The 288,358-nt window shown below is 42.5% G+C and overlaps 4 protein-coding genes and 2 long non-coding RNA genes across 18 annotated transcripts in view; 3 read left to right on the top strand and 3 right to left on the bottom strand.

The window, feature by feature from the left end:
* Positions 1-18,331, bottom strand: part of LOC137334052 (RNA-binding protein 5-like) — a 48,170-nt gene extending 29,839 nt beyond the window's left edge. For 3 of the 4 annotated variants that reach the window (XM_067998489.1, XM_067998491.1, XM_067998490.1), the window contains exons 1-6: positions 18,249-18,331; positions 14,027-14,100; positions 10,786-10,972; positions 7,020-7,172; positions 5,144-5,216; positions 4,255-4,328 (exon numbers count right to left, since the gene is read on the bottom strand). In XM_067998489.1, coding sequence (XP_067854590.1) covers positions 4,255-4,328; positions 5,144-5,216; positions 7,020-7,172; positions 10,786-10,972; positions 14,027-14,043 — 504 coding nt within the window. In that variant the 5' untranslated portion in view covers positions 14,044-14,100; positions 18,249-18,331. The remainder of the gene's footprint in view (positions 1-4,254; positions 4,329-5,143; positions 5,217-7,019; positions 7,173-10,785; positions 10,973-14,026; positions 14,101-18,248) is intronic. The other variant, XM_067998492.1, reaches the window with a different exon arrangement.
* LOC137334053 (uncharacterized) lies at positions 17,723-45,376 on the top strand. The gene is made up of 3 exons (XR_010966051.1): positions 17,723-17,858; positions 34,741-34,985; positions 45,341-45,376. It is a non-coding gene; the product is annotated as an uncharacterized lncRNA (long non-coding RNA).
* Positions 41,066-90,787, bottom strand: LOC137334051 (RNA-binding protein 5-like). 6 transcript variants are annotated; one of them, XM_067998482.1, is made up of 25 exons: positions 90,636-90,787; positions 86,306-86,381; positions 82,026-82,239; positions 79,231-79,386; positions 74,873-74,945; positions 70,558-70,631; positions 68,921-69,001; positions 66,923-66,983; positions 66,328-66,390; positions 64,975-65,135; positions 64,136-64,233; positions 63,294-63,381; positions 62,729-62,809; positions 61,926-62,019; positions 60,108-60,181; positions 57,812-57,890; positions 57,615-57,706; positions 55,693-55,863; positions 55,222-55,368; positions 53,911-53,997; positions 52,213-52,404; positions 50,913-50,987; positions 46,494-46,591; positions 43,699-43,828; positions 41,066-41,409 (listed from the first exon to the last, which is right to left on the bottom strand). In XM_067998482.1, exons 2-25 carry the CDS (start codon positions 86,329-86,331, stop codon positions 41,284-41,286), a joined length of 2,541 nt encoding a protein of 846 aa, XP_067854583.1. In that variant the 5' UTR covers positions 86,332-86,381; positions 90,636-90,787; the 3' UTR covers positions 41,066-41,283. The 6 variants fall into 6 exon arrangements, with proteins under 6 accessions (XP_067854583.1, XP_067854586.1, XP_067854585.1 ...); XM_067998485.1 differs by having other exon boundaries at positions 68,921-68,998; XM_067998484.1 differs by having other exon boundaries at positions 90,735-90,752.
* A 24,925-nt stretch (positions 90,788-115,712) lies between these two features.
* Positions 115,713-153,838, bottom strand: LOC137334050 (uncharacterized). Of its 4 annotated transcripts, XR_010966048.1 has the most exons (6): positions 142,991-143,160; positions 137,938-138,093; positions 126,075-126,301; positions 124,181-124,886; positions 119,924-120,044; positions 115,713-116,211 (listed from the first exon to the last, which is right to left on the bottom strand). It is a non-coding gene; the product is annotated as an uncharacterized lncRNA (long non-coding RNA). The 4 variants fall into 4 exon arrangements; XR_010966049.1 differs by lacking the exons at positions 115,713-116,211; positions 119,924-120,044 and adding an exon at positions 117,799-118,016; XR_010966050.1 differs by lacking the exons at positions 115,713-116,211; positions 142,991-143,160 and adding an exon at positions 153,751-153,838 and having other exon boundaries at positions 119,483-120,044.
* On the top strand, positions 117,937-135,965 carry mon1a (MON1 secretory trafficking family member A). Of its 2 annotated transcripts, XM_067998480.1 has the most exons (7): positions 117,937-118,185; positions 118,661-118,726; positions 124,726-124,871; positions 128,317-128,769; positions 129,966-130,731; positions 132,948-133,095; positions 134,582-135,965. In XM_067998480.1, the coding sequence occupies exons 3-7, from the start codon at positions 124,745-124,747 to the stop codon at positions 134,720-134,722; spliced, it is 1,635 nt and encodes a 544-aa protein (XP_067854581.1). In that variant the 5' UTR covers positions 117,937-118,185; positions 118,661-118,726; positions 124,726-124,744; the 3' UTR covers positions 134,723-135,965. The 2 variants fall into 2 exon arrangements, with proteins under 2 accessions (XP_067854581.1, XP_067854582.1); XM_067998481.1 differs by lacking the exon at positions 118,661-118,726.
* Positions 152,957-273,382, top strand: mst1rb (macrophage stimulating 1 receptor b). The gene is made up of 21 exons (XM_067998479.1): positions 152,957-153,076; positions 168,553-170,062; positions 197,346-197,513; positions 207,998-208,114; positions 210,284-210,454; positions 214,635-214,795; positions 227,064-227,202; positions 231,100-231,236; positions 235,709-235,879; positions 237,513-237,606; positions 246,105-246,320; positions 247,529-247,672; positions 248,862-249,018; positions 253,585-253,677; positions 255,525-255,734; positions 257,140-257,220; positions 258,897-259,078; positions 260,704-260,813; positions 261,836-262,001; positions 265,787-265,923; positions 267,802-273,382. Exons 2-21 carry the CDS (start codon positions 168,857-168,859, stop codon positions 268,007-268,009), a joined length of 4,068 nt encoding a protein of 1,355 aa, XP_067854580.1. The 5' UTR covers positions 152,957-153,076; positions 168,553-168,856; the 3' UTR covers positions 268,010-273,382.
* The last annotated feature ends 14,976 nt before the right edge of the window (positions 273,383-288,358 follow it).

The following is a 288,358-nucleotide window of genomic DNA, read 5'->3' as shown; positions in this document are numbered from 1 at the left end:
TCAATATTCCCATGGCAGTGCACACGTGTAGGAAGGGAGTTATTTCTCCCAAATTAGTGCTTGAATGTATGTATATGTATATTTATGTATTGGGAAGAGGGAGCTCAGGGGACTAAGTTACCTACACTTAGCCCATCCTTATTAGTCTTCAGTAAGATGGAAGCAGGCCAAGTCACAAAAGGTCCAGTAGGAAGAGCGTTACCATAGGCGGTCGGGAGTGAGACACGCTCTATTGTGTTAACGCTTGCAGAAAACATTAAAATTATGCTTTAAAATTTTCACGAGACAGACTTCTTTTATGTCATGCTTTGCTTTAACTAAATGAAAACTACTTTCCCCCCCCTTTTTATAACATATCAAACGCTAACCTTACCGGAATCCACTGCATCATCTAATATCATTAATGGAAACAGAAGACTTGACGCAAGTTGAACAAAGCTCAAGTAGCATTATGTGAAGGTGTTGCAAAATCTCTCGTGACAAGTCTGTAGCTACTGTATTCTGGCTCAGGTACTTCACCCTATTTATTAGCGATCCTTATTTCATCTTTTTAGAAATCAACATGCACCCCCTTATTTTTGAAAAGTCATCTGTACTTTATAGCTTATATATTCAAATATGGAACATAGTAAAAATGGTATTGAATGTTTTGTTCTTGGCAGTACAACGGAAGGAAAACAAGCCCTACATTTAGTAAGAGTTTGTTGCTATTACTGAAAGCCGATGTTACTGAATAGAAACACCACAAGCATAGAATTATTACAAATTAGATGTGCAAAGGGTTTACAAATTTTATATTAAAACACAAGTTTTGAACTGTGGACTTACAGAAAGACAATAGTTTACAATGTACTTTCAGGATCAGTCCAAGTCATTTAATCAGAGTCAGGAACAGCAAGTACTCTCATCAGCTTCTGCGCTACAGTCCTAGCAGATAATGCATGCCAGGCACCTAGTGGATAAGATATTTATCCACAAGCCAGCCCACCATTGTAACACAAAAGTGAAAAATACACTATTGCTGATTAAATTTTATGCCATCAAAAATCCTATGCTATCCAATTTGAATTCAAACTTATATACCTATATATTTTCAAAACTAGTGTAGGCAAAACTATGAGAATCTTTTCTGTGGCCGGACAATGGACCTTATGGTGTAAAGTTACATGACAACAAGTCGTAATTTCTGAAACATGCCAAGGGTTCAAGTCAACAGTAGTTTCATAAGGAATCAGAATACTAAATTTAAGCACAAGACAGCTGGCTATATTTTTGTATTACTACAAGGAGATATTACAACAAATCTCTGCCCCAAGTTGCATCTAGTAAAACACACCAACATTTTTTAAAACCATGCACACATGTATTGTTAGTATTTTTCAGATCAGAACTGTGGGAAGCGACACTGCCTACCTAATTTCTGAAGAGATCCCTAATACTCCTGTGCTCACAGACTTCAATCTTGAAAGGAAGGTCTGATCATTTTTATTAAAAGATGAGAAATATGAAAAAGAGTGGGAGGCAGTGAGTTAACACACTGTCTTTTCACCTCTGAGGAAAGTTTTCTCTCTCCACAGGCTGTAATGGCCCTAAATGAAGTGAGTAACAGTCATCTCAACCCAGTTCCACAGCATAATCGTGCCAAAGGATAGATAAAACTGCCACAAAGATAGTGTCTGTCATTTCCAAACTTGGTATGTCTGATGTTGACATTGACCAATGTTCAATTCTCCATTATTGTGCATTACAACCCCTCTCCCAGCACTACTCTCCTGCACATCATATATTATAGGAATAGGTATAAAAGAGTGGGAGTGACTAACTTCAATTTTCCATCCCTGTGAGAAATTCCATTCGAGATAAAAAAAGACAGAAGAGTAAAAAATTGTGCACAGGTGGAACCCCAAAGTAGCAGTAGAGTACAGCAGAGGCTTTGATGGAGAGGGCATAATCCTTTACATTTTCTGATCATGCCCAACTGGCAATAGATGCTGCACAACATCCAAAAGATCAAGCACCTTACTGAACCAGAGCTGGAACACCCTCCTGTATCGCTCCATCAATGTCAATCCAGGCTGGGAAGCTCTTGGATTTCCTCTAACCTGAAACTCGGTGTATTCCATTGGGGTTGCACTTTGTGCTTGAACCTGGAGAAACTCTTTGAAAACTGATCCCTGTTCTTGGCCAACTGCCAGCAGCAGCCAGTTGGCACTTCAGCAACATCCTCACACAGGTCATACACTAAGCGTTTGGAGCACACTTCGCCCCAGCTGAACAGGGCAGCTGTCAAAAATCTGGTGATATAACGAAAACCCACCAGGCACCAACACAGATGGCAAACACAGTACGTTACTAGCACAATTGGCACTCTCTGGAATCAGTCTCCAGGCCACCCATAACCCAAGCTGCTCAATAAAGCTCACTCACTACTACAATGTACCGTTTATACTATGCCTGGAACACTGTATACTATGACGTAACATATCAAACAACAATTGCAATTTTTTTAATTAAGTAAATTTTTACTAATTTAACTACTATCAGTATTGAGGAATACTTTTACACTCCCTTCCCTGTCTCAGCATCAAACACTCCTTGGTTAGACATAGGCTAGTTACCTCTAAACCCCATCCCTATAATGTGCCTTAATCCCAATAGTGCACACCCTACTGCACCAATATGGCATTTCTTACAACTACCATCCTTGTACCATCTGAGTCACTCCTAAATTATGGGAAAATTGGTGTTGTGAACTCACATCCATCAGACAGCCAAAACTCACTTACGCCAAGGTTCTTACAGCTGTTAGAAGAGACTTTCACCCAAAAACGCTGGGCCAGATTTGAATCCAAGTCACAGGTGTGAAAGGACAGTGTTAAAACAAAATAGAGTACCCAGTCCCATCAGGATTCTTGTTAAAATACAATTTCAGGTAGCAATGAAAATTTTCAAGTCATCCCAAAATTGATCTCACACACACCATAGTGGCTGATTTCAAAGCAGGTGAGGTCTAGGGGCAGATCACCCAGTTGTCTCCAACAGTGGTACCATGCGCATGCTGAAAGTAACAGAAACTGGCGAAGAAAGGGTCTAAAATAACTCATTTTGAGTTACAGGTTTATCACTTTTCATCGGTTACTACCAAAGCTTGTTCCTGACATTCTGATGCTCAGCAGCAACTCGCTTGACATTTATGTTTTTTTAGGCTGCTCGTGACCTTGAGTGTATCATAAAATTCAACTTGTATTTTAATAAAAATGCCTTTGACACACTGTCATTGTTCTGTATAAAGCACAAATACATAGAGCTGATAACAAGCACAAATGTAGTAAGTAATTTAGAACCGGCTAAATACAAAGTAACATATTAGACTTTAAACAAAAATTGTAAATGGACTTTAGCTTTTGTTATCCTTTACCAGGAAGACCCTAGGATCAGTTTGCTTATGGAGTGTCAAACCATATTGGTGTTCCAACCCCCCACATCAGGATAGGGGTATGTGCTTACATTATCAGTCAAGTCAACAAGCAGGGAAAACCGAACTGTATTAAGTTCATGGGTAAGTCAATCAGTGCTGCTGCAGCATACCTTCCAGCAAATGGGTCTAGAGCACCAGAGGCCTAGGATCAGGTCACTTGACTTACTGATCCCTTGACTGGAAAATGACATGTAAAGTTAACGGCAATACACAATTATCGTTGCTACTCTCACATGCATCACACCACCCTCACGGTGCTCAACTCACTCACCTACATGCTACTAAGCAAAGTTTAATGATGATCTGATGTTGCTGCCTTTGCTCCTGTCATGTGAAAAAATTAGCCTGTGCTCAGCTAATAGAAGAATGAATGAATGCTACAATGGACATTATGTTAGAGCCATTAAAAAAGGGGCTCACTGAACTGAATGAACAGGTTCTTTAGTATGAAAATAGCTTTGTATGCATCCATTAAAGGCCAACAATAATTTTAGGTTTAGTTTCTGCCCTACTCCTTTATTTTCACCATTGGTCTTTGCTGCCCCATGCAACTTGAATGGTTGGTCTAGCTGTGGTTTATACTTATTTATAATTGGGTTGTACTTGCAATCAGTTTTATGGAGTTTGCAATTCATACAGAAGTCTACGGAAAAACAAAAATGAATTCACTCGTTTTGGAAGAAAGCCTTTGTGTCTCATTACATCAGTTTTCAATACAGACAATTTGATCCTTTTTATTTTTTTCTCCAAGAAATCTAGACTTGTGATGAAGCAACCTGATTGGCTTCCATCCATCTTGTTGCGTCCTGCAAGTGATTAAACTCCACGAAGGCGAAACCACGGCTTTGACCTAGAGACAGCATTCAGATATAGACGGGATTGTGTTAGTCAATGGGTTTTAAAGCAGCCATTCTCAGATGAATCTCTCAAGTCACCCTCCTGCTTCAAAGCGTCTCCATTTACAATTTTGTGAAGCAGTGTTTCTCTGTGTGATCTCATTTTTTTCCTTTTCTTTGCCATGGCAAGGAACTGAACAGTGCAAAATGTCAATGTCTAGGAATAACAATACTTCCACAAAAAGAACAAAAAAAGTTGCAAGAAAAAAAGGCATCTTTCATGCAGACCATGACAAATTGACCTTAGAAACAACAGATTCCATACGTGGTACCCACCTGCAACCCAGTTTTCATTGGCATTACATTTGCTGTAAGTCACTTCAGCTGTTACCACCACCATCTCTGTGCATAATACATGGGAGTGCAGTGGGTACAAAGTGTACAATATGGAGGATATGGGAAAAGAGAAAGACAGAAAAATTAAAATACCAGAAATAAAGAAAAAATGGGGACTGATATTTTGGGAAAGGCAATGCAACTTTCCTGACCCCAGCCCTTAAGTATTGGGACCTTTTTAATCCTGGGCTATAAACCTTTGTCTGTAACTTACAGAAGGAAAGAGATAGTGACTACTGTTGCCATTGCATAATTAAGGTGGAAGTTACACCTTGCTTTCAACAAAACAATCAATTTTACTTTTCACGTTCCTCAGCCATGGCAAATTCTTGTGTTCTAATTCTGATCTCTCAGCCACTGGGTACACCAAATGGTTTTTTTTTTGCTTTGGGGGAGGGTGGGGAGAAACCTGGAGCAGGAACACAAATCTCACCTGACATTTTGCTCCTCATTAATCGCACATCTCTTGGTTGTACTCCATCATATGGCTCTAAAACAGTTCGAATCTAGAAAGAAAATGGTATTCACTAAGCTAACTCAAACACTAGATCACAATGCAATCTGGATCAAATGTATGATCTGCACTGCTCAGAAACATTAAACGTGGATCAGTGGTTCTATCTGAACAGAAAGGATGAGAGATAGAATTTGGCAGCGCTTCAACACACTGCACCAAGGAATAGTACGATACAGCTTTGCTCCTATCGTTACAAAGGGCTCACAACCCCAGTCATTCCATCAACACAAAAGAGGCACCATGCGGTTCTCCACAGGGGAAAAAATAAAAATGAAAGAGGATTGTTTTTTAAAAAAAAATTTCAAAGACAAAACTTTTAAAGATTTTGTTTAAAGCAACAAATTTGATACAGGTAGATACTTCAATCATCCATAATAAACTTGTTTAAACTCTCTTGTGCCCCAGTTAATCACAGCAAACTGCAACAGAAACAAGAAAGGGGAGGTAATATGAGGTATTCCTGACTGCAGTAAGTCCTGCTGTACCCCTTCTACTCCTGGCCATGCTAAATTATATTAACTGACACCTTAATTCTCCTCTGCGCCCTCCCACCCCCATACAATCAGATGTTTGCAATGTGATTTTTTTTCCTCAGCCACAATTAAACCACTGCCATCTAACAGCTCAATTAATATTGCACCTCCTCCTCAAATTGCTTTCAAAAACACAACTGTGATACTAACACATACAAAACCATGAATCCATTTTTATGGACCAAAATAACAACTACTGGGTCTGTCACGGGCATTTCAGTTCCCAGTCTTCTGAACTCGAATCTGCAATGCTTGTTGATACTCAAGTGTTACTTTTCTGTGCTGTAACATGCTACGATTCACAAACAGCTACAGTACCATTAAATAAAGGACACACTTGCATTTATTTATGCCTTTAATGACTGGAGAACATTCTTAAAACACTTCACTGCTAATGAAGTACATCCCACAAACAGCAATGAGATAACCTGTATTTGGTGGTATTGGTTGAGGGATAAATGTTGGCCAGGACACCTGGTGAGCAACTGTTAATTTCAAAAAAAGTTAGCAGTGCTACTTACTGGAATTCCATGGTACTACAGTCTCAAATTTGAAACATTGCATTGTTGATCAAATTTTATCTAATGAACCTGTTGGTGCCAAACAGGGCTCCCATCTCCACAGGCACCCCCATTTTCCAGAAGCCACCATGGAATCCCCAAAAACAGCTAATTGCCAAGGACTTCCAACACAATAGAAAGTTCACAGTTCAGAATTCTTGGAGAAAATAGACATCACCACATTTTTTTCTTATTTTAAACAGCCGACATGTTGCAATAAGCACTTCGCTTCCTCTAGCATTGGGGAGGTAGAGAATTGAGAACCAAGAGATCAACAAAACTGCAAGCGGGGGAAAAACAGCCAGAGATCACTTTACTAGTGATGCCTGCTGAAAAGTGCTTGTGTGTGGCCACTGAATGAAGACTGTATCGGGTTGACTGGCAACACTCGTTTCTGACTATCTGATACTGGTTCTGAAACAGAATATTCTCTGCTTCACAGTATACATTTCAGACAACACAGCTCACGTGAAGTACCACCGTGCCTGTAACACAAAATATGACAGAACAAGCCAGGCAATGTCTTTTACTCGAGCAACATAGTTGAAAAGAAGTTACCATGAGACTTTCAATCCTTCCTCATAACTTTTACATTCTCTTACCCAGCTATCATTTCTATTTTTTCTGCCTCCTTTTGTTTCTAAGGAGAATCATCACTATTGTAACTATAGCATCAACATTGGAAAAAAAAAGACCTACATCATCCTCTGTCGTAGATGAGGGAAGCCCTCGTAACATAATGGTTTTGCTTTCTTTCTCATTGTTCAGTTCATTCCGGTTTGGATCCTTGTAGTCGCCATCTGAATGGTATCCACCATCTGACCTGTCGCTGCTTCTTCTCTCCTGGTGCCTCTAAAAGGAAAATTTGAACCAAGAGCATAAGCATAGCAAAGCTAAAGAAAACCTCAGAGCAGTTTTAAAAATTGTGACAAGTGAGAGACTCTCACAGCATATCGGGAGTACAAGTGCATAGTACCAAGTAGGAGAACACAGATTTGACCTGCTCAGCAATGATCCCTATTTGGCCATTGCTGAGCAGAAGCCATGCACCTTCCTACTAAGAGGGGGAGGCAATAAAACAAGGATTTTGGGGGGGGGTGGGGGGGGAGGAAGCATTTGATACGGTTTTACACAGGATTAGCAAAAATGGAATTAGAGGTGACCTTGTGATAGGTGTTGGCAATTGGTCGGAAAGTAGAAGACAGAGAGTAGGGATAAAGGGAACAATCTGATTGGCAGGATGTGGCAAGTAGTGTTTCTCAGGGATCTATATTAGAGCGTCAGCTTTTCACCGTATGTATTAATGACTTAGATGAAGGAATAGAATTCTATATCCAAGTTTGCAGATTAAGTTAGGAGGTGCAGTAAGTTGTGTAGATGGGATCACGAAGTTAAAAAGGGACATAGACAGACTAAACGAGTGGGCAAAACTATGGCAGATGGACTTTAATGTGGAGAAAGATAAATCGGAATATTTTCTTTAATGGTGAGAGACTAGGAGCTGTAGAGGAGCAAAGTGCCCATGTGCATCATAGAATCATAGAAGTTTACAACATGGAAACAGGCCCTTCGGCCCAACATGTCCATGTCGCCCAGTTTATACCACTAAGCTAGTCCCAATTGCCTGCACTTGGCCCATCTTACCCATGTAACTGTCCAAATGCTTTTTAAAAGACAAAATTGTACCCACCTCTACTACTGCCTCTGGCAGCTCGTTCCAGACACTCACCACCCTTTGAGTGAAAAAATTGCCCCTCTGGACCCTTTTGTATCTCTCCCCTCTCACCTTAAATCTATGTCCCCTCGTTATAGACTCCCCTACCTTTGGGAAAAGATTTTGACTATCTACCTTATCTATGCCCCTCATTATTTCATAGACTTGTAGAAGATCACCCCTCAACCTCCTACTCTCCAGGGAAAAAAGTCCCAGTCTATCTAACCTCTCCCTATAAGTCAAACCATCAAGTCCCGGCAGCATCCTAGTAAATCTTTTCTGCACTCTTTCTAGTTTAATAATATCCTTTCTATAATAGGGTGACCAGAACTGTACACAGTATTCCAAGTGTGGCCTAACTAATGTCTTGTACAACTTCGACAAGACATCCCAACTCCTGTATTCAATGTTCTGACCAATGAAACCAAGCAAGCTGAATGCCTTCTTCACCACCCTATCCACCTGTGACTCCACTTTCAAGGAGCTATGAATCTGTACTCCTAGATCTCTTTGTTCTATAACTTTCCCCAACGCCCTACCATTAACGGAGTAGGTCCTGGCCCGATTCGATCTCCCAAAATGCATCACCTCACATTTATCTAAATTAAACTCCATCTGCCATTCATCGGCCCAATTTATCAAGATCCCGTTGCAATCCTAGATAACCTTCTTCACTGTCCACGATGCCACCAATCTTGGTGTCATCTGCAAACTTATTAACCATGCCTCCTAAATTCTCATCCAAATCATTAATATAAATAACAAATAACAGCGGACCCAGCACCGATCCCTGAGGCACACCGCTGGTCACAGGCCTCCAGTTTGAAAAACAACCCTCTACACCCACCCTCTGTCTTCTGTCGTCAAGCCAATGTTGTATCCAATTGGCTACCTCACCTTGGATCCCGTGAGATTTAACCTTATGTAACAACCTACCATGCGGTACCTTGTCAAATGCTTTGCTGAAGTCCATGTAGACCACGTCTACTGCACAGCCCTCATCTATCTTCTTGGTTACCCCTTCAAAAAACTCAATCAAATTCGTGAGACATGATTTTCCTCTCACAAAACCATGCTGACTGTTCCCAATTAGTCCCTGCCTCTCCAAATGCCTGTAGATCCTGTCCCTCAGAATATCCTCTAACAACTTACCCACTACAGATGTCAGGCTCACTGGTCTGTAGTTCCCAGGCTTTTCCCTGCCGCCCTTCTTAAACAAAGGCGGATGATTCAAATATCTCTGCTAGGGGACCCGCAATTTCCTCCCTAACCTCCCATAACGTCCTGGGATACATTTCATCAGGTCCCGGAGATTTATCTACCTTGATGCGCGTTAAGACTTCCAGCACCTCCCTCTCTGTAATATGTACACTCCTCAAGACATCACTATTTATTTCCCCAAGTTCCCTAACATCCATGCCTTTCTCAACCATAAATACCGATGTGAAATATTCATTTAGGATCTCACCCATCTCTTGTGGTTCCGCACATAGATGACCTTGTTGATCCTTCACTAAAAACTAGTGCACAGGTACAAACCAGTAAGGCTAATGGAATGTTAACCTTTATTTCAATGGGGTTGGAATACAAAAATGAGTAACTAATACTTCACTTGTACAGAGCCTTGGTCAAACCCTACATGGATTATTGCGTTCAGTTTCAGACACCTCAAGAAAGATATATCTGCCTTGGAGGGGGTACAGCGCAGATTCGTCAGAAGAGTTAAATTAAAAGAGGTTGCATAAGCTTTGCTTTTATTCCCTCCAGTTTAGATGGTTGCGGAATGATCTAATTGAGGTCTTTTAAAATTATAAAAGAGATCTGATTGTATAGAGAAACTATTTCCTCTGGTGAAGAAATCCAGAACAAGGGGGCGTGAACTTAAAATTAGAGCTAGGCCATTTAGTAGTGAAATCAAGAGGTGCTTTTTCGCACAAAGGGTAGTGGAAATGTGGAACTCTTTCCCCAAAAGGCTGTGGATGCTGGGTCAATTGAAATTTCCAAGACTGAGATAGATAGATGTTAGTTAGGTGAGGGAATCAAGGGATATGAAGGAAAGGCAGGTAAATGGGGTTGAGGTACAGATCAGCCATGATCTAACTGAATGACAGAAAAGGCGAGGGACTGAATGGCCTACTCCTGTTGCTATGTAACAAATCAAGTAAAGTGCCCATTTTATTCGATAGATACGCACTTGATCATCTATTAAATTTCACACTTTTGAGTGTGGTCCAATGCTTTGATATATTCTGATCCCTGTTTAGACATGTGCTTTTTTGCGTGGGTTAGTGTACACATTATCAGATGCCTCATTTTGCAAGGAAACAGACCACTAAAAATTCATGGAGGGTATGGGCCCCATTTTCAACATAAATAACATTAAATAAATAAATGAGGGAAGCTAAACAGAACAAACTGTGTGGCAACTCAGCATTTAAAGAGGAATACCTTTAGCACAATTATTTCCTCACCTATTTTTTTAAAAAGTCATTTACAATTAAGTGCAAACATATCAGATAATGAGAGTGCTTTACTTGATTCATTAGTGAAGTAGCTCTAAGCAAGGTTCACCCAACTGATGAATCTACTATACAAGGATGTGTTGAAGTAACATGTTTAAAGAATTCAAAAAAAGCACAAATAAAGTAATCCAATTCACCAAGTACTGTGCCGCACAACAAGTCTGCCATCATTTTCTCTGATCAGATACATCAGTCACAAAGTGTCAAATTCCAATAAATTTTCACTTACACCAACTTCAGAATTCTCAGAGTTCCGGTGGTCTTGATGTCGACGATTACGACGATCATCACTAGAATCTCTGTAGTCATAGTCGCGGTCAGAGCCCCTTGAGCTCCGGTCCCTCCGGTCTCTAGAATCAACTCGGTCTTTGATCTGATCGGATCCATACCTGCCATTCCGTTCAGTTCTACTTACTCTGCAGAGACAGAGACAACTATGAGATAAAAGCACATCATGGAAATCCACTGCAAACCCTGCAGTGACAACTGGACACGTAGGAACAACTGGGCAAATGAAAAACAAGCAACAGTAAATTTACAATGGCATATTTTAAAATATGAACACATAGCCCAACTAAACTAATTGATGACAAAGTATAATTTGTACAGCCCAGATGTAACTGAGCTATACAAACCAGAGGTCCAAGGCTCATTTTCCAGCCTCTTGAGTTAGTTGATCCCACCCATACTACCAAAAGGGGTGCTAAAATTGGCTTTGGGAATCCTTGGGCTGGAGAAGAGGGGAAGAAAAAAAAAGCCGGAATTCTACATCTAATCACTATCTAGTTATTTTTGCCACTATCTGGTTATCCCAGTTAGAAAGTGGGATAGGCTGGGCTGTAATGGCCCCATAAAAATATATCCAACCAACTCGAGATATAACACTTACAGAATGACCACCTGGGTGAGGTACTGGGGGTTGCCCTTGGAACTGTACTCCAAGCAGGAGTTAACATCGTTGGGAGAGGATGGGGAAAACGGTGTTTTTTTTAAAAATTAATAAAAAAGTTGCCAAATATTTTTTTAAACTTCATTCTCGGGATGTGGGCGTCACTGGCAAGGCCAGCATTTATTGCCCATCCATAATTGCCCTCGAGAAGGTGGCGGTGAGCCGCTTCTGGAACCGCTGCAGTCCGTGTGGTGAAGGAACTCCCACAGTGCTGTTAGGTAGGGAGTTCCAGGATTTTGACCCAGCAATGATGAAGAAACAGTGATATATTTCCAAGTCAGGATGGTGTGTGACTTGAAGACTTGATATGCCAGTTTTAATGTAAAGTGTGATGCTGCTCACAGTAAGTCAGGGCATGCAATGCACAATTGCATTATTCCACTGTTGAAGTAGATGCATGTCCCTTTAAGTCTGCATAGTGCCATTGCGCTGCATTCTTGAAATCAATGTGCTTTCTAAGTGTGATCCATATACAGCAGCTGCTCACTGTAGGAAACTTTTTCATCATCCTTACCAACCTGATGAGACTGCCTGGCTTCACACTGCCACACCATCTCTGGTGTAAGCCCAACTGTTTTAGATGTCAGGTGCGAAGGTGTCCAGCAAATGATCACATCTGGGGACTCAGGAACACCCGTGGTGCAGTTGAGGATGTCACACATATAATGAATGGCTGCTCATTTCATGCTGGTCTAAGATTAAGCCCTTAATAGCTAAATGTACTGCAATTTGGGAAGCAGAGTTGGTTTTAGCGTAGGAGTTTCTCAAAACAGGCCAAGAAGCTGGGAGATACAAAAATTAAGCCACTACAGCACCACCACTGGCAGGAGTGTATAAATACAACACATTTACATGGGCAACATCCATTATAAATGTGGACACAGGAATTTATAAGAGGGAAAGATGACAAAAGCGTGACAACAGGAAATAAGGATTTGTGGACAGGACGTGCATGCAAATGCAATTTTTAAAAATATATTATATTCATAACCCAAGCTATCTCTTGGTTACAACCATCCTGACCATGTAAGTTTGTGAAAAACTGTTTAAACTTGCAATTATATTCATGACTCTTTTTTGCCCCACACTCCAGGAAAACAAAATAAAATTATGACTCCTGGGTTTCCAAACATCAGCTTTTCACGAGTTAAAATGTTGTACGACATCAATAACCTGACAGAACCTCAAAGCCTGAACACTCTGATCGGGCTATAAAAAAGATCAGATCATAACCACTGCTCCCATTTGCTGACAATTGTTCTGCTGTTGCCATTTACAGCTCCTCTAGAATCTTTTGTTTCTTCACTTGTCCCATTAACACCCTCTTTGCCTTGCACCATGGAAATTTTACAGCACAGGAGGCCATTCGGCCCATCGTGTCCATGCCAGCCAAAAATGAGCCACCTTGCCTGATCCCACTTTCCAGCACTTGGTCTGTAGCCTTGTAGGTTATGGCACTTCAGGTGCATATCCAGGTACCTTTTAAATGAGTTGAGGGTTTCTGCCTCACCACCCGTTCAGGCAGTGAGTTCCAGACCCCTCCCACCCTCTGGGCGAAATTTTTTTTCCCTCAGCTCCCCTCTAATCCTTCCACCAATTACTTTAAATCTATGTCCCCTGGTTATTGACCTCTCTAAGAGATATAGGTCCTTCCTATCGATTCTGTCTGGGCCTCTCAATTTCGTACACCTCAATTAAATCACCCCTCAGCCTCCTCTGTTCCAAAGAAAGCAAACCCAGCCTATCCAATCTTCCCTCATAGCTAAAATTCTCCAGTCCTGGCAACATCCTCGTAAATCTCCTCTGTACCCTCTCTAGTGCAATTACATCCTTCCTGTAATATGACCAGAACTGTACGCAGTACTCAAGCTGTGGCCTAACTAGTGTTTTATACAGTTCCAGCATAACCTCCCTGCTCTTATATTCCATGCCTCGGCTAATAAAGGAAAGTATTCCATATGCTTTCTAAACTACCTTATCTACCTGTCCTGCTATCTTCAGCGATCTGTGGACATTCACTCTAAGGTCACTCACTTCCTCTACATCATCCCTTTTGTCATTTAATCACCCCTGCCCTCCACCTTATCACAAGCCTTCCCTTTTGTTCTTTCCTCCCCCACTTTCTCCCCCTCCCCCCACCTTTCCACAGTTCTGTACTTGCTTAAAAACTGTTAAATCTTTACTTCTTCCAGTTCTGACAAAGGGTTATTGACCTGAAACATTAACTCTGCTTCTCTCTCCAGATGCTGCCTGACTTGCTCAGTATTTCCAGCATTTTTGGTTTTTAATTTAAGATATAAAAAAGGACCTTGTTTGTAAAACCAAATTCATGCTTTTCAAGGTGAAGAATGTCTGTGCTGGGAATTGGAACACGTCTCCAACACTCTCAGGGCTCAAGTTCCCTCCAATTCTGCACCAACAATATTCTTTAACCCCAAACCTCAAGAACAACTTCCACCACACTACTGCAACATTTCATTCCTTCCATAACCTATCAAGAAAGTGGATTCAGGATACTCACCTCTTATTGGAACCCATCTTTCAAATGGACTCACTCGTAAGAACAGTTTCAAAACGATGACCTGTGTTTGTAACCTGATAAATAAGATAGCAGATCAGCACTGATCTATACAATATGGTAAACTAAGTTCTGCAACATAAAAGAATACTTTATTGCTTTACAACACAGCCCGCAAGCTTCTTTTACGCGATCCAGGAAGACTTTCATCTCTGTGTTTTCTGCTTAGCCGCAGCTCTTTAAACTTCCTGGCCCTTGGAAGGCTGGACATTTAAACCCAATCAGGGAACAGTATTTCTGCAATTAGGAATTGAGCATCTCTAGTTTATCCAGTTTCCTGGGTTCAGAAGATTGGTAACGGTTGCTCCACAATTGATGGGAAAAGGTTGCCTTAAGTGGACTTAATCTACTACTGAGTGAGTAATCTATTCCAATCCTCCAGGCCTAGAAAACTCAAGCTGCTGAAGCCTAACCCATAAGAAACTTATGGGCACAGGCTTGAAAATAGAAAGCAACCTGCCTGAAATTTCGAGAGCCAGATATCAGGAGCTTGCGGGCCAGATCTGCCCTGCGGACCATGTGTTGGACATTCCTAAACTAAAATACAATTTTCCTTACATCAAACCTGTTTGCCAGGCCACAGCTCAAGGTTTATTCTGCTGCAAAAGGGCAGCACATTATTCAGCAGCAAGCAGAAACAAATTTAGACAAGAGGTTTTAGTGGGATATGCCAAGCCCTTTCATGAGGCAGGATAGCAGGGAATGGAACCCAAACCACCAATGTGGAATAGGCTGATAAAGTGACTACATACATTATATCTGTGCTGACAGTCAGTTCACGATCAGGAACTTTTGCAGATATTACAAAGCCATGCATCACAGAATATCTAATCCAAAAAATCATGCATCACAGAACAAACCTCTTCAATGAACAGTCACATTTTGAGGTACAGATTTAGGTGAGTAAATAATGGTGCAGACAATACGGGAAAACAATCCCCAGGTCAGGTAAGCTAATGCAACAGTGAAGGTGTCAACTGCAGACAAGCCACACCTAACAGCCAGAAACCTTGTTCCTGGTAGAAATAAACAACTCGCATTTATATAGCACCTTTGACATAGATAAAGAAGAAAAAAGAATGTGCATTTATAAAGTGCCTTTCATGACCTCAGGATATCCTAAAACGCTTCACAGCCAATAAATTATTTTTGATAGTCACAGTTGCAATGTAGGCAAACACAGCAGCTAATTTGCACTCAGCAAAGTCCCAGAAACAGTAATCAGATATATGATAGATAATCTTCCTTTTTAAAAAGAAATTAATGTTGGTTGAGGGATAAACATTGACCAAGACAACCGGAGAACGCCCGTGCTCTTTGAATAGTGCTATTGGATTTTTTGCACTCACCCGAAAGGACAAACAGAGCCTCAGTTTAGCATCTCATCTGAAAGACTGCAGCTCCAACAATGCAGCACCCTCAGCACTACACTGAAATGTCAGCCTAACTTATGTGCTCAAGTCTCTGCAACAGGGTGTGAACCCATAAACTTGTGACCGAGAGGCAAGAGTGCTACCACTGACATCTAAATTTCAGCATGATCTGACCTATTAGGGAGGTTAAAGATAACAAGTCAAAAAGCTAAAATGGAACAGCCCACCCATGTTCATCTTGAACCTAAAACAAAGAAATATCCCTCAAATAAGCAAGCTTACCCAGTGCAACAGAATGCACCTCCATAAGTCCACCCATGTGTACTTATAAATGTCATACTGTTTTCTCAGCATCAGTGTTGATGGATGGACAAAATGATGCTGCCTTCAAATGTAACCTCTCACCCAGTAAGTACGATTGCAAATCTGAGATTAAGATTTTAACAGTTTATAAAAATTCATAGACAGCTGTGCAGTCTCTTCTGTTGCCAACTCTTTTCAGACTAGGTGAGATGCAAAGGAATGATTTAGTGACTAAACTGCAATAGTCATATGATAGCTTTTTACTAGGGATAGTGCCTGGCCCAGAAGACTTTTTTTTCCTGAGGGGTTTAAAGCACACATGTTGAATTTTAACTGTATATATCTGGGGAATTATTCTTTGGATAACAGAATTATTATGGTAAGTGACTTGCCTTTCTCATAGCATTTCAACACCTTTCAGAAACATTATAAACATCTCACAGTTTCCACATCTTTACTTGAGTTGTTGAATGACTAGGAGTTCCATAAAGGCCCCTGCAATGTGGGTCAAAGCACTTCCAAATGTAACTAAAGTTATGACAGAATAATTTAGGTGCACCCCTGCTCACAATGATTAAATCAGTACACCATGTGGTACTGAACCAGAGACCAGGAAAGTCAAGCTTTTATTTCTGACCCATGCTGTGTTAACTTTAACAGAAGGTCCATAGAAGGGTGAGACGATCTTTACATCAAATAGAAAAAAGCAGTAAAGAAACCAAAGACTTGAGGTTAGGACCAGATCAGCCATGATCTTATTGAATGGCGGAGCAGGCTCGAGGGGCCGATTGGCCTACTCCTGCTCCTATTTCTTATGTTCTTATGACATTAGAGAAACAAAGAACACGTGAATCATTAAGGCAGTGGGAGGGAACCCGAGAAGGTGATGGAAGATCAGGTCTGGAAGTTGGGAAGAAAGGAAAAACAACCAGGGCCCTGCAGCTGATTACTATCCAGATTCCCATTGATGCATGTTGGGTAAAGACAAGAACAAATATTCCAACACTCTCAAATTCTGAATAGTTGAAGGCTACCATGAAAGAACTGTATGTACTTCAGCACAAGTCACGAACCTTCTGTCAGCTTGGTTCAGTCAGTGACACACATGTCCGAGTCAGAAAGTTCTTGGTTTAAGCCCCACTCCAGCACATAATCTGGACAACACCTCACTGCAGTACTAAGGGAGTGCACCATTGTCAGGTGATACATTAAACAATCTACTCCAGGTGAGTGTAAAAGATCCGACAGCACTCTTCAAAGAGCAGGACGTTGTGTGTGTTCTGGCCAAAGTTCCTCTCTGAATCAACACCCCCAAAAATAGATCAACTGGTAACTTGGTATTCGTGGGACCGTGATTTGCACAAACTGATTGCTACATTTGCCCAAATAACAAAAGACAGCATTTCAAAATGAATTAATTGATCATAGAGCACTTTGGCACATCATGAGGACACTCCAGCAGGGCCTACACAAGGCAAGAGATAACTCCATTTTTTCTTGGTAAATTTATGCTCACACCTTCATAAGATGCAACTTCACTAGGTCAAAGATCATACCAAGTCCTGTTCACCAATCACCCTCGTGCTCACTGACTTACATTGGGTCCCGGTCCAACACCTCGATTTTAAAAATCTCTTCCACGTGTTCAAATCCCTCCATGACCTTGTCCCTTTCTATCCAACTCTACAACCCTCCGAGAACTCTGCGTTCCTCCAACTCTGGCATCTTTCCTTCACCTTACTATTGGCGGACTTCAGCCTCAGCTCTGAAATTTCCTCCCTAAAGCTCCCCACCTCTCTCTCCCCCTTTAAGACCTACCTCTTTTACGAGGCTTTTGGTCACCTGTCCTAATGTCTCCTTTTTTGGCTCGGTGTTCATTTTTGTCTGATTACGCTCCAGTGAAGCGCCTTGGGATGTTTCACTACATTAAAGACGCTATAAAAGTGTAAGCGGTGGTAGAAAAATCCATCAGCGGGTTGGACATCTCAAATGGGCAGAAGGCGATATTTTGGAAAAGACAGTTGAAAGTAAAAAGTTTTATAAGCAAAAGATGAAAACGAAGTGGCGGCAAATAGGCATGTGAAAAATGTAATACCGAGGTGAGTGGTGAGACTCAAATGGTTTTATTTAAGTAAACAACCCAGAGTCACGGGGAATCCTAATTATAACGGCCGAAGAAGAGAATGGATGTTTTCACATAGCCAATTTCTAGATCTATGGGGCTCCTTCAACATAAAACAATGACACTGATAGGAAGCAAACTTGCAGCAGATGCCCCCCTTCTCCCTCTCTCTCCCTCCCTCTCCCTCTCTCTCTCCCTCCCTCCCTCTCTCTCTCTCTCTCTGCCTGCAGGCCTTGCCCGGATGCACAGCGCCTGCTGAAACTTTCCGAGCTTCGGCCGCTCAATTACCACTTTTGGGAGATCGTTCCCACCCTGACCCTGGCCGCCCGGCAGCTTCGCACTTTCTATTCCGATCGAGCGCACATACCGTTTGATGCAGAAATACCGCCCGACAACTCGGCCTCACCACCTCGCACACTGAACCGCCATTACACACAGACACAAGATGGCGCCGGGTCGCAGGGGGAGGGGGCGGGGTTACCCAGCGTGCGACGCGAAACAAAGCGCGCTTCCGATTGGTTAAAAGTACAATGCCCTTTGCATTCTGGGAATTGTCGTTTTGTGTCTGCGGCGATAAAAAATGGCGCTGGAAACAACAGTAACAACTTTCATTAATATAGAGCAATAAATACTTTCATTAATATAGAGCAATAAATACTTTCATTAATATAGAGCAATAAATACTTTCATTAATATAGAGCAATAAATACTTTCATTAATATAGAGCAATAAATACTTTCATTAATATAGAGCAATAAATACTTTCATTAATATAGAGCAATAAATACTTTCATTAATATAGAGCAATAAATACTTTAATATAGAGCAATAAATACTTTCATTAATATAGAGCAATAAATACTTTCATTAATATAGAGCAATAAATACTTTCATTAATATAGAGCAATAAATACTTTCATTAATATAGAGCAATAAATACTTTAATATAGAGCAATAAATACTTTCATTAATATAGAGCAATAAATACTTTCATTAATATAGAGCAATAAATACTTTCATTAATATAGAGCAATAAATACTTTAATATAGAGCAATAAATACTTTCATTAATATAGAGCATAAATACTTTCATTAATATAGAGCAATAAATACTTTAATTAATATAGAGCAATAAATACTTTAATTAATATAGAGCAATAAATACTTTCACTAATATAGAGCAATAAATACTTTCATTAATATAGAGCAATAAATACTTTCATTAATATAGAGCAATAAATACTTTCATTAATATAGAGCAATAAATACTTTCATTAATATAGAGCAATAAATACTTTAATATAGAGCAATAAATACTTTCATTAATATAGAGCATAAATACTTTCATTAATATAGAGCAATAAATACTTTCATTAATATAGAGCAATAAATACTTTCATTAATATAGAGCAATAAATACTTTCACTAATATAGAGCAATAAATACTTTCATTAATATAGAGCAATAAATACTTTCATTAATATAGAGCAATAAATACTTTCACTAATATAGAGCAATAAATACTTTCATTAATATAGAGCAATAAATACTTTAATATAGAGCAATAAATACTTTAATTAATATAGAGCAATAAATACTTTAATTAATATAGAGCAATAAATAATTTAATTAATATAGAGCAATAAATACTTTCATTAATATAGAGCAATAAATACTTTCACTAATATAGAGCAATAAATACTTTCATTAATATAGAGCAATAAATACTTTCACTAATATAGAGCAATAAATACTTTCACTAATATAGAGCAATAAATACTTTAATATAGAGCAATAAATACTTTAATATAGAGCAATAAATACTTTCATTAATATAGAGCAATAAATACTTTCACTAATATAGAGCAATAAATACTTTAATATAGAGCAATAAATACTTTCACTAATATAGAGCAATAAATACTTTAATATAGAGCAATAAATACTTTCACTAATATAGAGCAATAAATACTTTAATATAGAGCAGTAAATACATTCATTAATATAGAGTAATAAATACTTTCATTAATATAGAGCAATAAATACTTTCACTAATATACAGCAAAAACTATTTTCATTAATATACAGCAACAAATACTTTCACTAATATTCAGCAATAAATACTTTCATTAATATACAGCAATAAATACTTTCACTAATATAGATCAAAAACTACTTTCATTAATATAGAGCAATAAATACTTTCATTAATATAGAGCAATAAATACTTTAATATAGAACAATAAATACTTTCATTAATATAGAGCAATAAATACTTTCATTAATATAAGAGCAAAAACTACTTTCATTAATATAGAGCAATAAATACTTTAATTAATATAGAGCAATAATTACTTTCATTAATATAGAGCAATAAATAATTTAATATACAGCAATTACTACTTTCATTAATATACAGCAATAAATACTTTCATTAATGTCCAACAATAATTTCATTAATATACAGCAATTACTACTTTCATTAATATACAGCAATAAATACTTTGATTAATATACAGCAATAAGCACATTAATATATAGCAATAAATACTTTCATTAATATACAGCAATAAATATTTAATATACAGTAATAAATAAATTCATTAATATACAACAATAACTACTTCCATTAATGCACTACCATAACTACTTTCATTAATATACAACAATAACTAATTTTGTTAATATACAACAATAAATACTTTCATTAATATACAAAAATGACTAATTTCGTTACTATACAGCAATAAATGCTTTCATTAATATACAACAATACTTTCATTAATATGCAGCGATAAATACTTTCACGGATATACAACAATAGTCTCATTAATATACAACAATAAATACTTTCATTAATATGCAACAATAAATACTTTAATTGGCAAACAACCATATTTTCATTAATATGCAACAATGCTTCCATTAATATGCAACAATGCTTCCATTAATATACAACAATAAATACTTTAATATACAACAATAATATCATTAATATACAGCAATAAATACTTTCATATACAACAATACTGTAATTAATATACAACAATAAATACTTTCATTAATATAAAGCAACAAATACTTTCATTAATATACAAAAATACTTTCATAAATATACAACAATAAATACTTTCCTTACTATACTACAATAAATACTTTAATTAATATACAGCAATAATTACTTTCATTCATATACAAAAATACTTTCATTAATATACAACAAAAAATACTTTAATATATAACAATAAATACCTTTATTAATATACAAAAATGAATACGTTCATTCCTATACAATGACACAATCATTAATATACAGCAATAAATACTTTCATTAATATACAGCAAAAAATACTTTAATATACAACAATAAGTACTTTCATTAATACACAGCAGTAAATACTTTCATTTTATAGAACAATCAATACTTTCATTAGTGTACAGCAATAAATATTTTAATATACAGCAATAAATATTTGCCATTATATACAGCAATAACTACTTTCATTAATATACAGCAATAAATACTTTAATATACAGCAATAAATATTTGCATTAATATGCAGCAGCAAATACTTTCATTAATATACAACAATACTTTCATTAATATACAATGATAAATACTTTCACTTATATACAACAATAGTCTCATTAATATACAACAATAAATACTTTCATTAATATGCAAAATAATTTCACTAATATACAGCAATAAATGCTTTCATTAATATACAACAATACTTTAATTAATATACAACAATAAATACTTTAATACAAAATAATTAATATTTTCATTAATTTACAAAAATACTTTCCTACATATACAACAATAAATACTTTAACTACTATACAACAATAAATACTTTCATTAATATACAGCAATAATTACTTTCATTCATATACAACAATACTTTCATTAATATACTACTAAAATTACTTTCATTAATATATAACAGTAAATACTTTCATTAACATACAAAAATGAATAGTTTCATTCATATACAATGACACAATCAATAATGTACAACAATAAATACTTTCATTAATATACAGCAATAAATACTTTACTATACAACAATAAATATTTGGTACAACATACCACAAGAAACACTTTCATTATTATACAACAATAACTACTTTCATTAATATACAGAAATAATTACTTTCATTATTATAAAACAACAAATACTTTAATTAATATATAGCAATAAATACTTTCATTAATAAACAGCAATAAATAATTTAATATTCAGCATTAATGTACGGCAATAAAAAGTTCAATATACAGCAATAAATACTTTCATCAAAATACAGCAATAAATACTTTCATTAATATACACCAATAACTACTTTCATTATTATACAGCAATAAATACTTACATTAATGTACAACAATAACTACTTTCATTAATATACAACAAGAACTACTTTCATTAACATACAACAATAAATACTTTCATTATATACAACTTTAAATGCTTTCATTAGTGTACAGCAATAAATACTTCCATTAATATACAATAATAACTACTTTCAATAATATACAGCAAAAAATTCTCTCATTAATATACAACAAAATCTTCATTAATATAGAGCAATAAATACTTGTATTAATTTACAACAATGCCTTCATTAATATATAATAACTACTTTCATTAATATACAACAACAAATACTTTCATTAATATACAAAAATAACTACATTCATTAATATACATCAAAAAATACTTTCATTAATATATAGCGATAAATACTTTCATTAATTTACAACAATACTTTAATTAATATACAGCAATAAATACTTTAATGAATACACAATACTTTCATTAAAATAAAACAATAAATACTTTCATTAATATACAAAAATACTTTCATTAATACACAACAATAAATACTTTCATTAATATACCAAAAGAAATACTTTCATTAATATACAACACATTCATTAATATACAACAATAAATACTTTCATTAATATTCAGCAATAAATACTTTAATTAATATACAGCAATAACTACTTTCATTAATGTATAGCAATAAATATTTTAATATACAGCAATAAATACTTTCATCAATATACAGCAATAATTACTTTCATTAATATACAACAATACTTTCATTAATATACAACAATACTTTCATTAATATGCATCAATAACTGCTTTCATTAATATATGGCAGTAAATACTTTCATTAATTCACAGCAAAAAATACTTTCATTAATATACAACAATAACTACTTTCATTAATATACAACAATAATTACTTTCATTAATATACAAAAATAACTAATTTCATTACTATACAGCAATAAATACTTTCATTAATATGCAACAATAAATACTTTCATTGGCATACAACAGTACTTTCATTAATAGGCAACAATACTTCCATTAATATACAACAATAAATACTTTCATTAATATACAACAATACTTTCATTAATATACAGTAAATACTTTTGTTAATATAAAACAATAAATACTTTCATTAATATACAAAAATACAATGATAAATATTTTTGTTAATATAAAACAATAAATACTTTAATATAGAGCAATAATTACTTTCATTCATATACAACAATACTTTCATTAATAGAAAACAAAAAAATACTTTCATTAATATATAACAATAAATACTTTCATTAATACACAGAAGTGAATACTTTCATTCATATACAATGACACAATCATTAATATACAACAATAAATACTTTCATTAATACACAGCAGTAAAATTCTTTCATTATATACAACAATATTTTCATTAATATACAGCATTAACTACTTTCATTAATATACAGCAATAAATACTTTCATTAATATACAGCAATAAAAACTTTAATATACAGCAATAAATATTTGCATTAATATACAGCAGTAAATATGTTCATTAATATACAAAAATACTTTCATTAATATACAGCAATAACTAATTTCATTAATATACAACAATAAAAACTTTAATATACAGCAATAAATATTTGCATTAATATACAGCAGTAAATATGTTCATTAATATACAAAAATACTTTCATTAATATACAGCAATAACTAATTTCATTAATATACAACAATAAATACTTTCATTATTATACAACAGTAACTACTTTCATTAAGATACAGCAATAAATCCTTTCATTAACATACAGAAATAAATGCTTTCATTAAAATAGAACAATAACTACATTCATTAATATGCAACAATAAATACTTTCATTAATATACAAAAATACTTTCATTTATACACAACAATAAATACTTTCATTAACATACCAAAAATAAATATTTTCATTAATGTACAACAACACAATCATTAATATACAACAATAAATACTTTCATTAATATACAGCAAAAAATACTTTAATATACAGTAACAAATACCTTCACTAATATACAATAATAATTACTTTCATAAATATGCAGCAATAAATACTTCCATTAATATACAGAAATAAACACTTTCATTAATGTACGGCAATAAATAATTCAATATACAGCAATAAATACTTTCATCAAAATACAGCAATAATTACTTTCATCAAAATACAGCAATAATTACTTTCATTAATATACAACAATACTTTCATTGATATGCATCAATAACTACTTTCATTAATATACAGCAGTAAATACTTGCATTAATATACAGCAATAATTACTTTTATTAATATACAGCAATATATACTTTCATTAATATACAACAATAAATACTTTCATTAATATACAGCAATAAATATTTGCATTAATATATAGCAGTAAGTACGTTCATTAATATACAAAAATACTTTCATTAATATACAGCAATAACTAATTTCATTACTATGCAGCAATAAATACTTTCATTATTATACAACAATAAATGCTTTCATTAAAATAGAACAATAACTACTTTCATTAATATGCAACAATAAATACTTTCTTTAATATAAAAAATACTTTCATTTATACACAACAATAAATACTTTCATAAATATTCCAAAATAAATACTTCCATTAATATACAACAACACAATCATTAATATACAACAATAAATACTTTCACTAATATACAGTAATAAATACCTTCATTAATATACAACAATAATTACTTTCAAAATATGCAGCAATAAATACATTCATTAATATACTGAAATAAACACTTTCATTAATGCATGGCAATAAATACTTCAATATACAGCAATAAATACTTTCATCAATATACAGCAATAATTACTTTCATTAATATGCAACAATACTTTCATTAATATGCATCAATAACCACTTTCATTAATATACAGCAGTATGTTATTACTTTTATTAATATACAGCAATAAATACTTTATTGTTGCACATTAAGGAAACTATTGCTGTATATTAATTAAATTAATAATATACAGCAATAAATACTTTCCTTAATATGCAACAATGAAGTATTTATTGCTGTATATTATTACTTTCATTAATATACAACAATACTTTCATTAATATACAGCAATACTTTCATTAATATACAGCAATAAATACTTTAATTAATATACAGTAACAAATACTTTAATATACAACAATAAATACTTTCATTAATATACAGCAATAAATACTTTCAATAATATACCATAATAAATAGGAACATAGGAACAGGAGTAGGCCATTCAGCCCCTTGTGCCTGCTCCGCCATTTGATAAGATCATGGCTGATCTGTGATCTAACTCCATGGGTTCGATGTTACCAGGCCTGCGGGTTTCCGGCGGGTTGGGTTTCGGGAGCGTGGTCAACACGCTCGGTGAAATTAGTGGGTTGCCCGCGCGATCGTAGCAGGCAACACACTAATAGGAATCAATTACCTGCTCCTCCGGGGTCCACACTGCTGGTCTGCGCGTCGGGCGGGCTGCGCATGCGCAGTACGATCTGTCAGCTGGAGGCTCTCTAGTTAAAGGGGCAGTCCTCCACTGACAGATGCTGCAACCAATGGAACAAATTACAGCATGGAGCAGCCCAGGGGGAAGGCTGCTCCCAGTTTAATGATGCCTCACCCCAGGTATCATCAGATGGGGTGAGGAGGAGGGCGAAGACAGAGATCTTCCACCCGGCGGGCGGGAGGAAGCGGCCAGCCTCTGCCACCAAGAAGGCCTGGCTTAAGGTGGCAGAGGGGGTCACCTGCGCAACCAACATATCGCCCACCTGCATACAGTGCAGGAGGCGCTGCAATGACCTCAGTAGGTCAGCCACAGTGAGAACACGAAGTCTTTCCCCTACACTCCATCTGCCACAACACTGCCCCCACCCCACATCTCCTTCGGCACCGCCAACACTACTCTGTCACATCACCCCTCATACCCACTCAAACCCCATCCTCATCTTACCTCCACCTACTCACCTCGCCAGTACTCACCCGCCACTAACACGCGACCCAATCCTCATACAATCTCATGGCTCTATCCCATACTCACCCTCTCGTGCATCTCCCTCACGGCCAGCCTCACTCAACCTGCCACCACCTGTGCTGCAGCCACAGGGCATGCATCACATATGTGGAGTAGGCAGCGTAAGGCAAATGTTTCGTGAGCATGAAGGGGGTGCACAAGGGTGTCGGAGGGTTTGCCATGGGTGTTACCTATATTGAATTTCAGAGCAACAAACAGCACACATTATATTGGCACCACCACTGCCATGTCTCCGCGAATCCTGTCTGTTGTGTCCAATAATGCCCGCTCCTGGGTATCACTATGAGGACCCACCACTGATGCCACCCATCGTGTTACTGCAGAGTAGGTGCAGGTGTATTTGCAGGGCTCTTCCGCGCAGACCACTGAGAGACATCGGCGGTGTAGCCGGCTGCACCCTGGAAGGATGCGGAGGAGAAGTTGTGGAGGGCAGTGGTGACTTTGGCAGCGACAGGTAAGCACTTGTTGCTGGGGCCAGGCAGGAGCAGCTCGGCATGAAAAAGCCTGCAGATCTCCACGACTACATGTCAAGCGAATCTGCGCCTCCGTGTGCACTGCTGCTCGGAGAGGTCCGGGAAGCTTCGCCTCGGTCTGTGGACCATGTGGTGAGGGTAGTGCCCTCTGCGATGCGTCGCTCTCTGCGGTAGCCCTCCCTCCTGCTGTGTAGGTGGGCGTGCAACAACCCCGTGTTGGGGGGCTCCACGTCTCTGCGGCGGACGGCGTGGACTGCGAGGCTGCTGGGGCTGGTCATGCTGTTCGTCCTCCGAGGGTGTCCACGCACCACCCATCTGGCAGGTGTTGGTCTGAGGGGTTGTGCAGGGTAGGTGGGTGGTTCCTCGGACTGGGGCTGCAGTTTCGTGTCGGTCTGTCCTCTGGCTTGGCGGGGGGTGGTGGGGGGCAGGGGTTGCCCTATGTGACGCGGTGGCCTCCTGCGTGGGTGAGGGCTCTCCCCCGTGGGGTGCACCTTGGCACCTGCCACAGGCTGCTGGCTGCAACACGCCTGGTTGGAGAGAGACTGTTGCCCCCAGTGTGGGAAACACGCTGCGATGCAGGTGAAATCCCACACTTCCTCTTTTGACAGCTGATTCAGCTCATTAACTGACCTCAACAAGCAAGGTAAGTACTCTCAAGTGGAACCCCGCTGGCTTTAATTGCCTGCGGGATTCCCACCAGCGGGGGCCACGCACGCAGCCCCGCACGTCATCGGGGAACCCGGAAGTGGTCGGGATCGCGGCGCGATCCGGTCACGTGACCTCATATCGGGATTTTCGGGGCCCCCCCGCTGGAAACCCGCAGGAAACCCGACCCTAAAATCGAGCCCCATATACCTGCCTTTCGCCCATATCCCTTAATACCTTTGATTGCCAAAAAGCTAAATACTTTCATTAATATACAACAATAACTACTTTCATTAATATACAGCAATAAATACTTTCATTAATACACAGCAATAAATACTTTAATATTCAGCAATAAATACTTTCATTAACATACAACAATAACTACTTTCACTAATGTACAACAATAACTACTTTCACTAATGTACAACAATAACTACTTTCATTAATATACAGCAACAATTACTTTCATTAATATACAGCAATAAATACTTCATTTAATATGCAACATTAAATACTTTTATTAATATACAGCAATAAATACTTTCATTAATATACAACAATAGTCATACCTAGCACAAAGGAAGATGGTAGTGGTTGTTGGAGGCCAATCATCACAGCCCCAGGGCATTGCTGCAGGAGTTCCTCAGGGCAGTGTCCTAGGCCCAACCATCTTCAGCTGCTTCATCAATGACCTTCCCTCCATCATAAGGTCAGAAATGGGGATGTTCGCTGAGGATTGCAGTGTTCAGTTCCATTTGCAACCCCTCAAATAATGAAGCAGTCCGAGCCCGCATGCAGCAAGACCTGGACAACATCCAGGCTTAGGCTCATAAGTTGCAAGTAACATTCACGCCAGACAAGTGCCAGGCAATGACCATCTCCAAAAAGCGAGAGTCTAACCACCTCCCCTTGACATTCAATGGCATTACCATCGCCGAATCCCCCATCATCAACATCCTGGGGGTCACCATTGACCAGAAACTTAACTGGACCAGCCATATAAATACTGTGGCTACAAGAGCAGGTCAGAGGCTGGGTATTCTGCGGCGAGTGACTCATCTCCTGACTCCCCAAAGCCTTTCCACCATCTACAAGGCACAAGTCAGGAATGTGATGGAATACTCTCCAATTGCCTGGATGAGTGCAGCTCCAACAATACTCAAGAAGCTCGACACCATCCAGGACAAAGCAGCCCGCTTGATTGGCACACCATCCACCACCCTAAACATTCACTCCCTTCACCGTCGGTGCACAGTGGCTGCAGTGTGTACCATCCACAGGATGCACTGCAGCAACTCATCAAGGCTTCTTCGACAGTACCTCCCAAACCCGCAACTTCTACCACCTAGAAGGACAAGAGCAGCAGGCACATGGGAACAACACCACCTGCACGTTCCCCTCCAAGTCACACACCATCCCGACTTGGAAATATATCGCCGTTCCTTCATCGTCGCAGGGTCAAAATCCTGGAACTCCCTTCCTAACAGCAGTGTGGGAGAACCTTCACTACACAGACTGCAGTGGTTCAAGAAGGCGGCTCACCACCACGTTCTCAAGGGCAATTAGGGATGGGCAATAAATGCCGGCCTCGCCAGCGACGCCCACATCCCGTGGACGAATAAAAAAAACAAATAACTACTTTCATTTATAGATAGCAATAAATACTTTCATTAAGATACTGCAATAAATACTTTCATTAAGATACTGCAATAAATACTTTCATTAATATACAGCAATAAATACCTTCATTAATATACAGCAATACTTTCATTAATATACAGCAATAACTACTTTCATTAATTTACAGCAATAAATACTTTCATTAATATACAACAATAAATACTTTAATATACAGCAATAAATACTTTCATTAATACACAACAATAACTACTTTCATTAATATACAACAATAAATACTTTAATGTACAACAATAACTACTTTCATTAATATACAGCAACAATTACTTTCATTAATATACAGCAATAAATACTTTCATTAATATACAGCAATAAACACTTTCATTCATATACAGCAATCAACACTTTAATGTACAACAATAAATACTTTCATTAATATAAAGCAATAAATACTTTAGTATACAGCAATTTCATTAATATACAACAATACTTTCATTAATATACAGCAATAAATATATTCATTAATACACAGCAATAAATACTTTAGTATACAGCAATAAATACTTTGATTAATATACAACAATAACTACTTTCTTTAATATACAACAATAACTACTTTCATTAATATACAACAATAAATACTTTCATTAATATACAACAATAAATACTTTCATTAATATATAATAATAACTACTTTCTTTAATATACAACAATAACTACTTTAATTAATATACAACAATAAATACTTCATTTAATATACAACATTAAATACTTTCATTAATATACAGCAATACTTTCATTAATATACAACATTAAATACTTTCATTAAGATACAACAATAACCACTTTCTTTAATATACAATAACTACTTTCATTAATATACAACAATAAATACTTTCATCAATATACATCAATAAATACTTTCATTAATATACAGCAATAAATATACTTTCATTAATATACAACAATAACTACTTTCATTTATTGATAGCAATAATTACTTTCATTAAGATAAATACTTTAATATACAGCAATAAATACTTTCATTTATAGATAGCAATAAATACTTTCATTAATATACTGCAATAAATACTTCAATATAAAGCAATAAATCCTTCCATTAATATACAACAATATCTACTTTCATTAATATACAACAATAAATATTTTCATTAATATACAACAATAACTACTTTTATTAATATACAGCAATAAATATTTTCATTAATATACTGCAATAAATACTTTAATATACAACAATATATACTTTCATTAATATGCAGCAATAGATACTTTCATTAATATACAGCAATAAATACTTTCAATAATATACAACAATAAATACTTTTATTAATGTACAAAAATAACTAATTTCACTAATATACAACAATAAATACTTTCATTAATGTCCAACAATAACTGCTTTCATTAATATACAACCATACTTTCATTAATATACAGCAATAAATATTTTAATATACAACAATAAATACTTTCATTCATATCCAGCAACAACTACTTTCATTAATATACAGCAACAAATACTTTCATTAATATACAGCAATAAATATTTTAATGCACAGCAATAAATTCTTTCATTAATATACAGCAATAAATACTTTCATTAATATACAACAATAAATACTTTAATATACAGCAATAACTACTTTCATTAATATACAGCAATAAATACTTTCATTAATATACAACAATAAATAATTTCATTAATGTACAACAATAACTACTTGAAGTAATATACCACAATAACAACTTCCATTAATACACAACAACATTTTGCATTAACATACAACAACAACTTGCATTAAAACAGAACAATAATTACTTGCATTAATATAAAACAACAACTTGCATTAACATACAACAATAACTACTTGCATTAATATACCTCAATAACAAGTTCCGTTAATATACAACAACAATTTGCATTAATATACAATATGTATGTGCATTGATATACAACAACAACTTGCATTAATATACAATAACAACTTGCATAATATACAACGACAACTTGCATTATTATATCACAATAAGCATTAATGTGTAACAACTTGCAATAATATATAACAGCAACTTGCATTAATATAATAACAAAATCTTGCATTAATATACAGCAACAACTTGCATTAATATACAACAACAACTTGCTTTAATATACAACAACAACATAAGAAATAGGAGCAGGAGTAGGCCATACGGCCCCTTGAGCCTGGTCCGCCATTGAATCAGATCATGGATGATCTTCAACCTCAACTCCACTTTCCTGGTCAATCCTCGTATCCCTTGAATCCCTTCGAGTCCAAAAATCTATCAATTTCAGCCTTGAATACATTCAACGACTCAGCATCCACAGCCCTTTGGGGTAGAGAATTCCAAAGATTCACAACCTTCTGAGTAAAGAAAATCCTACTCAGCTCAGTCTTAAATGGCCGACCCCTTATCTTGAGACTATTCCCTCTAGTTCTAGACTTTCCTGCCAGGGGAAACAACCTCTCACCCTCTACCCTGCCAAGCCCCCTCAGAATCTTATATGTTTCAATGAGATCACTTCTCATTCTTCTAAACTCCAGAGAGTATCAGCCCATTCAACTCAACCTCTCCTCATAGGACAACCCTCTCATCGCAGGAATTAATCTAGTGAACCTTCATTGCACTGCCTCGAAGGCAAGTACATCCTTCCTTAGATAAGGAGAACAAAACTGTACGCAGTACTCCAGGTGAGGTCTCACCAAAGCCCTGTACAACTGTAGTAAGACTTCCTTACTCTTGTACTCCAACTCCCTTGTAATAAAGGCCAACATGCCATTTGTATTCCTAATTGCTTGCTGTACCTGCATGCTAAAGTTTTGTGTTTCTTGTACCAGGACATCCAAGTCTCTCTGGACACCAATATTTGATAGTTTCTCCCTATTTAAAAAAAATGTTTTTCTATTCTTCCTACCAAAGTGAAAAACCTCACATTTCCCCACATTATACTCCATCTGCCACATTCTTGCCCACTCACTTAACCTGTGTCTATATCCCTTTGCAGACTCTTTGAGTCCTCCTCACAGCTTACTTTCTCACCTAGCTTTGTATTGTCAGCAAACTTGGATACACTACACTTGGTCCCTTCATCCAAGTCATTAATATAGATTGTAAATAACCGAGGCCCGAACACCGATCCTTGTGGTACCCCACTAGTTACAGACTGGCAACCTGAAAATGACCTGTTTATTTCTACTCTCTGTTTTCTGTTCATTAACCAATCCTCTATCCATGCTAATATGTCACCCCGAACTCCATGAGCCCTCATCTTGCGTAACAACCTTTTATGTGGCACCTTATCGAATGCCTTTTGAAAATCGAAATATACTACATCCACTGGTTCCCCTTTATCTACCCTGCCAGTTACATCTTCAAAAAACTCTAATAAATTTGTCAAACACGATTTTCTTTTCATAAAACCATGTTGACTCTGCCTAATCATATGATGTTCTAAGTGCCCTATCACCACTTCCTTAATAATGGATTCCAGCATTTTCCTGACAACTGATGTCAGGCCAACTGGCCTATAATTTCTCCTGTCTCAGCCTTTAGGGGACCAACATTTACTTTTGCTACCCTCTTCCTTTTTACATACTTGTACAAGCTCTTACAATCCGTCTTTGTATTTCTTGCTAGTTTACTTTCATATTTATTTTCTCCCTTTCTATCAATTTTTAGGTCGTCCTTTGCTGGTTTCTAAAACTCTCCCAATCCTCAGCCTTACTACTCTTTTTAGCAACAGTATAGGCCTCTTTTTTTAATCTAATACTATACCTAACTTCTTTAGTTAGCCACAGGTGGATCACTTTTCCCATGGAGTTTTTATTTCTCAATGGAATGTCTATTTGTTGAGAATATGCAACAACTTGCATTAACATACAATAACAACTTGCATTAATATACAACAACAACTTCCCTGAACATAGTAAAACATCCCAAGGCGCTTCGCAAGAGCATTATCAAACAAAATTTGACATCGAGCCATATAAGGAGATATTAGGACAGATGACCAAAAGCTTGGTCAGAGGTAGGTTTTAAATATAGCACCTTTAACGTAGTAAAACATCCCAAAGTGCTTCACAGGAACCATTAATTATTATTAATAATTAGTTATTACTCGATTCAAAATCTCACTTTTCTTCAAATTTAAATCCCCAATTTATGCCCTGTTTTATGCTTTAATGTGTGTTACTACTTTTGTATGATATTTACCTATGATTATATATTAAAGTCTGTGGTGTACACACATAAGTTTCAGGAAAGTGTAACATCATGCTAGTTCTTTCGCACTTGGCTGTCACGTTTATATTTCTGATTTTCTCACCCTTCAGTTAAGGTTGCCAACTCTGGTTGGATGTATCCACCACACGGACTGCAGCGGTTCAAGGCGGCGGCTTATCACCACCTTCTCAAGGGCAATTAGGGATGGGCAATAAATGCCGGCCTCGCCAGCGACGCCCACATCCCATGAACGAATTTTTAAAAATCCTTGGAGGTTTCATCACCTCCTTCCTCCAACCATCCTGCCCAATCAAACAGCTTTCTTTCCCACATGCAGTATTTTTATAACTAATAAAACATTCACATTTTAAAAAAAATGCCCCTATGATTTTTCTCCCAGGTTGCTCGCAGCATTGTCCAGGAGATTGATCATTACATTTTGGAGACTCCAGGAAAATCCTGGATGGCTGTCAACCCTACTTTCAGTCTTCCCAGCCATAGTGACACACACTTCACGTTTTCAATGGGGGCTAAGGCCACATACCCTTGTGATCCTAGATGTTATGCTATGGCTCTTCCCAGGTCTCTCTTCCCTACTCGAAAGCTATCATGCAGACATGACCAAATTCCTCTCCTACCCACAGCCCAAAAGCCAGTGTGTAGCACTGGTAGGGTTTAGACATCTATAACTGGAATCAGTATGAAGAATTCCCACAATCCACGCCACAGGAAGTTTTCTGAATTCCATTCCAGAGTTAAAAAGCAGACAGCAATTTCTCTATTAGTTCAGATTTTATCACATTTCCATCTGTCATGGTCCAGAAAAAGAATCTCCTCTCAGGGCTGTTACATTGTTAGAGTACAAATGCAGCCTGGAGATTCACAGGAAGGATGTGGGGCTTGCTCTCAAGTCTTTTTTTAAAAAAAAGAAAGAGTGAGAAAGCAAATGCAAGAGAGAGACAAAATGGAAACAAGAGTGTGAGAGTAAGAGAAATCACAAGAAAAAGAAAGCTTAAAAGAGCATGAGAGAAAGTGAGTTTGACAGAAAGAGAGAATGAGAGAGAACCTGAAAGAGAAAGAAAAAGCATGAGAAAGAGCATAAGAAAAAGAGAGCATGAAAGAAAGAGAGTGAGAGCATGAGATAGAGACAGCATGAGAGAAAAAAATATTAGAGATATGGCAAATTAAATGAAGACTTAATGGAACAGAAAGTAAACATGGGAGAAGTGCAAGCTTTCTCTTATTCTCCCATTATTTTTATTTTCTCTCATTAATTTGAAATTAAAAACATGAGAAACAGACAAAAATCCAGATTGAACATGCGAAAGAGAGAAGAAAAAAAAAGAGAATAAGCATTACAGAAAAAAAGAAATCGCTTTTTGTAATTTATCTATTGTCCATTTTTCAGCTTGCTGCTTCTGTTGTCATATTTCCTCTTCATCCGTAAAGAGGCAGACAGGACTTGGGCTTTGTGTGGTGGCCACTGTCAGCGCAGTTCCTGGAGGGACGTGTCTGTGGGGTAGGAATGGAGTGTCTACCCTGAGAACAAGTGTTGCACTTCCAGAAGTGGTTGCTGAAGTGACCTGATTGGGAGCACCAGATTACATCAATTATAATCAGCCAAAGCTGGGTTCAAAACTCACAAACCCTCTGGTAAGGAGCCCAGAGCTTACAGTTTGAGATACTACCAGTGACCCACCAGCCATGGCCTGAAAGGCAGCCTGCAAACCTGGCTGGACCCCTCCCCCAGTAAATCAGACATCACTCAAAAGGACAGAAGAAGCAGTGAAAAGAGAGAAGCAAAAGAAGAAAGAAAAGCAGTAGATAAAGTGAACAAATAACAAAAACAGAAAAAGAGAGAGAGAATCGCAAGACAGAGAAAAGCTGGAGAGGAGAAAGGCAGAACAGGACAAAGAGAAATAGAGGTGAAAACATAAGAGGAAGCAGAACAGCACAGGGACAGAAATCAAAAAAGGGAAGAGATGCAAATTGAATAAACAGAAGAGAAGACCACACACACAGGTGCCCCCCCCTCCCAACTCCTGCAATGTGAAGACAACAGAGATAGATAAGAGAAAGAGAATAGATCCTCCAACTCACTGTGAGCAATGCCATAAGTCATTTCTATATGTACTTTTAAACATTTTAAATGTAATAATATCATTGCATGAAACACCAAACAAAACTATTTTAGTGACTCACCCCCTAGCACTTCTGTGAAACAAGGAAGAGATTATTGAGATTTGGTCCATCAACTTCCCTCCTTTGCTTTCCAAAAGAAAGAAAATGTAATTTCTCACTTTATACAGACTGGGATAAGTATTTAGTCAGATGAAGTGTAACAACTTTTATAACGGACGTTGGGAAGATGTTAGTAGAAAAACAAAATCAGAGGCTGCAAAGCCTCCTAGAGCACTTGAGGGTCTACACAGCTGGCCAATGGCTGGATTCCTGACGCCGCCAATCCTGGGAGCAGGGTAATTTACATAATGTGGGTGGGCACTGGTGCCATTATGCACTACTGGGGTGGCTGCCTCAGTGGGGCGAGGGATATCGCTGTAGAGGTGAGGCTGCAGTGCCAGCGGAAGAGTTTTAAATTTGATCTGCTATCAATGGTAGTCAAGTAAGCAGCATTTTACACACTTGTAGGTCCCACTTCAACCAGGATCTGATCTTGGCACACTATGCACACCTGTATCATGCAAAGCACACTTAGTGTAAGGGCCTACCAAGGCTGAACTGGTGGGAATCCTGGCAGATAAGAAAGAACTTGCATTTATATAGAAAGGAGAGAACTTGCATTTATATAGTGCCTTTTACAATGTCCCAAAGTGCTTCACAGTTAATAAAGTACTTTTGAAGTGACTGTTGTACTGTAGGCAAACACTGCAGCCAATTTGCACATAGACAAGGTCCCACAAACAGCGATGAAATAAATTACCATGTCATCTGGCTTTTTTTGGAGGTGTTAATTGAACGATAAATGTTAACCAGGAAAACTCCCTGTTCTTCTTCAAATAGTGCCACAGGAATTTTTACATCCACCTGACATGGTTTAACATGTCCAACAATGCAGCACTCCCTCAGTGGTGCACTGAAGTATAAGTCTAGATTATGGGCTCAAGTCCCTAATTTGGTGCTTGAACCCACAACCTTCTGACTCCAAGCATGCTACCACTGAGCCAGTGACATTCATAAATAATGTCATCTCACCAATCCTACCTCTTTCAGTCATACCCGCATAGGGGTGGGGGGAACAGATGCAACAAGCACCTGCCCCACTTCCCATGGAATTTCAGAGTCTACTGTGTGGTATCTTATTGAAGGCCTTTGAAAATCCAAATATATTACATCTCCTACATTACCTTTGTCTATCCTTTCTGTTACTTCTTCAAAGAATTCAATAAGGTTGGTCAAGCATGACCTTCCCTTTTGAAATTTATGCTATTCTTTATTATATTTTTGGTTTCTAGATGTTTTTCTATTACATCTTTGATTATGGATTCCCTTATCTTTCCTACCACTGACATTAAGCTAATTTGTCACTAGCTCCTGGATTGGTTCTGTTCAAAACCACTGTGCAAAATTCCTACATTTTGCAGAAAATAACACCTTGAATTTATCTTCACATAATGAAGATATTACACTTCCCCATTTCAATAGATTGTCTTAGTTAACTTACACAGAATAACGCCTCTGCATTCTGTCCTACCCCCAGGATAGAACCTCCTCTTCCTGTCTTTCACAAGATCTTTACAAATGAGGAATACTATTTGGCCAGTCTTAATTCATCCACCCAGAAAGATCCATGTTTTTCCCGTTGTAGCATCCAATTGTTTCTTAAATGATTCTAGGGTTTTTGCCTCTACAACACTAGCTGGAGGTTTATTCTACATGTTGATCACTGTGTGAAGAAAACATTTGATATTAGTCCTAAAATTACCTTTTACTAATTTGAACATCTCATTCTACTGCTACTGTTTAATTTTAAATAATATTTCAGATTAACTTTTTCTATACCCTCAGACACCTCCTTTCCAAGCTGAAAAGCTCCAGTCAATTCAGTCTTTGCTCATGACTCAGATCCCTGACATTGGGGATCAACTTTGTGACTCTTTGCACTGCCTCAAGGGCTTGAATGTCTCCCTTGTTCCTTGGTGATTAGAACTATACACAATATCAAGGTGCTGTTTGACCAAAGCACTATACAGTTTGATCATTACCGCTTCTGACTTATATTCTACTGTTTTGGCTACATCGTTCAACATCCTGTTAGCTTTGTTGATTGCTGCTCTGTGTTGGTTGGACATATATAGAGTCAAGTCTACTAAGACTCTCAGGTCTCTATCAACTTAATTCTTATCTATTTTAACACTATTCATGAAGCATGTGTGTCATCTATTTTTCCTTCCTATGTGTAGCACTTTAAACTTATCCACATTAAATTTTATCTGCCATGTTCTACCAATGCATATTTTGTCAAATTTAAGATGTATTTTCTGAGCTGCCTCCACTGTTCATTCTAGTATGGTATCATCTCCAAATTTAACCAGTTTGATTTAACTTCCTGAATCCAGGTCATTTATGTGACTGCTTCTATTTTATCGGTTTGGTATAGCCATAATAGTAGTCACCACAGTTTGTAGTGGTGTATGCCTTCAATTTTTATGGCATCTAAAACATAATTATTGGCAATGACTGTAGATTAAAACAAATCCAAAGATTCTGATGAAAGGTCATCGACCTGAAACATTAACTCTTTCTCTCTGCACAGATGCTATCTGACCTGCTGTGTTCCCAGCATTTTCTGCTTTTTGTTTCAGATTTTCAGCATCTGCAGTATTTTGCTTTTGCCCTGAAGATTATTTGCAGACTTAGTCAGCCTGAGGTGCTTCTGGACGCATGCGTAGAAAGTGCCACGTATCGATGAAATGTAGGAGTAATGAAAGGAGTCCTTTCAAAACCAAATGTCTCATTTTAAAATTTTACTTAAAAATGAGAGTGTGTTTCCAGGTATGGGTTATACTAGAGTCCTGACAAAAGGGTCTCAAACAAAACGTTAACCAATCTTTTCAGCTGGCAGACCTGCTGTGAACTTCCAGAATTTTATTTCAGATTTTCAAACATTTGCACATTTTCTTTTAAAATTCTAGGCTTAATGTTCATTTGCCAAAACTTAATACTGGTCACTTGAGTAAAGATGCAGTGAAGTTAAAGTTCCATTATTTCTTTCCACCAACCTTTTAAAAAAAAACTATTAACTGAAAAATATTGCAAATCTATAAATATAAAGTGATGGCATACAAAATAGTATGTCCATACTGCATTGCCCTTAAAAAAAATTCAGTGGTACAAATCGCATAAAAACAAGCCTTTTTTTTTGGTTAGCTGAATGTCTGATGTTTAAACCAATCACTATGTTTAAGAGTCTCAACCAAGTTACTGCAAAATCTACAAGCAGATATGGTGTTTAGTCTCTCCCCATTGGAACATACCACACTTAGACAAGTCCAGAAAGCTTGGGCAAAGTTTGACACTGCTAAGGTATATTGCCTCAGATGTGCTGGGGTACAGTTGGAGTTGATTAAATAACTTCCAGGTTAAAAGGAAGGCAGTCTGCTTATGCATTGTCCAGCTTGCAAGAAAACTTGTGACATGCTCCCATCTTAAGGCCCCTTTAAGCTATTCACCTATAGTGAATCTAGTTTTCCCTTCTTCATGGTTTAGAGAATAGTAAGGGGACATAGTACTAAGCTTCACCTAATAATGAAGTTAACTTCCAGGCAGTATATTTGGGGGGGGGGGGGGGGGGGAGAGGATCCAATTTGCTTTGATGTCCTCAGGCTGGGAGAGGAAGAACACACATGTGCACCCAGGGGTCAGCAGCCCCATACTAACAGTGGACCTCAAATGAGGTCAAGCACACACACTGCTGTGAAACTTTCTTCTCTCCTCTCCCCTCCCACAGCAACAATCAAATAGCCTACCAATGCTCAATATTCAGGCTCACGGATGAAGGTCATTGTGCAGGATACTGAAGGCTGCTAACACTTGTATAGACACTAGCTTACCCCACCTCCCACAAAAAAAAGCAAGAACAACTTACATGAGAATTTTCACATATGTAATACCATTGGTTTCTGACACATACATAATCCATTTCCCTGCCAAAAAACATTCTGGCTCCAGTATATGGCATGATCCAGAATTTTGCATCAGACATTACGTGAGATGTCTGGAATGCAATGTGCCATTTTAAACTATTAAAATAGATAGATAGCACTGTATGGTTTTTGAAATGATTCCATTTTCCATGCTGCAAACATATATTTTAAGCTTTTTGTGCCTTGTGACAGCTCGATCTATCAGCAGAAAAAAATCTTTTAAACATTCAAGGTATCAAATCAATAAATCTCATCGGATACATAATTATATGATCAGACCAGCACACCTGGTGCAATATCAGAATCCTGTGCCACTTTTAGGCTCTTTGAAAAGAAATTAAAATGTACTTTTTTTTTGTCACTTCTCTATTCCAATTCTCTTTCCACACTACCATTAAAAAAAGTCATGCTAAGCTGCAGTTAATGTTATCAATTAATTTCAAATCCTACATTGCTGTACATGATCTAGATTATCAGATCTGTCCCTCAACATCAGAAATGGCTTTAATGGTTCTTTTGTCTGCAAAACATGACATTGTTTTTGAAGAAAGGAATTCTGGGATGTGTAGAAGGAATCTTTGCAACATTATTAAGCATCTCCACATCTAATTATTTCTCATGTAGCAGTAGGTTCTCCATCATTGATAAAATAAACCTATTGCCGCCTTGGTCACTCCAACACATATCCCCCCGTGTATAATAATAATCCTGCAGGACCTAAAAGATTTTCAAATTTTTGATGAGAAGTAAAATGAGAAAAAAAAGACAGACTTGCATTTATATAGTGCCTTCCATGAGTTCAGGACCTCCCAAAGCACTTTACAACCAAGGAAGTACTTTTGAAGTATAGTCACTGTTGTAATGTAGGAAACGCAGCAGCCAATCTGCACACAGCAAGCTCCCACAAATAGCAATGAAATACATGACTAAATCATCTGTTTTACATATTGAGGGATAAATGTTGGCCAGGACACTGGGAGGACTCAATAAACTTGATAAGAAATGTTATGGTCATAAGTAGTGAATTATGTCTTAACTGAGCTACTGCCAGAACTTTTCAAACTACTCCAAATATGCCCGAGTAATTAAAAATTGCTGCAAGTACCAATTCTTGGCCCTGAACAATTAATTGATATGGGGATCAAACCTTCCTGCTCTGTATGGTGCAGTACCACACTAAGCAGTGCATTGGGGAAGGATACAAAAGTTTTGTGCAACTTTACTCAAACTCCAGATTCACAGTACTCTTACAGTACACCAGCTCCTGAAACACACATAGCTGGACCACAGTACTCGAGACTAACTACACTCAGACTGGCAAGTCCCACAAAATAATTATACAAAATATATGTTATATATTCACATTAAAGATTGAAATGTGGTTTACATAAAATAAAACCACTACTGTCTGTCACCCCCATCACACATTCTCTATACAATCCCTTAAGTTTCCATTATTAATGCAATATTTATGATCCCTTAGGATCATAATGATCCTATGATCCCCGATGTTCTGAAAATTATATCCTTGTAAACTGCAAGCTGTCTACAAAGAAAAACACTAATGGATTCTTTTCAAAATTTATTCTGCAAAAGGAAACAGTAGATACATTATTATACACTTGATAGACAATACAAAATGTACATTGTACATTTAACATAAATAAGATTTAACCAAAGCATCAAAAAATTACATTTCCTACGGACAAATTGCACTGTTTACTTAAGTACATATCCAGTAGCAAAAATTAGGAAAAAGTATTTACATATTTACAACCACTCTCAAATTACTCCAATTCATTAAATCTTGTAAACATAGCTTTTTTAACAGCATCTTTGTAGGAATCTGAAGTAGTAACACCATATGAACTTCCTCGTGCTCCCAAACCAGCACCCTTCATCCTTGTTTGAGCCTGAAATTAAAAATCAATTGTTACAACACTGAACTGTGTCGAGATCATGCTGGTTCAAGAGTGCTCAAATGTTCTCCATGCATTTCACCTCCTACCCCCACCAAATAAAACGAGGATACAGCATGCTCTTAGCACTCATTGTTATGGAATTAATAATCAATACAGCTCCTGGGTTCATTTACCCACCAGAGACAGTTCAGTGGGATAGGCAGAACTACTGCCTCTTCCCCTCCCCAACTGGAGCAAAATGAATGAATGCAGCCTTATAGAAAAGTCGACAGTTAGCATCGGTTAAGACCGATTTCAGCTTCAGTCCCAATGCTTATGCCAGACCACATTTTGATTACAATTTTATGCCTGCACCACAGAAATGCAAAGAAAAAAAGTTGAATCAAACATCCTCCTTCATAGTAAACTAAACTGCAATTTAGTACAAAAGTATCAAGTCGCAATTACCACCAGTTTTGGTCTCTTTACCTAAGGAAGGATATACTTGCCTTTGAGGGGGTGCAATGAAGGTTTATTAGATTGATTCCTGGGATGAGAGGGTTGTCCTATGAGGCAATTGTGTAGATTGGGCCTACGTTCTCTGGAGTTTAGAAGAATGAGAGGTGATCTCATTGAAACTTATAAAATTCTTAGAAGGCTTGACAGGGTAGATGACGAGAGGCTGTTTCCCCTGGCTGGAGTGTCTGGAACTAGAGGGCATAGTCTCAGGATAAGAGGTCGGCCATTTAAGACCTAGATAAGGAGAAATTTCTTCAGAGGGTTGTGAATCTTTGGAATTCTTTACCCCCGAGGGCTGTGGGTGCTCAGTTGAGTATGTTCAAGATTGAGATCGAAGGATATTTGGACACTAGGGGAATCAAGGGATATGGGGATCAGGCTGTAAAGTGGAGTTGAGGTCGAAGATCAGCCATGATCTTATTGAATGGCGGAGCAGGCTCGACAGGTCGTATGACCTACTCCTGCTTCTATTTCTTACGTTCTAGCAAGAATACACGTATTGAAATAAACTCATGAAAAGGGACAAAACTACTTGATGTTTGACAAACTTGAGAATGCTTAGTGAAAATTTTTGTGAAATTGCACAATTACTTTAACACAGTATCAGAGCAGTAAGTCAAGCGTAATTTTTCCAGAATACGTTAAGGAAACCACTGGCCCGAAAACTATAATTGCCCGAACAAACCCATTTACTTGTAGTCAGGTATTAACATTTGTAGGTATTTTTCCATTTATCTAGATCCTTTTCTCTCTCCATTTTCTTCCCACCCCCTGCCTCAATCTTGGATCATTTCTTTATAAGTCATGATCTCTGAACATCTTGGGTTACCCCAGGCTGATGGGACATTTGGACTATTGGCTCCCTGACCTCTTCAAATGCTGCTCTCCAACTGGCATTCATGAAGTGTACCTGCGTAGCTTTCTTCTCTACGGAAAAGTGGATAGTCTCTACTAAATAATTCTCCACAATTTGGATCCCACATATACCCATTTCGTTGGGCAGCATATTTTGTAGCATCAGTTGATCAAGATGCAAGAGAAATCAAGTGAGCAGATACCACATGTATCTATTATGATCAGTAATGAGTGGGTGCAGATAATATCCCATGCTCAACATCTAACTCTGTGCACAACACAAAGTAAAATCAAAATGAATATTAATTGTAAATGGAACTATACCGATGCACTAACTTGAGTGGTTCTGATGACGGCACTGTGAATGTTTTCTTACATCTATTCTCAAACCACGACATTTCCAAGAAACTCAAAACACTTTCAAATTTCTTCACTCACTCCTTCTTTCTTGATGGTGGTGACTAATTATAATGTACAGTTCTACAGCCATCACTAGGCTCCTGTTGCCTTGCCTCGTGAAAAGATCTTGTGACTTGAAGTGAGGGCATCACAGGTAAACCTCTACCCTATCCTCATCAGAGCATACTTCAAAGCATGTGGTCACTGGACCACGAGCAGAAGTGGGAACTCTGAACTGTTATCTCCCCTTTCTTGGCTCAGGATGTATAATTGTAGCACTCACACAATGCTACCCTGACCAAGGCTGGCAAATGCAGCATTGTACCAGGGATCAATCTTAGAACTTTGCTGGCTTGTCTGGATTAAAATGGTGAATCTACTCACCGAGCCACTGAGAGCAACAAAACATTTCATTGACATCAAATCATTTTACATCCCTAAACAATCCCTCACAATAAACGTGAATTACAACAAGTGAGAGACAGGAGAGTGAAACAGAAAATGGTCAATAAATATAAAACACCATACCTGTATGGGAGCTGTAATACCTTGCTGATTTCGACCTAACCCAGAACCTTCTTTCCAACCCATAGCCTGTAGCATCCGACTCCCAATATTGTCACTGTTAATGCCATTTTTTGTTGGTTGCTCAAAGTCGCTGTTGATACAAAAACATCTTATTTTAAATTCTGATCATGATAAACATACAGAAAACTCACCTACATTGATCTGTGCAATGACAGTGATGTCAAGAAAGCAAGTTCAATTTGCCAATGAGAAAATTATACTCCATGTAAAATTACAAAGAGATATTGATAGATTAAGTGAATGGGCAAAACTGTGGCAAATGGAATTCAATGTAGACAAATGTGAGGTCATCCACTTTGGTAAAAAGTTAAAAACAGTGGATGTCCAAAGGGACTTAGGGGTTCAGGTACATAGATCATTGAAATGTCATGAACAGGTGCAGAAAATAATCAAGGCGGCTAATGGAATGCTGGCCTTTATATCTAGAGGACTAGAGTACAAGGGGGCAGAAGTTATGCTGCAGCCATACAAAACCCTGGTTAGACTGCACCTGGAGTACTGTGAGCAGTTCTGGGCACCGCACCTTCGGAAGGACATATTGGCCTTGGAGGGGGTGCAGCATAGGTTTACTAGAATGATACCCGGACTTCAAGGGTTAAGTTACGAGGACAGATTACACAAATTGGGGTTATATTCTCTAGAGTTTCGAAGGTTAAGGGGTGATCTGATCGAAGTTTATAAGATATTAAGGGGAACAGATAGGGTGGATAGAGAGAAACTATTTCCGCTGGTTGGGGATTCTAGGAGAAGGGGGCACAGTCTAAAAATTAGAGCCAGACCTTTCAGGAGCGAGATTAGAAAACATTTCGACACACAAAGGGTGGTAGAAGTTTGGAACTCTCTTCCGCAAACAGCAATTGATACTAGCTCAATTGCTAAATTTAAATGTGAGAGATAGCTTTTTGGCAACCAAAGGTATTAAGGGATATGGGCCAAAGGCAGGTATATGAAGTTAGATCACAGATCAGCCATGGTGGTATCAAATGGCAGAGCAGGCTCGAGGGGCTGAATGGCCTACTCCTGTTCCTATGTTGCAGGATTTTCATACAAAAGAAATTTACCCTGTTCAGGAAACTCAAGTTAATACACAAGTAAGTGATTTGCCACAATACTTCTGGCCATTAAAGATGCTCTGGTACCAATCAGATCCAGAGCCATTTCAAACTGAGTATCATTCCACAGCAATAATCTAACTTCACTGTAATCTGATCAAGTCTGGTGCCAGACCAAAGCAAGCCAAAAGCAACAGTGTTTGCTGCCACAATGAGAAAATACTTCTACTGCTACAGTTTGTCAAGAAGCAAACACCTTCAGGAAAGCAGAAAATGGCAATGGGAAGTATGATGTGTAGGGTCAGATTAATTCTTACCACCACGGGACCCAAGTTATTTTATTAATTTTACAGATATCTAACCGTTGATTGCATTCCTTCATGGAACATAATTAATTACTTTCCAAGTTGCACACCAGATTTGCTGGGATAATGTGGGCAAGGAGATTTCCTCATTGCACATTTGCTCGAAAAGGCTGCTGTAATTATTCTTCATTTAGATTAACAGCTTGCTTTTATTATGTTTTGTAGATTACAACAACAGTGAACTGGACAAGATCACAGGTTTGGTGGGTTGCATCAAAACTATTCAACTACTAACTCAGCTACAGTTTGAGGGTCTTTTGCAGCTGTCAAAAATCCCATGGGCTCAAGAAGCCATCAATTCTTAACACTAGAGATATGTTAAATCAAGTTCAAATGTACAATGTTTAGCCAACCAGAACACATTTTCAAATGTTAACCACAGGGACATCAAACTCCACATGACAGAGGGCAATACTGAGAATCATCTAACAGGAGGGTTCTCTCCCTGTCGGGGAACACTTCAGCAGTCATGGACATTCAGCCACCGACCTTCGGGTAAACATACTCCAAGGCGGCCTTCGAGACACACGACAACGCAAAATCGTCGAGCAGAAATTAATAGCCAAGTTCCGCACCCATGAGGACGGCCTCAACCGGGATCTTGGGTTCATGTCACACTACACGTAACCCCACCAGCGAACAAATGTTATCTGTTTTTAATATAACGGGTCATTGACTGTCTTCGTTCTGTCTGTGGCTCTCTCTTTTTTTTCCTTTTTTTCCCTTTTTTTGGGGGGTTGTATATTCAGTGGCCTTTTAGATGACACCTTTCTGTCTGCTCACTGTGATTGCCTTGGCAACGGGCAGTAATCACCAGGCTTTGTTATGTGATCTTAAAATGCGAAGGATTCGAAATTGTCACTTCCACACCGCCTGAGGAAGGGGAAAGCCCCCGAAAGCTTGTGGGATTAAAAATAAAATCGTTGGACTATAACTTGGTGTTGTAAAATTGTTTACAATTGTTAACCCCAGTCCATCACCGGCATCTCCACATCATTGATATTTTGATACATTAGATGCCTGTACATATGCAAGCTGGGAAGAATTCAGTTCGCAGGAAGAGGAACTGACGCGGCAATTTAGAACTAAAATCCTGATGTCAGAAAATTTTCTAAAAGGAAGTAACTGCTAGTTTTTGGGTAAATTTTAAAAAGGAGTAAGTGAGGATACAGAATGGGGGAAATACTGTTCAGACTCAGATCACAAGTTCTTTTGTAGCTTTGATCAGAATCTGCTATCATTAGTTGTTATCCATTCTAAGACAAATGAGTTTGTTTTGAGAACTATTATTTCACACTGTGACACTGACTGCACTTACATTATGGCAGCATTATTAAACCTCTTCCTCTTGGGTTCTGGTGGCTCTGGGATTCCATACTTTTCTCTTCTTTCTGCTGCCCTGTCTCTGTACTTCATCTGCAAGGACAGGGCAGGGGGTGGGGGGAGAAAATGAGTGATTAAAGAAATGTTAAGGTACATCATGGTCAATGAATGTCATTTTAAATATTAAAGTGAAGTAATTTGCTGGAAAACTAATGATTACAATCCCTTATGCATTAATTTGCAGCACTATGACACAAGACAGATTCTACCCTTTTCAGCCCTGAGATGTTTGGAATGGCAAACAACTTAGATCCAGTTACTGAAATAGCAATACAGCACTTTTAACAGCAAAATGTGGTAAAGGTGCTAAATATTCCTGGATACAAACTGTTCAGGAAAGATAGGGAAGGAAAGAAAGGAGGTGGGGGGGGTGGCAGTATTGATTAATGAGAATATTGCAGTGCTGGAGAGGATGTCCTGGAGGGGTCAAGTACAGAATCTATTTGAGATGTGGAGATGCCGGTGATGGACTGGGGTTAACAATTATAAACAATTTTACAACACCAAGTTATAGTCCAACAATTTTATTTGAAATTCACAAGCTTTCGGAGGCTTCCTCCTTCCTCAGGTGAATATGGAAAATGATTTTCCACATTCACCTGAGGAAGGAGGAAGCCTCTGAAAGATTGTGAATTTCAAATAAAATTGTTGGACTATAACTTGGTGTTGTAAAATTGTTTACAAGAATCTATTTGGTTAGAGTTAAGAAACAATAGAGGTGCCATTACACTACTGGGTGTATTCTATAGGCCACCAACTAGTAGGAAGGATATAGAGGAGCAGATTTGCAGGGAAATTAGAGGTGCAAGAGCCATAGAGTAGTGATAATGGACTTCAATTATCCTAATATAGACTGGGATAGTAATAGTGTAAAGGGCAGAGAGGGGGAAGAATTTCTGAAGTGTGTTCAGGAGAACTTTCTTGATCAATAAGTTTCTGGCCCAACGAGGAAGGAGGCATTGCTGGATCTGGTTCTGGGGAATGAGGTGGGTCAAGTGGAGCAAGTGTCGGTAAGGGAACATGTAGGGAACAGTGATCATAGTATCATAAGATTTAGGTTAGCCATGGAAAAAGTCAAGGAGCAATCCAGAGTAAAAATACTTAATGGGAGGAGGGCCAATTTCAGTGGGTTGAGAACAGATCTGGCCTGGGTAAATAGGAACCAAGGATTGACAGGCAAAAATGTAATTGAACAATGGGCGGCCTTTAAAGAAGTGATGGTTCAGGTACAGTCTAGGTACATCCCCACGAGGGGGAAATGTGGGGCAACTAAAGCCAGAGCTCCCTGGAGAATGAAAGAGAAAGAGAGTAAAGTGAAACACGAAAAAAGGGCGTATGACAGATGTCAGGTTGATAATACAAGTGAGAACCAGGCTGAAAATAGAAAGTTCAGAGGAGAAGTGAAAAAGGAAATGAGGGGCAAAGAAAGAGTATGAGAATAGACTGGTGGCTAACATAAAAGGGAATCCAAAAGTCTTCTATAGGCGTATAGACAGTAAATGGGTAGTAAGAGGAGGGGTGAGACCGATTAAGGACCAAAAAGGAGATCCACGCATGGAGGGAGAGGGCATGGCTGAGTACTAAATGAGTACTTTGCATCTGTCTCTACCAAGGAAGATGCTGCCAAAGTCACAGTAAAAGAAGTAGTTGAGATACTGGATGGGTTAAAAATTGATAAAAAGGAGGTATTTGAAAGCCTAGCTGTACTTAAGTAGATAGGTCACCCGGGCCTGATGGGATACATTCTCGGTTGCTGAGGGAAGTAAGAGTGGAAATTGCAACGGTACTGGCCATAATCTACCATCCATCCTTAGATACGGGGTGGTGCCAGGGGACTGGAGAATTGCAGATGTTACATCCTTGTTCAAAAAAGGGCATAAGGATAAATCCAGCAACAACAGGCCAGTCAGTTTAACCTCAGTGGTAGGGAAACTTTTAGAAACAATAATCTGGGACAAAGTTAACAGTCACTTGGACAAATGTGGATTAATTAAGGAAAGCCAGCATGGGTTTGTTAAAGGCAAATCGTGTTTAACTAACTTGATTGAGTTCTTTGATGAGGTAAGAGAGGGTCGACGAGGGCAATGAGGTTGATGTGGTGTATATGGACTTCCAAAAGATGTTTGATAAAGAGCCCCATAATAGGCTGTCAAATTTGAAGCCCATAGAATAAAAGGGGTAGTGGCAGCGTGGATACGAAATTGGCTAAGTGACAGGAAACAGAGTAGTGATGAATGGCTGTTTTTCGGACTGGAGGGAGGTATACAATGATGTTCCCTAGGGGTCGGTTCTGGGACCACTGCTTTTTTTGATATATATTAATGACTTGGACTTGAGTGTATAGGGCACAAATTCAAAATTTGCAGATTACACAAAACTGGGAAGTGTAGTGAACAGTGAGGAGGATAGTGAGACTTCAAGAGGACATAGATAGGCGGGTGGAATGGGTGGACACGTGGCAGATGAAATTTAATGCAGAAAAGTGCAAAGTGATACATTTTGGTAGGAAGAACGAGGAGAAGCAATATAAACTGAAGGGTACAATTTTAAAAGGGGTGCAGGAACAAAGAGATCTGGGGGTATATGTGCACAAATCTTTGAAGCTGGCAGGGCAGGTTGAGAAAGCGGTTAGAAAAGCATACAGGATCCTGGGCTTTATAAACAGAAGCATAGAATACAAAAGCAAGGAAGTTACGATGAACCTTCATAAAATACTGGTTCGGCCACAACTGGAGTATTGTGTCCGGTTCTGGGCGCCGCAATTTCGGAAGGGTGTGAAGCCCTTAGAGGGGGTGCAGAAGAGATTTACTAGAACGGTTCCAGAGATGAAGGACTTCAGTTACGTGGATAGACTGGAGAAGCTGCAGTTGTTCTCCTTGGAACAGAGAAGGTTGCAAGGAGATTGGACAGAGGTATTCAAAATCATGCAGTGCCTAGACAGAGTAGATAGAAAGAAACTGTTCCCATTGGTAGAAGGGTCAAAAACCAGAGGACGTAGATTTTAGCTGATTGGCAAAAGAACCAAAGGTGACACGAGGAAAAACTTGTTTTTTTTTAAACACAGTGAGTGGTTAAGATCTGGAATGCACTGCCTGATGGCATAGTGGAGGCAGATTCAATTGTGGCTTTCAAAAGGGAATTGGATAAGTACTTGAAGGGAAAAAATTTGCAGGGCCACGGGGAAAGGGCGGGGGAGTGGAACCAACTGGATTGCTCTTGCAGAGAGCCGGCACAGACTCGACGGGCCGAATGGCCTCCTTCTGTGCTTTAACCATTCTATAATTCTATGAAAATGTCTCAAGGCACCTCACAGGAGCATTATCAAATAAAATTTGACACTGAGCCACAAAGATATAGGCCAGGTGACCAAAAGCTTGGTCAAAGAGGTAGGTTTTAATGGACTGTCTAAGAGGAGAAGCAGAGAGGTTTAGAGAGAGAATTGCAGGACTTCAGCCCTAGGTAGCTGAAAGCACAGCCTTCAATGGTAGGGCGATGGAAATCAGATGCGCAAGAGGCAAGAATTGGTGGAGCATAGGCATCTTGGAGGGTTGTAGGGGTGAAGGAGATTAGAGAGATAGGGAGGGGCAAGGCCATGGAGGAATTTGAACACAAGTATGAGAATTATAAAATTGAGGCGTTGCCGGACCGGGAGCCAATGTAGGTCAGTGAGCACAGGTATGATGGGTGAATGAGACTTGGTGTGAGTTTGGATATGGGCAGCAAAGTTTTGAATGAGCTCAAGTTCATGGAGGGTGGAAGGCCAGTCAAGAGAGCAGTGGAATAGTCGAGTCTGGAGGTAACAAAGGCATGGGTTTCAGCAGCCAATGGGCTGAGGCAGGGGCAGAGACGAACGGAATTATGGAGGTGGAAGGAGGAGGTCATGGAGGGGATATGGGGACAGAAGCTCAGCTCAGGATCAAATAGGACGCCAAGGTTGCAAACAGTCTGGTTCAGCTTCAGATAATGGCCAGGTAGGGGGAATAGAATTGCTGGCTAGGGATCAGAGTTTTTTTTTTTAAAATTCGTTCATGGGATGTGGGTGTCGCTGGCAAGGCCAGCATTTACTGCCCATCCGGGCGGGGACCGACGACAATGGCTTTGGTCTTCCCAATATTTAATTGAAAGAAATTTCTGGTCATCCAATACTGGATGCCTAACAAGCAGCATGACAAATCAGAAGTAGTGGAAGGGTCGAGAGGGGTGGTGGTGATGTAGAGCTCGGCTTACACGTGGAATCTAACGTGTTTTCGGATGATATTGCTGAGGGGCAGCATGTAAAAAAATTGAAGGGGGCCACATTACTATGATATTACAAGCTCTTCACTCTTGTTGCTTAGACGACAAGTGAACTTACCTCATTTTCTGTTTTTTCTAATGCCTCGAGTTCTCTGTCAGACATCCTCGACCTTCTGCGGATCTCTAAATTTTGCTTTAAAAGGTAAACACAGTGTAATTATGGCGAAGACATTTAATAACCGGCTGAAGTATAAGCATTATTGTTCTCCCTCAAAGTCCTTACACACCATCCTCACTCCAAAAAGGCACGCCAACAGTCATTTTAATTAGATTTCTTGGAACTAGCAGAGAAGAAACTGACTGCAGCAATATTAACTGGTTTTGAACTGAAAGGAAAGCTCTGTAAATCTACTGAACCACCTAATTGCTACAGGGTACATACAGGAACAAGTAGTTTTGTCAGTGGCTGACAATTTGGGTAGACTTTAAGTCTATAGTCTCACACCATTGCAACTTTAAAGTTGCAGACAGACAACTCATTCTCTGGCCCCTCTCCCTCCCCAAACAGTCCCTGAAGAATACAACAGTTTTCCTTTATCCTTTGATCTCAGTTTCATTTTAATGTATCTTTTCAGATGTGTATCAGAGTGGTGCATGATTTTTCATCATAGACCAAAGGATCAGCTTTGAGTAACAAGAAATATTGAGATGGGAATCCAGCCAACAAAAGTATTACTGCTTCTTCACATTTTGTAGTATGGACACATTGCACTTTCAACCATTAAACTATAAATGTAAAAGACAAACAAATGGGTAATATGGTGCTGCAGTGTATTGAGGAAGCTTCAAAGAGGGATCGGAGGTGAGGTCACACCCACAACTCCCCATAGTGTGAACATCCAAGCACAAAGTATTTTTTCCACAGGAAGAGAAATCAATTGATGAACCACCCAAGGTAATTTTCCATACTTAACAGCCAGATAGAAAAGAGGCGCAGTGGCAGGTTCCTTGGCTAGGGAGAGCTTTTAAGAACAAGATTTACTATTTACACTGATATGTACTTTACGAAATGAACAGACATCAAGTTTTTCTGCCTAACAGCACTGAAGGACTTCCAGTACAGTTTGGGCTTATGCAACCAGTTCAACCCTCCAAAAGACCAGATTTGAAAACCAAAAAATATTCAAATATAAAGTCCTGTCAGTTCTTCTGGAGTCTGCTGGAAATGGTAGCCACTTGATTCATAATTCCTATTTATTATGCTTGCCTATCATTTTGTAAAAGCAGCAGCAAACTATACAGATGCGCAAAAACATTTGGGGGGTGGGGGGTGGGGTGGAAAAAAGAGAACCTGCAGCATGTGATAAGGTCCCGAAGGCTCCCAGCACCCAAAAGATTATAAGTTTTGCTCTAGTTACCCTGTGCAGGTCAGACAGCTGCTGATGCCGAGTAAGTGCCTCTCGGTTGGGAAACTGTCTTCTACACAGCAGACAGGCTATTTTGCTCCAATCTGTCAGCTTTTCTTCCAGGTCTTGAATAGTCTCTTGCTCTTCGTCATCACTCTCTCCACTGTATGATGCCACAAGTCCCTGCAATGGACTTGACTTTCTCTACATGATAGATACCAAGTTTCAGTTCAAAAGATGCACATTTCTGGCTAAGGAGTTTCACCTTTTCAAGACCTTACAAGTACAGTGAAACTTCCATTATTCACAGAGCGGATAATGAAAACTAGCAAGATAATCAAAGCGTCTCCCCCCACCCCCAAATTATGGTCTTACACATATAGCACAGAAGTACACCAGACATGGAATTGAAGACAAGAACATATAAAAGCATTTTGTAATTTTCACCAAGAAAAAGGAGATAAGTATAAATAAGGAAAGAAACATTACGCAGTTTCTACATCTCACTAAAGGCTTTATCCAACAAAACTTCTGGGGGATAATTGAAGTGTCAACAGTCTCAATTCCAGTGTACACAAAACCTGATACAACAGAAGCTGCTCTAGAGATCATTAAAGCTCCCAGTTGCATAAGCCGAAGTGATTGTTTTGTTGATGCTGAGAGGTTGTTTCCCATGGCTGGAGAGTCTAGAACTAAGGGGCATAGTCACAGATAAGGAGTAAGACTGAGACGAGGAGGAATTTCTTCACTCAGCGGATTGTGAATCTTTGGAATTCTCTACCCCAGGGGGCTGTGGATGCTGAGTCATTGAATATATTCAAGGCTGAGATGGACAGATTTCTGGACTCTAGGGGAATCAAGGGATATGGGGGATTGGGCAGGAAAGTGGGGTTGAGGTCGAAGATCAGCCATGATCTGAATGAATGTGGAGCAGGCTCGAGGAGCCATGTGGCCTACTCCTGCTTCTATTTCTTATGTTCTTAATCAAATCCCCTTGGACTTAAAAAAAAACATGACTATCTATTTCTTTAACTTGGCATATAATTTCATTCTTGAGATTTTGTATACTCCCCACATGCAACCTGAGAAAGCATTAATTAATATGCTCATGTGGAGATTACTGGTGGTAAGAATCTCAACACTCAGCAAAATGACAAAGATATTACTACAGTATGCCATGGTATAAAGAGGAAAAATGAAAATGAACTTTCAAACTGCTTCTTCATACTATTTCATTTCCATTTCTACCCCCTGTTTTGATCTCAAATTTCAGCTGACTTCAAATGCATCAGATACATATCAGGGTGGTGCATGGTTTTATCATGACAAACCAAAAACAGCAGGGTAGTTTTCATTGTCAATAGTGCATACTGGAAAAAACCATGGTGGGATAAAAACCTTTCCATGTAGGTCACAGTCACAGAGCTGCAGGACAAAGCCCACTGTTCTCCATACTGAGTTCACACTTTTGGTACCTCTCCATGACCAGGGAAAGGCCAAGCTCACCATTACAGAAAGAATGAAAACCAGAGGGAATTACCCTGCTCTACACAAATGCACCACTTAGCAGCCATCTATAGATTAGCAATCGTAGAGGGCTGGGAGAAGTTCTTCAGCCAGTCACCTCAGGCAGATAAGAAAAATGGAAACTTAAGGAATAGAAGGGAGAAAACAACACAAAATTGAGGCTTGAAAGGAAGACATCCAAACCTTTAATGGACTTTCATCATCATCTCGTAGGTGTTCCACTAGACCGCTGAAAGGTTCAAGTACCATTGGCTGTCGTTCCTCCATCCCCTGTAACAGATGCATTCAATGTCCATTAATCTATTGTAGCTTTGAAGAAACCAGAGTATTTGAGAGGGGACAGGAACTATGAACATTCTAGGACAGAATCTGGCTGTGTGAAAAAGTTTAGACCTTCAAGCCTTTTGCAGTAGGTTTTGTAATACTGAAGTACTTGGCATCAGCCACTAGAGACCCTCAGTGAATGACAAATAATTATATAGAAATTACAACACAAACAGGCCGTTCAGCCCGAACGGTCGTTGGTGTTCATTCGCCACTCGAGGAGTAACCTTAATTCCATGTGCTTGCTCTGTTCCCATATCCCTTTCATCCCCTTGTCCTTCAACTACCTATCTAACCTATTCTTAAAAAATGACATGGTCTCTGTTTCAATCACTAACTGGCAGTGGATTCCATTGTCTCTCAACCCTGTGTAAAAAGGTTTCTCCTACTCTCTGTCCTATTTTGTACATTTGTTCTTATATTTATGTTCCCTCATTTTAGATCCCTCAATCACTGAATTAGCCTGTTTCTATCTCTTCATAATTTTAAAACATCTCTAACAAATCACCCCTCTTCTGTTCTAACAAAGACAGCCCCAATTTAAGTTTATCATAGCGTTTGTATTTTCTCATAACAGGCAGATCTTTACTGCATCTGCTTCATTGTCTCAACATCCTTCCTATAGTGTAGAGCCCAAAACAGCACAGTACTCCAACTGTGGCCGTACTAAGATTTTATACAGATTCACTATTACATCTCAAATTTTATATTCTAAGTCTTGCTGTAAAACAAAGTATTCCATTATCTTTTTATGGCCACATCCACTTGATGTACTGCTTTTAATGACTTGTGAACCTGAACCCACATATCCCTCTACTCTTCCACATTATCCAGCCTTCCCCCATTCTAAGTATAATTACTATTTTTTTAAAAAACGAAAATATACCACCTCACGTTTACTGACATGAACGATACCGATTGCTTGTTTGCCCATTCCACCATCTTATCAATATCCCCTTGCAGCCTCCTTTGGTCCTCAGTATTAGTTACTGTGCCTCCTATTTATCATGTGCAAATCTGGTCACAGTAGTTTCCCTCTCTACTTCAGCATAATTTCTAGCACCCAATTTACATTACATGCCCCACAAGTTATTCAGTTATTTTCTGCAACTTCCTTCACCCCAACCCCGTAGCAAAAATACTTTCAGCTTTTAAATCCCTGTAACATACCCTTTTCTCAAACAAAGCAAATCCTGCATCAGCTGCTGCAGACTCTCTCCTTTCTTCTTCTTTAGATGCAATCATCTGCAAGGTGCTTTTGACATTATCTTTCTGTTTATTCAGACTCTTAGCCCATCGCTCCATGTCTTTGGCAATCTACAGGTAAAAGAAAAAAATCATTTATTAACATGCCACCATTAGTTTCCATGTACCCATCAAATATACAGGGTAGCACACTGTCATTGTTGGACTAGCATGCACAGAATTGTTCGACGTGAGTTTGACACTAAGCAGAGGAGAGGCAACCAGAGTAAAAGTCATTCCGGTGCTATACTCATGTATCTTCCAGTAGATCACAATAACATTTCCATGGGACTGAGAGCAATTCACCTGTCTGTCTCAGCTGCATAATGGTGCATAATCAGGGGGAAGAAAAGAACCAAAACCATGGTGTTCATAACTTCACCAAGAAATTCTCACCTGTTGTGCTGTCTTGCTCTTTGGTTTTTCCTTTTTCTCTTTTCCTTCTTTGCTTTTTGTCCCTGTGGCTGCTTTCATGTTTTGCTGTGCACTTTGATCTGGCGCAGGCAAATAAGTCTGTTTCTCGCCATCCCAATACATGTACTGCTGAGTCAGTGCATTGTAATAGTACTGGAACAAAAATATTTTGGAAATCCATTACTGTCCTACACCATATAATGATTGGCTCAGAGTATAACATTTATCATTTAACTTAGTTACTTTATATTGCTCATTGACTTGTATAAATCCAAACAACATAATTCAAGGTGTACATAGAGAAAATCAGTTAGGAGCTGAGCATTCTTGCCAAAACAGAGGGGTAGCATCACTTGACATAGATTTTATACAAAGGGGAAAAAAGGTTACACCAACTAAATGACTCCACTGATCAGTTTGTTTTTAGATCATTTCTCCGCTGTTTTAGCCTTCAGTCTCAGCTTTATTCCAATGTATCCATCAACTGTATATCAGAGTGGTGCACGGTTTGTCATCACAGACGAAGGTTTTGACAATGTCATTTTTTTTAAATTCAAAAGAGACATTCCCTTTTAATGTATGTGTTTCTATATACAATGCAACATCCATGTGAAAGAGAAGAGTTAACTATTTTGGAGGCCTGTCAGTTCTGCTCAGAAAACAGCACTGGAATGTACTGGCCCAGGGCACAGCAACAGTTGTTGGATTTTCTCTTCTTCCTGGAGAATGGCCTTCTGGATAGTGTCTCAGTTTGAGTAAGAAAATTATATATGCAGATCACATCTTATCCATCCATGGAGCAGTACACTGGAGTTCAAACATGTTGCTGTGCACTTTATTAAAAAAAAGTTTTTTGATGTGTAATCTGTGATAGGCAATAGCATAATTTTTGGAAGCTGACAAAATAAATCCCTGATTCAAAACTTTATGAATTCAGCTATTGAACCCCTTGTTCCAAAGTTCAAAATACTGAATCTCAACTTTAAATTTAGATTCCAAAATGTTCCATTGGCTGTCAAACATTATTTAACAAGCTAGCATTAAGCACTGCTTAAAATAATGCCAAAATTTGACGTACTCACGTCTATGACATAACCATGTCAATCTTTGCTCTTTAGGCATTAATTTGCTTAAAAAGAAAAATAGCCTTCAAACCCAACCAGCAATTTTTTTAAAAAAAACTTTGTGGACTCCATCTGAAAAATGGATCATGGGACCAAAGAGGAAAAAACACAAGTGTCTCAAGACAGCTCAGGAGGAAAAATTATAGAAAAATTAGAATAGGTTATGTTAAAAGGAAAAAAAAACAGGACAAACAACAGTGTTTTAATTATATGGTGTGGAGATGCCAGTGATGGACTGGGGTTGACAATTGTAAACAATTTTACAACACCAAGTTATAGTCCAGCAATTTTATTTTAAATTCACAAGCTTTCGGAGGAAGTCTCCGAAAGCTTGTGAATTTAAAATAAAATTGCTGGACTATAACTTGGTGTTGTAAAATTGTTTACAATTAATTATATGGGATTAACTTGCATTGCTGACATTTAGTTTTACTATTGTAACTGGGACTTGTTTATTGTCATGGTTTGAGTGAAAACAGACTGGCTGATTAAGGGACCCTGAAATTCCCAGGGCCTGCCAAGAGTCGATCGATTAGCTCTTCATCTTAATGGAGCAGTCCATGGACAGGACAAATAATAAATAAGAAAGATTTTTAAAATATTTTAACATTCTGAAGCCTGTCATTAGTAATTTAGTTTAAGCATTTGCTTTAACCCACTAAACACTGAATGGCATTTGTGGCACTCAGACACATCTGCCAATCAGAAGTTGTCTAAACACTAATTACAACAAATCAAAATTGAACAGCTCTTGCTGCATTGCTAAATATGTATAGGTACCTGGGAATTTGGGTCATAATAGAATCCAGTCTGTGCATCATAGTAAAATCCAGATGACTCATCGTATTGGTAAGTGGACACATCCGGTACAGCTGGAACAGAAAAACAAAGTGACTCTTCAGCAACAGCTAAATAAAGAGTACATAAATAAACCCGAAGTACTCAGTAAAAGACATCAATCTGGGGAAAGTACTCACGATAGCTTGAATCCTTAGAGTCTGAAGAACCATGAGGTGGGGTGGTATCTGTATGCTGAGACTGGCTTGGTTGCAGTGCCTGATAAGAAAGTTACCTTCTTGTTTTAAAAATATTCAGAACATTTTTTAGAATCATTACTATTAGCAATGTCCGCAATGCGAGAGGTTAGTACATTAGCCAACTTCCCAGTCTCATCCATGAATGAACAAATATAACTGGATAACACTTGGCCAAGGAAGGCCGGAGAGGAGGAAAAACAAGAGTACACACATTAGAAACAGGGATCTTTTTTACACTGAGATCAGTAAATCACTCTTCAGAGGTGGCGGTGGTGGGGAGAAAACAGATGAGAAAAATTCCTGCCCTACACTTCATTCTATGGCAGATCAGCGTACCAAAGACCAATGCCGCCTCTGGCATATAAAAACTCAAAGTCCGTTATCAGCAGCCAGAAAAGCCTCACTCACAATTTGATCTCTCAGGCACACATCCTGCCAATTCTGTAGGGACAAATTACTTATTTGCACCTGATGTTTGTCTGATGGAAGATACTGCAGATGGTGCATGGAATACAGAGTACAAGTATGTCAAACTGTAAGGTGTTAACCAAGTTACCTACATAATATAGCAGTTATTGTTCCACAATTTAAAGAAATACAACAAGCAATAAAGATAACATTGTTTGTGATAGTGTGTTCTAATGTCCCAGTCAAGAGTGGAAGAATGTGGGTTACTGCTAAATCCCAGTACCAGCCATGCCATGAGGTAGAGGCATTGAGCAGTATCATAGAATCATAGAATGATACAGCACAAGAGGCCATTCAGCCCAGTGTGCCTGTGCCGGCAAGGCACATTGATAGATTGGTACCATTACAGAAGAGAAGCGAGCAATCGGCCCTTATCTGTTCTGGATTTTCTTAAAATAGCCAGCTCAAGTGTGATTTGTGTACTGTGTTTTTGATAGAGGAGCCAATGAGGGGAGGGGAGGGGAGGGGACTTGGTGGCCCTGTCACTAAAACAATGTGCTTTCACCTCTGAACTCTGTGTGGAAAATGTGATTTCTGCTTTCATCCTGCCAGTCAAGGATTGATTCACACAAAGTGTAGTAGAAATTTGGAACACTCTCCTCTAAAAGGCTGTGGATGCTGGTTCAATTGGAGCTTTCAAGACAGACAGATTTTTGTTAGATAAGGGTATCAAGGGACATGGAGCAAAGATGGTAAAATGGATTAGAGGTGCAGATCAGTCATGATGTAAATGAATGGCCTACTCCTGTTCCTAATGTTCCCATGTTCAAGACCTGCATCCAAGACAAAGGCCAATCCATACTTCCACAACTTTAGCTGCTTGTTGACAGATTCTTGTCTGAGATTCAAAATACAGCAGCAAGCTACCAAAGAGTGAATCTAGTTCCCTTATAAAATGCACATTCAAGCCTATGTGAAAGTATGTTTTAAGAGGATTTAGCAACTTGGTTCCCTTCATTTCAACAGCAAAGACAAAATTTAAATGAGAACCAGGTTAACAGTCATGATAGTGAAAGGTCCCAATGTCCTTCACGTTGTACCATGTTACATCATTAGGCAATGTCACTAGTTCCCAAACTACTGTAATTTTGCACTCAGCAAATTTCATAGCCAATGACAATAGCATCATTGCAACATGTCTGTCCATAGCAGTTGAGTCCCTATGATCATATGTAATCCAGCTCTGTATTTTTACTTCATACGAACATAGGAATGTACAGGACCAAACAAGACCATTGCAATCCACCTGGCTTTCCAAATTCTAGGAAATATCATATCCTTCCTTTTGATAGAGGGGTATCCTGCCAGAGATGCTCATCAATTTTTTCTCCAGGTACTTATCCAACTATCTCTTTAATTTGCTGATACAATCAGTCCCCACTACATCCCTTGGTAGTTCACCCGATACATTTTCCAGTCTCTGCCACGAATCAGTTAATATGAATTAGAGTTTGTTTTAAAAGGTTTCAATGTTATTAGCTTGGTGTGAGTTCAGGGCTATAGAATGGGACAACCTTGCTGGGCCTAACATTGTTTTTTTGTTCTCAGATTTGGCAGGCATGTTCAGTTTGGAATTTAACAGAATGGGTGTTGCTACATTAAGCCTGGCTTACACAAGATTTTTTTTGATTTGCTGTACTGAGAATATTCTGCAGGATTAAGAGAAGTGATTTGGGATTCACGGGGAAAGAACAGAATTTTGCTATTACCTTATGTACAGTAACTTCGAAAACCCATAAAACATGAGTAAAGACAGGTGCCAACATACCTCGGATTGATTCTGTGACCGGTAAGACTGACCATCCTGGGAAATTGTTGCAGATTTAATAACTGTAGGAGGAGCTGTCAAAAAGAAAAAGTGAACTTAGAAACATACTGAGGGGATGGGGCGGGAGGGGACAAGCAAGAAGGAAGGGGAAGTATATCTAAATAGATCAACATAATTATATAGGTCAAAAGCTCTATTTTATCATTAGCATATTGAATCAGAAATGCTATAGTCAACATCACATATGACCCAATATATTTAACAGCGGTGCAAGTACCTGATTGTCCAGGTCTCTTCCGCAAACATTTCAGAATAAGAGTCAGTTTCATTCTGATAGAGGTAGAATTTACCCATATGCTCAGTGAGCGCCAAACAGCTTTGTAACTATTTATTTTTAATTGATTCATGGGATGTGGACGTCGCTGGCAATGCCAACATTTATTGCCCATCCCTAATTGCCCTTGAGAAGGTAGTAGTGAGCCACCTTCTTGAACCGCTGCAGTCCGTGTGGTGAAGTTACTCCCACTGTGCTGTTAGGTAGGGAGTTCCAGGATTTTGACCCAGCGACGATGAAGGAACGGCGATATATTTCCAAGTCAGGATGTTGTGCGACTTGGAGGGGAACGAGCAGGTGGTGGTGTACCCAAGCGTCTGCTGCCCTTGTCCTTCTAGGTGGTAGAGGTCACGGGTTTGGGAGGTGCTGTTGAAGAAGCCTAGGCGAGTTGCTGCAGTGCATCTTGTAGATGGTACACGCTGCAGCCACGGTGCACTGGCGGTGGAGGGAGTGAATGTTTAAGGTGGTGGATGGGGTGCCAATTGAGCAGGCTGCTTTGTCCTGGATGGTGTCGAGCTTGAGTGTTGTTGGAGCTGCACTCATCCAGGCAAGTGAAGAGTATTCTATCATCACACTCTTGACTTGTGCCTTGTAGATAGTGGAGGCACTTTGGGGATTCAGGAGGTGAGTCACTCGCCTCAGAATACCCAGCCTCTGACCTGCTCTTGTAGCCACAGTATTTATGTGGCTATTATGATTATAGAAGCACTCTGCCCATGAGCTCAGACCCAGTTAGAGAGAAACAAAACTCTCCATAACGGGAGAGGGATATAAATAATGGAACTGAAAGAGTGGTAGGGATGGAGATAATTAAAATATAGACAAGAAATAGTGCATGGACACAGAAGGTGGGAACATAGGAGGAAAAAAAATGAATCCATATTTAAGAAGAATAAAATGAGAAAGGGTTTAACTGGAAAAAGAGCAAGATATAAAGTAAACGTGAAACAGTGCTCTACAGGCAGGGTAGCAACATATATTCCACTACAGCCATAGAATTATACAACGCAGACGGCCATTCGGCCCATCATGCCTATGCCAGCTCTTTGAAAGAGCTATCCAATTAGTCCCACTCCCCTGCTCTTTCCCCATAGCCCTGTAAATGTTTCCCCTTCAAGTATTTATGCAATTCCATTTTGAAAGTTATTATTGAATTTGCTTCTACCACTCTTTCAGGCAGTGCATTCCAGATCATCATAACACACAACAATCCCAATTTCAACATACTGCCCACCAAGTGCTAAGTTCCCACTCATAATTAACCAAACTGTTGCCCAATTTTAGTGTGGAGAAACATTAAGTGGTGACCAGGAAACTTCTCACAAGGAGGGAGCAAGAGTTATTCTGTGCTGCTCTGGGACATCATCAATGAGTTATAAAAGGTTATTTAAACAAACTGCCAGTCTGCACAGTTGCAGAGACCACCGATGAGTAGAAAACGATATTAATGAAATATTCGACAAAGGGAAAAACAGAACTCCCACCTGTGATTACTGCGGGTGCCTGGTAGGTTGTCAATCCTTGTTGAGTGGAATCTACAGAGCCACTTTGGAGCCCATAATCTTGTGAATATGGCATCTAAACCAGATACAAAAGTAAAACCACCATCATAGCTTTTGCTTGCACCGGACATTACTTATCTCACCTATCACAGTACAGCAACAACTTGTATTTATATAGTACCTTTACCTAGAAAAACGTCCCAGTGTAAACTGAAGCATTATTGGCTTGGGATCAGTGAAACTTGATCTCTGATATTTCCCAATTTGTCCCTTTCATGACAAAACTATTTTTGCAAATGTCAAATGATACACTTTTTATGTAAAAACAATATTTGGTTTAGGTTTCCAGAGACAAAGATTGTGTCGATTTCCCTGATTCTACATAAAGTGCACGTATATTTTCATAGTATTCATGCAATTGAAGCAAACAAACGTTAGTTTTGATTGTGATGCGTGAGTGTGACAGCAGTCCTTAATACCATTGTACTACACACCAGGAGAAATTGAAAATTATGCCACCCCAAGGTTTTTGTCCATTGCATGTGAAGCATTTTGAAACTCGAGATGTGAAGTGTTATACAAATATAGGTCTGGAATGGAATCTGAATTGTCAAAATAATGATTTTTTTTTCACTTTCAAAGGGCATACTTTTTACATCTTTCTAACCTTTTTGTTTAAAAACAGATCTGTGCGCCCCACCATAAAGGTCATACATCAATTTTACATCAGTCACAAAGAAGCCTATAATTACACACTTGAATATTCCCTCTTTTCTTCTACATACTTGTTCATATTGATTGTAGCCATCCTGTCCTGGCTGGAAGTAGCTGTAGTCAATGTTTCCATCTTCTGATCCTTGCTGCACCTGCAACAATTAATTAAAACTTTGGGGGAAAAAAAAAGCCAGTATTCCCACTCCCAATCACTATCCGGTCATCTGCAGACACAAGAGGAGAGCTGGATCAGGTTCAGCTGAAAAGCTTGATGGCACTCAGTGGCGAAGCTCATACCTGGAGAACCATGTGGCCAAGGTAGTGGAAAGGCACTGTGCCCTTTGAACTGTAACCCTAGTTAGGGTCAGAACTCTGGAGGAGAAAAACGAGAAAACTGGAAAAGATGCAGTGGTCCGAGCAGCCTACAGTTCTTTACCAGTCCGCATTTATGACAAACTTAGGCAAATTCCACCCACATAAATGTAGGGCACAAATATGGATATAAACAGATCACTACGTGAGCTAGTGTAGATCACACTAAAGTTAAATGAGTTGCTTTCGTCAAAATAAGTTACTAAATAAGCAGTGTGGATTGCACATCATGTAGTAAAACCATATACAGAAAGGAGTTGTTACCTGGCTTGACGACCATTGGGCTGCAGCTATAGCTGTGATCGCAACAGTAGACGAACTGATCTTATTACCATCAGAAAGGACATGGTCCCTAAGATAAACAGTTAATTATGGATTGATGAGGGCACCAGAATAAGTACAGGAGCAACTAGTTTATACTCAACTTAGAAAGATGGGAAAGCCTATGCAACAGTGCCCACAGCTAATCTTCCAGGACACAACAGTGGTGCTTGTACCCTTTTACATTTGAAAATTCCCCATTACCCTCGAAACTTGTAACTCTCAGCTGCCAAAAATCTCCCTTCAGTGACTGTTACACAAATCAAAAAATGGACGCTATCATTGCCAGGGAGTACGTAACTTAGTTAATACTGAAAAAGAAAATCAAAGCAAGAAAGCACAGCACAATGTGGCATCACTAAATGATGGTGCTATCCCCCAGCCAACTCAGCTCCCCACCGTAGGCACAATGATCTGTGATGGTGCCAACCAAAGTTTATACACAATAACCCTTTCACTCGTTGTGTACAGTGCACAGGGAGAGATCCACTCTTCAATTATAGGTTATAAAACAATGTGAAGGGGGGAAACAAAATGAGAGCTGTTCTTGTGCCACTTTAATGTATCTCCAGTCAGTCCAAAGTGGCATTGGAGAAAGGGTTTGGAGTGGGTCATCACCTAACCAATCGGCTGAGGAATGATGCATGCTGGGATTGTATGCTTTAAAAAAATGGTTTTATTATTTGTATTAAAATTCAAGATTTTTGTTTATAAGCTTAGAGGGTATCTCGATCACAATAGTGCAGCCATACTTAAAAATGTGTTCACATTTGGAGACAACCTACTTCTTTAAAGATTTGGCAAAATCAACATTAATAGTCCGGCCATCAATGTTTAATGGAGGCTGTAGCGCAAGCAGTATCTGAATAAGATGGGAAGCTTCCTGTAAAGGAAAAAGATATATAATTTTTTTAAGAATGCATTCTGTAGCAGCCTTTTAAAATATTTCCTGGTTCAGTACTGGAGAGTGCACAGTTTCTGAAACACAACTTACAAGAACTGAGTGAATGACACACAACTGATACACCTGGTGGGTTCTAACACTATACGCCCATAGGACATAGTGGAACCTGTTAACCTAACAAATATTCTACAGCACACCTTTCAATTCACTGCGGTAGTGAACTCAATGGTTCTTGCTAATGCTGAGGAATGGCACCAATGAATAGGTAAAGAAATAGAAAAAATGTTTTGCATTTTGCATGTGATCATGCAACACGTCTGTTACACAAAAAATCCTGTCGGGGGCTTAAGTTTCCACAGAACCTATCAAACAACTTACTTCACCTTCACTGAGCATATCCTCCACAAACTTGTTCTCAAATCCTTTCAGGGGCCACGTGCTCTCCAAAACTCCTCCACCTCACTAGTAACATAACCTCTTACTGGGAGCAACACCATATTAATTGGTCAAAGTCACGAGTGCGTTGTATCTTCTTCAGAGGAATATAAATAGTATTTCATGATATATATATATTTTTTAAAAATAGACGTTCATAAAGCAAAGAGCCGGTTACAGTGCTTTAAGAGCATTAATTGCTGCAATATCTCGGCAAAATTACCCTGTGGAAACATGATCACATTATGCTATTAGTCATTACATAAAAGGGAAAACAAAACTTACAAAAGACGAATCCAGCTGAACAAAGGCGAACCCCCTGTTTAATTGGGTCTGTTTGTCCTTGATCAACCTGACATTTGCAGTGGACAGCACAGCATATGGAGCCAATGCACTCAGGATAGATTCCATTGGCGTATGTGGGCCTATGTTTCTTAAAATAATGGCTGTTGACAATTAAAACGATTTTAATTAGAATACAATGGCAGCTTTTAAATGCAAGGTCAAATGATTATGGTTTCATTGTTGCTCCCTACCTATAATTTAAGTTTAAAATTGGTCATTTTCAGAATATTGGTGAACAAATAAAACTAGTGTAGGGTGCTAAGCAGAAAAACAGGGCGGCAGCCAGTTAAGCACGGGTCCTGAGCCCAAAACTTCCCATTAGTTGACACTAGCTGACATTCTGAGGGACTCAGAAATGGCAATGTCACACTAGTGCAGTAGAGGATATTCTGCTGAGATTGGAGTGGTTACATCGTTACTTACTACGGTGCAACAGCAGCTCTACGCTGTGCAACACCCAACTGGGAGGTTCGATGCAGGCAATAGGTAGCCAAAGTTGAAAACATGACAGCCTGCTATCAATACACCTTAGTTTCAGGAAACAAAACTGAAAGATGGGTGCAGTTAAAGCTTTCATTTTAAAATGAAAGTGATGATTGTCCCACACATTCCCTCCTTGCTTCCAAATACTCAATTGTACAAGGTTTTCATTGTTTTCCTTCTGGTTTGCTCTCTGAATCATAACTTACATTTGATTCCCCTAACTTAGCTCCCACAGTTCACGCACAATTTACAACGTTGAGATACACACAGTGCCTAGCATAACATTTAAATCTTGGATTCAACAGCTACAACCTGCATTTTTATAACACCTTTAATGTAGAAAAATGTCCCAAGGCCATCTCACAGAAACAGGAGCAGCACGGGTTTCGTTCACAGTTCTAAGTGATTTTCATGTTTCTGACAAGGGTCGATTTTAATTTTCATAAGAGAAATTGGGAATCTGCAACTTAACAAAAACCCCTAATTTCTGAGCAAGTCCTGCTGTGGATGAACCAAACACTATATAAAAGAATGAACTCTGAAGACTAGAGTTTGAAATCTAGTACAATTTAACCTGCACACTCAAGAGGACAATTTGTCACTCTCATCTGGTTGATGAGTGCATACATGGAAAAACAACACTGAGTTAAAACCCTTTCCCACTCTACCAAACCAAGATTGGATTAGATGCCAATCAGATCAAGCAGGCACATTAGATACACCCTGGAGAGAAACAAAGGTCAAAAAGACCAAAAAGAACCTACTACAAAGTACCAACTTGATGGGTTTTCAGAACTCAGAAGAACTTACTGTCGTTTGCATAGTCAGACATAAATGGTTCACCTTGCACACGAACTTGCTCTTCTTCAGTTTCTGGAAGAAATTGAGAAATACAACTCATCGCAAAAATAATGAAAAAAAAACTTTGGGGGAGGAGGAGGAGGAAGTGAGCAAAAACCAACGGCAGATGTTAACCCTTTTGAGGATTGAAGTACCCTTTCATGCCAAAAAAAGGGACAAAGTTAAGATTTATGTTTGTTTATTGCGGTTAAACTGTGAATGAATAAATGATCTACAACTCCAAACATTTTAACTGAAAAGTTATTGAATACTCAAAAGTTTCTGTGGATGGCCCAAGAATCTTACAGCATTTATCAATTTGAGAAAGCTAGGTTTTGATAATTTGTTCCCTCCATTGTCCCTGACCAAGATCATGGCCTGGACACCAAATCCCCAGCAACCATCAATATCACTTCACAGCCATCCAGTGAGAGGTGATTTGCCCACTCAGCTTCTCTACAGCTACAGACAAAAAAACACAGACAAAGACCTTCAGCCTGCAAGCTGCTGAGCCATACTACTGTCTCCCCATACATCAGTTTGGAAAACCCTCCACACTACTTACCAGGCTTTTGAGCATCACATTTAAAGCATCTCTCTCGCCGCTTGAAGTTGGTTACTCCACACTACAAAGAAAAGGGAAGGCTTATAGCACGGGAATATACAACACAAAGAATATTCTTATTACTTCACCACAGAAGATATCTTGCAAACAAAATCATTTCTAAGAGTAGAATGCTTTAAGAGAATGGCATCTAGATTCCAAATTTGTGAAATACAAATATATAACTTAAAATTGTAGTATCAGAGCATGGATTAACTTAATAGGTTAAAACATGGCCTGTTTAAATCTGGGACCTGAATTTGAATCCAGCCTAAAACAAGTTTAAAGTCTCTTCTATCTATCCTCTGGCTGCAATGACAGGAGTTTGAGTAGTCTCAACTTGGATTCTAGTAGGTATAGATTGTAGAATCATTCAAAGGACAGCCTGAAAATGTTGCCCTGATGCAAGAAAATATTCTTGAAGTTAGGGGTTATTGTATATTGCCGAGGCACTGTAGATGGTGCTATACCCCTGAATCCAACCCAACAGTGTTCAATCCAGGTGCTAGGTACAAAATGTGTGAAAAGCTACATTCCTAACACCAATATCCCTCAACTCCACAAGCACAAGATTCACCAAAGAATGACCAGTGCCTTTCAGCTGCAGTCAACTTTTGAGCTCCAGACAAAAGCATTTCTGTTTTCCCCTCATCATAACATAGCAGATCTCTCGCAACTCTCCTTGTTAATTAACACACTGGTGCTCTGAGCAACTTGGTGTAAACAGCAGCATAATGCCACACCTCTCATCAACCTTCCCACAGGGAAATCATGGGAAGGTATGAACATGTAGCCAAAGATAGTCGCTGTAATGCTCCTTACTGTGGGTTTTCACAACACAGTGACTTTCCAGTCTTAAGTTGGCCATTTGATGAGGCACGAATGGGGATATGGCACATTCTAAATCTAAGAAATGAACCAATGTTATGCATACTCCTGTGGGCTGTTCAGAAACAACGAAAGCTAAGACATAATCAAATAGCCTAACAATCACTATCCATGCTCACAAATTAAGAATGGCCTCGCGTGAGGTACCATAGGACAATATCATAGGAACAAAGGAACAGTACTAGGTCATTCAGCCCCTCAAGCTGCTCTGCCATTCAATTAAATCATGGCCGATCTATACTTCAACTCCATTTACCCACCATAGATCCACATCCCTTGATACCCTTACCCAACAAAAATCTATCGCTCTCAGTCTTGAAAGCTCTAATTGGCTCAACATCCATAGCCTTTTGGGCAGAGAATGCTAGATTTCCACTACCCTTTGTGTGAAAAAGTGCTTCCTGATTTCCCTAAACGGCCTAGCTCTAATTATGAGATTATGTCCCCTCGTTCTTGATTCCCCCATTAGTGGAAATAGTTTCTCTGGATCTATCCTATCGAATCCATTTAACATTTTAAACACCTTGATCTGATTACCCCTCAACTTTCCATACTCAAGGAAATACAAAATGGGAAGGCCAAAAATAGAGTCCCTGTAGAAACTCAAACCTCAACATAATAAGCCTGCACCTCCAACATTTTTTTCCAAGTAAAATCTATTTTTCTCCACAGACCATGCACAACTGAAGCCTAAGGATGAAGGGAAAGAGGAAATATAAGCAACCTGCCTCCTCCAATGATGCTCACTGATTCTAACCACATTCTAGTGGGAAAACAGCCCAAGGATAATTTTCTCCAATTGTTCACAGCCCATGGGAACAATTTTGGTCCCCTAAGGCAACAATGCTGAAGTTGGGATCTCGAACCCCTGCCCCATTAATCTATGGTACAGCACACTAGGATCCAATTCACAACATCCTAACAGTTTTGAATGTTTGAGAAACTTAACTCCAAAAATCAAACCTCATTACTGAAACGACGTAGACAACTTCCACAAATGTTAACCCAGGAGACAAAAATTCAATGGTAAGCATAAGAGATTGGCTGCAGTTAGAATGTTATTTTTACTACCTTGTTGCAACTCCAGTCTTCAAAAGGCTTTGTGCTGTAATGCATCGAGACGGACTTTCCAAGAATTGTGAGGCAGCGCTGCTGGAAACAAGGGGTAAGTCAGAACCTACACAATTTAGCACAATAGATTCTTTTTAAATTTGTCTACACAGATCACACCGGCTCCTGACAAGGGATGAAAACTACTCTCAAAAAATAAAATATTTATATAAAAACGTCTCCTGGATGCAGACGATTTGGTCACGTAGGTAATCAAGCCATGATTTTACTTCAAAGATGAAAGTGGGACTCAACTTTTGGAAGATAAGTGATACAGATGATGTTTCTTTCTACCAAGATGAAAATCTAAGCAAGTCTGGTTTAATTGATAAACAGTTGATTCTGTTATACGAAACACTACTTGCTGGCTTTTGCTTGCGTCCCATATATTCTTCACTTAATCTGCTAGGATAAACTTCATTTACCTCAGAAAATATGGGGTTTGAGTTAACAATCTCAATATTGGGCATGTCTAAGTACTGCACTGTTTTACAGTCTTCCTTCCAGAGGGACACGTTCAGTTTTAAAAAGTTTTACTACGTTTAAAAATCAAGGATGTGAACATTTCCACAAAAACCTTCAGCTTCTCGATTAAAAGATGGAACTTAAGATGTTTCACTTGACAAAGATACTGTATCTGCAAATAAGTTGCCAATTACAGCCCATCTTTCAAGTCAAGTCACAAGTTACAATATTTACAGGCTAATCCCAAGACATTAGCACATGCATAAAGTTCCACTTAAGTAGCAGCCAACAAATCTTCAATACATCCACTCAGCTGATGTGTAAACTGATCAGACACCCTAGCTAATTGGATTTATTCTTTAAAGTAAGCTAAGGTTCTCAGACATTTTAGACAACCATTAACACAATGTAAGTGGGGTATTTGTGTCGCCCATATGGCTCGCATGGAATTTGTAAATAAGTTTATAGTCTTAAGTATTTACAAGGCACACAAACAACGTCTAACAACAGCAAATCTCCCCTTAAATGCAACAGTTGTCTTGAATGGACCATAAGAATTATGATCATGGCTCTGAGCTGCTTCCTCCTCCCTCCAATATCAGAAATCTGACAGAAACTAGAAATCACATCCCTGAAAATTAGACCAAAGTCAGCACAGGCTGCAAATTACTGCAATTTAAAACAGGACACTGCACTGGAGACTGCATCACTGGAGTTCTTTTGCAGGTGGAAGAGGGAAAGACCCAAAAAGCAGGCACTCATGATGTACATCAACAACCTTTGCACATGTAAAAGGACCTCTCCACAACACAGTAAATGGTGCAGTGTTGCATTACACAAGCATCCTTAAAATGTACTTGGGAAGGTGCCACATGACATAGGCCATTAAAATGAGCAAGTAACCACTATTAGTTTTTTTTCTTTACTGCAAGCAGTTATCAGGTTCATGGGCACAAAAGCAAATAAAAATACAAACACCCATATAATAACTTGTGTTTGTTCCACAAATGTAATTTTGAGAAGTACTGGTATTTGAGGGAAAGGGTAATGTTTGGTCCCTCTGGGTCTTTTCTGCAGCGCAAAACACTTGATCCTTCCCCCCTCCAATAAATCTAGACTTGTGATGAAGCAACCTGGTTGGCTTCCATCCATCTCGTTGCGTCCTGCAAGTGATTAAACTCCACGAAGGCGAAACCACGGCTTTGACCTAGAGACAGCATTCAGATATAGACGGGATTGTGTTAGTCAGCGTGTTTAAAGCAGCCATTCATTCTGTCGCCACGTGTTATGTACAAATGTCTATTTGTGTGGCATGATAAAGAGGCCTTATTGTCTTTTTTTGCCATGGAAGGGAACAGAATAATTTAAACTCATTTTCAAAAATGCACTTAAAATTTTATACATTCTTTGTAGCATTTGTAACATAAGTATCAGTGTCACCCTATCTTCTTCTAAGTTTACAGTAAATGTCACTGCAATGATTTATACCACCATAAATGGACACTTCCAGAATCAGTTGTAACCTACCTGCACACAAACATCCGAACCCTTCAAGTACTGTAGGTGGTTTCCAATACCAAGTTGTTCCCAGTATATTCCAGTAACATTGGAAATTATACTGCTTCCCCATCAGACCAAAATTAGGGCACCTTGTACCATACACTATTCCATGGTTGAAAGAAGCGCCACTTGGAAGTATACAACAGTAGCCAGGGAATTAGTTACAAATTCACATCCCTACTGGGAGGCACCTAATACCCCGATCCCAAAATGTCTCAACATCAGGAAATCCCTTGAGCGATGAGCCCATGTTGTACCATAAAATGAATTCTACTTTATAAAATATATGAAGTTACATAGGTTACATTAGGACTAAGAACAGAAAATGCTGGAAATACTCAGCTGGTCAGGCAGCATCTGTGGAGAAAGAAACAGAGTTAACATTTCAGGTCAGAGTTAACGCTTTAACTTCTTCCAGTTCTGTTGAAAGGTCGACCTGAAACGTTAACTCTTTCTTTCTCCACAGATGATGCCAGACCTGAGTATTTCCAGCATTTTGTGTTTTTATTTCGGATTTCCAGCATCTGCAGTATTTTGCTTTTGATCTGGTATTAGGACTGTTAGCTTGGGACAGTCTCATGTAACACCTTTGCGTGAGGGCCATCAGTATGACACAAGTAGAGGCAGAATCCTAACTGTTCACTTTTAGCAGTCTAATTGCACACTGGGCTGCTTTCAATATCAGTGAAGAAACAGTTGTATCCGTTCTATACAAATAATTTCTCTAAAATTCGATCAACACCAAACCCAAATTAAACAGAACTTTCTTTCACCGACTGTCCCATAATCTTAAGTATTAGATAGGAAATACCAGTACACTTAATCTCTCATTCACTTGTTACAATGCTTGCATTTTAATCAGTTTAGTCTTGATATTTTATGCATAATTCTTCCTACCCCTCCTCCCTTAACTGGATCATGGAAGTTCAGTCTGGTGACATAAATGGGAAGGGCTGTTCACTTTCCAATTTGTGACATCACAATGACATGCCTATTCCAGCTGCCTCTACTTTGCAGTTTTAGAATGCAACAAACAAGGCAGAATAAAAGACACTACAGTCCTGTAACTACTAAAAGGGATGGTTTGTTTCCAAACATTTAGAACTGTGTGGCAAGAATATAATCCTCACCACTCCCTAAAGTAACAGCCACAGCTATTATTTAGCAGAAAACCCTTGCCATGTGCAAGCATTCATGTAAATGCAGTGCTTAAAGGGTCAATAATCTTCCTATGGTCCAAATAGCACAAACTCTGGGACCATCTCACTTTCAAGGTGAAGAGTCGAAAAGTTGCTTTCCCCATGACAGAATCCCATAAGCAAAACCATTTCAACAAACGTCTCACCATAATTGCATAAAAGACTTTGTTGTTTTTTTTTAAATATCCAAATGTGTAAAGGATAGTGGTTCTAGGCATTTAATTAGCAGACTACACAATCCAGACTCAGGGAAATTGACTATTTCGCTGACTAGTGCCATTATGGAATAACTTCAAGTATCAATACAGTTATTTTTTTATGTGACCAACTGAAGCCTTTGTGATAAATGTTCAGATTATTTTTGCTTGTGTAAATATTCATAAACCCACGATACCTGCACAAATGTTCACAACTGCTAATATTTTATCTGCAATCTCAAATATATAAATTCCAACTAAAAAAGGGACAAGACGACATTAAATTGCGGCTTTTTATTTAGTATATTTTGACCATAATTTTATTTACTGATGTATCCAAAGACCTTTACGGCGATGATTTTGAAAACTAAGTAGAATGGATGTAATTTATTAGCTGTTCATTCTGGATGATAAATTTTTAGTGATGTTATTTGTGTGAGCAGCCATTTAGAATGTGAAAATTCTGGAATTCAAACTTGCTGACTTAGTTTTGGGAGGACATGAAGTGGGAAATTCCCCAAAAAACAAAACAATCTGCTTTTTCCATGATCCCTGCTTAGTGAGCATTTAAGATGGTGTATGCAACTCAAAAAAAAATACAAATTTTAGAGTTAAAATTAATTTCCCTCAAATTAGGAAGCAAATAAAACTAAGTAAAAAAAATATTTGCAGACTAGCACAGCAATGCCTGTTTTGAGCTGGTTTTAATATCCTGGTCAGGAATGGGAAAGGTGACCACTGCAAACTAGCTTAAAACTGCCCAGCTCCATTGCTATTAGAGTTAAGTTGGAAGCAGCTTCAGTTCATATTCCAAGAGAAATGGAACCTCATGATCCTAAATAACACCAGTCCCAAGCAACGACGTCTGTTCACTCTTGAAAGGAAAACACCAGGCTACAGACACACTACACTTAGCATTTCTCCATATCTAGTTCATAGCAATTAGCTGCTTTGGAGAGATCAGACCTCTGTCATCCTTTCTTGGCGAACATACAGGACACAAATTGTCAGTCATTTTAAATTGGCTTCTCTTGGAAGAAAATTTTTAAAAAACTCCACAGCATAAAAGTGCCATGTTAATATTCCCAGCTTTCCCCATATATTTTGGCAAGTTGTATTCTGACATTAAAAAGGCGATAAAAGGATGCTTACTACTCCCTAAAACTGTCACAGTTGATCAAGACTCATCAGTAAATGGAAAGCTAGGCTTCAACAAGAGTTTTTAAATACAGATTGTGTGTGGGTAGTAAACACAGCACAAAATACTGCTTTATTGTAAAAGATAGTCAAAATACTGTTTTAAAAAAACCCTTTTGCCATTCATGGACACTGTACACCCTCCCAATTTCTCAAATTATGCCCAGTAATTTCTCTCCATCTCGTGAACCACGAAAAAAAATTCTCCTGCCTAATTTAGGCTGGAAGACCAAATTTGCTATAATATAAACCGGACAGATGTGGTGCGGAAGTGGGAAGGTTGCTGAGTCACTTTTTATTGACACCTCCCATATGGCCTTACATTCTTCCCAACTGCCCCACCAGATATTAACTGTGTTGTTACACCATCTATACAAAAGTACCTCTGTTACTCTCCTGCAGAAAGACAATCCTAGGAATCGGCAAAAAAAAATCCTGATACTAACTAAAAAAGGCACTGCAGAGGAAACAACACACAACCTGCAGTCTAAGAATCTATTTATCGACTTGTGGGATTATAGAACACAAACTAATAACTAAGAAATTTGGTATTTTTTTTGGGAGTAGCTTGCATTCCTTTAAAATGTATTTGCATTCCTTTAAAATGTATTATAAATATATATATATGAAATTGTGTTTTTGGAAGTGAAACACTACAGTCAACAGGTTCAAGCTGGCAAAATCTCCCTGAAATGAAAGTGCTTAACTTTTAATAGTTGAAGGGTATGGAATTACATCAGAAGGGCTCAAATTGCTCTACAAAAAACAGTAGACAGATTTAATCCACCCAGAATGATTAAAGTTTGCATGAAAAAAACTCCACAATATATCTTGACAAGCAAGAGGGAGTTACTGGCAGGAACAAAATCTCAGTGTTCAAGTAGTAAATATAAACTCCCCTAAAATATTCCTAATGGTTTGTATCATCCAAATACTGCAATACTATGGGTGCATATGAGAAAGAGGTTCTGGCAACCTGAGTGCTTCAAGGGGCCACACATGGTGCATAGAAATAAATTGGCACAGTTGTTTTATGAACACAAATGTTACTTTCAAAGTATAAAAGTTATGGACTACTTTTGTTCAAAAGAGTCCCCTACTTATTGGGCAATCTACTCATACCATAAGTCCCTCCAAACCACCCATTACAGATGAAAGCAAATTCACTTTTATCTGGTTTATATAGTAACATGTTCCTCAGCCATGGCAAAGGTCTGTGGTCTTTCCTGAATTGGGAACAGGAAGTGGGATATTTTTCTCTTTGGGAACACCTGCAAGAGCAGCCAAAATCTCACCTGATACTTTACACTTCATCACGCGCACGTCTTTGGGCTGAAATTCATCACTATCCTGAAATATTTCAAGAATCTGAAAGGAAATTTTAAAATCCATTGCTTTATTTTCCTGAAGATTTTAAGAGCCACATAGTGACAATAATTGAAAATATCTGCATTTATATCTTTACATTAATTAAAAATGTAGCTTTGACATGTAGATATGGGTCCCAGGTCCAACCCCTGCACTATGTTGAGCTGGAAGTCTGTCAGGGCGGCAGATGAGGACATTACAATAGGGTCAGCCAGCAAGGGTTTCTACTCTCAACTACTATCCAGACCCCCACTGTTGGAAAATCTGCATGACTGGACATCAGAAGAAAATGGGATCAGCTGTGATGCCTCCTGAGGCTAAATAGTCCGATAACACTCACTGTTAAAGCGCTCACATGAACAATGGCCACTAGGGCAAGATACTCAGCAAGGAATCGATGCCTTTAGGAGAGGCGGGAAGAAAATTTGAGGGGAAAATAACGGTTGGACTGTGAAGCAGCGAGTTACAACATTCTTGCCAACTTTGCAAGGCAGTCTGAACCTAGCCTGTCGTGGGTGCAAATCCACTGCACCAAACTGCTTATAACTGCAATCTCAAGACCACAAGAACCCCAGCTCTGAAAAATGGAAATGCCACACTGGTGCAGCAAGAACTGCTTGTTTAGTTTGGGGTTGGGGGGAGGGGGGGAAAGCTTTCTTCACCTAGTTCACACTAAACCTGAACCAGGAGCACCTGATACTTTTAAGTTCCATTTCCCCCAGAATCTGATGAGAAAAGTCTAAGCTCAGGAAACTAAAGATTAGATGTGATTTAAAAACTTCCACCTTAGTTTGTAAATTTACAAGTAGAATGCATGCTTTCCCATCCTTCATATAAATGTTCTGTAACTCCCACTATATACAGCACCTGTGCAGCTGCTTTTGCAATGGGTTTAGTGGGATGTTAGTGCCAGTGGCAAGAACGAAGAACAGAATGGAGGAATACAGGTTTTGTATGAGACAGGGTAAAATCAGTTCAGAAAGAGCAAACTGGACCTTTCTTGGTTCCTTCAAAAGTAATGAATTTAAAAGACTAGAGTTTGTTATTACTGCAAATATGGGCTTAGGACAATGAGCTATTTGGGCAGAAAGGACACTTGTCTTTTTAGGAAGCCACAGGTGACATGATCTGCAGGACTGAACTTCACTGCTGCTTTAAATTATTAGGACTTCATACCCAAACATCTACCCATCCCAAAAAAGTCCTGTAACATGCCACACTTCGCATCTCAGTAAGGCTCTATCTGCCAAGTTCCTGAATTTTGCAACATGTGGTATTTTGTTATGCTAGTTTCCCACATAGCTTGCAATAGGATACTGTTTGCCGTCTTGTATCACAGAAAGTTACAGCACAGGAGGCCGCCATTCGGCCCATCGTGTCCGCGCCGGTCGAAAAAGAGCTATCCAGCATAATCCCACTTTCCAGCACTTGGACCGTAGCCCTGTCGGTTACGGCACATCAAGTGCTCATCCAAGTACTTTTTAAATGAGTTGAGGGTTTCTGCCTCTACCACCCTTTCAGGCAGTGAGTTCCAGACCCCCACCACCCTGTGAAAACATTTCTCCTCAGCTCCCCTCTAATCCTTCTACCAATTACTTTAAATCTATGTCCCCTGGTGACTGACCCCTCTGCAAAAGGAAATAGGTCCTTCCTATCCACTATCTAGTCCAGTCATAATTTTATACACTTCAATTAAATTTCCCCTCAGCCTTCTTTGTTCCAAAGAAAACAACCCCAGCCTATCCAATATTATTTCATAGCTAAAATTCTCCGCCCCTGACAACATCCTCGTAAATCTCCTCTGTACCCTCTCTAGTGCAATCACATCTTTCCTGTAATGTGCTGACCAGAACTGTATGTACTCAAGCTGTGGCCTAACCAATGTTTTATACAGTTCTAGCATAACCACCCTGCTCTTATAGTCTATGCCTCGGCTAATAAAGGAAAGCATCCCGTATGACTTTTTAACCACCTTATCTATCTGTCCTGCTACCTTCAGGCATCTGTGGACATGTGCTCCAAGGTTCCTCACTTCCTCTACACCACTCAGTAACCTCCCATTAATTGTGTATTCCGTTGCCTTGTTTGCCCTCCCCAAATGCAATACCTCACACTTCTCTGGATTGAATTCCATTTGCCACTTTTCTGTCCACCCGACCAGTCCATTGGTATCTTCCTGCAGTCTACAGCTTTTCTCCTCACTATCAACCACACGGCCAATTTTTGTATCATCTCCAAGCTTCTTGATCAAGCCCCCTACATTCAAGTCCAAATCATTAATACATACCACAAAAAGCAAGGGACCTAGTACAGAGCCTTGGAGACCCCACTCGAAACAGCCTTCCAGTTGCAAAAACACCCGTTAACCATTACCATTTGCTTCCTGCCACTGAGCCAATTTCCCTTGGATCCCATGGGCTTTTACTTTTTTGACCAGTCTACCATGTGTGACCTTGTCAAAAGTCTTGCTAAAATCCATGTACACTACATCAAACGCATTATCCTCATCAACCCTCCTTGTTACCTGCTCAAAAAATTCAATCAAGTTAGTCAGACATGACCTTCCCTTAACAAATCCATACTGACTGTCCTTGATTAACCCATGCCTTTCGAAATGACGATTTATGATGTGTCTCAGAATCGATTCCACTAATTTGCCCACCACTGAGGTTAGACCGTCTGGTCTATAATTACTCGGTCTATCTCTTTCTCCCTTTTTAAACAACTGTACAACGTTAGCAGTCCTCCAATCCTCCAACACCACGCCTGTAGCCATAGAGGATTGGAAAATGATGGTCAGAGCCTCTGCTACTTCCTCCCTTGCTTCTTTTAACAGCCTGGGATCTGGGCCTGGTGATTTATCTACTTTCAAAGATGCTAATCCACTTGATACTTCCTCTCTCACTACATTTATCCCATCCAATATTTCATTCCACTCCTCCTTAACTACAATCTCTTCATTGCCCCCCTCTTTTACGAAGATAGACGCAAAGTATTCATTAAGAATCATACCCACATCTTCCTCCTCCACACACAGGTTACCTTTTTGGCCTCTAATAGGCCCCACTCTTTCCTTAGTTATCCTCTTGCTCTTTATGTATTTATAAAACATTTTTGGGTTTTCCTTAATTTTACTTGCTAGTATTTTTTCATGCTCTCTTTGCCGTCCTAATTTCCTTTTTAATTTCACTCCTGCACTTTGTACACTCCCCTAGACTTTCTGCAGTATTGAGCTCTTGGTGTCTGACATAAGCTTCCCTTTTTTGCCTTATCTTACCCTGTATGCTCGTCATCCAGGGAACTCTAGATTTGGCAGTCCCACCCTTTTTCTTTGTGGGAACATGTTTACTCTGAACCCCTTGAATCGCCAACTTAAATGCCTCCCACTGCTGTGACACTGATTTACCTTCAGGTAGCTGTTTCCAGTCCACTTTTGCTAAACCACTTCTCAGCTTAGTAAAATTGGCCTTTCCCCAATTTAGACCTTTTACTTTTGTTCTATCATTGTCCTTTTCCATAACTATGCTAAATCTAACTGAATTATGATCATTACCACCAAAATGCTCTCCCACTGATAATCCTTCCACCTGCCCAGCTCCATTCCCTAAAACTAAATCCAGAACTGCCCACCCCCCTCTTTGGGCTTGCTACGCACTGGTTAAAAAAAGTTCTCCTGAATGCAATTTAAGAATTCTGCACCCTCTGTACCTTTTGCCTACAATTATTGCCCTATTATTTTTGCACTTCAGAAATTTGCCTACATACTTACTCTTCTATCTCCCTCTGACTGTTTGGGGGTCTATAGTACACTCCCAGCATTATGACTGCCCCTTTTTTGTTCTTTAGCTCAACCCACATGGCCTCATTGTACTCTGGTAATAATATCCCAGAAAGCAAAAGACTAAATGAATAGTTCTTGCAGTGGAGGATGTCATTAGTGGTGAATACTTATGATTCTACCTCTATTTTTTCCTTACAAATGAAACTGCTTTTCACAGCAGAAGATTATTTAAGTTACCAGTCATCCATTTTCAGGCAAAGTTGCAAGCTAGTTGTTCAGTAAATTCATACATATGGAGTACATATTTTGTTTCTCCCCCCCGACACCCCCTCCAAGAAATGAACAAATATTTCTATTATATGTTGTCCTCCTCTAAAACCACATATTGTAAGCATTTTAATCCTCAAGTACATTTTTAAAAATCTGTTTAGAACCCCTCCTATCAATATTCCTGGAATCCCAATAAACCCAAATTTTAGTAAAGTCAGTAAAAAAAACACACACATCCTCCCTGGTTGTTGACGGCAGAAGACCTCTTAACATAATTGTTTTGTTCTCCCTCTCTTCAGTTCCATCGTTTCTATAATCATGGTCTTTGTAGTCACCATCACAGTACTGGCTTCCCTCAGGTCTTTCGAATCTGCCCTCATCTTCACAATTCTGGAAACAGAGACATTTTTATTCACCGTGTAAAATTTCCATTCTCATTTCAAATAAGTAAATTTTACTCTATCGGCACAAGAATTCCAGTAAAGTATAGTGTTAACCATGTGAAATTTTTATGTAATATCTATTTAAGTGGTGTAAAGCATTAAGCAGCACAATTATAAAATTTTCCCTCCCAAACTCAGTGCGTGCCTATAAAAATATTTTCCGTGCATAACACTCAGGTGAAGCATGATTGGTGACAATGCAGAAAACAATGAGGTGAATTAGGAGCATCACACAACAATAGGGTGAGTTTTAAGCATATTGAGTTAAATTTGATATGTTTTACTTAGAGTTTATTGGCATCAATATGCTATAAGCCAGCTATAATATTAACATTGATTAAAGTTGGGGCTAAACAGACAATACAGTGACATACCAGTGATTACCAGAGAGGAATCTCATGAGTTTAGTTGATGCTGTAAAGTACTGGATTAAAGCCAAAACTATTTATACCGCCATCTGAACTTGATTAGATCATTGCCTTGAAATATGTTCCAAGTATCTAATAAAGCGTGGAATTCCACGGCCAGTTTGATTTTATTTGCCAACTTTTCTTTTGACAGACGATGATAGTCAAGGCCAAAGCCCTTTGTGGAAATGAGGCATGTTGACAACCAAAATGAAGGATCAACACCATGATACAAGTCTGATTACCATGAAATACCACCAGTTTTTAAAATGTACTCAGGTAAAAAGTAAAAACTGTTCTTCAGAAAACCTTTAGCATTCTACTCAGCGACATCAGATTGAACACCAAATCTCTGGATACAAAGTAGAGTTAGACCGGCCAAGAATCAACTGGGAAATCAAGGAATAAAATAATTAATACACCACCCAGTAAATGGTTATAGCATAATAGGACAAGAGGGCTGAACAGGATGACTGATCCCTTCTGCCTTTTTTTAGCCAGGACTGGTACATAAGACAAGGAAGCCATATTTTCTTTAAAAACTTCAAGATTTAAAAACTCCCAGGATACCATGCTGGTACTCCAATATACTGTGAAACACAAAGTAATAGGGTGCTGCTTTGAATTACTGTCACAGGGAGGCACTGGGTAAAAGCCATATTATCCACAGAACAGCTGATCCATAAAAAACTGGAAATATCTAAGCCTGCCAATCAGTCCCATCAGCATCCTCCAAATCATCAGCAAAGCGATGGAAAGTGTCATCAATAGTGTCAAACAAAATCTCCTCACCAATAACTGCTCACAGACAATCAATTTGGGATCCTGCAGGAAAACTTAGTTCCAGACCACAGAGCCTATATCCAGACATGGACTGAATATCAAGGTAGCATGCAACAGAGCATAGCACCAAAGAACCCTAGCAAAACTGAGGGCAATGCAGATCAAAGGGAAAATCCTCCAGTAGCCAACACAAGAAACAAAGGAAGATGGATGGTTGCCAGAGGCCAATCAATGCAGCCCCACAGCATTGCTGCAGGAGTTCCTTCAAGAAACATCCCTGGCCCAACTATCTTCAACTGCTTCATCAATAACCTTCCCTCCTGTCAGGTCAGAAGGTCAGAAATGCATTTATTTGCTGACGATTCCAGTATTCAGTTCCATTCACAACCTTTCTTACAATAAAGCTGCCCATGTGTTAGCCTACAGCAGGACTTGGACAACATCCAGATTGGGCTGAAGTGGTAGATAACATTCACACCACGTGTCAGATAATGACCATCTCAAACAAGAGAAAGCTCAGTACTCTCCCCTGACCTCCACCATCGCAGAGTCCCCCACCATTCATTAACATCTTGGGAGTCAACCCTGATCAGAAGCTTAACTGGACCAACCATATGAACACCATGGCTACAAACCAGGGCAGAGGTTGGGTACTCTGATGAGTGAGTCACCTGCTGACTGCTCAAATCCTGTCCACCATCTACAAGATTCATGAGGAGTGTAGTGGAATATTCACTCACCTGACTGGGTGCAGCTGCAACAACATTCAAGGAGATTGACACTTTTCAGAAAGGAGCAGTTTGCTTAATCGGCATCCCTGCTGTTATACTCACATATCTAGCCGTCCATCACGTGCGCACTATGGCCGCAGTATCTACTATTTACAGGATGCACTGCAGCAACTCACCCAGATTACTTTGACAGCACCTCCCTCCCTTGCGACCTTTACCACCAAGAGCAGCAATGCCGTGGGAACGCTATCACCTTTAAATCTCTCAAAATCCTGATTTGTACATATATTGCCGTACCTTCAGTCAATGGTCAATATCCTGGAATTCCCTAACACCATTGTGGGAGTACTATCACCACAAAGACTAGACAGGTTCAAGGAGAAGGCCCACCATCATCTTCGGAATAATTTGGGATTGGAATAATTGTTGTATTGGCAGCATCACCCAAAAAACACATGTTAAAAAAAAAGGGTGGTTACTGAAGGCTTGCCCCCCCCTCCCCCCGCCCAGCAGTGATATCAAAAACTGCATCGACAAGAGAACGGGACCAGGCCATCCACCTGCCCATTGGGCTACACAAGGAAACCTAAAACAGCTTTGGGCACGACCAAGAAAGCTACGAGAGCAACGCCAACTACTATTCCAACATAAGCAAGGGTGCATGCCTCAGAATTCTCGTAGCTCCTATAGTCTTGATGGCGGTCATTATTCCGATAGTCACTGCGGCGTCTTTCACGTTCATAGTCCCTGTTGTGATTTGGTGGAGCACGATAATCAACATCCTTATAGTCGTAGTCACGTCTGCCTCGCGACTCTCGATGCTCATCTCTGTTCCATTCAGAGCCATAACGGCCACTCCGTTCACTTCGACTGGTTTCACTGCAAAAAATATAAAAGCAATGCATTAGCTTTGCCAGAAAATTTTAATTCGAACAATGTGTGTGTCTAGGTAGACCAGTGTATAGCATGATGAAATTGTAGGTTTCATGTTTTCCTCATCATTCTTCATAAACATGTAACAAACTTGCTAATATGTCTCTAAACAACAAAAATATTCCTTATTCTAGGAAAATGCAACTGTGCATTATTGAGAGATCAGAGGCTTCCCCTATGGCTCAAACAGTTTAATCAGTGAGTGATTGAGCAACACAAGCAAGAAAAGTCCTAGGTTCAAACCCCAGTCTGTGCTGTTAGTTGATTTCAGTTGTAGAGGTGGTATGGATACAACTGGTTAGGTAGGGCCCCTAGATTGAGTACGGTGAAAATTTGTTCTGAGCTCCCTATCGCAACTGTGAGTCCTGCTGGGAATTGCACAACCTCCTGCTGATTACCACCTACCGTCCTCCCTCAGCTGATGAATCAGTCCTCCTCCGTGTTGAACACCACTTGGAGGAAGCACTGAGGGTAGCAAGGGCACAAAATGTACTCTGGGTGGGGGACTTCAATGTCCATCACCAAGAGTGGCTCGGTAGCACCACTACTGACCGAGCTGGCCGAGTCCTGAAGGACATAGCTGCTAGACTGGGCCTGCGGCAGATGATGAGCGAACCAACACGGGGGAAAAACTTACTTGATCTCGTCCTCACCAATCTACCTGTCGCAAATGCATCTGTCCATGACAGTATTGGTAGGAGTGACCACCGCACAGTCCTCGTGGAGATGAAATCCCGTCTTCGCACTGAGGACACCATCCAACGTGTTGTGTGGCACTACCACCGTGCTAAATGGGATAGATTCAGAACAAATCTAGCAGCTCAAATCTGGGCATCCATGAGGCGCTGTGGGCCATCAGCAGCAGCAGAATTGTATTCCAGCACAATCTGTAACCTCATGGCCCGGCATATTCCTCACTCTACCATTTCCAACAAGCCAGGGGATCAACCCTGGTTCAATGAGGAGTGTAGAAGAGCATGCCAGGAGCAGCACCAGGCGTACCTAAAAATGAGGTGCCAACCTGGTGAAGCTACAACTCAGGACTACATGCATGCTAAACAGCAGAAGCAACATGCTATAGACAGAGCTAAGCGATTCCACAACCAACGGATCAGATCAAACCTCTGCAGTCCTGCCACATCCAGTCGTGAATGGTGGTGGACAATTAAACAACTAACGGGAGGAGGAGGCTCTGCAAACATCCCCATTCTCAATGATGGCGGAGTCCAGCACGTGAGTGCAAAAGACAAGGCTGAAGCATTTGCAACCATCTTCAGCCAGAAGTGCCGAGTGGATAATCCATCTCAGCCTCCTCCCGATATCCCCACCATCACGGAAGCCAGTCTTCGGCCAATTCGATTCACGCCACGTGATATCAAGAAACGGCTGAGTGCACTGGATACAGCAAAGGCTATGGGCCCCGACAACATCCCAGCTGTAGTGCTGAAGACTTGTGCTCCAGAACTAGCTGCGCCTCTAGCCAAGCTGTTCCAGTACAGCTACAACACTGGCATCTACCCGACAATGTGGAAAATTGCCCAGGTATGTCCTGTCCACAAAAAGCAGGACAAATCCAATCCGGCCAATTACCGCCCCATCAGTCTACTCTCAATCATCAGCAAAGTGATGGAAGGTGTCGTCGACAGTGCTATCAAGCGGCACTTACTCACCAATAACCTGCTCACCGATGCTCAGTTTGGGTTCCGCCAGGACCACACGGCTCCAGACCTCATTACAGCCTTGGTCCAAACATGGACAAAAGAGCTGAATTCCAGAGGTGAGCTGAGGTGAGAGTGACTGCCCTTGACATCAAGGCAGCATTTGACCGAGTGTGGCACCAAGGAGCCCTAGTAAAATTGAAGTCAATGGGAATCAGGGGGAAAACTCTCCAGTGGCTGGAGTCATACCTAGCACAAAGGAAGATGGTAGTGGTTGTTGGAGGCCAAGCATCTCAGCCCCAGGGCATTGCTGCAGTAGTTCCTCAGGGCAGTGTCCTAGGCCCAACCATCTTCAGCTGCTTCATCAATGACCTTCCCTCCATCATAAGGTCAGAAATGGGGATGTTCGCTGATGACTGCACAGTGTTCAGTTCCATTCGCAACCCCTCAGATAATGAAGCAGTCCGAGCCCGCATGCAGCAAGACCTGGACAACATCCAGGCTTGGGCTGATAAGTGGCAAGTAACATTCGCGCCAGATAAGTGCCAGGCAATGACCATCTCCAACAAGAGAGAGTCTAACCACCTCCCCTTGACATTCAACGGCATTACCATCACCGAATCCCCCACCATCAACATCCTGGGGGTCACCATTGACCAGAAACTTAACTGGACCAGCCATATAAATACTGTGGCTACGAGAGCAGGTCAGAGGCTGGGTATTCTGCGGCGACTGACTCACCTCCTGACTCCCCAAAGCCTTTCCACCATCTACAAGGCACAAGTCAGGAGTGTGATGGAATACTCTCCACTTGCCTGGATGAGTGCAGCTCCAACAACACTCAAGAAGCTCGACACCATCCAAGATAAAGCAGCCCGCTTGATTGGCACCCCATCCACCACCCTAAACATTCACTCCCTTCACCACCGGCGCACTGTGGCTACAGTGTGCACCATCCACAGGATGCACTGCAGCAACTCGCCAAGGCTTCTTCGACAGCACCTCCCAAACCCGCGACCTCTACCACCTAGAAGGACAAGGGCAGCAGGCGCATGGGAACAACACCACCTGCACGTTCCCCTCCAAGTCACACACCATCCCGACTTGGAAATATATCACCGTTCCTTCATTGTCGCTGGGTCAAAATCCTGGAACTCCCTTCCTAACAGCACTGTGGGAGAACCGTCACCACACGGACTGCAGCGGTTCAAGGCGGCGGCTCACCACCACCTTCTCAAGGGCAATTAGGGATGGGCAATAAATGCTGGCCTTGCCAGCGACGCCCACATCCCTTGAACGAATAAAAAAAGTGCAGACATTGATGGTCTGGTCTCATTAGCTTAGTGTTACACCAGGTGGTGCACTGGCCACTATTGGGGGAAACTTAATTTTGATGTAACTTCTAATATTAGCAACTCCAGCCATCTACAACAGATAAGTAATTATTTTTTTTAAAAAGGAGGAACATTTCTTATTTTGATTGTCTCAAATGTGTCGTGCCTCTAGGGGTAACTTTGATTAACAAAAACACACCAACCTTACAATTAAATTCAATTTTTTTTAAGTGATTACTCTGACGTCTTATTGAAATCCATTTCCATATTTTGATAATTTGATATACTACTTAGAGTATATGAAGCAAGAACTGTTATTAGGACGGTCTCAACTGAATTCTCTCGAAAAAAAGTTAGCTGGCATAAGATACAACAGTCATTTTAAGGGAGATAATTTGGATAATGTAGAAGCCATTTTAAATTTAAATTGTTCAATAAATTTTGATGGGATTTAATCCCTTTCAAATGGGATTGTTCAATGAAGTACCTGCCGAGCATATTCTTCTCATAACTTCTATCGGAGAATGCTTGGGCTAAATAAACTAAAAACAATTTAATACCAAGCAGCAAAATATCCAGAGTAGGATAATTAAGCACCAAGCCAAAATTCCAGATGCATTACAAATGAAGCCTGTAAGAGGAAGCATTTTGGTAATTTTTTTGAAATCAGGACAGATGAGCAAGCATTATGGCAAGATTACCAATGAACAGTAAAATAAATGATTTTCCTCTTCCATAACTGCTTACAGAAGACCACAATGATTCAAAATCTTTTCCAAAGGGCAGGATAAATGTTTTAATGATGGATTAATAAATGTTTTAATGGCCTTGTTATAAGAGCAAGCAAGGCTTTTGTGCACTGCTTTGAAGCCAAAGCAACAAAGGCCTCAAAACAGATCCATCACCCATTGAGGACCATAGGTCCAGGTAAGAGGAGGATTGGGGGTGGGGTGGGAGGAGATGGCACACAAAACACGAACAGGAGTAGGAAATAACTGAATAGAATTAAGAAATTCTTACCGTTTATCATATTTATCATAGCCCATTATTACTGGTTATTGTGAACTCAGTTCTTCCAAAGCTTTTGAGTAGCAATCTACAGTTAAAAAGAAAAATATCTGAACACAAGAATAGAGATAAAATAAGGAAACTGAATTTCCTTGTGATCTACAGTAACCCACTTCCTTCCTCCCTCCCATCCCCCCAAAAAATCAATTGAAACATATTTCATGATCCACTATACCTTCAGATCTTATGTCATAATATTAGCAACACCCTTTGTCCATTGTTGTAGAACAATACCTCAAACTTCAAAAGATCAGCAAACCGCCAAACAAAAAAAAAAATCTTAAGTCCTCTACGATGGGAAGAGATACAACACGTGACATGGGTCACAAATGCCCCAAAGGGAATGCCAGGCAATAGTCGAATTCCAGGCTTCAAATAAGGAATGTAAACTAGTCGAACTGGGTTAATTCTTTCTGACTAAGGTGGCACGTGATTGGATTACTGCCCTAAACATAAAATACCCATTACTTTCTATGTAGCTATGTATTTTCTGCAGAAAATGTTTGTGAGATCCATAATCATTAACTTACAATATCCAGCAATCTGGGCCCACCTTTTAACAGCTACAAATTCAGGGTCACAATGTAAAATAGTTGGAGAGAGTGTCAGTGTTATACGACACAAAAGTAATGATTTGTGCGATCTTGAGTGCTCCTGAGGGGCACACTGTGACGAAGAATAAATGCTAGAGGAAGTTAGTCCAGGATTAGAATCAGATATTATATTCAAAGAATAGTCTGCAACTCTAGTGCATGGAGTTACATTGAATGATAGAATGCGGGCTTCGGCTTGCCAGTCCCTTCCCTTCCCCCAACCATGTTCCACAGCAACTTCCTGAACTGTGCCACTGTATAGAAGCAAGAGTTGTGTCAACCAGATTAGCTATTGTCCACCTCCGAGTAACCACTTAAATGGAGCTGCAAGCCCATGAGATCTTCAGCATGTGGTGACTACACAAGGAGGGAGAAAAAATGAACAATTTTCAACAAACCCAGGAGCAAGGCAAGGTGGCAATGTGCATGGGTTAGTACTTTATCCAGTAAATCCCTCACACTTGGGCTTAGAGACCAGCAACTTTAGTTATTCTCAGTCGAAGGCTCAACAGCTACATGATTTAATCCAGCAGATTCAAAACAAATTTCAATGCATTGAAATTAAAATTCTTTCACAGCACATCCAATAGTGAGCTCTAAATCTAATAGTATGAATGTTTGTAAAAGTTTTATTCTTTAATCTGTTCTTCAACATTAAAGACTAATTTTATCAAGTACAATACACACTAGTCAATCGCCCATGGTTTTCACATGGAGTCAAAAACAATTGTTTACAGGTGAAGTGAAGGTGTAAGTCAGGGGATAACTGGACCAGAGCACACAGGCATAATTTAGTCCCCATTTTAAAGTCATTTGGTTCTTATTTTATATTTTCATTATAAATTTGTATGTTTACACATAATGGAAACTTGCTGTACTGTAATTACATTCTCCCACCAGTAGTGGCACTGCACTGCTTTCACTGGAGGAAGTGTAATTACAGCATGACAAGCTTACATAACCGGTTGTCATTATAAATGTGAACATAGGAATTTATCATGGAAAAAGTTGGCAGAAAGTACATGCAGACATAAGACAATTATAGATGTTCTCAGTAATTTTCTTCAGTTTGTTTCCTTCCTCATCCCAAGGCACAATCACAATGTGCATTGAGCCAAACCAGATGAACTACATCTGACAACTCCTTCACAGCATTAAAAATATTTGTTTAAAACATCCTGCAAATGGCTTCTTAGATTCTATTATGCACTTTTACAGACGACCAGATAGAAATAATTAGAATATACCCCATCTTGTTGATAACTGACATTTTCATAAGGAACCTTACAAAATTTTTTGTGGAATTACTATTCAGTGAAAAATATCTGCATGGATATTTTAGGTATTGTTTTGTCCAAGTAGTCTGTAGGAGTTAAATAACCATTCTGCATTTTTTGTGTGAATTTTGTTTGTATTGGAAATGGAACACTTTGCATTTCAGATACCTAGCATAGGCACCAAGCAAGATTTGATGCTGAGCTCTCTATACCATGGCCCAACAACATGCCTGCCTCAAAAGAGTATCCATAAGCACATTGGTCATTATCTAGAGAGGTTCCTTTCCTTCTTCAGAATTAAAGTATATTAATAGAATCAGAAAAAATGGGAGGGAGGGGAGGGGAGGGGAGGGAAAAACAAGGAGGAAGTACAAGCAAAATGATTGTTGGATGATAGAGCAGACCATCTCAGTCAAGTAGTGGAAGGAAGCATTAAAGGAATAAAGAACACGTGAATTGCAATGGCAGTGGGGCACCTAAGGTAAGGTGAGAAAATTGAAGAACTGGAAACCAGTTAATTACACCAGCTCTAAAAACCACTGTGTCCATACATAAAAATTCAATAGAAAAAGGAATAGTGCCAGAGGACTGGTGAACAGCAAATGTAATTTCTATCTTCAAAAAGGGAGATGGAACTAATCAAGGAAACTATAGACCAATTAACTTAACACTGGCGGTAGGAAAGATACTAGAATATTTGCCAAAAGATCAGATAACAGAACATCTAAAGACACAGAATATCATAAAAAAATCAGCATGGATGCCTAGAAGGAAGGTCTTGTTTAACCAACCTTATTGAATTCTTTGAAGAAATAACAAAGAGTAGACAAAGGCTAGACTAGTGGATGTGGACTTTCAAAAGGTCTTCAATAAGGTGCCACAGAAGAGACTTGTGACAAAGGTCAGGGCATGTGGAATCAGGGGCCAGTAGCAGAATGGATTGAAAAGTGGCTGAAGAAAAAACTGAGGGAAGTTTCTTGGACCACTGTTGTTCACCATACACATAAATGATTTGGACTCTGAAATTTCAGGTATGGTGGTGCAATTTGCAGATACCACCAAATTTGGGGGAATAGCTAATAATGTAGGGGACTGAACCAAAACACAGGAAGACAAACAGTCTTTCAGAGTGGGTGGATAAATGGCAAATTAAATTCAATATAGCAAAGTGTGAGATGGTTCATTTTGGTAGGAGGAATAAGGAGACCACATTCCTTGGAACGTAAGAAACTAAATGAGGTAGAAGAGCAAAAAGATCTAGGAACACAGATAAAGAAATTGCTAAAAGTAACAATACAAGTTGATACGGCCATAATGAGTACAAACAAAGCACTGTGGTGCATTTCTAGAGAAACAGAATACAAAAGCAAGGAGGTAATGTCAAATTTAGATAAAGCCTTGGTTAGTCTATACCTAGAGTACTGTGTAGACTTTCAGTCTCCAAACTACAAATGGATATTGAAGCACTGGAGAAAGTGAACAGATTTACCAGAATTGAGAGGAAGCAACTAACAGGAAAGACTAAGCAGGCTGGAGCGCATTCTATGGAAAAGAGACTAAGAGGAAGCCCAACGGAAATATTTAAAATTATGAATATTCAATAGGGCACATGTGGAGAAACTGTTTCCACTTGTGGGTGAGTCCAGAATAAGGGGACATAAATATAAGATAGGCACTAACATATCAAAGAATTTTTTGGAGGAATTTCTTTACAGAGTGGTGGGAATATGGAACTCAGTGCCATATGGAGTAGTTGAAACAGATAGCATTGACACATACATGAAGGAGACGAGAATAGTGGAAGCCAAGAATTGAGGGTATACAGAGACAATTGGGAAGAGGTAATTAAAGCCCATGGAGTATAAATATCGATCAATGGGGCCGAATGGCCTGTTTCTATGCTGTAGATTGTATGTCATTCCCAGTTTTGCAATGACTGGGAGTTAAAGAATCAGACGTTTTAAAATAAAAAAGAAAATATATATAAAATTATGAGGGCAAGCACAACTCACTCAATCGTGGATTAGTCAATGAAATCTAAACAAAGCAGAAGACAAAAAAATCTGGAACAGTGACAGCTTTTACCAAAAAAAATACAAGGTGCACACAAAAAGCTCCCAGCCATCTTAAAGCACAGAAGGAAGAATCTGTAAAGAACAGATTGCAAAATCATGAGTATTTTTAAAAAGATACACAATATAAGTATTTTTAAATAATCGCTTCCCACTAAATAAAAGTAGATTTTAATCCAAGACAGTTCGCTAACCAAGATGACACTGCGCTATTGTACGGTGCAAGATGGTGTGTTCAGTGGCTGAGGCTTTACGTGTTGGCCCGGCTTTCAATGGCTGCATCCCTCCCAAAATTACAAATCCGTTCTGCTGTCGATCTCCAACCTCGTTAAACACTCACTTTTTTTTTTCCCCCCGCGAAACTCGAACTCACAGTCGCTGGGTAACACAATCAGTCGCTAAATGCCGTTAACGCGGTGCCACAACGGCCGGAATTTACCCAATATCGAAAAGGCACCTCTTCCTCCCGCTTCGCAGCTAACACCGACAAAATGGCGCCAGACCCCCGTCGTATCGGGACCGAGGCGACCGCGCGGCACGCCGGGAGAAAGAAGGTCCGCCCCATTGCCCTCAACGTGTAGTCAGCAGCCTTGGGGGGGGGGACCGAGGCGACCGCGCGGCACGCCGGGACAGAGAAGGTCCGCCCCATTGCCCTCAACGTGCAATCAGCAGCCTTGGGGGGGGGGGGATGAGGACGCCGCGCGGCACGCCGGGACAGAGAAGGTCCGCCCCATTGCCCTCAACGTGCAATCAGCAGCCTTGGGGGGGGGGATGAGGACGCCGCGCGGCACGCCGGGACAGAGAAGGTCCGCCCCATTGCCCTCAACGTGCAATCAGCAGCCTTGGGGGGGGGGGGGGGGGGGGGGATGAGGACGCCGCGCGGCACGCCGGGACAGAGAAGGTCCGCCTCCGCGAGGGTCGCACAAAAGAAAATGGCATCCCGGAAATGATAATGGGACAAGCTATTGGGAGTTGTAGTTCTACTCCTTCACAACTGGCACTCTTGGCCAATTTCACATAGAATTTGTAGCATAGAAACAGGCCGTTCGGCCCAACTGGCTGGTGTTTGCTCCACAGGAGCCTCCTCTCACCTTATCAGCAGATCCTTCTATTCCTTTCTCCCCCTCATTTGTTTATCTAGCTTCCCCTTAAATGCATCTATAGTATTCGCCTCAACTGCATTCTACATTCTAACCACTCTCTGAGTAAAGAAGTTTCTCCTGAATTCCCTATTGGATTTATTAGCTGATACTTATGACCACTAGTTTTGGATGCCCCCCACAAGTGGAAACATAATTTTTTTTAAAGACCTCTATCAGGTCACACCTCCGACTTGTCTTTTCTAGAGAAAAGAATCCATGAGCAAATCCTGAATCCATGAGCAAATAGTCCTCATCCCCTGTGCTTCCTCTGTTCCCACTTCCTTTTCTTTCACCAACCTATCTAACCTATTCCTAAATATTGACATGGTCTCTGCTTCAATCATTGCATTCTGCAACCTCAGAACCTTCCTGCTCTCTCTCCTAGATCTCTTATATTTAATCTTATATCTTATGTCTCCTCATTTAACCACTTATTTTCTATCTACCCTGTCCCATCCCTTTGCAATTTTAAACCCCTCAATCAAATCACCTCATAATCTCTTCTGCTCTATGAAAACAGACCCGACTTTTAACCCACTAGCATTGTTTAGTCTCAGACATGAATGTAAATCATCCATCCAGAAAAATCCTACAGTTTGCCCATTGCTGCAGCCAATTGTCCCTTGAATAATTTGGGGTTTTTTGCTCCACCACTAGCTGGAAGTCCATTCCAAATGTGGATAGCACTTTGCCTGAAGAACTTCCAGCTATCCTAAAATTACTATTCAGTGACATTTTCAAATCTCTCCATGGCCTCGCCCCTCCCTACCTCTGTAACCTACAACCCTCCGATATGCACATCCCCGGTTTTAATCACTCCATCGTTGGTGGCTGTGCCTTCAGCTGCCTCGGCTGTAAACTCTGGAATTCCCTCTCTCTCCTTTTAAGATGATCCTTAAAACCTACCTCTTTTGACTATGCTTTTGGTTACCTGTCCTAATATCTCCTTGTGTGGCTAAGTATCAAATTTAGTTTGATAACACTCCTTTGCTACGTTAAAGATGATATATAAATGCAAGTTGTTATTGGAGTGGTATAAACAAAGCCAATCATATATTACACTATTGGACATTAATGAGCTAGAAGCTAGTGGTATTATGGTTTTAGTCTAAATGAGTAACATCATTAAAATTTCCAGGATGGTTGGCCCAACCAAATTGGTTTTTAAGACAAACTAATGAAAGTAACCAAAATAATAAAATCAATAACACATAAGGGTTCTCTTCCAAACTCTGATTATTCTATGTGGCGATTGAAGTTCTGAGGAAGGGTTACACCTAAAATCTCTTTACAGATGTTAACCTATCTGCTGTTGTTTCCAGCATTTTTTGATTTTTGTTGCAGGTTTCCTGCTTTAAAACCATATAAGCTTCTGAAAATTATATGAGATTTCCAGGTAGCACAAAATAAAAACCCACTCAGGCATTTAATTTAATAAATATTTTTTTTTCTGTCAGCAGGTAAAATGTCATCGTGGGACAGTTGAAATGAAATTGCAAATATTAACTGGTACTCCATTTTACCATGGAGTGGAGTATGTGAGTTCATACTCGAAAAGTTCTTGACACAATAAGATAGAAAAATCAAGAAGATAAGCCTTTTCCGAAGACCTCCTAGTACAACAACTTGCATTTATATAAGCACCTTTAACATAGAGGAACAGCTCAAGGTGCTTCAGACCTTAGAATGATGATATGGTTAGAATAGAGGAAAGATGGAAGAAAATAAACTTCCAAAGGAAAAAAAGAGATGATGGCAGTCGGGGTTTTGGTGGAGTCACGATAATTAGCATTAAGAACCTTGGGCTAGGGAAGGCAAAGAATGGCCATGATTCCTCCTGCTGATCACTGTAAGTGACCCTTGATGAAAAATACATGTGTGTTTTGGACATCGGCTGGTGACAGGATTGGGTTCTACTGCGATGTCTCCACTGTTTTTAAGTGTTTCCAGGATGTGGGTGACACTGGCAAGGCCACATTTATTGCCCATCCCTAGTTGCTCTGAGGAGTTGGTGGTGGGCCCTCTTATTGCAGGCTGTGTTGGCTGACAGTGCCCCACACTGGTGTTGGGTAGGGAATTCCAGGATTTTGACCCAGCAATGGTGAAGGAACAGTGATATATGGCCAAGTCAGGATGGGGAACTTGAAGGTGATGATGTTCCTATGACATTGCTTATTCTTCCTGGTGGTAGAAATCACCAGGGAGGGAGTTGCTGCAGTGCATCGTGAAGATGGTACATACTTCATCCATAGAGTGCTGGTGATAGAAGGGGTGGTATTGAGTTACAAAGCCATGAAAGCACAAATCTGTCCTGGATAGTGCTTATAGGAAATCCTAATCTTAAACCAAAATAGGATCTAAATTGTAAATCTAATTGTCAAACATGGTCAGTATTTTCGCTGCTCCTAACTTTGACCCTAAAGGTGAGCTGGAGTTGCTGCTAAATCTAACATGGATTATTTTACAATAAACATACAATTATTATTACACAACAAAGGGTGTGAAGAATTCAATTGCTGTACCTTGTTTCTGTGATAGGCACTTTAAGTCTAGTTATCTTTTATTATTTTAAGAAGGTTTTGGAAACTACAGTTACATTCCAAATTATATTTTTAGTACATACTATAAAACTGTTGTAGAGGCTGCTTGTCATGACACAATTTTTATTTTGCATTTGATTTGCAATGAAAGTATGTGGTTTAACTGCCTGAAACTCGTTCACCTCAATCCTTGTAAAGCATTCACCACACTCCCCACCCCTTCATGAAAATCCTTTTAACTTAATCAGAATAAATTAATCATCTCATTTGCGTGACTGTATTGCATCGTATTACAGCATTACACAATGTCTCCAAAGACCTTTAGGTTTGTTGGCCTACTGGCTGCTGTTTTTTGTTGAGGGATTGCCACTACTGCAGGCTTCTGAGGCCTCCAGTAATGGCAGCTGTATTTCTGCTCCCATTTCAAGGTGCAAAGCTCCATCAAGTGCTGGACCTGTGCCAGGGGCGTGATGATGACCTGAACCTACAAATAGAGGCTGGTTCAGGTCACTGCAGATGACTGCACTTTGGTTGCCTGCCTGGTGCCAAGGCATTGGCAGGCATCCATTTATCATTACATAGAATTTACAGCACAGAAATAGGTCTTTGCCGGTGTTTATGCTGCACATGAGCCTCCTCCCACCTTACTTCATCTCACCCTATCAACATATCCTCCTATTCCTTTCTCCCTCACGTGTTTATCTAGCTTCCCCTTAAATAGATCAAAGCTATTCACCTCAACTGCTCCATGTGGTAATAGGTTCCACATTATAACCACTCTCAGTGAAGAAATTTCTCCTGAATTCCCTATTTTATGGCCCCTAATATATTTATATTACAACATATATATACATAATGTTATATATATATGTTGTAATGGCACAAAGCAAAACATGGATTGTTTTAAAGGGAGAAGCGGAGGGCAGTGGTTTAGCAAGATATCAAAAAATAAGATATTGAGCATGGAAGTTTGAGTGAATGTATCTCAGGCTAACTCCTCTTTATATTTTCCATGTCCTGTACTGAATGGCCTGGCCACCTCCTCGATGATTATACAGTCAAAACTTGATTTTGCAATGTGGGAAATCACATAGGGAATCATCAATATCCTATCACTCTCTGGCATTGTGCTTTAGAGAAGCAGCTTGCTGACCTGCCATAGCCTAGGCCACTCTTTTTGCCCAAAGTTTGAATTGCAGGAGGCGTTGTCAATTTTACAGCTGCAGAGGTTTGTTATCTTGATGTGCACAACCAGCATACAAAGAAACACGAGATGGAGTATGAAGATGTCAACAATCAGCATTGTTCTGGTTAAGAATGTTGATCTGTGCTTTAAAATCCTTTCTGCTTTAGAAAGACAATAAGTATCAATTGAAGATTAGCCTGTTACTGTAGTAACATGTTGTGCCATGGAGCAGTGGAAGGTGGGTGAGCAAGCATAATTCCCCAGATGCCAGCTTCCCGATCTGTACTGGGCCATTCAGCAATGTAACAAAATGTGAGCTTCCGATGATCAATTCCAGCTACAGAAATGTAAGTACCATTCGACTGAATCATATTAGGATTGTTATTTATCATACTAGAACTGTGATTAAATTATTCTGGCAACGTGATTTTATTTACAACTGAGGCGATGCAGGCTCTATCCTGGCAATAGAAAATATATAAATAATAATTAACTGAAGAATATGTAATTTTGTATTTTTAACATTATTTCTAGAATCATAGAAAATTTACGGCACAGAAGGAGGCCATTTGGCCCATCGTGTCCGCGCCGGCTGAAAAACAAGCCACCCAGCATTTGGTCCGTAGCCCTGCAGGTCACGGCTCCTCAGGTGCACATCCAGGTATTTTTTAAATGAGTTGAGGGTTTCTGCCTCTACCACCCTCTCAGGCAGTGAGTTCCAGACCCCCACCACCCTGAAAATATTTTTCCTCATTTCCACTCTAATCCTTCTACCAATCACTTTAAATCTGTACCCCCTGGTTATTGACTCCTCCGCTAAGGGAAATAGGTCCTTCCTATCCACTCTATCTCGGCCCCTCATAATTTTGTACACCTCAATCAAATCACTCCTCAGCCTCCTCTGTTCCAAGGAAAACAACCCCAGCCTATCCAATCTGTCATCATAGCTAAAATTCTCCAGTTCTGGCAACATCCTCGTAAGTCTCCTCTGCACCCTTTCTAGTGCAATTACATCCTTCCTGTAATGTGGTGACCAGAACTGTGCCCAAGCTGAAGCCTAACTCGTGTTTTATACAGTTCCAGCATAACATCCCTGCTTTTATATTCTATACCTTGGCTAATAAGAAAGCATTCCATATGCCTTCTTAACCACTTTATCTACCTGTCCTGCTACCTTCAGGGATCTGTGGACATGCACTCCAAAGTCCCTCACTTCCTCTACACCTCTCAGTATCCTCCCATTTATTGTGTACTCCCTTGCCTTGTTTGCTCTCCCCAAATGCATTACCTCACACTTCTCCGATTGAACTCCATTTACCACTTTTCTGCCCACCTGACCAGTCCATTGATATCTTCCTGCAGTCTACAGCTTTTCTCCTCACTATCAACCACACAGCCTACCTTTGTGTCATCCGCAAATTTCTTAAATGTAGGGGGCATGATTAAGTCCAAATCGTTAATGTATACCACATAAAACAAAGGACCTAGTACTGAGCCCTGCGGCACCCCACTGGAAACAGCCTTCCAGTTGCAAAAACACCCGTCGACTATTACCCTTTGCTTCCTGACGCTGAGCCAATTTTGGATCCAATTTGCCACATTCCCTTGGATCCCATGGGCCTTTACTTTTTTGACCAATCTGCCATGTGGGACCTTGTCAAAAGCCTTGCTAAAATCCATGTCGCTACCCTCATCGATCCTCCTTGTCACCCCGTCGAAAAATTCAAACAAGTTAGTCAGACACGACCTCCCCATAACAAATCCGTGCTGACTGTCCCTGATTAGTCCATGCCTTTCTAAGTGACACTTTAACCTATCCCTCAGAATTGATTCCAATAATTTGCCCACCACCGAGGTCAGGCTGACTGGCCTGTAATTACTCGGTCTATCCTTTGCTCCCTTTTTAAACAACGGTACAACGCTAGCAGTCCTTCAACCCTCCGGCACCATGCCTGTATCCAGTGAAGTTTGGAAAATGATTGTTAAAGCCTCTACTATTTCCTCCCTGGTTTCTTTTAACAGCCTGGGATACATTTCATCCAGGCCTGGTGATTTATCCACCTTCAAAGATGCTAATCCCCTTAAAACTTCCCCTCTCACTCTATTTATCCCTACAGGTTGTCCCTATTTCTTCTGCTTCCCTCAAAGATACTCCTCTGTTGCTAAGAGGCATATGGTGCTCCTTCATTGATTCAGCACAACAAGACCTGCTTTCAAGCAGCTCAGGAAGCAACACCCTGACCCCAATCTTCACCAGTCTTCCATTTCACCTCCACTGAGGGCCTGGCAAAAAGTGGTAAAATTACACTCTGGGGATGTGTAAATTTCCTTATATATGATAGTATATTATTTTTATATGTCATTAGGATACAAACTTCATGAAAGGACTGAGGATGCAATGGGTCAGACACTGACCTTTCACTTCTGGGACCTGGGTTCAAATCCATTCCACACTGATGGGATGAGACTGTCTGCTAGTTGTAAAGCTCCAAAGTGAAATGAGTTTGGGCAGTCTGAATACGGTTCTCAATGGGCATGTGTGCACAATACAAAATTGTTTCTAAATTGCCAATCTCACTCTTATACCCTGCAACAGGGGTACTCATTTAGTTTGATTGGAAGTCCATTGATCAAAAATGTTATTGCCCCATGACTTCCAAAGTTCCCATATAAATTGCACTACACAACATTAGCCCCAGTGTGTTAATCTGTTTGTTACTAACACTGCACAGCACAATTTCAAGTGTCAAAGTCAAGCAAGACTTACACTTTACAAACACCAGGAAACTGAAAGCAACAAATAGAGTAGCTTTGTTTTAAATAGTTACTGATTCATTCAAAACTCCAACTTATATGAAAAATAAATGTTCTTTGCATTGGCAAGAATGCTTCTTCCCAGTTTTACTCAGCCACTTACTTACCTTCATGATATCCTCCTGCCTTCCTCACTCTTCTTCTCAGTCTCCCAGTTCATGAAAGCACTCTTCTTCTCTTTCATCCCTCCCATCAATTCATTGGAGAGATTCTGCTTCCCTCCCTCCAAAGGCACTTGTGTTCGATTCTCCCACCAACCACTTCACAGAGGCAGTCTTCTCCCTGCTTATAGCCACTTATCCACCCAGTTCATGGAGGCACTCTTTTCCACCACCCTACCCACTCAGTAACAGAGTCGCTCTTCTCCCCTCCCTACCAAGTTCAGAGAGGCACTCTTCTTGTCCTTCCTGCTCGGTTCACAGAGGTACTCTTCCTCCCAGATTGGTTACTCATTGCCGTTCTTGATTTCTTCCTGCTGTTCTGTTCAGGGATCCAACTCTGCTGCATGCAATGGGCATGAATTCCTGCTCTCGTAAAACTATCACGAGAACTAGCGATGTACTGGATCCTCTAGAAAAGCAGCAGTGCAGGAGGGGATCAGAAATGGCAGTGAGTGGAAAATTGGAGAACACTAGACAGTGATTCTCACAGGGGTGGTTTATGGTTTGGATTTCATGGCTTCTTAGTCTGGGTGTGGCCTTTTAAGTAGCCCATCCCTAGAGAATAGCTGGTAGGGAAATTGGAAAATGTTTGTAGCAGGCAGACTCTCTGAGGGAGTTTTACAGGGTGGATAAAGGGGAACCAGTAGACGTAGTGTATTTAGACTTCCAGAAGGCATTCGACAAGGTGCCGCATAAAAGATTATTGCTCAAGATAAAGAATCACTGGATTGGGGGTAATATTCTGGCATGGGTGGAGGATTGGTTATCTAACAGGAAGCGGAGAGTTGGGATAAATGGTTCATTCTCGGACTGGCAACCAGTAGCCAGTAGTGTTCCGCAGGGGTCGGTGCTGGGTCCCCAACTCTTTACAATCTATATTAACGATTTGGAAGAGGGGACAGAGTGTAACATATCAAAGTTTGCAGATGATACAAAGATGGGAGGGAAAGTAGAGAGTGAGGAGGACATAAAAAACCTACAAGGGGATATAGACAGGCTGGGTGAGTGGGCGGAGATTTGGCAGATGCAATACAACATTGTAAAATGTGAGGTTATGCACTTTGGCACAAAAAATCAGAGACCAAGTTATTATCTTAATGGCGAGAAACTGGAAAGTACTGCAGTACAAAGGGATCTGGGGGTCCTAGTGCAAGAAAATCAAAAAGTTAGTTTGCAGGTGCAGCACGTGATCAAGAAGGCCAATGGAATGTTGGTTTTTATTGCTAGGGGGATAGAATATAAAAACAGGGAGGTATTGCTGCAGTTATATAAGGTATTGGTGAGACCGCACCTGGAATACTGCATACAGTTTTGGTCTCCATACTTAAGAAAAGACATACTTGCTCTCGAGGCAGTACAAAGAAGGTTCACTCGGTTAATCCCGGGGATGAGAGGGTGGACATATGAGGAGAGGTTGAGTAGATTGGGACTCTACTCATTGGAGTTCAGAAGAATGAGAGGTGATCTTATTGAAACATATAAGATTGTGAAGGGGCTTGATCGGGTGGATGCGGTAAGGATGTTCCTAAGGATGGGTGAAACTAGAACTAGGGGGCATAATCCTAGAATAAGGGGCTGCTCTTTCAAAACTGAGATGAGGAGAAACTTCTTCACTCAAAGGGTAGTAGGTCTGTGGAATTTGCTGCCCCAGGAAGCTGTGGAAGCTACATCATTAAATAAATTTAAAACAGAAATAGACAGTTTCCTAGAAGTAAAGGGAATTAGGGGTTACGGGGAGCGGGCAGGAAATTGGACATGAATTTAAATTTGAGGTTAGGATCAGCCATGATCTTATTGAATGGCGAAGCAGGCTCGAAGGGCTGATTGGCCTACTCCTGCTCCTATTTCTTATGTTCTTATTCTGCAACTTGACTCAATGGGTAGCACTCTTGCCTGTGGGTCAAGAATCTGTAGATTGAGCCCCATGTCAGGAATTTCAACTAACCTAAGCTAATACTTCAGCGCAGTTCTGAGGGGATGTTGTTTTATCCAAAATGAGATGATGGTTGAGATGTTAACCATTCCAGCAGTTCAGGTGGATGTTAAAAATCCCATGCCACTGTTTGCAGAAGACAAGGAGGTTCGTCTATATCCTGGCGGACATTCCTCCCTCAACCAACTCCACCAAAAACAGATTAACTGATCATTTATCTCATTATTGTTTTTAGGGTCTTGTGTATGTGTAAAGCTTGCCATGTTTGCCAATGTTCAATAGTAGTTGCACTTCAAAATAATTTATTGTATGTGATGTGCTTTCAGACATGATAAGTTGCTATTTAAATGCAAGTCTTTCCTTTTTAAAAAAAAATCAAACCCTGATAGGAAACCCAATTTACCCTGAAGGCCTTTTAGCTCATGTCCATTATGCCAATCATTTTGCTTTTCACTTTAAAAAGATTGTGATGAAATTATTATTTGCTGGTGAGCTCTTTCCTGTCCTTATCATATGGGTTATCACCAGCAACAGGATAAATATGCACCAACTCTGAGAACAGGTTATTCATCTTTCAAAACCATCAAGATGAAATCATATAACATGCCTCAACTCGAGGTATGTGCTATTTAAATAGTCCCCATCGTATTAAATTTGGGTGCATGGGTACATAAATCATGATATTTGTAAAGTTATTATTTTGCTGTTATGCAACAAAAAACGACAAAGCATTCAGGCATTCCTTGCTGGCACTAGCAATAGCTAACTCCTTCAGGCAATTCAGGAAGAGTCATTTTGATACTTCCCAACCTGTAAATACATCTCATACCCAGAAATCATTTTTGGGTCCCTAATTTGAATGCCTATATTGTATGAAAAAGTAATGTTCATTTGTGCAATGCTAAGAGTAGGTTGATTGTCAGCAAATATGATAAATTTTGGCAATTGGTAACATGCTGTCCTGTGTACATGATCATTCGCAATAGAAAGTTAACATTTTAACAGTCTTCTGTGTCAGCTGTGACTTAGTGGGTAGCACTCTCGCCTCTGAGTCAGGTGGTTGTGGGTTCAAGTCCCACTCCAGATGGATGTAAAAGATCCCTTGGCACTATTTTGAAGAAGAGCAAAGGAGTTCTCCCTGGCCAATATTTATCCCTCAACAAACATCACAAACAGATTATCTGGTCATTATCACATTGCTGTTTGTTGGACCTTGCTGTGCGGAAATTGGCTGCCACATTTCCAACATTACAACGTGACTACACTACAAAAATACTTAATTGGTTGTAAAGCGCTTTGGAACACCCTGAGGTCGTGAAAGGCGGTTTATTAATGCCCGTCTTTCTTTTTTTCTACACTCTGCCATCTCATGTGCAGATTTGTTGTATCATAGAAATGACCTCAACATTAATGGTAACATATGGCATGCCCTAGGAACACACAAGGAGTCTTTGCAGCATCTGGAGAACATTACTTCAAGGTGGCAAGTGTTTTTTTTTGCGGTAGCCTTGTCATATTTGTCTCAGCTTCCCCAGTGTTCCACTTGCTGGTTTTGGCTCAGGTGACTAAATATTTTCATATTCCTTTCATCGGTCTAAAGCTAGCTGTGAACAAACATCATATCTGCCTTTTCCCTTGAAAATCAAGCCGTAGGAATTTAGTCAGAAACCCTTCAATTGTTCCTTCGCTGGCAAAAACACCATTTATGCAGGATCTGTGTGTTAACATGCATTACACCAGGAGTAATCACTGGAGCACGGACAAAAGTTAGCAACCATTAACAATGACAAAAAAAAACATTCATACATTTGTTGAAGGCACTAATTCTAGTACGCAGAGCAATATTACCCTATGTCAAAGAGCAAATAAGTTACTTATGAGAGTTCATTAAGACTAATAAGTGTGTAGCTTTAAATCAAAGCGTATTGAATCTGAAATTTCCATCTCTCCCTCTGCACGCTTATAACATTGGCCCTTAGGATATTAGGGAGTGCTGCAAAATCTCCGAAACAGTTGTGGAATTGAGCTGTATTGAGTAGGAAGGTTGCATATTTGGCCTTTAATCTGTCCTGAATAGGCTGAGCTCAGCAGGGAAGCAGCTGGAGTACCACAATTGGAATCAATTCCCTTTGGCTCGAAATGGGAAGAATCAGACAGCTTCTTATTGCTCTGCAGTGACTTCTTCCTGAAAGTGCATGTGTGGGGACGTTGGGTTAGGATAGGATTAGGCTCAATTCCACAGGTGAATAGCCTGTTGACACTCACAGCCCAGGGTCATAAGTGAGAAATATCCACAAGATATGAGAGAGTGGCCAACACCTAAGGAAATGAGCCCCAGGATGAATCAGCATCTTTGGGAGATGAGAGAGAAAATTGAGAGGAGAGAGAGGGAGAGGCTTAAAAAAAAATTACCAAAAATTTAATGTCCTGCAACACTTCATCATGACAGAGGGAGTGTTAAATCAGAATCAGGAGTATATTGATGAAATATTCAGTTACTTTACCTTAAGAGTGCACCAGATATCAGAATACCAATATGAACAGGGGAGTGTGACTAATTGGATAGCTCTTTCAAAGAGCCGGCAGAGGCAAGATGGGCCGAATGGCCTCCTTCTGTGCTGTATCATTCTATAACACAGGAGCAAGAGGTCAGCCAAGGACAAGGGTGGACAAATGGTCAGCCTAGGTCAGTAAATGCTTACAGTGCTTATAAAATGTACTCATAAAAAGTCTTATGATTTACTGTAGTCAATACTAATCCGTAGTTTAGTTTTAGCCCAGGACTGGCGTGCTGCATCTGCTGCTCAGTTTGTTGTTTTATCCCATGCTGCTGGTGGAGGTCGTGGGCCTTTCGGCTTTGGAACACGTCCATTAAATTCTGCAAAAGAATTGAAAAAAATAAACAAACATATCTATTTTTAAAAATATTATTCTGTGATTCAGATACAGATTTTCTTGCATCAAAGTTCTTCCCTCCGCCCGCCCTCCGCAGGGCGCATGCTAAGGTATGGCACCATGGCTAACTAAACCCAAGTGACCCTTCTCCATATGGCAGCCTATTCAGCAATGAACAACATGAAAGCTGAGCTTAATTTTGCTCTGACCCTACCTCCAAACAAGAACACGTTGCAGCAGGGGATCCATAAATAATTATCAGGAGCTGGCACTTTGGCCGACTTCATCCTCTCTTTGGCCCCAGGCTAATTGTAGCACCCCCACTGCTGCCCTAGCAGAGTTCAGTTAAGAGTACAACCCAGCAATCAGATTTGGATGAAAAAATGAAAAGATTTACTTTCTTAACTGTTAAATTAAAAAATAAAAAGCATAATTTGCTTCCAAGGCCATTTTTAACTGCGTGTTGGAAACAGTTTACAGTTTCAAACTAGATAGAAAGTAAATTGAGGCGTAAATGCAGCAATATGGCCCTGAATCCTGCACTTTAATGTTCCGAAGTGGCTTGCCTTGTAACTTTAATTCATTGAAAATACTGCAGTGGGATATTACACAATTTCCATTTTTAAAAAAAAATCACAAATTTGAAATGAAAGCAGATAAGGCTGGAAACACAGCACATTAAGTCAGCATCTGTCGAGAGAACTGAAAGTCAATATTTCAGGTTCATATCCTTCTTCAGAACTGAAAAATAAGAGATGAGCAAGCTTCATAAATAGAATCAAGATTGGGAAAGAAAGAAGATAGATTTGCATTTATATAATGCCTTTCACAACATCAGGAAGTCCCAAAGCGCTTCACAACCAATTAAGTACTTTTGAAGTGTAGTCACTGTTGTAATTTAGGAAATGTGGCAGCCAATTTGCGCACAGCAAGATCCCACAAACAGCAACATGATAATGACCAAATAATTTTTTTCTTAAAGTGATGTTGGTTGAGGGATAAATATTGTCCAGGAAACTGGGGAAAACTCCCCTGCTCTTCTTCGAATAGTGCCATGGGATCTTTTAGGTCCACCCGAGAGGGCAGACAGGGGCCTCGATTCAACGACTCATTTGAAAGATGGCACCTCCGACAGTGCAGCACTCTCTCAGTATTGGCACTGGAGTGTCAGTCTGGATTTCCCGAGGAGGGAAAAAAACAGACAAACACAGAGAGGAAGTAGCAGTGGAATAAATTGTTGGATGATGCAACAGATCATCTCAGTCATGGAAAGAAGAATTAAAGAAACAGAGGAATAGCTCGGGCAGTGGGAGGTCAAAGGAAAAGGTGAGGGAATAGGAGGGATGGAAAACAGAAAACCTGGGCATAAGGTTTCAAATTGAAACAGAAGATGCTGGTGAAGTACAGAGGGGTCCACCAGCTCTGGAAAGAGAAAGGACAGGTCAGCAAGGAGAGTGTAGACTCCCCTACCCCCCCCCCCCCCACTGGGGGGGGGGTAGGGGAGTCTACACTCTCCTTGCTGCCCCCTCCCTGTTGACCTGTGACACCTTAAGTGATACTCAGTTACATAGCAAGTTGTTATGATCTGGAATGCATTGCCTGAAAGGGTGGTGGAAACAGATTCAATCATAACTTTCAAAAGGGAACTGGATAAATACTTGAAGGGGAAAAATGTGCAGGGCTATCGGGGAAAGGGCAGGGGAGTGGCACTCATTGGATAGCTCTTTCAAAGAACCGGCACAGGCACGATAGGTCGAATGGCCTCCTTCTGTGATTTTTCTATGATAGCACAGATTACAACCGTCCTGCTCTGAGGACAGGATCAAGCTCAGCTGTGAGACCCTCACATGATCTAATAGCCTGCTTTCATGCTTAATTTAGGCTTCCACATGAAGAATAGCAACTTGGGTGAGGTCCTGAAGGTGCCTGGTACCCATGGAACCACCCCCCACCCCTCCCAGTCTGAGTCAGTGCCATCAGTGCAAATGGGAGAACTTTAAAAAGAGTAACAAATGTCTCAATACTTGCCAGCAGGTTTCCTTCTGCCCTGTAGCAGCTGATTGAGTGTCTGGAAAAGAAACAGTGCAAAAAATGTTAAAAGCTTTTATTTCTGAGACAGGCCTAATTCTAAGGTCCAATTTTCTTTGGATTGCTGAGAGCTACATTTTTACGGTGTGAGCCAAAGGCAGTTAAGCAGATCTCCAAGTATCAAATTACATCCATCACATACACATACGCGTTGTTTGTCCAAGTTGCCCATCTGCATATTTCAAGTTTGATTGCCTCTGGCACAAAGTGAGATCCTGCATTTTGATCAGGTAGATTGAATGGGGAGAATGCCTCACTTATATCTTCCTGTCTCATGGGCCAGTGCCATTCTACCTTGGTCTGTACAACTGAAAGATTCTCCCACATAGCGAGTTCCCAATCTCGGGCAGAATGAGGAGGCCATGAAGGGAAGGAGGGAATCACCCACAGCCATTGGCTTGAGCTTGAAAAAGGATCGGTATTGATGGAGGCCTTGGAGCACATTGCCTCTCAATTGGGTGCAATGCCGGGATTTGGGGAAGGGGGCAGAATATAAAGAGGAGGAAAATATATTTTACAATAATTTAAAAGAGTGTACTGCATGGTGTGGTACCAGAGCAAACCTCGAACCAGCCAATGGTGGAGGCTCTGACCTTAAGTGATTTTGGGCTGGGGGAAATGTGTAGATGTCAGTTGAAGACAAAATTGGGCTTAATATGTTGTACCTCACAGTTGCAGAGTCTACTGACACTGACTGTCCAGTTTAACACACGAAGAAGGATAACTTGTCCGAAAAGCTGCAGACAAAGAAACAAAGACTTGCATTTATATAGCACCTTTCACGACCTCAGGACATCCCAAAGCACTTTACAACCAGTGAAGTACTTTTGAAATGTAGTCACTGTTGTAATGTAGGCAGTCAATTTGCACACAGCAAGGTCCCACAAACAGCAATGTGATGATGACCAGATAATCCATTTTAGTGATGTTGGTTGAGGGATAAATATTGGCCAGGACACCAGGAGAACTCCCCTGCATTCTTCGAATAGTGCCATGGGATCTTTTATGCCCACCTGAGAGGGCAGACGGTCTATTGTGTCATCCAAAAAACGGTACCTCCGACAGTGCAGCGCGCCCTCGGTACTGCACTGAAGTGTCAGCCTAGATTTTGTGCTCAAGTCTCTAGGGTGGGACTTGAACCCACAACCTTCTGACAGAATCAAGAGTGCTACCAACTAAGCCAAGGCCGACACCTTAGCAATTACCACCTCAGGCATCCATTGAGTGCACACCAGCAGACGAGTCAGAAGAGGAATTCAAGGGGGAGAAAATCTGCTGGAAATTAGGGGGGGGGGGGAAAAAAAAATCCCACAAATTTAAAAGGTCATATTTATTTTAAGAGCCTGGAGACAGAATCTGCTCCGTACCGCACTGGGAAGCATAGGACAAACAGGGCAAGTATCCATTACATTTGTGGTGAAATTGGAGGAAGATGAGAGAGACTCACAAATCTAAAACTGTGCATGGACGTTCTTTTCATTTCCTCTCCATCGATTGAATTTGAAATGTATCTTGACCTTGGGAGACCTGGAGGAAAGAGGATTCAAAAGCTCCAGTAAATGAGGGTGCATCATGGTTCATGGTCGAGAGAGAACAGGATAGCAGCTTGTGTCTATTGTAAGAGCAGGAGTGTAATGTATTGTGCAGTGACTGAAGCCTGACTCTAGGTTTAGGACTGATCCTTCCCACCTGAGATTTGACAATGTTGAACGGTAATATTTATTAATTCATGATATTTTAAAATTTTCTTTTAGTTAATTTTCTATTTTCTCCACTCTCCCCCATGAAGGTATCCCACAGTATTCACTGGCAAAGAAGAAAAACTTGAGATGTAGGCATGTGACTGCTATCAGGAAGGTGCATGATAGCAGTTTTGGGTGATTGACTTTCCAAACTTTCCTCCTTGCTGAGGGGAAAGACCTGTTGCCCATTTGTCATCTCTTCATGATCACATCACTGAGGATGCCAAGGCCCCCTTTTCTCCCATTCTCCTGTAACAGAACAAGATCTATCTGATTTCAAGTTGAAAGAATTTCTATACTGTGATCTAAGTAGACTGAAGAGTGGGCAAGCTGTATTACCAGCATGGGATCCTCTTTGTCTGATTCCCCACTCTGTGCTGCACCAAGGCGATCCAACATGCCAAGGCACAAGAACAGAAAAATCCGCCCCTTTTGTGTCTCTAAAGTCTGGCTCGAAGTACAGCTGTGTATCCAGAGGTCATCCAGGCAGGAAATAAATAATAACATGCATTTATGTAGCACCTTTGATGTAGAAAAATGTCCCAAGACACTTCACAGATGTGTAATCAGACAAAAAATGGATGCTGAGTCAAACAAGGAGATATTAAAAAAAGGTAACCCAAAGCTTGGTCAAAGAGTTGGGTTTTAAGGAGGGGGTCTTGAAGGAAGTATGAGAGGTGAGGGCAGGGGGGGATTTCCAGAGTGTGGGGCCTAGACAGCTGAAAGAGCAACTGCAAATGGTGTGGAAAAGGTAGTGGGGGATGCACAAGAGGCCAGAGTCAGAGAAATGGAGTGTTCTCGGTGGAGGGGGGGGGGGGGGTGGAGGGGGGCGTTGTAGGGCTGGAGGAGGTTGCAGAGATAGGGAAGGGATGAAGCCTTGAAGGGATTTAAACACAAGGACGAGAATCTTAAATTAGAGGTGTTGGGGGACTGGGAGCCAACGTAGATCAACAAGGACAGGAGTGTTGGGTGAGCGGGACATGGTGCAGGATAGGATATGGGCAATAGAGTTTTAGATGAGCAGAGGTTTACAGAGCATGGAAGAAGGGAGCTTGGTCAGGAGAGCATTGGAATAGTCGAGTCTGGAGGTGACAAAGACAATGATGAGAGTTTCAGCAGTGGATAGATTGAGGCAGGGCAGAGGCGGGTGAGGTTATGGAGGTGGAAGTGTGATGTCTTTGTGATGGAGAGGATATTGGGTTGGAAGCTCAACTTTTGGTCCAATAGGACACTGAGATTGCTAACAGTCTGGTTCAGGCTGAGACAGTGGTCAGGGAGGAGGATGAAATCAATGGCAAGGGATTGGATTTAGTGGCGAGGGCTGAAGTCAATGGTTTCAGTCTTCCCAGTGTTTAACTGGAGAAACTTGTGGATCATTCAAGATTGCATGACAGACACGTGGTCTGACAACACAGAGGTAGTGGAAGGGTTAAGAGAGGTGGTGGAGCAGTAGAGTTGAGTGTTGCTAGTGTACATGTGGAAGCTGATGCCATATCTTCGGATGATGTTACCAAAAGGAAGCGTGTAGATGAAGAAGAGGAGATGGCCCAAGGATAGATCCAAAGGTAATGGTGCGTGGAGGGAAAAGATGCTCTGGCTATTATTTGATAGGTAAGAATGGAACCAAGTGAGGGCAGTCCCACTGAGCTGGACAATGAGGAGAGGCACTGGAGGATGGTGTGGTCAACCCATGTCAAAGGCTTTAAAGGAGGATGAGGAGGGAAAATGCACCATGGACACAGTCACACAGGATGTCATTTGTGACCTTGGTCAGGGCCGTTTCAGTATTGTGTCAGGGGTGAAAATCTGATTGGAGAGATTCAAACATGGAGTTGTGGGAAAAATGGGCATATATTGGGAGGTGATAATACGTTCAAGGACTTTGGAAACAGTGAGGTTGGAGATGGTGCTGTAGTTTGCAATGGCAGAGGGATTGATGGTGGGTATTTAAGTGGGGAGGGGCTGATGGTTTTGAAAGGGAAGGGGACAGACAGTAGCTGAGGAGAGGGAACATTTACAATGTCAGCTAATATAGAAGCTAGAAGGGAAGTTTGGTGGTCAGCAGTTTAATGGGGATGGGGTTAAAAATGTCAAGCTGCTGGCAATTGCTTCAGTTCACTGGGATCAACCATACTTGCAGGTCTGTTACAAGTTTAGGATCTTGCCTGCCTTAGAGTACAGCACTGCTCGTCACTTCTGTAGGCATTCTGAGCATCTTACATTTAGCGGTGTGCCTATACTGCCTGACTGACTGCTTGCGTCTTTGTCTCTGTTTCTTTTATCTCCCTGTGTTCACAACCTAAGGGGTCTGCCTACACAAGATAACCACTGCTAAACACCCAGGACCTGTGAACTCCCAATTCAATGAGTGTGAGGTGTTTATCGATTGCCAACACAGGCTAACAAATTGCTCATCATTTATAGTCTTTGAGGAAACAATCTCAAAACCAAGTTCATTAACATTTTAACCACCTTTCACTGTAGTGCCTTGTTTCATGTGCATCAATACACTTTGCTTTGAATGAATTTTTATAAATATATAATAGTGCCTCTTTCCCAGCTTCTTTCAGTATGCACGGATGTAATCCATCCGGATCAGGGGTTTTATCCCCTCTAAGTTTAACTAGTTTATCAATTATCTCCCTCCTTTCTATCTTAAATGTATTGATATCTTTTTTGATCTCTTCTTCTAATGTTATGTCCACACCGTTAGTCTCCCTGGTAAATACCGAGGCAAAGTAATTATTCAATATTTCTGCCATTTTGATGTCATTACCTGTGAGGTTATCTAAGTGGCCCTATCCCTATTCTGGTTTTCTTTTTGTTATTTATATGTCTGTAGAATACTATTTTTGTTTATATTCCTCGATAATATAATTTCGTAGTGTTCCCCTTTGCCTTCCTAATTGTTTTTTCTTACTTTTTTCTTAAATTCTTCATTTTTAAAAATTATTCGTTCATGGGATGTGGACGTCACTGGCGAGGCCGACATTTATTGCCCATCCCTAATTGCCCTTGAGAAGGTGGTGGTGAGCCGCCGCCTTCTTGAACCACTGCAGCCCGTGTGGTGAACGTTCCCCCACAGTGCTGTTAGGAAGGGAGTTCCAGGATTTTGACCCAGCGACGATGAAGGAACGGCGATATATTTCCAAGTCGGGATGGTGTGTGACTTGGAGGGGAACGTGCAGGTGGTGTTGTTCCCATGTACCTGCTGCTCTTGTCCTTCTAGGTGGTAGAGGTCGCGGGTTTGGGAGGTGCTGTCGAAGAAGCCTTGGCGAGTTGCTGCAGTGCATCCTGTGGATGGTACACACTGCAGCTACAGTGCGCCGGTGGTGAAGGGAGTGAATGTTTAGGGTGGTGGATGGGGTGCCAATCAAGTGGGCTGCTTTGTCCTGGATGGTGTCGAGCTTCTTGAGTGTTGTTGGAGCTTCACTCATCCAGGCAAGTGGAGAGTATTCCATCACACTCCTGACTTGTGCCTTGTAGATGGTGGAAAGGCTTTGGGGAGTCAGGAGGTGAGTCACTCGCCGCAGAATACCCAGCCTCTGACCTGCTCTCGTAGCCACAGTATTTATATGGCTGGTCCAGTTAAGTTTCTGGTCAATGGTGACCCCCAGGATGTTGATGGTGGGGGATTCGGTGATGGTAATGCTGTTGAATATCAAGGGGAGGTGGTTAGACTCTTTTTTGTTGGAGATGGTCATTGCCTGGCACTTGTCTGTCGCGAATGTTACTTGCCACTTATGAGCCCATGCCCGGATGTTGTCCAGGTCTTGCTGCATGCGGGCTCGGACTGCTTCATTATTTGAGGGGTTGCGAATGGAACTGAACACTCTGTAATCATCAGCGAACATCCCCATTTCTGACCTTATGATGGAGGGAAGGTCATTGATGAAGCAGCTGAAGATGGTTGGGCCTAGGACACTGCCCTGAGGAACTCTTGCAGCAATGCCCTGGGGCTGAGATGATTGGCCTCCAACAACCACTACCATCTTCCTTTGTGCCAGGTATGACTCCAGTCACTGGTGAGTTTTCCCCCTGATTCCCATTGACTTTAATTTTACTAGGGCTTATTGGTGCCATACTCTGTAAAATGCTGCCTTGATGTCAAGGTCAGTCACTCTCACCTCACCTCTGGAATTCAGCTCTTTTGTCCATGTTTGGACCAAGCCGGAATGAGGTCTGGAGCTGAGTGGATCTGGCAGAACCCAAACTGAGCATCAGTGAGCAGGTTATTGGTGAGTAAGTGCCGCTTGATAGCACTGTCGACGACACCTTCCATCACTTTGCTGATGATCGAGAGTAGACTGATGGGGCGGTAATTGGCCGGATTGGATTTGTCCTGCTTTTTGTGGACAGGATATACCTGGGCAATTTTCCACATTGTCGGGTAGATGCCAGTGTTATAGCTGTACTGGAACAGCTTGGCTAGAGGCGCAGCTAGTTCTGGAGCACAAGTCTTCAGCACTACAGCCGGGATGTTGTCGGGGCCCATAGCCTTTGCTGCATCCAGTGCACTCAGCCATTTCTTGATATCACATGGAGTGAATTGAATTGGCTGAAGACTGGCTTCTGTGATGGTAGGGATATCGGGAGGAGGCCGAGATGGATCATCCACTCGGCACTTCTGGCTGAAGATAGTTGCAAACGCTTCAGCCTTGTCTTTTGCACTCACGTGCTGGACTCCGCCATCGTTGAGGATGGGGATGTTTGCAGAGCTTCCTCCTCCCGTTAGTTGCTTAATTGTCCACCACCATTCACGACTGGATGTGGCAGGACTGCAGAGCTTTGATCTGATCCGTTGGTTGTGGAATCGCTTAGCTCTGTCTATAGCATGTCGCTTCCACTGTTTAGCATGCACGTAGTCCTGAGTTGTAGCTTCACCAGGTTGGCACCTCATTTTTTGGTATGCCTGGTGCTGCTCCTGGCTTGCTCTGCTACATTCCTCATTGAACCAGGGTTGATCCCCTGGCTTGTTGGTAATGGTAGAGTGAGGAATATGCCGGGCTATGAGGTTACAGATTGTGCTGGAATACAATTCTGCTGCTGCTGATGGCCCACAGCGCCTCATGGATGCCCAGTTTTGAGCTGCTAGATCTGTTCTGAATCTATCCCATTTAGAACGGTGGTAGTGCCACACAACACGTTGGATGGTGTCCTCAGTGCAAAGACGGGACTTCGTCTCCACGAGGACTGTGCGGTGGTCACTCCTACCAACACTGTCATGGACAGATGCATTTGCGACAGGTAGATTGGTGAGGACGAGGTCAAGTAAGTTTTTCCCTCGCGTTGGTTCGCTCACCACCTGCCGCAGGCCCAGTCTAGCAGCTGTGTCCTTCAGGACTCGGCCAGCTCGGTCAGTAGTGGTGCTACCGAGCCACTCCTGGTGATGGACATTGAAGTCCCCCAACCAGAGTACATTTTGTGTCCTTGCTACCCTCAGTGCTTCCTCCAAGTGGTGTTCAACATGGAGGAGGACTGATTCATCAGCTGAGGGAGGGCGGTCGGTGGTAATCAGCAGGAGGTTTCCTTGCCCATGTTTGACCTGATGCCATGAGATTTCATGGGGTCCAGAGTCAATGTTGAGGACTCCCAGGGCCACTCCCTCCTGACTGTATATCACTGTACTGCCACCTCTGGTGGATCTGTCCTGCTGGTAGGACAGGACATAACCAGGGCTGGTGATGGAAGAGTCTGGGACGTTGGCTGAAAGGTATGATTCTATGAGTATGGCTATGTCTGTGGGACAGCTCTCCCAATTTTGGCACAAGTCCCCAGATGTTAGTGAGGAGGACTTTGCAGGGTCGACTGGGTTTGGTTTGCCTTTGTCGTGTCCGGTGCCTCGTGGTCCGATGCCGGGTGGTCCGTCCGGTTTTATTCTTATTATGACTTCTTTTAGTGGGATTTTACAACTGAGTGGCTTGCTAGGCCATTTCAGAGGGCAATTAAGAATCAACCACATTGCTGTGGGTCTGGAGTCACATGTAGGCCAGACCGGGTAAGGACGGCAGGTTTCCTTCCCTAAAGGACATTAGTGAACCAGATGGGTTTTTACGACAATCCGGTAGTTCCATGGCCACGATTACTGGTACTAGTATTTTAATTCCAGATTTTATTTAATTATTCCCTTTTGCCATCCTCTCCCTTATTATCTATGTAATTAGAATGTGCTTTTTTCTTTAGTTTCAATTTTGCCCTTATCTCTCTATTTATCTCTGGTCTTTCATTATTGGCTAGTTTGTTCTTGTTTTTTAGCGGAATATATTTCTCCTGAACTCTATTGATCAGTATTTTAAATATTTCCCACTGCTGTTCTATCTCTTTGTTTGCCAATATTTTTTTCCAGTTTTTCTTCCCTAGTTCCATTCTCATTCCCTCAAAATCAGCTTTTTTCCAATCTACTACTTTGGACCTCGTTTTACATATATCTTTCTCAATCTTTATTTTAAACGGTATTATATTTTGATCTCTATTGCCTCGATGTTCCCCTACGTTTACTTCTCTTATCTGCTCTGGTTCGTTTCCCATTATTAGATCTAGCAGTGATTCCTCTCTTGGGTTTACATAGAATTACATAAAATTTACAGCACAGAAACAGGCCATTCAGCTCAACTGGTCTGTGCCAGTGTTTATGTTCCACACGAGCCTCCTCCCACCCTACCTTAACTCTATCAGTAAATCCTCGATTCCTTTCTCCCTCATGTACTTATCTAGCTTCCCATTAAATGCAGCTTCTTATGTACTGGGTATGAAAGGAGTCCTGTACACACTGTATAAACTCCGTTCCCTTTCCCTACCAGTTCATTTGGGGATAGTTGAAATCTCCCATGATTATTCTTCTATGTCTTTTACTCATTTCAACAATTTCTTTACATATTTCTTCCTCCACTTCCCTTCCACTATTAGGTAGTCTGTAGAATACCCCTATTATTGTGATCAATCCCTTCTTATCCTTTAGCTCAATCGATATAGGGATAATAATAATTACTGTAAACACGAAAAACTGTTCTCAAATCCTTACTTGATGGATGAGATTTGTCCATAATCTGTGGCAGTTGTGTTCTTCCCGGTGTAGCGACAACATTACAAGTGGGGTTCTTCTTTAGTAAGCTGATGTCTTTTGGAGATTTGTACAGTTGACTGGTGGCAGCAGGATTTTCTTTCCATGGGTTGTGCTTTACACTTTTGATGTACGTCTGTACGTTTAAGTTGATTGGTTCTTCTTCACTTGTGCTCCCAGTACCGGCATTGCTCTTTGCCTCAGGGTGTGATACATGTCCAAAAATAGGATTGTCAGACATGGTTTGATTGTCAGACATGGTTTGATTGTCAGACTTTTGATCATTGATGGCTGTTACCTCACGCTCTTCTGGTTGTCACTTGGCTTCTATAAAATCTGTGACAAATGGATATTTATAAGTTATATTCCGTTTTTCTCTCCGTTAACCCCCTCAATTCTCCCCAAAGCATTTCCCAGTAGAAAGTTTCAAACAGGTGGAGTGCTCCCAGACCTCTGCCAATGTTATTCTGTAACTGAACATCAGGATGTGCTCAATATACCCTCCAATTTTTCATCTTTGAGGAAGAGGTGCTCAAAAACATTTCCTGATAACATACAACAACAGCAACTTGCATTTATATAGCACTTTTAAAATACTAAAATTCCCAAGGCACTTCACAGGAGTGTTATCAAACGTTATCAAAGTTTGACATCGAGCCACATAAAGAGATATTAGGACAGATAATCAAAAGCTTGGTCAAAGTGCTAGATTTTAAGGAGCGTCTTAAAGGAGGAGAGAGAGATGGAGAAGTTTAGGGAGGGTATTCCAGAGCTTAGGTCCTAGGCAGCTGAAGGCACGGCCGCTAATGGTGGATGCGCAAGAGGTCAGAATTGGAGGAGCGCAGAGATCTCGGAGGGTTGTAGGAGGTTACAGAGATAGAGATCGGCGAGGCCATGGAGGGATTTGAAAACAAGAATGTGAATTTTAATATTGAGGCGTTGCCGGACTGGGAGCCAATGTAGGTCAGCGAGCACAGGAGTGATGGGTGAACGGGACTTGGTGTGAGTTAGGATACGGGCAGCAGAGTTTTTGATGAGCTCAATTTTACGGAGGGTGCAAGATGGGAGGCTGGTCAGGAGAGCATTGGATTAATCGAGTCTAGAGGTAACAAAAGCATGGATGAGGGTTTCAGCAGGGGCGGAGTGTCAATATAGGGAACCTATCCAGTAGAGAATCATAGTTGCAAACCTACATTCTAGCTGCCATATCGCACCCTGACATTTCTTGAATTTATTATGGCTGATCCCTACGACTTATCTTGATAAGTGAGGAGAACAATGGTATGGTGCAATGAGATAAGCCACACCACTGTATCTGACCTAATTTCTAAACTTGTAACACCGCCTGTTAACTGGCACAGGCAGGAGCCTGGAAGAGAGCTGCCCGCTATCTTGCCCAGAGAGGCAACATGACAAAGGGGAAGCCTTAAAAATAACTTAAGGAAAAGAAATAACAATAACAAGAATTAAAAAAAGAAAAATTAACAAATAATACAAAAGCAACTCGTCCTCCCTTCACACAGGCTCAGACTGAATTTCTACAACACTTCCAGTATCTAAACGTAACAGTTCTTACCAAAATGTTTTCTTTTCAAAAGTTGACAGTAATCCATAGGTTCTTTATGGCATCATGTAGCATTAATTTGATGATTTCTCATTGCAGTCTTCTTTACTGTGTTCTCTGGCTCCTATTTTCATTTGTTTGTGTTTTATTCTAAATATTAGTGACGCCCATGATAAATGCAAATAAACTCCTTGGCTGCAACAATAGAACTATTATTCAGAACAACATGACATGACCCAGCGAGCCAAGCACAGAGCATTAATAAAAGCAATGTATAGTCATTAAACACAGAATAATGGATCTTGGGGAGTGAGTTGTAGGCTCCAGTTTAATTAAGGTTTACACATAAAAGAGTAGGTTCCAGGAACGATTACAAGGCTGTATTCTAATTGAGGGGTTCAGGTGGTTCAGAGCTGGAAGGTAAAAGCTCCCTCAAACCAGTTCGGATTGATCTGCACCTCCATCATCTTGATTCTCTCCCACTTTTGTGTATGTAAAAACAATGAGTACACATACAAATCATGGCTATGCTGTGACGTGAAGTGCTTAATAAATGCAAGTTCTTCCTGTCTCAGGACATGGTTTGATACAGAATATGTGGCTATAATACACAATTTTTGACTGGGATCATCACTGGCGGAAGGTGGAGCGAGTGGGTGGGATGAGGCCGCCGATACGCCAATATTGTGAAGAGTGCTGGGGTGCGTCTCCTAAGTAGGCAGCCCTGGGGTAAATCTGGTTGTGGAAGCTTGTTTCCACTTAGGTATTTTTCCTCTCTCTCTCTCTGCTATCTGGCACAGTGAAGCAAAAGAGACAGGGTATCATTTTTGTAATACAGCATTTCAATAAATATTTATTCCGGAAATCTTAAAAAAATACACTCAACAATCCCACCCGGTAACACCAGCAAACGTTCAATGAACATCAGCAATACACTATCAGACAAACCCACTCCTCATCACACCCAACTACCCTCTGTGCCATCACAATACAGTTAAAAACACCCAATATACACCAACAATGCCCTCTGAGGCCTCAAAATTGCAGCCGCCTCTTCATCGCCGGTATGGGTAGCCGACTGGATTCTCCGCCAGTCGGTCCCCTAAAAGTCAAAATCAACCCCGTTGAGTGGGGGGAAAAGCCCAAGTGAAAGTTGGGGGGGGATTTTATTTCCAAGAAAAACAAAACACTAAAGGGTAATATTTTCACTTGTGTGCTTCCAATGTAGTCTTGCCTGCTGCGACTGTGTATTGAGAAATTGCAAGGACACAGCCTGTGATCTTCAAACCGTTAATGTTTCTGAATAAAAAATTGTGGGCTGCCCTGTATGTAATTTCCTGGTATGTACTGCCAGTAGGTAAGCCTCTGCACTGGGTGCACTGCATGCAGAAAATTTACCCTCAAGTCGGATGGCAAATCACCACCTGTTATCTGACTAATGTCCTATATGTGCCATTTAATACATTCTCATGAATTCCTGCCTGCTTAATGTAGTTGGTGGGTTACCTAATGTTTTCAAATTGCAGCTACAGGACTTTATGGTCATGTGATAGCTAAGAGTATGGACATTAAAACTAGCAGACGCTTGGCCTGGCTTAAAGTGTCAGTAATATAGGCTATCCGCTGGCCCGTGGAATGATAGGAACAGGAGGAGGCCATTCAGCTCCTTGGGCCTGCTGCCCCATTCAATTATATCATGGCTGATTTGCATCTCAACTCCATTTACCCACCTTTGCACCATATCCCATGACTAACAAAAAAAAAATCTATCTATTGTCAGTCTTAAAAGCTCCAAATGACCCAGCAACCATAGTCTTTTGGGGTGGGAAGAGTGTTTCAAATTTCTACTACTCTTTGTGTAGAAAAAGTGCTTCCTGATTTCACTCCTCAATGACCTAGATCTAATTTTAAGAATGATGTGGAGATGCCGGTGACGGACTGGGGCGGACAAATATAAGGAATCTTACAACACCAGGTTATAGTCCAACAATTTTATTTTAAAATCACAAGCTTTCGGAGATTATCCCCTTCGTCAGGTGAATACAGATGTGTTCCGTGGGAAGAAAGGTGGGGGGGGGAAAAGAAAAGAAATGAAAATGTGGGAACCAACAGTACAGGCAGATATGAATGTTCCCCGCTCTGAGTCGATGGTTGCAAACAATTTTACAACACCAAGTTATAGTCCAGCAATTTTATTTTAAATTCACAAGCTTTCGGAGGCTACCTCCTTCCTCAGGTGAACGATGTGGGGAAAAAAAAAACATCGTTCCACATCGTTCACCTGAGGAAGGAGGTAGCCTCCGAAAGCTTGTGAATTTAAAATAAAATTGCTGGACTATAACTTGGTGTTGTAAAATTGTTTACAATTGTCAACCCCAGTCCATCACCGGCATCTCCACATCATGAGTCGATGGTGTAACAGCTGTAAACTACAAGTCCCAGCCAGCTGCAGAAGGGGGAGGGAAGAGAGGCGCTTCCTCATTGCGATGCTGGCTTTGACCCCTATGATGCAAGGAACAAGTTTCCGAGGAGGAGTGAGATGTCCTTCTGGACTTTGAACGCACCGCCAAGGAGAAGCAGGGGGAACCCGCCCGCTCTGCAAAAAAAAATCAAAAACCATCAAAGCAAAGCAGCGAGGAACTGGAGGGGGGGGAAATAAAATTTACAGTGTGAGAAAATAGCAACAGCATTTATATATATAAAAAAAAACAAACTCAGTCCTTCCAGAATCTGCAACAAAAAAAAAGGGCCTGAAGATTGAGCAGGTTAGTGACAGTAGGAATCGATTGCATTGTCTCAGTGAATATCATCGGGAATTAATGATTAATGATCGATAAGGGGCAGGGGGAAAGGGAAAAGTTGCCGTTCAATATTTATCGCATTGGTTATTTCGTGTACGTCCTTAGTTGGTTCAACATTGGACAGAATCTTATCGGCACAAATTCCAAGTAGATAATTATTTAACAATAATAATATTGCGTTATAAATATTTGCATGCATTAGTGAAGGCGGTAAGTCCCTGTTGTAATTTGCATGTGTTGTGTGTGGAGGGGGAAGGGAAGAGAGTGTACCTGACCATCAACAGTAGATGGCTGGGACTGCGCCTCTCTCATAACAGTGCTGGATTAGTGTTAAGTTTGCAGTTACAATTATTTATCTGGACAGGGGGTTAAACCACGTGTGTTTGGAATTTTTGATTCAAAATGATCAAGTCATGTGGCGATTGTGATTACCCGCCAGATTTGTGCTGAAAAGAGGAACCGAGAGCTGATGAATAAAGTCTCTGTGCCAGAACCAGAGCTGCTTGTGAGTGAAGATCATAAATATGTGGTCTCCTTATTTCTGTCCTAATTATTTATTTATTTAGTCTTGGCTCTCCACCTTGAAGTTTCCCCCATGTCACATACCATTCCCCAGCCGAAAGGCCGGGCAGGAGAGGGGTGGGGGGTAATGTTTTCTGTAACTAGCAGCTATAGATGTGCATGGGTGATTCGCCTTCTGATTTATATTTTTAATCTACCAACTTCCTCCCTGTGAAGGAAGCACCCACCCTCTACTTGGCAGCACCCAAGAAAGTCAGCGACCGAGATCAACAACTTATTACATGTTGAGCAGCCACCAGCAGGTGACCACCTACGCTGATTCTGGAGGATGGAAACGTAGATTTTTACCGAGTAGAAGATTTTCATTGCCCAATAGCCCTGCAAATTTTTCCAAAGAGCAGGGGAGTGGGACTAATTGGTCGCTCTTTCAGAGAGCTGGCACAGGCACAATGGGCTGAATGGCCTCCTTTCATGCTGTACGATTGTATGAATTGAAAAGATGATGGGGTGGATTTCTGTCTTCACCGTCTGGGTGGTAATCTGGCGGAGCAGATCGCCCCTACTTTATATCAGTGGAATGAAAATCAGGCCAATGAGGTGATCACTGGGGTACCCATTGATCCTCCTATGTGATGCTGTTTTTAAAATCTAATTGTCATTCTTAGGAGACAGAATAGCAAAGAGTGAATCCAATTAGAATACATAAAATTCATTTATTTCAAATAACAAAATTAGCTTGAGGCAAAATGGAGTGCAGTGGTGTGGATTCAAAGCATACGACAGGCATAATGTAAAGCACTGGATATTTGCCTATAGCAATGATAAAGCTGCTAGAAGTAAAATGGTGTTGACCTGTGGTAGAATTCCCCAATATCTTATATATATGATCAATAATTTCATTATGCAGTGTCCACAGTGAGGTGTTGTTTAACAGTAGAAATCTAAAACTCATTAAAGATACAATACGGAATCACTTGGAAACTAACTGGACATTGCTCCATAGTCTTTATGTTACTGTTCTTTTTACTTCTACAAACGTTCACTCTATTTTCCTCTCCCTCATTGTAAAATGTATTTTTCTCTCTTGCTTTCTACTTTCTGTCCCTGCTATGCTAGGCCACGCATCGGCACATACCGTTTCCTGTTTAAGAGGGCTTACTGTCTAGTCCCAGGCTCTTACCAATGCTACATTTCAGCTGGTGGCTAGCAGGTGCACAGGAGAAGTGTGGAGTTTTTCTCACTCTCTGCCTCCCATTCAGTGTTGTCTCCTCCTGGTGGCTCAGCTGATGTTGGGAATTGACCTGGTGGGTCACAAGGTGTGCATGTTGGAACACAAAGGCACCATGCCACGTGTGGAAACATTGATATATTAAAAACTTTGCTTAGGGCATACACTTCCTGCCCACAAATCTTACTTCCTATTGTCACAATTTTAGGTTATGTTTTGCCACAATTTTAGGATACGTTTGCATTGAATTTGCTGGGGTCAAGTTTCTGCTTTTCCAAGTTCTCCTCCATCTACGAGTAACCAGATTTTCAAATCACTGAAAATGAGCTGAATAAATAATACTGGACCATTTACTAGTTTCACTGGTGTACACTAGTCAGTTTCTTCTTAAATATTAAAAAATGTTTAATTTACTAACATTTAAAACGTGCCTACAAGTGCTTGTGTGCCTAAAAAGACTAGCTCAATTTGAAGACCCTCATCGAACGGCCGCAATTGCTGGAAAAATCACCATCCTCGTTATTTCGATCCGGTGGGGGGGGGGGTGGGTAGCCAGTTTTGCGGGCGGGGCCGGCTTCAGCGCGTTTATTTTTGAGCCAGCACAAAAGATTGTGGAAGCTCGAATTACACCGGACGTAATTTACGGCCAGTGTACATTGAAATTCCGTGATGTTTGGCGCTGATTCGGCCGGATTGCGCTGAAAAAGCCTGCTCATTCTAGCAGAAACTCTACCCCGTTACGTCAATTGTTGTGGTGTAGTTGCACACTCTGACCAAAAGCAAAATACTGCGGATGCTGGAAATCTGAAATAAAAACAGAAAATGCTGGAAATACTCAGCAAGTCAGGCAGCATCTGTGGAGAAAGAAACAGAGTTAACGTTTCAGGTCGATGACCCTTCGTCAGAACTTCTTACCAGTATATTCTAAAAATTCTGGGGAAAATAGCCAGTGTGATTAATCAGAAAGCACCAGATATACATTACAAATGCTGTCTAGATGGTTCAGAGCTAATATCACAGCCTCTAAGCCACATGTTTGTTCCGTGCTAAGTTACATAATTTCATCCAGTGTAAAGGGGGGAGGGGGAAGGGGGAGGGGGAAGGAGGAGGGCAGTACAATGGGCCTCAACACCCATTCATTCGGGAAGAGAAAATTGGTCAGGGTTCCCACTCCTGACCGCTATACAGAGACCCTTGCTGGAAGTGTGTGTGTGTGCAGATGATGAGTGAGGAAAGGATCTGGCTCTCCTGTGATGCCTGCCACAGTCTGATAGGGTACTGACGCTCAGCCTGAAGTCCATGCATGGATAATGGCCACTGGGTGAGTTACTGAAGGGTGATCCCTGGTACTACTCTTTGATCCCTTTCCAATGGCCCTGTCTTCTCATAACTTTACAGTGATAAACATACTTGGAGTGTGGTGTCATGGAATCAGTATTATCTCAATATACCTACACTCTGCTGATATATTGATGCACACCGTTGTTCTTTTTGCCATGTCAATTGCTGACCTACCATGGGATGACTCCTATATCTGACTTACTAGCACACCCTCCAGCTGTGTTTTGTTTACATGCCCTTCATTTGTGTAATCATCTTTGCTATTTTTAGTACTGATTACATTTCTCTAAAAGAACCCATTTACTCTTCATCTGTCTGGTCGCTAAAGGACAGCGGGTCTATTTGAATGATGCCCGTCTCCTTGTAACATCCAACTTTTCCACACAACTTTATACCACAAGTATGAGTATATGAGCTAGGGAACCTTATTTTCACATCCTCAAATAACAGATTACATTCATTTTTCCATAATTGCTGTTTATAACTTACATTTCATAACATATTTAAGTGCCTGATAAAGTATAGTTTCTGTTGGGCCATGTCTGTTACCAGCCATTTCTAACTAAAATAAATTAATTTTATTACTGTAGGACACAAAAGTATATATATACACACACACACACTCACTTTACAACTTGGGAATAGTGAAGATGGGACAGTAATGTCAGTTGAATACAAGAGTGAGTTCTGCTTTCCCAAGGTCCTGCCTTGTCTGGAGTGTGATCTTGGCTTTCCCAGATGGTCCTACATTGCCTAGAGACAGTTCTGGCTTTCCCAGATGCACACCTTGGTGTTATGCTGCACAATTCTACACAAACCAGGAACTCCTCAGGTTCAATCCCTGGTCCGTATAGAGTTAGCTGATTTCAGTAGAGGAGCAGTACTAGGTGTCCCTGGACTCGGAAGTGGGAAGAAAGAAATCAGTCAGGATTCCCGCTGCAGATTACTATCCAGATTATAGTTGCTGAAAAGTGGATATGTGGGATTTGAACTCATGTTCCCTGGATTATTAGTTCAGGCCTCTGGATTACTAGTCCAGTAACATAACCACTACACTACCCTGCAATATAGTACAGGTCATGCAAAGTCTACTGCTACAAACGTATTAGACATATAAAACCTCAATCAAAAGTAGTTCCCATATTTGTGGCAGTGGCCATTTGCAGGCCTCACTTTATGGCAACGTTTTTTGCAGCAGACTGCATCCAGCAGTTGTAGGAACTTGCCCCTTGAATGCCAATGCTTAGACTTGTATCTGCAGAGTACTTTAATTAGGAACCAAATTCTAAGCAAATGCATTCCCCTTAAGGGATTTTGAAGTAAAAGGTGACATTTAGGAGGCTGTTGACTTAAATGTTGCACAGTGAAAGTGCCATGGTAGTTATTCCCAAAACTTGTCAAAAATAGTAAGCCTCAAATCAAAACACTAGAACCTGGACATTATGCTGTGGTGTATTATCGAACAAATGGTTAAAGCATTCATATTAAATTTCCCCGTCTTCTATTTTAACCGAGAGTGAGAGAGAAGCCTGAACTAATTTTACAAGGATTATGAATATGAATATTGCGTCAGTCGTGGCTTACTGGTAGTGCTATTGCCTCCAACTCAGATGGTCGTGGGTCCAAGCTCCGTTCCAGACGCTTGCCCACATAATCCGGACTGACACTTCAGTGCAGTACTGAGGGAGTGCTGCACTGTTCGTGATGCCGTCTTTTGGATGCGACGTTAAACCGAGGCCACGACTGCCGTCTCGGGTGGACGTAAAAGATCCTATGGCACTGTTTCGAAGAAGAGCAAGGGAGTTCTCCCCAGTGTCCTGGCCAATATTTATCCCTCAACCAACATTAAAACAGATTGACTGGTCATGCTGTTTGTGGGACCTTGCCGTCTGCAAATTGCCGACATTACGACAGTGACTACAGCTCAAAAGTACCATTCAGTTCCGCTGTGGAGGAGGTTTGTAAGTAACCTGCTCCTAAACCCTGCCAGTGCTCTGTACTTGCTGTTTCCCTTTGCTGTTGTTTCCCTTTGTTGTTTCCCTCGCTGAAGGAAGTGCTGCATGGTATCTACGCTCTACACTATAATTCTACGACAGCATGGCTGACAGCAAACGGCATCCTGTATGAAACTCCACACAAACTTATGTTTTGCCTCTCAAGACCCATAGTGCCCTGGCACACCAACATCTTGTACTATAATGCTAGCTTGTGCTTAAACAAGTATTGAATTCATCTCTATTTGATATGGACTGTAGGATTTTAAAGTAAGATGGTTATAAGAACATAAGAACATAAGAAATTGGAGCAGGAGTAGGCCGTTTCAGCCTTGTTCCTAATGAACACAAGCCCAGAGAGCAAAAGCCACCACATCATTGGAAGTCTTGCTCAGAAAGGTTACAAGGGTGGTTGTGAGAGTCCTTCGTGCACTGAGTTTGGACCGTTCAATCCAGTTTGTACTGACCATGGACTCACGGGACAAAATTGCCCCAAATTTCATAATAATTGCCACTAAGTTGGCAACCTCACTCAGAGGTCTAGTGTGGGAAATTGAAAACTGGCCTTTCTGAGGCTGGGGCAGAGTAAAGTTTACTCTGCGTTTGACCCATGCTGTACCCACAAGTGTTTGGTGCAAATTTACATCTTTCCTGCTTGGTAAGCAAAAAATTCCCCAATTCAGGAGCAAAATGTTGCATTACTGAGGTAAAGAACAAATGCAATGTCCATACTCAAATAAATCCAGAGCCAGTGTGCACTCAGCCTTTCTACGCAGATTTTAAATGGTCTGTCATGATTTAAAAAAAAATTAAATTGGGGACTACATTCATTCAAATTGGTACATAATCTTAAAAGTTTATAAAAGTGACATACCTGTATGTGGACTCACACTCGCTTCTCAGCTATGTTGCATGTCTTGAAATTGATGGTAAAGAACTATCCTGGGAGCAGCCATTTGGTGTTGAAATCTCCAGTAGCAATGCCATGAAACTTTGCTTGAGTCATATCAAGAATAAGGAGACAGTGGGCTGTGATCATCTCTATATAACATTTATAATTATGTAAGAGTTCAGTATATTTAATTGATAATCTGTTATAATGACGGAATACACGAGGAAAGAGAGAAATAAAGAGAGAGAAAGATTTGCATTTATATAGGGCCTTTCATGACCCCAGGATTTTCCTTACAGCCAATGAAGTACTTTTGAAGCGTAGCCACTGTTGTAACATAGAAAGGGGCTATAAGTGTAATTCAATCCTCTACGATCAGTTCAGACACTACCTTGTCATTAATGTGATATCTTGACCTTTCTAATCGCTGAAGGCTCAACACAGACTGACATATATACAGACACATATATACATACACGTATATAGGCACTTCCCTTAACAGCTGATATCCTTTTGCCTGTCTACAGTCACCCAAGGAATGAGAACATGGAGGCTGACGTCCACCACAGGAAAGTACCTTGGGAGGTCAATGGCTCCTTGGCCCCAGCTGAACTCCAGCACAGTAACAGATCGGAAAGTCCCACTCCCGGGCTGGTGGAAGGCACAGAGCCAGGTAAGAAAATCTTACCTAGAGCAAGAAAAAGAGAGAGAGAGAAACATTCAAAGTTCTCATTTGAGTGTGGATTGCGTCTGATGATTAAACTGTACTTTCCAACACTTCATCTTAATCTCTTTGGAGAAGGTAAACATTTAAGGTTCTTGTTGGTTTATTTTCCGCGCCGGTGGTGAAGGGAGTGAATGTTTAGGGTGGTGGATGGGGTGCCAATCAAGCGGGCTGCTTTGTCCTGGATGGTGTCAAGCTTCTTGAGTGTTGTTGGAGCTGCACTCATCCAGGCAAGTGGAGAGTATTCCATCACACACCTGACTTGTGCCTTGTAGATGGTGGAAAGGCTTTGGGGAGTCAGGAGGTGAGTCACTCGCCACAGAAAACCCAGCCTCTGACCTGCTCTTGTAGCCACAGTATTTATGTGGCTGGTCCAGTTAAGTTTCTGGTCAATGGTGACCCCCAGGATGTTGATGGTGGGGGATTCGGCGATGGTAATGCCGTTGAATGTCAAGGGGAGGTGGTTAGACTCTCTCTTGTTGGAGATGGTCATTGCCTGGCACTTATCTAGTGCGAATATTACCTGCCACTTATCAGCCCAAGATTGGATGTTGTCCAGGTCTTGCTGCATGCAGGCACGGACTGCTTCATTATCTGAGGGGTTGCGAATGGAACTGAACACTCTGTAATCCTCAGCGAACAGTCCCAATTCTGACCTTGTGATGGAGGGAAGTTCATTGATGAAGCAGCTGAAGATGGTTGGGCCTAGGACACTGCCCTGAGGAACTCCTGCAGCAATGTCCTGGGGCTAAGATGATTGGCCTCCAACAACCACTACCATCTTCCTTTGTGCTAAGTATGACTCCAGCCACTGGAGTTTTCCCCGATTCCCATTGACTTCAATTTTACTAGGGCTCCTTGGTGCCACACTCGGTGAAATGCTGCCTTGATGTCAAGGGCAGTCACTCTCATCTCACCTCTGGAATTCAGCTCTTTTGTCCATGTTTGGACCAAGGCTGTAATGAGGTCTGGAGCCGAGTGGTCCTGACGGAACCCAAACTGAGCATCGATGAGCAGGTTATTGGTGAGTAAGTGCCGCTTGATAGCACTGTCGACGACACCTTCCATTACTTTGCTAATGATTGAGAGTAGACTGATGGGGCGGTAATTGGCCGGATTGGATTTGTCCTGCTTTTTGTGGACAGGACATACCTGGGCAATTTTCCACATTGTCGGGTAGGTGCCAGTGTTGTAGTTGTACTGGAACAGCTTGGCTAGAGGCGCAGCTAGTTCTGGAGCACAAGTCTTCAGCACTACAGCCGGGATGTTGTTGGGGCTCATAGCCTTTGTTGTATCCAGTGCACTCAGCCGTTTCTTGATATCACGTGGAGTGATTTTCTAAGGACAGATTTAAAAAAAAACCCGCAAAGGCTGAAAATCTGAAATAAAAACAGAACTTGTTGCAAATATTACAAGTGCTGGCTCTCTACATCTGTTTAACAATGTATTGGCTGGGGTTTTCCACTTCTGCATTTGGCAGCCCACAATCTTCCTGTGTTAAAACGAATGAAAGGGGAAAAAAAAAAATCACAGCGGAAAATCTTGGCCATCTTTACTTTCAAGTAAAATGCTCCGTACATCCAGCTGTGCCAACAATTCTATTTTGAACTCGATGTCCTGAATTTTAAAAAGTGTGGACACAGCCTGCTGCTGACTGAACAGTACACACCCTGGGCTCCTAGTAACACTGGCTAATCCCAGAGGACAAAGTACAGTTCGACCTTAGCAAGTAGAGATAGCTTCCTGCTTAATAACATATGTAGATATGTCGATTTTGAATCATCAGAGCCTGACAACCTTTAAACAATGGGAGGAGGAGGAGGAGAACCCTTTAACCTTTTGGAGGACTGCAGGACCTTGTACACCTAACAGTTGGTTTATAAAATGATATTGGTAAAGGCCTAGAAGCAGGTCCCCCTGTTGGGCACTGATTCATGGTGTGTTTACATAGGGGTGAGGTGCAGTGGGGGAAAAGAATTTTAATTTTTAACTTCATTCAGACACTATTAGTTAAGAAACATTTCTGTAGTAAGGGAGAGCTGAGTGGTACTGTTGGATAGAACAGTGTACTTTTGCCTCTGGGACTCAGGTTTGATTCAGCTCAGATTGACGGAACGAGAATCTCTTTTCTTCCTCTTCTTGCTGTAAGGATTTCTACGTGAAATGAATTTGGTACCGCCTCCATCCCATTACCAGCAGATACAAATCCACAACACAGAACGGTTCATATTTTAATACAAATTGGCAGTGAACTGGCAAATCTCACTCAGCGGTCACAAGGAATAGCTGGCATGGGAGACGGAAAAGTGAGGCTGGTGGAGCGATGGTGCCTTTGGATCTGACCCGTGTTATACTTGTCCTGTGTACAAGGCGAGGAAAATGTTTCACTTCCCAGAATTGACATCCTTCCTCTTAATGACCACAAGGGATAACCAAAAATATGAGTGAATAAAAATGCACCCAAATAGTGTGTACACGTACATGTGAGATCCTGAGTGTAAGTACATCTTGTATGTGCATGCACAAATATTTCAAGCCGGTTGCTTACAGAATAATGTACTTCTGTTGATGTTCACACTGAAGAATTGACAACTGTCACATGATCACTGCAAGATCATCAAGTGATAATCCCTGCTTTTAATCGCTCCACCATTGGCGGCCGTGCCTTCAGCTGCCTGGGCCCTAAGCTCTGGAATTCCCTCCCTAAACCGTTCCGCCTCTCCCTCCTCCTTTAAGATGCTCCTTAAAACCTACCTCTTTGGCCAAGTTTTTAGTCACTTGTCCTAACATCTCCTCATGTGGCTCGGTGTCGAATTTTGTTTGATAACGCTCCTGTGAAGCGCCTTGGGACGTTTTACATCAAAAGGCGCTTTATAAATGCAAGATTTTTTTTGATAGCCAACATATGTTTATCGTGAAATTTACCGTGGCTATACACTTTTCTCCCAGGTATTCAGTATTTCACTAAAGCAGCTGCTCAATTAGATTGCAGCCCATAACTCAATCTCAGGTATATCTTTAAAAAAAAATATACACTGGCTTTTTATACCTGGCCTCCCACTCACTCCTGGGCCTCTGCTTCTTGACCTGTGAACTCCATGCGAGATGTACTAACATATTAATCTAAAGGAGCTGATTGGAAAAGATTGTTTTTTGTCCCAGGTATCCATTGTTCCATTGTTTTATATATAAACCACCTGAATCCCATGATAAGATACAGTCTGTAGCTCATCCCCAGATACTTATTATTCCACATCTATCAACCCTTTGAACCCCTCAATTACAAGACTGCCTGAAACTCACTCCCAGTTAGTCATTACTCATGTTATTTGCTGCCAGATACAATGCAGGTACCAAAGTGCATGTATTTTTATAAATATACTCCTTTGTCTAGGTGCTGGACAAGAGAGTGCAATGTTTGTCCACACAAGATCGTACGAAGACCTAACCGCAGATGATGAAGTGAAGAGGGGTCGGGACAGCATTGACGAGGCTGCCACGGAACAATCCCAAATCGAAGAAATCAGCAAAGATTTCAACGAGCTGAGCACAAAACTGACCGGAGTAGCGATGGATGTGAACGAGGAGATGAGGGACAGCGACGTAGAGGGCGAGGGGTCATCCAGGAGGTCACGCAGGCAATCGGTGCTGTCCGAGAAGGAGGAGGACGTAACTACAGATTCCTGGAGGTTGCACCGGAAGCATATCTTTGTCTTCAGCGATGCTGGGAAGCCAATTTATTCCCGTTATGGGACAGAGGAAGCTCTTTCCTCCACGATGGGGGTGATGGTAGCTCTTGTGGCCTTCATTGAGGCAAGCAAAAATGTAATCAAGTCCATCCATGCAGGTGCGTTTGATGGTTTCAATCACCCTTTCTCATTTGAATTCATATCTTGCTGTCCCTTGTACTGGACCCGGGTAAAAGTGGTGAAGTCCTTCCCCAGAGGGATATGTAAATGACGACTTTAACATCCGCCGTCCTTCTGCGATGCAGATAGAATAATTATTTCTCAGCACAATAGTATTGGAGTGGCTACTACTTACATTTTCCCTCGATTGGGTCACCACCTGTCTGGGGCTGAGAAGGCAGAGGATGTTCGCCAACTCCCCCAACAACTCTATCAACCTGCCATCACAAAGTGTGCGAGATCGACCAGGGAGCTGACTCTTTCACTCCTTGGTTTTCCCTCCCTCTCTGAGAGACACCTGCTCTGCATCTCCCCATGGCACCACGAGTGTATCAGGAACGCAGCGCTGTGCAGAGAATAGAACCTGTACCCCAACCGTCCAGTGTTATTCCCCATTTTCCCCCCTCTTTACTACACCCCTCGAGTTTCTTCATGCCACACATCTTCCTGGTAGGTGGAGACCTACTGGCAGCCATCCATAAACAATTTCTATAATTAGCCCTCAGGGAGCATTCAAAAACAGATGTGACTGAAGTTTTCCCTTATCAAAACTCATCATTTTTAAATCCCTCTATCAGACCTCTTAACCTTCTAATGAAAAGAGCTCCTGTTATTCTAGTCTCTCCCCACAACTAAAGCCTCTGATCCTCGCTATCACCTTAATGAATCTCTTCTGCACCCTCAAGATGCCTTGACATCCTCCCTAAAGTAAAGCATCGAGAACGGGAGACATTTTGATTGTGGCCTAACCTTTAACCAATGTTGTCTCTGCGACTCGTGCAATACGCAGTTGAGCCTCTAAATGGGGAGTAGGGAGGCACTCACCATCTGTGAGGGAAAGAGAAACCAGAAAAGGCAGCAGCATTCAGATCTGCTTTGCGTTTAGCAGATCTTTGGTCATCATATTGAGACTCGTGCGGTAGTTCCGCAACTGCTGCCTATATTTCTACAGAACAGCAGCAACACCACTGCCGTCACCTCTCTGCACAACTCCCGTAGACTTCAGTTACCGGCAGTGCGTACATAGCAGTAATTCTAGGGTGTTGAGCGTCTTTTGTTATTTTTACCCAAATGAAATATTTATGCAGTCTACCAGCCCTTCCCAAAACAACTAAGTCTACGTTTTCTTTCGCAGAGGATTACAAGGTGGTTTTTATCCGCCGAAGCCCCCTGGTCCTTGTGGCTGTTGCACGTACCCGCCAGTCAGAGCAGGAAGTAGCCAAAGAGCTTCTGTACGTTTACTACCAGATCATCAGCCTGCTGACTTTAACACAGCTCAACAGAATCTTCGAGCAGAAAAAGAACTACGATCTCCGCCGGCTGCTCTCGGGGTCGGAGAGGATAACAGATAATCTCCTCAATCTAATGGACAAAGATCCCAGCTTCTTAATGTGCGCGGTGCGATGCCTACCGTTGGCCTCTTCCGTGAGAGACGCGATCAGCAGCAGTCTCCAGCAAGCCAAAGAAAAAAGCCTAGTCTTCTCTATTCTGGTTGCCCAGAACCAACTGGTTACGTTGGTGAGGAAAAAGGAACAATTTCTACATCCCATCGATCTCCACCTTCTCTTCAACCTCATCAGTGCATCTACCTCCTTCCGAGATGGCGAGGTCTGGACACCGATATGTCTACCCAAGTTCAACTCCACTGCTTTCTTTCATGTCCACATCTCCTACCTTGATCAGGCAAGCAGCCTGTGTTTGCTCCTCATCTCCACTGACCGGGAACACTTCTTTACCATCTCAAACTGTAAAAATAAATTTCTGGAGCGCATGAAGAGACGGAATACCTTCCAGACGTTGCTGGAAGATTTACAGACTCCATCTTACAGTGTTTCTCAAGTGGGGATACCAGACCTGAGGCACTTCATTTATAAATCAAGAAGCTCAGGTCTGTTCACAAGGTAGGAAACCAGTTAATTTCTGCACCATACACTGAGTTATCTAAATTAGATAAAAGACAGACTTGCATTTATATAGCGCCTCTCAACCACAGGAGGTCACAAAAAGCTTTACAGCCAATTAAGTACTTTTGAAGTGTAGTCACTGTTGTATTGTAGGAAATGCAGCAGCCCATTTGCACACAGCAAGGTCCCACAAACAACAATGTAATAATGACCAGATAATCTGCTCTAGTGATGTTTGTTGAGGGATAAATATTGGTCAGGGCACTGGGGAATTCCCCTTGCTTTTCTTTGAAAAGTGCCACGGGATCTTTTACATCCATCTGAGAGGGTAGAAGACGGCACCTCCAACAGTACAGCACTCCCTCAGTACTGCACTGGAGTGTCAGCCTAGATTTTGTTCTCAAGCCCTGGAATGGGACTTGAACACACGATCTTCTGACTCAGAGAAGGGAGAGCGACCCACTGAGCCACGGCGATATTGAAAGTATAAAGCAAGTGGGATAATATTTTTGTTACCCAAGTTTAAAAAAAAATAATTTGAGTTGTGCTATCCTTATTCAGTTCAGATCTGATGGGGTGAAAAGGTCCAAAATTGAAGTGGGTTTTGGGCAGTCTCAGTCTAATTTTGAGTTAACCCAAGTTCCCCTGTCAAAAATTGCCTTTCGATGTAACACTGATTGACCATCACAATGCAAGAAAATAAATAGTTGTAGGGACTGTTCTGCTAAGACAAACTGTCGGAACATGAAAATGTTGTCCAGCTAGATTTGCTGTTGAGTAGAATTGGCGTCGTAATAACTATTTCACAGGGTTAGTCGAAGCATATGATGCTTTCATTGCTATTTTATCAGCATGATTGGAGTAATGTGCCAAAATTTATTACCAAAAGAAATCACAGCTTGCATTAAATCAAGTGAGAAATTATAGTAACTTGTTCCTAAACTGATCAATAGATTTTATTTGTGGAAGGTACGGATTGTCAGATTGACTGTTTTAACGTATACATTATAGTCTCCATATTTAACTCATAATTCTCAGGACTTCAAAACTTATTACTTCCCTCAGTCATCAATCTACAAGCTTTTAAAAACCAAATCACCCAACCATGATTTAGCTCAACGTCTCTCCTGTTCTTTTCTGTCTTGGTGGCGTTCTGCACTATGGCACATGGCCCTTCACCAAGGTTTCTCAATCTATAATATTAAATTTGTGCATCACCACAGTGCCGGACAGTCACTCCTGCAGTTACTCACTTCTACCACTGGAAGGAGCTTTGAGCCTTTACCCATACCTACATCAGACAATCTCACCGGCAACATTCCTAACTTTCCTCCTGGACAACAGCAAGTTAGGAACAACTACGCACCATTTTCTTTCCCCCCCCCCCCCCCCCGCTTCCTTTCCCCTCTCTCTATGTTGGAGTAAATAATTCACAAAACTTTTGAGAGTTTTCTCTCAGCTCGATTATGCAGTCTTCCCCCCCATTCTACCCCTCCAGGGTATCTTTTTTTCTTAAAAAAAAAAGACTTTTGGAAAAAGTATGATTATCCTGCCACGAATACCTGTTTTTAAACGTTTTCCTGACTCTTACCCGCCTGCTGGGTTTTCCACTCTTTAGGAGTTCGAATCTGCAGGCTGTTCCTGCATTTTCCCCATCACATCTGCAGCTACATACTTCTGCCACTAGACGGAGCTTCAGATCATACTTCCCGCATCAGGGAAATTTGCTTTGTCCTGACTCAGTGGGCACTGCCTTGGGAGGTCCACTAGTGCCAGACATTTTGGGGGATTCCAAAATTAACACTCTGATATTTGTCCAAAAAGGAACAGAAACATCCTTTTTAAAGTTTTGAGTAAACAAGATGTTTTGGCCCACCCCAAGGGACAACTTTGATCACAATCAGCTGGTTAAGAAAGAATGTGCATTTAGAGAGCATCTTCTCAGAAAAATCCCAAAGCATTTCATAATTAGTTACTTTTAACATAGGTGAACACAACAGGCATTTTGCAAACAGCTGGAGCTCACAGTGAGATGGAGTTGCACAAAATTTTTTAAAAAAAAGTTCTTTTACTAAAGTGTGGTTGTTTAGTGGAAGAATCTTTCTTCAACTTTTACACAGAGGAAAATATACCCCAATTGTTTCTGAATCTTACCCTAAACTGTCTTGACGTTTTTGGATTCAGCAATGACATAATTTTTTGTGTTTTTGTAGCCCAGAAGTTGAAGCTCCTTACATAGATGGGGCAGAGCAGGAAAGACTTCTGGAACTGTATCAGTATCTGTATAGCCGCATCCACAACTCTGCAAGGCCTTTGAAGTACATCTATTATGCAGGCCAAAGGGAGAACCTTTTGGCATGGGTAAGAAACAGAGGCTCGGAACGTTCTAGTACGTTACATGGCATTTACAGCGCAGAAGCAGGCCGTTTGGCCCAACAGGTCTATGTTTATACTCCACACGAGTCTCCTCCCACCCTACCTTCATCTCACCCAGGAGGTCTCAAGACTCTTAATGAGAAACCCCCCCCCAAAACAAATCACAGGAAAATGAGCCCACCAGATACCTCGTGTACCCCACTAATTTTGCTGGATCTAATTTAACAGGCAAATGTATAATGCAAGTAAATTGGTAAAATAGTAATCAATTAAATAAATTGATGGGTGGGGGAATGAAGCCAAAGTGGATGATATCTTGTGTTGGAACCCAGTACTTCCACCTCTGGATGTGAGCCGATGGAATATAAAGTCTCTTAGTTAAAGTTCTGACATTCATCAAAAAAGGAACAAAGCTCTCTTCGAATTGAAGCTGGGCATTTTCAATGCAGTTCATAATAGGCATGGGTCTATAGCACTAACCTGGCAATTTTATGTGCTTTACGTTATCAGGAGACAAATCAGCAATTTCAGCACCCCCTCCTCCCGCCCCCCAACATGTTCATGAATCGTGGGAGCGGCAGCTGAATTTCCACCAAGCACTCCTGGCAGATGAGGCCCTGCTCTGGGAATACAGTCTTGTAACACTACCATTGAAGAGTCCACAATTTGGCATCAATTGTTACCAAACTTAAAATAATATATTAATTAGAACCCAAAGATACGTGGGAAATGGAAAGGTGATTCTGGTGCAGTAAATGATGCTCTTTGTAGGACGTGTTGAGGCACATGGTTGAGGGAGAGTAAAGAAAGTGTTGCTCTGAATCTGACCTTTGTTAAAGCTGGCCCACGAGCCCTTGATGGGGCAACGTAAAACGAGATTTACCCTGCACCTGGCCCACGCAACACTTACTCTTGGAATACTAGATAGGTAAACGTAGAGGGAATTAACTCGAAAGCGAATCTGTGCTGTACCTGTCCTGGGGTTACAGAAGTAGGGTGAGCTTTTTATGCATCAAAGCAGAGACTGCTTGGTGGGCTGTATCGAGACAACTCTATTATGCATCTAACTTGCAACGTGCCTCACCCGGGGGCACTTGATAGAGTAGTGTAGAAGAAGGTGCTTTACTTTGCATCAAATCCCTACTCACCTTGACCTGGGAGTGTTTGATGGGGCAGTTTAACAGGAGCTTCAGCCCATGCTGCATCTCAGCTGGGAATGATTGACGCTGTCTCGAGACTGTGAGAAAGACAGTCGAGCGCACTTATAGTAAACGGGTTACGACTGGCGTTAAAATAACACCGATCAGACAATCTAGGTTCCTGCCTCCTCCGTGTGGAAATTCCTCACCTCAGAGTGGTAGGGGGAAGAATAAGTTGAAATAAACAGAATCGTCAGTAAAAGGTTGACATGGTTGAATTAGGAGAAATTTCTGATTCCTAACTCCCGTCCTGTCTCTCACTCGCCGTGCAGGTTACGAGTGGATTTGAACTCTACATGTGTTTTAGTCCATTGGGAACGAAAGCAGCCGCGGTAAATGCCATTACCAAACTAATGAAGTGGATCAGGAAAGAAGAAGACAAACTCTTCATCCTCAACCCAGTGACGTACTGACAGTGGCGCCGATCGACTCCCTCACTACCTACCAAAAAGAACTGACTAACTCGTGAGAACTTGTGCGACAGGGAAACTGAAAGTTTAAAGAACACTATGTCAGTCACAGATTTTATGACGGAGGGTGAGAAACACGGTGTCAGCCATTTATAAAAACACTACTTTGACTGTAAAAACTTTACACCAATCACTTCAGTCACAGCTATTAAGAATTTGGTCCCCTCCCCCGATCCTCCATCACCTTGAACTAGCCTTGGTCTCAAGGTATGTTTGGAGGTTCAGTGGTTTTATAGGGGGCAATACACAATCCCATAGGATTGGCTATAATGATACAAAATGGCTGCTGCTCCAAATTAGTCAGGGGTGCCTGGGACAGTGCAGTTTACTGCAGGTAGCACCAGGGTTATCACCAGTAGTTAAGAAATCCTGCACTGAAACTCGATTTAAATATCCCCCCCCCCCCACAAAAAAAAGACCCGCCAATTGTTTTTCTAAACTGTCGGTCACAAAATCTGACGGGAATCTCTCAAACCTGGAAGAAACCACACGGCCCGATGCACTTCAGCAAGGACCGAACCGGCGAAACACCATTTTTGTCATTTGACAGAAACTACTTCCTTGTTAGTCTGTAAACATGAGATTGGGAGTGAAGCCAAGGCTAATGGAACCTGTGGCGGTGGAACATAGGAGCAGGAGTGGGCCATTCAGCCCAGTGAGCCTGTTCCGCCAAAAGTACAGAGAATTGCATTTAAGAGGAGGGCTTCATCGCAAGTTCCATTTAAAAAGAAACCGTGGGCAACACGAAAAGCAGAAGCCTGAACTTTGATTTCTCTGACAAGAGGCCAAGCGGCAAAAGGCCAATTGAGCCAGTACATTATAGCTTAAAGTAAATCTGTGTAAATTCTGACAGTTAATTAATCACTTATTGAAAAGCAGTGTTAAAAAATATTGACAGTAACAGTAAAAGAATTGCTCAAATGCCATTGGTGTTCGGACCGTTGACAGTGTTCGCTGTAACACCTGCGATGGAACCTGCCGGATTTTCTGTTGATTTAAGTTGATGGAAAACCAGGCAGTGTCTGTTACAGCTTTGTGATCTTTCCCGTCCGATTTCCATCAACACCCTGCGGCCAGTGAAGCACAACAAAAGGGAAATCTGTCCCAAGAGGTAAGGTGGCTAAGATTTAGCCTGTGACCAAGGGATTTGTTTTACGCTGACTGAATAAACTAAATTCTGCTCTTATTACGAGATGAGGAGATTTTCTGGCACTTTTACTAGCGTTGTGAGGACGGAGTTTGCCCCGATTCTGGCTATCCTTCCATGAAAACCTCAAATTGGTGGCATTATCTAGGAAGTAATGAACGGAACATGCAACTTGGAAGAGCAACACAGGTTTGACAAATTTTTCAAACCCTCAATTATTACAGTTTTAAAATGTGACCCACTATCCGTTCAGAATTTTAAAAGTTTGTAGTCAGTAATTTCCCTCAGAAATTTACTTTAATGGCAGCTTGTTCTCAGGAAAAAAAAACTATATTAAAATCGAGCATACAGATAAATGTGATGTAAAACGAAATCCAAATTTGCCCTTTGTTGGTTACTTATTTTAGAATGCTGTTCTGCATATCTGCATGCATAATTGCACCCTGCAGAAATAACACTTTATTGGAGGTCAGTGATAGGCTTAGACCTGAGTGACAGACTTTGCATTAGGCCTCTGTAAGGCATCAAAACCAGTGCAGGAAATGGGGAAACTTGGAATAACAAAACACACCCGTGTTAGTGGTAACAAAATTCTAAATCCATTCAACGTAAACAGGTTTTGTTACACGGACCGTTCTCCTGATGGTACCTCACTGGAGGAGAGCCGTTTCCCAGCTCAGGATAGAAGGATCACAGAGAATAACTTTTTTTTTGCGAGCTTTCCCTGGAATAATTCCTTCAAGCGGTGGGGTATTAGCAGTCGTGCGTCCTCCCTCTCTCCAGCCTGCCGGAAAGAGGACTTGAAAAGTCAACTGAAGGGGAGAGTCCATGGACACAAAAGGTGATTTGAAAAATAAAATGCAGTTGCAAACATGGAATGTGTGTTAGAGAGAGATAGAATATGAGAGAGATAGAATATGAGAGATCATGCAAGTGCAGGGAGAAATGGACTTCCCTGTTCAAAAAATAATTCCGAGCAGGTTTTTTCCGACTGTTTTAATATACATTGAGTGTTATAACATGAAACAAAGTTTATTATTTCTTACTAACACCCTCTCTTCCACTCAGTTGACCCCAGACTAGAATCAGAATGTCTTAAAAGCACCACTCTTCCTGTCACATGATGCAGAGCTGCAAGAGCAAGGAACAAAATGGTGGTGGTTGATTGAAAATGCACATTTCCAAGGGAGTTTGCAAGTGGCTCGAAGCTACAGCACGCTTTTGGAACTTGGATGACTAAATAAACTGTCATTCTTGTAGTTTATGGCATCACCTGATATCCTGAGGGTTTATTCTGTATGTTGGCTTTATAGGATAGTCATTTATCCTTTCCCTTAATACAAGTTTGAGCAGGAGGAAATACTGAGAGGTCTGATTAATAATCTTTATTGATCAAAACAGTGATGTAACCCATTACATGCAGCGTCCATGAGATTGGTACCGAGACTCACTCACGAACGACGGACTCATCGGGTCCCGTAAGCGCGTCATCTTAACTGCTCACGCTAGTCTGAGCAAGACGAGGTAAAAGTCCCCAAGGGACTCTGGTGCGCTGTATCTTTATAGGGTTAAGTTATGTCTCCCCAACGTGACTACTACGAAAGTGCATTCCATCGATGTGCGGTTAGTACGTGTGTACATTTGCCTGATGGGTCGTCACACCAAGTGATGTTGTACATGCGTGCTTAGGGTAGGGAGCAGTACTACTACTATTCTCTGCTCATTGCTCTTTCTACACGAGTGGTCATGGCACTGACATGGCCTTCACTTACCCGATATTTATTACAGAGAGCTATTCATCCCTTACACACTCAGCCTACCCAGATTAGCTGGTACCATTCCTTCTCATTTAAATTCCATTCTTACATCTTCCCACAGCTGATTCCCGCTTATCTCAGGACTCAAAAACTCTTATTAACCCCTACAAGTACTACAATTAGTTTAATGTATCTATATATAGCTATTCTACCAAGTGTGTCTACTTCTGCACAATATATTTAGAGTGCTTCACCTTCTACTTGAGCAGTTCCTGATTTCCCTGATGCAAGATGCCAGACGTGGCCCATTGTGTCTCCTGTTCACTTGCTTCTGTATATTTTACCTTTTAGGATGAGACCAGACTTTTGTCTGAGGTCTACAGCAGTTGACCGAGAGGTTTACATTGTACCTGGAGACAAAATAGAACAAAGGGATCAACTAGGTGTCGAGCCTGTCGACTGTACATGATCTGTGGAAGATGGGCCAAATGGCCATTTCATTCCAGATTTTTTGTTTATGTTCTCAGTACTGAATTACAGGCAGTTTGGAGTTATAGAATTGCACTCACTAGAAACTGGGTTTGACAATTGTCAAATAATTTATTGACCATCTTTCTTCAGTTCTTTACATCCCACACATTTTCTCTTCACTGATAAGATGAGGTTGGCTCACTCCCAAGCCTCGGTCGCTGCTGCTGTGTACGCAGGGAGCTAAGAGATATATAAGTGCCCTGCTGCTCGGATTTCCTCCCTAGGATGCTTTGAGCTTGCTGATCTTTTAACGTCCTGACGGGAAGAAGTTAATTCACAAACAGAGTGATCGACAAATGGAATGGGCTTATAGGTAGGGCAGTGGAGATAAAATGCCTGGAATCACATAAGAACCAGTTTTATATTGTGTGATGGGAGTGACTGTAGGTTCTTTCTGGATGGACGAGCTCGGGTGGAGCCAAATTATCTTGCCACCGGCAGAGCCAAGACGGAAAACTTGCCAGGTGGGGAACCTGCAGAGCAGTGCAGGAGTGTTCGAGCACCAAGTTACTGCTTGCCCACAACTGTAAACAAGGACATAACCTGTCAGATAGATTAATCGTCCAATTCTAAATCGTATCTGAAGCACTCTGCAGGGAGCACACGCAACGCAAGCCTGATGTCTGGAGTATTCTGATCCTGCAGAGGCTTTTCTACCATCCCAGTCATTTTTCAGGTGTCGTCACTCGTCAAGCGCCATTGCTCCCGGGGGTTGCTGGGGAGGGAGCAGCAGCTGTTATCCCGAGGTGCCGAGAGCTGTGTGGGCATTTCATTCTTTGTTGTTTGCCAATGTATTCAGATGTATGTCATTTAGTGGCTACACTAGACTCCACTGCCAGAGAATTATATACGGGGGGAGTTTAGTAGATCTAACGACCCGCCAATGCCAGAAATCATTTGCTGTATTTTAAGATGTTACTGTGGATTTAAGACCCCCTGGAGCTTGTATCATATATCACCGATTGCTATAAACTTCATCTTGGCAATCTGTTATCCCAGCAAGATGAGCCTGCACTGATTTAGATGATTGAGGGGGGCTCTCGGCATAGCAGATGGCGGACTGCAGGTTACTTGTGATCTCCCAGCGAAAGCTCTGGGGACACACAATTTGTGTGGAACTTCCACCGATTGTGAGCATCACCCAGGCCCCACGATTGGGTTACAGTTTGTGACGCAGTCCTAAGAAAACTGTTCTTTCGTATTAAACAAACAGTTAGATTGTTTTTCGAGCGTGTACAAGCAGTCACGGGACTGCAAAGTTCAGAACTGCCCTCCGCTGCCGTGAGTCTGTAGATGGCAGAGTGGCCGTGTTACCATTAACAGCTCGTCTCAAACCTTGCAGGTCGCGTCGCGTGACGTGACAGAAAGGGCAAGTGAAGCGAGTAGAGATTGGAGAAACAGCGCAGCAAATGCTGGCAATCTGAAATTTAAAAAAAAAACACTGTGCTGGAAAGTTACAGTCGGTTAGCATCTGAGTGTTTTGAGGTGGGACCCACCTGCGTTCTGTTGATAATGTTTTATATACATACGTACATTTTTATGCTGTTGTGAAAATTTTCCAACCATTTATAGTCATGGGGGGGGGGGGGTGCTTTTTCCACCCGTTGTTTTATGTTAGAACAGATAGGAAGCATTTCTCTTAGAAAATAAAAGCAGACATTTATGTAAAGGTGACCACAGTATCAGGAACAGCTGTTTATAGAGTGGAAGGTGTTACCATGCAAGAGGATATTTAAGAACTGATAAAATGTTCCTGAAAAAGGTTTCATTCCATAACCTGAATCCTTTTAAGGTCTTTGAGTTTTCAATATAACATATTGCTGAAACATGTTTAGGATTCCCAAACACAGTACAGAATTCATTGCTGAATGCAGAGTGTTCTCAGACCAGACAAGTGTAATCTTGTGCTACTTTAAACAAATAAAATGTTGAATTGTTACTCACCTGTCACTGAGTTAAACACAATGGTCTGGAGTTTCCTCTGAGTTGCTCCCACTCCCACTCCCCGTATCTAGGCTTTACGTCACACTTCCGGCGAAGTTACGGCAGTAGAGTGGGAACAGCTCTGAGGAAATTCCTGGCCAATGTTAAAAATACCTTGGAAGGAATCTTACATGTACTCATTTCTTGCTGTAAGAACCATCGAGTACAGCCCTAGAGAACTTGTCTGTTCTCAGATGCTGAGCTCAATCAGGGTCTTGGGAAGAGATCCAGAATCTGCTGGGAATCACAGACTTGCAAACAGACATCAAGGCGTCGCCGAGCAGCCTTGTCCGACAGTGAAATCTTTGCCTTCTGGCCACTTGCCAAGAATGCACCAATTCCAGGCAATGGGAACGGTTGGGAGGAACCTGAATTCTCTGTCTAACTCAGAGTAGCTTGTACGATGGATTACACCAATCTCGCTAACACGGCTTTAGCCAGTAGTTAAAGTGAAACATAGTAATCTTGTACTTCTTTAAGTGTGTAATGGTTTCCCATAATTTCTTGTATGTTTTACCAGGTAGAGTCCTACAGAAATAGCTTTATAAAAGCTATGGCCCATGGAATAAGGTAAAATGTTGCAATATTGACCGACATCAGAAGATAGTGCTCTAATTTCATAGCTCTCTACCACCACCTGGTGCAGATAGCTGGCATTACAGAGCTACTATCATGGGCAGCTTCTTCCAAAATTAAAAGGCCTGAAGGATTTAATGCTTTAAAAAGCATTGAGATCTCAAGGTAAAGATTTGTTTGTAAACAGAATCTTTAATTTTCAATTACATTTGCTGAGGACTCAATGGCTCATAACTGACGTGGAGGTGGGTGGGGCTATGGAGGAGGAAATTGGGACCAGAACACGCACTGCCTGCTGAATATTAAATTGTATTAAAATACACGCTGTTATTGTACTTTCCTTTTCTCGCCTCCTAATTAATGTAAAGATACACAAGACCTGGAAGAAATCTAACACTGCAGCACAACACAGTGTGCCTGCTCCGAGAGATCCTTGGTGACTGTGAATAAATGCTCCCTCTAGTGGCTGATAAGAGTTCCATTTTTCTGTAAATTGGGGATATTTTTTATGTTGTAATTAAGGAGGATGCATATAAATTTACTATTTTGCTTGAATTTTCATGATTACTACTTTTCTCCAGTGGAAAAAAAAATTGCAACTTAAATAAAAGATGATTGCGAGAAAGAAATCAATTGCTTGCATTTTCCCTTCAATTATTTTTTGCCATACTGTGTGTAAACAGCTTTCACTTAGCAAAATACCCCAAGGCTATTCACAAATGGGAGGGCGGTTACTGAGCAGGAGTTAGAAGAATTAGGGGAGCTAAAGGTTGTTTGGGGGGGGGGGTGGTGGGACGGTGGTTAAAGAGAGGTTTGGAGCAAATTGAATCACACGAGACTTGTGTACTCTGGAAAATACAGCCCGTGAAGCCAAGGCAGTTTATCCCTATTTGCGCTCATATTTCTTGGTGGTTTTTCTTTTCCATTCTTGGGATGTGGACGTCACTGGCAAGGCCGGCATTTATTGCACATTCCTAGTTACCCTGACTTTTACCTGAGGAAGGAGGAAGTCTCCGAAAGCTTGTGAATTTAAAATAAAATTGCTGGACTATAACTTGGTGTTGTAAAATTGTTTACAATTGTCAACCCCAGTCCATCACCGGCATCTCCACATCATGACTTTGATATAACAGGGGCTTGCTAGGCCACTTCAGAGGGCAGTTAAGAGTCACATAGGTGTAGGGCTGGAGTCACATCTAGGTCAGACCGGGTAAGGACGGCAGGTTTCCTTCCCTAAAGGACATTCGTGAACCAGTTTTGATTTTTGGACAATGATGGCTTCATGGTCACTTTTAAAAAAAATTGATTCATTTTAAAATCTGAAAATAAAAGCTGGTAATTTTTTTTATATAAACTGAATTCAAATTCTCAAACTGCTATGTATGAATTTTGTAGCCCTGGAGGATTGGAAAGGGCTGATCCTAGCACTGTTGTTTTATTAGTGAATAAACCCTAAATTAGAACACTAAAACACACTCGTATCCAGAAATTAATGGGAACATTAATTTCAACTTTACGTGGCCATCAAGGCTCCCTGCGTTCCTCCAATTCTGGCCTCTTGTGCATCCACGATTTTAATCGCTCCACCATTGGCAGCCGTGCCTACAGCTGCATCTGCCCTAAGCTCTGGAATTCCCTTCCTAAACCTCTCCTGCCTCTCTACCCCTCTCTCCTCCTTTAAGATGCTCCTTAAAATCTACCTCTTTGTCCAAGCTTTGTCACCTGTCCCAATATCTCCTTATGATGGTTCGATGTCAAATTTTGTTTGATAATCGCTCCTGTAAAATGCTTTGGGAAGTTGTACTATGTTAAAGGCGCTATTTAAATGTAAGTTGTTAAGTGGCTCTCAGAAAAACAAAAAGCTTGGCTATTTCTGGCTTTGAGGATTAATTTGAAGATGGGGAGAGGGGAGTTTAGAATTGGAGAGTTTAGTACCATGACACCCAAACACTCAAATAATTCAAACAGGGAAAATATAGTACTTTGAGAATTTGAATTCAGTTTAAAAATAATCTAGAAATAAAAGCTGGCATCAGAAAAAATAAAATGACCATGAAGCTACTGGATGGTTATAAAAAAAAAACTGGTTCACTATGTAAGGTCATGGGACCCCAATTTGTATACTGTAATGAGGCTCCTGCTTGCTTCTGCCTTAATGGCCCTAGGAAAATGGCGGCAACTGGGATTAGAGCTGGAAGGACCATATTTTTTTCTTACCTGCCTCTGTTGTCTTCGTGTTGGTGTTTGTGCCTCTACCTCTCTCGTTATGCTTTGATCTCTCAGTTACTCCTTTTTGTCTCTGTCCTCTTCTGCTTCATTCTCTGTCCCTTTCTTTTGGGGTAGGAGGTGGAAAGACGTTCTATGGAAGGGAGCTGTTCAGAGCTGCAGTTCCTGGTGGGGGTGCAGGGAAAGTGCAGTTTGTAGCCCATGGCAGCTCTCTTTCCATCCCTTTGTCCCATCAGCAACAACTTGCATTTATATAAACACCTTTAAAGTAGGAAATGGTCCCAATGGGCTTCACAGAGGCATAACCAAGATAAATGGACACCAAGCCAAAGGTGGAGCTGTTAGGAGCGGTGACCAAATATTTGGTCAAAGAGGTGGGTTTTAAAGGAGAAGTCGGAGATGAAGAGGTGGAGGGATTTAGGGAGGGAGTTCCAGAGCATGGGGCCTAGACAGCTGAAGGCACAGCTGCCAATGGCAGGGGGAGGAGGCATACAAGACCAGGAATGAAGAGTTCGGGGCTGGGGGAGGGGTTGGGCTGGAGGAGGTTAGAGAGGTAGGGAGAGGCGAGGCTATGAAGGGATTTAAGTTATCTGATAATTTTTAAAGCACTAAATTTGTTATTTATATTGCTTAATCAAAAATTAAATGTCAATGATTTGAGAGTGTTAAACACGGCTTTCAATTATTCATAGACTATATTGTTAAACCCCATTTGAGTTGTTTACCGGTGCCACATCCTTGTTTAAAGAGGAATTAGTACCATTGGATTTAAATCCTTTTTGGAAAAGCAGTGGAAAAAAATATGGAAGCAGGATTTCCCCAATGGGTCAGAGATAAAATCACCGTCTCAGGGCCATGCAGCCGAGGAACATCCCAGGTTTGATCTCCAGTCTGCACCTCAGCCAAGGCAACCATAGGAGGGGCTAAAATTGGCCACGACATTCAGTCAGGATTTCCCTTGCTTGCTGCCAAGAGTCATAAATGTACTATGTCCTCTTGAGCAAGGTATCAGGGGGTGATTGCTACCCATGGAACTGTACCCCAGTTGGGAGGGACAGTCAGCATCTACAGGAGGGACAAGGAGAAAAAGGAAAAGAAACACAATCTTTGAAGGGACATTGTCATCCTGCTGATTAACAGGTTTACTTTTAATGTTATATTTGTTATTTTAAATTTATAAAAATATAATCTTGTGAAAATTGCATTCCAACAGTTTGTGCCAATATAAGGGGTACTTTTGCACAGCTTCACTTACATTGTAGAGCCTTGCCAAATGGGATTGCCCGTTACAAGTTCAATCCTCATGGTGTTGACACCCGAGCACCAACTCACGCTTTCATCTAGGAGTGTAACCTTGCAGGATTACCCGTGTCGGTTCCAGTGTAGCTATCCCCAGTACTCAGTACGGCAGCTCCAAGAGCTTTTAATGCAAGAAATTCCTTGAACTGAACCCAAATGAAAACTCCACAAACTGGGGCCAACATTACTTTGCCTCCTCTAACTTTCCCGCCTCCTCTCTCCATTTGGGCTGATTCATTGCTGGAGTATAGTTCCACAGTGACCGTTATCCTCCAAGTGGCCATTCTTCACATCTAACCTGAGACAATGAGTCAGTAGATTATCCTGGTCACGCCCGTGGCTTATCAGTGTCTTCACCTGATATCCACAATATATCCACTTTCCAGAACAGGTCACTGAACAATGACACAACAGGAACTCTGGCTACTTTTCCCCCCTCCACAGACCATGATTAGCTCCAGCTGATATCAGCTAGTCCTCCAGTATCTGGAGTCATACCTGACACAAAAGGAAGGTGGCTGTGGTTGTTGGAGGCCTATCATCCCAGTTCCAGGTCATTGTTGCAGGAGTTCAGGGCAGTATCCTTGGCCCAACCATCTTCAGCTGCTTTATCAATGACCTTCCCTCCATCACAAGATCAGGACTGGGGCTGTTCACTGTCGATTCTAGTGTCCAGTTCCATTGACAACGCCTCAAATAAAGCAGGCCATGCCAGCCTACAGCAGGAATTGGATGACATTAAGTCTTAGATTGACAAGTGACAGGTGCAAGGTTCAAAACCCCTTTAGCACAAGACATTTGAAGGAAAGGGTTAACTGTGCCCCTTGTAATCAAATACATTTGAAAACTTACAAACCCGGTTCTATAGTAAACTGTGTTCTTGCAAATCCTGTTTTTCCCCTCAATGACGTTGATGGCATTGGAGAAGTCGGAGTTTCGGGATCGAAGACATTGTACTGCAGATAGATATCTAGATTATTAAATAAATAAGATAGATGGATAATATTGAGCTCAGAGCATTGTCAGGCTTTCAAAACACATCGGCCTTTGGAAGCACAAGCTTTTCAACACAGCAGGGGGTCATGTAAGAAAAGGCAACAAGGACATAGGTCAAAGGCTTCGATCAGGAAAGCAATGATAGATGTGAAAGAAGCAGGGGCGTCTCATTCCTATCTGGTAATCTGTTCAGCAGAACTGGGATTTGTAAAACATCAAATAGTATTGCACACAGCACATGGTCAAATGGTATAAAGAATGGATTTGAAGCCACTGAAGCAATCAAAATTGGAGACGTCGAGACCGTTAAGAATGTCTGTGCATAGCAATGAAATGGGCTATCTCAACATGAAAGGCCATAAACAGAGACAGTAAAGGGGTCTTTTACGTTCCATGGTTCGAGCACATGGTCCTTTCTACAAAAAGGGTCTCCAGTCACATGATCAAAGCCTAAACTGTCAATCATTGAGACATAGCAACAGGGAGCGATTGGACAAAAAGAATGACACTTCCCAATCCTACGTTCTATTGGTAAAAAACAATATAAAAAAGACAGAAGAACAGGCTCTTCACTGCAATCGAACGTCACACAAGACCACCTCAAGTTCTGAAGAGCTGATCAACCTTCAGGCCCGATGAGCAAAATCCTTGATTTAAAGGTTGTATATGTATTAATGATCTGCCTGATGTGTGTATGAATTGTTAAATCATTACATAATAACATTGCAAATTATTAAGTGTATAATGGGATTTTATAGAGGAAAGCCATATGTATCGTTTGATTTTGTTTCATGAATGCTTAAATGAATATTAAATAATTATTTTTGATTAACGAAACTACTGAGCGAGAGTGAGGGCGACTTTCTTTGCTTGACTGTTCACCAGTTCCAAGAATCACAGGAAATAAGGCATACCCTACACAGGTAACATTCGCACCACGCAAGTGACCATCTCTAACATGAAAAGGCTCAGCCACCTCCCCTTACCTTCAGTGGCATCACAGTCAACATCCTGAGGGTCACCACTGACCAGACGGTTAACTGTACCAGCAGATAAACAGGATAAGAGCAGGGCAGAGGCTGTATGGGTGCAGCTGCAACACTCAAAAGTGTGACAACATTCAGGACAGAGCCGTCCGCTTGATCAACGCCTCCATCACTGGACTCAATATCCACCCCCTCCACCACCGGTGCATTGTGGCTGCAGTATGTACAATGCACAGTATGCACCGCAGCAACTTACCAAGTTTGCTTCGACAGCACCTGCCAATCCCTTGACGTCTACCACCAAGATGGACAAGAGCAACAAGATCATGAGAACACCATCACCTCCAAGTTCTCCTTCAAGTCACATCATCCTGACTTAGAATCTGTTATGCTGCACCTGTTGCATACCCAGTGGGCACTTAGAGGAAAATCAGACCTTACTTTATTTTTCCCACCTCTTTTTCCATCAATTATCTGGTGAGTGGAATCTTAATGGGGTTGGTGCTTTGATCCCTATAGTTTCAAATATACAGAAAATGACTTGGATATTGAAACTAGATAGAAGACTCTCAAATCTGCTGATAACAAAATGGAAACAGAGTTGGGAGCAAAAGATTTCCAGAATAAGAATGCAATTGGGCAGAGAAATGGCAATTGAAACTAAACAGTGATGAATCAAAATGCTTGCATATTGGTCATAAGAATGAGTATCATAACCAATTCAATCCCATTCATTAGAGATCTGGGTTCCCCCCTTCGATATCTGCACAATGTGATGAAGGGATTAAAAAAACAAGGCTACGGACCAAATGCTGGAATATGGGATTAGATTAGACAGGGCTTGATGGCCGGCGCGGACACGATGGGCCGAAGGGCCTCTATCCGTGCTGTATAACTATGACTCTAATACTGGGGTATGTAAACCAGAACAGTAGAGTACAAGTCATGCTGGCACTTTACAATATATTGGTCAAACTCACTGGTGTGCCAAATCATGCCACAAAAAGCAGATACAAGCTTAGAGAGGGTGCAGGGAAGAACAACAATTCTGATCCTGGTTGTAAAGTCGGCAAACCAATCATGGATTCGCAAGTGTTAGCAACATTGGTTATGTCCAGTATCTCTTTTACAGTGACTGAATAAGTTAAATTCAGCTTATTATATGGAATTCATGGATTTTTTTTTATTGCCGTTTTGGGATTGAATTCTGCTATTCCATTCATTTTCCCCATGAAAATTAAAGCAGCAGGCTTGGCTATGCCTTCGCCTTCATAATTAGGAGGCAAGACAAAGTTAATTTAAATGGACATCAATTTCATGAAAAACTGTTTGTAAAGGCATGAGTCGAAGTCTGCCAAATATAATGAAATAAAGTGTAAAATAATCTGCCTCTATCCCATTGAAGGCCGCACACATCTCGTCTTATATTCTGGAACTAAAAGAAGTTTGGTAAAAATCAGTGTGTCTTTTAACTTTTGTGCTGTTTCTATAAAAATAAATGAAATCGTGCCATGGGTTTTTTTATTAAAAAAAAACAGGGGAGTTCTCCCCAATGTCCTGTCCAATATATAGCCCTCGTCCAAAAATCACAAACAGATTACCTGATCATTTATCTTATTGATGTTTGTGGGACCTTGCTGTGCGCAAATTGGCTGCCGTGTTTCCAACATTACAACAGTGACTGCACTTCAAAAAGTACTTCATTGGCTGTAAAGCTCTTTGGGACGTCCTAAGGTCATGCAAAGTGCTATATAAATGCAAGTTCTTTCTTTTCTATTTACGGTGTCAGCTTGGCTGAGTTGGGAGCACTCTCTCTTCAGAGAGAGAATTTTATGGGTTCAATCTGTACCATGTGATACAGTAAATGAAGGAAGGGGAAAGAGCATCAGGGCCACCAATACTCTGTCCACTTTTGCACTACCCTCCCCAACTGCTATTGATGCTAAATCCTTGAGGAGCATGGGACTAATTCCAAGATAAACTTAATGCGTCTGTTTGGGAGACTCCTCCATGCAACCTCCAGAAGACCATGGTTATTCACAACATCACGAGAAGTAATAAACACAGAAAATGCTGGAAACACTCAAAGTCAGGCAGCATCTGTGGAGAAACAAACGGTTAAGGTTTCAGGTCGATGACCCTTCGTCAGATGAAAGGTCATCGACCTGAAAGGTTAACTTTTTCTCAGCTGCCTGGCTTGCTGAGTATTGCCAGCATTTTCTGTTTTATTTCAGATTTCCAGCATCTGCAGCATTTTGCTTTTGACTAGATCAAGGTGAGTGCCGCCCCATATCAATGTGCTCTCAAGTCCTTTTTTTAAAAAAAAGGCTATACCTTCCCCAAATAGATAGATAAGGAAACACCCCAGATAAGAAAATGTACACGTGAGCCGTTAACTATGCACATCAGATGTGGTTCACAATGAGATTTCCATGCATGCCCAGGGGTAGAGATATTGGGTGAAGTAGAAGGAGGGGGGGGGGGGGGGGGGGGGGGGAGACATTGGGTGAAGTCGACGGAGGGGGGGGTGGAGACATTGGGTGAAGTCGACGGAGAGGGGGGTGGAGACATTGGGTGAAGTCGACGGAGAGGGGGGTGGAGACATTGGGTGAAGTCGACGGAGAGGGGGGTGGAGACATTGGGTGAAGTCGACGGAGAGGGGGGTGGAGACATTGGGTGAAGTCGACGGAGAGGGGGGTGGAGACATTGGGTGAAGTCGACGGAGAGGGGGGTGGAGACATTGGGTGAAGTCGACGGAGAGGGGGGTGGAGACATTGGGTGAAGTCGACGGAGAGGGGGGGTGGAGACATTGGGTGAAGTCGACGGAGAGGGGGGTGGAGACATTGGGTGAAGTCGACGGAGAGGGGGGTGGAGACATTGGGTGAAGTCGACGGAGAGGGGGGGTGGAGACATTGGGTGAAGTCGACGGAGAGGGGGGTGGAGACATTGGGTGAAGTCGACGGAGAGGGGGGTGGAGACATTGGGTGAAGTCGACGGAGAGGGGGGTGGAGACATTGGGTGAAGTCGACGGAGAGGGGGGTGGAGACATTGGGTGAAGTCGACGGAGAGGGGGGTGGAGACATTGGGTGAAGTCGACGGAGAGGGGGGTGGAGACATTGGGTGAAGTCGACGGAGAGGGGGGTGGAGACATTGGGTGAAGTCGACGGAGAGGGGGGTGGAGACATTGGGTGAAGTCGACGGAGAGGGGGGTGGAGACATTGGGTGAAGTCGACGGAGAGGGGGGTGGAGACATTGGGTGAAGTCGACGGAGAGGGGGGGTGGAGACATTGGGTGAAGTCGACGGAGAGGGGGGTGGAGACATTGGGTGAAGTCGACGGAGAGGGGGGTGGAGACATTGGGTGAAGTCGACGGAGAGGGGGGTGGAGACATTGGGTGAAGTCGACGGAGAGGGGGGTGGAGACATTGGGTGAAGTCGACGGAGAGGGGGGTGGAGACATTGGGTGAAGTCGACGGAGAGGGGGGTGGAGACATTGGGTGAAGTCGACGGAGAGGGGGGTGGAGACATTGGGTGAAGTCGACGGAGAGGGGGGTGGAGACATTGGGTGAAGTCGACGGAGAGGGGGGTGGAGACATTGGGTGAAGTCGACGGAGAGGGGGGTGGAGACATTGGGTGAAGTCGACGGAGAGGGGGGTGGAGACATTGGGTGAAGTCGACGGAGAGGGGGGTGGAGACATTGGGTGAAGTCGACGGAGAGGGGGGTGGAGACATTGGGTGAAGTCGACGGAGAGGGGGGTGGAGACATTGGGTGAAGTCGACGGAGAGGGGGGTGGAGACATTGGGTGAAGTCGACGGAGAGGGGGGTGGAGACATTGGGTGAAGTCGACGGAGAGGGGGGTGGAGACATTGGGTGAAGTCGACGGAGAGGGGGGTGGAGACATTGGGTGAAGTCGACGGAGAGGGGGGTGGAGACATTGGGTGAAGTCGACGGAGAGGGGGGTGGAGACATTGGGTGAAGTCGACGGAGAGGGGGGTGGAGATGATATTGGGTGAAATCGATGGAGAGGGGGGTGGAGATGATATTGGGTGAAGTCGATGGAGAGGGGGGTGGAGATGATATTGGGTGAAGTCGATGGAGAGGGGGGTGGAGATGATATTGGGTGAAGTCGATGGAGAGGGGTCGAGATGATATTGGGTGAAGTCGATGGAGAGGGGTGGAGATGATATTGGGTGAAGTAGATGGAGAGGGGTGGAGATATTGGGTGAAGTCGATGGAGAGGGGGGTGGAGATGATATTGGGTGAAGTCGATGGAGAGAGGGGTGGAGATGATATTGGGTGAAGTCGATGGAGAGGGGGGTGGAGATATTGGGTGATGTCGATGGAGAGGGGTGGAGATGATATTGGGTGAAGTCGATGGAGAGAGGGGTGGAGATGATATTGGGTGAAGTCGATGGAGAGCGGGGTGGAGATGATATTGGGTGAAGTCGATGGAGAGGGGGGTGGAGATATTGGGTGAAGTCGATGGAGAGGGGGGTGGAGATATTGGGTGAAGTCGATGGAGAGGGGGGTGGAGATATTGGGTGAAGTCGATGGAGAGGGGGGTGGAGATATTGGGTGAAGTCGATGGAGAGAGGGGTGGAGATGATATTGGGTGAAGTCGATGGAGAGAGGGGGTGGAGATGATATTAGGTGAAGTCGATGGAGAGGGGGGTGGAGATGATATTGGGTGAAGTCGATGGAGAGGGGGGTGGAGATGATATTGGGTGAAGTCGATGGAGAGAGGGGTGCAGACATTGGGTGAAGTCGATGGAGAGGGGTGCAGACATTGGGTGAAGTCGATGGAGAGGGGGGCTGGAGATGATATCGGGTGAAGTCGATGGAGAGGGGGGGTGGAGATGATATCGGGTGAAGTCGATGGAGAGGGGGGGTGGAGATATTGGGTGAAGTAGATGGGGGGGGGGGTGGAAGGTGGAGATATTGGGTGAAGTAGATGGAGAGAGAGAGGGGTGGAGATATTGGGTGAAGTAGATGGGGGCGGGGGGAGGTGGAGATATTGGGTGAAGTCGATGGAGAGAGAGGGGTGGAGATATTGGGTGAAGTAGATGGGGAGGTGGAGATATTGGGTGAAGTAGATTGGGGGGGGGGGGGGGGAGGTGGAGATATTGGGTGAAGTAGATGGAGAGAGAGGGGTGGAGATATTGGGTGAAGTAGATGGGGAGGGGGGGGGAAGAGGTGGAGATATTGGGTCAAGTAGATTGGGGGGGGGGGGGAGGTGGAGGTGGAGATATTGGGTGAAGTCGATGGGGAGGTGGAGATATTGGGTGAAGTAGATGGAGAGAGGGGTGGAGACATTGGGTGAAGTAGATGGAGAGTGGGGTGGAGACATTGGGTGAAGTAGATGGAGAGAGGGGTGGAGACATTGGGTGAAGCAGATGGAGAGAGGGGTGGAGACATTGGGTGAAGCAGATGGAGAGGGGGGTGGAGACATTGGGTGAAGTAGATGTGGGGGGGGGGGGGGGGGGAAGGTGGAGACATTGGGTGAAGTCGATGGGGAGGTGGAGATATTGGGTGAAGTAGATGGAGAGAGAGGGGTGGAGACATTGGGTGAAGTAGATGTGGGGGGGGGGGGGGGGGAAGGAGGAGACATTGGGTGAAGTCGATGGGGAGGTGGAGATATTGGGTGAAGTAGATGGAGAGAGGGGTGGAGACATTGGGTGAAGTCGATGGAGAGTGGGGTGGAGACATTGGGTGAAGTCGATGGAGAGTGGGGTGGAGACATTGGGTGAAGTCGATGGAGAGAGGGGTGGAGACATTGGGTGAAGCAGATGGAGAGGGGGGTGGAGACATTGGGTGAAGTAGATGTGGGGGAGAGGGGGGTGGAGACATTGGGTGAAGTAGATGTGGGGGGGGGGAAGGTGGAGACATTGGGTGAAGTCGATGGGGAGGTGGAGATATTGGGTGAAGTAGATGGAGAGAGGGGTGGAGACATTGGGTGAAGTAGATGGAGAGGGGTGGAGACATTGGGTGAAGTAGATGGAGAGGGGTGGAGACATTGGGTGAAGTAGATGGAGAGGGGTGGAGACATTGGGTGAAGTAGATGGAGAGGGGTGGAGACATTGGGTGAAGTAGATGGAGAGGGGTGGAGACATTGGGTGAAGTAGATGGAGAGGGGTGGAGACATTGGGTGAAGTAGATGGAGAGAGGGGTGGAGACATTGGGTGAAGTAGATGGAGAGAGGGGTGGAGACATTGGGTGAAGTAGATGGAGAGAGGGGTGGAGACATTGGGTGAAGTAGATGGAGAGAGGGGTGGAGACATTGGGTGAAGTAGATGGAGAGAGGGGTGGAGACATTGGGTGAAGTAGATGGAGAGAGGGGTGGAGACATTGGGTGAAGTAGATGGAGAGAGGGGTGGAGACATTGGGTGAAGTAGATGGAGAGGGGTGGAGACATTGGGTGAAGTAGATGGAGAGAGGGGTGGAGACATTGGGTGAAGTAGATGGAGAGAGGGGTGGAGACATTGGGTGAAGTAGATGGAGAGGGGTGGAGACATTGGGTGAAGTAGATGGAGAGAGAGGTGGAGACATTGGGTGAAGTAGATGGAGAGAGGGGTGGAGACATTGGGTGAAGTAGATGGAGAGAGAGGTAGTTGCCCAGCAGAGGGAGACTGAATCCAAAACGCTGCAGGAAATTCAAAGTTGGATCGAAAGTTGAGTAAAAGGAGAAATCCTTGAGCCCAACCCACCGCACGCCCCACGGTACCGGGGAGCCGGACTATTGCTCGGCCGGCCAGCACAGAGGTCGCTGCTCGGAGCCCGGGCGTTGTTTTGGGATCCAGGTGAGCGCGCGCTCAGGTGAGGGTCAGAGGGACAAGTTGACGGAGCCCCGAACAACCACCAAACCACAACAGCGGCGGGGGGGGGGGGGGGGCAGAAACTTTCCGGTGGCAGGTAGGGATCCGGATTGAATGTTCCTCTCGAGGCTTCTCGGTACCTGGGGCGCGAGGAGTTAAGGCGCGAGTTACTCGGACATTTCCAGGGCACTTTCCAAGTGCGAAGTTACTCAACAAGGTGAGGCTGGGGGAGGGTGAGGGGGGTGAGGGAGGGGGAGGGTGAGGGGGGTGAGGCTGGGGGAGGGTGAGGGGGGTGAGGGGGGTGAGGCTGGGGGAGGGTGAGGGGGGTGAGGGTGAGGGGGGTGAGGCTGGGGGAGGGTGAGGGGGGTGAGGCTGGGGGAGGGTGAGGGGGGTGAGGCTCCTGAAACAACTTCTAAAGGTTGTTTTTTTGTCCCCCCCCACTGAAGATCCGAATGTTTTTGAAGTTAATCAACAAAGGATCTATATAAAAAGGGCGAAAATCAGGTTGGAATACTTTGAGAAAATGAGAATTCACGACCTGTGCTGTAACTATTCTAATGATTCCACGCTTCATTCCTAAAATCCTTAAGGCGTGAGATGTTATAGGGCCCAGTATCCACCTTTAAGACATACAGGTGACAAAGAATCGAAAAGTTTACCTGAAAGTAAAAGTCTCTCCGCTGTAGAACCAAAAACTTTTATCTCCTCCAAAGGAGCAAACTAGAATAAGTCTAGCTCCGGGGTGGGAAGGAGGAAGGAAGGAGAAGAGAAGGAACATTGTTGAGTACTTAAGTATACGTTGTAACTTTCTGGATGCCATCCATTAAATATTTTTGCTTTGGGATCACTCACCAGAAACGCTTGCCTCTTAACTAGCTTAGGGAAATTCCAGGTAAGATATTATTCCGGGACCCTACATTGGCTTATTCACGATGTGTATACACGAGTTATAAATGATGATTGGGGGGTAAAGAAGATAAAGAGGGGATCAATTTATGCTGGTTTTCTTCTGCCAAGTAGCCAGTGATTTGCAAGTATCTATCAATTGGCAAACTTCCCTCATTGAGAGCAATCAACCTGTAATTGTTTTCAGCACTCAGGGTCTCCCTAAAACAGGGATGTCTAATTTTTTTTCCTTTCTTTTTTTTTGTGTTTTAGGCCCCCCTTTTATAAGAAGGCGTTTAGGGTGTGTTCATGTGCAGAAAACCAAAAATCCCCAAAATAAGTGTCAAATTAAAATTTTATTTTATCGGTCCAGGATGCACTCCAGTCCCTGCGGTGCCCACCGGTCGCGGAAAGCCTCAAGCGTACCGGCAGACACCGCGTGCTCCCTCTCCGTGGCCACCCGGGCACGGAGAATTCCGCGGAAGACAGGCAGACAGTCGGAGCGACCGCCCCCACGGGTCACGTCTAACCTGGACCTGTGGATAAGGGCTGTCTAATTGATTTCAGGATGTTACAGCAGTTAAGGGTTTGTGGCTTTAAAGGGACAGGTCAGTTATCCACAGCTGGCTTTCTGCGGCAAAAATGATTAGGAAGGCAAATGGAATATAAAAGGAGAGATGTTTTGCCACAGTTGTACAGGGCATTGGCGAGATCACATCTAGAATACTGTGTGCAGTTTTGGTCTCCTTATTTAAGAAAGGACATAATTGCTTTGGAGGTGGTTCAGAGAAGGTTTGCTTGAATGATTCCTGGGATGAGGGGATTATCTTATGAGGAAAGGTTGGACAAGTTGGGCCTGTACACACTGGAGTTTAGAAGAATGAGAGGTGATCTTGTTGAAACATATAAGATCCTGAGGGGACTAGAAGGGGTAGATGCTGAGAGGATGTTTCCCCTTGTGGGAGAGACTAGAACTAGGGGCCACAGTTTAAAAATAAGGGGTGTCCCATTTAAGACGGAGATGAGGAGAAATGTTTTCTCTCAGAGGGTCGTGAGTCTGCGGAACTCCCTTCCCCAGAGAGCGGTGGTGGCAGGGTCATTGAATATTTTTAAGGCTGAGTTAGATAGATTCCCGATTAACAAGGGAGTCAAAGGTTATCGTTGGTAGACAGGAAAGTAGGGTTGAGGTCACAATCAGATCAGCCATGATCTTACCAAATGGCAGAGCAGGCTAGAGGGGCTAAAAGGCCTACTCCTGCTCTTAATTTGTATGTTCGTATGTTGTATGTAATAATACTTATTGTCTTAACCGAGTAAAAACAGTATATCTACTGAGTTTCTATGGGTGACGTTCTGGGCGATCTGCTCGTATATTCCCGTTGTGTTGTTTGATCTGGCCTCTGTGTGACCTCTTTGAGACTTGTAATTATTTTCAATGCCTCTGCTCCTCTCCTGGTGAAAGTTAATATTAACTTCCAGTTGGACATTGCTTTCACCACTCTCTGATGAGGGTAAACTGCTGGGATTTTGTTTTTGGTAGGAATAATTTTCATGTTCGAAGTACAACTGGAAATAGAGATCACAGCGGACAATATTTTGTAAGGCAAAGAATCAAGGAAATATCTTGTTGAGCAACTCTTAAACTTATATTACAGGAGGCAGCTGGGCTTGTATGTGGCAATGAAGGTGGTTTTTTGAAAAAAAAATTGAGCCATTTTCTTGCATTGCATTTATCATTAAAATGGTTGCAAGTTTATGCTCTTTCCTGCCACTGTCAGTTATTGAGATAATTAAAGCTTTTTATTGAGTGGTGGTTAGTTATGGGATGTGCGGTGTGTGTGTCTTTGGTCCTTTTTTGGAGTTCCGGTTCTATTGTTAGTAGGAATCCAGGGATAACAAGCAGAGGTCAATGACACGATTGTGCGTTCCTGAAACTGGCATTTGCAGAGAGAACTAAATATATTTATGCAGTGTGTGTATACACTTGCTGGGAACATGTGCCTATTTTTTAAAATGTCTTTCTCTGCCAATTTTCTTTCCTGCCTTTCTCCTCTTCTGAAAGGGCTAAGTTCTTGTTAAGATACACTTTCGCAGCTGGAAATTTATTGGCGGCCGTGCCTTTAGCTGCCTAGGCCCGAAGCTCTGGAATTCCCTCCCTCTGGAATTCCCTCCATGTACTTATGGGTGAAACTAGAACTAGGGGGCATAATCTTAGAATAAGGGGCTGCTCTTTCAAAACTGAGATGAGGAGAAACTTCTTCACTCAGAGGGTGGTGGGTCTGTGGAATTTGCTGCCCCAGGAAGCTGTGGAAGCTACATCATTAAATAAATTTAAAACAGAAATAGACAGTTTCCTAGAAGTAAGGGGAATTAGGGGTTACGGGGAGCGGGCAGGAAATTGGACATGAATTTAGATTTGAGGTTAGGATCAGATCAGCCATGATCTTATTGAATGGCGGAGCAAGCTCGAGGGGCCGATTGGCCTACTCCTGCTCCTATTTCTTATGTTCTTATGTTAAACCTCTGTACCTCTCTACCTCTCTCTCCTCCTTTAAGATGCTCGTAAAAGTCTACCTCTTTGACCAAGCTTTTAGTTATCTATCCCAATATTGCCTCATGTGACTCCGTAAAATTTTGTTTGATAACGCTCCTGTGAAGCGCCTTGGGATGTTTTACTACGTTAAAGGTGCTATATAAATGCAAGTTGTTGTTGAAACTACCAGAATCTGTCATTAAGGACAGAGTGACTGAGCACTTGTGCAAATATGAGCTGATCAGGGAGAGCCAGTGTGGCTTTGTTAAAAGTAAGTCATGTCTGACTAATCTAGTTGCATTTTTTGAGGAGGTCATGAATAAGATAGACAAAGGAGTGTCTATGGATGTTACATGTATGGACTCCCAGAAGGCATTCGATAAGGTTCTATACAAAAGATTGTTGGCAAAAATGAGAGCGCACAGAATTAGAGGTAGCCTTTTGACTTGGGTTGGAAATTGGCAGGTAGGAGAAAGAGTGGGGATATAGGGTATGTACTTAATACATCATTTAAAGCTAGTAGACAGGTACAAAAAACAATTAAAAAGGCTAATGGAATGTTGGCCTTTATTTCAAGGAGGCTGGAACATAAAGAGGAGGATGTTATGCTTCAGTTGTATAGAACATTGGCCAGACCCCATCTGGAGTACTGCATTCAGTTTTGGGCACCCCAACTCAGGAAGGATACATTGGCCTTGGAGGGGGTGCAGCCCAGATTCATCAGAATGGCACTGGGGCTTCGAGGGTTAAATTATGAGGATTGGTTGCATAAGCTTGGCTTATATTCCCTTGAGTATAGAAGGTTGAGGGACGATCTGATCGGGGTGTTTAAAACATTAATCTACTTTCTCTGATGGGGGAATCAAGAACAAGGGGGCATAATCTTAAAATTAAAGCAAGGCCATTTAGGAGGGAAATCAGCAACCACATTTTCACATAAAGGGTAGTAGAAATCTGGAATTCTCTCCTCCAAAAGGCTGTGGAGGCTGGGATAATTGGAGCTTTCAAAACTGAGATCGAAAGATTTTTGTTAGGTCAGGGTATCAAGGGATATGGAGCTAAGGCGGGTAAAAGGAGTTGAAACATAGATCAGCCAAGATCTAATTGAATGGCGGAGCAGGTTCGAGGGTCTGAATGGCCTGCTCCTGTTCCTATGGAATTGTCCTCTGGTACCTCACTCGAGGCCATTCGTGAGCATGGATAGTGAGTGTTGGGAAGCTATTCGATTAGGGGAGGGAGGCGTTGAACCCTATCTTGCCCTTGCCCAATATCCACACATCCAGCAGGGTCATTGGATAGTAATTAGGATTGGGAACCATGGCAGTTTTTCTCCCTGCTGCAACCCGGATGGATTGGGGCCATTTGTAGTGTTCCTTGCAACCACTCCAACTGAGATCAGCTACACAGATTTGAACTGAACCAGGGATCTCCCTGGCCTATTTACTTCAGCTATTCATTGTAGGGACAGTCGTGTAGTCCAGACATGTTTTCTTTAAATTTCAGTTTTGAAAATGGCTTCCTCAGCTCCTATCTCTGCATAGACATGGGGCAATTGAGGTGCGCTGTGGTTTACAAATAAATATTTTCTATGGTTAAAAAAATTATTAGAATTTGAAAATATGTTACTGGACGTTAAAATTCTCTTGCACCAAACAGCTGCATGTGCTTGTGTATGGTATGCGTTTTGTTATTACTATGTGGGTCTCCATCTGCTGTTCCTTACGTGACAGGCCCTGTTATTGTGCCATGATGGAAAAATCATGAGTCAATCCTTGGGCAACTCTTACCTCATAGCTGGTTGCAAGTTGGATTCAGAGCAGCCTGCCTGGGAGCAGGTTTAGTTGCTTTGGCTGGGGTAAAGTGCGTATGAAACCTAGAGAGAGAGATAAAATTTGAGGCTAGGAAAGTTATGTTTTTTTTTATTTGATTCTAATTTTTTCGGTCAATTATAGGAGACCCTCTGAGATCTCTGCGCTCCTCCAATTCTGGCCTCTTGCACATCCCCGATTTTGATCGTTCTACCATTGGCGGTCCTGCCTTCAGCTGCCTCGGCCCTAAGCTCTGGAATTCCCTCCCGAAACCTCTTCGCTCTCTACCTCTCTCTCCTCCTTTTAAGATGCTCCTTAAAACCTACCTCTGTGACCCTATCTCCTTATGTGGCTCAGTGTCAAATTTTGTTTGCTGACACTCCTGTGAAGTGCCTTGGGACGTTAAAGGCACTATATAAATGCAAGTTGTTGTTGTCATTGTTGTTGTCGTCGTCGTCGTTGCATAATTTGAGAAGTGACTGGGTAGCACTGAAGGTGAGTTTATGGAATGACACTCCTACTTTAAATTAAAATTACGATGGACATTGGAAATTTGAGTATTAATCATTTATTGTTTAAACTCGTATGTTTGCTTTAGAATGTGTTCCTGGAAATCATCCCTCCATTCATGAATGCCACCAGTACAATGACTCTATTCATTGCTTCGTGCTTTCAAATTTTGGCAGAGTTAGTGGGGGAAAAAATTGAGTTTGACCTGCCTGTGTAGGTGTTCAGTGAGTCCTGACCATGTCCCTTACACTGAGTTCAGCTAATGCCCGACCCTCATCCCCCACTCCCCTGATCCATGTACCTTTTGGTACTCTCTGTTTGACTACCTTGTATTGTCTTTGCTATGAAATATTTGGATCACAGCTCATTTGAAAATGATTAAAAGGAACTGGTAATCTCTCATTCACAAAATATACTACAGACTTTTTAAAAGTAGAATTGAATCCCTTGAATGCATCAGATGTGAATGAAAAATTACTTGTTGGCACCTCACATCTTTCAAAATGAGGGATGTTAAATGGAGAGAGGGTACGATTCTTTGTGGAAATGTTTGTGATAAAACATTGAGGAATCTTTTTGGATTTACCATTGTTTCCTGATTTTTTTTTTAATGTGTTTTATTTTGCATTTCTAAGCTGTTTTGTGATTTTCGGAAAGTCTGACTCCAGTATACACCGCCTACCTGTAATTACTCATCTGCGATTTAATTGCCCTCCCTTAGCAGATCTGCACACTGCTATTTAGAAAGAAAGGCAAGCTTATTATTTTGGATTGCGGTTGCTGTTTATCAGATTGCCTGTACCAGGCAGTGTGGGTGTAAAATAGGTTGAAATGTGAGCCAATAAAATTCAATGCATTTGATTATTTTCTTTTTTGCCATTTCTACTGATTCCAGAGCCCACTGAAGTCCTGGCCATGGGTCTGGTCTGGTCTCCAGATATGAGCTAACTTTCTGCAAGTTATCGGTTACTGCAGAATTGATGTTTGCATTGGATATATGCTTCACCCATGGGAGAGAGGGAGGAATCCAGATTTTTTTTTTCGTTAACAGGTCAAGCCAAAATAGGAAGTTTTATTTTTTTAAAACATGCAGCACAAATTTTAACCTTGAAGCTGTATTCCATGGATGCTTTGTTGAAAGGTGTAATTCCAGTATTGCGCACGTGCTGGGTACAGAGATGTTTTGTGAAATTGCCATGTGTATATATTTATGTTAGGTGGGGGAGAGGAGTACAGGGGAGATGCTAGAAGGGAAGACAGGCTCTGCTTTGACATAATTCAGTGGTGTCATTGCTAATGAAATCTCAGGTTAATTGCGACTAAAATGGGCATTTCCAGCAGGAATTGTGGAATTGCCGGCGGGGATATTTCCCCCTTTAAAACTGTGGGAGGCTTACTCAGTAAGATAGAGTTGGAAGTTAGCTATAATATGTTTCTTTTTATATGTTGCTTTCCAGCCCTTTCCTCTTTTGAAAGGGGAAAGGAAGAGTATGGCGCCTTCTTAAACTGTTTGAAATGGAAGTTGTTGCTGTGGCCTTGTATTAATTGCATAAACAAATCCTGCCCCGACTTATTGATGGGAGTAGGCGGGTGGTAATCACGAATGATTTGGCAAAGCAATTACTGGAATCTTTGGGACCTGGGTAGTTTTCCTCTTTGATTTCAGACTGATATGCCTGTAGAAACGAAGATTCATGACATCTCATTAGGATGTGGCTTGTTCTAATATATTTCCACAATTGTTCAACCGCAAAACTGTTATTGAATATGGCTGTGATTAATGCAACAAAATGAGATGCTTGTTTTCTGGGCAAGCAGTTACTAAGTGCAGCAAAAAAGGACATGAAACCTTATAATACCACTCTTCTGATCAGCCAGCCATGTACAATTTTACAGCAGAGACAGCAGGCCCAAAGGGAAGAGTAAGGCAGGTGTGGATAGGGGCTTGAAATTGACCTGTCCTGGCTTTTAATGAGATGCTCAGCAATGTAAGATATATTCTATACAGGTGATGGTGTGTCCAGACAGTTACACTTATCTTTCCTTATCTGACCCATGTTGTGAAAAGAAAGAAAGATTTGCATTTGTATAGTGCCTTTCATGACCTCAGGACATCCCAAACGCTTTACAGCCAATAAAGTACTTTTGAAGTGTTGTCACTGTTGTAATGTAGCAAACGTGGCAGCCAATTTGCACACAGCAAGGTCCCACAAACAGCAATGAGATGATGACCAGATAATCTGTTTTAGTGATGTTGGTTGAAGGATAAATATTTCCAGGACACCGGGGAGAACTCCCCTAATCTTCTTCGAATAGTGTCATGGGATCGTTTGAGAAAGCAGACGGGGCCTCGTTTTAATGTCTCATCCGAAAGATGGTACCTCTAATAGTGCAGCACTCCCTCAGTACTGTGCTGGAGTGTCAAACTTGATATTGTGCTCAAGTCTCTGTAGTGGGACTTGAAACCACAACCTTCTGACTCGGTCTGTGAGAGTGCTACCAACAGCCACAAATGACACCCTGTTGTGGTACAATTCACAGGTATCAAATGCGCCAACATCTTGCACAAGTGGCTGCTCTTCATTTGTGAATCCCGACGCTGAACGTTAGCAGGTTACTCGACCACGGAGGACATTACAGCCAAGCATGATCCTGATCTTGCACACTTTTACGCAGGAGTTAGTAGATAGTGATGAGGAATCCTGGTGAGGGCCACCGAAGCCCATTGTAAAGCTCCTTCAGAAAAAGGAAAAAAATTAGAGAGAAAAGAAATCTATTTCTATAGTTTTTCCTTAAGGTTTATTAATAATTCGTGGAGTTTTGAACCAGTGGGCTGGGTAAAATGGTAGAAAAATGAAACAAAAAAACCTAATATGTTATCATGTGAGATGTTCAATTTAGCTTTTGTCCAGAAATTTTCTGACTGACACTTGAACGATGATCACCAGTTGTTGCCAAATGACAAATCCAATTGAAGAAAGAGGCTTGCATTTATGCAATAGCGTATCATTCTCTTAACACTTCACATTGAGTTAATCAGGTGTACAGGAAGGATAGGGAAACTGGTAGAGGGGGAGGAGTAGCCTTAGTGATTAAGGATGAAATTACTTCAATGATAAGAGAGGATATAATGAGAGGTAGGCAGGCAGTGGAGACTTTATGGGCAGAATTAAGAACTAGAAAAGGATTTAAGACTGTAGTGGGAGTATAGGCTCCCCTGGTAGCAGCTGTGAAGTGGCAGAATGTATATATGCAGAGATTAGACAAGCATGTAGCAAAGGCAGAGTGGTTTTAATGGGGGATTTTAATTTTACTATTGATTGGGATAAGCAGACGAGCTCATGTCAGAAAGGTAGCAAATTTCTTGAATGTGTTCAGGACAGCTTTCTGCAATAATATGTGCTAGATCATATTTGATTTAATATGTAGTAATAAGCCAGGTTTAGTAAACAGCCTTACTGTGCGTGAACATTTATCTAATAGTGATCATAATATGATTGAGTTCAATGTTGTGTTTGGAAGGGAGAAACCCGTATCAGCTACTAAGATTCTAAATTTAGTTAAGGCTGACTTCAACGGGATGAGAGAGAGACTGTCCACAGTAAACTGAGCAAATCTGTTAATGGTTAAAACGACAGAAGATCAGTGGGAGGTGTTCAAAAAAGAATTTAATGTGATACAGAACCAGTTTATACCCCTAAGGGGGAAGAGCTCCACTTGCCAAAAAAAAACAGCCATGGATGACAAAAGAGGTAAGGGACAACATAAAACTAAAAGAAAAAGCACACAAAAATGCAAAAAATAGCACAGATCCTGGCGACTGGGAGAGATACAAAGAACAGCAAAGGGTGACAAAACAGATAATAAGAGCTACAAAAAGGGAGTATGAAAAGAAACTTGCAAAGGATATCAAAAGCAACACAAAAAATTTTTACAATTATACTAGGAAAGAAAGAGTGGTTAAGAGCAATGAGGGCCCCTTAAAAACTGATAATGGTGATATTGTAAATGAAAATAAGGAAATGGTGGACATGTTAAATAATTATTTGTGCCAGTATTTACCGTAGAGGAAGAGGATAGTATGCTGGACATCCCAAGGAAACTAATTTTGAATCAGGGACAGGGACTCACCATAATTAACGTAAGCACATTAACAGTAATGAAGAAAATAATGGCTCTAAAGAGTGACAAATCCCCAGGACCAGAAGGTTTCCATCCCAGGGTTTTCAAGGAAGTAGGTGAGAACATTGCAGAAGTCCTAACTATGATGTTCCGAAGTTCTCTCGATTCAGGAACAATTCCTTTAGATTGGAAAATTGCACATGTCACTCCGCTATTTAAGAAAGGTGAGAGAGGGAAACCAGGGAATTATAGATCAGTTAGCCTGACATCTGTTGTTGGGAAATTACTAGAGTCTATAATTAAGGATAGAGTGATTGAACACATTGAAAATTTTCAGTTGATCATGGATTAGTAAAGGGTAGGTCATGCCTGACGAACCTGATTGAATTTTGTGAAGAGGTGACTAAAGTAGTGGACAGGGGAATGTCTATGGATGTTGTTTATATGGACTTCCAGAAGGCAGTCGATAAAGTCCCTCATAAGAGGCTGTTAGCTAAAGTTGTAGCTCATGGAATTGAGGGCAAATTATTGACCTGGTTAGGAAATTGGCTGAGTGGCAGGAGACTGAGAGTAGGGATAATGGGCAGGTATTCAAATGTGCAAGATGTGACTAGTGGTGTCCCATCAGATCTGTGTTGGGACCTCAACTATTCTCTGTATAACAGAGCCCTGGTTAGACCACACCTGGAGTATTATGTTCAGTTCTGGGCACCGCACCTTAGGAAGGATATATTGGCCTTGGAAGAGTGCAGTGTAGATTTACTAGAGTGATACCTGGATATCATGGGTTAAGTCACGAGGAGAGATTACACAAGCTAGGGCTGTTTGCCCTGAAATTTGGAAGATTAAGGGGTGATTTGATCAAAATTTTCAAGATATTAAGGGGAACTGATAGGGTAGATAGAGAGAAATTACTTCCGCTGGTTGGGAAGTCTAGGACTAGGGGACATAGCCTAAAAATTAGAGCCAGGACTTTCAGGAGTGAAGTTAGGAAACACTTCTACACACAAAGGGTGGTAGAAGTTTGGAACTCCCTTCCGCAAACGGCAGTTGTTAATTTTAAATCTGAAATTTTTGTTAACCAAAGCGATGAAGGGATATTGGGCTAATATGGAGTTAGGTCAGAGATCTGCCATGACCTCAGTGAATGGCAGAACAAGCACCAGGGGCTAAATGGCCTACTCCTGTTTTTATGTTCCTTTGTATAGCGCCTTTCACATCCTCAGGATGTCCCAAAGTGCTTTACAGCCAATGAAGTACTTTTGAAGTGTAGTCACTGTTGTAATGTAGGCATTTATATAGTCTTATCACAGCTCTCAAACATCTCCAAGCGCTCCCAAAGAATGAATTTCTTTGACATGCAGTGACTATGCTTATGCAGCAAAATGCAGAAGCCATAGCCTTGATTTTAACCACCCGTCACCCCCCTCCCCCGCCCGATGGGCAGGAGAGGGTCGGGGTTAAAATACTGGGATCGAGCAACCCATTCCCGCCTGTTTAAAATTTAACAAACACATCAGGCCATCGACGAGGCTCCCGCAAAAGGCAGGCGGGGGCCTAATTAATATTCAAAAGTTGCAGGCCAATGACATCAGCAAAATGTGCAGTATTGAAATGCTGAAAATACTAAAAGTATTTACTCTTACTATATTTATTATATTACTTATTTTAAAATCATTATTGGCAGTAAACTGTCTCATGTTAAGTCTTTAAAAGTGTGCAATTTTTCTCATTTTTGAAGTTTGCAAGGAATGATGAGAAGTGGTTTTTTTTCATACACAGACTGGTTAAAATGCACATAAAAACAGGAAGGCTTTCCATTCTGTACAAGTTCACTTTTTTTTTGGTCAGTGACAATATTATGTTGAAATTTCCAGTGTCTGAATACTTTCTCCGAAGATAATGCACAACGATTCTGTACTGGAAGGCTAGAAATTGAGAATAATTAAACTAACTCACATCTTTTTTTCTTCACCAAACATCTTTGCGACAGTACTAGGCGTTACCAAAGAGGTTGTACTTACATAAAGGGGTCAAATTTAGGATGGCCGAGCGGGTGCGTTCGTGGCAGGGGGTGTTCCTAAAATTGGGGAATCCTAGAGCGGGTCCGGAGCCCGGCTCCAACCCGCCCACTTCCGGGTTCCCCAATGACGCGAATCGGTGTGCCCGCAGCCCCCGCATGCGGGACTCCCACCGGCAATTAAAGCTGGCGGGATGACAGTTTAGATAGTTAGGGAGGTATTTGAGGTCATTGAGAGACCTCATTGGGAAGAGATTTTAGCAGGGATGTGATTTTGGACTCTCCTCAGCATGTTTCCCATGCTGTGGGAAACACTCCCTGTTGTTGGAGATGTGTTTGTCAGCAGCCATTGGGAGATGCAGAGGATTCCTTGACAGTCGGGGGGAATACTTCATTCACTGCAGCAGGGCACTCTGTCATCTCAGACAAAGTTTTGCCTGCCACACCATTGTCTCCACACTCAATATTATTACATCATACCCTAAAGTCTGCTGTCCAAACTCATTTACCTACTTTGCAGACTCCCTCACACTCACACCGTCAGGATGGGGGGGGTTCCATGGCTGCATTCATCACTCCATTGGAAGACGAGCAACATCACCATCCTCGCCAGGCATGCTGTCCACCTCCGCCACGTGGAGCTACACAACACAGTGCTGCGCAACAGGCACCTGCACAAAGTAATCATGCAACTACACATACACCCACTGTAGGGTGACGCAGTGGGTGGCATCAAGGGTGTTCATGGAGAACCTCATGAAAGGGCCTTATTGCACAAGCCAGTCAAGAATGGCCAAGACGTGGCAGTAATAGTGACGATATAATATGTAATGTGAGTTGATCAGAAATCAAATATAAGTAAAAACCATGACAAACCCTCAAACACCCTTGTGCATCTCCTTCATGCTCACGACACGTTTGCCTTACGCTTCCTACTACACATACGTGATGCATGCCCTGTGGCTGCAGCACAGGTAGTGGCAGGTGAGGTGAGGGTGAGTATGAGACAGAGGCATGAGAGGGTGAGTATGAGACAGAGCCATGAGATTATATGAGGATTGGGTTGAGTGGTAGTGGTGGGATGAGTACTGAGGAGGTGAGGAAGTGCAGGTAAGATGAGGATGAGGATTCAGTGGGTGTGAGGAGTGATGTGATAGAGTAGTGTTGGCAGTGCAGAAGGAGATGTGGGGTGGGGGCGGTGATGTGGCAGACGGAGTGTAGGGGAATTTTTAAGAGTACTCACTTCGGCTGACCTGGTTAGGTCATTGAAGCGTCTCCTGCACTGTATGTAGGTGCGTGATATGTTGGTGGTGCTGGTGACCTCCTCTGCCACCTCGAGCCAGGCCTTCGTAGTGGCAGAGGCAGGCCACTTCCTCCTGTCTGCCGGGTGGAAGATCTCCCTCCTCCTCCTCACCCCATTCAGTAAGACCTGGAGTGAGGCATCATTAAACCTGGGAGCAGCCTTCCCCCTGGGCTGCTCCACGCTGTAATTTTGCCTATTTTCTGCAGCATCAGTCAGTGGAGGACTGCCCCTTTAAATAGGACTCCTCCAGCTGACAGCCTATGATGTAGGTGCGCAGTCCGCCCGCTGCGCAGCTTTCCAGCGCAAAACCCGGAAGCCATGGTGAGTGGCTTCAATTAACTTACGATCGCGTGCCGAACCCACCGATTTTACTGGGCGGGTTACCCACGCGCCCAGTCGACCCCCACCCCCGCTGTCAACCCGCCTCCCTCCTGATATCGGGTGCAAAATGTCTAAATTCAGGATCTTTTATCCAGAATCCCCTCCATACTTGAGTAAAGGTCCAGACTTTCCAGGATTCCCCCCCCCCCCCCACCCTTTTAAGTGAGGTCTTTTTCTGCTGCCGTTGTTTTTTGTGTTCTTTCTCAGGCACAGATAAAGATAATTGAGAGATTCAACTGCTCCCAACAACTTAGAACTTAAAAAATGCAAAATTTCAAGTGAAAAATTTCACTTGTCAAAGTAGGCACTGAGTGTTGGCAGACCATTAGATCGAGAACATTACAGCTGATTATTTTCCTTTTCTCATCCAATGTTCGTGCGTATATTTTCAGCCGAGAGTCAGCGGCTAGCAATCAGGAGTGAGAGCCTGAGCTGATTTTGCTTTTCCTTTTCTTCCCCATGCCCCCAAACCCAGGGATGTTTGCAGTGGCCCTATTGCTGCTCGAACTGAGATCAGCTAACTCAGCACAAAGGGCCATCCTGGCCTATATTGCCTGGTACCACTCCATGTGGTGCATTTACCCCTTGAGCCAAGGAAGGTCTGTTTTCTGATTACACGGTGGAAAGTTGAGGAGATGGGGAAAGCATGCGGGGCGTGTGTGTGCGCGTATGTGTTCAGGGGAACCAGCATAGCTTTATTGCCACTGAGAGCTTACCTCCCTAATGGCAGAAGGTAAACTGGCAGTGACTGATGGTCTGTAGTTGAGTTCTTTGCCCATAGTGCTCCATATTATTTTTAGCTCCTCTTCCCAAGCCCAAAACATGACTAAGTGATGACGTGTGGCGGTATCAGCTTGTACAGGAAATGTGTAGAGGATACAGGATGTCTGTCAGTTTATTACACAGCAGTAATCAAAGTGACTGGGTCAAGTGTTATCATAAATCATCAGAGTAAAACTCGAATGGTTTCAGGTTCTGATGAATCTTGAGATTAGCGCACATCTTGTAAGTTAATAATGGCCATCTAATATTATATGGAGGTTATTGACTTTAAAAAGCTACATGAGAAAATATTTTTGACAGCCATTAAGACTAAAAGCACAATGAGTGTTTTTTGACCAGTTTCAGTGCAGTGTCACATGATGTAGGATCCCATATTATCATGGGGGGGGAGAGGGGTTTGTGGAATGAAATTCTCTTTTTAATAAAAAATGACGAAAATGCTTGTTTTCTCTGTAACTAACGAGTCAACATTGGGGGGGGTGGGGGGGGGTTCCGGGGAGGGAGGGCATGGGAGTCTGGGGTGGGGTGGGGTGGAGAACTGCAGAATTCTTTTTAACTCCAGGATGGAATGCAATGCAGGGAACTTAAATGAAAGAAGTTGGGTGATTGAATATTTTAAAGAAATCTCACCTGCAGGACACAAGAGAACTTGGAAAATAGAGGGCCTTCTAAGGGAAAAGTCTGCGAGCCAGAGGTAAAGAACGCTAAAGGTAAAAACTGTGTATGGCACCAGAGGGGAAGGGGTGGGGGCTGTGGGAAACCTTTTTAGTAGTATTTCAGAGAAATGGGAAGGGTGAAGATTTATTTTTTGTAGTTCTGACTTTTGAAGTGTGGGTCAGAAGGAGATGAGTATAATTAGAAGGTGACAAAATCTCTTTGCATTTAATTCCCCCGGGGTGATCTTTTGAAAACTTGTAGAGTTTATGAAAGGATTGAACGTGCATTAAACTGTAAGGTGCTGTGGGATCTTCAGCAGACGGAATGTTCTGTAAAGTTCCTTGTGCCTATTTTCAAAAATTGTTATTTGAGGGTTATTACACTTAACGAGGGGAGAAAATTCTGCAGCTATTCTTGATTTTCGGCGAGCTGACTTTATTTTTTTTTCTTTTTGTGCAGCAATAGGATAGCGTTCACACCTGGGAGGTTTCTGCAGAAAGAAAACTCCACTGAAGAAGATTCGAGTTCTGAGTCTGACCCACACGATACCTTCATCTTTGCGTATAAAAAAAACCCCAGAAGCTGCGGTTATTGTTCTACTTCAGTGTGTTACAATCCTTAGGGATACTTTGTCATGATACCAGAATTGACGAAGAATGCTCAAAAGTTAAGGATTTTTTTCTTGATCATTTGAAAATTTGGTAATTGCTGATCTCTTCACTTCCCACCCACCACCCTCGTTGAAGTGACATCTGGCAACGGGATGAAATTTGGGGCAGAAATCTTCCTCTGGCTAACTGTATGGATATTGACAAATATTTCATTCTTTGATACTCAAGAGTGCCTGAGGGAGCCCAAACACTTTGACTTTAATGTCCAATACAACCTGACAAGTTTTAACGCAGAGCAACCGATCCAGAATATAGGGGTGTATGATTATGAACCACGAGCCATCTATCTAGGAGTGCGGAACCGGTTATATGCTTTAAATTTAGCGCTTGAGAGCATATCTGAACTGCAGACAGGCCCGGTCGGCAGCTCAGACTGTGCGATGTGCAAAATTTGTGCGACCGACTGGGAGCCGGTTGTTGGCAAGGAGGATAATGACAATGAAGTCCTTGTGTTTGACACTTACGATTCAATCTTATATACCTGTGGAAGCTCTCAACATGGCATCTGCTACCTGCACTATATCCAAAAAAGTAATCTAAGTGACACAACATGCCTGTTTAAGAAGAAAAACAATAGTCCTGACCGTTGTCCTGACTGTGTGGCGAGCCCATTGGGCACCCAAGTACATGTTCATGTAGAATCACGTACCACCTATTTTTTCATTGGTGCCACAGTCAACAGAACTGTTGCAAAAACTTATAGTCCAAAGTCAATATCAATGAAGAGACTGCTGGGAAATTTGGATGGGTTTGTGTTCCCTTCTGTTAATGCATCTTCTTTAACGGTGCTGGATGAATTTCTAGACTCCTACCCTATAGATTATGTTTATACCTTTAGCTCTGGCGAATATGTCTATTTTCTGACTGTGCAAAAGGAAAGCACCACTTCAAACAGCTATCACACAAGAATCGCTCAATTGAAGGTTGGAGAGTATGAGGTCAGAAATTACCGCGAGCTTGTTCTGGAATGCCGTTATGAGCCAAGACGTAGGAGGAGGACACCTGGAGCTGGGGATACCCTATACAATGTATTACAAGCCGCTTATTTGGCTAAACCGGGTATGCATCTTGCCAAGGAGCTTGATGTTTCAGAAAATGATGATGTGCTGTTTGGAGTTTTTGCAGAAAGTGAGCCCAAAACCAATATCTTGCGCAGGATGTCTGCCCTATGTACTTTCCCCATTAAAAGAATCGAAGGGATAATTAAACGTGGGATGGAAGCCTGTTGTCAGCCATCAGAAGAACCGCTGGAAAGGGGCATAGAATTTTACCAGGAGATGGAGTACTGCCCTCAAAATGTAAGTACAGAACGCTTTCCTCCTATTTTTCCTCTCCTTTCCACCGCCCCCGCCACCAGCAAAATCATCAGATCTGTTGTGAAGCACCGTTTGATACACGGGGAAGATTAGAACTTAGCTAGGTTTTAAATTTGAGTGTCCAGCGCAGTTCAGACGAGACCAGCGATTGTGGTCATGTGACTGGTAGGAAGGGCGGCATTCAATGACATATTTAGGTCTTGTGGTCTTATGTCTTCGGTCATATCTGGAGAGCCTCAGGTCTCACCTTTTTGGGGGGGGCGCGGGGGAAGAGGGCAGTGTGCACACTGCTGCCCCCCACCCCCCGCAAAAATGGTCCCGGCTCAATATCTAGGCCATTGTGTTCAAAAAATGGTGCGGAGAGGGTGGGGAGAGAGGGAGGATGGGTTACATTTTGTGTTGGTCAGAATGAGGGACATCATTGTTGTGGCATGGAAATTTTATTTTCTATTTATTCTGCTTTTGAACTTAGAGCCAACCATTCCAATGTCATAGGAGCAAGAGTGGGCCATTTAGCCTTTCGAGCCTGTTCCACCATTCAGTGAGATCATGGCTGATCTGTGACCTAACTCCGTCTACCCGCCTTTGCCTGATATTCCTTAATACCTTTGGTTAACAAATATCTATCAATCTGAGATTTAAAATTAACAATTGAGCTAGCATCAACTGCCGTTTGCGGAAGAGCGTTCCAAACTTCTGCCACCCTTTGCGTGTAGAAGTGTTTCCTAACTTCACTCCTGGAAGTCCTGACTCTAATTTTTAGGCTATGTCCCCTAGTCCTAGACTTCCCAACCAGCAGAAGTAGTTTCTCTCTATCTACCCTATCGGTTCCCCTTAATATCTTGAAAACTTCGATCAAATCACCCCTTAATCTTCTAAATTCTAGGGAATACAACCTAGTTTGTGTAATCTCTCCTCGTAATTTAACCCTTGGAGTCCAGGTTGTTTTTAAAATTGAATAACTAGGTGGTGGACAGTGGTACTAGAGCCTAGTCTTCATTTGCTTCCAAGCTTTTATTCACAGAGCTCCAAATTACACCCACACCACATCCTAGATCAGCTCTCTTATAAATGGATACAAGAGAGTTCCCAATTGATATGCACCACCTGAATACAATTAACACTAATTGATATAAATTACATGGATACAATTAACAGAAGTATCATTCTAGTAAATCTATGCTGCACTCCCTCCAAGGCCTAAGGTGCGGTGCCCAGAATTGAACACAGTTTTTCAGTTGTGGTTTAACCAAGGCTTTGTATAGCTGTGGCATAACTTCTACCCCCTTGTATTCTAGTCCTCTAGATATATAGGCCAGCATTCCATTAGTATTTTTGATTATTTTCTGTACCTGTCCATGACATTTTAATGATCTATGTACATGGACACCTAAATCTCTTTGGACCTCCACTGTTTCGAGCTTTTCGCCATTTAGAAAATACTCTGCTCTATCCTTTTTAGGTATGAAGTGGATGACCTCATACTTGCCGACATTGAAATCCATTTGCCACAGTTTTACCCATTCACTTAATCTATTAATATCTCTGTAATTTTATGCTTCCATCTACAATGCTTACAATGCTGCCTTTCTTTGTGTCATCAGCAAACTTGGATATGTGACTCTCTATCCCATCAGCTAAGTTGTTAATAAATACAGTGAATAGTTGAGGCCCCAACACAGATCCCTGTGGGACACCACTAGTCACATCCTGCACATTTGAGTACCTGCCCATTATCCCTACTGCCTCCTGCTGCTCAGCCAATTTCCTAACCAGGTCAATAATTCATCCTCAATTCCATGAGCTTCAACTTTAGCTAACAGTCTCTTATGAGGGACTTTATCAAATGCCTTCTGGAAGTCCATATAAACAACATCCATAGACATTCCCCTGTCCAGTACTTTAGTCATCTCTTCAAAAAATTCAATCAAGTTTGTTAGGCTTGACCTTAACAAATTTACAAATCCATGCTGGCTGTCCCTGATCATTATAGACTCCAGTAATTTTTTGTGTTGCTTTTGATATCCCTTGTCAGTTTCTTTTCATACTCCCTTCTTGTAGCTCTTACTGTCTGTTTCGTCACCCTTTGCTGTTCTTTGTATCACTCCCAGTTGCCAGGATCTATGCTTTTTTTTGCATTTTTGTATGCTTTTTCTTTTAGTTTTATGTTGTCTGTTACCTCTTTTGTCGTCCATGGCTGTTTTTTTTTTTGGCAAGTAGAGCTCTTACACCTTAAGGGTATAAATTGGCCCAATTTTGTTCTCTATAACCAGTGTTAGCAACAAGCTAACTCTTCAATGGGGCCTATTTTCATATGGACTGGTTGCCCCAGTGTATGTTGGGTGGTGCACAGTTCACATGTGCCTGGCTTGAACCTCACTGAATCTGGCTGTATTTTTGAGTTCATCAGTACATTTGAATAATATCGGTGGATTCCAGGCAGGCTACTGCCTCCGCTTCAGCGCTTATTGAATAAGGGTCTGGAATTCATGCGCTGTTGCAGAACTTAAAGGGCTGCAGCAGTTTAAAGGGGCAAGAATTTTTTTTTCTCGGAATTGTAGTTGCTGATACTGTAGCAACAGCCGAAGAAAATGTCCTGAGAGCAGTTCTGGCAGCAGCAGAGCACTCACCTTCGAGGAGGAGTCAATCGAAATCCGACTGCAGCAAGTGCACCAGAGGAAGGACCTCCTGTTTCTCGTGGTGGCCATCGGGTGAACTGAAGGGCAGGCCAGCAAGTTTGGTAGGAGGTGGCCAATCAAATAAATGCCAGCACTACTGGGCTTCTAGTTCAGTACCACAACCACAAAACTGTCGTATGCTCAGAAGACTGATTAAAGTTGGGATGAATTCATGATGGTGCAAATCATGTTGATCTCTTTGAAGAAGGGGGCTAAATGGGTGAAATGACCCATTCTTATTTCATACTCCCTTATATTCTGATAACATTTGCAGATTCATTAAACCTCATAGTTTCCAGGCTGGTCTGATATTGGCTGGCTAACTGTGTTACAGTTATGCTGTTTGCAAGTCTCTGCATGTATCCAGGTATAACACAACCGTTGAAACATTCGGGTGTGGCAAATGATGGGAATTTTTTCCGAGTAAGTAGCAGTACATTAACTAATGAGGTGGTGGAAGGGGAAGCCACAGGTAATTAAATAATTGACAAAAGTAACTGCCATAGATACTAATAAGGAAGGCGCATAAAATAATTTGTATTTATAAATGCCACCTGATGAGCAGTTTTGTGAGGGCGTGTTTACTTAGTTTGCAAACTGAAGGATATTCAATCGAAGATTTATTACATGCACTATTTGCGTGAATTGCATGCGTCTTTGCCCAATCCCTCTCCCATAAATAACCTGCTAATCCTTAAACAAGGCAGGAATACTGTCACAGATAAAAAGAAAAAGAAATGCAAATCTGAAATGAAAACAGATAATGTTGGAAATAAACTTTAGGTCCAAAGAGGAAATATGGGGTAACGTTTAAGTCGGAGGTTCCCAAACTTTTCTGCTGAGCCCCCGCCGCCCTCGGAGGCTCATATTCCATTCACACCCACCCCCTCCGCCTTTTCGAAGGAACGGTGCTTTGTAGTCCCCAAAAAGATGGCAGAGTTTCCTATTGGTTTCAACAACTGAGAAAAAATTGAGAGCAGTTGAAAATGCTCACCCTGCCTTCAATCATGTTGGGATGGTGCTCCTCAAATAGCCGACCGCTTCAGCGATCTCTACTTTCATGCAGCAGTCGGGAGATGCCACAGGAATGCCTTTTACTTTAACTGAAGCAGCCTCACGTAGCCAGAGGAGGTGCATTATGGGAACATAGGAATAGGAGTAGGCCATTCAGCCCCTTGAGCCTCTTCCGCCATTCAGTTAGATCATGGCTGATCTGTACCTCAACTCCATTTACCTGCCTTTGCTCCATATCCCTTGATTACCTTGCCCAACAAAAGTCTATTGATCTCAGTCTTCAAAATTTCAATTGTCCCAGCTTCCAAAGCCTTTTGGGAGAGAAAGTTCCGAATTTCCACTACCCTTTACGTGAAAACGTGCTTTCTGATTTCACTCTTAAATGGCCTAGTTCTAATTTTAAGATTATGCCCTCTTGTTCTGAATTCCCCCGCCAGAGGAAATAGTTTCTCTATATCTATCCCATCAAATCTCTTTATCATTTTAAACATCTCGATTTGATTACCCATCAACCTTCTAAACACAAGGGAATACAATCAAATTTATGCAACCTGTCCTCATAATTTAACCTTTTAAGATTCATTCTGGTGAATCTGCATTGCACCCCTCCAAGGCCAAAATATCTTGAGGTGCAGTGCCCAAAGCTGAACGCAATACTCCAGATGGGGTCTGACCAAGGTTGTGTACAACTGAAGCATCACTCCCTCACTTTTGTATTCCAACCCCCTTGAGATAAAGACCAACATTCCATTAGCCTTTTAGATTACTTTTTGTACCCGTGCACTAGCTTTTAGTGATTTGTGTACCTGGACACCCAAATCCCTTTGCCCCTCCATAGTTTCTAGTCTCTCGCCATTTAGAAAATGTTCTGATTTGTCTTTGTTGAATCCAAAGTGGGTGACCTCACACTTCCCCATATTGAACTCCATCTGCCGGGTTTGCCCATTCATTTAATCCATCTATGTCCCTTTGTAACATCCTGCTCCCATCTACACAACTTACTGTTCCTTCTAACTTAATGTCATCTGCAAACTTGGCTATGCAACTCTCTATTCCTCAAGTCCCATTCCAGAGATTTGAGCACAAAATCTAGGCTGACACTCCAGTGCAATACTGAGGGAGTGCTGCATTGTTAGAAGTGCCGTCTTTCGGATGAAACGTTAAACTGAGGACCCGTCTGCCCTCTTAGGTGGATGTAAAATATCCTACGGCACTATTTCGAAGAGTAGCAGGGCAGTCATCCCCGGTGTCCTGGTCAATATTTATCCCTCAACCAACATCACTTAAAAATAGATTATCTGGGCATAATCAAATTGCTGTTTGGAGGACCTTGCTGTGCACAAATTGGCTGCCGCATTTCCTACATTACAACATTGACTACACTTCTAAAACACTTCATTGACTGTAAAGCGCTTTGGGATGTCCTGAGGTCATGAAAAGCACCATATAAAGGCAAGTCTTTTCTCTTCTTTTCTACTTTTCTTTTTTTTCTTTCTGCCAGCCAGCCTGCCCATGTCATTGGTATGTATGGTGAAAAGCTGAGGCCCTTGACCTTGTCACATTCCACCAATCAGAGTACATTCCCTGTATTCCTTGTGATTTGTGTACATGGACTCCTAAATCCCTTTGGTCCTTCACAGTTCCTAGTCTCACCATTTTCAAAAAATTCTGAATTGTCTTTCTCAGATCCAAAGTGGATAACCTCACACTTCCCCACATTGAACTCCATCTACCATAGTTCTGCCCAATCACTTAGTCTGTCCATGTCCTTTTGTAACTTCCCGCTCACAAGGTTATCTCCAATTCTGTGCGCCCTCATTTTTGCTAATAATCTTTTGTGCGGAACTTTTATCAAATGCCTTCTGGAAGTCTATATGGACAACATCCAAAGGCACTCCCCTATCCAGCATGCTAGTGACCTATTACAAAAATGCAATTAGATTAGTCAGACGTGACCTACCTTTCACAGATTCATGCTGCCTCTCTTTGACCAGCTCATACTTGTCCAAGTGCTCAGTCATTCCGTCCTTGATGATAGATTCCAGTAACTTCCCCACAATTAATGTTAAACTGACAGGTTTATAGTTACCTGGAATCTCGCTCCCTTCTTATATAATGGAGTAACATTTGCAATTTTCCAATCCAAAGGCACAATTCCCGAATCTAGAGAGTTTTGGAAAATTATAACACATGCACCTGCAATGTCCCTATCTATTTCTTTTAATACCCTGGGGTGGAAACCATCATGTCCTGGAGATTTGTTTATCTTAAGTCCATTAAGTTCTCCATTACCAGTTTCTTTACTTCTATTAAATATACTAAGTTCCTCTCCCCGACTTATTTTAATGTTCCCTTGTACCATTGGTGGCGATCTCAGCACTGTGGTGGATGGTGCTACACTGATCAGTTACAATGCACCAGAAACAGCTCTGATAGGTCCAGTGTCTACTTCTAGAAATAAGCGGGAATTCAAGCACCCACATTGAGCTGAGATTGTCCATAACGCACTTTCTTTGGCGGTGGCTCTTGTTCTTGGCCAGTCTGCCCTCCTAGCACCCCCTTGATAACCCCAGTTGGGGAACCTCTGGTTTAAGGTATAGATCCTTTGGCAGAACTGAAAATACAGGTGAGCCCCTTTACCGACCAAAGCTAAGAACGTTGGGAGGGGAGAACATCAGGTAATGGATGTGAATATGTTTATCTGATCGAGCAAAGCAACTTCTAATTGGTTTAAAACCCGCAGCCATATTAAATCCATTTGTTTTGTACCAGCAGGGTTAGAATTTCATCCAGGGTGCCCTGATCTCTGCCATAATTTCAGTGGAAACATTGGAGAAATGGTGTAAATGGCTGTTTATGCCATTTCGCCGGGGTTTCCTCTGATCTTCCACTGAAGTTATGGTGCAAGATCGGGAGATCCTCCCACCCCACCCCCTGCAGAAGCTTAATGGTGGTAGTTAGTATATTTGACTTGTGTAGGAACATAGGACATAATTTTAATTTTAAATCTGAGATTGATCAATTTTTGTTAACCAAAGGTATTAAGGGATATGGGGCTGAGGTGGGTATATGGAATTAGGTCACAGATCAGCCATGATCTTATTGAATGGCGGAACAGGCTCGATGGGCTAAATGGCCGACTCCTGTTGCTATGTTCCTATGACTTGTAAAGGGTCCATATCCAAAACAGAAATCTACCTTCTCCATTCAGGTGCTGATGCATTTTCTAGGATTTTCTGTTTTAAAATTAAGCAGCTTTTTATTCAGCTGTTTTAGTTTAGTTGAGCGTGCTCTTGGCTTTTATGCTGCTGAATCATACTCCCTTATCTCGGTGGCAGACTTGTTAACCCATGAAAGACCTATGAGTCTGCTACCGGTTTCAGGGAGCAGGGCATAGTAGTGTAAACGGCAGGTGCTGGCTCATGGATGTCACCTCCTGGTGTGTGAACTATAAAAGTGGCTTTAGGATGCTTGGTAGTCTGACTCGTATTTCAACTGGAGAGAGAAGGACAGACAATGAACCTTGAGAGGTCTCTCTCTCTTTTTTCTTCTTCTGTCTTCCCCAAATGACAGCATTCTGCAGCTGCTTATATGCGGATCCAGTAGCCTTGGTCTCCCATAGCCAATGGCCGGATAAAGGTAAAACGCCCGGATGTGGTTGGCACATCACCTGCCGATGTCATGATGCCAGCAAGCACACCCTTGTCTCGTGCCTAGCAGCAATGTGACCGGGCGGTGCGACTTCCAGTGTAAATTTGGGAGAGTAGCGCATTTAGACTGCTCTCCTCCTAAATATCCTGATGGGGTTAGATGGAGTAGGGAGGGAGGATGCTTATATGGAGCATAAATGCCAGCATAGACCAGTTGGGCCAAATGGCCTGTTCCTGTGCTGTAGTTTTGATGTAAAATCCAAACTATTAGTACAAAAGGTAGTTAAACCCTCTTCTGCCTGGCGACCCAAAACCCTGTACAGTGCAGCAATCAGTTTCGTCTGTGTATAAACATTAATAATCAACAAGCATCTGGCACAAAAAATGATATATTCTTCAAACTTCTAAACAAGCATTTATTTTCCAATAATTTCCAGTAAAGGAAGAATGATCCAGATAGCTTGGCTTTTACTAATGAGAGTCAAACAGTGTCTGAAATGAAACATTTCATGTTGTCAATTGACATTTAAACAACCATTTGTTAACCTGAGTACTGAAAATATTTTGAACCATTCCACCCATACACACTGAGACATTGCTGAAATGTCTAGGCTGTGCATGCATTCCCCTTTTTTGGCTTTAGAAAAAATATGGGCTTTAGGGCAGGAGGCCACAGCTACATTCTGGTGACGTTCACAAGGCTCCAAGGATGAGAGAATGTTTGAGGTTAACAGCTCTTCCTCGTTATAAGACCATTGAGTAAACATTTATTAACCTTTTAACACAGTGCTGTCCTCATTCCAACAATGGAATGCATTTTAAGAAACCGTTTGTGAAGATGTTTGTGTGTAATTAATCTGTGAAGATGAGGTTTGTGTACATCAGACGATTGAAAGCTGTTGGAAGTCTGTTTGGATGTTGAAGGAGCGGGTGGGGGGGGGTTGGAGCTGCGGAAGAAAAAAATGTACTGCAGGTCTGGATTTGGATATGAGGGCGATCAGCCACATTCCCACATTCTGTGGTGAAACCGTTGCTATCAGATCTTCACGCAATTAGAGGGTGCATTTGATTGACAGCCAGACTTTGGATTCTTGCCAGTGTTGTTGCTAGACTATAGTTTTTGGACATGAGAAAATAAAATTAACATTTAGATCAGTGACAGATTAAGGAAAGGAACAAAATCTCTCTTTGATTCACTTTTAGTAGTTTCCTGAGAAATCTTTTGAAACAGTTTAACGCAAGTTTCTCATTTAAAATTTTGTTCTGAATTTAATAAGAAAAAAACTTGTTGCAATGTTGGGATATGTGGTAAGTGAGAGATTAGAGTTCACTTGAAGGGTTGTTAGTCATGATGGTTTTTCTCAGGTTTGTCACGTGGATGTATGGCTCTGTCTGCCTCAGTTGGGCATTAAAGTGTCACCACAATCACTGGCACCCCCTCACTACTGGTGAAGGCGGTCGTATTTGTGTGGTGGATTAGCGATGGGCGTGTTGGCACTGGGAAAGCAAGCAGACAAAGGTGACTCGCCATGATATTCCTCACAATTGCCAGAATGTAAAATTGTTTTATGTGCTGTGAGTGAGTGCCTTCAACTGCTGACGGGCATGCCTCCCACTGTCGACAGGCCTCGAGATTAAAGGTGACTATCTGTCAGGACATGGCATAGTATTTATTCGCAATTTTGGTGGGCCTTGCCTTCTGCTGCCAGTACAAAACAATCCCACTGGTGTGTTGTTGAATGTGCTGAGTCGGTTCAGTGGATCCAAGTATTTGCATCATCACATGAGTACCTATGATGCACTGGGAATGTCTATTCCCAGGCCTACAGCTCTATTCTTTTCAATTTTGAAGAATCAGAATTGCCGATACTGTATTGTTGCTCCCTGAAAAGCCAACTCAGAAAGTGGAGACCACCTGCAGAGCAATTTTAGGCTAACCTGCCTGTCGGGAAGCTGAAGGGATAGAGTGCAAAGTTGATTTTACACCTCACCTGATTTTACTCTCCGTTGAAGTTATTGGAGAGTAATATTGGGCGGGGTGTAAAGCTGGTGTTCCACCCGATACCCTGGGTTTCCCACCTGGCAAGTTCGGTTAAGATGACCCCCCAGATCTCTCTCTTCCGGATCGGCCTCCAATTGACTTATTGGAGAGGTAAAGGACAATATGGACAGAGTGTGGGTTTCACAGTTGGCAGTTCACAAGTTGTTGATTATAACTTGTACTTTGAAAATTTATCTTTGTTTGCACTGTGCGTGCTGATGGTCTTGTTGGAGAGAAGGCTTTGATGAATTGCTAGGCCTCTGTGTGATTACAGCTAAATTTACATACATGCAATCATTTGCTTTAGCCATCATTTAACTTCACATTAACGTCTTTCAGCCAGTTGCCCTCACCAGAACATATCATCAGCATTTCATAGGACCGTAGATGATGTTTAAACAAAAATATTAAACAAAATTCACAGATATAAAAGTTCATATAAATAAATTATCATAACTTTCCTGGTACCTTGAAATTTCCAAAGGGTGCAACAACTTCTGCTAAGTAGAATGGACTGCATAGTTGTGCTTTTTTTTTTCCTGAGGTCGTGATTTTTCTCTCTGGACTGGCTGGAGTTTGGTCCCTGGCTTCAGTCACTGCCCTGGTAATTATCTGCTATGACATGGGTAAGAACAGGTCTAGGGTGATAGTTTACTTGTGGAGTGGGGAATTGAGGCTGTGCTCTGAAGCATTCTGTAACACTGCTGCTCCACTGTGCCACTCTTGTATTTTGTTTCTCAGTCTGAATCTCAGAGTGCGCTTTTCTGTTGTGTCACTGGGTTGCCGATGTGTGGGTTTTCCCCAGCACTGGCCTTAGTGTGTCCCGGGAAGTTCACATTTGGCTTGCAGGTAGCTGCTTGAGCCCCATGCTTTGGTAGGCCGGCAGCACTAGTGCAGGCCTCCAGCAGTATAAAAGCAGCTGTAGGCAGGTTAAACTTTCATGGCACACATCACCACTTTAGGTCTTTAGGATTTGCAATAAAAGTCTCTCAAACGGACTTCAATTATAAATGGATCACCATAGCCCAACCCAGTTGAAAAATTCAATTTACCGGTGGTCCTGGGCTTGAAACCTTAAGGGGCCGGAAATTGCTCATAAAATAACGATGAGCCTATCACTATCAATAGGCAAATCGAAGAGCAAGTTCTGGTGACCACACGTGTGTGGTCAAAACTTGCTCTTCCTGATTCACCGGTGATCTGAAAGGTCTGCGGATTGACAGCTCGCTGGTTGGTTCTCCATTGAAATCCACGGAGGATCACGAACTTGCTGCTGGAACGCGGTACAAACACTGAAGCGCACTGAAAAAGTTCGGGCTACTCTGAACTGGCGCTAGGAGCCTGTCCTGCCACCATGTAAATCACGTGCATAATTATTAATTTTTTCCTTTTTCTTGCGCATAATTAATGAAAACCGGATTCAGCCGGAAGCAGCCTTTTAGCTGTCAGAGAGTTGTTTAAAAAGTCTGAGAGGCGGGTGTCAGAGTTTTCAAATGTGGAGTCTCATTCCTCCCGATTTTAATAGTTTTTAATGTAAAATTTTAATTTTTTTTACTTTTTCTTTCTGTCTCTTTTTTTCTCAGTCTTTTAATCTTACCTTCTATTTTGCTTTCTCTAAATGATTTTATAGTACATTTACTAATTTTATCTGGCACTTCCTGGTTCTTAGTCTGTGCAGTTGGTGAATGAGCTTCAGCGCCTGGTTCTCAGTGTGGCTTGCTTCAAGCTGACTGGTAGAGGGGACAGGGTGATCCCTTCCTCTTCTCACGGTTCAGAGAAGCCCGGGAATCACCGCTGCTCTTTTTGCAGCTCTCAATTAAAGCAAGTTGGCGCCCTGAAGCCCGCAAAAAGTTTGTGGGTGAGTTAGTTACTTACCAGCGACGGGCGTTGTCCGTTCGTCGCTCAGCGCCGTTTCTGGCCCCTTGTCTTCTTGCAGCTGCCCACTTTTTTGCTACCAAGTTAGAATAATGGCATGGTCACAAACTGGGAAAATTTGCTAGTTCAGTGTTTAATGTACTAAAAAAACAATTTCCCCCCCATTCCCCAAACATTTAGCAGGATGGTTGTTTGTAATCAAAGGGGCAAACACTTCATAGAATCATAGAAAGCTTACAGCACGGAAGGAGGCCATTTGGGCCATCGAGTCCGCGTCGGATCTATGCAAGAGCAATCCAGATAGTCCCACTCCCCCGCACTATCCCCATAGCCCTGCAAATTTTTTCCTTTTAAGTACGTATCCAGTTCCCTTTTGAAGGCCATGATTGAATCTTCCCCAGGGTCAAAATCTTGGAACTCCCTTCCTGACAGCACTGTGGGAGAACCGTCACCACACGGACTGCAGCGGTTCAAGAAGGCGGCTCACACCACCTTCTCAAGGGCAATTAGGGATGGGCAATAAATGCCGGCCTTGCCAGCAATGCCCACATCCTATGAACGAATTAAAAAATCCCCTCAGGTAGTGCATTCCAGATCCTAAGCACTCGCTGTGTAAAAAAAAAGTTTTTCCTCATGTCACCTTTTGGTTCTTTTGCCAATCACCTTAAATCTATGCCCTCTGGTTCATGACCTTTCCGCCAATGGGAACAGTTTCTCTCTATCTACTATGTCTAGAACCTTCATGATTTTGAATACCTCTATCAAATCTCCTCGCAACCTTCTCTGTTCCAAGGAGAACAACCCCAGCTTCTCCAATCTATCCATGTAACTAAAGTCCCTCATCCCTGGAATCATTCTAGTAAATCTCTTCTGCACCCTCTCTAAGGTCTTCACATCCTTCCTAAAGTAAAGAATTGGACACAATACTCCAGCTTTGGCCGAACCAGTGTTTTATAAAGGTTCATCATGACTTCCTTACTTTTGTACTCCATGCCTCTATTTATAAAGCCCAAGATCCCATATGCTTTTCAACCGCTTTCTCAACCTGCCCTGCCACCTTCAATGATTTGTGCACATATACCCCCAGATCTCTTTGTTCCTGTACCCCTTTTAGAATTGAGTCCTCTAGTTTATATTGCCTCTCCTCGTTCTTCCTACTTCCACTTTGCTTTTTTCTGCGTTAAATTTCATCTGCCACGTGTCCGCCCAGGGCACTAGCCTGTCTATATCCTCTTGAAGCCTATCACTATCCTCCTCACTGTTTACTACCCTTCCAAGTTTTGTGTCATCTGCATGTTTTGAAATTGTGCCTTGTACACCCAAGTCCAAGTCATTAATGCATATCAAGAAAAGCAGTAGTCCCAGCACCAACCCCTGGGGGACACCACGGTACACCTCCCTCCCAGTCCGACAAACAACCGTTCACCACTACTCTCTGTTTCCTGTCACTTAGCCAATTCTGTATCCATGTTGCTACTGCCCCCTTTATTCCATGGGCCGCAATCTTGATGACAAGCCTACCATGTGGTACTTTATCAAACGCCTTTTGAAAGTCCATATATACCACATCAATGGCATTGCCCTCATCTGCCCTCTCTGTTACCTCATCAAAAAACTCTATCAAGTTCGTTAAACACGATTTGCTTTTAACAAATCTGTGCTGGCTTTCCCTAATCAATCCTCACTTGTCCAAGTGACTGTTAATTCTGTTCCGGATTATCATTTCTAAAAGTTTCCCCACCACTGAGGTTAAACTGATTGGCCTATAGTTGCTGGGTTTATCCATACACACTTTTTTGCAATTCTCCAGTCCTCTGGCAACATCCCCGTATCTAAGGATGTTTGGAAGATTATGTACCTTCGCAATTTCCACCCTTACTTCCCTCAGCAACCTAGGATGCATCCCATTCGGACCGGGTGACTTATCTACTTTAAGTACAGCTAGCCTTTCTAGTATCTCTTCTTTATCAATTTTTAGCCCATCCAGTTACCTCAACTACATCTTCCTTTACTGAGACTCATCCTCAATTAGCAGAATTAGTTAACTTTTTTTGAAGTTAACAAGTTGTCCTTAACAGTGCAAAATTTGCCATCCAACCAAAAGCTAACAGTTTAGTGCCTGGAGATTTGTTTATAGGAAGCTTGTTAACTGTTTGATTTCAAACAGAGATGTGCTTTTGCAACTATTATGATGTGTCAATAGTCCATTTTTCCAATGAAAAACAACAATGCTGTCAAGTGCCAACTCACTACTTTCAGATGTGGATCATCCGTAAGCTTGTCAATTCGGGCTGCTAAGAACAATCTTCAAAATAATTGCTTTTACTTCAAAGAAATGAAACATAAAATATAAGAGCATTTGTTTTCAGTTCTGGCAATAAGAGTGTGTCAGTACACGAGGAGCTGGACGATCAATGGACTGTGAAATGATCCATTTTAGTTGTATTGTAAATTACTGGTTGTACTGTATAATATCTATCTATCTTTGCTTCTCTAAATTATCAAGTTGTAAATAATCTTGATCAGTAGATTAGCCCGTATGAAGTACCACCTTCTGGATTGACAGGAGATGTAATGGGAATCCGACTTGAGATCCAATTCATAGTATTGCTGAAGAGGATTATTGATTCTGGGCTATGCTTAATTTGGCAGAGATGGTTTAAAAAAAACAGGTTTCAGATTAGAAAGGACATGGTCTCCTAAGGAAACCATCAGTTCTTTTTTACATGAACTAGGGTAATTGCTAGTTCTCGCTATGGCAACTCAAATAAATACCAATCTTTTCTCCCTGCCCCCGAAGACATCAACTCCTTATAGTTTGGCCCCTGGCACCTTGTCCAAGTGGGGGAGGGAAGAAGTACTACAGTCAAGAACAATCTTGCCCTTGATGGGCATCTCAATACGTGCCCTTCCATCTTGGGTCTCTCAATAGTAAGCATGAGTTCCATTTTCTCCTTCCCCTCCAAGCTGATGCAGACTGGAATTCAAACCAGAGACCTCGCTGGTGTTCACGGTTCTGCTATTCATGGTCATACCCAAATGAGCTGTAGGGGGAAGCTGAAATAAATATTTTTAATATTAACTTTAGATTCTATAATCATGATTTAAAAAAAATGCCTCATCTGTAGGGTTCTCTCCTGTTAGGCCCCTATTTTTCCCATAATTGATTGGAAACAATTACTTGGCTTAGTCCAGACATGTCGTTATCCATCTGTGTTGCATAGCAATCAGAACTTCAGGTGAACTGCTGATTTTCTTGTGAACCAACACCCTGTCTGGGTTTCAGGGCAAGGTGGGAATTTCTCAAACCTACTTTCACATACTGAATTTTTCTCTGGTATACTTAAAACCAAATTACTGTCCAGATTTCAGAAATGCCGCCTGCCTGTGGTTTCTTGCCATCCCTCCTTCAGACTATGGGAAGTGGCCATGTGTAGGTCCATTTTGGAATTGGGGTAGGTCTGTGAAGTGAGAATGTTTGCCATATGTTTTCTATTGTCAGTAGAAGGTGCTTTCTGTTCGGTCACTAAAGTAAAGAAGAGCACTTATACAGACAGGGTTGGGCTATCTGATTGGAGGTGTCTGGAGTAAGTCATACTGCAGAAAGCTCTGTGTCATCAATGAGGTCATGATAAACAGGAAAGTACCAGCTGATGTTAACAGGGAGGGTCGTTTTCAGCACCTCTAAATGGGAGTCGCCCAGCTCTGGCAATTCAGCCCTCTAAGGCCAGGTAATGGTCCTACCTCTGCTAATATATCTTATTTGCTAGTTTGCCTATTTGAATTTTCTGGGTCTGTTGGTTTGGTAAGGGCTGTAGCCTCAGGATTGGATGAATCATAATGCCAAGATCTGTTAGTATCAGCAGCTTATGATAGGTGAGAATTAATGCGAATGTGGATTTTAACTTTTAATTGGAGTACATTTCTGCAAAAGTGCTGTGCCTTTGATTTCCTGATTTACATGGCTGCAGGAAAGGTTTCCTGCTGGGAGTGTGAGCTCAGAATTACTGGCCAGAAGTGTTCACCGAGGCTCTGTGATGTGCCCATGTGCAGCCCTTGAAGGATAAAAGCTTGGACACCACTGCTGTATAATCCATTCATTGTCAGCTGCACTAAAAGGTCAAATGGATATGATCCGCTGACATTAGTCAAGTGATCTCAGTGAAATGTGCATCTTGCTGGGATCCAGTCAGGTTATCAGGAGTGCTGTCGGCACTTGTTCACCCGGCCTGCTTCAAGTTAACTGGCACAAAGATCTCGAGGGTGATAGAATCCCAAAGTGACCTTAAACTCAAACGGAAAATGCTGGAAATGCACAGAAGGGCCTGCACCCGAAACCTCAATTCCGTCTGCTCTCTCCGCAGAGGCTGACAGAAGCTCCCGTGCATTTCCAGCAATTTTCTGTGTTTTTGTTTCAGAATTTCAGCATCTGCAGTATTTTTCCTTTTTATTCCCCAAATGGCCTGAATTTGGCTCATAAATAGTGAGACATCCTGCTGAGGATTTCTAGATGTTCACACTTATGCAAGAACTAAAATAGATGTTGTTTTGCCAATTTTCTCCCCTTTTTTCCTACTTCCTTTCCTGAATTTTAGATGTTGTGAAACTTTTTGCCAGATGCGGTGATTCCTATTAATTCAACAAACTGGAATTTTTTTTTTATTCGTTCATGGGATGTGGGCTTCGCTGGCAAGGGCAGCATTTATCGCCCATCCCTAATTGCCCTTGAGAAGGTGGTGGTGAGCTGCCACCTTGAACTGCTGCAGTCCATGTGGTGAAGGTTCTCCCACAGTGCTGTTAGGAAGGGAGTTCCAGAATTTTGACCCAGCGACGATGAAGGAACGGCGATATATTTCCAAGTCGGGATGGTGTGTGACTTGGAGGAGAACGTGCATGTTCCCATGTACCTGCTGCTCTTGTCCTTCTAGGTGGTAGAGGTCGTGGGTTTCGGAGGTGCTGTCGAAGAAGCCTTGGCGAGTTGTTGCAGTCCATCCTGTGGATGGTCCACACTGCAGCCACGGTGCGCCGGTGGTGAAGGGAGTAAATGTTCAGGGTGGTGGATGGGGTGCCAATCAAGCAGGCAGCTTTGTCCTGGATGGTGTCGAGCTTCTTGAATGTTGTTGGAGCTGCACTCATCCAAGCAAGTGGAGAGTATGCCATCACACTCCTGTCTTGTGCCTTGTAGATGGTGGAAAGGCTTTGGGGAGTCAGAAAGTGAGTCACTTGCCACAGAATACCCAGCCTCTGACCTGCTCTTGTAGCCACAGTATTTATATGGCTGGTCCAGTTAAGTTTCTGGTCAATGGTGACCCCCAGGATGTTGATGGTGGGGGATTCGGTGATGGTAATGCCGTTGAATGTCAAGGGGAGGTGGTTAGACACTCTCTTGTTGGAGATGGTCATTGCCTGGCACTTGTCTGGTGCGAATGTTACTTGCCACTTATCAGCCCAAGATTGGATGTTGTCCAGGTCTTGCTGCATGTGGGCACAGACTGCTTCATTATCTGAGGGGTTGCGAATGAAACTGAACACTGTGCAATCATCAGCGAACATCCCCATTTCTGACCTTATGATGGAGGGAAGGTCATTAATGAAGCAGCTGAAGATGGTTGGGCCTAGGACACTGCCCTGAGGAACTCCTGCAGCAATGTCCTGGGGCTAAGATGATTGGCCTGCAACAACAACTACCATCTTCCTTTGTGCTAGGTATGACTCCAGCCACTGGAGAGTTTTCCCCCTGATTCCCATTGACTTCAATTTTACTAGGATTCCTTGATGCCACACTCGGTCAAATGCTGCCTTGATGTCAAGGGCAGTCACTCTCACCTCACTGTTATGTGGGAGGATTGTACTGTACTGTTATGTGGGAGGATTGATAGTCATCACAACACAAAGTACATAGTTTTCCAATTGCTACACCTGCTGTTGATAGACCAGTGAAGTAACTGAACTAAATCAACTCTCTGGAAAGAACATGTTTGTTAAAGGGAATACATTTCTTTTGAGCTTTGGAAGAGAGGTGGGTGGAGGTTAAGAGAAAAAAGGTGAATATTTGGGCTTGCTGAAGTGAGGGGATACCATGCTGGAGAATGAACACAATTCTGGATCAACAACAACAACCTTTAACGAAGGAAAAACATCCCAAGATGATTCACAGAGCCAGCGAAACACCAAATTCAGAATAAAGCTTCATCCAACAATGTGCTTTAACCTCAAATATTTTTGCACTATCGATCCTAGCGATCTCTGTGAGTGAGATTGCCGACTGGGCGATTTTGTTCTATGGAATGACTGGGAAATGCAACACTGTCCCAAACTCATCTTGTGTAACACTTAGCTGTTAGCGGAGGAGCCCTTTATTCCTTCATCTGGGCTGGATAGAATCCTGCAACAGTTTGCTGCACAATTTTCCAAAAGCACCCTCCGTCAATACCTCTCAATCTCAGATGCTGGGTTAATCATTCTCTTGTTGCATGAAGACGAATGGAATTGGTGGAATGCAAAGGAGTGTCCAAAAATGTGTGCTTGTGTGCGAACTTCTCATTTGAAGGTGGTGAGTGTATTGGTGTGCCTGTGATTGTCTAACCTGCATCCAATGATGTCATCATAGTGATTCAACATTGCATTTAATGTGTCAATGCTTATCTTCTCCTCCCCACCCCTGCTCCCCAAACCCACACCAGTTCACCCACCTTTTCCCCTGAAAACACCCACTTGCAAAAGAAAGAAAGACTTGCACCATCCACCTGTGAGGGCAAACGGGGCCTCATTTTAACATCTCATCCGAAAAGATGGCACCTCCGACAGGGCAGCACTCCCTCAGTACTGCACTGGTGTATCAGCGTAGATTTTGTGCTCTAGTCTCTGGAGTGGGATTTAAACCCACAACCTTCTGACTTGGAGGCGCGAGTGCTGCCCAATGAGCTATGGCTAACGCCTAACTTGCAGTTCATGTTGGTATTCTTCTGACCGTCTCAATTTTCTGGCACTCTTGTCCCTTCAATTCACATTGACATTCTTGCCCCCACCCCCAATTCATACTGATACTCACCTTCACCTCTTATTCCTTCCTTCCCAGTTCTTGTTGCCACTTGTTTCCCCTCTCGGTTCTTGTTGGAAACCCAGCTGTCTTTTCCCTCCTCCATTTCATACCAGCACTCCCCCCCCCCCCCCCCTCCCCCAACCCCCGCTTCCTTTTTACCCCTTCCCCTTCTTTCAGATCACACTGGCACTTGCCTCCCCTCCAATCAGGTTGGAACTTTGCTCTCCACTGCTCCCAGTTCCTTCCTAATGCTGCTGCTGTTGTATGCTGATCTTGTAAAACTATTGCGAGAATTTCTGCCACAGAATTTCATCCTCTAGAACAGCAGCAGCATCAGGCAGGAGCCTGGGAGCAGTGCTGATTTTCACATGTGAATGTGGACACTGACTCCAAACTACTAATTATCCAAGTAAATCATGGACGGTTGGTACGCACGGGTAATAGTGTGCCATTATTATAGCAATAAATGCAGTACTAGTTTCAAATGGGGCAAAGATAAAATTGGGGACATTGTGGAGCTTTGGAGAAGGCAATGGAAACATGTTGGTAGTTTGAGGGCATACTTTGAATATACTTAGACAGCTCTTTACTTTCTATTTGTTAATCCAAGGAGAAGATCCTTTTTCGTTTTTCTTCGCAGGCCATGCACCAACCATGAGTGAAAGGGCTAATGAGTAACGTACTCCCAATGTTGTTCCAATTTGACCACTTGGGGTGTAAGAGAATGTGTGGTCGTGCCTTCAACCGTTTAAGCCCAAAGCTCAGGAATTCCCTCCCGCAACCTCTCCGCTTCTCCACCTCTCTCTCTCCTTTAAGACCCACCTGAAAACCCGCCTTTTTGACCAAGCTTTTTGGTCACCTGTCCTAATATCTCCTTCTTTGACTCGGTGTCAATTTTCATCTGCTTACGCTCCTGTGAAGCGCCTTGGGATGTTTTACTACATTAAAGGCGCTATATAAATGCAAGCTGCTGTGTTCCAAGGGTTTATCTGCTCAGTATCTGCTGGGCACTTCCCCACAGCATCACTGTTGAAGTCAGAAGCCATGTGGGCCTCATGAACTCCTGTCCATCACTTGTGGTGACCCGTGTTAAGTGCATTCATATTTTGCGCTGCTTGTGTATGTGTTTTTTCTCCCCCTCTCTTCTGTGATATCCAGTTGTTGTCTCCATTGTGTATAGCCTGTTAATATCCCTTTTGGATTATTGAAACACTGCCTGGCACTTTTCCAAGCAAAGCAATTTATTCTTTACAAAATGCTCGAGACCATGCAAGATTATTTCATTTATTTAAGGTATTATTATGGGGTAAATTTTAATCCCCAAGAACGGGTGGGTGGGAGGTTAAAATAACAGCTTTTTGGAGCGGGACCACATCCCGGCTCCAACTCGCCCACTTCTGGATTTAACTCAGGCAAGTTTCTATGCGTGTGCACAGCAGACACCAGGAAGTCACGCCCCCACTTAAAGCCAGTGGGCCGATACTTAAAAGGGCAATGAACCTCCTGGAAATGCTTGAGGTATTGCTTTGAGTATTGGAACATTAAAATTAATTCAACCGTACCTGTTTGGGTTTCCCATCGCTTCCAATTCATGTCAGGTGAAAGCAGGTGGGGGGGCCGGATCCATGAGGTGAGGGCCTTTATTGCACTGCTTATGGGCCCGGAGGAGCAGGAGTGCTTCATCCAGGCCTGACAAGCTCACCTGGCTGACAGGAACCCCACGATCGCCCCCCTTCCTCCCCCCCCCCCCCCCCCCGACCATGGTAGACCCCTACATACCTCTGGCTCTTCACCCAACCTCCAGCGACCTTCAATCTCCAAGCCCCGGCCCATCTGATTTCCTCCCCGGCCTATGATACCTCCCTCCGAACGCTGGCAGTGGCCTACTGCCGCAGGCCTTCCTGCCCGACAGCCAGCTAGCCTGTCAATCAGGCTGGCTGCCGGGCGCAAAGCCCGGAAGTAAAATTTATTGGCCTGATCGTGCCCCACCAACTTACCTTCCAGGTTTCACACTCAAATCTTACCCCGCTCCCTTCCCAGCTCAAAGTCAAAATTCTGCCCTATGTGTTTGTGTGCCCTTTTTAAAAAAAAGTATATTGAAATACATTAAACGAAGTAACTTAAATTGTAGATGGATATGAATTACCTGTATTTTTTTTGTTGATATTCTCTTATCTCCCAAAAAAAATCCTGCTATGCATCATTACCCATCTCGGACGTCAGATTGGTGTTCTGCTCGTGGAACAGTGACGATACCACTGTTGAGCCATCTATTAGATCAAGACCGCATCCTGGTGATGCAGTGCCCTCTTCAAAGGGTAATGGTGATAGACATGAGGAACTATAAGCAGTTTGTTTTTTCTAGGTCACAAGACTTGCACAAGAGATTTGGAGATAAGTAAATATTTGGTATCTTAGTGAGACTTGAGAAATGTGTTGGAAATTTATCCTGTTATTTTGGCAGAGGAAAAGCTCCTTTTTAGCCAGCAGGCAACTGAAATTTTTCCCCCGTCTCTTTGTCTGTCTGTCCAACTGTATCTGTGACTCTTATTTTCTTTTTCCTTCAGTCTCGCTCTCTCTTTTCTTTTTCGCTCTCATTTTTCTCTTGGTCTCTTCTGCCTTCAATTTTTTTTTATCATCCATTCTCTTTCTCTCCCTCATTTCTTTTTCCTCGCTCCCATTCACGCTCCCCACACCGGCCCCCACCCCCCCAACTGAAACCAGTGTCACAGTACCGCTTTTGGATCATATACTGGTGTACTGTTCTCTGATCAACTTTCCCTTTGTTACCAGCCAACTGGTTGTTGTGATTTTCTACCAGACAGGCAATTCCCTTTCATTTCCGACATTGTTTAATTACAAAAGATTGTATTTGGTATGTTTTTGCTGCTGAATTGCCTTATTCTTGGGACGCGAGGGTTACTGTGCGTTTGTTTTGGATTCCATTATGTTTTCTTCAGTGTGAGTATAGGTTAGTTAAACTTGCTTCATATCTGCTTGCCAGGTTACATGATCCACACAAAGTGGAGCTCTGCTGTTCTCTGTATGCAATGTGTGCATGGACTTGTATGCACTGTGCCATATACATGCATTTACCTGCATTCAGTAATGCCCTGATCCTCTAGGAAAATTGAAGCACACTCTCTTTTTCAGCCTAATCCACCCAACCATGCCTACATCTAAATCTGCTTATTGCTGTAATGGGTTGCATAGATTAATACTAGTAAGTAGGTGCAGGATGGTTTAAACAAGAATCATGATGTGTGTTGAATTCTGGGATGTTGTCAGCAAAGATTGTTTATACTGGAGCAGATGCTGTGTTCACCCATTGTTGATGGGTCTCAATGGAAGCTGAGTGAGACTTGGTTGCTCTATATTGTGATTTCATACTTTACTGTATTCTGTGCAAAACCTCCACATGATGAAGATATAAACTCCAGCTGCCTTGTGCCTGTGTTGATCTAGCATGTCTCTAGCTGCCTTTAAAAGTTTCAGGGTGAAGCTTCCTTTCCTGCTTATGATGTAATTTCCTTCTGAAATTTCAAAAATTCTCATCCTTGTTTTCTAATCCCTCCATGGCCTCACCCCTCCCTATCTCTGTAACCTCCTCCTGCTCTACAACCCTTCGATATCTCTGCGCTCCTCCAATGTTGGCCTCTTGCGCATCCCCCATTTTCTCCGCTCCATCTCCTTATGTGGCTCGGTATCAAATTTTGTTTGTAAATCGCTCCTGTGAGGCACCTTGGGACGTTTTACTATATTAAAGGCGCCATATAAATGCAAGTTGGTGTTGTTGAAAGCTTCTTCCATCTCTTCCTGAACTTCCAGAAAGCAGATGCATTCCTGAGAGGGTAAATCAAAAGTCCTGAACTGCATAAAACCAGAAACCAGCTGAACTATTACAAAGAAATAAATAATGCATGGAAGTGTGTTGCAAAACTGTGAATCGTGTGATTGAACTTAAGTGCCTTTGTACCATGAAGCTGGAACTATATCCAATATCTAATTTCAATTCATTGCACTATGCCTTGTGTGTATGTGCGTGTCCATATATATTTTAATACACCACTCATTGTATTGGCCAGGGGACTCTTGTACAGAATATTTCATTCTCTCCCATCACTCTACCCCCAATAAGTTTGTGAAGTTTGTTAGAACATATTGGACCCCAGTATAAGCGAGAGTGCTGGATACTCCATTACAATTGGCTACTAAGTGGAGATTTATGGATACCTAGGAATGAGTTAAAATGCTGTAATGTAATTGGGATGTTCAGGGTCTTAATAATATGGAAAATAAATGATATCTGAAAGCTCACTGTACATAGTCTACATAGACAAGTGTTGCTTGCACGGAAAAAGGGATGGGAAAACAGAACAAATCCTTCTTTCCCTGTGCCCCTCCATCTCTTAAAAGAGAATTGCACAATAAGATACCAGGGAATAATTTTGAAGTTGTAATCTTGCTAGGAGGTTCAGATAACTGTTACAAATTCTTATGTCTTTGGTCTGATAGTTTGACATCTCACTGAACCCCCTCCATTAGATTACAATCCTCAACTAGCTCCCTGGTGTTGGTTGTCAAACTAAATGAATACATATGTTTTAATTGTATTGAAGGAGATGTTTCTTATTGAGGCAGTAATTGTTTTTATGGACTTGAGGAAGATGTACGGATGTCATGTTAAAATATTGTCCAAGAAGTTACAGCCAATGGGCCAGCTGTAGATTCTGCGTCGTTGTTTATTCAGGCAGCACCGGCCAGTTGGGAAAAAAAACGTTTTTAATGGAGGATGACCTTTGTATAGTCTTTATTGGACCCTGTTAATTATTCAATTTGTATTACTCACACAGATAGTACTTTCTGGACTTTTCAAACTGGTATTGTGCAATTGGATGGCTATATTCGGGGATCTTTCCTTACTCAGCCACAGTGTGTTCAATCCTGGAATGTTTTGGCTTGGTACACTTAAAATGTGGCTTTTAAAAATTTCAGAACATCGTTGATTGGTTTGTTGAACCTTGTTCATAAAGAGAAATGGGAACTGACCCCACCCCCCTCCTCAAAGAAAAACTGTTTAGGGAACAAACCTACTCCAACTCAGAGTGAGAGTGGTCCCACTTTTGAAGTGCTGAAATCGTGCACATAGAGCTGGAATTTAAATGTTTCTTCATATCAGCTCTCTTCATCACAGAATTTGAGTGTTTTTTTTAAAAAATCCATCCGATATTCTCTTCCCCTCAAGAAGGTGACTGAATTATTGTTCCGTAGGTGACAGCAGCTCCATTGGTACGCTGTCCATGTCGCCATTTCTTATGTGTGAGCCTGGAGAATGAGATTCAGCAGGCTTTTCAACCATTGCAGCCTAGGTTTATCTTGTCTTAACCAACATTAACACCTGTGCATTTGCCAATAGGGGTGATTGAAATAATGATCAGGAGCAGGAACCCTGGCTGGTCATTCTCCTCTCCTCCAGCCCAGGACACAAACCAGTGATGGAATCTGGGACCTTCTTTCTTTTGTTTGACTTGGAAGCCATACAATGCAGTGCATTTACCCATGAACTATCAGGGAGTTTTTACATAGGAACAGGAATAGGCCATTCAGCCTCTTGAGCCTGTTCCGTCATTCAATTAGATCATGGCTGATGTACATTTTAAACATCTCAATTAGATCAGCCTTCTACTGTCTAAGCTCAAGGGAATACATCCTCCTTCTGTGCTGTATCTTTTCTGTGGTTCTACAAGCCGAGATTATGCACCCCGTCCTCATAATTAACCCTTTTAGCCCTGGTATAATTCTGGTGAATCTGCACTGTACCCCCTTCAAGGCCAATATATCCTTCCTTGGGTGTGGTGCCCAAAGCTGAGTGCCACTACTCCAGATAGGGTTTGATCAAGGCTCTGTATAACTGAAGCATAACTTCCTATCCTTTGTATTCCACTCCCCTTTAGGTAAAGGCCAACATTCCATAAGCCTTTTTGATTCTTTTTGTAACTGTGCACTAACTTTTCGTGAATTGTGCACCTGGACACCCAAATCCCTTTGCTCCTCCACAGTTTCTAGTTCCTCACCATTTAAGAAAATATTCTGATATTTCTTACTTGGATCCAAAGTGGATGACCTCACACTTCCCTACATTGAACTCCATCTGCCACAGTTTAGCCCACTCACTTAATCTGCCTATATCCTTTCGTAACTTCCTGCTCCCATCCGCACAAATTACACATATATTGGGGCTTAACGATTTTACTGAAAAGTAAATCATCTATGTGCCTAACTTCATTGCTGGCTTATGTTTTTGTAACTTACTGAAACCTGCTGTTTTATTTCTTCCATATGCTCAGTATATTTATGTTGGCTTAGCTGTTTTTTTAATTTTGTGAGGATTTGACATCATGGAAGTCTGCCACGTGCTCAGCGATAAACATTTTCTATTCTACGATGTAGTGAGATCTTTATCGAGGTGGGCTGGCTGGTGTTCGTGTTATGGACTAATGCAAGACTGTTGGGAAAGTTTTGCTCTTATAAGGTATGCTGAAAAGGATAGTTGAGAGATGGAGACATTAGACCTGCGCTCTCTGGGATAGGGTGCAGCAATCCATTGTTTATAGTTGGGAGAATGGAGGATAATTTCAAATGTGTTGTTCACTGAGTGCATGTGTATGTCATGTGATATACAATTCTAGGCATCAGAAACAGTGCTGAGTTCAGTAATAGTTCATTGTTAGTGAACCAGATCTGATATTTCAACACTCAGGCTGATAGTCCACTAAAAGCAATGGAGCAAGTGTCAGCTACGAAGGAACCCTTATAGTAACGCAAACTTTGCAACTAAACTAATATGCTTAAAGAGGAATTGTTGCACTTTAAGGAAGCTCTTGGACAAGTTCAGTTCCAGGGGCAATGTGGTCTGAAAACTTGATTTTTCTTTTACAGCTGCTATATTGGCTGCTTACAAAGTTTTCTCTGCAAAAGATGAAAGCTTCAACTGCAGCATGAACTGTGCACCTTTGATTGAAGTTCAGAAAGTTAATTTATTAAAAACAAAAACAATCTGATGGTGTCATCGGTCATTTCAGTTAAGGGTGACGCTGCTAAAAACTGACTTTTGAAGGAATAGTGTACCAGTTGATCATGAGAAAAGCGTGTAGTTAAACTTTCAGTGATAAACCACCAGATTAAAATGATCTGCCCTGGAGCAGAGGAAGAGACAGGACTATGGGATAGAGCAGGGCAGCGGGATGAGTTTTGGATTGCTGGCACAGACACGATGGGCCGAATGACTTCTTTCTGTGCTGTATATTTCTTTGGTCCTATGAATAACCAGTTATGAGAACCTCCTAATAAAAGAACGGCGAGGACGAACCAATCAAAATATTCTTTCTTTTACCACCTATTCCCCCCCTGGCAAGTTAAAATGTTAAAAATACAATTTATAACATAATAAATGTGTAAAAAGATTTAAAAAGCTATAGATTTTAATTTGCTGAAAAATTACCCAAATCCTGTTGAAATGCAACTATTACATTTTGCCTCCTGAGCACCAACCTCTGTCAGGGTCCAGGGCTTGAGTTGGTGGCCTACCCCAACCTGCCATGCTATGTTTCTGCCCTCATGCCACATTCATGGCTCTAGCTAACCTACCTCACACCATCCTGACTTTGACATGTTCTTTGCCTGTCGAGCCTGCCTCTGACCCATAATGCTGCCCCGGATGGATTCCTGCTATTTTGCCAGCCCTCCATCCCCCAATTGGACCCACTTCCGTCTCTTTCGTGCCCGTTGCTGGCTTGAATCTGGTTATCAGCTCTAAACACACCTCTGTTTGCTGACTGTGTGCAGCACTTGTGCTTTCTTTTGTTTACACAATTCAGAAACAGTTCTGAACAGATTTAATTATGCAGCTGGGCCAGTTGCACCAGGGACAACATTTATAAATAACAAAAAGGATGAACAGACAAAAAAAATAGATTTCAATTTTTTTTTTAGCTTTTTCTACAATAAGCCATTATTTAAAAAATGGCTGTGTTTGTGCCAGGATTGCTTTTAATCCAACTTACTAAACCAACCAGGTCTTTACTTCCTGCATGAGGGAAACACTATTTCCTGAGAAATGGTCAAAAATACTTTTCTGTCCCTCTCACAAATGTCTTTCTAAATTCTTACATTGCAGAGCGATACCTCCTGCACCACTTCCACACACAGACAAACACCCTCCATCCCGAGACAGGATAACCCCTGACTCACTGTGAGCAAAGTCACAGGAGATCTGCTTGTCTTCCCAAATTGCACACCAGCTTTTGGTGCTCTTTTGCCCCCTTTTTCCAGATGAACAACAGCAACAACTTGCATTTATATAGCACCTTTTAATATAGTAAAACGCCCCGACGTGCTTCTCAGAGGCGCTACAAAACAAAATTTGACGACACAGCTACATAAGGAGATATTGGGACAGGTGACCTAAAGCTCCGTCAAAGAGGTAGGTTTTAAGGAGCGTCTTAAAGGAGAGAGAGGTTTAGGGAGGGAATTCCAGAGCTTAGTGCCTAGGCGGCTGAAGGCACGGGCTAAAATGCGATGAAAATCTGGGCTGCACAACAGGCCAGAATTGGCGGAGCGGAGAGATCTCGGAGGGTTGTAGGGCTGGAGGAGGTTACAGAGATAAGGAGGGGCGAGGGCCATGGAGGGATTTGAAAACAAGGATGAGAAGTTTAAAATCGAGGCGTTGCCAGACCGGGAGCCAGTGTAGGTCAGTGAGCACAGGGGTGATGGGTGAACGGGACTTGGTGTGAGTTAGGACATGGGTAGCAGAGTTTTGGATGAGCTCAGGTTTGTGGATGGTGCAAGGCGGGCGGCCGACCATGAGATGAAGTATATTATCCCTCTCTCAGTAGCTCGTGGGTTGATACATGAGCTGTGAAATTGCAATAATCTAACTATTTTTGCCTTCCCTTCCCTTTTTCAGAACAATAGAGAGTGTTGGGACAAGCCGACGAGAGTCTCGCAATTCTTTAGCCGGTTGGATCGATTTGATGGTCAGATGGATGATACTATACTGACTTCCATCATTGTGTCAGTAACAGGAAATTCCACAGTGGCTCATCTTGGAACATCAGATGGAAGAATTTTACAGGTAAAAGAGGCGTTTGATGTCACCGGTGGTGGTGGGGGGGGGGGCGGGGGGGGGCGGGTGGGGGGCAGGGGGGGGTTGGGGGGGGTGCGCGGGGAACCCTGTATCGGTGATGGTTGGGGGAGGGGGCGTCTGTATCAGTGATGGCTGGGGGACGCAAGTGTCTATCAGTGATGGCTGGAGGATGGAAGGATATTTCAGTGATGTACCTCTGATCATTGGCACTGACTTAGGGAATCAGCTGCACTCTTTATCTGAAAGGATGTATTTAGCCTTTTGCCTCACTTGGGGCTGGCTCGTGAGATTTTCTTCTGATTGGCACAGCCCACTTGCTAGAGTAGCCTGATTTGCAGTTAAATCATATATTCAATTTCCCCATGCCCAGGGAGCTGTCCACCAGTCACCACAGCTCCCGAGAACTTGGGAAATCTGAATCTGAACATATCGTGCAATTGGAGTTATGTGTAGGCCAGACCAGGGTGGGGCTGACTGGTTCCCTTCCCTGAAGGGCATTAGTTGTGTCAGCCGTGGCTCAGTGGTAGCAATCTTGCCTCTGAGTCAGAAGATTATGGGTTCAAGTGCTACTCCAGAGACTTGATCACAAAACCTAGCCTGCACATCAGTGCTGTACTGAGGGAGTGCTGCACTGTCGGAGGTACCGTCTTTTGGATGAAATGTTAAACCGAGGCACCACCAGCCCTCAGGTGGACGTAGAAGATCCCATGGTGCTATTTCGAAGAAGAGCAGAGAAGTTCTCCTCGGTGTCCTGGTCAATATTTATCCCTCACCCAATAAAAAACAGATTATCTGGTCATTTTCGCATCGATGTTTGTTTAACCTTACTATGCGCAAATTCGCTGCTGCGTTTCCTATATTACAGCAGTCTACACTTCAAAAGTGCTTCATTGGCTATAAATTGCTTTGGGATGTTCTGAGGTCACGAAAGGCGCTATATAAATGGAAGTCTTTGGTAAACAGTTGGGTTTTTAGAACAATCTGGTAGTTTCATAGTTATTTTTCAAGCGCTAGCCGACCAGTGACCAGTTTTATTGAATTTAATTTCACAATTTGATATCGTGGGATCTAAACTCGATCTCTGGGTTGCTAGTCCGGTACCATAACAGTACCCTTATTTTTACTGATTAGATATGGAAAGTTTTGACATTGAAAAGAGATGGTGGTTTTGTGGCCAGGCCTGAACCAAGAAGTGCAGTGATTTTCAGTATTTACACTCAGCGTGGGAGTTCGGGGATGTTTTAGTTTTGCTTGAATTCCGCTCATGTGTTCTTTTGGATCAAGCAGTTCCAAAGGCATGAAGCTCATGTATGTTTCTGTTCTTTTTCCCAGGTCTGTAGTTATATAGTGCACACAGACTTATTTGGGACTGTTTTTCCCTCTTTTTTTATTAATCACTTCATTAGGTAAAGTACCCATTGTCTTATTGGAGTTCAGTGAATTTAGGCCGACTATTCCCAAAACACTTTCACGCCCAGGATTTCTGAACCACGTATGTTTTATAAAGGCTTTTGCTGCCTGCAATCGTATCACAAGCCTTTGAAATTGTTTTGTGGTGTTTCCTGATCAATTTTTCTTCCTCTGTTGATGTACTTGATTCTGCTGGAGTTCTGAGTGGATTGTAATGGGGACACTGGCCCATACAGCTAGGATATTTAAAGCTTTAAGCGCTAATGATCCTGCTGTTAGTCAACGTTATCACTCTTGCTGCAGTAAGGGAAAGATTGTCCTTCAAATGGCATTAACTGGGCCCATGTATGATATGTTTCCCCAGACTTGCTCCCACTATGCTTTGTACATATTTGCACTGGCCCCCTGTAAAAGTTTAAAAAGTTAGGGGAATGTGAGGTGGAGCAATTGGAACGAGTGTGGGAAGGGTGGGAATGTGAGGGGGAGGGGGGGGAAGGAGAGTGGTGGTGAAATTGGAGCACAATGGGGCCCAGGAAGGCAGCACAGGTGGGCGTAGGAACAATGCAGAATGGGATGTGGGCTCTTTAAATCAAGTCTGAGGTTTCCAGAGGCCCATTCACCTCTACGTCATTGTGCTATAATTGGAGTTGTAGGTTTATGTCGTAATCTCTTTTGCAATTTTGTTGCTCAGAATTGGAAACACTTAAAGCAACACCATTGTCATAGACGTTCTCCTCAGTCTGAGGGGATGTTGCAGCAGCTGCACCTCGGAGATTTTTTTTGCTGCAATTCGGTTTGGTTGAAAAGTTTTTTGGGGCGGGGGGAGTTGTCCTGCAATCTGAATGGTGAAGAACAAAAGTGAAAAATAAACAATTGGAAGAAGAAAAACATGAGGCTTAACTAATGAAAAAGGAAATTGACTGATGCTCACTGCAGACACAAAGCTTTTTATTTCATCCACAGTGGTCAAAATATATGTTTTTTTAAATGAGAGGGGAGGGAGATGATTATTTAGTACATAGTCCACAATATTACCATTTTTAAATAAGGTTGGGCCTTGCCAACTGTAACATTGTGTATTTGGGCCCACACAGCCTGAGCTCTCAAGATTTTACCATCTGGTTGTAATGAAGAGGAAAAGTAATTAAACCTTTAGGAACTGAACTAAAAGGGCTCGATTTTCCCGGGAAATTGCGGGTGCATTGGGGGCGGGTGGGCATCGAATATCGGGGAAATCTAGCTTGGGTTCGGAGCCCGGCTCCGACCCGCCAACTTCCAAGTTCCCCACGGACGCGTCCTGAATCCGGAAGTCCTGCCGGCAATTAAAGCTGGTGGGATGATAGTTAAAGAGCCAAATGTACCTCATTGAGATACTTAAGGCACTTTACTTGTAGTTAGAAAGATTTTTAACTTACTTGGGCGGCATTCCCATGGCTTCTGATTCAGACGCGTAGGGCCGGATCAGGCAAAAAGAAACAAAATAAATTAAATAAAAAAAACCATTGCACGAAGTTAAAACACAAAATCAACCTACTTTTCCACCCTGCTCCAACATCCGATGTCTCCCTCTCCGGTCTCCCCCCTCTTCACCCCCCCCGATGTTCCCCTCTCCCCCCCCCCCCCCCCCAATGTTCCCCTCTCCCCCCCCGATGTTCCCCTCTCCCCCCCCCCGATGTTCCCCTCTCCCCCCCCCCCCCCGATGTTCCTCTCCCCCCCCCCCCCCCGATGTTCCTCTCCCCCCCCCCCCCCCGATGTTCCTCTCTCCCCCCCCCCCCCCCGATGTTCCTCTCTCCCCCCCCCCCCCCCGATGTTCCTCTCTCCCTCCCCCCCGATGTTCCTCTCTCCCCTCCCCCCCCGATGTTCCTCTCTCCCCTCCCCCCCGATGTTCCTCTCTCCCCTCCCCCCCGATGTTCCTCTCTCCCCTCCCCCCCCGATGTTCCTCTCTCCCCTCCCCCCCCGATGTTCCTCTCTCCCCTCCCCCCGATGTTCCTCTCTCCCCTCCCCCCCCGATGTTCCTCTCTCCTCTCCCCCCCCCGATGTTCCTCTCTCCCCTCCCCCCCCGATGTTCCTCTCTCCCCTCCCCCCCCGATGTTCCTCTCTCCCCTCCCCCCCCTATGTTCCTCTCTCCCCTCCCCCCCCGATGTTCCTCTCTCCCCTCCCCCCCCGATGTTCCTCTCTCCCCTCCCCCCCCGATGTTCCTCTCTCCCCTCCCCCCCCGATGTTCCTCTCTCCCCTCCCCCCCCGATGTTCCTCTCTCCCCTCCCCCCCCGATGTTCCTCTCTCCCCTCCCCCCCCGATGTTCCTCTCTCCCCTCCCCCCCCGATGTTCCTCTCTCCCCTCCCCCCCCGATGTTCCTCTCTCCCCTCCCCCCCCGATGTTCCTCTCTCCCCTCCCCCCCCGATGTTCCTCTCTCCCCTCCCCCCCGATGTTCCTCTCTCCCCTCCCCCCCGATGTTCCTCTCTCCCCTCCCCCCCCGATGTTCCTCTCTCCCCTCCCCCCCGATGTTCCTCTCTCCCCTCCCCCCCCGATGTTCCTCTCTCCCCTCCCCCCCCGATGTTCCTCTCTCCCCTCCCCCCCCGATGTTCCTCTCTCCCCTCCCCCCCCGATGTTCCTCTCTCCCCTCCCCCCCCGATGTTCCTCTCTCCCCTCCCCCCCCGATGTTCCTCTCTCCCCTCCCCCCCCGATGTTCCTCTCTCCCCTCCCCCCCCGATGTTCCTCTCTCCCCTCCCCCCCCGATGTTCCTCTCTCCCCTCCCCCCCCGATGTTCCTCTCTCCCCTCCCCCCCCCCCGATGTTCCTCTCTCCCCTCCCCCCCCCGATGTTACTCTCTCCCCTCCCCCCCCCGATGTTCCTCTCTCCCCTCCCCCCCCCGATGTTCCTCTCTCCCCTCCCCCCCCCGATGTTCCTCTCTCCCCTCCCCCCCCCCGATGTTCCTCTCTCTCCTCCCCCCCCGATGTTCCTCTCTCCCCTCCCCCCACCCCCCCGATCTTCCGTTCCAGCGCCGGATGACGTCTCACTCTCTCGCTTTCTCTCCCTCCCCTCGCCTTGCAGCTCCTGACGGCAGCCAGCCTGTCAAGAGCTGCCTGGCGCGAAACCTGGAGAGCACGTTAATCACCATCAATTACGATGCGATCGTGTCGGAAAGGTTAAGTTTTGTTTTATCGGGCTTGCCACGTGCACCTTCAACCCCCCCCCCCCCCCCCCCACCCTCTGCGAACCCGCCACCATTTCAAAATTGAGCCCAAAGAGTTTCTGGAATAGCAGGAAATGGCCTCATTGGAAAAATCTTTTAATGTGATGCTGCATTAGTCACAATTGCACCATATACTATTGACCCGATTTTAACCCTGGGCAAATTTTCGAGCAGGAGGGTAGCGATGTAAATTAGAAATTCACCCGCTACACCAGAAATGAGGCCTGGGGTATTTTAGCTCCTGGGCTGCATTTAAATCCCGGCAGCCGACTTCCCCGGCAAAAACTCGAAGGCCGTCCATTGAAAACCAGGCAGGTGACAGAATCGGCTGCTGGGGACGCGCCTCGGGGATCTCGCGATTGAGAAGTGGGGGCGATGCAAGTCCTCGGTAGGGGAGGCCTAATCTTACTTGTGGGGCCCAGAGGAGCCCTCCTAAACCATTATCATACAGGTAATCCTCAGGTTTACTCCTGATAATTGATTCTCTAATTTTACCTGGTATTGAATTACGACTTCATCAAGTTACGACGCCATCTCAATGAATTTCGAGCTCGACATGATGCTGAGCTCTTCTTCTGTCACCTTTGCCGCTGTGTCCACTTCTTAGGCTAGGTGTCTTCCCCCCCCTCCCCCGGCACAGCGGACCCTTTCTCCCGTCTTCAGAATTCTCGTTCCACCTGAACCCCTCCCTCTGGCCTCTTACCATTTCTTGATCTTTTCATTGGAAACTGCTGGCGTGACATCGGCCGTCTCAATTTCTCAACTCCCCTCACTCACTCTAACCTACCTCCCGCTGAGCTTGCGGCACTCCGTTCTCTCAGATCCGACCCTGACATTGTCACTAAACCTGCTGACGAGGGCGGCGCTGTTGTTGGTTGGCGAACAGACCTCTACCTTGCGGAGGCTGAGCGCCAACTCACCGACACCTCCTCCTGGACCATGACCCCACCTCCGAACATCAAGCCATAGTTTCCCAGACCATCACTGACCTTATCTCCTCTGGAGATCTTCCTTCCACATCCTCCAACCTCATAGTCCCCCAACCCCACACAGCCTACTTTCACCTCCTCCCCAAGATCCACAAACAGGACTGCCCTGGCGGGCCCATCGTTTCAGTCTGTTCTTGCCCCACGGAATTTATTTCTTACTATTTTGACTCTTTTTTTTTTTCTCCTGTTGTCCAGTCTTTTCCGACCTACATCCGCGGCTCTTCCGACGCCCTCCACCATTTTAATGCTTTGTGTCTGTCTTCACAAAAGAGACGGACGATGTAGAGATTGTAGTTGAGGAGGAGGAGTGTGAAATATTGGATAGGATAAACATAGTGAAAGGAAGTATTAAGGGGATTAGCATCTTTGAAAGTAGATAAATCACCAGGCTGGATGAAATGTATCCCAGGCTGTTAAAAGAAGCAAGGGAGGAAATAGCGGAGGTTCTGACCATAATTTTGCAATCCTCCCTGGATATAGGCGTGGTGCCAGAGGATTGGAGGACTGCTAATGTTGTACCATTGTTTAAAAAGGGAGAGAGAGATAGACCAAATAATTACAGGCCAGTCAGTCTAACCTCGGTGGTGGGCAAATTATTGGAAACAATTCTGAGGGACAGGATAAACCGTCACTTAGAAAGGCACAGGTTAATCAAGGATAGTCAGCATGGATTTGTTAAGGGAATGTCGTGTTTGACTAACTTGATTGAATTTTTTGAGGAGGTAACAAGGAGGGTAGATGAGGGTAGTGCATTTGATGCAGTCTACATGGATTTTAGCAAGGCTTTTGACAAGGTCCCACATGGCAAACTGGTCAAAAAAGTACAAGCCCATGGGATCCAAGGGAAAGTGGCAAGTTGGATCCAAAATTGGCTTAGTGGCAGGAGGCAAAGGGTAATGGTTGACGGGTGTTTTTGTGACTGGAAGGCTGTTTCCAGTGGGTTTCCACAGGGCTCAGTACTAGGTCCTTTGCTTTTTGTGATATATATTAATGATTTGGACTTAAATCTAGGGGGCATGATTAAGAAGTTTGCAGATGATACAAAAATTGGCCGTGTGGTTGATAGTGAGGAGGAAAGCTGTAGACTGCAGGAAGATATCAATGTACTGGTCAGGTGGGCAGAAAAGTGGCAAATGAAATTCAATCCGGAGAAGTGTGAGGTAATGCATTTGGGGAGGGCAAACAAGGCAAGGGAGTACACAATAAATGGGAGGATACTGAGAGGTGTAGAGGAACAAAGGGACCTTGGAGTGTATGTCCACAGATCCTTGAAGGTAGCAGGACAGGTAGAAAAGGTGGTTAAAAAGGCGTACGGAATACTTTCCGTTTTTAGCCGAGGCATAGAATGTAAGAGCAGGGAGATTATGCTAGAACTGTATAAAACACTGGTTATGCCACAGCTAGAGTACTGTGCACAGTTCTGGTCACCACATTATAGGAAGGATGTAATTGTACTAGAGAGAGTGCAGAGGAGATTTACGAGGATGTCACCAGGACAATTTTAGCTATGAGGAAAGATTGGATAGGCTGGGATTGTTTTCTTTGGAACAGAGGAGGCTGAGAGGTGATTTAATTGAGGTGTACAAAATTATAAAGAGCCTATATAGAATGGATAGGAAGGACCTATTTCCCTTAACCGAGAGGTCAATAACCATGGGGCATAGATTTAAAGTAATTGGTAGAAGGATTAGAGGGGAGCTGAGGAAAAAAATTTTCACCCAGTGGGTGGTGAGGGTCTGGAACTCACTGCCTGAAAGGGTGGTAGAGTCAGAAACCCTCAGCTCATTAAAAAGTACTTGGATATGCACTTGAAGTGCCATAACCTACAAGGCTACGGACCAAGTGCTGGAAAGTGGGATTAGGCTAGGTGGCTCATTTTCAGCCGGCACGGACATGATGGGCCAAATGGCCTCCTTCTGAGCCGTAAATTTTCAATGATTCTATGAAATTATGTACGTGAAATCAATCCAAGTCATTTACAGCAATGCAATCCAGACATGATTGACCCGGGAATTACCCAATCATCTCCCTTCTGGCTGTGAATAGTGGTGTCACGATACGCAGCCCAACTTTACTCCGTACTTTATTTGATAGTTTGGGTGTACTTAAGGAAAAAAGCACATTAATGAGTGCCCTGTTGGAAAGCAACTGCAAGAATGCTGCTGAATGAGCTAAACAGCCACATGACTGGTATAAATAATTCATTATGGGCTATTGGCTGCGGGGAGAGATCACTGAAGAGAGATTCATCGGAATGGCGATGCACCTCGTTCGACTGGTTTGATTGACTGACAGTCAGGGGAGCAACGACGCAGGCAAAGACAAAACAAGCTAAGAGACAGCACGAAAGCAAAGGAGAATCTGTTGGGTGCTGATGCAGCTGAAGTGGAAGTCAATCATGGAAACAATAAACATAAGCTGGAGGTTAGTTCAGGGGGAAGCCAAGGTGCAAAGGAAGGAGACAATGGCAGGAAACCAGCAACCGCCCAGCAAGGCCTCCAGAAGAATTGTAATCCATGATGTTATTCAGGCATTTGACTCGTTAATTTACACCATCGAGATAGCCATAACCAAGGAGGTGCAAAGGTGTATATCCAATATACACTTTGTAAGGAAGTGCTCCCAATCCTGAGGATATGAATTCCCTTCCAAAACCCTGGCCAGAAGATGCATTTGGTGGACAACTATGTTACTTCCTGTCAAAATGCTACCAGCAGCTGGATGAACAGCCAAGCACGGTGTGACAAGTGGGTATTAAGAGCATCAGCACTGATACGCCAGTGGAAGAGGTGAAGGCTGTCCTGGAGGCTGAAGAGTAGTGCCCAATGGAATAGAACAGTTCAACAGAATGGTGAGCCACAAAACCAGCCTGCCCACAAGACTCATTGGACTGACTTGCGAGAAATCGAAGCAGGCCCAGAAATTGATTGAAAGCTGCTTCACTTTCTATTTCTTCCACTACAAAGTGAATGAGCTGCACATTCCACTTGTAGCTACTCAATGTTTCAAGTGCCGGGAATTCAATCACACCACAACAGAGTGCAAGAATAATCCAAATGTCTGAGTTATGATGTTTCTGCTCCTTGAATGTGCATAATTGTATGATCTTTGTTGGAGATGGTCCTACCTTTTGATTGTATGTGTTGTATGCCCTTTGTCGAGGTATGTAGTGGTGTCATGAACCACAATTCAAGTGGGTAATCTCTGAAAAGCCAACTGTCCAACTTGTCATCATCCTGAAACTCATAATTCTTTTGTCATGTGATCGTCATGAGAAATCTTGGGAAACTGTGCATTCATATGCATTATCATTTGACTATGTATCAATTGGTCATTTCTATTGAAAGAAAGAAAGAAATTTATATAGCGCCTTTTACAACCTCAGGGCGTCCCAAAGTGCTTTACAGCCAATTAAGTACTTTTGAAGTGTAGTTACTGTTGTAATGTAGGGAACGCGGCTGAACACAATGGGATGGTGGCTTACATCTTGGGAAAGATCTTAGCATCTTCTGTTGCATGCTGTTGCTGCTTTTAACATATGTTCACTATGTTGTTGAAAACGGTCATCCGTGACCTATGCCTGGAAGGAGCCTGTGGCTAAAATGTTGAGTGCCATCTTAACCTTTTACTGCTACCGGCACCACTATGCCTATGGAACTCCATGATTCCAGGTCTGATTCCAAGAGATGGCATAATTGATTTGACCTTTCTTGCTGAGGCATAGCTTCCTCACACAGTGGTCCTCGGTTGTAGTGACTTCATTACACATCTGCCCCTATCCTGGCACTGTCCACTATAGTCCAAATATTGGCAGGAATTGAAACTAGAGTAGATCAGCATGCAAATACATGGGTTGTGTTTGCCATTACATTTTGGCCCCAAATTGGCAAGAAATTGAATTTTAAGATGCCAGTGCGTGGTATAGCCATTTTGAAGAGAAATAATTCTTACAGTGGCGTACCTAACTGATACTCAAATGTAGATGTAATCCATATGTGCTCTAATTTAGAATATTTTTTTGCAACAAAACTGGGAGCTAAATATCCGGTGGACTTGCATTTCACTGGCAAGTCCTGTTACTTCAAATCTTCAATGTGCAGTTGACAAGATTGCTGTTGAGTGAATCTTCCTTTTTTATGTTTTGTCTCAATTACACACAAGTCACTTTTTCTGTATAAACTGCATGACTTCCGTTATTTCTGCTATTTACCAAAAAAGAAAGATTAACAGTACAGAATGGACTGTATTTTAGAAAATATTTCAATGGCATGTAAGAAACCATCCAACAGAAAACTTTTAATCTTGATCTCTCACTCCAAATTGCATGGCGTAATTCCTATGTAAATTCCTTATAAGTGAATAGAGTAGTGTGCCAAAGGTTTGTTTACTTGACAAGAACTGAGTGATGCACATTAAGTATTTAATTTCTCCCACCATTAATCTTTCTCCTTTAACGTGGATTAATCTTGGCCTTTCTCCTCTGCTGAGGTCAGTGTACTGTATGAATGGCATTTCCTGGCGGTCGTCTCCTCAAGGTCCAGTTAGCACTAATTTCCCAATCTGTTTCCTTGATTTTGCACGGTTGATTTAATGGAGTGAAACCAGACAAGGAGTCAGCAGGTGCAGCCTTTTTGTTTGCTTCTGATTATGACATGTGAATCCCACCCAAAACTAGATTGTCAAACAGTACTTTGAAATACTGAATGTGTTCGAAATTTGCATGCTGTTCAGCGCAGTAGTTGGCTGACACTTCAGGTATTGAAATGTAACTTGAATGAACATTATTGAAATGCTATGCTCTTGGCAGGCCATTGCTTGATTTCTGCTACCATACTGAGTTTTATGAATTCTCTAAAGTTTTCGATTCCTTTCTTTTTGTAGGTGGTTGTTCAAAGATCCTTTAAAGCACATGCTAACTTCAGCTTGAGTGAGTCAGATCCCGTTTCCCGAAAAGTTGCACGTTTGGAAGACTCTTTGCTGTTTGTGACTGGAAAAAAGGTTCGACTGGGGAAGAGGAGTCTTCTCTTTCTTTTTTTGACGTGGAGATGCCGGTGATGGACTGGGGTTGACAATTGTAAACAATTTCACAACACCAAGTTATAGTCCAACAAATTTATTTTAAATTCCACAAGCTTTCGGAGGCTTCCTCCTTCGTCAGGTGAATGTTTTTCCACATTCACCTGACGAAGGAGGAAGCCTCCGAAAGCTTGTGGAATTTAAAATAAATTTGTTGGACTATAACTTGGTGTTGTGATATTGTTTACAATTTCTTTTTTTGGATTGAGGATGTCATGAATTGATCGTAAACAAACCAGAACCTCAGATGGCACTAAATAACTAACCTTTGTTCCCAAGCCCTGGCTTTTGGGTTCAATAAATTACCCAAGACCAATTACGTTTGCAATTTTTCTTTTAGGAAGAATGCAGTTTTGTATTGCAGTTGATGTTGGAGAAATAGACTTTGGAGAGCAACATGATAAGAAATGATTTAAGAAACTAAAACATATTTCCTCTCACTGTTTTACTATCTTTAAGGTGCTATATAAATGCAAGTTGTTTTCTCCATTTTGTAATTTTTTTTTCCTCTTTGCTCCCCTCTTTTGGTCTCTTTAAACCATTAAAATTTCTTGACCGAGAAATTAATTTAATGATTTAAATCTAGACCACTCTACTAGTGTCATTTTTCAACCATCTGTAAGTAACTGGGGTGGGTTTGACCAGCTGTCAGATATATTTTTTAATTGTCTACCTCCTGCTGTAGGAAATTGCTTGGCATATCCTCTAGACAGACAGCTCAGATGGGAGCAGGCCAGGGAAAGAAAAGAACCCATGAGCTAATTAGCCTGTAATGCAACATGTGACATTACTTTGCCTTGTTCTCAAATCCCCATGTCTGAGGAATTTGGAAAAATATTGTGAAAGATTGCTGCTGAAAAATGCTATGTGCATGGGACAGAATATATATGACAGCTGAATAAAATTCTTACAACAAGGTGCTGACTGAGATGTTGGACGGACAAATAAATAGCAGCTTCTCCTGAGACTTATATAACCAAACGTGAAGCTCTTCACCCCACATGATTCAGATAGGTTCTAGGCATCCTATTTGACCCCGAGCTGAGCTTGCAACCCCATAATCTTCTCCATATCGAAGAGCGCCTACTTTCGCGTCCATAACATCACCTTCTTCAGCCCATCCGCTGCTGAAACTCTGATCCGTGCCTTTATCACCTCCCAATCTCACTATTCCAATGCTCTCTTGAACAGTCTCCCATCCTCCACGCTGTGTAAACTTCAGCTCATCCAAAGCTGTGCTGCCTGCACCAGTTCCTGCTCACCCATCACCCCATGCATGCTGACCTACATTGGTTCTGTGTCCCCCGATGCCTCTAATTTAAAATTCCCATCCACATGTTGCAATCCCTATGTGGGCTTGCCCTTCTCTATCACTGTAACCTCCTTAGCTCTACAACCCACCTCCCCCTCCCCGTTCCTCTGATTCTGACCTCTCATGTATTCTGCTTCCCTTTACACCTCTATAGGGAGCCATGCCTCAAGCTGTCTAAGCCCTTACACTCTGGAATTCTCTCCTTAAGCCACTCTGACTCTCCACCTCCCTCTCCTCCTTTAAGACCCTCCCTAAAACCCACTTCTTTGACCAAGCTTTTGGTCACCCCTCCTAATATATTCTTCTTTGGCTCAGCATCCATTTTTGTCTGATTATGCCTTTGTGAAGCGCGTTGGGACAGTTTTCTACATTTAAGGTGCTTATATAAATGCAATTTGTTGGTGATGCTGTTGTGGAGAGTGATAAACATATGTCCTCCTTTGGGGCTAATGCAGCTTATCCATGGATACGTTATCAGCCCTTTTTCTATATTCTGTATCTCCAAATTTAAAAAAAAATGAAACTCGTGCAAAACAAAAATAATCAAACAGTTCCGAGTTTCAACTGTTTATATTATGAAGATTAACATGGGCTAGAAATGTATATTAAGGATGTAATACAATCAGTGGATTCAAATATCATCTGCACTCTTTCTCATGCCACACAGTCGATATATTATCCTATGCATAATGGCGTGTTGACCAATTTGAGGATTTCTTTTAAAGAACGTTTTGTAATATCATACAAAGAAATATGTGGACTTCCTTCTTTAATTTCAGGTGACCCAAGTTCCAGTTGATGGACCGGGCTGTCGTCACTTCCTCACCTGCAACAAATGTCAGACAGCACCTTCCTTTATGAAGTGTGGTTGGTGTGATGGGCTATGCACTCGGCAGCAGAAATGTCAGAAAATGTGGACTCCAGATACTTGCTCACCTGTTGTTGTTGAGGTAGGTTTCTAAAAATATACAAACTTTTTTTTAATAAAAAAGGTTGTCTTGATGGATCAGCGAGTTTATCTCATGATATCCAGGCCATACAGACCAGTGTCACCCTTGGCTCAGCGATAGCACTCTCGCCTCTGAGTCGGAAGGCCGTGGGTTCAAAGTCCCACTCCAGAGACTTGAGTGTGTATTCTAGGCTGGCACTTCAGTGCGGTACTGATGCGGTGCTGCACTGTTGGAGGTGCCATCTTTTAGATCAAATGTTAAACTGAGGCCCCGTCTGCCCCCTTGGGTGGATATAAAAGATCCCGCAGCACTATCGAAGAAGAGTAGGGGGGGGTTCTTCCATTGTCCAGGGGACATTTATCGCTCAACCAACACCTAAAATAGGTTATTTAGTCATTTATTTCATTGCTGTTTGTGGGAGATTGCCGTGCGCAAATTGGCTGTGGCGTTTCCTACGTTACAACAGTGACTACACTCCAAAAGTACTTCATTGGCTGCAAAGTACTTTGGGACGTCCTGAGGTCGTGAAAGATACTATGTTAATGCAGGTCTTTCTTTCTATTTTTCTTTTTTTCTTTTTCTTTCTTTCATCCCCAGTGTGTGCTGATCTCCATTAGAATAGTAGTACGAGTGCTAAAGTTGGCCTGGACGCCCATGGATTAGGGAGGGAAAAAATCAGCTAAGATGCCCACTTGCGATCAGTCACCAACAAATCCTGCTGGAAGTGTGTGCGTCTACGCATTGGGTGTGACAGAATTGTGCTTGGTTGTGATGCCACCCATTGTTACATAACCTGGTGACACTCACTGCCAAGGCTCACACTTGAAGAAATGCCACTTGAATGAAGTGCTGGAAGGGTGATTGGCGCCCATGGAGCTGTATTGCAGCAGGGAGTTCACAACTTAGAGGATGGAAGGGAGAGAGGGGAAACTGGTGACAATGTCACACCTTCAAGAGGATAGAGAAGAAAAGCTGTCAGCCAAACTGTTGAGAGTGTATGGCGATCCAGACTCATCACCAGCTTAAATTTACAGGTTATTAGCAGTAAAGTTGTTCGGTCGAATGTTGTAATTGCTCTGCTAAGACGAATTCTACTTAGATTAGGGGTTGTATGAACCACAGATAAAAGTGGCCAACATTCAAACCTTGGTATAGCAAACCATTGAATAACTGTTCTAGCAGGCTGACCTAAGCATGAAACAGAAATCTGTCAACATTCACCTATTTTTATCTGAAAATGGTTACACCCTAAAATGCCCTGCTGTTTCCAAGTGAATTTTGGATGGGCTGTATTTAGTCGGCTAAAGATTGAACTTTGAACGTTTAGAGTGTGCGTCATACCTCAAATGTTATACAGTGGGAGTCCACTGGGATTCTACATTGTGTCTTACCATTAAGTGAATGGGACGTGAGTTGAACAATTGAACCTAATGAGAAAGAGTGGCAGGAACTCATTGAACTTAATATATTGAAGCTTGACAAGTGTGAAACTGCACATCTCACTTCTGAATGTAACGCCAGGACATTAGAATTTTTAGGAATAGGAAATTGGCAAGGTGGGGTGGTTAAGCTCAGTACAGTCAACAGTATAAGTTTACAAGTTATTGGCAGTAAAGCTGCAATCCTGTAACTATTCTATCAAGAACAGTTCAGCTTGGATCACAGAATCGCAGAACGATACAGCACAAAGGAGGCCTTTTGGCCCATCGTGCCTGTGCAGCTCTTTGAAAGACCTTTCCAATTAGTCCCATTCACCTGCACTTTTCCCATAGCCCTACAGATTTTTCCCCTTCAAGTATTTATCCAGTTTCCTTTTGAAAATTATTACTGAATCTGCTTCCACCGCCCTTTCAGGCAGTGCATTCCAGATCATAACAACTCGCTGTGTAAAAAAAAATTCTCCTCATCTCACCTCTGGTTCTTTTGCCAATTACTTTAAACCTGTGCCCTCTGGTTACCAATCCTTCTGCCGCTGGAAACAGTTTCTCCTTACGTCAGGCTTCTCGGGTCCATTCCTTTTTGATAGATAAGCCCACCTATCTGCTTTCTCACCATCTCCCTTCTTGGAGAAAAGCACATGATCATTGGAACCCATTAATGCTGTCAGCTGGCCGTGCCAAAGTGGCCTTAAACTTTTTCCATACTGTTATGCTTTGTGATGCTGGCTGTTGTACCTACCTCCCAATCATAACTTGCACAAAAATGTCCTGAAAAATGTATAGGAAACAATAGTACCTCCAATGCAACTCAGCTTCATATCCTTGCCACTCAGCACATGCCCCTGCACCCTTGGAAGTTTAAGCTACGCAGGTTACGATAGTTATAGTCTAGAACATACCAACCTTGAAGAGCAAAAGGGAACAACAAGTAAATTAGTGATCAGGTGACGCTGAGCTAGGATTTTAAGAAACAAAGATTATGGCGCAGTGAGATTAATGGCCTCTGTATTTGTAGAATGAAAGAAAGACTGAGTTTTCAAGTACTGGGAAAGTGTGAGTTGGATTAAGAGACAATGTGATTAGGTGCTTTCAACACATTGAGGCTGCAGGAAGGCAGAAGTGTGTGTCAGGTATTGTATTTGCAGCTTAGAAGGAACAAAAGAGAAGAATCTGAGCAATGATCATATTGGCGATAAAATGGGGGCAAAGGTTGTGATGGAAAGTGGGGTGGGAGGCTAGAGAGAAATCAAAGGTGCGATCGAGAGTGGATGGAGGCTAAAGTTCAGAGAAGGATTGTCCATCAGAAAATAGAAATGCTTAATTTTTAAATTTAAAATTGTATAGAAGAAGATTGCTGCAGCACTAATAATATTTATGGCAAAGGAAGTGCCACAGACATCACGCTCTCTGCTATAGAAGCCATTAATCTTACTGTGCCATGATCTCAATGTATAAATATTTGCCACTTTCTGAGGGAGCAGCAACTGTGCGTGTGGCCTCTAATAATTACGTTCCTATAAATTACTTTTAAGATCAGTGTGGCAAATACAGGGTAATTGAGATGCAAGTCAAAACAAGTGTCTAAATGAAAACCCACTGGAACCAGTGAATATCAAATTTGCAAACAGTTTAGATGATCACTGCATGTATTGTTTATTTAGCTGACTAAATGCAAAGAATGAGTCTAAGTTACTCAATTGATATTTAACCCTGGTATGGCATATTGGAGCTTCTTTGTACCAGAACGTTAGATGATAGGACCTCAGTTGCAATTGGCCATGCAGTAAGTCAATTTAAAAAATCTATGGATTCTAAGTTTTTTCAGAGAGTAGGCAGCAGGGAGGGTGGAGGAAGGAAGATGAAGACCAAGGTACAGATCTAAAGGAAAAGAAAACTGGAGAGAAAAATTGCTAGATGCAAAGGGGTCAAATAAATGCTTGGGAAAGAGATGAGAAAGACCTGTGGTTTACCGTGTGATTGAGAAATTGACTATTGCCTCACAGTATTATAGAATCATAGAATGGTTACAGCACGGAAGGAAGCCCTTCGCTCGTCGAGTCCGTGCCAGCTCCCTGCAAGAGCAAACCAGCTAGTCCCACTCCCACTCCCACTCCCCCGCCCTATCCCCATAGCTCTGCAAATTTTTCCCTTCAAGTACTTCTCCAATTCCCTTTTTGAAACCCATGATTGAATCTGCCTTCACCACCCCACTCAGGCAGTGCATTTCCAGATCCTAACCACTCATTGTGTGAAGAAGTTTTTCCTCATATCGCCTTTGGTCCTTTTGCTAATCAATTAAATCTATGTCCTCTGGTTCTTGACCCTTCCACCAATGGGAGCAGTTTCTCTCTATCTACTCTGTCTAGACCCTTCATGATTTGAACACCTCTATCAAATCTCCTCTCAACCTTCTCTGCTCTAAGGAGAACAGCCCCATTATTCTCTATAATCTGTTTGACCCTTTTCTCTCCCCTCCCTTGCGCTGCTTTCCCATGGTTTCACTCATACCCGTCGCAATAGACATTGCATCTGATCTGAAGATTTCTCCTCCTGTGGATTTGTGCTCACCGCCGATGTAGCCCCCTACCCCTCCCCATCTCAAAGAGGACAGAGGAAAAAAATAAATTTAGCTTTTCTTCAAAATAAACTAAAAATTTAGTGCTGCATGTTGTAGTGCCAGATGCTGTACATTGTGTTGACCAACCCTCATTGTACTTTTTTCTCCTTTCTTCAAATTTCAGTTTCGACCCAAAAGTGCTCCTGTTAATGGAGAGACCGAGCTAACCCTGTGTGGCTGGGATTTCCAATCTCCAAATGGTCCCGCAATAACGCCAACCTCTCATTTGGTTCAAGTGGGAACCCGACCATGCAAAGTCATTCCTGCAAGCAGCAACGCGAAGAAGTAAGTTTGCACATTTTGTTTTTCCCCCATTTAAAATTTTCTTAAATATTTGCTTTAATTAAGTAGTGTCTCCTTGTGAGGATTCCCTTTTCAAAGGGAAAATCTTGCCATTGGGGAAATCCCTCAATCATGTAATTGCTCTGTGTGTTCCCGTGTAGCTGCTTACAACCATATAAAGTTGAACCTGCCACTTACAAACAACTTTAACTGAGCCAATTTTCCCGATCCTTGCTCCCCAGGGAATGCCCGTTTCCCTCAATGCAAAGATTAGGAGAAGGGTGCAGTGACCTGTTTTCCTGGGTCTCCACCGGTTTCAAGTCCTGGGATTTCTGTGGCTTCCCTGCAGGGGGGAGGTGGGGTGGATCTTGGCCCTGTGCCTGCTGTGTAGGGTGTGGTTCATCCTCTTGCCTCATTTTCCTGCTTTACCGCTTACTGAGTGCCCCAATGTAGGGGGTGTCCAGTGAAACATGGAGCTATAGCCTCCCCCTGGACCCTTGCCAACTGCAGGGTCTGATGGAGTCCTGGAGGCAGGCCAAAGACAGGAAGGTCTTTTATTTTTAAATTCCCTACTCCAGGATATTTACAGGTTATCTGGACCTCTGGTTGCCGATCCCCAACAGCAGCCAGAAAGCCTTGGTGTCTCAGGCCTGAGAGATTGCCAGCTATGCTTAAATTTAAAAAAATCGGCCCTAATATCTTCTTTGTTTTGTATACCTGCTGATTTTCTAAGGGCGGGAAGGGAAGGGAAGGGAGCAGTATAGATCAATAAGTGAAAGCCCTTGACACAGGGGACATTGACTTGAAGTACCTATTGAGCTGTAGAGTTTGAGTAACAAGAATTAAAATGTCTTTGAGCTTGATAACCTGATAGGGGAGTTCTCCTGTCTGTCCTCTCAGGAGGACATAAAAGATCCTGTGGCACTATTTCAAAGAATAGCAGGGGAATTAGAGTCATAGAGTCATAGAGTTATACAGCACGGATAGAGGCCCTTCGGCCCATCGTGTCCGCGCCGGCCATCAAGCCCTGTCTACTCTAATCCCATATTCCAGCATTTGGTCCGTAGCCTTGTATGCTATGGCAATTCTCCCCAGTGTCCTGGCTAATATTTAACCCTCAACCAACATCAATAAAAAAGATTATATGATCATTTGTCTCATTCCTGTTTGTGTAAATTGGCTGTCATGTTTCCCTGCATTACAACAATGACCAATTTAAGAGTGCTTCATTGATTATGAAGCAATTCGAACATACTGAGGTTGTGAAAGTTGCTTTTTAAATGCAAGATTTTTCTTTCTGTCTCTCTTCCTTTCTTTTTCTCCCTCTATCTTTTTCTCTCTTCTCACTCTTTCTATATATTTCTATCTCTCTTCCACTATCTCTCTCGTTCTCTAGCTTCCTTTTCCTCTATCTATCTCTGGCTTTCTCTTCCTGCTGTCTTTCTTTTTTCTTTCTTTCTCTCTCTTCCTCTTCCCCCAAAGGATATTCAAGTAGTTATCAACCTACAGCATCAGGCAGTCAATGAACTGGTCCCTTCTGCAGAACATCAGGAGAGAAGGGGCTATAAATTGGGCCATGTGGCGCCCGTTTTGTAGGCGCTACGCAGCCTCCTAATGGTCCGGAATGCGCACGCACGCTTCTAGAGTGACGTGCGCCGGACGTCATCTTGGTAAAGGCGTTTGCGCATGCGCAGATAACGAACGCAGGTAGCATGTAAAGTAAGGAGAATACGCATTAGGTCAGCGTGCTGATTTAAAGGGACAGATATGATTTTAGAACTCAACGCTCCAGCCAACGCACTGTCCTAACCTCGCACAGCTGAACAGGTTGTAAAAAGCATGAAGAACCCCTCACCGGTGCTATTTAAAGGGATCATGCAAGATTTACAGGTTAGTTGCTGGATTATGGCTTCTGGCTGCTGATGCATTTGTTCCTGTTTTTGGAGGTCTCCTATACTTGAAGACTGGGTCTAGGGGACATAGCCTATAAATTAGAGCCAGGACTTGCAGGAGTGAAGTTAGGAAATGCTTCTACATATAAAAGATGGTAGATGTTTGGAACGCTCTTCTGCAAATGGCAGTTGATGCTAGCTCAGTTGTTAATTTTAAATCTGAGATTGATAGATTTTTGTTAAGGGATATGGGGCTAAGGCAGGTATATGGAGTTAGGATCACAGATCAACCATGATCTCATTGAATAGCGGAACAGGCTCGCGGGGCTAAATGGCCTACTCCTGTTCCTATCTTCCTATAATAAAGTTTCAACACTCTACAGGGAGTGGGCTGGCGAGCAGACAGGCAACTGCAAGGGCGCTGGCAGAGTGTCAGGGGTGGGACAGGAGTGCTGTCATCCTGAGAAAGGACAGCAGGTTCATGTTCCATGGAGCCACTGCCACTTATTGCCTCCTGTTGTGTGCCAGCTTCTCTTGCAAGAAAGCGGGACTTGTGTTGGTGAGTGTCCTGCAGGATGTTTGGGTGAAGTGCCTATCATGGTTGAATAGCTGCCAGTGTGTGTGACCTGTGAGTTGTGGGTGTGCGGCTTGCAACAGTGGTAATGTGCGAGAGTGAGAGGAAGCATCTGATTGGAAGAGTTGAGTATTGATTGAAAGAGTTTGTTGGTATGTGGGTGATGGGGTAAAGTGTGTGGAGCAGTGGATGCGGCTAGTGGTGTAGTTGGTAGGAGTTGACAGTTGACCTCACCTTGACCACTCGTGTCAAAGCATTGAACTTCTTCCTGCACTGCATCCATGTTCGTGGTGCTATGCGCCTGACATTGAATTTGTCCTCTTGAGCATATGCCTGGAGGGCCTCTTGCCCCCCCTGCGGATATAGGATGCTCCTCCTTCTGTCCACCTCTTGCACCAAGACCTCTAGTGCATCAGCAGAGAACCTTGGTGCACCCTCTCTCGCAGGCCTGGTACAAACCCAGGTTGGCAGATTGGTGAGGTCTGGCATGCAGATTGGAGGATGTGGGATTTAGTGGTGCCCGACCTTTATTCAATGTTTCAACATAACTCAACAGTTTGTAAACGTAGGGATGGGACCTGCATCTCTGTTTTACGTGTGTGATGTCTGATCTCCGTTCAGACTCCGTGTGGACTCGTATCTTATATTTTACAAATAAGAGGTGCAGGCTGCCTTTAAGAGGTGCAGGCTGCCTTTAAGAGGTGCAGGCTGCCTTTAAGAGGTGCAGGCTGCCTTTAAGAGGTGCAGGCTGCCTTTAAGAGGTGCAGGCTGCCTTTAAGAGGTGCAGGCTGCCTTTGCGTGGTGCTAGCCACTTGCGTGATATCGGGGGCCCCCCCTGCTGGTGAGCAGCCACTCAACTGCGTAGCTAGTCCTGGACACTCGCCGGACAGGTAAATGACCAGGCAGCATGAATCTCATGTACTGCCAGCATCTCAACGACCGGACGTGGGTTAATCGTGCACCGCGATCCCCGCGTCCGGATTCGGGGGTTATCGAATTTAACCCCCCAGGTGTATTATTGTAGCTAACGCGTTTATTTTAAGGTAGAGCTGTATTTAATCTGGTCTGTGCCCTTGAAGGGCAAATTTCCCTCAGTAACAGTAAATAGCCTGAAATTGACCCAAGATGCCTATCTCTAGAGCACTTACCCACAGGAAGCAGTTGAACAGGTAGATTGGCTATCTGCTTTGATCTAGTTACACTTTATGGCCTTAAGGGCACAGATCAAGTTAAGCACAGCTTTCCTCAAGGCCGGCTCTTTACACCTGTTAGCAAAGAGCTTTTAAGGTATGCAGAACCTCCTACTTATAATAGTGAATTAATTTTGAAGTAGTCTTTTTTTTAGAAAGCAACAGTAAAGCGTTTGTGATGTTTGTGGTTTGCATGATAGCATGTGGCTACAGGGGAAACTTACAAGTTAATTGCAGAAAATGCTGGAGAAGCCCAGCAAGTCAGGCATTAGCTGTGGAGAAAGAAACAGAGTTAACATTTCAGGTCGGTGACCTTTCGTCAGAACTGAAAGATGTTAAAGAGTTAAAGTTTTTAACGGAAATCCTGTCGGAGAAAAGAGCCATTCAATAAGATCAGCCATGATCTTATTGAATGGCAGAGCAGGCTCGAGGGGCCGATTGGCCTTCTCCTGCTCCTATTTCTTATGTTCTTATAACTTCTTCAAGGTGGGGTGTTGCTGGAAGAGAAGTGGCAGTGAATTAAACACTAAATCAAAAGCAAAATACCGCAGATGCTGGAGATCTGAAATAAAAACAGAAAATGCTGGAGAAGCAATTATTAATTACATAATTGAGGGATTCACATGACTTAATTATATGTTGTAACATTCAGTGCACCTACCTACCTGCCTTACATCCTCTTAAATGAAAAGCAGTGGCATACAATCTTGTAGTTTATACTGTCAAGCGTATAAACCTATAGTCAATTTTATTTTAAAATTTGTGTTGTGCCCTACCACTGGTTCTGGTGGTACATGGTGTAGCACTGTGGTAGCCTCATGCTGGATATGGTTCTATCAGCTGCCCTATGATAACTCGCGTAAGTAGCAATTTAACAACAAAAGTATGAGCCTAGACAGTGAGTGGTCCACAGGCTATTTATTATCTTTCAGTGGGGGTGGGGGAGGGAGAAAATATTGTAGATAGACATAGAGAAGGACAAGAGCAGCAGGCAGGTGGGAACAACACCACCTGCACGTTCCCCTCCAAGTCACACACCATCCCGACTTGGAAATATATCGCCGTTCCTTCATCGTCGCTGGGTCAAAATCCTGGAACTCCCTTCCTAACAGCACTGTGGGAGAACCTTCACCACACGGACTGCAGCGGTTCAAGAAGGCGGCTCACCACCACCTTCTCTAGGGCAATTAGGGATGGGCAATAAATGCCGGCCTCGCCAGCGACGCCCACTTCCCATGAACGAATAAAAAAAAAGATGTTTCCACTTGTGGGAGAGACCAAAACTAGGGGCCATCAATATAAGATAGTCACTAATAAATCCAGTAGGGAATTCAGGAGAAACTTCTTTTACCCACGGGGGTTAGAACGTGGAACTCACTACCACAAGGAGTAGTTGAGGCGAATCGCACAGATGTATTTAAGGGAAAGCTAGATAAACACATGAGGGAGAAAGGAAGAGAAGGTTATGCTGATAGGGTTAGATGAAGAGGGGTAGGAAGTGGCTCGTATGGAGCATAAATACCAGCATAGACCAGTTGGGCCGAATGGCCTATTTCTGTGTTACTTTCTAGTAAGGCTTATTGGACAGCAATCTGGAATTGGAACCCTGTTTGACTTGTCTTTTTCCTCTCCCTAGCCCTGGTGAATGGAGGCCAATGGCTCAGTTCCACATATGGGACTATCTTTATTAGCTAAGCAGTCAGGGAAGGGGAGGGGAGGCCAAAAAGTGCTGAAGTCACTGTGTGGCAAATGGCAGCTGGAAACCTGCAGGCTACAAGTGCCAGCCGGTTACACTACCTCTCCTCCCTTCAAACTATTGTTTTTAAAAACCATGGGCTGACTTCTCACTGTGCGATATTAGTACGTTTGTATGAAATTTCACTGTCTGCTATTGAACGCGGGCAGAAATTTCAGACAAACCCATTAAGTGTCGGTAACTTCGCATAATCACGTCTGTGTCTATAAATGTCACTTGTCCAATCGTGTGAAGTAAATAGTTATACTTGTTCTTTTTAAATGGTGGGGGAAGATTTCCTATGTTCACTAATCTATCACGATATAGATAGATTAGGTGAATGGGCAAAACTGTGGCAAATGGAATTAATTGTAGACAAATGTGAGGTCATCCACTTTGGATCAAAAAAGGATAGAACAGGGTACTTTCTAAATGGTAAAAAGTCAAAAACAGTGGATGTCCAAAGGGACCTAGGGGTTCAGGTACATAGATCATTGAAGTGTCATGAACAGGTGCAGAAAATAATCAATAAGGCTAATGGAATGCTGGTCTTTATATCCAGAGGACTAGAGTACAAGAGGGCAGAAGTTATGCTGCAGCTATACAAAACCCTGGTTAGACCGCATCTGGAGTACTGTGAGCAGTTCTGGGCACCGCACCTTCGGAAGAACATATTGGCCTTGGAGGGAGTGCAACGTAGGTTTACTAGAATGATACCCGGACTTCAGGGTTAAGTTACGAAGAGAGATTACACAAATTGGGGTTGTATTCTCTAGAGTTTAGAAGGTTAAGGGGTGATCTGATCGAAGTTTATAAGATATTAAGGGGAACGGATAGGGTGGTTAGAGAGAAACTATTTCTGCTGGTTGGAGATTCTAGGAGTAGGGGGCACAGTCCAAAAATTAGAGCCAGACCTTTCAGGATTGAGATTAGAAAACATTTCTACACACAAAGGGTGGTAGAAGTTCGGAACTCTCTTCCGCAAACGGCAATTGACACTAGCTCAATTGCTAAATTTAAATGTGAGATAGATGGCTTTTTGGCAATCAAAGGTATTAAGGTATATGGAGTTAGATCACAGATCAGCCATGATCTTATCAAATCGCGGACCAGGCACGAGGGGCTGAATGGCCCACTCCTGCTCCTATGTTCCTATTAGTAGCAAAATCGTAAACGCGTTCTTTATACACACGCTTACGATTTCACTACAAATAATGAGCAGAGGAATTCTTCCCCAATTGTGTTTACTTCACACATTGAGACAACCACCAAGAAAATGATGATGAGGATATTGGAGGCTTACCCACACACCATCATGCAAGGCTCACTCAAGCCACTTCTCATTCTTTCTAAGTTTGAACAAAACTCTCTGATCCATTCGTCTCAAACTTCTTTGTGCTGGGCGCCACAGAAAACAACTTCAGCTACTCACACCCTTACAGCTGAGGTTAGGGGCAAGAATGTAAATATATCTTTTTTTTCACTCCTGAACATTTTTTTCTTTCATCTTTACTGCTTGCTTGTTTTTTTTCTCTCTCTCTTTCCCCTCCCTCCCCCCCCACACTTTTTGTTTCACGCTGCTCCTTCAATTCTGCTACTCTCAATCTCCAGCTACCACTACTGTTCTCGCGCTCCATTTCTTCCTGTCTGACTTTCCATCTTCATTTTCCCTCTCTACTTCTGGTTTCTCTTTCTCTTCTCCACAGCTGTTTTCTCTCGGCGATCTTTACTTCACTTCTGTTTCCCTTTTCTTCAGTGCTCTCTTTCCCCTCCCTCTCCCGAGCACTTTGGCTCCTTGTGTTTTCTTCACTTCTGTTCCTCGTGTCTGTCTCTTTCTTTCTTTTCCCCTCCCTCACTTTTGTCTCTCTCCCCTCCTTCACTTTTACATTGCTCTCACGTTCTCTTTTTATATGTGCCTCTCTCTCATCCCTCACTTTTCTGTGTATGTTTCCGTCTTTCTCGCACTTTTGTCTCTACTCCCCTCAATTTTTCTACCTCTCACCACTTTTTGTCTCTTTTTCTCTCTCTCCCTTCTCTCTCTCTCTCCCTTAACTTTTGCCTCAGCCTTGTTCCCTTTCCCTTGCTGTCTTCTCTTTTCATTTGCCATTCCAACAATTTTCTTTTCACTCCACTTCCTGCATCGTGGGGAAGATGAGGACGCTTGACGATTTAATCAGCCAGGTTTCATAAAGATAAGGGGAGTGGACATTTAAGGAGTGTGGTGGGAGGTGTGAGAAACTAAACAAGCCAGCTCCCGGGCAGGACTGCCCTGATCACCCCATGAGATGGCTGTGCCAGTGATTTCACAGTCACAAATGTACCATTTTTTGTACATTACAAAAGCAGTGTGAAAAGTTTTTATTTTACTCCCATATTTCAGAGCTAGTACAATGATGCAGTGTTCATTGACGGTTCACAGTCTCTGATTAATGGTCTATTAATAAATGTGGCTTGTACAACATGTTTGATAGGTCTCATTTCTTTGTGTGTCTTTTTTTGTGAAGGGTTAATTCACTTCCTGTTTTTATATTGGTAAATTAATTGGATAAATGATAAAGAAAGGTTACGTCTTTAACATGATGCATGTGTTTGTATTTTTTTTATCTATGTGTGATCTATATCAGCTAGACAGGGTGTAACTGACAAAATGAAGCATTATGTCTATAATGTACTACAATATATTCCAGAGACGTCAGCACATAATCTAGGTTGAGGCTCTAATACAGTGCAGTCCTGTCTTTCGGATGAGACGTTAAACCGAGGTCCCATCTGCCCTCTCAGGTGGACATAAAAGATCCCATGGCACTATTTGAAGAAGAGCAGGGGAGTTCTCCCCAGGGTCCTGGTCAATATTTATCCCTCAACCAACATCACTAAAACAGATCATCTGGTCATTATCACATTGCTGTTTGTGGGACCTTGCTGTGTGCAAATTGACTGTGACGATTCCAACATTGCAACAGTGACTACACTTCAAAAAAGTACTTAATTGGCTGTAATGCGCTCTGGGATGTCCTGAGGTCGTGAAAGACACTATATAAATGCAACCTTTTCTTTTCTTTTTATGGTATTGGGTTCTTTCTGTCATAATACTTGTGGAGTTCAAAACAAGATTCACTTACAAAAAAGTCACCTAGTTTGTTTTGATACACATTTTACTCCAAAATATGGACATTTAGGGGGTGATTTTAATGTAGTGCCAAAAAAAGCACGTGGAGCAGCTGCTCTTCCCACCCGTTCTTGCAAGCGTGAAGCCCAAGCCTTTTCGCGACCTGCTCCTCCTAGGCCCCCACTAAAAAAAAATTCAAAGCTTCCTGAGTTGTTTTTGCCAGTGGCCTGCAGCAGTCCCTTTTAAGGAGCGCTGGTGGGCCGCTCAATGCCTGGTACAAATGGGTGGAGCGTGTGCCATGCAGCCTCCGCCCATTTGTACCTGAAAATTGCAGCTGGGGGTCCTAAACTGGTGTGGGACCTCGATTTGCATATTTAAGCAGCCTCTTGCTCATTTATAGGCCCGCCTGAAAATTGCATCAGGCGTGCCTTGGCTGTTAATGGGGTGTCCGAGGTGCCCCAACTTTCAATTGCAGCCCACTTGTTTTCTCAGTCGAACATGGTTGAATTTCCACGGGAGCCCTCCTGATGGTGCGGCATAACTTTGGTGGAAACCCCAGAAAAACAGCGTAAATGGCCTTGATGCACGGCCCCTCCACCAAAGTTATGGCAGGTCAGTCGGAGAAACTGCTGTGGAAATTCACCCCTCCCCCCCCCCCCCCCCCCCCCAGTGTCTGGTGAGGCATCTGAGGGAGGACAAAGTCAATTCAATTCAAATACAAAGTACCTTGTGGGTTTTGTTTGTAGAGATGTTTGAGTTAAAAAGACACATATTTAAGTTTCCTTTGCCCCAAACATATTTTGAAAAGCATTTCTCAGTCTCCTTTTGAGCAGTCTGTCTGAAGCCATCAGTGAGTTCTAGATAGGCCAGAGAGATTCTGTGAATGGCCTGTAAGGTTAATATTATGGAATCAACAACAACAACTTGCATTTATGTAGTGCCTCTAACATCGTAAAATGTCCCAAGCCACTTAGCTTGTGTCTGGTTCAGTTTATGTTGCTGATTAGTGGAGCAGACACAACCATTTGTTTCCTGTTTTTCAGATAACGATAGTTAAGCCTGTAACTCCTATAAATCTGCAATGTATCATTACTTCTGTTCAGTTATCAATTTGCAGTTAATTTGAGGTAGTTTATAGCCTCAACCACTATCTGAGGAAGTGTTTATTCTACTGCCTTCCAAAGTCGGGGAAGATCACATGGTGACACGACATAACCGATAGCTAAGATACAGTCGTAAGGGATTTCTGTTCGACTACAAATGTGGCCCACTACAAATTAGCCAGATATTGGGCAGGTAAGGCGCCATAGAGAGTGAGCGTTTTCCTATGGGAGTGGTCTGAGACACTGAACTTGGAAAAAATACCTGGAGTAAAAAACCAAAAATACATCTAACAATTCAAAATATCCTTAAAGCAACATTACACTTAATTCTTTGCCATCCCCCCATCCCACCCCAACCACGCAACAGACACAAATCAGTACTGAGATGTTGGGTCAATTCATACTTTTTTATCCCGGATTAGGGGGTACTGAAATTTGGTACAAAATGTGAGTGGTATAAAAATAGAGTGGATTTTTAGGGTAAATTTGGGCAGGTGGTGGGTGGGGTATCAGCCTTTTACCACTCCGTAGTGAAGCACATCTGAACTCTTCCGCTGACACTGCATGTGGCAAAAAATTTAGAGAATATGTCCCATTTCCCGGTATCCTTTACCTTGATGAAAATAAAATTCATCCGAAATGTTTTACCCACAGAAAATCTGCTCATTTTCTAAAAATTGGCCTGGCACATAACGCCCTGGCAATAAGGGATGCAAGTTTCATTTCCCTACTCTGTTGGGTTCTCAATTTTGCCGTGACGAGAGGAAGCTTTGAGTAGAAGCTGGGTAATTTCCATAGGGTGAGGGGAAAGTCAGAAAGATAGCCATCACTGGGATACACTTACATGCCTCCTTAAGGCTTTGGAAGAGGCCTGTGAACAACACAGATTGCATGTCCACCCTCCGCACTATAAGGTGGTGCTTGCTCTGAATTGGCCAGGAGGACTGGAGACAAAATTTTAAGAGGAAAATTCTATTGTAAGCATATTACCTACCAGAGCAACTTACAGTTCCGTAGTTCTGTTGCATCCTGCACTAATTGTTCCCATGGCAACACTCAAATGTTGTGTTGTAATCTGTTTAAAAATAGGTGGTGCTCAATTGTCAGATTTCACAGAAATTGCCTGCAGTAAAACCACTGCTAACTACCTATTAGGAACCTGAGTGTGGGTTTACAGTCAGCCACGTCTCAGCTATTGTACAGTTAAGGAGTGCACCAGTATAAAATACTTCACAATTGTAAAATCATTTTTAAAAAAAACGACTGAGCACTCCATACTTAGTGGCAAAGAAAAGGCTTACATTTATATAGCACATTAATTTGTCTCTCAGAAATGTCTCAAAGCACCTCACATACAATGAATTACTTTGAGGTGTAGTTACCGTTATGTATGCTAATGGCAATGATAATGTGCATGACCAGGAGATGTCATGATCTTACTACAGATTGCTAAAGCAGAGGAGGCCCTTTGTGTAGTACGGGCATCTTGACTTCACAAAATTTTTGATACAGTATGTGCAAGTTCTGCTTAAGAGTTGGTGTATTTGCTACAAGAATGAAAAGGCTGCTGACCTAGGCTTGTTGATGGAGCCTGTCATTGACATTAACAGAGAGACCACTATATTAGCATCTTCCTGACCTAAAATCTCTGGTATTTCTAGGGGTTTAGGGTAATGATTAAACTGAATTTCTCCTAAATATGGAAGACCTAAAGGGCTCATTGTACTGAAAAAACTTTCCCTCTCCCACTTGATGTTAAAGTAAGATAGATTCATTTAGTGACTCACTTGTCCATCTTATTTAATGTATTCTTGTTGGTTCTTTAATTTTTTTTGTGCCAGTTTTCTCCCTTTCCTCTTCCCAAAGGTATTATTCCCAAAGCTGGGGTATGGTTCCATAGGCACCAGGCGCTGTCCAGAACCTCGCTCAAGTGACCATTCTTCATGTGCAAGCCATGGTGACTGTTGCCGAGCCGTTTAGTCATGGGGGTGGCATCACGGCCAAACCCCATGCTAACCCTGACCTCCCTCTTCATCTGACGTGTTTACACTGAAACGCACAGACACCGTCCCCAGCTCAGATCAGCCAACTCAACACAGAATCTGTATTGAACTGAGAGCCTTCCTGATCTATATGGCTCAGCTACTTGCAGCCTCAACCATCTGAGTCATTGGGGGGCAGCTTTGTTGTTTGTTTGAACCCAGGCCTTCTGAAGTATTGAGTGATGCAGTGTGTAGGGATACGGTACACTCTGAAGCAGTTTTCTACACCATTCAAACTGAGGGCATTACACACTGGGTTGTTTGTGATTTTGCCAGCCATTCGGTGGGGGGAAAAAACACCCTCTGGTATGATCCTTGCTTCTGTGTTGTGTGTGTAGAAATTTATTAAGATGTGTCGGCTGGTGTAGAAATTTCATGCGAGACACATTTCGAGAAGTCAATGAGATCTAGAACATTATCTTCAGTTAGTTGAGATAAAAAGAAAAAAACACAAATAGATCTAAAACAAAAACGAAAGTGCTGCAAATGAATGCAATGCAGGTCATTAAGGATCTGAAAGAGGGAAAGGGTGTTAATGTTGGCTGTGACCCTTCATTCTTGTTTGGAATGAAGTGCGTGCCTAATTTAATTTTAATTTGGAAAATAAAAAGTCTATTTTCTGACAGATTGTTGTGTAAACTGGAAATTACTGGAAAGCCTCAGCCCATCACTACGACAGAGATCAAGATCACTGTTCAAGAGACTAATCATAATGGGGAGTTCTCCATCATTGGATCCACTGCCATCGCAGGATTTCAATTTGTGGTGAGGTTCCTGTAGAATTTGTGATTAATTTATTTTTTTCACATGTTGTTTTTGAGCACTAAATTTGTTATTAAGATGTCTCTGAATGACCTCTTTAGACTGCAGAACCACCTCGTGTAAAAGTTGTTCTTCAGTTCTCTGGAGCTCGAGCTTGTTGCCGTGGAATTTGATCCTTTTATATCGTGGGGCAAGATCCACAGCCCCAGCAGCAATGAAAACACGACTGTGCCAGAGCAAGATATAAAAAGCTCGGGGTAGAGTTTCCGTTTTGGGTGCAATCAGGAAGTTGCGCCCAAAATGCACTTGAAATTGCGTGGGTTAGGTTACAGTTCAAGTCTCTGATAAAATGAATTTGCTTAATCAGAAACGTAAAATCTTCCATGAACCAGCGCGATCGGGCAGCGTAATAGAATGTAATTGTTTTTTCTTTCCATTAAAAAACATTCATTGATGTATTTAAGAGTGGTAACCGAGTACAGTTTTATTAATACAGCTGAAAATGGGTTTATCACCAAAAATAAGCATTTTTAGTAAGAGTCTTCCACCTATGAGTAACCTGATTTAAAATCACTGAAAATGACTTAAAAAAACTATATTGAACCATTTACTAATTTTATTGGTGTACGCTATTAATTTGGAATGAGGTGCATGCCTAGTTTAATTTTAAGTTGGAAAATAAAAAGTCTATTTTCGTAAATTAAATATTTTTTGATATGTAAAAACTTTTAAAACGTGCCTACTAGTGCCTGTGCACCCAAGAAAATGAGTGCAATTTGAAGAGCTTTCCCTAACCAGCTCAATCGGTGGAATCTCGCAATGTCGACCTGGGGGGTGTGGCCAGTTTTGTGGGTGAGGCCTGATCCTGGCGAATTGACTCTTAAACCAGCGTAAAAGATGGCGGAAAACACGAACTGAAGTGTTTTCGGGCGTTACTCGCTGATGTTTTAAACTCTCTGATCTTTTGCGCTGGCTCGGCCGATTGTGCTGGAATCTGGGTGCAAAACTAGCGGAAACTCTACCACCTCATACCTGCCTACTCTCATCTGGAGCTAGTCTCACTCAACTGGGCTTAACAATACAGCCATTTTGATGTAAAAATAAGCACAGCTATGTGTGTTTAAATGGGTTTGTGATTTGTTTCGCTCTTTATCATAAATTTTGCTCCTGCTTGTTCCACAATCTTGACAACTCCGGAAACAAAAATGCCATAAGATCTAATGTACAAATCGCACTCCTGTATTTGGAAGATATAAAAAGGGTTTTCTAAGTATGTGTCTTAGCCATTGGCTTTTGCAGTGTCATAGAAACAGAAAGTGCTGGATAAAATACGCTGCTAGTGAGCCAGCATCAGTTTATTTCAGATTTCTAGTTTTGCAGTTCTTCCTTTTTAGTTTACTGGCTTTTGTAGTGTTTTATGTTATACTACTGGTATGCAGTGAATCATGTTTCATTAAAACATTCTTAATTTCATGGCCATGAAATAACATTGGGCCCAAAGCTACTGACCTCTTTTTCCGGCAGCTGTATTAAAAAATCATTTCAGTAGAGGTTTGGGTTAAGCTATTTGGGCTATTAGAGCCAACTTGCATTTCTACAACACTCCTCCAAATAAAGAAAACCATCTCTGAGCCCTTTACAGGGAGGAAGGGAAAATGAAGTAGATGCTAAGCATCAGAGGACAGAGAATCAGAAATGGGGGACCGGGCAAGCACAGATAGCAAAGAGAAGATTTTTTTTTTTTAAAGAGTTTTGGAAAGTAGGGAAGAAAGGTGGCAAAGTGGAAGGATTTAGGGAAGGAGTTTCAGGGAGCAGAGGTATAATGGCTGAAAGATGGAATGGAGTGAATGGGGAACAAGAAGTAGTCAGTACATGTGATGGTATGTGGTTGGAGGAGATCGCTGAGATAGAGTGGGGCAAGGCTATGGATGGAATTAAAAATGAGGATCTTAAAATCAATTTGCCCGGACACAGGGAGCCAGTGGAACTTGTCAAGGACAAGAGGATGTAGGCAACAGTGTTCTGAATAAGTTGCAGTTATTAAAGGCAGGGAGACTGTTATACGTGATCAAGGCATGGATTAAGGTTTCAGCAGTGGTGAGGGAGAGGCGGGGACAGAGGCAGACATTGTTTTGGAGGTGCAAGAATGGTCGAAGCAATAGATTATGAAGAAAGCTCAGCTCGTGGTCGAGTAGCAAAACAAAGTTGCGCACAATTGAGTTTTATAGCTGGTCACAAACCTAGTGCAAATGTTGTGTTGTCCTTTCTTGTATTTTAGTTTTGTTTTGTTCTTTCTACTCCAAGCCTTTCCACACACAAAACATAATGGGCACATGCACATTGACTTCTGCCATCAGCACCAGGTAACTGCCTGCTGTGGGCTGGTTTCCATCTGATACTTATTTTGTTTCCCCCCCGTGTGTGGTTCCTCATGTTAAGTGCTGACTTGGGTGAACCTTTTTAAGAAGAGTAAAACTGAGGTGCACTGCATTTGCCTCTTCCCCTGTCTGCCCAAATCCTGTCGATTGGACTCACCGTGCCCGTAGTTGTCTGAGTCTCCCATACTGCATTTCTGTAGATGATCCTGCTCCCACCAGTGTTCCACTGATCTTCCGGAGCCAGTTAATGCAAATTCGCTGCACTCCAGGGAGCCACAGTGAAAGGTGAGGCTGTTCCCTTCAGCTTGGGAAATTTGAATCACATAATTTAATTGGCTTCATGGGACAAATGCGCCACAAGCTGGCAAGTAGCATGCCTGCTCTAAACACGCAAAGGCACCCTGACTCGGGAGCATTTTACCCCCTAACAACAACAACTTGCATTCATATAGCGCATTTAACCTAGTAAAGTGTCCCAAGGCGCTTCACAGGAGCGCAATCAGACAAAAATGAACACCGAGCCAGAGAAGGAGACATTTGGAAAGGTGACCAAAAATTTGGTCAAAGAGGCAGATTTTAACCAGGAGAGAGAGGTGGAGAGGCGAAGAGGTTTAGAGAGGAAATTCCAGAGCTTAGGGCCTAGATGGCTGAAGCCCTAGCATTAACGTCGGGGAAGTAGTTCCTCCCTCAAGTTGTGCCTCACCTGTAGTCACCTCCTTGCCTTCTCTGTGATCCAGCGGAGACTGAAAGAATTTATTCCTGCTGAATCATGTATATGGGTGACCAAATTAATGTAGTATCCTGCAAATAAATGGACAAACTGGAATCTTACCTTGTTGATTTCAGTTCACGTTTTGGTCTCAAATGGTTGAAGACAGAATCTTAAGGCTCTTCACACCTTCTAATACCTCACCTCAAGTGGCTATTCTTCGATGTTCGATGTAAGGCTAGTATCCGGAGCCTGTTTGACTATGAGGAAGTGTGTGTCACAGCCATACTCAATCCTACCCTCTCTCGATGTTCATGCACATGCATTTTCCAGTCCCTGGGTGATGATCAGAAGTGGGAACTGATGCTGGTTTGATTTTTGTTGTCGCTCCATCCCTGTGGGGTTTTTTTCTAGATTTTTGGACTCTAAGGGAATCAAGGGATATGGGGATCGGGCGGGAAAGTGGAGTTGAGGTCGAAGATCAGCCGTGACCTTATTGAATGGCGGAGCAGGCTCGAGAGGCTGCATGACCTACTCTTCCTATTTCTTATGTTCTTATCTATTTCCTCTTGTCAAAGAGGATGAAACCAATTGCAGTTGCATTATAGTTGCCCCCTGCTGGAATCACTTAGCTCCGCACAGATGAAGGAACGAACCCGGGACTGTTCTCGTCTGTTTGGCACAGCCCCCTAGCAAACCGTGCACTTGGTAAGCCAATGGCTCTGATATATTTGGATATTGGAGGGGGTCTGTTATTTCCACAGGCGTTAGAGAGTGTGGGGCAGCTCTGAACCCATATCATTTTTTTTGTAGGAACCTGTTATAACTCGTGTGACTCCAACCTATGGTCCTCAAGATGGTGGGACTTTGATTACATTGTTGGGAAAGCATCTTACAACTGGCAACAACCAGAAAGTGACAATCGGTGGGAAAGATTGTACCATAAAGAGGTAAGAAATTAGGACCGAAAGAAGCTGCAGAGTGGGGTTTTCCAAACCTTTGATTTCAGAACCAATTACCTGGTTCCAAATTGATTTTAAAAAAAGTCCCTTTTTAAAGGGGGTAGTTGCTGTCCTGGTTTTTGGACTGATCCTGAGTCAACCACAGAAACTACAAGTGTCTGCACTATAGCAGTTGCTGCATCTGCAATAGCACAATTACTTACAGTTTAAAAAGATTGCGGGGAAGAAATCGGTTACCGCCCACCCGGCCAATCAGGCATTCTGATGCAGCTCGCCGGCACAAAACGCCAGCAGCGGTTGTCTGGTAGATCTGGGGTGGTGGGTGGGGGCGGTGACGAGTGTGGGCGGCAGTGCCCCGCAGTATTGGTGCGGAGTCAGAAAGAGCACTCCTGCTCCTCCTGGCTCCACATGAAGGTAAATGGGGAAAAAATGTTTACTTACCTTGACTTTGGCGGCCTCCAGCGCTCCCTTTAAGGATATCTGATTATTCCTCTGTAGACCCGGAAAAATTAATCTTTGACTAATTTCAGATTGGGGTCCTAAAACTGGCCGTAGTCCCCTGATTAGCTTTTGGAAGCAGCTTAACGCCTGTTTCAGGTGGATGCCTGGGATGCTTAAATACCGTCTGATCCAATTTCGCGTTTAGTGCATTTTTGGGTGAATTGAGCATGGGACATAGAGCCCCAAAATTGGATCTTGGGCGCAACGCATAACAATTTCTTCCCCCGTGTGTAATTTTTTGTGTTTGTCAAGGTGGAGATTGTTTGTGCTAATGAATGGAGAACTTTCCATTTTAGATGTCCGTTTAGCACACCCAAGTCAGGTATAGTATGCACAGTAAAGCTCCCTCTACTCTGCCTCAAAAATGTGCATTAGCCTCCGATCTGGGAAGAGGGTCGCCTACTGTACCAGTTTGACATTTTCCCATTTCTCACACCTGCCTTCTTATGAACTCTCTGAATGACATTGGCAATTTAGGGGCAGTTTTTGCCTGGATCCAGAACTGGCTGCAAACTACTCAACCTGATCTCATAATAAGTCCTTACAGTCAAAATACAGAGGAGACTCTCATTGCATCTGTCTGGTTCCAGAGGTGATGGGCTAACACATAACCCACTGAGTCACCCAATTCCACTCTTCCCAGCTATAACTTTTTAATGTAAATTTTTTTTTTACTTAAATCTTTCAAAATAGGCGGGAGAGATGATAGTCCAGTGACTGAGATTATTTCATAGTGCGCCCATCTCTTTACAAACAAGGAATTGCGCCATAAAGATTACCATCTCAAATCTCCCTTTCCTCTTCAAGGTCGTTGAACGTATTGTCACCTTCCAATCCCGTACCCATCTTTCTCGCAATACCATTTGAATCTCTCCATAGAACCATAGAAACGATACAGCACAGAAGGGGGCCATTCGGCCCATCGTGTCCACGCCGGCTCGAAGAACAACCAGGTGCCCATTCTAATCCCATCAGTCAGCCCATTCTAATCTCCAATCTAGATTCCGCCCTTGCACTAAAACAGCTCTAACCCAAGTGACCAATGTGACTGTGACTGTGACCATGGTTTATATATACTAGGCAAAGTACTGCTAAAAGAACTGGAACTAAACTGAGAACTGAAGATAGAAGTCTAGTGTCAAAAACACTAATTTATATATCCTTAACTTTCAAAGAAACATTCCCAATTCTGTTGACCAATCTGAATGATGCATGTGTTAGAAGAGTTCAGCCCTTCTGGTATCAATCACCTCACACAACCCTGCTGGTACCATTGATGACTTCCAAATCAGTGAAGCACTCGCATGTAGATATTCCACGTCACTCGTTTACTCCCTAGCTTCAGGTCTTTGCTAACAAAGGGCCTCACACAGGTCCAAACAAGGCAGGACATATTTATATTGGCCTGAATGAGCCATCTCCTGCTCTCAAACTTGAAGGTTTGTCTTCCGCACCTGGTAACGGATGTTTTCTTTGTATCAGCCTTCATGGTTAAATTAGCATCAAACCTTTCCTTTCCTAGCATTCAGTCTGACTACATTTTGAGGACATGTTTAAGGCAATCCTTAGGCCATTTCTTGTATAAGATCCTTCTTATAACCCACCTCTTTGATCAAGCTTTTGGTTACCCGTCCTATTATAGCCTCCTTTGGCATGGCATTCATTTTAATATTATTATTATTATTATTATTATTATTATTATTATGCTTTTGTGAAGTGCTTTGTGACATTTTTTTCTGTTGAATGTAAGTTGTTGCTTTACTAGGTGACACTGACCTTTGAATGTGATATATTTTTGGAGATCAACGAGAAGATCTAAACATTTCTTGTTCCCTGTTACGGAGGAGAAATTAATCCTCCTCAATTTTTGTCTGGAACTTATACCTTTTCGTTGTGCACTTATTGTCATTTTACAAACTCTAACCATTCAAGCATTGTAGGCACTATATTGGTGTCAATATGCAACTTCTGGAAATTATTTTTGGAACAATATCACCAGCAGTAACATTTAATATTGCAACCAAGAAAATACTATATGGTGGTTCAAAATTTTGTATTTAATAATGGACTCTACCTGGAGCTGAGAATAACACTCCTTGAGTGTGTCACACACTGAGTCTCTGTCACATATTTTGATGTGTGCCACTCTTAAACACAAGACACCTATGTTTAATTGGGTTTGCAATGTTTGATAAAGACTTATGTTTATTGAAACTGTGTTGTGCTGAGTTAGTGCACTGTTTGGGATCTGAATTTGAATACTATTTTTTATTATTCGTTCATGGGATGTGGGCATCGCTGGCGAGGCTGGCATTTATTGCCCATCCCTAATTGCCCTTGAGAAAGTGGTGGTGAGTCGCCTTCTTGAACCGCTGCAGTCCGTGTGGTGAAGGTTCTCCCACAATGCTGTTAGGAAAGGAGTTCCAGGATTTTGACCCAACGACGATGAAGGAACGGCGATATATTTCCAAGTCAGGATGGTGTGTGACTTGGAAGGGAACACGCAGGTGGTGTTGTTCCCATGTACCTGCTGCTCTTGTCCTTCTAGGTGGTAGAGGTCGCGGGTTTGGGAGGTGCTGTCGAAGAAGCCTTGGAGAGTTGCTGCAGTGCATCCTGTGGATGGTACACACTGCAGCCACAGTGCGCCGGTGGTGAAGGGAGTGAATATTTAGGGTGGTGGATGGGGTGCCAATCAAGCGGGCTGCTTTGTCCTGGATGGTGTCGAGCTTCTTGAGTGTTGTTGGAGCTGCATTCATCCAGGCAAGTGGAGAGTATTCCATCACACTCCTGACTTGTGCCTTGTAGATGGTGGAAAGGCTTTGGGGAGTCAGGAGGTGAGTCACTCGCCGCAGAATACCCAGCCTCTGATCTGCTCTTGTAGCCACAGTATTTATATGGCTGGTCCAGTTAAGTTTCTGGTCAATGGTGACCCTCAGGATGTTGATGGTGGGGGATTCGGCGATGGTAATGCCGTGGAATGTCAAGGGGAGGTGGTTAGACTCTCTCTTGTTGGAGATTGCCATTGCCTGGCACTTATCTGGCGCGAATTACTTGCCACTTATCAGCCCAAATCTGGATGTTGTCCAGGTCTTGCTGCATGCGGGCTTGGACTGCTTCATTATTTGAGAGGTTGCGAATGGAACTGAACAATGTGCAATCATCAGCGAACATCCCCATTTCTGACCTTATAATGGAGGAAAGGTCATTGATGAAGCAGCTGAAAAAGGTTGGGCCTAGGACGCTGTCCTGAGGAACTCCTGCAGCAATGCCCTGGGGCTGAGATGATTGGCCTCCAACTTCTGATGGGGTGAAAGTCTATGATGGTGGAAGCCTGTTTATGATGGTAATGCATGAAATAGGTGTGGAATCACAGTACTAAAGTACTCCTCATTTGGCTCAAATTAGCATTGTTACAGTAGCAGAAGTCGGAGGGGTAGTCTTTTGAGTTTGAAGTTAAGGCTGATAGTTGGGACTGAGTAATGGGAGCTTTACACCGCAGATGGCTGTGATTTACCAAAGCACAGATTGTTTGATGTTAACATCTAAGCTTGATCAGTACAAAAATGCAGCGATTTTTGTTTTTGCATACAAAGTTGTGTAGGTTTCTGGTTATTTCCTTATACTATCAAGAATCCAGGACCCTGAGGTTACAGGATTTCTTTGATCAGAAAAAGACTTTGCTGTTGTCAGTGTGATATGATGTCCATGAAAAATTACTTGAGTAGAATGCAGGAGGACAGTAGGTTGCTAAAAATAAAGCGTGAACTTCCCATGAACTCTTCAGTTCTGAAACTTCACTGGAGTGTTGAACAACATCCTACTCTGCAACATCTGGAAAAAGGATTTTCTATTGATATTTTTTGCTGAATGGCAAGAAATACTGGGCCAAATATTTCTGTGAAATGTGTTGTTTTAACTATTCAAATGGCTTACTTTTTCATATAATTTTTATCTGCCAGCATGAGTAATACTTCTATAAAATGCACAACTCCAAAAGCAGATATGGTGAAGGAAGAATTTCTTGATGTGGTGATAGACTCTGCAAAGGTAGCAACTGAGGGCAACTTGAAGTTCCAGTATCGAAAGAATCCTGTCATCTACGGCATCTCCCCGCAGTGCAGCATCTCAAGGTAAGCCAAAACCTTTTAGTCGAGCCTTGTGCAAGTGGCCCGGTCAGGCAATGAGGTAACAAAAGGTTTACGTATATTGAGGGGAAAGGGGCTGCGTTTCCAGGTCAGTGATCGTTTTGCATCAGGGAAAGCAGAAAGGGACACTGGGGTTATAACAACTACGATATATGCACATATTGGGGTAGATCTTGACTTTGTGCGATACCGTAAAACGGGTGATTTCCAAATGGAAATAAAAATCGGGAGAGATGTAAAACGGGCTGCTGACTCACTATCACCCGTTTTACACTATCACACAAAGTCAAGATCTACCCCAATGTGTTACAGGATTTAATTTTCTGGTGTGTGTGTGTGTGTGTGTGTGTGTGTGTGTTTGTTTATTTGGAGAAAAAAGGGATGGAACTTGTGCAGGGAATTGTGGGTGTGATCTTGTGTCCCATCACTCCACAGTGCAACACATTGGTGCATGAATGAACTCTGACAGTCTGTGACTGAGAGTGAAAAAATGCTGTTACATTGTGTTAAATGAATATTACTTTAGATTTACAATGCTGAATTATCCAACCTGTACATCGTAGCATTGTAAAGAATTGCACTTTGGACACTGCATACCTTTCACAATTGAGGCATGCTGAGAACCGTGGTGACATCTGTTAAGACTGACTTATTGATGCAGTACATTTAAAAAGCTTATTGAGACTTTAGCCGCACTTCATAAGGTAGTTTCTCACGCAGTGCCTTAGCCAGGGTCAAATTCTTTACTGAATATAATATGTCTGCCTTGCCTATAACAAACATGGCTGCCAACAGTTTGTATTTTATCATTGCATTGCAATGTCATCTTGTTTTGGAAAATTGTTTGTTTTTTTAAGAGTCTTATGGTGGTGTAATGAGATTTGTATTTAGCATTTCTTTTGTAAACTTAGACTTCCGTCCTCCCTATGAATCAAGGTGTTGGATTCTCTTTTGAGTCCAATATCCTTGTACCGGTTTCTTCCAAAAATTGGCCATTCATAGCAGATGTGTAGGAAAAATGGCTGTTGGCATTCCAGCTGTGTCATTTCCTGCCTGTTTCCCATCCACTTCCTTGGCTGCTGTACTGTGACGATGTGAAGCGATCTAAAGTGTTTTTTTTAAGAAAAATCACTGTACATGCAAACCCACAGAGTAGTCACACACATGCAGTGATTGTTTACATGTGGGTTCCTGTTGAAGCATATATCAGGGCTGAACTGAGCCAGTATATGTACAGAAATAACGTGCATTTCTCAAGGTGCAGAACTTCACACTGTGGCAAATTACTGTTTTCTTTTCACAGTCGTGACTGAACAATGTGACTCATGTCAGGACAGAAAAAAATGTTACTCAGCCTCCTGCCTCTGTTGACTCAGTGTGGTTGTTTGTGTGTGACTCTCTTTCCCTCTCCCTCTCCCTCACCTTCCCCCCCCCTCTCTCTCCCCCCCCCCCCCCCAGTCTGTCTGCCTGTGTATCTCTCTCATAATCTCCCTCTCCCCCCTCTCCCTCTCGCTCTTCCTTTTCCTCTCCCTCTCCCTCCCACTCTTATCTATTAAGAATCTAGTCACTGTTTAATCTACCAGGGCTTCCTGACAATAAATGCTACTGTTTTCCACAGAGGCCTCAACATCACAATAAGTGGGACCAATCTGAACTCTGTATATCAACCGAAGCTGGTGTTCACTGACGAAAATAATAAAAAGTTTGAAAAGGTAGGTTTTTAGATAGGAAATATTTCATTTTCATTTTATCCGGTCTTTAATAATTAAATTAAACTGATTTAAGGCCAAAAGATTTTCACTGACGTGTCTAAGTGCATTGAGTTTGTGAAGTTGTACCACTCCTCTTGACTTATTGGGCATGATTTTAAAAGTGAGACCCGCCCACAACCTGCCCACAACCTGCCCATTTCCGGTTTTTGCCGGAACGGGACGAGGGCCGGGCGACTAACCTGCTCCCAGGAGGCAGGTCAGGCCTTAAAACTTTTCCAGGAGGCTGTGGGCCTCCATTTTTCAACAGTTTCCAATTTCAACCCAGGGGGCTGGGATTCCCGGGCCTTCTCTTTCAAGCCACGTGAAAGAAGGCGAGAAGGCCCGAGACTAACAGGTGGGTGCCTTTCTGGCATAGCCTGTGGGCCCGGAGGAGCAGGAGTGCTTCTCCCAGGCCCAACAAGCCTACTTGCAGTGACCCTCCCCCCGCACCCCCCCCCCCCCCCCCAACAATCACAGACCCCCATCCCCCCCATGACTGACCACCAATCCCTGCCCCATGACTGACTCTCCGTGGCCCTGGTGCCAACCTATCCCCCCATGCCCCCCTCTATCCTTTTTTTTTTATTCGTTCATGGGATGTGGGCGTCGCTGGCAAGGCCAGCATTTATTGCCCATCCCTAATTGCCCTCGAGAAGGTGGTGGTGAGCCGCCTTCTTGAACCGCTGCAGTCCGTGTGGTGAAGGTTCTCCCACTGTGCTGTTAGGAAGGGAGTTCCAGGATTTTGACCCAGCGACAATGAAGGAACGGCGATATATTTCCAAGTCGGGATGGTGTGTGACTTGGAGGGGAACGTGCAGGTGGTGTTGTTCCCATGCGCCTGCTGCCCTTGTCCTTCTAGGTGGTAGAGGGCGCGGGTTTGGGAGGTGCTGTCAAAGAAGCCTTGGCGAGTTGCTGCAGTGCATCCTGTGGATGGTGCACACTGCAGCCACAGTGCGCCGGTGGTGAAGGGAGTGAATGTTTAGGGTGGTGGATGGGGTGCCAATCAAGCGGGCTGCTTTGTCCTGGATGGTGTCGAGCTTCTTGAGTGTTGTTGGAGCTGCACTCATCCAGGCAAGTGGAGAGTATTCCATCACACTCCTGACTTGTGCCTTGTAGATGGTGGAAAGGCTTTGGGGAGTCAGGAGGTGAGTCACTCGCCGCAGAATACCCAGCCTCTGACCTGCTCTCGTAGCCACAGTATTTATATGGCTGGTCCAGTTAAGTTTCTGGTCAATGGTGACCCCCAGGATGTTGATGGTGGGGGATTCGGCGATGGTAATGCCGTTGAATGTCAAGGGGAGGTGGTTAGTCTCTCTCTTGTTGGAGATGGTCATTGCCTGGCACTTATCTGGCGCGAATGTTACTTGCCACTTATGAGCCCAAGCCTGGATGTTGTCCAGGTTTTGCTGCATGCAGGCTCGGACTGCTTCATTATCTGAGGGGTTGCGAATGGAACTGAACACTGTGCAGTCATCAGCGAACATCCCCATTTCTGACCTTATGATGGAGGGAAGGTCATTGATGAAGCAGCTGAAGATGGTTGGGCCTAGGACACTGCCCTGAGGAACTCCTGCAGCAATGTCCTGGGGCTGAGATGATTGGCCTCCAACAACCACTACCATCTTCCTTTGTGCTAGGTATGACTCCAGCCACTGGAGAGTTTTCCCCCTGATTCCCATTGACTTCAATTTTACTAGGGCTCCTTGGTGCCACACTCGGTCAAATGCTGCCTTGATGTCAAGGGCAGTCACTCTCACCTCACCTCTGGAATTCAGCTCTTTTGTCCATGTTTGGACCAAGGCTGTAATGAGGTCTGGAGCCGAGTGGTCCTGGCGGAACCCAAACTGAGCATCGGTGAGCAGGTTATTGGTGAGTAAGTGCCGCTTGATAGCACTGTCGACGACACCTTCCATCACTTTGCTGATGATTGAGAGTAGACTGATGGGGCGGTAATTGGCCGGATTGGATTTGTCCTGCTTTTTGTGGACAGGACATACCTGGGCAACTTTCCACATTGTTGGGTGGATGCCAGTGTTGTAGCTGTACTGGAACAGCTTGGCTAGAGGCGCAGCTAGTTCTGGAGCACAAGTCTTCAGCACTACAGCTGGGATGTTGTCGGGGCCCATAGCCTTTGCTGTATCCAGTGCACTCAGCCATTTCTTGATATCACGTGGAGTGAATCGAATTGGCCGAAGACTGGCTTCCGTGATGGTGGGGCTATCGGGAGGAGGCTGAGATGGGTTATCCACTCGGCACTTCTGGCTGAAGATGGTTGCAAACGCTTCAGCCTTGTCTTTTGCACTCACGTGCTGGACTCCGCCATCATTGAGAATGGGGATGTTTGCAGAGCCTCCTCCTCCCGTTAGTTGTTTAATTGTCCACCACCATTCACGACTGGATGTGGCAGGACTGCAGAGCTTTGATCTGATCCGTTGGTTGTGGAATCGCTTAGCTCTGTCTATAGCATGTTGCTTCCGCTGTTTAGCATGCATGTAGTCCTGAGTTGTAGCTTCACCAGGTTGGCACCTCATTTTTCGGTACGCCTGGTGCTGCTCCTGGCATGCTCTTCTACACTCCTCATTGAACCAGGGTTGATCCCCTGGCTTGTTGGTAATGGTAGAGTGAGGAATATGCCGGGCCATGAGGTTACAGATTGTGCTGGAATACAATTCTACTGCTGCCCCACAGCGCCTCATGGATGCCCAGTTTTGAGCTGCTAGATCTGTTCTGAATCTATCCCATTTAGCACGGTGGTAGTGCCACACAACACGTTGGATGGTGTCCTCAGTGCGAAGACGGGACTTCATCTCCACGAGGACTGTGCGGTGGTCACGCCTACCAACACTGTCATGGACAGATGCATTTGCGACAGGTAGATTGGTGAGGACGAGGTCAAGTAAGTTTTTCCCTCGTGTTGGTTCGCTCACCACCTGCCGCAGGCCCAGTCTAGCAGCTATGTCCTTCAGGACTCGGCCAGCTCGGTCAGCAGTGGTGCTACCGAGCCACTCTTGGTGATGGACATTGAAGTCCCCCACCCAGAGTACATTTTGTGCCCTTGCTACCCTCAGTGCTTCCTCCAAGTGGTGTTCAACATGGAGGAGGACTGATTCATCAGCTGAGGGAGGGCGGTAGGTGGTAATCAGCAGGAGGTTTCCTTGCCCATGTTTGACCTGATGCCATGAGATTTCATGGGGTCCAGAGTCAATGTTGAGGACTCCCAGGGCCACTCCCTCCTGATTGTATATCACTGTACCGCCACCTCTGGTGGGTCTGTCCTGCCGGTGGGACAGGACATACCCAGGGATGGTGATGGAAGAGTCTGGGACGTTGACTGAAAGATATGATTCTGTGAGTATGGCTATGTCAGGCTGTTGCTTGACTCGTCTGTGGGACAGCTCTCCCAATTTTGGCACAAGTCCCCAGATGTTCGTAAGGAGGACCTTGCAGGGTCGACTGGGCTTGGTGTTTTGCCGTTGTCGTGTCCGGTGCCTAGTGGTCCGATGCCAGGTGGTCCGTCCGGTTTTATTCTTATTATGACTTTTCGTAGCGAGATTTTACAACTGAGTGGCTTGCTGGGCCATTTCAGAGGGCAATTAAGAATCAACCACATTGCTGTGGGTCTGGAGTCACATATAGGCCAGACCGGGTAAGGGCGGCAGGCTTCCTTCCCTAAAGGACATAAGTGAACCAGATGGGTTTTTACGACAATCCGGTAGTTTCATGGCCATCATTACTGATACTACTATTTTAATTCCAGATTTTATTTTAATTAATTGAATTTAATTAATTAATTGAATTTAAATTCGCCAGCTGCCGTGGCGGGGTTTGAACTCATGACTCTGGATTTAGTCCAGGCCTCTGGATTACTAGCCCAGTAACATAACCACTATGCTACCGTATCCATACAAACAAAGACTTACCTGAAGACATCTTCTCCCTTGATGTTCTCCCGTCCGACTGAGTCCAGCCTGTCAATCAGGCCGATCAGTCGAACAGCAAACCAACAAAAAAATATCAAAATCATAAGGACGTCCGAGAAACCCGTACTTCTGGGTTTACCATCCACAATTTGACCCGCCCCCCTCCGCCCCCTTCCCTGCTCGGAGTCAAAATCATGCCCATTTTCTCGCAATTTGGCAGCTCTCTGAAATTACATGACCATGCGTGTCCTTTTCACCATCTTCTGGTGTTCTTCAAATTGGTGCATATAAAAATGTTATGCAGCTTGAAAATAACATTTGAAGATCTGCTCTGCGACAATTAAAAGTCACTTTTATGTTGGTACTGGGGCTCTGGGAGAACGGTGCTCAAGTGGAGACCCTCTACCTCCGATTGTTGCTCTCTCTCTTTAAGATGTCCTGTGTGTTGCTGGTCCCTTTTGAAGAGTTCATAGTAAGGGATTTTTTTATCTGGCCTCCATTGGCTACCCTGAGGTTCTGCTCACTGTCTCAACCCGTGGAGTTTATATTACAGTGTGCATCAATGGCAGAAGTACCGCACACCTGCCACTGTCAGCACACATGATCACAGAAGTGCATAGGAATACTAAATGATGAATCGCGTACATTCAGTTTCTCTTCCTACAGTAGCATCGCAGGAATTGTGAAATATCACCAGCACAACTAGTAAATGAACAATTTGGATAGCTTCTGTCTGTCTCTCTCCTCTATCTCTATCTATAGCAGAATTTGATCATAACTGATTTGGACACCCCACTGATCATTATATCTGGTTTATCTCAACATACAGATCCAAGAGTTTGCATGCAAGAATGCACTTCAGTTTCTATTTTACTAAGAAACAGCAGTAAAGTACTGCAAACACCAGATACAATACAGATGTGAATTAATAAAAACAGCACTCTATAATGTTGATGATAAGGTGGCATGCTGTTGTCCAGTGAATGCATCACATTTGCATTTGCAATATGTTTTCTGATTAGTCAGCCAGTCATTCATGATTTTATTCTTGTTCTTTATCAGGTGAGATGGGGTAGACTGTGCAATTTTTAAAGAGGTTTTGGCAGATCTCTTTGATCTTTGTTTCAGTGTTCTGCAAAAATCTCCACCTCGCTTTGCTAGATGCTTGGCTAGCAAAAATCTATCGATCACAGATTTAAAATTATTAATTGAGATAGGATCTACTGCTTTTCGTTGGAGAGAGTTCCACACTTCTACCACCCTTTGCGTGAAGAAGTGTTTCCAAATTCTCTCCGGAATGGCCTGGCTCTGATTTTAAGGTTATGCCCCTTGTCCTAGACTGCCCCACCAGCGGAAAAATTTCTCTCTCTCTACCCTATCAATTCCTTTCAAAATCCTAAAAACCTCAATCAAATCACCCCTCAACCTTCTATATTCCAGGGAATACAATACAATAAATGCTGGCCTCGCCAGCGACGCCCACATCCCATGACCAAGCCTAGTTTATGTAATCTCTCCTCATAATCTAATCCTTGGAGCCCTGGTAACATTCTAGTGAATCTGCAGTGGCATATCTGCCAATCCTTTCTAAGACGTGGTGCCCAGAACTTTACCCAGTACTTCAGATGTGGTTTAACCAGGGCTTTGTATCGTTGTAGCAAAACTTCCTCCCCTTTATATGCAAGCCCTCTAGTTATAAAGGCTAACATTCCATTAGCCTTTTTGATTATATTTTCTACCTGCCTACTAAGAAGGAAGCTGTGAGTAAGGTGACAACGAAAGGCGGGAAGAAGTGGAGAAGGTCGAGGAAAGAGAGTTACTCGATCTACATCTACAAAGTGATGAATCAGGTTCACCCTGACACCAGCATCTCCTCCAAGGCCATGAGCATCATGAACTCCTTTGCGAACCATGATTTTTGAGGTGAAGCTTCCCGCTTGACCCTTTTTTTTTTATTCGTTCATGGGATGTGGGCGTCGCTGGCGAGGCCAGAATTTATTGCCCACCCCTAATTGCCCTTGAGAAGGTGGTGGTGAGCCGCCTTCTTGAACCGCTGCAGCAAGCGCTCGACCAGGAGATCCAGACGTCCGTGGGCCTCCTGCTGCCCAGGGGAACTGGCCAAATGCACCAGGTCGGTAGAGACAAAGGCTATGACCAATACACAGGCTCCAAGTAAAACTTCACAACATACTTAAAAAAAAAACCACAAGGGAAATTCTTTCCTGCCTGTGAAACATCTTGAAAATCACTTCCAATTTGATCCTTAGAACCAAAAGGCCAAAAGAAAATACATCAGCACATATGGAAAATAGAGTTGTAAAGCTGAATGATCAGTAAAAGCAAATTCTGCCAATGTCCTTTTGGTAGCTGTCTCTTTGTCAAGCACTTAAAATAACAGCCATAAAAATAAATTTCTAACATAACACATAAAAAAAATTCAAATACTTCACAATAAGCATTAAAGTTATCTATGAAGTTAATTTTTGTGTGTCTAAGTTTCTCCTTTTCTCTCCCCTTCCTCCCTATTGCTTCCACCTCCTCCCTATCTCATTTCCTTCCACCTCCTCCCCATCTCATTTCCTTCCACCTCCTCCCCATCTCATTCCCCCCTCCTCCCTATCTCATTTCCTTCCCCCTCCTCCCTATCTCATTTCCTTCCCCCTCCTCCCTATCTCATTTCCTTCCCCCTCCTCCCTATCTCATTTCCTCCCCCTCCTCCCTATCTCATTTCCTTCCCCATCCTCCCTATCTCATTTCCTCCCCCTCCTCCCTATCTCATTTCCTCCCCCTCCTCCCTATCTCATTTCCTTCCCCATCCTCCCTATCTCATTTCCTCCCCCTCCTCCCTATCTCATTTCCTCCCCCTCCTCCCTATCTCATTTCCTTCCCCCTCCTCCCTATCTCATTTCCTCCCCCTCCTCCCTATCTCATTTCCTTCCCCCTCCTCCCTATCTCATTTCTTTCCCCCTCCTCCCTATCTCATTTCCTCCCCCTCCTCCCTATCTCATTTCTTTCCCCCTCCTCCCTATCTCATTTCTTTCCCCCTCCTCCCTATCTCATTTCCCTCCCCTCTCCTCCCTATCTCATTTCCTCCCCTCTCCTCCCTATCTCATTTCCTTCCCCCTCCTCCCTATCTCATTTCTTTCCCCCTCCTCCCTATCTCATTTCTTTCCCCCTCCTCCCTATCTCATTTCTTTCCCCCTCCTCCCTATCTCATTTCCCTCCCCCTCCTCCCTATCTCATTTCCTCCCCCTCCTCCCTATCTCATTTCCTCCCCCTCCTCCCTATCTCATTTCCTTCCCTCTCCTCCCTATCTCATTTCCTTCCCTCTCCTCCCTATCTCATTTCCTCCCCCTCCTCCCTATCTCATTTCCTCCCCCTCCTCCCTATCTCATTTCCTTCCCTCTCCTCCCTATCTCATTTCCTTCCCTCTCCTCCCTATCTCATTTCCTCCCCCTCCTCCCTATCTCATTTCCTCCCCCTCCTCCCTATCTCATTTCCTTCCCTCTCCTCCCTATCTCATTTCCTCCCCCCTCCTCCCTATCTCATTTCCCTCCCCTCTCCTCCCTATCTCATTTCCTCCCCTCTCCTCCCCATCTATTCCTCCTTATAGATAGGTAGGGCAGAGCTTTAACAACAAAGTCACGATTTGCCGTGTGAATTTCCAGCTCTATTGTCAGTATGAAAAGATTCTGGTGCTTTAAAGACACATCCCGACTTTCTGATTGGACAAACAAAATGCATTTCTCTCTGAAGCTATTAGATCCAAGAGGAAAAAAATTGCCATACCTGCCATGTTTGCTGTGTCCCCAGGGCTGTGTAACACAGGTGAGACCCTGCCTTTTACAAAGTCCATTGATTTTAATAAAATCGTAATTGGATCAAATTTTCCAGGAACTAATAAAAATGTTTCAGCACTCACCTTTCAGCCCCACCCTCTTGCAACATTGTAATCTCCGACACAGTGAGGAACACCACGGTGGATCTGCTGCTAATGTTTGTGGAGCAAGAATTTCTCACTGATAGCATTCAAACCTGCTTTGAGTCTTTCACAAGAGAAATGAACTAAGTAATGACAATGGTTGGAGAATATGCCAATTAGTAAGCTTAGTGATTTGGCTCGGTGTCATATCCTGTGACAAATCTTGTGACTTTCTACCGAGCCAAGTGTAGCACAATTTGCTGCAAAGCACTGCAATTTTGCCTAAATAGTCTCCAAGGCTGTAAAATGACTAGGAATTATCGCTAAACACGTTAAAGTCAACTAAACAGGTCTTTCCCTCCCCTCTTCTTTCTCTCTTTCCCTCTCTTTCAATCTCTCTCTCTCCCTCCCAAGAACATAAAGCTTTGAATGAGAGAAAACCATTCTGCTTATCCAGCTATTCCTTCTGCAGCCCTGAATTGTGGGCACTCTTTCACTTTCTCTTTTTCCCTTGCTCCCCTCCCCAGGAGCTCTACACTCTCTTCCTAACTCCTATGTGAATCAAACAAATTTATTAATATTTGTATAACCCTAAATACCTTTCCTCTTACCTGCAGGCATGTGAACAGCCAGACTCTGCTGAGACAATGACCTGCCAGACTCCTGCGATTCTAGATGATGAAGCAGAAGGAAAGCTTGCTGTGATTATGGATGGTGTGCAGAGCCTGATGGAGTTTGCAATGGAATACATGCCGAACTATGAAGTTATTCCATTCGAAAATGAGGAGAAGATATGCAAGCTAACGAAGGGTGAAGATGAGATTGAGTTACATGTGAGTTGATTATTTGGTTCTTCAGCTCTCATGAGAAAATGTGAAAATTATTTGTATGTAGCTATCTACAAATTACAAATTAAATTGCAAATCTGTACCCTTGGGTAGGTTTCTTGAAAATAAACTTTATTTTGAAATTTCCGACTATGCATATCACTAGTTGAACAGGAAATGCAACTTAAGAGTGTTACATAGCGTATAAACCAAACATGAGGTTATCTGGGCTGCCTGCCCAGTACTTGGCTCAGCAGTGACATTGCTGGAGCTGCACAAGCAGATCACCGAAATAATTGAACCTGTGTATGAAACCCAAGTTTTGCAGTGCTTGCTTTGCACCAGAAGGAGAAGCCTGGTTATAGTATCCTGAGGCTGTTCAGTGGTTGATGCTTGCAACATTACAGTAATGCACTAAGCTAGCTAAGGAGAAAAAATTGCACCCAAGAAAAAGGCACCGTTTTATTAGTAGGCTGGTGTGGGGGGTGATTGAGTTGGTCTCGTATTCGTAAACTTATTTTTTTTGAATATTTGTGTGAGATGCCAGTAGGTGGAATGAAGTATTCCCAGATTTGATACAGATGCAAAGTTCCTTCTGCTTTCTCTCAAAAATGTATCATAACCCAAGCCTTGGAAAAACTGCGCAGCTGCGCCAGAGTAAATTTTTTTTCCATTTCTCCCTCCCTCTCTCTCTCTCTCTCTCTCTCTCTCATTTCCCACAGCAACCATATTTGTGATCTCTCTTGAGTGAAATAGCCAATTAATGCTGAGCTGTGGGCTCGCACCTATTAAAACCTGGGCTGCAAATGTCACAAACGAATTTCAAGTAGGGAGGAGACTTTCACGATCTTGTCCTTCTGGGTTGGATTTCCGCCTAAGCCATTCGCGTTCTAATCCGCTGTGCCACACAGTGCTCACGGTTGAGAGATAAGAGAACTGCAGAATCATTTTGTGAAACATGATTACGTAGGCAACGGAGAGGGGGAAAAGTGTTTGTCATTGACCTAGGTGCTACCTAAATCACAGGTTAGTTATTTCCAGAATGGCTATTTTAAACATGGAGCTGAAGTTGGGTGAAAAGATAAGTTTTTGTATTTAAAACTATAGCGGGTTTTCATTTTGCAAAAAGGGTGGGAGGAGATTGAAATGTAAACTGTTTGTGTTTGTCTGGCAACTTCCTTTTAACATGATTTTCTTTTCTTCTATGGAGACAGCACGTAAAGTTGCTTCAGTTAAAGGACTGCTTGAATGTGACTCTTACTGTGGGAGACGTGAACTGTGATGCTAAAATACTGGTGCAAGAAATCACCTGCAGGATCCAAACTGAACTGATTCCCAGCGAAGGGCTTCCAGTCAAGGTTTACAAATTGAATTATGTAACCCCCCCCCCCCCCCCCATGGGGAAATATTTTCTGCTAACTGTTTCTGTAGCAAAATGTTAAGCACCTTCTTTATAGACACGTTGATGATTTTGGTTTAAAAAGGCCACAGAGGAAATCCAGGCCTCGTGTCGCTTAAGTGCGATGTCATGATGTGTTTGGTGCTCTGACACGCTGTGGTGCACCTCTGATGATTTCTCCATGTAATTTCTTCAAGACCCCATTCACTCTGTTATAGTAAACAATTTTACAACACCAAGTTATAGTCCAGCAATTTTATTTTAAATTCAATTTTATTTTAAACTCTGTTATAGGAGGGAGCTGAGCAGAGGTCAGGTTCCTTCTCTGCCCCCCTCCACCACCCCCCCTTCTTCAGAGGTGAAGCAAGGAAAGTCGAAGGGTGAGATGATGTCGGGCACCTCGTAGCAGCTGGTACTGCAGCTTTATGGGAAGCAGGCCACTCGCCTGCCCTCTTGCCAAGATGTGTCTTGACAAAACAGTCCTAAAAATGATGTAGCTTGAGCTTAGTTGGTACAATCTACTCATACTTCAAAGTAATTTTATCTAAGTTATCTGATAATTCAATTTATGTATATCACTATGTTATTTACATCGATTGATTCAAGTTATTGGACATTCAAACTTATTTTTTAACCCAAGAAAATGACTTTCAATTACCAGGAGTAGACTAAATCCTATCATTTCTATACTTGGGTAATGGAGTCCAATTTAAGAGTATGAGGAGAAACCTATGATGAAAACTCATCTCTCTCGTACCAAACTTCCCAACAACCAAACTTGGAGAGTGATTAGAATGTGGAACATGGAATAGCTGAGGCGAATAGCATAGATACATTTAAGGGGAAGCTAGATAACTACATGAGGGAGAAAGGAATAGAAGGATATGCTGATAGAGTTAGATGAAGTAGGGTGGGAGGAGGCCAAAGGGCCTGTTTCTGCGCTGTAAATTCTATGTAATTCTATGCAACATAGAATTTTGAACTACCCTGATGTTTTCTTTGTTGCTACGTTTCCTGACAGATTGTTCCAGACGTTTCGGGTCAGATATTCCAACTATTCATAGCTAGTGGGTGGAAAATCTAGCCCTTATAATTATCTGTCAAGACTCAATTTGATCTTATTGTTCTTTTCTCATTTGTACCCTTAGCTCTGGGTGAATAATGTGGAATACTTCATTGGGTATGTCATCTATGTCGACGAAAGTCTCAATACAATTGTGGGAATTATCATTGGCACCATTGTGTTTTTGCTGGCGGCAGTAATTTTGATTGTTGTGCTGGTGATATACAAGAAGAAAAGTAAAGGTAACTCTGCTTCTTTTTCCCTTTTTCTAACAGTACTAACTCATGCTGGATTACAGTTCCAGGTTTACCGGCCAACCTTCAGTACCCCCGCCAATATGCTGGGGGAGGGGGGTAAGGGGCTATTTGCTAGCAGTTTGGTAAGGGGGGATGGGGGGCAGAAGAAGGAATAAAAGTTCCAAGGTGGCAAAGAGGTGACCTCATTTCATATCATCAGAGGACCTTCCCTGTAACATTATAAAAGCAGCTTAACTGTAAAATCATAAAGTTCCTCAGCTGTTTGACCATTCTTTATGTGTGAGTCTAGATAGAGTGCTGACAAACTATTAGACAAGATGGCATCACAAGTTAAGCCAAGTCCTCTTCTGATAGCCACACACATGTGTCTTCCAGCAAGGGTTATTAGATAAAGATTGGGAACAGCAACTCTGGCTAGTTACCTATTTTTTGAAATTCCCTCCCTAGTCCTGGGGCACGAAAGCTGATTGAACACTGATTGCAGCACCCGTAGTGTCCGCTTTGGCTGAGATTAGCTAACTCAGTACAGATCAGTAATGAAACTTACAACGTTCTGGAGTGCATGGCACAGTGCTACACTGGGCAGTGTCTCCACAAATAGTGGGAGCTTTCGTTCCTGTTTTAAATGGTTGAAGCTGAACCACATACAGATGATGTGAAAGATCTAATTACATGTAATTGGAGAGGTTGACCTATTGTGTGATTGACGGTCGGATGTGTAGCAGTTTACATCAACTGTGCTCACTAAAATTTAAGGTCTATACCCTTTCAAAAGCATTAATTTTGCTCATTGGTGCAGTAGGTTGTGCATTGGTGGGACACTGGTTTCGTGCCTCTGTTTAGTACAGAACAGTGTCAGCTTTGCCATTGGCGAGGTGCTCAGTATGATTTCAGTAATCCTCCTTGAGGAGAAAGGGGGTTTAAGTGCACAACTCATGCTATGTCTGTTCTCTTTCTTGACCTCGCTACCAATTGTTGCACAGTGTGGGGAACCTAATGGAAGACGGGATAAAATTAACTTTATTCCTCCAATCCTGGCCCTTTGCACATCCCTGATTTGTCTCGCTTCACCGTTGGCGGCCATGCCTTCAGCTGCCTAGGCCCCAAGCTCTGAAATTCCCTACATAAATCTCTCCGCCTCTCCACCTCTCCCTCTTCCTTTAAGATGCTCCTTAAAACCTACCTCTTTGGCCAAGCCTTTGGTCACCTGTCCTAATATCATCTTAGGCAGCTTGGTGTCAAATTCTGTTTGATAACGCTACTGTGAAGTGCCTTGGGACATTTTACTACGTTAATGTAGTAAAATGTCCCATATAAATGAAAGTTGTTGCTTATTATTTTACAGTTAAACTGTTTTTATAATGTTACAGGCAAGCACCTGTGATGACATAAAGTAAGATCACCTCTTTTCCACCCTGGGATTTTTTATTTATTCATTCCCCTGGCTCCATTTCCAAACTGCTAGGCAATAATCTCTTTCCCCCTCCCCTCCCCCTGCCTATTGCTTGTTTTGACATTTCTTCTGTGGATAGACTGGTGAAATGGACAGACACATGGCAGATGAAATTTAACGCAGAGAATTGTGAAGTGATGCATTTTGGTAGGAAGAATGAGGAGGGGCAATATAAATTAAATGGTACAATATTAAAGGGGGTGCAGGAACAGAGAGAAATCTTTGAAGGTGGCAGCACAAGTTGAGAAGGCTGTTTAAAAAGCATATGGGGTCCTAGAAACATAGACATAGAAACATAGAACATAGGAGCAGGAGTAGGCCATTCGGCTCTTTGAGCATGTTCCACCATTCGATATGATCATGGCTGATCCTCTAACTCAATACCATATTCCCGCTCTTTCCCCATACCCCTTGATGCCTTCGGTGTCTAGAAATCTATCTATCTCCTCCTTAAATATATTCAGTGATTTGGCCTCCACAGCCTTCTGTGGTAGAGAATTCCACAGGTTCACCACCCTCTGAGTGAAGAAATTTCCCCTCATCTCAGTCCTAAATGTCCTACCCCGTATCCTGAGGCTGTGACCCCTCGTTCTGGATGCCCCCAGCCAGGGGAAACATCCTCCCTGCATCCAGTCTGTCTAGCCCTGTCAGAATTTTATATGTTTCAATGAGATCCCCTCTCATTCTTCTAAACTCTAGTGAATACAGGCCTAGTCGACCCAATCTCTCCTCATACGACAATCCTGCCATCCCGGGAATCAGTCTGGTGAACCTTCGCTGCACTCCCTCTATGGCAAGTATATCCTTTCTTTGGTAAGGACCTGAGCTTTATTAATAGAGGCATAGAGTACAAAAGCAAGGAAGTTATGCTAAACCTTTATAAAACACTAGTTAGGCCTCAGTTGGAGTATTGTGCTCAATTTTGGGCACCACACTTTTGGAAGGATGTCAAGGCCTTAGCGAGGGTGCAGAAGAGATTTACTAGACTGGTACCAGGGATGAGGAACTTCAATTATGTGGAGAGACTGGAGAAGCTGGGGTTGTTCTCCTTAGAACAGAGAAGGTTAAGGGGAAATTTGATAGAGGTGTTCAAGATCATGAACGGTTTTGATAGAGTAAATAAGGAGAAACCGTTTCCAGTGGCAGAAGGGTCTGTAACCAGAAGACACGGATTTAAGGTGATCGGCAAAAGAGCCAGAGGCGACATGAGGAAACATTTTTTTACGCAGCGAGTTGTAATGATCTGGAATGAACTGCCTGAAAGGGTGGTGAAAGCAGATTCAATAGTAACTTTCAAAAGGGAATTGGATAAAGACTTGAAGGGAAAAATTTTTACAGGGCTATGGGAAAAGAGCAGGGGAGTGGGACTAATTGGATAACTCTTTCAAAGAGCCAGCAAAGGCACAATGGGCCGAATGGCCTCTTCCTGTACTGTACCTACTGTGATACTATGATATTATTCGAAGAAGAGGAGGAAATTCTCCACATGTCCTGGCCAACATTCCTCCTGCAAACAATACCGCCAAAAACAGATTGGCTGGTTGTACATCTCATTGCTGCTTATGGGGTCTTACTGTGTGTAAAATGGCTGCCACGTTTGCCTACATAACAACATTAAGGGTTACGGAACCAAGAGGGGATGGAGTTAAGTTACACATCAGCCATGATCTAATTGAATGGCAGCACAGGCTCATGTGGCTGAATGGCCCATTCCTATTCCTACGTTCTTTCCTATGTAACAATCACTCCACTTCAAATAATTCATTGGCTGTGAAGCACTTTGGGGTATCCTGAAGACGTAAAAGGTGCTCCATAAATGCAAGCTCTTTTTCTTCCTTTATTCTTAGAGTCATAGAGTCATAGATTTATACAGCACGGATAGAGGCCCTTCGGCCCATCGTGTCCGCGCCGGCCATCAAGCCCTGTCTAATCTAATCCCATATTCCAGCATTTGGTCCGTAGCCTTGTATGCTATGGCATTTCAAGTGCTCATCCAAATGCTTCTTGAATGTTGTGAGGGTTCCTGCCTCCACAACCCTTTCAGGCAGTGAGTTCCAGACTCCAACCACCCTCTGGGTGAAAAAGTTCTTTCTCAAATCCCCTCTAAACCTCCCGCCTTTTACCTTGAATCTATGCCCCCTTGTTATAGAACCCTCAACGAAGGGAAAAAGCTCCTTAGTATCCATCCTATCTGTGCCCCTCATAATTTTGTACACCTCAATCATGTCCCCCCATAGCCTCCTCTGCTCCAAGGAAAACAAACCCAATCTTCCCAGTCTCTCATCATAGCTGAAGCGCTCCAGCCCTGGCAACATCCTGGTGAATCTCCTCTGCACCCTCTCCAAAGCGATCACATCCTTCCTGTAGTGTGGCGACCAGAACTGCACACAGTACTCCAGCTGTGGCCTAACCAGTGTTTTATACAGCTCCATCATAACCTCCTTGCTCTTATATTCTATGCCTCGGCTAATAAAGGCAAGTATCCCATATGCCTTCTTTACCACCTTATCTACCTGTTCCGCCGCCTTCAGGGATCTGTGAACTTGCACACCAAGATCACTCTGACCCTCTGTCTTGCCTAGGGTCCTCCCATTCATTGTGTATTCCCTTGCCTTGTTAGTCCCTCCAAAGTGCATTTGTCTTCTCAAATTTTGTTGTTAAGCCACTGTTATGCTTCTGCTTGTTTGGGTCAGATTCCGGTGCACTGGCATCTGTCATCCAGCTCTTGGTGTTTACACAATTCAATCTGGCTCGCTTATCCTGGCGTTAGACTCATAGACCATGTTTTTCCTGGTTCTACGATTATGCTGCTGGGTTAAGGAAGTTGGATTTACTGGGCGGCAGCTTATGACCCCAGTCTCCTTGGATCGAACCTAATCATCAGTACTAAAGTAGCTTTTTCCCGCCTTTCAGCAATTTTCAATGTACAATAGATGCAATATATTATATCCATTGACTGAAAACTAACCACCCCTTGATATACACATATCATTGCTACTTCCATTGACTAATTATGATCCACTGTGTTTGTTTATAGTAAGAGTTTAATATGGTGACTCAAGAAGCCAGCTGACAAAAATTATACTCTTATTTTTCAGAGCATGCAGATTTAATGAGCCGTTTGGAGGCTTCAGTTAATATGATATCTCTCAGTGCAGTACCACCTGCTCCCTCTGATTACAGGAATTCGCGTAAGTCCCAGTATGAAGTTAGTTTCCGATCCCATAAAAGGAGCTGTTTGTTCTTAATTTGCAATTTTATTTTTAAATTCCTTCATAAATGCAATGTGGCCTCATTCTTCAAAGTAGGACAGCATTTTTAAATTGTCAATCTAAATTTAAGGACTCGATCCTCCTCCTCCTCCTCGGTCAGGTTTGAATCTAATTAGCACATCTCACTCTATCATGTGCTTGGTGGGGGTGGGAGTCAGATGGGCAGTAACTCATGGTTGTAACCTGTTCGGTCCACCCACTTGCAAAACAACAGCCCTGTTGAAGTAGCAGGAGTGGTATCTATTCATAATTCATATATATTTTTAATAATCTTTTTATGTTGTACATTTTATTTGGAAGAACCATGATACCAGTAATAAGGTGTATTGCAGTGCTAACTAAAAGGCTTTGTGTTTTGGGTGATTATTGCACTTGGGTCACACTTTTTCCCACCCTAATTTTCTCCCATCCTCTCCTGAACACACTGGCGCACATTTTCCAGTCATTGCACTTGGGCATATTGGATCACCTGGACACAGTGCATTGAGAAAGATTGGGCGGGGAAGATCGCAGGCCGACAATAGAGCCCTTTGCACTTTCCAACCATTTAATTGGGCAGGATCCCCTTCTGGGGGTGCGATCCTCCATGCCCGTTTTTCCTCCAATCACCACACCCAGCCAAGGAGCACTGACAGGAAAATTGGTGGGGGTACGATTCCACAAATACCGGCAGTCCTCTGGCACCTCGCCCATTGCCCATTCTTCATGGGAAAGACTATGTAATGAGAGTCCTCTTGGGACACATAAGAAGCAGACAATCGAAATGTCCTTAAATTTTCACACTGCATTAAAGTCTGGAACAAAGCGGAACTCCAATTAACCCCAGTTATACTCAGTGCACCAACAAATTCAGCCCTTCTGCAAAAAAAAAGGCGCGTTTTTGCTTTGTCGGCACACTGAGTACATTAGTTTGATTTTTACAAGGTTTAAATCCTGGAGTTTCCAATCCATGCTCATCGGTAGCAAGGCTCTGTTCCAGGAGTGAAGCATTGCGCAATTACCCACTAAATGAAATACATTGGGTTGGGATAGTTAGTGACTCTGGCTTATAGGCAAGTTTTCTTGGCTTGAATGATATTTCTGAATTGATGTATTTGTTGAAAATTAAGAATTTTTTCCATAGTGTGCTTTTTCCATTCCTACGTAGGCCCCTATGGAAAACTCCCAGCGAGCATTTTTTAAAAAACAACTGAAGCGGCACAGAAGCAGGAATGTTTTGCATTCCATTTTTTTTTGTGTAATCTATCTTCACATGGTACTATTTTGAAGAAGAGCAGGGGAGTTCTCCCTGGTGTCCTGGCCGATATTTATCCCTCAATCAGTATCACTTTTTAAAAAAAAAAACAGGTTAACTGGTCATTATCTCATTGCTGTTTGTGGGACCTTGCTGTGCGCAAATTGGCTGCCACGTTTCCTATATTACTTCAGTAACTACACTTCAAAAGTACTTCATTGGCTGTAAAGCGCTTTGGGACATCCTGAGGTTGTGAAAAGCACTATATAAATGCAAGTCTTTTTCCCTTTCTTATGCAAATTTACGAACGCAGAATGGAACCGCACGGAACTCTCCCTTCACTCCGGTTGTAACGATCACCATCTTATACACTGAAACTAACACCATGGGAGATGTAGTATATCTGGCAGAGCTACAGAGAATTCCGGCAGCATGTCCTAGCAATTGCTCATTTGCTAATCTTTAGGAAATAATAAAGCAAAGAATTACTTGCCTTGTTTTAAAATTTTAACATAAATATTTGTTTGGCTAGGCTTCTTTTCCACCCCAACGTCTGGATCAAGTGGAATCACGTTTAGGGGTGCTGCTTATAAAGGCAGCGCTGATGGTTCAGTGGCCCCGTTACTAAGTCCTCGAGAAATCACAACAGAGATCCTGCGGCCCGAGCTACTAGAAGAAGTGAAAGATGTTCTGATCCCAAGCGAATGTTTAACTGCATACATGGACCAGGTGATTGGCAAAGGTTAGTATGTGCCCAATCATTAACTTACTCATGGAAATGGTTTGGCACTTTTCCATATTGCACTGTATGGCAGGGCATAAAATTGCAACTTTTTTCCCCCTCTCTGACGTCTGTGCAGGTCCTAATGCAAATCAGTTTAGATCACTCTTAATATGGCTGCATGCATATATATTCTGTCTCTCTATAAGTCGGGTATGTGTGCGCTCCCTGTGTGTATAACTTTATTTTCTGTGCATGGTTTTGAGTCCTGCTTTTTTATATTAACAGTTATAAAGGAAAAACCCTGAGGTTAATTTTGACTTTGGATGACAGTGTAAAACGGGTGATATCGGATCAGCCGCCCATTATACATCTCTCCTGATGTCTCATTTAACTCTGATGATGTTCTACACCCAAGTTAACCTGTCTTTTCTCTGAACACATGCTGATGGACCTACTGTGTATTTCTAGTATTCTCTACTTTTATCTTGCATTTAAATATTGTTTTAAAAATTGTAAATTAAAGTTTTATTTCTTCCTCATACAGCTTACTTTTAAGTTTCTTCTGAACCATAAATTGGTATTTGTCAAAGAGATTTTTTCAGACCAAAAGCTTTTGTATTACTTCTATTTTTTTTAGTTACTATTTTACCTGAATAACAGACAACCAACTCAGTTCAGTATAAAGAGACCTTGCACCAGACTTTATTGTTTGTGAACTAAAGAATAGAGCAACCAAGAAAAAAGTACAAGTTGCAAGCTCCAAGTCATCGCTATTAGAATAGAAATTTCTGGGCAAGTATTACCTTGAAAGAGACAATGGTGATGTGGAGGTGGCCCAGACCTAAACATTTATTGGGGGAGAAATTAGTTTTCTTTATCAAAAATGTAACTTGCCCTGCTGTAATGGTAATTTATAAGTTGATGCCATGGAGCCATGACCTAACCAATGAGTGCCTATTCTTTTTAGGGAAGGTGGAAGAGATAGATAAAGTCACTTCAGGGTTGACTTCAAGGTGACGTGCCTTGCAGTGGAACCAAGTCCTGCTCTGTGCTAGTAAGCTGCAGAGATGTTGGTCAATTAAACGCCAGCAGAATCCATTAGCACAGTTGGGAGTCTGCAAGACTTGACACTAATCTACTTGCACCTAGGTTCTCTGAGCTTAAGTGAGTGGGGTGTAGCTGTGGGGAGAGAGTGTGAACTCCATACCAGGCAAACAGAAACTCCTCTCATTTGAATTTCACAGTAGGATGAAGGGTTTTTGTGCATGGTAAACTCCCCAGCTGGCCACAAAATTACCAGAAAAGTTAAATAGAATTTTGTTTTATTGAAAAATCTAGGTGGAGAGCCAGAATGCACTAATTTTAGTAAAGATTTCAAATGCAATGAAAAAAAAATTAAAGTAATGATTATCTCTCTTTACAGGACATTTTGGTAGCGTTTACCATGGGCTGTACAGAGGCCAGAACAAGAAAGAAATTCATTGTGCTGTGAAGTCTTTGAATAGTACGTACAAGGATGCCATTGGCACACTGCCACTGTTTTATGGATGTTTTTAATCCCTTGGTACTAACTTAATTATTTTTTGGAAACTCTCTCCTGTTCCCCTAATTTAGCTCTCCTTGCATCATGCACCATTTCACATCCAAGAGGTCAGCCATTTGACCTGCTTCGTGGCCCTTGACACATCTACACTGTAATCTGGCTGTTGAGTTAAGCAAGTGTGGTCCAAGATGAGCAAACCTTTTTTTCTATTCAATCTCTTTCTTTCCCCCACTCCCATCTATTTGTTCATTCATGTGGAGAAATGCCTAGTCTCCCTTTACAATCCCCCATCTCCCCCCAGCACGTCCTAGATGGGCAATTCACCTAACATCTACATAATTGCACTTTTGCACAATTACAATCAGTTCCAAACAATGCTTGCTTTGCCCCCCTCTTAAACCTCCCTCGCCTGAGCCCAGTGACATTAAGCCCAATTACAGCACCCCCACTGTCATCATACTTGAGCTGCCTCGCTTTGCACAGACCAGGGATTGAATATGGGATTCTTGGTCTTATGGTTCAGTACCATCCTACGTGGGTTGAGTTTTTTTTAAAAGAAGTCATTAGTTTACAAAAATACATCCTCAGAGTAATGAGGATCAGTGTTAAGATAGTCACCTCCCCCCCCCCCCCTCCCCTTCCATCACCCACATTTTAAAATTTTCTCTTCCCTCACTTATCCCTACATCTCCTGATAATTACATTCCATTCTCTGACCAAGGCGGTAGGGAAGAAACCTACAATGAGGTCTCTACAAATGCCACTCTTGAGCAAGCCACCAGAAAGTGCACAAGAATAGAGATTGTCTCTCATTCCAATTTCCCCTCTCCCCAATGGTCTGACTGAGACTGGGAACTGGAACGGTCTGTTGAGGTGATGGCTCCAAAATTCTTGGGGTTGGAGAAGGGATAAATCCCATTTCTGCTGGAGGTACCTGAGATATGGGACAAAACCGAGCTCTGCTGGGAATTATCTCCTTTTAGACCATTCGGGGGGAGGGGTGTTGTGGATGGATCTACCACCTGACCCTATCCAACGTCCAGGAGGTGTGACTGGGAGAGTTCCTGGGCTTCCCTTGGAAGTTCCCCCCTTTGTACCCTTGACAATCTAGCATGAGTTCTGTTGAGGCCTTCTGAAGGTCCCAAATCTTTACTAAAATAAAATAGTTGATCCCAGAAGGAATTGAGAACCTTCTCTAGTTGGAGTGGATCCAGTGGAAGACGAAGACTTTTAAGAATATTTTTTTCTCATCAGCCTATTTGGACCTTGGGCAGACCTGTTCCATCTTAGAATGGTTAATCAGCTCTAGCCAGGGTGGCTGCCACTGATGCACCCTTGCAGGGGCTGACAGCCCACCCTGGCTATGTAAATGACCCAGCCCTGCGATTTGGGACTGGGTCTCGAGCCTTGGCTGAGATTTCCGCTCCACTGCACTTACACTTAGCCCCAGGAATTTCCAGGCCAAAGTGCACAAGTCTCAGTCCAACTCTTAGCAACCAAAAACACTGTGCAAAAGCCTCTTCCCCACCCCCCCACCACCCCTCCCCCCCCCCGCCCCCGGAAAAAAAATTACAAAATAAAATTGCAGTCTGCTGTATACTGCATATTCATACTTATGTGTTGTGGTATTTCAATAGGAATTTCAGATGTTGCTGAGGTGGAGCAGTTTTTGAAAGAAGGTCTTATCATGAAGGATTTCCACCATGAAAATGTTCTGTCTTTGCTGGGAATTTTCCTTCCTAAGGAAGGCTTGCCATTGGTAATATTACCATACATGAAGCATGGTGATCTCCGCCATTTTATCCGTCAAGAGCAGCGAGTAAGTAATGACTAATTAAACTGCAGTGACATAAACTGACAGGAGGAACAGGGTGATGCAGTGGGTTAGCACACTGTCCTTTCATTTTCAGGACCTCGATTTGAGACACGGGGTAATTTTAACTTTTGTCGACAGAGCAAAACAGTCAATATTGGATTGGCCGCCCCATTGACTTCAATGTATAATGGGCGGCCAATCCAATATCGACCATTTTGCAATATCAATAAAAGTTAAAATCCCCCCTCCAACCCCTGCTGACTCCTGCCCAAAGATGTCCCAACTGAAGTTGATTTTGCTAATCTCCACCCATTCCTCGCCCCCCACCTTCTGCCCTCTGTCCCTTACATTCTTGTGGAAGTGAGAGAGGTTATGATCTATTTAGGGTGGCACGCCTGAGCTAGTCTTAAGCTCATCTTGTGAAAAATTAAGAGTATGATTTAATGAGCTGTCGGTCTGTATCATTTAACTATCAACCTTGCAAACTGAATTGTCTCTGTCTTCCTACATCTCTTCCCAACTTCAAACACCACCTTGAAATCTGCCTCTTTGATCACATCTTGTGTCAACTACCCTAATTGCTTTCTCAATACTAGCTCAGCGTCTAATTTTCCCCCTTGCGAATTGCGGTAGTGTGTTGTGGGCGCAAGTTGTTACCGCCACTGCCATCGATGAGGCACAGATGATGAGGTTCCAACACACCGTACCCAGCTAATAGTTTCCGTTAAATATCACTTTCAATGACTATGCCACAGAGTGGTAGAATGCAGCATTGAAAATTCAGCTTCTGATCTTTGCTATGCTGCATGGGGAGGCCAGTCACTTTCTATAAATTTGAAAAAGTATCAATCAAGTGTGTTGCTGTCTATAAAAAAAAACCCGGCTGTTGAGACTTTGATGACTTAGAAACGGCACAGCTCAGGTCTTAAAATTTAGAATTTATTGATTCTCTTGTACTTTGTAACCTCCTCCAGTCCTACAACCCTCTGAGATCAATGCACTCCTCCAATTCTGGCCTCTTGCGCATCCCTGATTTTCTTCGCTCCACCGTTGGCAGCCGTGCCTTCAGCTGCCTAGGCCCTAAGCTCTGGAATTCCCTCCCTAAACCTCTCCGCCTCTCTACCTCTCTCTCCTCCTTTAAGACGCTCCTTAAAACCTACCTCTTTGACCAAGCTTTTGTTCACCTGTCCTAATATCTCCTTATGTGGCCCGGTGTCAAATTTTGTTTGATAATCGCTCCTGTGAAGCGCCTTGGAACATTTTACTATGTTAAAGACACTATATAAATGCAAGTGGTTGTTGTTGTTGTAACAAACTCCCAATCATCTGTTAAGTTATCATCATTATTCCTTTGTATTGATCTTTTTTTTTGTTTTTTTTAATTTAGACTTTTTGTAAAGTTTGTTTTACAATAATGTACTTTTTCTCACCACTCCACTGAGCCCCTGATCTAAACACAATCAAAGGGAAAATTGATGAAACTCATCCCAGGACAGTACCACACACTTCCTAATTGCCAGCTTGGATTGGCATTGATGGAGGACTAGAGACAGGTGCTCTGTCTCCAGTAATTCTATCAAGTGTTGATTCTGATTGCAAGTGTTTGTATTTTCCCCCTTCATGTACAGAATCCAACAGTGAAAGACTTAATAGGCTTCAGCCTACAGGTTGCCAAGGGAATGGAATACCTCGCACTAATGAAATTTGTTCATAGAGACCTTGCAGCGAGAAACTGCATGTAAGTACATTGGTATTTAAAGTAAATTATAATGCTGAAAAAATATTGTACTATGTGTGGGGTGGGAGGTACTGAGTTATTTACAATTTGTTTTGAAGTCCGCCTTCCTTAGCCTCTCTCGCCTACCCTCTCTGTGTTCCCTCCCATGGATAAAGTCAGCAAAATAATTTCACTGAGAATAAAACACTCGACTTTGCATCTTTCCCCGCCCCCCCCCCCCCCCACCAAAAAAAGAACTGAGTGCTTCCTTGATGGACTAATCAGTAAAGGCAAGAACAAATCCAAACAAAGCAGAAGATTCTCGGTCTGTATTGAATTAGCTGATCTTGTTGAGGTATCAATTTGGGTGCCCCCAGTTGACCTCAGGATCACCATCCACGTGAGGGGGAAACATCAGCTGCCGATTGCCGTTGGAAAATACATATGCCTGGACATGGGAAGAGGACAAAATCGGGCTCAACTATGTTGTCTTCCATGATTGAATAGTCTACCAACACTGCTCTCTAGGCTTACGTGTGAAGAATGGCCCCTTGAGCATGGTACCAGAGGCCAGCCAGAAACCAAACTTTCAGCAAGCATCATGGCTTTAGGAGTCGAAGAGAGAAAATTAGGGGGAGTAAAAAAGAACGAGTGCTCCTTCAAAAGAAATTTCACTTTTGGATGTGCGAGTAACATCAGTTAATTGGTCCGTGGTTAGAAACTGGGTTAAAAGGCTGTTTATAGTCTGTTGGGGACAGGACTCTGAAGATCATAAAGTCAAGTTATATATAAGAGCAATCGATAATGTGATTTTTCAGCATCAAATATTTGAGTATGAGTATTGGATAAGTTTCCTGGTCTGCCAATCACTCTCAAACGAGATAACTTGGCAAAGAAAAGTAAGGGTTAATCTTTTTTTTGAAAAGAGATACTGATGGGAAGTTCCTCTCTTAAAGTACTAGCTACTGAAATTGCACTTTAAGATTTCCTGTTTATTGAGCAGATCCACTCCGTTGACGTGTGTTTTTCTTCGAATGCTTTAGGCTGGGTGAGTCATATGTAGTGAAGGTGGCAGACTTTGGGATGGCACGAGATGTTTTGGATAAAGAGTATTACAGCATTCAAGACCATAGGAAAGCCAAGTTACCTGTGAAATGGATGGCACTCGAAAGTCTGCAGACCCAAAAATTCACAACTAAATCTGATGTGGTAGGTTGCCTATGTTCTATTGGGCACTTCTGTCATGTATTGCCAGCCTACTTCATAGAATAACATGGCTGTGTGTAGTTGCGCATAAAACCTTTTATTTTCTCTCTTCCTTGGGTCTCTCGTCACCAACTGGTGATACGGTGAATGCATGCTGCCATACTTCCACCAGTACTATGTGTGAGTGAATGGCTGGCCCTCCACTTGGTGCCTCCCTAGGATTAAAAAACTGAGATTACCAATGTGCTGTGTAGGGTACCAGAGGTGTGAATCCAAGTGCGATCATCGTGATGGAGGAAAGTGCTAGACACATGAGCCTGAGGTCCACGTGTCCTCCAAACAACTCAAATTCATCCCTGACCATGCTTTATATTGTACAGTGTGTTGCTGTCTACCTCTCGTAAGGTATCTCTGTGTCGCACACTATCCTCCAGTTGAAGGGGTGGGCAGATGAGCCCCCTCCAGGTCTCTTCATCTAGGAACGTTGCAACAATGATTCCCTAGAGAGTGGGAAGAAGAGAATGATAGCCTCTATGACTCTACTTTCTCCCCCTCTGCCTGCCAGGCATGTAGTACACTCCAGCAACTCATGGCCAGCACCACCGATGCTTTACATCGAATTACATTGAAACTACAGCACAGAAGCAGGCCATTCGGCCCATCTGGTCTATGCCAACATTTATGCTCCACATGAGCCCTTCTCCCTCCCTACTTCATCTAACCCTAACAGGATACCCTTCTATTCCTTTCTCCCCCATGTGCTTATCTAGCTTCCCCTTAAATGCATCTATGCTATTCACCACAACTACTCTTTGTGGTAGCACGTTCCACATTCTTACCACTCTGTGGGTAAAGAAGTTTCTCCTGAATTCCCTTATTGGATTTATTAGCGACTATTTTATATTTATGACCTCTAATTTTGGACTCCCCCCACAAATGGAAACATTTTCTCCACGTCTCCCTATCAAAGCCTATTGTTTATCTTAACGACCTCTATCACGTCACCCCTCAGCCTTCTCCTTTCCAGAGAAGAGTCCCAGCCTGTTCAGCCTTTCCTGATAAGGATATCCTCTCATTTCTGGTATCATCCTTGTGAATCTTTTTTGCACCCTCTCCAATGCCTCTGTATCCTTTTTATAATATTCGAGACCAGAACTGTTCACAGTGCTCCAAGTGTGGTCGAACAAGGTTCTATACAAGTTTAACATAACTTCTTTGCTTTTCAATTCTCTCTGTCCAGAAATGAACTCTTGTGCTTGATTTGCCTTTTTACGGCCTTATTAACCTGCTTCGCTGCTTTTAGTGATTTGTGTATCTGTACCCCCAGATCCCTCTGCTCCTCTTTCCCGTTTAGACTCTTATTATCTAAGCAATATGTGGCCTCATTCTTCCTACCAAAATGCACCACCCCACACTTAGCTATATTAAAATTCATTTGCAAATTACACGCTCATTCTGCAAGTTTATTAATGTCCTCCAAGCGCTTTGGGACATTTTACTATGTTAGAGGCACATATAAATGCAAGTTGTATTATTGTTGTTGTAGTCAACCTCCCTAAGTTTGATTAGTTGTTCAATTATCTCCCCCTTTTCTATCTTAAATGTTTTAATATCTTTTTTGATCTCTTGGTTACCGAATAAGTCAAATCCTATTTTTGTTACATAGGATTGCATGGTTTTTACTGGTGTGTTGAGGATTTCAATTCCAACCATTCTTGCATGAAAACCATAAATCTGTTGCCTTGCTCATTACACAACTGAATGAAAACCTAAATGCACAGTGGGTAATAGGCGTAACCACACACCCACCTACTCTGTGATTATGGTTTGGTCAAAGCACAGCTGCATTTCATAAAAACATGGGAAATCTAGAAGCTGGAAAAACTGTAGGCCCATCTAGTCTGCTTTGTGTTTCTTTACAAGATACTCATCCAATTTGACCTTGAAGAGATCTAAGCTACTTGCCCCTATAACCTCCCTTGGTAAGCTATTCCAAAAAGCATCCAACCTCCCATCTGAAACCAATCCTCTTCAGCTTCATTGAATCATAGAAATTTAAGGCATAGAAGGAGGCCATTCAGCCCATCGTGTCAGTGCTGGCCGAAAAACGGCTATCCAGCCTGATCCCACTTTCCAGCTTGGTCCGTAGCCTTGTAGGTCGCTGCACTTAAAGTGCACATCCAAGCACCGTTTAAATGCGATGAGGGTTTCTGCCTCTACCACCCTTTCAGTCAGCGAGTTCCAGACCCCTACCGCCCTTTGGGTAAAAATATTTCTCTTCAGCTCCTCTCTAATCCTTCTACCAATTACTTTATATCTATGCCCCCTGGTTATTGACCTCTCTGCTAAGGGAAATAAGTCCTTCCTATCCACTCTATCTAGGCCCCTCCATAATTTTATACAACTCAATTAAATCTTCCCCTCAGCCTCCTCTTTTCCAAAGAAAACAACCCCAGCCTACCCAATCTTTTCTCATAGCTAAAATTCTCCAGTCCTGGCAACATCCTTGTAAATCTCCTCTGTACCCTCTCTAGTGCAATCACATCTTTCCTGTAATGTGGTGACTAGAACTGTATGCAGCACTCAAGCTGTGGCCTAACTAGTGTTTTATACAGTTCTAGCATAACCTCCCTGCTCTTATATTCTATGCCTCAGCTAATAAAGGAAAGTATCCCGTGTGCCTTCTTAACTACCTTATCTACCTGTCCTGCTACCTTCAGGGTTCTGTGGACATGCACTCCAAGATCCCTCACTTCCTCTACACCTCTCAGAATCCTCCCATTTATTGTGTATCCCTTGCCTTGTTTGCCCTCCCCAAATGCATTACTTCACACTTCTCCAGATTGAATTTCATTTGCCACTTTTCTGCCCATCTGACCAGACCATTGATATCTTCCTGCGGTCTACAGCTTTCCTCCTCACTATCAACCACATGGCCAATTTTTGTATCATTCGCAAACTTCTTAATCATGCCCCCTACATTTAAGTCTAAATCATCGATCTATACCACAAAAAGCGAGGGACACAGTACTGAGCCCTGCAGAACCCTCTGGAAACAGCCTTCCAGTCAAAAAAACACCCATCGACCATTACCCTTTGCTTCCTGCCACTGAACCAATTTTGGATCCAACTTGCCAATTTCCTTTGGATCCCATGGGCATTTACTTTCCTAACTAGTCTGCCATGTGGGACCTTGTCAAAAGCCTTGCTAAAATCCATGTAGACTACATCAAACACGCCACCCTCATCGACCCTCCTTGTTACCTCTTCAAAAAATTCAATCAAGTTAGTCAGACACGATCTTCCCTTAACAAATCTATGCTGACTGTCCTTGATTAATACTGACCCTCAGAATTGTTTCAAATAATTTGCCCACCACTGATTTATACTTGTGTTCCCTTGTTCTGCTATCTTGCACCAAATCAAATATCCATGACTGAACCTGTACATAAAGCGTTGTGTAAAATTCCATTGTGAACCATTTCAAGTCATCATTAACCTAATTTTCAATTAAAATTAATGGATTTGTAACTGTTAAAATGGCACTCAAAGGGCTTTTACACAAACATGTTAACTGGCACACTACCAGAAGAAATTAAACCCTTTAATGTATTTTTAATTACCTTGTAGAATGTTGGAAGAGTGGCAAAGAGTTAGAGGAAGTGATCAAACCTCATTTATAACATCGACACCCTTGGAAATCCATTGCTATTTATCCAGTGTCATTTTGTGTCATTTCTATTGTCATTTACAGATTTATTGACATCTGTCGATATTGTTCTATTTAGTGGTCCTTTGGAGTGTTGCTGTGGGAGCTGCTAACTCGAGGGGCACCGCCATACCCCGAGATAGATCCTTATGATGTCACGCGATACTTGTTAAAGGGGAGAAGATTGCCTCAGCCAGAATACTGCCCAAATGAGCTGTGAGTGTTTTGCACATGGTGTTTCTTTGTTTTGCTTTAATGTTGAAGGCAGAATTCATCTTCATTCCATTTGTTAATGAAATTTCTAAAATTTCACTCCAATCTTAAATTATGAGATTCAGCCATTCCAAATGGCTCAAACCATTTCTGTAAATGCAAATTATTTAAGTGACTTCGCAAGACTGTACTTTTACTTGATTTTATCGGTCGATGTCCCAGGACAGGATCTCTGTGCTGCCTCATACACTGGGGTTGAGTGGCAGTCTCTGTAGGTGTGCTGGGCCCTGCTGCGCAAAGGGAGACCCAGGCCTAGAAATTGGGTCGTGTAGTGCCCGTTTTTCAGGTGCTACGCGGCCTACTAAGACCATAAAATGGCGGGCAGGAAGCGCGTGCACACTCCCGACTGGAAGTATGCCGCCCGTCATGTTGGGTTAGGACAAACAAGACATGTCCTTTACCCATGGGTGAAGCAGTCATTAGGCCCCGCGTTGACCCCAAACCCACTTAACCTGAGGTCCACTGCAGTGGGCTCTAATGCCACATCATGCCAGCTCTATGACTGAGATCCGAGGCCTAATATCAAGGGCGCCTTGAATATCACCATCCTGGCGCTGGGTAATTACCCGGCACTCCTCCCGAGTGCTCAAAATTGGGCGCCCCTAAATTTCCAGGCCCCAGAGTGCAAACCTGCAGAACCAGCATCACGTATTGAAGAGTTGGAACTAGTGCCTTTGTTCCAGTGGTAAATTTGGCATTGATTTGGCCATCCGGTGCAGCTGACAACCATGACTATGGTGCACCTGCCTTCCTGTAATGCTAAAGCATCTTAGAACTGGGAAACATGAATTGGCAATAGAAATGTAAAGCTGCTTAGGACCATGCTGTTGCCGCTGACTCCTGGTGTACAGGTCTCATGCAGCTGGCAGCTACAACAAAAATAAACTCGCTATGGCCGGCGGCTGAGATGACCCTTTTTTTACTGGGTCTTCCTGGGCACCAGCCGTGGCAAACTTGGCAAGTTTATTTTGGCACTGATGCTGGTTGTGCCAGATATGCATGTTCAGGAGCCAGTGGCACTAGCAGTGCACTAAGTCAATACAAAAGCTGCTTAAGATAAGCAGGAGGAAAGTACAGGACACAACATAGTAGAGCGATCTTGGGATACTGTTGGCTAGCTAGCTATTAACCTCAACACAGTATGCAACAACAATAAAGAAGGCAAACAAGATTTCAGTGTGTGCAGAGCCAGAGAGATAGCACATCAGTCCCAGGGCTTAATCGTGAGCTCGTGCCACAGTACTGCATACAATTCTGGTCACCGTACTACTGCGGGGACCCCAGGCTTCAGAAAGGGTGGGTTTTGCCACCTTTTGCTTAAAGTGCTCCTCTGTGTGGCACATGTATCCCAGTGAATCAGGCTGACTTTCTGACCTTCATCAATCACATATTAATATTGGAATCCAGGCACATTATAATGGTTATCAAGTTTGACACCCATTTGCTTTCATTTCTGCATTTAAAAATTACTATCTGTTCCCACTCGCAAGGCTTTTGTATCAACTACAGATTAATCTGTCAATGCACCGTGGGGAAAGGGAGAGAAAAAGTAAGCACTTTAAACTTTGCCTGCAGCTCTTTAAGTATCTGCAGCAGTGCAGAAAATCCTGCCTCCTAGTCTATGAGCTTCCAGCAGTAGCCTGCTACATGGATGGGAGCTTACATAGAATAATTAATGAACACTGAATTGGGAAGGTTTGGCAGGAACGGTGGTGTGGAAACAGTGGAGTGGATGGTCCATTACGCACCAATCCTAAAGTGCTAGAGTGTAATGTGACCCTCAGGGCGAGCTTTATTTTAATTGCACTCTTTCTTGCGTAGGTTTGATATTATGCTGCGTTGCTGGGATCCAAAGCCCGAGCTGCGTCCAAAATTTACTGAACTTGTCTATGAAATCGAAGAAATTCAATCCATGTTGGACGGAGAGCACTATATCAACTTGCAAGTAACTTATGTGAATTTGGGGAACGGTCAACCTTTCCCTGCGGTGGACACTACTGATGATGAACAAGACCTGGATTCAGACTGATTACATTCTGCTGCTCTTGTTGATAAATCTGTTCAAAACATTGACTTGAATTTCAAGAGAATGTTATTTTTAAACATTCTCATTCTCATAATTAAGTTACTATTTCTCCCTCAGTATTTCCCCTCCTGTAATCTGTTTCTGCTAATTTCTGTGGCCAATGCAATCTGTAGGAAAGGACATTGATCTCCTAAGTTGTTATGACATCTTTGCTACTGAGAGTTTTGTCCAAAAGGAACCAATGGTCCTGTGCACACCCAGACAATAATGATTTTCTTTTTGGTGGAGGAAAGAGGAAGGTTAGTGGCTTTAAGCAAGAAATGTTTATCCTCAGTAATGTAATTTTACCCTGAATTCTGAGCAACAATAAGATCCAATGGTTTGTATAGGCCCCTGCAGTTTTCTGCCACAAGAATCATAGAAAACAAAGTGGCATTGCAGGAAAGACAAGGAACTGTGAAATGACATCCTCAATTAGATGTAGTATTTCTACCTTTGTAAAGGAAACGAATGAGCTGTGGTGAAACCAATTGTGCACACCCGAAGTGCTATGTGACCAAAAACAAAGTTCGATTCAACGACTTTGCTCTCATTAATTTTTCATTTCCAGTGGTTAAATTCAGTTTACCATTCAGTACAAACAATGAGCTATGAACCAGGTACTGCTCCCTTGATGAAACATTTTGTAGTTAATTAAAAAGTTATAAGGTTAAAAATATTGTGCTGCTAATATTGGTAAATGGTACCTGTTTTTGCAACTGGCTGCTGGCTGCTTTTGTTTTTACAGTTGTACTGTGTTAGATATTTATGAAGATTAGACATCTCCACTGTTCGTGCATGCGTAAGAGGCCATTTGCCAGTAAGATTTAACAAAGAAAAATCTAACATTTGCAGTTATTTTACTCTCCCATTTTGCTGGACCCTTACACTGCAATGAATAAGTGGGTGACTAATCTGTCACCATGCCTCTGTTTCTAGCCTCATTTTCTAGTCTTTTCCCCTGTTTGTGAGGAAGCATTTAACTGTTGCTTGCATCTCTGTTCCTCCTTTTCCCCTCCCCCTCCCCGTTCACCTGGATATTAAAAAGCATGAATCTCACCTTTTACTTTTTACGAGCAGACAAGGTTTCAGCAGCAGTTTAAAACTATTTGTGGTGTCTCATCACCTGATGATTCCACGCTTGCATCAAGCATTACCACTTGCAGATTAAAATTAATGGACAGAAAATCACGAGCCGTGCGTCCACAATATCCCACGATCTACTCTGTACAAGAGCCAATCCTGCTGGGAGAAGGGAATTAGCCATTAAAGAGCTGTTAGTTAACTCACCACTCAGTTCCCAGTCAGTTTGAATAATGAACACAGCCATTCAGACCATCAGAGTTAATCCCTGTGGTACCTTAACTCTCCGATTACAGCATCCAGCTACATTTTTGTATGGACTACCCTGTCTGGCAGATTGATCACTCTTTGAGTAAAGAAACATTCCCTAATATCTGTTTTAAATTTACTTCTCTCTTAATTAGCTCGATGTCTCCTGGTCCTACTCTTGCTACCTATTTTAAAGAAATATGAGTTTCTCTTTTCTGTTACATTTATTATATACATCTCAGTAAGGTCCACCATTAACTGCTCCCTCTCTCGATGGTACCATCCAAGCTTCTCTAATTGTTCCTTTTGATTAATCCGCTTTGACTTGGAATCAGTCTTGTAGCTCTTCTCTGCACCCTCCACTGCTTGTGTTTTTGAGCCACGATATATGTTGGATCTATGTTCTCACTTAAGAAAGAAAATTCACAGTAGAATTCAATTCTGCTAAACGTTACATTTTTTTATGCAGCGAGTTGTAATGATCTGGAATGCACTGCCTGAAAGGGTGGTGGGAAACAGATTCAGTAGTAACTTTCAAAAAGGGAATTGGATAAATACTTGAAGGAAAAAAAATTGTAGGGCCATGGGGAAAGAGCAGGTGAGTGGGACTAATTGGATAGCTCTTTCAAGGAGCCAGCACGGACACGATGTGCCGAATGGCCTCCTTCTGTGCTGTACCTACTATGATACTATAACTCGTTTGCCAGGAGATGTTCTGCTTCGTTTAGGATTTTTAAAAACTGCAGGTAAAACTGCTTGATTTGCTAATCTGTGTCTCACAGCCCATTGAATCGTCAGTAAATCGCTCTAAAAAGGCACATAAAATACTGAACTGAAGCCTGTCATTTCTAAGATGTGCTGCTGTCTCCAGATTAAACCTGACAATAAGTTGATTGCACTGGGTTCAGTGTTAGAAATGCAGATAATTGGGCAAGTGCTTTGTATTTAAATGTTCTGCTTGGGTCAAAGAGTTATGTGGAATTGGAGTGAATGAGAAGTAGTTTGAATTATTTGGATTCTAAGCATGGATGAGAATTGTATTTGGAATCAAGTCCATCTTTATCCGGAGTTGATTGAATTAATAACAAAATTGTACAACTAGTGAAAGTCTCCAGTAGTAAAATGTGTACAGGCTATTGCAAAGCACCATTTATTTTTGTACATTTTTTTGTATTTTTAAATTATAATTTTGGCCTTGAAAATTGGCTCTTTGAATAGTAGCACATGAAACTTGTATGAAAATTCTTTACCTGCTGTTTAACAGAGACGCTAACCTGTTTAAAATAAATGGGCCGACTCCTCCGTTAAAATAGTGGATGAAGCATCTAATGTGTGAAGAGTCTAATTTCAAGGCACTTATATCAGAAATGGATTTTGACAAAACAGTACCGTTATTTTGTTTTTTTTCCTCGATGTACAAATTATGGATTTAAAAAGATCTTTGAATACAAACAAACTTCACAACATTTTCCTGTCTGAATCCCTGCCGGCTTGTAAACTGAAGGTTTGTGAAATCATGTTGGCAAGATTCCATGATTTCAAATAACTCCAATAATCTTTGCCTTATTACGGTGTTATTGAAGGTCACACCCTAATTTAGGCCAAACTGTAGATATGAGATTTCAAAGTTGATCTGCACACTGCGTATCAAAACACCATTTTTGCACCTCTGAGACTGTGATCAAACCTGGCCAGACAGAGGGGATGAGGAATTCTGAGGGCTTTAGAGCAGATTGAATCATCTTTTAAATTTCAAAACTAGGCAGAACCGGGTGAATACGAAAGTTTCCAAATTCACCCCCTTTGATTCAGAGCAATTTAGATTCAGCCGCCTGTTGAGGTGAAGATATCGTCGTGGTGGGTGCGTCCATGTATGTGTTTTTCTTCCTTCCCAGACTCTACCAAATATCTCTGTTTTCTTCCATTTCTCATGGTCTTCCTGAGCTAGGCACTACCTGGGTGCAGCCTGGTGACCAGCTGCCAGGTTTCTGCCAGTGTTGCTTTAAGAGATGGTTGAAGGAAAGAGAGATAGAGGGATGTGGGAAACAGGGCGGGTGCTTCAGATTCGGACTACTGCTCATGTGGAGAATAAACACCAACAGGGACGCGTTGAGCTGAATGGCCTGTTCTGTGTTGCGATTTCTTGTAATTCTATGTACGACTCCCCAGGAAGTGCACTAGAGTGTGCCAAGAGAAACACTCCCTTTGATTTACTGCCTTGCTTAGAAAAGCACCCAGTGCCTCTTCAGCCTCTCTCCATTGCACTGTGCTGAAATCAGAAACTTAGCAGTTCTGATGACTGTTGCTATGCAACCGCCCAGACCCCCGTTGCTATGATGTTCAACGTGCAGGGCCACTGCATCATCTGCGGCTTCAGCCTTTGCCGGCACAAAGAGTTGTTGGCTCAGCCCCTAGTTGCATCACAGAAAGCTCTGTAGCCTCCTTCAGCCCTACGGCCCTCTGAGATCTCAGTCCTCCTCCAGTTCTGGCCTCTTGCGCATCCCTGATTTTCATCGCTCCACCATTGGAGGCCGTGCCTTCACCTGCCCAGGCCCTAAGCTCTGGAATTCCCTCCCTAAACCTCTCAGCTTCTCTACCTCTCCTCCTTTTAAGTTGCTCCTTAAAACCTACCTCTTTGACCAAGGTTTTGGTCACCTGTCCCAATATCTCTTCATGCGGCTCGGTGTCGAATGTTGTTAAGTAACTATCAGAAACAGATTCACCAGTGTCCTTTGTAAAATAAAGTTGAGCGCTCTCATGGCAGTTTATAGTGGGTATGAGTCCAAATTGAGCATTAAGTTGCACAGATTTGACAGTATCTCTCCAGAGAGGCCACAAGATACAGAATTTGGGAAAATGAAGTGACACATCAGTACAATAGGGGGTGCTTCTCTTGGGGTTCGAGGTACATTGTTGGAATCATATCAGTGGAGAGGGGTTGAATTGCATGGAAGAATACTAACTGAGCAGTCACTAAGAGGCTAGATAATTGATGGTCACATCTGTTTGTGTGTATACCGAAATAACCAGGGAGCCAGTCATAATGGGTTGTAACAGGCACATGAAATGATTTAGAGTAGGAATATAGACTGGATCCAGCTGTACAAACTAGGCCCAAATGTGAGTTTGTAACTTTTTCAATTATTACAGACGGAAACTGCCACTTTGCATCTAATTAATGTCATCATCTGCTCTAGGGAGTTCATGTTTGATGTTCATGCTGTGCGCAAAGCTTGAAAAAAATGGCACCCTCCAACATGCCTGGAACAAAAGGCCATGGCCTAAAATGAAGGGGTATAGATACAAGATCAAACGTAAGATTTAGAACAGAGAGCAAGAGAATTTTCTTTAGACAGAGAATTGTGAGGATGTGGAATTCACTTCCAGAGTTAGTAACTGAGACAGAAACTATGTCAACATTCAAGATTAGATTGGAGAGGTGGATGAGGATAGAGGGATATGGGAACAGGGCAGGTAAATGTGATTAGGATTATTTGCTTGCATGGAGGGTAGAGGCTGATGTGGACTGGTTGGGCCGAATGGCCTGTTTCCATGTTGTAACTTTTATGTACAGTATTTCTCTGTACATGTTATCCTTTGGGTCAATGAGTATGTGTCACACTTAAAATATAAATAAAATTGGTAAATTATAAACCAAAGGAAAATGACTTCAAAAAGTGGCCTCTGTTCAAGATGACATTGGATGGATTTGACAGTATTTAAAATGCCAAATAAGGTACTATTTTTTGATGAACTTTTATTGAAAGTTTTTGAGTTGCAAATAAAAATGTTGGTGTTGGTGAAATGTATTTACTTAATTCTCAACTTTAGGTTCAGAAATATTTGAGATGATGTGTATATAAAGCAGTGTACCACTATGTGGCAGTGCACCCTGTGACTTAAAAACCATTTTTGAATTAATGTGATTTCATGATTTTTTTTTAAATAACTGTGAACTTAAATAAGATTAATTGTTTAATATTAAAGCTGTTGATTTTGAGTTTATACAGATCTGCTTTTGTTCCTACTTTATGTATTTAAATTGAGAAACTTGGGTAAAGGGTCACGGCTCTGAGTCCGCAGGACAGCACCTGGGCTTGAAAACAACAGGCGAGAGGGCAAAATAAGTCAAGATCAGAGGTTACATGGCACCTTGGGTTTTCAACAGCTCTAAATGGAGGAAGGGAAGGTTGAGTGAAAATTTTCACGGTTTTCAAGTCGCAGGAAAGTGGTAGGAGATGGTACAATGGGTCTCAACACAGTGGAGGATGGAAAAAATTAGGAAGTGCGTGTATGAAGACATATTTGGAGGAACAAGCAAAGAAAGCTCAGAGGGAATGCGACCCTAGTAATAATGATGAGATAGACAAAAATAGATTGCAATGGAGTGAAAGAAAGCGGGGAGCTGAGGAGATTGTTTCTTTACTCAGCGAGTTATGATCTGGAATGTGTTGCCTGAAAGGGCGGTCGAAGCAGATTCAATAGTAATTTTCAAAAGGGAATTGGATATGTACTTTAAATAGGAAAAATTTGCAGGGCTATGGGGAAAGAGCAGGGGAGTGAGACTCATTGATGGCTCTTTTAGACAGCCAGCACAGGCATGATGGGCAAAATGGCTTCCTTCTGTGCTGTATGATTCGATGTAAAGGTTTGAGGCCTAGTCATTGAGGCCAGTGTTCAAAACTCATGGAAACCTTCCCCACCTCCCCCCCCCCCTCCCCCCCCGCCCCCCGCCCAACTTTCTTTTCTCCTCTCCTGAAGATACAATGTGGATCTACAGTTGTCTTCTCCAGTAACTTGCCAAAGAAGCCATCGATTACTTGCGAGTAGAAAACGAATGTTTTTAAAGCATTCAACTATAGAGATGCATCATAGCCGAGCCCTATCCTCTCTCATCATCCACATATGTGCACTTTCCAGATGGGGTTTCTAGATCTCTGTCAGAAGCAGGAACCCCAATTAATTTTTCCTGTCCCTGGAATATGGAGGTTACCATGCTTTGTCGGAATTAATCGAATTATTAATTAATCTAATTATTAATTAATCTAATTCATTGTTAAAAGTCAGAGATGGTATGTAAGTAATCCACAGGTTACATTTGGTGGGGTTGGGATTTTTCTAGTGTTGAAAAAACAACAATTTCTATTCACAACAAAGCTGAGTAGGCCCAGGGGAAGTCTTGTGATGGAGCGGGGAGTAACCATCGGGGCTGGGTCACTCCGTACACACAGGGAAGGGTTTTAAAAACATTTTGTAATTGAAGTCATTGAACATGCTTTTCACCCCTTACAATAATGATCTCCTTTTAATGCCATACGTTCAGTTAAGTTTCTATTGATCTTTATAGCTATTCTCCAAACATTTTGTATTCCTGCAAAACTTGGCGCCAGCCGCAAGCTTTAAGTAATATTTAGGTAAAACGAAAAGGAAGAAAGACTTGGATTTATATAGTGCCTTTCACAAGCTCAGGATATCCCAAAGCGCTTTACAGCCAATTAAGTACTTTTTAAGTGTAGTCACTATTGTAGGGAACATGGCAGTCAATTTGCGGACAGCAAGCTCCCATAAACGGCAATGTGATAATAACTAGATAATCTGTTTTTAGGTATTGGATGAGAGATAAATGTTAGCCACAAAACTGGGGAAAACTCCCCTGCTCTTCCAAGAAATGGTGCCATGCGATCTTTTACGTCCACCTGAGAGGGGCCTTGGATTAACGTCTCATCCAAAAGATGGCACCTTGACAGTGCAGCACTTGCTCACTACTGCACTGGAGTGTCAACCTAGATTTTGTACTCAAGTCTCTGGAGTGGGACTTGAACTCACAACCTTCTGACTCAGAGAGGAGAGTGCTACCACATGCACAAAGTTCTCTCCTGGAATAAGGAATTGCAGCTGGAGCTGGACAGTCTAAATGAGATACAGCCTGACTGGAACCAATATGACAACTAGCAGTCTCAAATCAGTATAAATGCATCATGAGAAATCTTTCTTTCTTGGTCTCTGCTGTGGGTTTGGGTTGGATGAATTGCTGTTCCAAAATCTCTATATTCTGAAACCATTAGAAGGCATTCTGCAGGGTTGTTAATTAATTTGAACAGAAAGGAAATGGTATATAGCAGTCCAAAACACAGAGAAATTAATCAGTTGCGAACAGAACCCAGGAATGAGACACATATGGCTATAAATATTGATTGGTACAGATTGCTTAGTGTCAAAACACAAGCACATTCCAGGAGAAAAATGGGTTTAGTTCTAACCATGAGTACTGTCCGATTTAGCTGGATTTTTTTAAATCAAATTTTTACTATCTTACGATTTGTTGAGTTGGGTATGTTATAGATTGCACGTTATAGATTGCACAGCGTTTACAAACTTTGAGGATTCTAGAGATTATAGGAGGTGAAATTCGACTTCCAAGGTAGTGCAATCCATTGGATAGCGAATCGGCAGCTTGTTTTACATCCCATCCAGTTTTCTTTTTCATTGACTTCAATTCTAATTTCACCTCTTATGTTTTTTTTTTATCTTCGCAGGAAGAAAGCCAATCTTTGTAGTTTTTAACCCACCAATGAAATCATGGGATTGCATGGTTTTGAAACGTGTGATTCTTGAGAACGTGATTCAGTTGGTGGGAATTAAAAACATCAATCACAACGTACCAATAATAAGGGTTTTCTTAACACTTCTCAAGCAGCTAATAAGCCACTTGAGCAGTATAAATGTTGAAGGATTGTTAGTCCAGCTGTGGAGTGTGCAATATTTGTGCTGAATAGTGCAACAAAATCCCACTTTCCCCACAAGACCCTGCACATCATAACGACGGGGGGGAAACACAGTCATAACGACTGTGGGAGAACCGTCACCACACGGACTGCAGCGGTTCAAGAAGGCGGCTCACCACCACCTTCTCGAGGGCAATTAGGGATGGGCAATAAATGCTGGCCTCGCCAGCGACGCCCACATCCCGTGAACTAATTAAAAAAAAACATGACTTTCACTGAAAGTTAAATAGTGCTCAGGGGGTCCTTTTTAAACTTAACCAGAGTTGTCATGTGATCATAAAAACCTCTCTGTTGTTGGATTTCTATTCTATATCTAAACGACAAACTGAAAAGTTTTCACTGCTTTCCTGTCACTTACAGGAGTTTATTGCCTTCTACAGGTAAAGTACAATCTCTGAGTTGCAACCAGGAGCTGTATAGATAAATTTAATGCTGAACCTTAAGGTAGAACCACGAACAGTGCCAGGTTTGGCTGGTGATCTGAAATGAGCAGATTATATCGATGTTAAATCATTTCCTTTAGTTCACATAATTGGTTTCACATGGACTATGGTACCATATTGGGTACATTTTAAAATCAATGTCAGATGGGCCTGCCCAAAGGGAAAGTGAGAAAAGATTCTGATTGTGTCTACAAAAATGCATGCACAGCCCTGCTTACTGGGCTCTGACTGCTGGGAATGTTATTAATGATTGAAAAAGGATAGGTTCCACTTGCTTTGTATTTTTGTGGGGTGGGGGGGGAGGGTTTACTGATGTGTCTTTTCAGGGGTACGTTTGCTGGTGCTTACCTTTGTCGAGTTTCTGGTGCATTTCAAACGATTCCACTGCAGATATTTACTGGAAAAATCGACCTTTCTGTTCGTGAGTAGTGTATTAAATAGACATAGAGTGTACAACACTGAAATAGGCCATTCGGCCCAACAGGTCCATGCCAGTGTTTATGCTCCATATGAGCCTCTGCTCTCCCTACTTCATCTAACCCTATCAGGATACCCTTCTAGTCCTTTCTCCCTCATCTGCTTATCTAGCTTCCCCTGAAATGCATCTATGCTATTTGCCTCAACTACTCCTTGTGGTAACGAGTTCCACATTCTAACCACTCTCCGGGTAAAGAAGTTTCTCCCAAATTCCCTATTGGATTTATTAGTGACTGTTTTATATTTATGGCCTCTAATTCTGGTCTCCCCTGCAAGTGGAAACATCTTCTCTACATCTACCCTATCAAACCCTTTCATAATCTTAAAGATCTATCAGGTCACCCCTCAGTCTTTTTTTTAGAGAAAAGAGTCCCAGCCTGTTCAATCTTTCCTGATAGTTATAACCTCTCAATTCTGGTATCATCCTAGTAAATCTTTTTTGCACCTTCTCCAGTGCCTCTATACTCTTTTTATAATATGGAGACCAGAACTGTTCACAATACTCCAAGTGTGGTCTAACCAAGGTTCGATACAAGTTTAACATAACTTCTCTACTTTTCAATTCTATCCCTCTAGAAATGAACCCCAGTGCTTGATTTGCTTTTTTTCTAGCCTTATTAACCTGCATCACTACTTTTAGTGATTTGTGCATCTGTACCTCTAGATCCCTCTGCTCCTGTACCCTATTTAGACTCTTACTATCCAAGGCTTCCTTATTCTTCCTACCAAAATGTACCACCTCACACTTATCTATATTGAAATTCATTTGCCAATTACATGCCCATTCAGCAAGTTTATTAATGTCTTCCTGTGTTTTGACGCAGTCCTCCTCGGTATTAACTATACGCCCCAATTTGGTGTCGTTCACAAATTTTGAAATTGTATTTCTGATTCCCGAGTCCAAATCGTTCGTGTAAATAGTGAACGACAGTGGTCCCAGCACTGATCCCTGTGGAACACCACTTCCCACCTTTTGCCAGTCTGAGTAACTACCTTTAACCCCTACTCTCTGTTTTCTGTTTTGTAGCCAGGTTGCTATCCATTCTACTACTTGTCCCCTGACTCCACATGCTTTGACTTTAGTCATGAGTCTACTATGCGGTACCTTATCGAAGGCCTTTTTGAAAATCCAAATATATTACATCTACTACATTACCCTTGTCCACCCTTGCCGTTATTTCTTTAAAGAATTCAATAAGGCTGGTCAAGTATGACCTTTCCTTTTGAAATCTGTGCTGACTATTCTTTATTATATTTTTGGTTTCTAGATGTTTTTCTATTACATCTTTGTGTATTTCAGTTCTGAAATCTCATGTAATATTGATCTTTTTGTCAGTGTGTTGTGTATTTCAGTTCTGCAGTTTCATGTAATATTGACCCATCTGTCAGTGTGTTGTGTGTTGCAGTTTCATGTAATATTGATCTTTTTGTCAGTGTGTTATGTATTTCAGTTGTGCAGTTTCATGTAATATTGACCCTTCTGTCGGCGTGTTGTGTGTTGCAGTTCTGTAGTTTCATACAATATCGACCTTACTGTCAATGTGTTGTGTGTTGCAGTTACATCGAGTTACAGCGAAACTACTGCACAGAAACGCACTACCACAAGGAATATTTGAGATGAATAGCATGGATGCATTTAAGGGGAAGTTAGATAAGCACATGAGGGAGAAAGGAATAGAAGGATATGCTGATAGGGGTTAGATGAAGTAGGGAGGGAGGAGGCTTGTGTGGAGCATAAATGTCGGCATAGACCAGTTGGGCTGAAAGGCCAGTTTCTGTGCTGTAGTTTCAATGCAACTCAATGTAAACAGGCCTTTTGAAAATGTAGCTCCATGTAATAATCGACCTTTTTGTCAGTGTGGTGTATTTCAGTTCTAAAAAATCATGTAATATCAACCTTTCTGTCAGTGTGTTGTGCATTTCAGTTCTGCAATTTCATGTAATAGCGAGCTTTCTGTCAGTGTGTTGTGCATTTCAGTTCTACAATTTCATGTAATTTCGACCTTTCTGTCAGTGTGTGGTGTGCTGCAGTTCTAACATTTCACAGCCGAGGGCGGTAATGTCTCATTTTCCTACATTAAGTTTCTTCTCTTTGTGAACATGCAGAAACCACAAAAGGTAGTCTCATTATCCAAGAGAAACCTTTATGTCTAGATGATATGTGGTGGCCAGCTGCAATTAATGTAAGAATGCTGCATGGAGATCAATTGAGGGAGGGAGGAATCCAGTTAAAACAGGTCTGTACATAAAGTTCTATAATAAACTGTTTCCTAATATTTTTGCACAGATTTTTGAATATTTAACATTAAATGAGGGCTCTCAGAATCTGCGTATTTATCTATCTACATATAATCTATCTCTTTGCCTTACTATCTTGTATAGTGCCTTTGATGTAGAAAAATGCCCAATTCCTTTAATATATATATATCACTGACATGGACTGGGTGGGTGGAATGACCTGTTTTCACGTTGTAACTTTATATATATATTCATAATCTTGTGTGTCCAGTGCATGTCTGTCACATTTCAAAGTGCTAAAGGTATGTATGCAATCTACCTTCACCAATAGCAATTATCCTGTTATTCACCTTAGTGTCAGTTTGACTCATTGTTGCCTCTCTCACTTCTGAGTCTGATCGCCCCACTCCAAAGACTTGAGCACATAATCTAGGCTGATACTTCAGTGCAATACTGAGGACGTGCTACATTGTTGGAGGTGCTGTCTTTTGGATGAGACATTAAACTGAGGCCTGTTCAGGTAGACTTAAAAGATCCCACAGCACTATTCGAAGAAGGGCAGGGGTGTTCTCCCTCTGTCCTGGCCAACATTTCTCTCTCAACCAATGCCACTGAAAAACAGATTATGCTATTTGTGGGACTTTGCTGTATGCGAATTGACTGCCATGTTTCCCTACTGAACAACAGTGACTACACTTCAAAAGCACTTCATTGACTGTGAAGCACATTGGGCCATCCGAAGGACCAATTAGACTTTATAGCCTTAAAGGGAAAGGCGAAGTTGTATGCAGCTACAACTTTTTTTTAATTCATTCATGGGATGTGGGCGTCGCTGGTGAGGCCGGCATTTATTGCCCATCCCTAATTGACCCTTGAGAAGGTGGTGGTGAGCTGCCTTTTTGAACCGCTGCAGTCTGTGTGGTGAAGGTTCTCCCACAGTGCTATTAGGTAGGGAGTTCCAGAATTTTGACCCAGCGACGATGAAGGAACGGCGATGTATTTCCAAGTCGGGATGGTGTGTGACTTGGAGGGGAACGTGCAGGTGGTGTTGTTCCCATGCGCCTGCTGCCCTTATCCTTCTAGGTGGTAGAGATCACGGGTTTGGGAGGTGCTGTCGAAGAAGCCTTGGCAAGTTGCTGCAGTGCATCCTGTGGATGGTACACACTGCAGCCATGGTGCGCCGGTGGTGGAGGGAGTGAATATTTAAGGTGGTGGATTGGGTGCCAATCAAGTGGGCTGCTTTGTCCTGGATGGTATCCAGCTTCTTGAGTGTTGTTGGAGCTGCACTCATCCAGGCAAGTGGAGAGTATTCCATCACACTCCTGACTTGTGCCTTGCAGATGGTGGAAAGGCTTTGGGGAGTCAGGAGGTGAGTCACTCGCCGCAGAATACCCAGCCTCTGACCTGCTCTCGTAGCCACAGTATTTATATGGCTGGTCCAGTTAAGTTTCTGGTCAATGGTGACCCCCAGGATGATGTTGGTGGAGGATTTGGCGATGGTAATGCCGTTGAATGTCAAGGGGAGGTGGTTAGACTCTCTCTTGTTGGAGATTGCCATTGCCTGGCACTTGTGTGGCACGAATGTTACTTTCCACTTATGAGCCCAAGCCTGGATGTGGTCCAGGTCTTGCTGCATGCGGGATCGGACTGCTTCATTATCTGAGGGGTTGCGAATGAAACTGAACACTGTTCAATCATCAGCGAACATTCCCATTTCTGACCTTATGATGGAGGGAAAGTCATTGATGAAGCAGCTGAAGATGGTTGGGCCTCGGACACTGCCCTGAGGAACTCTTGCAGCGATGTCCTGGGGCTGAGATGATTGGCCTCCAACAACCACTACCATCTTCCTTTATGTTAGGTACGACTCCAGCCACCGGAGAGTTTTCCCCCTGATCGTCATTGACTTCAATTTTACTCGGGCTCCTTGATGCCACACTCGGTCAAATGCTGCCTTGATGTCAAGGGCAGTCACTCTCACCTCTGGAATTCAGCTCTTTTGTCCATGTTTGGACGAAGGCTGTAATGAGGTCTGGAGCCGAGTGGTCCTGGCAGAACCCAAACTGAGCATCGGTGAGCAGGTTATTGGTGAGTAAGTGCCGCTTGATAGCACTGTCGACGACACCTTCCATCACTTTGCTGATGATTGAGGGTAGACTGATAGAGCGGTAATTGGCTGGATTGGATTTGTCCTGCTTTTTGTGGACAGGACATACCTGGGCAATTTTCCACTTTGTCGGGTAGATGCCAGTATTGTAGCTGTACTGGATCAGCTTGGCTAGAGGCGCGGCTAGTTCTGGAGCACAAGTCTTCAGCACTACAGCTGGGATGTTGTTGGGGCCCATAGCCTTTGCTGTATCCAGTGCACTCAGCCATCTCTTGATATCAGATGGCATGAATCGAATTGGCTGAAGACTGGCTTCTGTGATGGTGGGGATATCAGGAGGAGGCACAGATGGATCATCCACTTGGCACTTCTGGCTGAAGATGGTTGCAAAAGCTTCAGCCTTGTCTTTTGCACTCACGTGCTGGACTCTGCCATCATTGAGGATGGGGATTTTTACAGAGCCTCCTCCTCCCGTTAGTTGTTTAATTGTCCACCACCATTCATGACTTGATGTGGCAGGACTGCAGAGCTATGATCTGATCCGTTGGTTGTGGGATCACTTAGCTCTGTCTATAGCATGCTGCTTCCGCTGTTTAGCACGCATGTAGTCCTGAGTTGTAGCTTCACCGGGTTGGCACCTCATTTTTAGGTACGCCTGGTGCTGCTCCTGACATGCTGTTCTACACTCCTCAATGAACCAGGGTTAATCCCCTGGCTTACATGCAATAAAGCTGGTGTTGTTGACAGCTTACCAACAACTTGTCGCAAGCAATGCCATGGGTGATCTGCTAGTTTATGTAAAGGTTTGTAGAGCCTGTCAAACTCCATATGTTGCACTTTTGCACAAAATATAAACAAACAACAAGTGAACAATCTCAAAGAACTATATAGATAAAAGCCATAAATAAAAACTGAAAATGCTGGAAATACTCAGCAAGTCAAGCAGCATTTGTGGAGAAAGAAACAGAGTTAACGTTTCAGGTCGATGACCCTTCGTCAGAAGTTAAAGATTTGACAGTTTTTAAGCAGAACCAGGCAAAGGTGGCAGGGGGTGGTTGAGGAAGGGGAGGGGAGGAAAGAAAAGAACAAAAGTGTGAATATAAGTTTGCGCTGTTGTGTACTAATGATCCTGACCAGTTACATACAATAATTGCACAAATTTTAATAAGTGATGTGATGGAAGGCAGGAGTGATTAAATGGCAAAAGGGATGATGGTGCAAGGCAAGGAGGGTGGTAATGGGACAAGTAAGGAAACAAAAGTTGGGTCTAGAGGAGCTGTAAATGGCAACAGCAGAACCATTACCAGCACCTACTTTCTGAAAAAATGGGAGCAGTGGTTATGATCTAAGGTTACTGAAATCAACGTTGAGACCGGAAGGTTTGTAAAGTGCCTAATCAAAAGATGAGGTGCTGTTCCTCGAGCTTCCGTTGAGATTCATTGGGAACAGTGTAAGAGGTCAAGGGCAGAGAAGTCAGAGTGGGAGTGGGCCCAGACTGCCTGTGAACAACATCCACTCCCACTCTGACCTCTCTGTCTGCTGGGGCCTGGGACTGTAAATAGTGTGTGTGTAGTGGGGCCACTGCAATACAGGCTGTAGTCTAGATTTTCTAAACGGTGTTATTTTTACGGCAGTTACTAATCTGTTTGAAATAAGTAGGTCAACAGCAGCTGATTGGAAAATGCAGAATAGTGTGTATGTCTGTGCTTACCTGTCTGTGGGTGTGGTTATGTCCCTGCATATATGTCTGTATCTATCTGTGTGCATGTATGTGACTGACTCTGTTAATAGCTAAAATATCCCTGTGATGTGGATGGCATTTGGCTGAAGTGTTAACTCATGTAAAAAGTCAAGCTCACATTTCAATGTATTCTTTTGTGTGCCTTTTTCTTACCACCTTTCTCAGTTAATTTTCTCCCCTGCTCTCCCCTAATTCCTCACTGGAGTGTGGTTTTATGGATGCTGGGCCCCCTCTGACCCTCATTATTCCACGCATGAGCCCGAACAATGAGATTTGACCAGCTATTTGACTGTGGACATCACAGCCTCGGCCCTTCGCCCATTCGACTGCACACTGGCACTTCCAGCAGGAACTCTGGCTGATTTCTTCCTCCTGGGGGCACCGCTGCCAACTCTGGCATCCGATTTGCCACACTGGCTAAAATTATCAGTACCAATCTCAACCCTGCCCATCCGGCGGAAACCTGGCGGGCGGGCGGTTACAATCGCCCTTGGGACTCATCCGCCGACGACAAGCTCCATTCCTGCAGGCTACAATTCGAACCTGCTCTTCTGAGCAAGCGGGAAGGACACCCATCGGAAATCGGCAGAGTCCTTCTTTAAATATGACGCCATTGGGGCCCGACTGCTGTTTTAAGCACGGACCTGAGTGGGGAAGCAGTTGCGGTTTTCCCGTTAGGTCAACCTAGCGAGAAGAGGAACCGGGGCCAAGAAGGTAAGTTTTTAAAAAAAACATTTTTTGACTTTCCATTTGGAGACAGGGGGTGCTCCTCCTGGTTCCACAAGGTAAGTTCAGGCCACCCGGCCCCATGGACCATTTCTTTGGTCCTCACTGGTGGCGCTCCGGTTACGTTTTCCGCCCTCCAGCTTGTTGTCGCTTCCTGCCGGTTTCAGGTGGGAAACTAACCTGGGGGGTGGGGGGCATACACAAGTGGCAGGGGTTATGATCGGCTGGGCCTTACTCTGACGGCATTGGGAGGGGTTTGTCACCACTGCCCCCGCCCACTCCGAGTTAAAATTGGGGTTTAAATTTTCATCCAGGGCATTTTGTCAGTCTTTCAGTTTCATTATTATAGTGTGTATCGTTCCCTGGCGGGCAGTGAACAAACATCCTACGCCTAGGTCCGTAACCAGTTGCAGGATGAGTCATCTGTTAATGTTTTTCTCCTCTCTCACTTTCACTCTCTGTCTTGCAATGCACCTGGCGTTCATTTATTGCCTTCTGACAGCTGACTGAGGCAGCCACACACTGGGGAATCGCACTGGAATGTTTGCATCCTAGGGTTTTGCACTTTGGGATTTTTGACAACTTAATCCAGGAGGACTTTTGGATAATTTATATTAAGATTAAATAACATTCTGCTGAGCTGAGGTTAAATCCACAACGTACAGCTTTTGGGGATGTGGCTTAGGATTCAGCACATAATGAGTTAAACCCAATCAAAGCATCTACCCAAGAAGGTATTTCTCACTTACCACGTTAGTTTGAGACAATGTGGTTGCCAACCCTCCAGGATTGCCCTGGAGTCTCCAGGAATTAAAGACTAACTTCCAGGACACTGCTGCGAGCAACCCAGGAGAAAATTTGTAAGGGCGTTTAAAAAATTGTGCCATTAAAATATTTACTTTGAGTACTTTTGTTGACTAGTTATAAAAATATTGGACATGGGAAAAAGTGCCGAATGACTAATAATTTCAGCAAGTCTGAACATTGTGTTATCATTACAAATCTGTAAAGGCTGATTGTTTGGTATATCTAGACTAATGGGATGAAAGTCTCCTCTCTCTGCTTACAGTATGACGTGAGCCAGGGGCAGCCTTAACCCAATTGCAATTAGACATGGGATCACTGTTCAAAACTGCCCACAATTGATTTCTCAATATGCCCTATGATGCAACACTGAAAGGCTGTATAACCACACTGCAAGACATACAAGACTGTTCCCTAACAGTTATATCAATGATGTCACAGTAAAAAAAAGAAAGACCTTGCCTTTATATAGTGCCTTTCGCGTCCTCAGGATGTCCCAAAGGGCTTTACAGCCAATAAAGTATGTTTTGACGTGTAGTCACTGTTGCAATGTAGGAAATTAGCGGCAGCCAATCTGCACACAGCAAGGACCCACAAACAGCAATGTGATAATGACTACATAATCTGTTTTTTTTAGTGGTGTTGGTTGAGGGATAAATATTAGCCAGGACACCGGGGAGAACTCCCCTGCTCTTCTTTGAATAGTGTTGTGGGATCTTTTACGTCCACCTGGGAGGGCAGACGGGCCCTCGGTTTAACGTCTTATCTGAAAAACGGCACCTCCGACAGTGCAGCACTCTCTCGGTACTGCACTGGGAGTGTCAGCCTAGATTTGTGCTCAAGTCCCTGACTCAGAGGCGAGAGTGCTACCACTGAGCCACGGCTAACACTTAAGTAGCTTGCCCCAGATGCATAAAATTCAGATGGGAAACAGCAACAGGATGTGACATGTAAGCAACAGATTAAATCAAAGTCTGACATTGATCCAGCTGAAGAATGACCTCTTGGTCACTACCTGCCCCAAAATACAACTATTACCATCCGACGAGCCACTGTGCAGCAGTCAGCCTTAAAAAGGCTTTCCAGCTGGAATCTGTCCTTTTCAATCCCGCATTACCAACCAGGTCAACTTTGCACTTATAATTAATGGTCCTTCTCAGACGTGAACCACTTTAAGCCGGACCAAAGGGCGACAATTTCGCTGGGCTGTCAACCAAAAACATTTGAGGAAATATTTCACCCAAGAATGGTTCGAAACGCTCTTCACCGACACTCTGCAGCTGATTCTGCTGGGATGAGGTTATGTAATTTACAGTTGTTGTATCACTGCTCTCTTAATCATAGAATCTTAGGAAAATGGGTTGAACCTCATTCCTGGCAGAATGAGGAAGAGCTCTTTCCGCTGACTCATTGCTGCCGGCCTGGGCTCGTATGCCATAATCTATCCAAAGCAAATCAGAGGAAAGGTGTGTCTCTAAAGAATAGGCTAAGGTTGAGTCACCCTGTGCCACATCAGTGCACATCCAATTGCTCCTTAATTATATACCCACTCCTGTTACAGCATCACCTTCACACATTGCCATGAACTTCGAATGAAATGATTTAGTCTCATGTAATATACTTTGTTGTACCCCAATTTTTGCTGCCCCGCAAGAGGGATCAAGTGGGTTTTGTTCCATTGATTCACCTTTTATTATTAAGTACATACAGAATAGCAGATACTTCATGTATAGGAAACATATGCAATGTCATAGGTTGGAAAGTGCTGCAATGCAGTAATGTTGAGGGGTTCAAATTGCACATGCACCTGTACCCCTACATCTCTTGATCAGAACTGGCACATTCCCTTTGCACAGCTCATGTCCATTCACCCATCCGATGCCGCTCAGTGCGGTGAGGTTTGGAAAACAGAAACGCGGGTGAAGCTGATTTTCCCTTTTGCGGGACACAGTTTGCCCACGTGCGATTCGTGCCATTGGCACACAGACAAGCATTTGGACCAAAGTATTCCTGTGTTTGATCAGTTACCTCTAACCTCTCAACCAATTCTCTCTGTGTGAGACAGAACTCTGGTCAACTCATCGATAAAACACAATCACATTTTTAGAATTTAGTACTTTCAAAGCCAAACTGAACTTTTTTGCATTATTCAGGGTTTTATTCTCCTAATGATAAAATATTTGTGTGAATCCAGGTGGGGGTCATGTGCATCACAGTTTGTCTTAAGGGTAGTTATACTGCCACTTTTGCCCTGATGCATAGCGGCTTGCGTTTCAAAGTGAAGCAGAAGTGGCAGTATAACTCGGACTCTGGAACATCAAAGTAGAAGCTTTGAAACCTCCAGTGGCTTGTTTCACACTGGTTTTCCAGTATAGCTCCAGCTGCAGTTGTACAGCATGACATCAAGAGCGTGACAACTCACAGTGTGTTTATCCTCACAGAGTTTGCTCCAAAACAGAATCCATTGCTATCTCTGTAAATTCAAACAGATTTGCAACCTGCTGGGCTCAATTACTAACACTCTCACTGGTGAGTCAGAAGGTTCAAGCCCCACTCCAAGACTTGAGCACGTGCAGAGGGAGCGGTGCGTTGTTAGAGATACTGTTTATCAAATGAGACGTTCTACTGAGGGCCCCGTCTGCCTATTCAGGTGGACATAAAAATCTTGTGGCACTTTCCTAAGAAGACCAGAGTGCTCCTGCTGTTCTGGCCAATCAACACCAAGAAAAACAGATGACCTGGTCATCCATCTCATTTCCTGTATGTGGGATCTTGCTGTGCCCAAAATAACTGCCATGTTTGCCTCCATAGCAACAGTGACTACACTTCAAAAGTAATTGGTTGTGAAACGTTTTAGGACATCCTAAAGATGTTGGTACGGCACTTTTTTTTCTTAACTTTGTATTAATGCGTGCACGCGCACATGAATGATGTGTTCAGGCCAACATCCACGTTATGCCTACGTCATGGGGCTTTCTGATCAGTAAAAGAAATTCAACCGAGCTGAGTGGCAGTATAACTCTGGTCTACCTAACCGTTGTGTACTGAAACACACAGCAGTCTCATGAAGTACAGCTGCAGCCTTTATCACCACCTTTTGGAGCAAGCAAATGATTAAATGTCTGAGCTATATAGATGCCATCTGGCCAGCATCACTTCTGATTTAGTAGTTGCGTCGTACGGTGGAGTTTTACTTGAACTGTGAGTGTAGAACTGGAACAAGTACAGAATTAACAATCTCAAGTGAGACTAAATACTGGAAAAAATCTTTTTTCTGCAGACTAGTAGATTTGAGGAACAGATTGCTGGAAAAAAGCAATTAACTCTGTGCGGGCCAATTCTTTCAAACGGGGCTGTTTGCGAATTGCATTTTAATGGGGATTCGAGTGTGGACAAGACATAATCAAATACTCCAGGGATCACAATGGCTCCTGAACTGAAGGGACCAAGGAATCGTAATGATGGAAAACTAGCAACAAGTTTAAATGGTGGAGATTTGGGATGGATCGATAACCTGGAGGTTGCCTTGATTACTTTTGAGAGTCGGGGAGGAATTAAACAAGAGCACTCCCCCAGGAAGTTAAATGAGTAGGGCAGATTCTGTGATAGGATAGGATAGGTTCTGTGATAGGGATCGGTGTGGAAGGAGGTGGATTTTCC

Source organism: Heptranchias perlo, chromosome 17 (assembly GCF_035084215.1).
Source record: "Heptranchias perlo isolate sHepPer1 chromosome 17, sHepPer1.hap1, whole genome shotgun sequence".
NCBI lineage: Eukaryota > Metazoa > Chordata > Chondrichthyes > Hexanchiformes > Hexanchidae > Heptranchias > Heptranchias perlo.
The sequence above is the reverse complement of the archived record's forward strand: the minus strand, read 5'-3'. Positions and strand labels throughout refer to the sequence as shown.

Excerpts from the sequence above, each read along its gene's own strand:
- LOC137334051 (XM_067998482.1), bottom strand. The coding sequence starts at position 86,331 with ATGGGCTATGATAAATATGATAAACG. Across the intron at positions 62,020-62,728 it reads GCTACAATCAATATGAACAA|ATGCCATATTCACAAGATTA; the intron begins GTATGTAGAAGA and ends TATCTGGTTTAG. Across the intron at positions 50,988-52,212 it reads AGCTGTCTGACCTGCACAGG|CAAAATTTAGAGATCCGCAG; the intron begins GTAACTAGAGCA and ends TACCTTTTAAAG.
- mon1a (XM_067998481.1), top strand. The coding sequence starts at position 124,745 with ATGGAGGCTGACGTCCACCACAGGAAAGTACCTTGGGAGGTCAATGGC. Across the intron at positions 124,872-128,316 it reads GGTGGAAGGCACAGAGCCAG|GTGCTGGACAAGAGAGTGCA; the intron begins GTAAGAAAATCT and ends TCCTTTGTCTAG. Across the intron at positions 130,732-132,947 it reads AGCTCAGGTCTGTTCACAAG|CCCAGAAGTTGAAGCTCCTT; the intron begins GTAGGAAACCAG and ends GTGTTTTTGTAG.
- mst1rb (XM_067998479.1), top strand. The coding sequence starts at position 168,857 with ATGAAATTTGGGGCAGAAATCTTCCTCTGGCTAACTGTATGGATATTG. Across the intron at positions 255,735-257,139 it reads GGACCAGGTGATTGGCAAAG|GACATTTTGGTAGCGTTTAC; the intron begins GTTAGTATGTGC and ends CTCTCTTTACAG. Across the intron at positions 257,221-258,896 it reads TGCTGTGAAGTCTTTGAATA|GAATTTCAGATGTTGCTGAG; the intron begins GTACGTACAAGG and ends GTATTTCAATAG.